Below are 239799 nucleotides of genomic sequence, written 5' to 3' on the forward strand. Positions count from 1 at the left end.
CGCCGACGAAGAATTTCTGGAGGATCGCGGTCGAATTAATACTATATTTAAAATTCTAGATAGCTATCTTTCGGATTCGATTGTGAGTAGCGGGACTTCGCGGTTACTATGCAACGTGTTTTTTGGAGTCTTTTTATATTTTAAATTTATAAGTCCTTCTTTTATCATCGTTGATAGGAAGGCACGCCGCCGGTTAAGTTCGTTTAAGTTATTGTTTTAATTTCATTACAATCGGTAACGTGGTGTCCTGTTTTCTTTTCGTTTATATTCGTTGATCGTAATACATTATTCCAACTGGCAGCTTTAGTATTAACTCATCTACTATTTTTGACATTTGCTCGCGTTATCTTAATTGTACCAACAGTAAAAATATACTGATAAGTCCAGCCCATAGCACTACCGCTCGGTTGGCACGCGTTCGATTAAAACAAACTTTTTAAATAATCAATTATTTATCTTTCCGCAGCCGGCTGCCTAAGATTTAAAATTTCAACCGATAAACAAAATGCTCATGGTCACATCACTGCCACTCGTGAATCCTGACCTCATACCCATCTACTAACCCCCTCAAAACTCATGTGATACTTTGTCGGAGAAGCAGTCGATTGGGCGGTCTCTATCACTCAAGTATCGGACTAACATTCCCATCCACTTCCCGTGACCCTACCACTGGTCGTGGCCGGCGCCGGTATTGATCAGCATGATAGGGGCCTTTGAGAAGTTGCGAAGCGAGGAAAGATAGCACCCACTTATCTTCCACGGCTCGTGGATGTAACTTCTGGAGGTCCTGGTCAATAACGGAGTAGCAACTGCGGGTGGGCACCTAAAAAAAAAAAAAAAAATCGGCGTTAATTATATTCAACAAAAATTTTGTTGATTCAAACCTCGTACAGGCTGATTCTACAAAAAATTTTTCAGCGTGAATGTTCTTAAAATTACCATGGTCGGGCTTTCAGTATTTATTTTGAGCAAATGTACTCACATTTCAAAATGGCGTCTTTTTCCTCTTATTTTGATGATAACTTTCGCTTAAAAGTTCGTTCTCTTGGAAGAGAAATGTGTGTTTTGACAAGTGACTAGAAGAGACTAACTCGCTACGACGTAAGCCTGAGTTGATTAATCCGAAAAACTTATTTTTTTTCATTCTAAATCACAAAAATAGCCATTTGCAAACTTCCCGTTTGAACATAGGGCTTTGTGCCCTAGGGCAAAGTTGCTCAGAATGATGTTTCCTATCTCGCTATCTCGTCATTCCGCTTAAATAAAAATTCTGAACATCCTAAAATGTGAACCACTCTATTGTCCACCATACCAAAAGATGCCCGTAATGTTTCTGATTATTTGTCCAACAGATTTCGGTTTTGAACCACTGAAGCATAATAATCTTGTTGGTGCTCTGAATCACGGGCAATATGCATTTTCACTTTAATTATTTAACCTTGGAGCTAGACATGCGAAACTATTCAACTCTTTACTTTCCTATGTAACAGCTGTTGGTAATGCATGTGGTCTTCTTATCAATAAACTTCAAGTAGCTCAAAATAGAATCCTAAAAATCATCTTAATTCTTCCTATTCGTAGTCACACAGTCGATTTGTATGTAAAGAATAATATTTTACCTGTCAGGGGAATATATGTTTTTCAAGTTTGTTGTTTAATTTACCTTTGCTTAAAAAATAAAACCCATAGTAATACTAAATTTGTTCGTTCTAAGCATCAATATGGTACAAGATATCACGATCTATTGAATAATCCTAACGTAACCACAGTACCTGGTGAGCGCAGTATAAATTTCAATGGAGCTCAGCTTTATAATTATTTTAACAATAGATTTGGTAAAAGTTCATCCTTAAATATCTTCAAAAATCAGCTAAAGCAGTGTTTGTCCCGACCTGACATCATAGAAAAACTTCTAAAATCCGTTAATATTTTCGCTTAATTATTTTGTTAAGTTAATTCTCCGATCCAATCCCTCGTTTGTATTTGTATCCATCTTGAACACATTTATCTTGGTAGTTTTCTTTTATTTATTTTCAGCCGCTGATCGCCAGAAACCGAACTCCCTAAAAGGTCTACGCCGATGGAGTTCTTGAGCCAGCCGCATCAACTTTGTCGTTACATTTATATTTAATTTTCAATGACATGTAATCTACTTCAATTGTATTGCACATTGAAAAGAAACAGTTTTTTCAGTCAGCACTTTGCTGGCTTTTTCTGTCAAATAAAAACAATCAATCAATCAATCAAGTACCATGCGTTTCCACCGAATGAGTTCGAAGGAGGCGCTGAGTTGCTTACGTGCGAATCTGACGAAGCATACAATTTTACAACTTGCACGCAAGTTATGGTGCAAGCGCTTGTATGCTGAACTTAACCATATTTAAGCTGGGCGAATTCGGTGATGTTGATGAAAAAATATGTTTTATTTTGTTTTAGATTTATTTTATTAGATGACAATATTTATTTAATTATTCTAACGCAAGCTAGTTTCATCTATTATTAATGAGTTTACTAAATAATAACACGCAGATTATCACACCGATTAAGCATCCAAGAGCAACATCAATTTACGATTTCGTTGCAATTTTCTGCTCGATCGTTCTTATTTGGTGGAAAGTACCCCCACGCAACATCTCCGAGAAATTAGACATGAGCTTCTTGGTTTCTGGATTGCAGGTGCATTGTCTCAGCTCGGTAGAATTGTTCAAAACCAGCAGTAAGTAAGAATCGGGAAGAACACTCGTCAACACTGTTGGATTTGAGACTTCCAACAATCATCAGGTGGTTGGACTCCTGTGCGATCAGGGTGTAACGAATCCTCGATTGCAATGATTATGCAAGCTGGTTTGATTATAAAGTGAAACGTGATGAAAGCTTCCAAACAGTCGACCTTCGTCGTCAAAACGTTAAAGTCTTTGCTGATTATACACGGTTCGTTGATCCAAAAACTGGCACAAACTGTGTTGCTTGAGAATAAAATTAAGAATGATAAAAATTCATTCTCAACCGAAAGCATATCTCTCACGTTAGCTTGGGAAGCAGTTAGTTTTTGAAGTTAGCGATTTGAAGCAATCGTGCGGTGCTGTCGGGTATCGATGAACATTGCACTATGTTTCCGTGGCAGCCGCCAGCGTGATTATACGAGCGGTTGAATTGGCCACGCACAATAAAATGATCCAAATTGTTTCTGTCAAATGCTCATCGGTCATCAAATAGCTGGTTCTAGTCCGTAAAAAGGGGTTTATTTTATTATTAAAGCGAGACTAGAAATTAGTGGATAAATTCCCTTTGGAGACTATTCTTGCTTTGATCGGACTTTTCCGAGCAAGTGTACTTCAGACTAGACAATTCTAGCAAATTATGCTTTTGTTTTCAACAGGATAAAATATAGAAAAACTACCAATCATTTCAATTATCACTATGCACGTTTGAAAATGTTCGTTGGGTCAGTTGATAAGTTTTTATAAGCTTATTTCAACACGTAAATCTTCACAGCAATTTAATTTTTGTAACGCAAACTGCACAAACAGGAATCATCAGTATTATTCCAACCGCGATGATAACTATACTCTCAGTATCACGTTTCTCCACCTGTGTCACAATGCATTCGTTAATTTTTGAGAAAAACTTTTGCAAACGCTGCTCTTCATCTGGTCGACAACTGTTTTTCAAAGACTGCGTCTGATTCACTGCAAACGTTATGAAATAAGCTGGCTCATCTTCGTTGAAAATCTTGCTGCGACTTTCAAACGCAACATAATTGTAGTTCACCACGTACAAGTAGTATCTATAACTGCCGTGAAGGAGAGAGCAATTTTCCGGATTAAGAAACCTCCATTTGGTGGTCGAAGGTTCTTCGATTGCCATTTTCATACACTTGGCAATTACATTGAGATCCATGACGAAGTGAATGGTGCCAAATGTTGCACCACACCCCAGTGAAATGGAAATAATCAACGTGTTTCTGGTGTAAATTGACGGAACTTTGAGCCACACTTGAATGTTTGTGTCGTTTTCCAGGGTGTCGATCAGAGTGGATATAATGTCAACGTTTTCTGTTTTCTGGTCACCCACGGCTTTAAGCGGTTCCAGGCTCTGGGCAAGGGATCCTGCCATCCGTTCGTATTGGTTAGATAGCGAAGGACACTGAATCAGTTGCGCGCTTGTTGGCCGATCCGGAAGAATCATTTGAAAGGACAACGATGATGAGCACAGTAACGAGAGCAGAAAAATGGTTTGAACCATTGTGAGTTCTGTATCAAAATGAAGTAGAAACCTTGAAGCCATGGATTCTTTTTTTGTGAAATTGCTTACCGTTATACGTCACTAGCAAACTCCCTTGACTGATAATAGTAGAGTAGAGCGGGGCGAAGGTAATTTTCACTTATTTTATGTGTAACACTTAATTTTTCATCTAGTTTTCATAAGGGGGTCGTTTTGTACCCCAAATATAGATTATCTTATGGTACTGTGGGTTACTTGAACAAAGTAGTACTTATAAAACTTATGTTTAATTTTTAGGGTTAAAAATCATTCTATTTTTGCATTAGTCTCAAATTTTGCCCGATTTTGGCAGAAGTACTATTTTTCAATGATTTTGAATCAATACTTATCAAATGAGTTTGATTTTTTTTAAATACAAAAATGTATATTAATTTTAGTGCGTACTTTGGCCTCGCACATTTCTTTTTAGGAAAACAGATGGTAAAAAAAGAGGGGAAGATTGTGTCACATTCCCCAGAAAACCAATCCCCAGAATGTACCATATCATATGAAATATAAAAATTGAACAAAGTAATTTTATCTATGCCAAGAAATTTTCCTTCTTTTTTTTTGACAACAACTCTTGATTCTTGAAACAGTTTGAAAAATCTTGAAAATTTAGAAAATGTTTAACATTTTAAAATTTTCCACATTTGAAATTTTTTAAAATTTTGAAAATTTTGAAAATTTTGAAAATTTTGAAAATTTTGAAAATTTTGAAAATTTTGAAAATTTTGAAAATTTTGAAAATTTTGGAAATTTAGGAAATTTGAAAAAAAATGAAAATTTTAAATTTTTTTGGAAGTTTTGAAATTTTTGAATTTTTTGGAAATTTTATAAATAATAAAAATCATTACGATAAATATTTCTGGGGAACGGTACATTCTGAGGAATAGTTTTCTGGGGAACGGTTCACTCTGGGGAACGTGACACAATCAGAAGGGAATATCAAAAATTCTTTAATGTTTAGAAAAACAATTGACTAGGCTAAACACTAGTTAAACGGTTTCAAAGATTTCGTGAACCTGAAGTTTTGTAAACCTTATTTTGAAAATTTCAAATACTAGATCAAAATTGTCAAAAAAGTAACTATTCTTAAAGTGAAGCCAATGATCATTTTCGAAGAAAATTAATCATCACTATAAAGTATTCTGTATTAAATTCAATTTGACGAAAAAAAAAAAAAGGAATCAGCATGTGCCGGGTGTTGAGTTCTTCAAGCCACTGAAAGAATTTTCGATCTAAATTAAATGCGTTTAAAAATTTATAGAATTTTTTGATACAATCATTGACGTCCTAGTTGACAATCATTGATTAATGACGATTTCCATAACTTTACAAGGAATGGGATAATCGTTACCAAAAGGAATCAGCATAGGTAGGGCAGTATTTTAAACAACTTGTTGAAGGAATTATGTCAAAATGTTGATAGCGACGCCAAATTTATATCTTTGAACGGAAAATCAAGACAATTATGGAAGTCTTCGCGTTAATAACTTACTCAAACTTTTTTTTTCACTTTACAAGTCAAACCCCGAATATGAGCTTTTTAGGTAAAAAACAAGTATCAAAAAGAACGTTGCATACCTTTGCACCGTGCGTACTTTTGCCCCGTACTACTCTACGATAAATGATCTAAATACTTCAAATGAGGGATTTGCTCAGAAAATAGTGAAACCATACTTTGACGTCATGACGCAGTTCACAAAAATGTTTTCCAATCTATACTGTGACAATGTTAAGGCAATGACATCATATCAACCTTTGATTAACTTTTTTTTTTTTTATTTGGATGCACTCACATAAATACTGCAACAATAAAATGACTTAATCTGGCTTGAATGAAAAAATTTTATTACATTTTCAGAGAACTGCCAACGGCAAAACAGTTTCCAAACGATTTTTTCAGGTTTTCATCTATTTTTGAAACAACCCAAAAATCAAAGCTGAAAGAACAAAGACGACCGAAAAATGGGAAAAATTAGGAGCCAATTCGGTAATAATTATGCCTGCTTCGGTGGAATCACTGGCGGCGGTTGGACTCGCGATCCAAAGGTGGTGGGAGGTTTCTTGGAGTAGAAAGAGGTTTGGGTGCTCTTAGGTTCGAACAGAAACTTGCAGTAGAGATTACAAAACACCTGGGGGTCGGTAATAATTAAGTTTTCAATGATATACTCTAAGTTCAGCATTGTTTAAATTCTAAATTTTATCCGGACAATGTGCTGCTGTATTTCCAAGGCAAATTTTGGGCAAATTTTACAAAGTAATGATTTTTATTCGGTCGTCTTGGTTGTTTCAGCTCTGATTTTTAGGTTATTTCGAAGAAAGCTAGATATCTGGTGACATCTGGTGGTTAGGATACATTTTATTCATTGAGAATTTCATTGAGAATTCAGCACAAAATGTACGATCAAGACAATGTTTTAAGCTTTCATTTTTAATCAAATAGAATGCGATAAAGAACATCACTCGTCTTCCCCAGCAATCCTGACCATTGAAAAAAGTTTAACAAACACCAAAGCAGCAACCGCCATGCAAATAAAGCCTACTGCGATCAGGTGGCCAGTCTCGACCTGCTTGGTTCGATTGGTTCTGTCTTTGGAGTAGAACGCGCCCACATGTCCGATGAATTGCTCCAGTCGCAGTAGGCACTGTGAACGACACGAACGATCCTGGGATTTGCCCAGACGGTTGGAAGCTTCAAACAGGAAGTAACTTCCGTTATTTTGCGATTTGTTACGGCGACTCAGCGAAAAGTAGAAACTTTCCTGAAAGATCAGTTGGTACACTTGATTTGGGTGGAAAAACGCCCCGTTGGACATGTTCAGGTACTGCCAACCGACGGTGAACGAGCTTTCGAAGGCAATGCTGACGCAGCGGATTCCGAGAGTTCGTTGAGCTATGAAATGAAGGGTTATGAAGTCATCTTCACAAGCGATCCTTGTCGTGAAGAGCAGCAAGTTGTCGATGAATATTAAACGTTTGCTCATCCGGTTCTGAGCGCATGATTTTCTTGTTGCAACGTAACCGAAAAATGATAAAAAATCTTGAATGTCTTCTGGTGGGTTATCACTTGAACCTGGCGATACTGAGATGAGTTCTTGTTTGGAAGATTTTTGAATTAGAATCTGTTCTACGTGGCCTGGAATAACTTGACATGGTTTAAGCTCAACAATGAAGTTCCTTTGTTTACACTCTATGCAACTCTTTGCAGATGTAACTAACAGTAATGAAAGTGACCAAAAAAGGGTTCTTGTTCGGAACATGGTCGAACTTGAATTAACTCCCGTTCACGTAATCGAAGCAAGGCTTGGACACTTTTAATCCCTTGCGGATTTGGCAATATACTGTACGTCATTAGCAAAGGTCAAGCTGAGCATTATGTAAATTAATCAAAACGTAAGTTTCCTTTTTCAAGGAAACTGTCATCTTAAGCCTTTGAGTCTACCAACACGTGCTTCGTCGAGCAAGAAAAACTGCTGACGCAAATCTTATCCAACAAAGCGAAATCTGCAACCGACATTTCACTCTTCCGCGTGACATCCAAGCAGGCGTACCTAATGTGAAACTGTCTTATCAGTTGGCCCTTGCCTCCTGCTCAACCTGCTCGAATCGAGCCGCGGTCACATGGACCTATCGATAACAGCGTGACAGCGTGACAACAGAGCGGGAATATCCTTGAAAATGGGAGAACATGCGCTCTGAAACACTTCTCGCAAGTCTTTTATGAAGTGGGACCTTGCGAGCCTCAACTGGTCATCAGTTCTCTTATCACCATCGAGCTGTTCACACGGAGCTTTGCTTGGCCAAGGTAAAACCTTCATTTTCTTGCCATTTTGGGGCTGGGAAAAGTGAGGAAAATTTGAGCTTGATTTTGAGGTTTTTTCCTGCTTGGTGGTTGATTTTTCTTGCTTCAACTGTTAGAAATGTATCACGTGATGTGATATTTGTTAGGAAAAGGTGAAATTTTGCGTGCTAAGATGAATTTTCATCAAGTGAAAAAATCTTGTGAAATTAGGGAGTGAATTTTCCATAAGGCGTAGCGTCTTTGCTGTGAAACTTGTCTCACTTTTCCTCAGCTTATTCCACTGTTTTCAATAATCCTTAAACTTTGAATCGAAAAAATAATCGTTTTCATCAATTTTCAGGCTCAAATCTTCATCAAAGTGATCCAGGTGGAAAAAGTGAAAATTTTCCTGGTCGCCATCCGCTGGAGCAGTAGGCTGTGCGTGCGTGTGTGTGTGCGTGGGGAAAAGCTTCCTCTTGCGTTAGCAGTGTGAGTGGAAGCAACACTTGGTTTCCTCTCGCTCTGGGCTGGAGCGGGAGTGAGAGCCGCGGAGAGTAAAAGAGAGCGCGGGTTGGTCGTTCTCTCCCGCGTGGAAAGCGTGATAAGATTTCCCGACCAAACCAAAACAGAATCCAAAACAACATTTCCATCAACACCACCACCATCACCTCTCTTCACCCATTTTTCCTGAGCAGCCGTTTACAGAAAAGCTACTAAGATTGCAACAGGTTTGTTTTTGTTTTCATCACCATCGACACGAGAGTGGCTCGTCATCGCACACTGCGATGCGAAACAGTAATGATATTATAATGGGATGTTGTATTCTCGTTGCTGTGCGTGTGTGTGTGTTTGTCCCACCTCATTTAGAATGCATGAAACGGGAAGAAAGAGCTTTCGTCCAACGCCTACTTCATGCTTCTAGACCGGAAGATACTCGTTCGACGCTTGAGAGGAGATTCTTCTCGAGCATGGCAATTTAAATCAATTATTGTTCACTTAGATGGAAAACTGTTGGGTCGTGCTAGCGCGCTCAACCACATAGCTGAAATATTAAAGTGATTTTCTTTTCCTTTTTCTTCACCCAAACAGCAATAGAAATAACAGCTATGCCTGAAGTGTTGCCACTTTCTGGCATGGCTGACGCCGAGCCGGACCTGTCGACGTTCGAGAACAAGTCCGGCCTGGCGGAGGATATGAAGTTTCTGGCGTCGATGCCGGAACTGTGCGACGTGACCTTCCTGGTGGGGGAAACGCGCGAGCCGGTGTGCGCCGTGAAGGCCGTCCTGGCCGCCAGATCACGCGTTTTCCAGAAAATGCTCTACCAGGCTCCGTCACCGCAGCGCAAGAAAGAACCTCCTCCCAGGGAGAACAAACTGCGGCTGTTTCTGAAACGCTCGTCGGAACCACTGCTGAACCTGCAGAATGCAGCCCAACAGGTGAGTGTTCGAGCGCACTAGTCGCACAGCCTACTGAGCCAAACTATACACAAGACCACTCTTTGAACAGTTACTGGTCAATTCGAATCAAGCTTTTCTATTCAACTTTTACCATAATTAATCAGTAGAGTTCTGGTAGAACGGTTGACCCTAAAAATACCAGCCCTTTTGCTAGTTTTGACTAAGCCGTTCAAAAACCTATATTCAATCCAATTAGATAGCTCAGTTCATGCAGCTTTAATCACACTTGCTTTTGTAAATACCTTTTGTTCGTTTAATACAAAAATACCAGCTTCCAAGTCAGCATTCCGTTGAAATAAAAAAAAGATTTACTTACATCCAAAATCAAGACAGAAAAAAAACACTTGTACATAACTCATAAAATTAACAAATATTCCGTGTCGTAAATGTTCCGTTCAAAGTATATCTTTGTAATTTTCCCGTCCCTGTTTTTTTTCTTTTTGGCGCTACCAAATCAAAACTACTTCCATTGTTATCGAATCCAAATCAATCATAAATCAACCCATTTTCCATCAAACAAAAATCAAAATATCACCACTAAATAGCGCAGCGGCTTCAATCAACAGTTGGCGCCTATTGCCGAGGTAAACGGACTTTTCCACCAAAAACATGCAAATCTCTCCTTGAAAGAATCCAAAGTTTTCCTCCTTCTCCGTCTGTACTACCTTCTCTAGAGTAAATTGCATCTCGTTTTAGCAAAAAGTTTCAAAAAATGCATGAAGTATCTTTTTGCAGACCTATTCCTGTCGATTTCAAGTTAAAGTTGCAAACATAAACATTAAATTTGTCGTGTTTTGGCATGTTTTCATTTCAAATCTAAACATCTTTAGCTCCGTAGTTGAATTTTTTTACAAAATGTATTGATCAATGTTTTGAAAAGAATATTCCTATAAAATATTTACTAAAAAAATCCATAAACGAGCTTCCCGAATTAAAAAATGCTGTGAATCACTGAATATTCTTTTGATTTACAGTCACGAACAGCAGTAAGAGACACGTATAGTTGATAAGTAGATTATTTGCATGCCTTAATTATCCTTCTGTTAGCTTTATCAATTTATCTTATTAGTCTCTTACTAACAGCAACTAAATCTATCAGAAAACTGCTACTGACTGAACCTTTTTCCAGCTATATCACAGCTTGCACCTGAGACTGCACTGCGAGCAAAACCATACAAATCTCTTCTACCAAATTGTGCTACCATTCTACCTCTTGTATCGCACTCAATAGATATGAAAAGATCAACTTAGATTCACTGTGTCAAAGTTTTGAGAGTCTAGCTAATGATGCATTCTAGTTCAACCTCCAACTCAAAATAGTCACCCATTTTCTAACGAACTTCTCATCCCCAGCCGGCCGGCCAGCAGCACCAGACGCTGATCATCGAAGAGTTCGAGCCGGACGTGTTCCGCCAGCTCATCGAGTACATCCACACGGGCTGTGTCACGCTGCAGCCGCGGACGCTGCTGGGCGTCATGAACGCGGCCGATTACTACGGGCTGGAGGAGTTGCGCCGTGCCTGCGGTGGCTTTGTCCAGTGCTGCATCAACGTGGACACCGTGTGCGCCCTGTTGGCTTCGGCCGAGCGGTACATCCAGTACAAGTGCACCAAGAGTCTGGTGCAGAAGGTGCTGGAGTTTGTCGACGAGCACGGCAATGAGGTGCTGAACTTGGGCAGTTTCACGCTGCTGCCGCAGCACGTGGTAAGGTTGATCTTGGCCCGTGAGGATCTGCGCGCGGATGAGTTCACCAAGTTCCAGGCGGCACTCATGTGGAGCAAGAAGTACTGTGACTCCAACTCGGATCCGCTCAAGGAGGTGATTGGGAACTTTCTGGAGTTTATACAGTTCCACAAGATTCCCGCCAATGTGCTGATGCGGGAGGTTCATCCGCTGGGGATCGTTCCGTACTCAATCATTATGAATGCGTTGGCCTTTCAGGTGGGTGATGATTGGGTGGGGGGTTGTTTTGGGGACCGTCAGTTCTCAGTTGTTACCTTTGTTGCAGGCAGACCCAACAAGTGTGGACCCCGGAAAGCTCTCCCCCAACTCCAGTCGAGTAAGGAGGGCACGTCAGTCGCATGGTCGTTCAATGTCCGTACAAAGTTCGTTGGATCCGTACGGTTCCAATACTACGCTTAGTTCTAGCGGCAGCAGTGATCCAGCTAGTGGACCACCTCATAGCAACTAACAAAGGCTAAACGGCCCCTCCTCTCCAACTCCAGAGTCATCCAAATCCCACCACCATCACCATCACTCGAAATCACTCCCAAAGATCCGCAAGGCCAAATCCCAGAGTTTCCGAACCCGACGTAGTCCATCGGAACGCAAGAGCCACGGTTCATCCACACCGTGGAACTTTAATGCCGATCAACGCAAGAGTCCCGTAACAACGCTTCAGCAGCAGATTCAACAACACATCCCAAAATCACCGGGAAGTACCTCGGCTCATCTCGAGCACCGTAGTTCGATCAGTTCTCAGAAAAGTCCAGCCCTGTCACGGCAGGGAACGCTCAGATCGTCACATCGGCGCAAGAGCAGTCTTGGTGCGTCGTTGAATCTCAACCAGGGCCGACGCAGCCCAATTGGTATGCTGAATGACCGAAGTCCCCAGGGACGGAAAAGCCCAAACCTTCTCATCACCGACCAAATGTACACTCAAAGTTTCCAGGTTCACCTGGACCGTCGATCACCGACGGCAATGTCCCTGTCCGGTAGACGGAGTCCGTCGGGGCTGCGATCACCCTCGGGATTGCGGTCACCCTCGGGATTACGGTCCCCGTCCGGATTCCGATCCCCGTCAGGTTTGGCCAGTCCATCCGATCGACGCAGTCCGCTCGGATTCAACCTCCAGACCGAGTATTCCAACATGCTGCAGAGTCAGAATGATCGTTTCAGTCCCAACTCCCTCAGCAGTCACTCAGCTCAGGATCGTCGTAGTCCTACGACCCACTTGCCACCGGAACGCAGCAGAAGCCCAATTGGGTTCCAGTCGCGGTACGGCAGCAGTTTCTACGGCGATCGTTCGACTCGCACTAGTCCGACAACTCACACCAGCATTCCACCGATTACCATCTCGAACCCATCGGAGACGTACGACATCGTACAGAAATCGATGGAATCCCAGCACAAAGCCTCGGAACGTTCTCCGCTGAAACCGGAGGTACCGCTCGTACCGATGTCTACCTCCTCCCACGGGGCCACAACGCCTGGTTCTGCTGGCTCAGGCTCGGCCACAGGGACACAAGAGAAGAAGGAAAAACTAGTGTGATGCGAGAAATTCTAGCATTCGTACGGAAGCCCTCGAAGAAGGTCACCACGAGGACGAGCAAGTTTGCGGCCGCCTTCTCGAGGGCCGAGTCCGCCACGGGAGCTCCTTTGCTACGGCAGAGCACCTTCTCCAGCATTCAAGCTTCATCAAGTTGCGCCGGTCGCAACGCCATCACGAAGCAAATGTCGGAAATTGGCTTTGAGCCGATCATGTCCTCGTTGAAGCTGAAGAGCGTCGGATCCAAGATGTCGCTTAAATCGTTGCGGAAGTTTAGCACCGAAAAGCGGGACAAAAAGTCAAGCGGAGATGAAATAAGCGACATTGAGAGCAGCGATGGCGGGAAGTTGGAATCGTCAGGAAGTCAACAGCAGGACGAAAGATTTGAACTGGAGAACGTGCACTTTGAAAAGGTAGGTGATTCGTACATAAAACACGATCAAATCAAAGAAGAAGAGAGTCCTCGAAGTTCGCAAGATAGTGGAGATGCCGACGATGGCAGACTGAAGATCACACCCGTCAGCGAGATCAAGAAATCGTTGGAGGCACTGTTTACGCGGCAGGAACCGATCGACGAAGCCGCTGAAGATGCACGCAAGGACTCGGAGACGATTCAGTGTCCAACGTTCGAGATTGAGCCACCTTCGCGTAGGGCATCGTTTGATCCTCCACGCTCGCCGTACCTGGAAAACCTCCGAAGTTTGAGCGATACCGATCACGAAGGAACTCACCACAGCCGGCTGGATTCCGGTGGGGACAGTTTCGAGCTGGTCGATACGACGGATCGTCGCGGTGAGAGTAGCGTCAGTGATCGTCACTCGTCGATGGACACCAGCTTCGACATCAGCCGGTACCATTCGACTAGCTACGAGGATCAAAACTCTAGCTTCGAGCTGGTAGAGCTGGACAACTCTCAACGAACTTCAGCAAAAGATGATAAAATCTCACCGTACGACATACGGAAATCCTCGATCGAACTCGTTGACGCGGACACCTTTCAACGGTCGTACCCGGAAGGCCGCAAGTCTTCGCTGGAGACGCACTTTGATCTCGCGGAAGGCTATCAACCGACCAGCCCGCGCAGTGCGTTCACCGTAATTCCAAAGGCTCGCAAGCAGATCTCGGAACCGGGTAGAAACCGCGATTATCACACTCCCACCGGCAAGGCCGGTATGAAGACTCACTACTCAGCGCCACACCGTGCCAAATCTCCACTCTCGACTCAGACCTCATCGAACTTTAGTTCACGGGACAGCTACGACTCGATTTTCGAATCGATGCCCCACTGTGAAGTACGCAGCCCGTACTCGGAACGAGAGGGCAAGCATCACTTTCCACTGCCTCCACGCAAGTTCTCCAACGAATCTTCCTCGCGCTTCCTCTGTACCGACAAACGCTGTGCCTCAATCTTCGAACCTCGCCCAGCTCGTCTTTCGTCGACCCACCTGGACACGTCCAGTGGGAGTGAGTTCGAGCCACCGTCGCCACGACGGGCGGCCAGCGCCTCACCCAAGCATACCTTCACCTTCCGGATCGTGCTGAAGAAGGTGGACAGCTCACCGGATGCCATCTGCCCGTCGGCGGAACGACGCAACCGCGAAAAGATCGACAAGCACAAGAGGCGCGACAGCCGGCGCAAAAAGCTGCTCGAAATCGGCAAAAGCTTCTAAGTAGGCGTCGCGCACACATCAAAGTTGGCGCTGACTGGGAATTTCCCAAAGCAATGGAGATTGCTCAAAAACACGCATTTCGCGATACATTTATTTCCTCGTGTTGGTATTGTGCACATTTCATGATTCAAATCGTAAAATTATTATTCAAAGTATATGCTAGATGTTTTCCAATCAATGAGCTGGATTGAATAAATCAGCATCATTTCACGTCCCCTTATTTAACATCACATTTAATAAAACACACATAATTCTCTAGTATTCAAAGAGAGGCAATATTTTCCACTTTGTATGGTGTCATGTTTCATATATTCACAAAAAAATATAAAGAACGGGAGGCTTTCGGTGAAAGACTTTACTATCGATCGGCAATCAATCTACATTATTCAAAAGAGATCGCTCAAAGCTTCCCGAGATCCAATAATTCTAAATATGACAAGTTTACAATTTTATCGTACAGTATTTATGAAGCATGTTATAACATCAACTTTCACTGAGCGCAAAATATACGACAAAGATTACAATTTTAAACAAATTTAACAGTACACAAAGTAAAACACAAAACCCTTACGAAAAATAAAGTGTTCAGAATATACTAACAAAAACCGGGTAAGACTCACGAGCAGCAGCAGCAGCAAAGCGTAGCATCATTACACTAGCAAAACAAAAAGAAGCAAAACAAAATCATATTGTTGTACTAATCAGAGTGAAGAAGACATGTTATCCTCCTCGAAACCGATGGCTGTCCTGTGCAAACAGAAAAGAAGTAGTAAAATTCGTTATCAAATCGTACAGTTTCTGAAAAGGGTTTAAATCTCCTGTTTAAAACTAATGTGCACTTTATTCATCTAATGAAAAAAAAAAAAGTAGTAAAACAGTTATTCTATAACACAAACACGAGAAAGGACATTGAAATATCAATTTCGGACATCAAACAGCATCATCACCATCATCACAATCGCAGTAGGCATTGAGTGAATTTGTTTGGTTGAGGGTTTCTGTGGAAACAGACTATGTTTCACACACACACAAACACGTCAGCAGAGGAAATTTGGCGACAAAAACGGGGATCAAAACTTCATGGACCACGCACTACAATCAAAAGCAAGATATCAAAAAAGATAACAAAAAAAAAAAAACAACTTACTTATCTGTAAACTCAACACTTAATTTTACACTCGAGTTCGTCTCCCGTGGGAGTGGGTGGGTACATCCTTTGCCCGCTGGGTGACGACGAAACAATGCTGGACAATGGGGCCGTACCGAAAAAATAGCTAGTAAAACCAAGCAGGAAAATCGCATTTATTGTTCCCTTGCGTGATAGCTTAAAACAAAAATCATCCAACCTAACACAGCTTGCACTTGCTGGAATGAAACGCAAAAGTTTAAAAAAGATGTTTGTTTTCTATGTCTATCGATAACCATCCAAGTATGCTATCTGTTGTTTCGCCCCAAGAACAAAACCAAAAAAAGCGTAGCCTCCTCCGACTGTGTCGTTTATGTGCCAACCAGAGTTACTCGTTGATGTTTTATCGGCAGCAAGAAATGAGATCAATGTCCTTTTAAGTAATCTTAACCAAAACCAAAACAAATTGTGGCATGATATAAAATATACAGAAAAACAAAAGTATTAATCAAACAAAGTCAGCTCCTCAATGAGAAACCAGAAAACATCAGTGACAAATCTAAGTGTGAATTTCAAAAAAAAAAAACATGAGATGATGGATAATTGTTGAATGACCTTATTTACAAACCAAAAGACGACACAGAGCAAGTCATGAAGCCGATTATATCGATTATTACCATTCCCTAAAGTGACATTATTCTATACTGAAATAAAACAAAAGAAAAATACAAATACATTCATAAGCAAATAGATGGATCTTAAATGGCGGGATTATGAACCTGGAGAGAGACACAAATGTTGCGAATATTAAATGAAACAGTAAAAGTCTTTATTCCACACACATCCAATATTCGGTGTATGTTGATTGAAAAACCTAGAAACAAGTGTTTTACTCGTTTAGTTGAGAAATCCGACCGTAAATTTATACAAAACCTTACTTTTAGGAAACAACTGAAATCGTTATGTTTTGTCGCATCTTTTTTCCACTCTCCACACAGCGGCCCTTTCTATCTCTTTTCACACTCGTTGGCAGCTGTTTGACGTAAACATAACAGCAAAATCCAACACCACAGTCCAGTTATGATCGATGGTGACAAACCAGATAACAAACGAGTGTGTGCACACCCCGACAGAACGCTCTGATGACTGATGTTATCTATGGTAGGTGTTGCAATGAAAAGCGATAGAATTTGAAGGAAAAAAAAAGTTTGTTTAAATTCAATTATACGTGCATGTCTTTTTTAAATTGTTCACGTTTTTTTTTGGTCAACCTATTCTATACAACGGTTTAGAGTTATGTTGAGAAAACCAAACGTTACCATAATTAATATAAAAAAAATTTACCATAATTAATATAAAAAAAAAATAAGTTTGAATTGCGATTCTCTTTATGTTTCTTTATATTTAAGTGGCTGTATTGCAGGAACGAATAAAATAATCTTCACTGTTTCTTAGAATTTATAGGATTTTATTCAGCTATGAAAAAACACCTTATCACAAGTAGGCAAAAAAAAGCAAAGCAATCCACTTTTACGACCCCCGGGTCTGTTGTGGTTTTTGTTGCAAGTTTTTGCTCATTTCTAAGCGTCCGAAGGTTATAACCTCTTTTACACAAAGGACCGACGTTTCACTTCCCCATCCAATAGAAGGCGCGATCAGGCAAATTTCGTCAAAAAAATGCCACCGTCTGGGATTGAACCCAGGCCTAACTGGGGTGAGAGGCTATCACGCTAAACACTACACCACCGGTCCACAAGTGGGCACTTTCTTTAAATTGAAAATTTTATGGTTTTTGTTTCTCAAACTCTTGGCTTTAATTCGAAAACGGTGCAATTTTCAAAAAATTGTATAATTTTTTTTCAAGCTAATTCGTTTTTACAAAGAAAATAACTACTTTTTCAGTAAAAAAAACCACATAAAAAATAATATTTAAAAAAATGTTAGTCCATTTGTCTTTGTGGCTCATAACATGTAATTTTTGGTACCCTAATATGTATTTAAAAACATCGAATAAATGGTAATTTTTGCAATGCCGCTGTACAACTGTCAACTTTTCCTGTCCTTCTGGGGAATCGAAAAGGCCTAACAGAATGAAGAATTAATACATTTCAATACCAGTGCTGAAAAGTAGAACTTATCAATACTAGTATCCAAAAGTAACATTTTCAATATTTTGTTGTTAGCAACTCTTTGCAAAATATTGATAAATGTACGACTCGTGTTGAAAAAATCTTCTTTTTGAAACTTGCTGCATAAACTACTTTTACAAAATTTGGTCTTTATGAAATTATTTTTGTTGAATAGATCATTTTTTTTACAAATATCGTCTGTTGAAAATTACGGACTAATCAGGCAACATTTTTTTTTATGTGCTGGAAAAGGTTTAAGAACTTTTTTTGATTTAATTATTATATTTATTGTCTTATCTTATGTCCCGGAATATATTAACCCAATTCGATTTCTGTGTGAGGCTTATTGTCCAATTCTCAAAGTCTTACAGAGAAACTGGCAAGAAATTACCTGAGCTTTTCAAAAATATTTTTTCAGGAATAATACGTTTTTTTGTTATTTAACAAATTGATACATTTCTAAATATTCATCTGATTAAAGGTCAAAAAATATACCACAATTTCTAGCGAAGCAAGCACACAGTGCCACGATTAAATTTCCAGTTGATTCAGCAAGCGCCCCTGCTTATCAGTCGCGATGCAATGCTTGCTGTGATCGTACCGGTATCGCACTTCTCCAGTGCCAGCTGAAAGAATGCGGGTTAGTTTTTGATGATAAAATTGTACGTTTTATTTGATTAATTTTGATTAGTTTTTCCAGGCGGTGCCACGATCCGTATTTTCCGCTAAAATATTCTTCTTTGGCGTTATAGTTTTGCTGCTCATAACAATTTTATACGCTCATTTGTACAGCAAAACTGATCCACTGGAATTGGTTCATCACAGTGCGAAATGGCACCATTATGTGGGAATGAACTCGGAACCAGGATTAATAGAAGGAAATCGGACTCCCCCCGGGGATATGGGCGCCCCAGTCGTGCTTGCCACTGACATCGATAAGGCTATTCGACGCCAAATCAACGACGGCTGGGCTCTGCAAGGGCTGAATCAGTACGCGTCCGACCTGGTGTCCGTGTTTCGCCGACTGCCGGACATCCGCGACGAGTGGTGCAAGCAACCGGGCCGTTTCCGGCCGGAATTACCACCGGCCTCGATTGTGGTCGTATTCTTCGACGAGGCGTGGTCGGTTCTGGTCCGGACGGTGCACTCGGTCCTGGCTCGTTCCCCACCGGAGCTTGTTAAGGAGATTATCCTGGTGGATGACTTCTCCTCGTTGGCACACCTCAAAACGCAACTCGATGACTACTTCCGGCCGTTCGAGAAGGTTCGGATTCTTCGCGCCAGTGAACGTCTGGGACTGATCCGGGCCAGGATCTTGGGCGCAAAAAGTGCCACCGCGGAAATAGTGACCTTCCTCGATGCCCATTGCGAGGTTATTGTTGGATGGCTTGAGGCCCAGCTGGATGTGGTGGCCGCTGATCCTCAGACGATCGCAATCCCGTCGATTGACTGGATTCACGAAGAAACGATGGAACTGAACGCGCAAAACTCGCAACTCTACTTTGGCTCGTTCGACTGGACCGTCAACTTCCAGTGGAAATCGCGAGCGGAGAAGAAGGTCAAGCCGGAAAATCCGGTCGCCCCGTTTGATACTCCGGTGATGGCCGGTGGTCTGTTCACAATTAACCGGACGTTCTTTGAACACTTGGGGTGGTATGACGAGGGGTTCCAGACGTACGGAGCTGAAAATATGGAGCTGTCCTTCAAGACGTGGATGTGCGGCGGTTCCATGAAGATCGTCCCATGTTCTCGCGTTGCTCACATCCAGAAGCGAGGTCATCCCTACCTGGCGGTAAGCAATGTCATCAAAATTCCACAATCTCGAAAATTTACCCCACCAACAACGCTTCCAGTCCTCTCCCGGCGGCTTCAACGCCGTCAAACGGAACACGGTCCGGCTGGCCGAGGTGTGGCTGGACGAGTACGCTGAGTACTACTACGATTCGTTCGGAGGGCGCAAGAACCGGGGTGACTTTGGGGACGTGTCCTCGAGGAAGAAGCTTCGAGCGCGGCTGAACTGTCGACCATTCCGGTGGTACATGGAGACGGTCTTCCCGGAGCAGTTCGACCCGAGCAAAGCGATAGGTCGCGGGCAGTTTCGCATCGGAGGGGGCTGTCTGGATTGGCCAACGAAGCTTTCGGTCATCGGGTGTCACGGACTCGGAGGGCACCAGTTGTGGTTCTTTACGGCTGATGGAGAGATAACACGGGAGGATCACTGTATGGACTTTGATTCAAAGAAGTTAGAGATGATTCGGTGTCATAAGCAGAAAGGAAATCAGATGTGGGTTTTTGAGGAAAAAGCTGGACATTTTAAGCACGTGTATTATGAGCGTTGTTTGGAGTGGGATGGAAATGAGCTTAGAATGAGTGAATGTATTGACGAAGATATGAGGCAGAAGTGGATTTTGGAACATTACGAAGTAAAGAACTTAAAACTCGCGTAAAAACTACCTCATGCAAATGTGATACCTTCCTTTTAAATGTTAAATAAAATGACCTCAATGTTATATTTGATTTTTCATGATTTCCCATTTTTATTTCAAAACCAATAACGTCATGATTCGAAATCCGGACACTTAGTAGCATATCATTTTTGTTATAGCTGACAAAAAATCATGTAATAAGTTGGATATGAAGAAATATCATCAGGATGTAGTATTAACAGTCAGTTTTAAGAGAATGCATGCAAAATATGTCTTTTCTAACAATTTTTCATTAGAATTTGTAAATTAAAATGACTTGTTGTGCTTCGAATCCCGGACACTGATAAAAGCTGATTCGAAATCCGGACACTTTTGCTTCGAATTCCGGACACTCGTTTTTGCTCATGAATCGCACAAATTTGGACTGAAATGTCAGTGAATGGCATTTTTTAAGTCTCAAATAAGCTGTTAACATCAAAACAATCGATATTTTATATAAAAAATTGCTTGAATTTGAGGAAATCAAAACCATAAATTTCTGCTTTGCCTTCCCGGTGCATCGGACGTTTATGAAATATTTCACGTGAAATGTTTCGCATATTTTGTAATCTTATAATTTTATTTTATTTAATTGTTTTGACATTAACTACAGCGTTCAAACAAACTTTAAATGAAAGTTGAAGTTAGAATTCATCAAATAACACAGTTTTGACATGCATAATGCGAACTTATATCCAAATAATTGATAAAACAAGATGAGGTGTCCGGGTTTCGAAGCGTCCGGGAATTCGAATCATGACGTTATCAACGCTCGCAGTTATCAAGCTGAGAACCAAGTCGAAATTTGTCACTTAAGGGTGCACAGTAACCAAGGAAGTTGTTGTCTTCTTATTCAAAAATTGTCAGGCTTACGGACCTGCAACAATCTGATTGTAACAACAGTCAAACTTTGTTGTTAATTATGTTGTACACAGTACTTCACTGCCACCCTAATCAAGTCCGTCCCATATGTTAAAACAGCAAGCCGAGAAAAACGCAAGTCAAATTTGTCCCGCCCATAAGGTTACGTGTTAGAATTTCACGAAAATGTGAATTTTCTACTGTTTTCTGGAAAAAAATAAAACAAAATTCTTGTTGATAAAAATAAATATAATTGTTACGCAATTGAAAAAAGCCCCAGAATGAGTCCTAATGCGGCCGTTTTTATTTTTTTATTGAATTTCCGCTTCAATGAACCAGAAAACACTTAGTGTAAATATTAAGCTACCAACTTATTTTCATTAAAAGCATTTTCAAATTATGACACACATTAATTATAGTTTGTGTAAAATAGTTGGAACCTAACAAGGCCAATGCATATATTTTTCAAAGTTTATGTCGTGTAAAAAGTCAGGGGGAAAATGTGTTTGTTGTTGTTGCAATGGGTTTGTTTAAAAAAAATCAACGTCTTATATGTAATTGTGTCAATTTTGATGCAGTTTGGCCCTAAATCTAAACCGGCTCTGGCCGAAGTTGAGCGGTGGCAAAAAAAAAAATGAATTAGGGTAGAGTAGTCATCAATGAGACACGGGAAACAATGATAAAATGGCTCACACAAGTCGTAGTTTCAACCAATCAGGCTCATATTTGGGGGAAAGGTGTGTCTACTGGATACACGTCTGCCATTATAGTGGCTTTGGTTATGGACGCTTCCTTGAAAAGTTATTCATAAATGTTTGATTCTGGGATGTAAAAGTAAATTATGAAAAAAAATTACTTTTTCGCTCGTAGGCTGCCATTAACACCAAAACTAATATTTCTTCAAATTTCTTTCGACGTTCCATAGGGATTGAGTTGGGCTACAATGTCCTTTCATTAGGTTTGGCCAAAATTTAGAATATACCCAGTATCCAGGACTGTCTCATTGTTCCCCACTCATTTCAGCTCATGGGTAACAATGAGACACTTTGATTTTTCTTCATTAAACTTTTCAAAATCTATGGAAATCTTTCAAAACATGAATTAAAAGTGATTTTTGGCATATTTATTGAGTTTTAACTTCATTTAACCAAAAATACAAAGTTATTTGGTATAAATATACGGATTTTACTAAATTTAAATACTTTTTAGTATAACTTTTGTTAATTAAAGTTTCATGTTGGCCAAATTGCTCTAAAATGTTCAAGGCAAGTTACCTGCAATGGAACAATACAAAAACATGATGTTTTACTAGAAAAATCTTGATTTTCGTAGTGTGTCTCATTGTTCCCCAGCTGTCTCATTGTTCCTGCCAAGTGCGTCTACAATGAGACAGTTGAATAACTGTGGCTGTAGATGTCGGATCGATCTCATATTTTGGTCAATGTTAGAACACATTAAAAGAAAGAAAATGCAACAAAAAGCTCATTAAAACATGCTGATGAAAAAATGAGAAAAATCTTTGAAAGTTGAAAACCAAAAGTGTCTCATTGATGACTACCCTACCCTACATAGTTTCAACATTTCTGGAGTTTTTTTTGCTAAGGTGCAATAAATTAAATTTCCAGTTTTTGCTTTTTGGGTGTTTTTGAAACCGCCTTGAGTCAGGGGTATTGAAAAACACCCAAAAAGCTAAAACTGAAAGTTTGGTTTATTGGACCATTTAAAAAAACAGATTTGAATGAAAAAAGTGTTTCAAAATGCATTTTACACTAGTTCAGTTGTTTTGCAATTAACTTGCAAAATTTTCAAAAATTCAAAAGATTTTTGAATAAACCCAAACTTGCTAATAATGATTCTGAACACCGGGGAAAGTATTTTCTGCTAATTGCATTTAAATTTCCACTGAAATTTGAAGTTTTTAGAAAAAAATATTGTTTTTGTCCCTGATTTTGAAGGGGGGTGACAAAAACTTTCAAAAATATTTGTACCAGCCTAAAGAAACGAAAATATTGAGTATATCCCACATAATCAAATGACCATTGGCATAAGGTGTGAGAAGAATACATTCAATGTTTACATTTGTTTTTAAGACCTGATAAAAAGTTCGTTTTTTTTTTTAAACAGATTTCGAAAAAATATAAGCAGGCGTTGTTTTTCATCATTCTGCCATTTATGTCATTTTTGGTTTCAACGAGATTGATGTTCTTATTTTATTGATTTCGAGAAAAACATTATTTAAAAGTATTTGAAAACCCAAATAGGCATTTGGAACACCGAATGGGTATCCGAAGAATAAAACAGGTAACTTACAAGAAATTATACACAGAAAAAAATACGGTAATACTACTACGAATTTCACAAGTTTACACAGTTTTTGAGTAAAATTACTCAAAAATTAGCTTTGATATTACCAAGTCGGAGTAATTCTGAGTCTTGCTTTCAAAATTGAGAGCAGTGTCCAAGCGCATATTTTGCCAGACATTAATTTTGACAAAAATAATAAAAAGATGTTTGCTATTCTTTTAAAAAAAAATAAATAAAAAAATTGATACCATTCTTTCCGTTCTTAACTCACACAGCCGCGCTCTTTCACGTTTGATTTTTATTATCTACTTTAACGTGATAAGAACGAAATTAGATAAGCCTCACACAATCGCGCACGAATTTATGGCCCAATCAAACATAGAGATATTCGGAGGTGCAACCACCATTCACAGTTTGGCCATAAACAAGAGTTCACGCGTCTGCTACGATTTTGTGTTGCTGTTATAACGAGCAATGTTTTTTGGTACTATCATCGGCAAGGTAGGCGTGGAGTTTCGAGGGGTTGTAAATCATTGATAGGGATTAATCTGATGCATCGCCCACTTTGGTTATTGAATTGTAATACAACTTTTTTTTTCAATTTGCAACAGAATTTGGCTCGCTGCTGGAGGAACCATCAGACGACTCTTATCTGCATACTACTGTTGAGTGTAATCGTCTTGTTCGCCGGTTATCATCGCTCGATGAGCCAACGTATCGAGAATCTAAGGCTTCGATTGGAACCTCCAGAATCGCACGTGTTCGTTGGCGAGGGTGGCTCCTCGATCCACGAGTACTCACCGTTCCAGCTCAATCCAAAGCTGCCACCCCCTCCTGGGGACATGGGCGAACCGGTTGTTTTACCGGCGGATCTTCCCGATGCAGTCAAAGAGCTGATTGAGCAGCAGTTCAAGCAGCATGGGTTTAATCAGTACGTGAGCGATCTTATCTCTGTGAGACGACGTCTGCCGGACTATCGGGACGATTGGTGCAAACAACCGGGCCGGAACCTGGCCCACCTGCCTCAGACAACGGTGGTTGTCGTGTTCTACAACGAACCGTGGTCGATTCTGGTGAGGACGGTTCATTCGGTTTTGGAGCGGTCTCCTCCGCAGCTGCTTCGCGAGGTTCTGCTCGTGGATGATTACTCGTATTTGCGTGAGTTGAGTTGGTCAAAGAGTGATACTTAAAATAATCTGTGTTTCATTTCAGCGGAAACTAAAACTCAACTGGACGAATATTTTGCTCGGAGTCCCAAGGTTCGTATTCTGCGAGCTCCAAAACGTCTAGGACTCATTCGAGCTCGTCTGTTTGGCGCCAAAAATGCAACGACCGAGATTCTGACCTTTCTGGATGCCCACTGTGAGTGCACTCTAGGATGGCTGCAGCCCCAGCTGGACCGGGTAGCCCGAGATCCCACGACCATTGCCGTCCCCACGATCGACTGGATCGACGAGCACAACTTGGCCTTCGTGTCGAATAAATCCCTCGGCTATTACGGAGCAACCGATTGGGGGTTCCAGTTTGCGTGGCGTGGTCGCTGGGATCGGAAGGTTCAACCGGCAAACAAGCTGGAACCGTTCCCGACGCCCATCATGGCCGGAGGCTTATTCTCGATCAACCGGACCTTCTTCGGCCATCTCGGGTGGTACGACGAAGGCTTCGAAATCTACGGCGGTGAAAATGTGGAACTCTCGCTCAAGGCTTGGATGTGTGGGGGACGGATCGAGACGGTTCCGTGCTCACGGGTTGGCCACGTCCAGAAGGCGGGTCACCCGTACCTGCGAGTGGAAACTACCGACTGGGTTCGGATCAACACGGTTCGCGTGGCCGAAGTGTGGCTCGATCAGTATGCTCAGGTGGTCTACGACATGTTTGGGGGGCCACAATTTCGCGGAAATTTTGGTGACGTTTCGTCGCGCAAAAAGCTAAGAGAATCTCTCAAATGCCACTCCTTCCGGTGGTATCTGGACAACGTGTTTCCTGAGCTGGACGACCCGGAAGGTCGTGGGGTAGGCCATGGTGAAGTAAGTAACTGTAATACAACATCAACTTTCCAAACTAAAATCACGTTTACCATTTCAGGTCATCAACTTGGCAGCTGGCGCCACCCGTTGCCTTCAATATCCGACGGCTGAGGGCACGTTCGGGCTGGAACGTTGCAACGGTGACTCACGCCAGCACTGGGTGTACAATATGCTCGGGGAGTTGAGTACGAACAACACGTGTTTGGATTTCACCGGAACGGCGCTGGCCATGTACAAATGTCACAAGATGCGAGGGAATCAGGAGTGGCGCTACTCCAAAGAGAGCAAGCAATTTACCAGTGTGAAACATAATTTGTGTCTGGGAATTGATGAGAGAAGTGCAGTGACTGTGGAAACTTGTAATACTCAGAAAGAATCTCAACGGTGGAAGTTTCCCTATTTGAACCTTGAATGAATAAACGAATTATAACAGGCATTTGTTTCCTTAGAAAAGGTTAATATACCATGCGCCCCCTTTAAATTATCTCAAATTGGTTGATTTTAAAGGAGACGCATAGTTTTTTAAGTTAAAACGTTGTTTTAGTATACCAAGGCAGTAGATAAGGATTAGTTTACAGAACGTTACAAAATATATTTTTTACCCAGCTATTCGATGGAATCATGACAACGTTAACAGAAAAAAAATGACAAGCGGTAAGTGTTGCTGTTGTAAATGAACCATGATTACATGTATTTACAAAAATGTACAAAAAAATATTGACATAACCACACAAATTTAGTTTATCGGTTCTTAATTAAGCTTTCACCAGAATTACATCTAGATTTAAAAGTTCTAACAGTGTTTAGAATGCTACCTTGACCAATAAATACTGTAAATACGCTTACAAAGCGGACAACGTAGCCATTCGGCTAAGCCTGCTGCTTAAATACATATTAACTTTTTTATTTCTAACAGTTGAGTTCTAATATCCACAATAAAAGATTTCAGAAAAAAAATCTTTTGTTTGGTTTTGGGGGAGGAAAAGATTAGAATAAAAAAGTTTCAATTATTTCCAAGACATTTGCTTTAAAACGTAATGAACAGGAAATCTAAAAAAAAACATTTTTGAAACTTTACAACTATTCCGCAGTTCCACATGAAAGTTAAAGAAAAAAATAATAAAAGTGCTTCAATTTGGCTCCAAATGTTTCTGGGGGTTCCTTTGCCAAAATAATTAGACCCGATTTTTTTTGTTTGGCCATTAGGGTGACCTACGCCACGTTAGGGTTGGCGAAAAAAATCCATTTTCGTCGATTTTCACAAAAACCACTTTTTCACAAACACATAACTTCTCTCCATTTTAACCGATTTTAGGTGACTTGGACGCAAATCAAAGGTGATAAGTTTGGCTTTCAAGTAAAAATAGTTTGGGGACCAAAAAATCTAGCCAAACATTTGAAAAAGTCCTATGAAAATTAAAAATGCCGTTTTGTCGATGTCTGGGCCAAAGAGCCTATGTCTGAAAATATTTTTAACGGATTCCTCGGAAATTTTTCCTAACATTCAAAAAATAAACGAGGTTCATTAACAGGATTCGGAGGTTTGATTTTTTTGAAAATAATATCCGTGTTTTTGGACGCGCCACGCGCAAAAACAAGAAAATAACAAAAACGGCAAAAATCAACTTTTTTCACTAAAACTGCGATAACTCGAAAAATTCAGCGATGACCTATAGATGCTTGGATACTTAAAGTTGCGTATTTTAATTACGGAAATTTTGATAACTAAAATGGAATCGCGGAAATTAAATTTGATGGTATAAGTGAAAAATAAGAAAAGGCTAATTATCAACTCAATTTATTCATTGTTTTAACAAAACTGTTATATTTTTCATAACAATATTTGATTTTTTTTAATTTAATGATATATATTCAATATTTATTTTGTAGGTCAATCAGCTTTTAACAAAAAAAAACATGAAAAATATATGAATAAAATATTTCTTTGTTTTGCATCCAGTATAGTACTTTTATTCTGCTAAATATACATCAATAAAAGTACTTTTATTCTGCTAAATATACATCAATAAACAGTTACCATCAACTGGGACTACAGTCTGAACAGGGACTGCAGAATCAAGTTAAAAATTTAAATAAATGAATCGTTTTTCTTTTCATTTTTATACTCAACAGTGCAAGTCACGTGGCCGATAACACGCCTGTTACAATTCAAGAGAAGAGAATCACGGAAACGCAGTAAAATCCTCAGCTCACCACAGACAGGCAGCAGAAAAAATGTATCAAACTGCACCAACGACACAAATCCGAACAGCAAATAGCTGCCGACTGGCTCGTCTTATCGTGCACTACTTGCAGTCATATTGCAGGGGGACTCACCACACCACTAGCACTAGTTATTCAAGCTGAATTAATTTGCAATCGCCCTATTATAAATGTTTAATAGGAAAAGAACCTGCTGCGCCCTTATTTGCTTACTGATTGGTTTGCAAGCTAATGGGAAAATAATATCGACCCATCTTTCAGAGTGTGTGAATGTTTAAGTTTGATACAAGAGCAATTAAAAACTGATAACTAGAATCATCAGAAAGTAACAAAAATACCCCAACCAAGTTACAACCGCCACGGACCAAGCAAGCACGCCCAGTTTTGTTTTCTTTCCCAAGAACGAAAACGTGCTGATCGAAGCAACCTGCTGCCGAGGCGCGCGCTCGCACTCGTTGACGTTCAGCATTGTCCGGTGTAGTCTTCCGCTAGTGCTGGTCGTAGTTGGCCATTTGCGTACCTTACGTTGTTTGTACAAGTGAGCCCTTGGATAAGCTTACTGATTGTTAGAGACCGGCGCGCAGCTTTCTTCGCGAAAGCCTACTGTGATGTGGGTGACGACGTTCAAGAGAATCATTCGTTCTATTGCTGTTATCAGAGGTAGTGTGGCCTAGGTTCGTCCTCGTTACTTGTCGGTTCGGCAAAAGTGACGATAACAGGTGCCCGATTGACGGTGACATGTGTCGTGAGACATCGACAACTTATTGAAGTGCCGTCAACGAGCTTCGCGACATTCAACTAGTTCGGTTCAGTTTCCCACGAGCGACGCACCGGTGAAGTATGATTCGGGTAATTGACAGATCTGCTTGACAGGGGGTGGATGTGAACACAGCGCCTACTAATCTAATCACGATTGCTCTACCAGGTGTTTAATAAGAAATGTTTCCTCGCGGTGTTGCTTTCGATCGTCTGCGTGACGGCGCTGGTGATGGTGTACAGTGCCCGGTGGGAGATGGCCGATTTCCAGAACTATATCCAGTTGAGGCAGAATCTCAAGTACAGAACGACTGTGGCAGATGAAAATGTGACTGAATTTAAATACATCTTGCAAACGCTCGATCCGAGGTTTCCGACGCCACCCGGTGACATGGGAGTGGCTGTTTCGGCGGGGGTTACCAATGCAGAAATCGCGTCCCTCATGAAACAGGGCTACGATATGCAGGGTCTCAACCAGTACCTATCGGATCTGATGTCGGTCCATCGGAGGTTGCCGGACACGCGGGACGCTTGGTGCAAGGAACCAAACCGGTTTCTACCAGATCTACCGGAAACTTCAATCGTGATCGTGTTCTACAACGAAGCCTGGTCAGTTTTGGTTCGAACCGTTCACTCGATTCTCGATCGAAGTCCACCCAAATTGGTCAAAGAGATCATTCTAGTCGATGACTTTTCCTACTTGCGTAAGTGATCTTGGAATGATCATCGATCTTCAACGGTCTTCTTAATGCAAGTTTCTTCCTTCAGCTCACACAAAAACCCAACTGGACGACTACTTCGCGGCATACCCCAAGGTACGAATCCTGCGAGCTCCCACCCGTCAAGGACTGATCCGCGCACGACTCCTTGGCGCTAGGAACTCCACGGCACCGCTTATTACGTTCCTCGATGCCCACGTTGAGTGCACAGTTGGTATAAAATTTCTTTTACTACCCCCGTCTACGATCGCGCCACGTTGCGTTTGTGCGCAAAAAAAAAAAAAGGCAAGCATGTTTTTTAAACAATGTCTTTCTTTCTTTAAACGGTCTACAGGTTGGCTGGAAGCGCTGTTGGATCCGGTGGCGCGAAATTGGATGACGATCGCAATTCCCACGATCGATTGGATCGACGAGCACGATATGCACCTGCGCACGGAAAATGCTCCCACATACTACGGGGCGTACGATTGGGATTTGAACTTTGGCTGGTGGGGCCGGTGGAGTCGCGTCAAGCAGCCCCAGAACAAGCTGGAACCGTTCGAGACGCCGGCGATGGCCGGTGGACTGTTTGCCATCAACAGGACGTTCTTCGAGCTGCTCGGGTGGTACGACGAGGGGTTCGAAATCTACGGCATCGAAAATATCGAGCTGTCGATGAAGAGCTGGATCTGTGGGGGAAAAATGTTGACCGTCCCATGTTCGCGAGTGGCTCACATTCAAAAGACGGGACATCCCTACCTGATGAAAGCGAACAAGGACGTTGTGAGAGCGAATTCACTCAGACTGGCGGAGGTGTGGATGGACGAATACAAACAGGTCATTTTTGATATCTATGGGTTGCCGCGGTATCCGGTGGAAGAGGTGGGTGATGTGTCCAGCAGGAAGGAGGTACGGCGGAAAGCGAAGTGTAAGACGTTCCGGTACTACATTGAGACTGCGTATCCGGAGATGAAGAATCCGCTGATTGAGGGAGCGTTTCGTGGAGAGGTGAGTTTACCAGTTTAGCATTTTTGATTAGTTATTTGCTGTCTAAACATAGTCTTAATTTTTAAATTCCTTTTTAAAAGAATAAATAAAAACTATTAATATTTTTAAATCTGAACTGTAATAAGGCAGCTTTTCCAGCGTGTTCTGTTTATTCCAATGTAAACTCGTGCTCAATTTCAAATTTGGTTGGTTTACTGACATGAGCAATACTCCCCGAATTCCAGAAATTGTCTGACGACGGGAAATCGGAACGGGAAATGGCAGTGATTTTAAAACTTATTTTTGACTTCTAGCAAAGTTTCAAGGAAATCGACGAGGGGTCGGCGCAACTTTTTTCGATTTCGTGTGAGTTGAAATAATGTTAGTTTTTGGACTGCTGTTTGGCACAGAATTTTACAGTTTTTGTTTTTTTTTAGATAGTTTCTAGAAATTGACCTCTAGTTGCTGGGATACCGGCGTTAGAAAATGGGGGATGTTTTGGGTGAAACTTTGAAAACATCAATTGTAGATTACATTTTTAAAACAACCTATCCGTCATGGGTTTCCTATATAGATAGGACCATTTGGAAATTTAATTTACAATTTTTCTATTTGTTTTTCTTTTCTATTCTGTATCCAGCAATCAGAGGTCCAACCTAATGGTTCTTAGGTAAGACTTATCGAAAAAATATTACATTAAAATAAAAAAGACGCCTAATTTTCAGTTAAAATTAAACTTTAACTGGTCATATCTCGAAAGCGGTACAACCAATAAAAATTTTTACCTTTCGATTGCAAATTAAATATTAAATTTTAAAGTTTAGTTAAAGGATTTCTGGAGTTTTATTGCAGACTACCTAATTGGGTTCTAAAATGAAGCTTAAAATTGTGATACTATTGTTCACAATGCTAAAGCTTATTTTTCTGAGTACAATGACCCTTTGTACGATCGAAAAGAATTTAAAATAAATTTTAAAATCAATTTTGAAGAATTAACATCCCAGCCCTTTTTGACTCGTACCGAGGGACCATAGTTGATCCATAAAAAATGTAGTCTTGTCAATTATTTTTGTTTGCATTAAAATGAAAGAAAAGTGATAAGGAATGATTTTTAACCGTGTTTTTTACCGTTGTACATAAAAATTTACATAAGGCTTTAGGACCCTATTGTCGTTTTACGCATAATTATAGCATGTGATTTTTGGACGATTCTGACGATTCTGAGTATACGTCAGTTTATCGTATACTTTTTGAAAAATCTGTATCAGCTGTTTTTTAACATGGACAGTTTTGCGTAGAATGGCAGCCAAGGTGGCGACAAAAGGATCCCAAACATCTCAATGATAAAAAAATCAACCAAAGCGTTTCCGAATTACTCACCTTTTTGTTTAGATTTTGTTTCCACGATAAGATTTTCACGTAATCAAATTCCGCCCACAGGTAAAAAATGCAGCCCTCGGCAACGACACGTGCCTCACGTATCACGCAGCAACCAACACCGTGGGCATGGACAGCTGCGATCACGCGGAAAAGTCTCAATTTTGGGTCCACAACTACTATCAGGAGCTGAACAGCTACAAGCATTGTCTCGATTACACGGGCTCGGAGCTCGGCGTCTTTGGATGCCACCGGGGTCGGGGAAACCAAGCCTGGCAGTACAAGATCGACTCGGGGCAGATAAAGAGTGTAAAACATGGCAAGTGTTTAGCGCTCGACATGGAGAGCCGAACGTTCCTGAAGATGGAAGATTGCAACGGTAGCAAGGAGGTGCAAAAATGGCTCGTTACGCCGGTCAGTTTGGATGTGTCTATTTTTGCGAAAACGAAAGGTTAAGCTTATAGATGTAAGTTTTTTTAGAAGTTAGTATACTGTACAATCCAGATCTCGCAAAAAAACATTGTAATTAATTAGCCAATCGTGACCCTTATAAATATTTGTAACAACAATCCTCTGTACAAATAGCCAATTAATATGCAATGAAATAAACTGACTGATGTAATTCTTTAGTCTCATTAGTCTTTGATATACTACTCGCTTTCAGCAATCTTATTTCATTTTAATGACAACAGCAGTAAATAATTACAGTCGGGAAACTAGTCTCTATAAGAGTGACGTCATTTCAGAAAAAAAACCCTCATCCGCAATGCCACCAGATCAACCGGAAACCAAACCGTGATCTAGTAACCTTTGCCTTCACAACTATACGCTAGGCAGCGCTCTGCTGACCACTCAGTCATTTACATCGCAGTAGCCGTCGTCGCACAATGCATCGCAGCCTACTACTACTAGTGACAATTTTCACGACCAAGGCCGGCGGTCAATTTGATCCGCATTTTGCGAAAAAGGAAGCCACCGGAATCGTGCAGCTTTTCGAGTGGACCCACGTGGATGTCGAGGCGGAATGTGTGGCGTACCTGGGTCCGAACGGGTTCGGTGCCGTCCAGGTGTCCCCGGTGAACGAGGTTCGCATTATGCCAAATCGATCGTGGCGCGAACGGTATGAACCGATTTCGTACAAGATTTCCGGCAGATCTGGTGACGAGTCGCAGTTCCGGTCGATGGTGAGCGCGTGCAACGACGGGGGAGTGCGCGTTTACGTGGAAGTGGTGCTGAACAACATGGCCGGTGGCAGTGGGACGGTTCGGGGGACCGCTGGATCGGTGGCGTATCCGGAAATGAAGGATTATCCGGCAACGCCGTACAGTGCTGGGGATTTTAACGATGCCTGCACGATTGTTGACCCGAGAGATGCTCACGAGGTGCGGAACTGTCAGATCGATGATCGGCCGGACTTGAACCAGGGGTTGGCACGGGTTCGGGACAGAATGGTCGAGTTCATGAACAAACTTATTTCGGTGGGTGTGGCTGGCTTTTACATCAATTCCGCTAAGAACATGTGGCCGCACGATCTGAGGGTATGTTTGTGCAAAACAATAATTTTTCAATGGTTACTTGGATCAAAAATCTCTTTTTCAAGGCGCTGTACTCGAAACTGGAGAATTTGAGCATTTCTGCGGGCTTCCCCAAAGACAGTCGACCCTTCATCTACCAGGACGTGGCTGATTTTAACGAGGGAGGCTCGAGAAAGACCGAGTACACGTACATGGGAATGGTGACGGAATATCGGTTCGCGTACGACATTGGAGAAGTCATGTACAAACGAAAACCGTTCCACCACATGCTCTTCACGGGAACCCGCCTGGGCTATCTTCCGCGGGAACGATCGGTGGTTTTCGTGGACTCCCCAATCCTGCAGCGACTTCCGGAGGTGAACGAAACCAAGCAGATCGTGACCTTCAAGCACCGTCGAGAGTACAAGATCGCGCTAGTATTTATGCTGGCCCATCGGTACGGAACTCCGCGGATCATGAGTTCGTTTGGGTTCAAAACGGACGACGAAGGACCACCGATGGACGCTCGAGGTCGGATTGTGTCGGTTGATTTTGATGACGCTGGACAGTGCACCGGAGGATGGATCTGCGAGCACCGGTGGCTGGTGGTGAAGCGGATGATGAAGTTCCGCGGTGCGGTTGTGGGACAACCCGTGATCAACTGGGTGGACAATGGACAAAATCAGGTTGCTTTTTGTCGAGGGAAGATTGGTTTTGTGGCTTTCAATGCGGAGATATCGATCAGTATGAAGGCGAATCTGTTTACGTGCCTTCCGGCGGGGATTTACTGTGATTTAATCAGTGGAGGAGTGGAGAGTGGTGAATGTACAGGAACGTCCGTTCTGGTGGATGCCAAAGGCCGTGCGGATATTTTTATTTCTAGCAAGCTGGAAGAACCAATTATTGTACTGCTTGTAAGCGAGAAAATAAAGTGAAATTTGATTGTTATCTCAAACTTGTCCCAAATCTTGAAATATATATTTTGAACAAAATTTCTGTCATCTTGCACGAATCGAGACATATGGAGTGAATTGAGACAAATTCAAACTTTTAAATTTAAAATATTAGAAAAAAAAATCAAAATTTTCAAAAACTATCAAACCATTTGAAAAAGTTAAAAAATATAAGAACATATTAAACATTTCAAAAATAACAAAAACATTATCAAAATTCAAATCACCAAAAAATATTGTTCGAATTTTTAAAACCTGGAAATGTTTGAATCTTTTTTTTGTATTTGCAATTTTGATTGCTTTTAGATTTTCGATGCCTTCCTCACTACTTACTTAACTTACCATGAGACAGGGATGCCAGATCTTTGAAATTTTGTGATAATTTGAAAGGTCTTCCAATTACCTCTCCAACGAAAGGCCAAATGCTTGATTCGGACATTGATTACAAATAAAGAGTCAGATCCGTCTTCAAAAAATTACATAAGCATCACTTTAGTGGTCAAAGCATAAGGCAGGGTTGCTAGATCTTTCAAATTTTGTACAAGTTTGATAGATCTCTCGATTACCTATTCAACGAAAGGTTGGATGATGGATCCGGACATAATTACCATACATTTAAGTGAGTTCCGACTTCAAAACCCACAGAAATTAGTTCAGATTTCGATTCTGACTCGATTTTATACGTGAAGGTGGGTCTCCGAGGTTTTATTAGAAAGTTCATTTCTGGAGTTTTTTTTTTTTTTTGAAAAGGTCCAATAAACCAAATTTTCAGTTTTTGCCTTTTGGGTGTTTTCAATACCCCTGACTCAAGGCGGTTTAAAAAACACCCAAAAAGCAAAAACTGGAAATTTGGTTTATTGGACCTTTTAAAAAAACTCCAGATTTTTAGTGCAGGATTATAGTGAAGAAGGCAAAACATTAAAAAATTACAGAAATCCAAAATATTTGAAAAAAGCAATGATCCATGATCTATGATCGAGATTTCTCTATAGTAAAATATCGATCGAGATTTGTAGATGGTTGATCAGAAACATATTATGGAGAAGTCTCTATCGTGAGTCGATATATTACGATCAATTTGTTTTCAATCCTTGGCGCTGAAGTACAGTCAACCCTCTGGATGACGTTATTGAAGTGGCCATCGAGAAAGAGAAGTACAATTAAACTGATGCAAAATGATGCCAGGATTGAGCTATAGAGAATTTCGAGGAAAGGAGAGCATCAATGTATGTAATTTAATCCGTAGTAAATTTTCAATAGGGTGAAATATTGGGTGTGAACTGTCACTAGAGCAAGTGGGATGGACTGTTTGTTTACATCCAAGGTATCGCCCTTCTGAAGTAACTACGGAAATAGTCAATACAAACTGTTATGATTTTTCGGCACAAAAAAAATACACAGCTAGTTTTCTTGTCTACAGATAAAAGAACAGTACTGTTTTTTTGTTGTTTTCTTGCTGTATTTCACCAAACCACGATAATCCTATTTGTTTCTTGTTTTTGCTACCTCCTTGAATGCTTTGCTGAATGTTTCACTGTTTTCTCCATTTTTGTATTTGCTTTTACTTGATGTTTTCTTGAGTGAGTGAGTGAGTTCTGTTTGTTTGCTTTCAATTTGTGTTCGTGAGTTGAAAAAGGAAGAAAGAGTACGTTTTTTCTATATGCTATTTGTATTCCATTGTTGTTTCTGAGTAATGTGTGTGTATGTGACTGAATTGCTGTCATTTACTGAGTTGCAAATTGTTTTTTTTTCTGTTTCATTCCGGGATATCTTAACCTTTTCTGCTCCAAGATAAATTGGTTTGTTTCTTACGCTTTAGTTAATATTACTCGTGAGTATGCTTATGTTGTTTTTCCTCTTGTGTTAATGCTAATATTTGTTTCTTTTGCCTTAAATTCAATCAATATCTTGAAATCTGATAACAATTAGAGGTGTGAAAAAGAAACACTGAAATATAAAATGCTTGAATCTCTTTAGTGTGTCTTTTGTTTGTTTTTAAATTTTATACGTGTGTGATATCTCTTTTTGTTTTGTTGCTGTTCATTCTCGAATATAAATTCAAATAGATAAATGTAAAAGATTAGCTAAAATTTTGGTTTTCCACATAGTAGTCCGTGTCGCGTGTCCCCTTATTGTTGATGTTCTGTCCCCGGCGAGTTGCCATGGTGTTTCGAGGGTGTAGGATTCGAAACTAAACAGCACTTTTTGTTTTCTTTTTGCACTCTCCATTTTTTCACATCCACGCTTGCTACGATTTACCGTTACGATTTTGTGATAGGTGCTTTGACTCTCGTAGTTTGTTGTAATAGTAGTTAGTAAGTAGTATAGTAATAGTTTCTCATTTCTTCTGTTTTCTTGTTATTATTTTCCATAATGCATGTGTGTCTGTGTGTATGTTCTTTTTGTATGTTGTTTTTTTGCTCATGAGAGTGATCTCGCGATTCTCACAAATTGTTACAGATTTAAAAATTAAGGCAGTGGTGAAATAGAAATTTCCTTACACATCTTGCATGTTACTTTTTTAATTTTATCAGTATTTCTTTTGTAAACGTTTGTTTATCTCTCACTTTTAGTGTTTATTTTACTCAGGTTCATTTATCTTGTTTTTTTTTTCTTTTCATAACTTGGGTTCATTCCGGGTGTAGCATTCCCGATTCGTCACTCGAGGAAGGAAACGTACCGAAACGTTGCCCCGTGAGCTCGGTAGCTTGTTTAGGAGTGGGGGGAAAATGAACATTCAGCGGAGGACCGTAGAACAAATCGGACATCTAAACTGTTTTTTTGTGTGTGTGTGTCGGAGTCGGTTGATTGCGTCTCGTTTCTAGGTGGGACTTCGTTGATGGTTAAGATTACACACGCGTGCGGGGCAACGTTTCGGCTGCCATCCCTAGCGCGTACCTCTCGAGGGTAGTGGTTTGGTATTCCTGTTTCAGTTTTTAATTGTTTGTTTAGTTTCCTTGTTTTATTTAACTCTTGTTCAATTTAGTATTCAAATAGTGGCAAGAACATTGGTAGAAATATAGGTAAGAACATTTCAAATTTAACAACAACATTTACAAAACTAGCCAAACGAAGACTATCATAATTATATAGTGACTATCATTGTTTATTCCTTTTTAATTTCTCTCGTTTGATCATTGCTGCCGCACGGCAACCAACGTAAAACATAATCAGTTTAGCAAATAAGAGTAAATAATCTCGTCCTTAACTACAAATAGTTACTGCTTCTTGCTTGCTTGTTTTTCTTTTAATCAATAAATATCTAAAAGGTATGCTCAGCTGGCACCCTGTTCGTCATACGCTTAGAAGTTAAGTTTTAACGAGTTTCTCTACGAGGGAGGGTTTCCTTTGTTTGTCACTACTTTATATCTTCGCACGATTTTTTGTTTGTTTTCGGGACTGCTGGAATGTTTCAGTAAAATGTTTCTCGCTCAGTTTGTCCCCTCTACACTGACCTGTTCGATCTCACAGTGTTCTAAGCTATTCATGATTCAATGTTGGTTTTTCTTCATTAAGATTAACTACATTTAGATTGTCAAAATTATAGTGAGATTTTTTGCATGTTTTTCACCATTTTTCATTCGTTTTTGTATGTTTTTGTTTTTTTTTTTGCGTTTGCTTCACAGGAGTTTTTTTTTTCACTAGAGAGGGTTTTACTTCCGCTTTAGTTGCGTTGTTGTTATTTTCTTGGTTTCTTGATACATATCCTAAAAGAGAGAGTGTTTTTTTTTGTTTTGTTTCTAATGTTGCTTTCTGCTCGCTCACTTGTTTACGACACGAATATTTTGCTGTTGTTTGCTTATTAATCGATTATTAGAAATGCTAGATTCAATGCTTTGTATCTCTTTTTTTGCTTCTCCCATTTTATCGGCAGTAACTGCACGGGAGAAGTTTCTGATAAATGTTGGTGTGGTTGAACTTTACCAACCAGCTTCGTATATAATGTAGTGCAAATTTATGATCCTCAATCTACGCTAAACTTTTTGTGTGTTGTGTATGTTTTTTATGTGTTTTTATTTTAGATTGGGGTTGTGAAGATCAAACGTCTAGGTGTGGCCGAAGCCTCGGAAGTTTTCTTCAAAGGGGCTGCTTCGACTATAGAAAGAGATGCATTTTTTGTTTGTTTTTCTTTGAAATGATTAAATTTCACTATTATCACAATTATGATTTAATATTTGTTAAATTTACTCTTTTAAATGTATGTTTTAAGTAAAAAGAATAATATACGTTCTGTTTTTTCATCATTCATATATAATATAAAGTGCAAGATTAAAGCTCCATTTTGTTGTTTCATTTTTTGAATGTTTATATACTTTTTTTGTTTGTCTGCCTATATGCCATACATAGTCGAGTTGATACGGCTTAAATATAATAATTATTGCTACTTAAAGAATTGGAAGTCGTTTAACGATATAGAGAATGAAAAACACGCCATTATATTTATGTGTTTTTTTAGGAGATTAAAACGAAACAAACGGGTTTAGCTGCAGAGCAAAGCAACAAAACACAACAAACGACAAAAGATTTAAAAATGAAATAATTTAGGCAACATCTAGATAGCACTGGTGCGCCATCTGTCACTTGGTAGGCTGCTTGCATGGTACATAGATTGGCTTAGGTAAGACGGATCTCCTGTTTTAATATAGCAAAAAAGACGGATTTTACCTGAAAAACATTTTTCTGAATTCCCGATCAAATTCATTGAGCTTTTTTTTAAGACTGTTTAGTTTTAAACTGTATCAAAAAACGTTTTTAATCAAACAACTTTAAACATAAAAAAATCAAGAGCAGGTTGACAGTTCATCATTTTTTTAATGGAACTTTTGTTTTATTTTCCATGGTTTGGAACAAAAATATTTCAAAAAAAAAAAATTTATCTTCGCAATTTGAATCGAATTTGCTCGCACTAATGACAACTAAAATTCGTTAATTCAGTTAACCATCTAGCCAAATAATTTGGAATTGCACAGTAAAACCAAGTAAAACATTGTTAAAGATTTTAGAAACATACGTTTTGGCCCAAAATCGATCGATTCCGGAGAAGGGTTTTCCCTGCAGAGTAGTGCTAAATTTCTCGATTTCAGAAATAAATTTACTTTTCGTGGTAACGAAAGTCTGTAAATTAGATAAGGTAAGGTGGTTAGCCCAAAACTCGGATTGATAACGAGATTTAAAAAAAAAAAATTGCCGATCAACCATGCAGAATAAAATCCGGTGAAATTTGTCAGGAAAATGGTCAAATTTTCACTTTTCTGAAAATCTCCATATTAAATCCGGTTTTCATGCTATTTTTTTCGGTTTTCATGCTATGTATATGCCTTGCGTGATTAATAATATTTGCCAGCTGAACGATCCGCCTTACCTTGTCAAAGTCATGAACCTCGTGGTAGAAGATGCTGTAAGAAAAACGGCCAACCGGGTTGCTTCGATTTGACCGCGGGAGGTTGCAACAAATTGTTCAAAGATTTTTTTCTTTCTTATAGAGGGTGAGTAATGTTGTGACTTCTTTTTCTTTTTTTTTGTTGCCTTCAACGCATCGCGAAGTGGTGCTTATTCAAATCTAGGCTTATGTTTTCATTTTGCCCTTTTTTGTTTGCTACGAGTGAGTACGTGTGTGTGTGTTACTTTTGCTTATGCTTTACTTCAACATCAATGTTTTTTTTTTTCTTTTTTAAATAGAATCAATCTTTTTTCCTGTCTTGTATATATATTTAATAAGAGTTCAAAAAGTGTTCACACTTTATTCACTTTCAAATATAAAAGGGGTGTATGTATGTGTGTATAGTATATAACAAGGTGCCACATTTTTAGTAGAAATAACAGTACACTACGAGATTATTTGGCCTGGATTTTTCTTGCACCATCTTGGGGTGCGGTTTAAAAGTTAGGTGGAAAATCAAGTCGTCAACACCCGAGGCAAGAAGGATACCGGGTTTGTATAAGATAAGCGTGAAACTGCTTCTTTTAGGCGCTCCAGTTGAGAAGGAGATAGAGCGAGCAGATGAAATATTTTTTTTCCATATTTTGGTGTCAATTTTTGTGTTTTTTGTTTCTTTTTGAAAGGAAGACCGAAACAGAATTAGTTACATGCCTAGGAGAGTAGCTTGAAAATGGCTTATATTTTGCATTCGCTTTGCAAATATTTATGGCTTTTGCACATTTCTCTTACAATGCTTACAAGGTAATCCCATTTCTTTGGATTGGATTGGATCTCTAGAACACGCCGCTACACGGATTGCACGACACTGAAGTTGAGCAGAATACTTGGTTGGTTTTTTGGTCACACACCTGCCTGCCTTCCGTCCCACCTTAAACGTGCTGGATAAACTCTGGATTGAGATAGGAGAACCCGTTGAACTCCGTCTGGTCAAGGTTCATCATGAAGAGCTTGTCGGTCGGCGTCAGGTCCGTCTTCTCCGAGGTGAACTGACGGTCAAAGTTGGACACGTCCTTGCGATGTTTCTAAAAGGAGAATTTGGTCTTGAACAAATTTGGCCACTTGAAGTTGCTTGAAATCTTACAATCTTCGGCTTAAACGGTGGCTGCACCTCGCGATTTTCGATCTTTTCCCAGTCGATGCGGCGGAAGAAGGCGTGAGCTCGGACATCCTCTTCACCACGTGCTCCACAGCCCAAACGCTTCTGCGGGTTCTTGGTCAACAGCTAGCAACGAACAATTTTGATCAATAATTAATCCCAGCTTAAAGAAACTACAAAAACAATCCTACCCCCTTGCAGACATCTTTGGCTTCCTTGCTCAAACTCTTCGGGTAGGACACGTTGTGATCCGTAATGGCCGCAAACAGCTCCTCTTCATCCTCCCCATCGAACGGGGCTGTCCAACGAGCATCTCGTACAGCAGCACTCCGTAGGCCCACCAGTCAACCGATTTACCGTACGGTTGGTACAAAATGATCTAAAATCACATCACAGGTTAAAACACCCCCAAAAAGAACTCCAAATTATCCAACCAACCTCCGGCGCTATATAATCCGGCGTACCGCAGAATGTCTTCGTGGTCTTGTCACCCGCGATGCCCTCCTTGCACATGCCAAAGTCGGCGATCTTGATATGTCCGTCCTGGTCCAGAAGCACGTTGTCCAGCTTCAGATCGCGGTACACGATGCCGCGGGCGTGCAGATAAAACAGCCCGATCGCAATCTCCGACGCGTAAAAGCTGAGAGGAAAGCAGTGGGGTAAGTAGCGGGATCAAATTTGGATCACACCGTTGATTGTGGGCATCGCAGCAGGCCATGAGCTCGTGGGCACTAAAGTTTATACTGTCATTTTTCCATCTTTTTGCAAATTCTCACTCACAGTAAAAAATATGGCAATTTTACACCTGGGAATGTTGACAGATGTTGCGTCAAAAAGTTGTTATTCTTCATCAGAAACTGGTGAAAATGTCATAATTTTATTATAATCAATAAAAACGTGTTAACATTCAACCAACCAAATTTTCAAATACTAAACTAATGATTATTATTCGTTTAGTTGTCAGATGAAAACATCGTTAAACTGTTCTATCTTTTTATATTGTTAAAAAAATTTACACAATTTTCGGAAGCTATATTTTTTTAATATGATATTTTTTATCTCTGACTGCCTCCTTAGTTAAAAAAGCTGGAATATTTATTTGCTGAAAACACCTAATAATTTAAACAAACTATCGACTTTGTTTAACAATGAAACGTTCGTTTTAGGAAAAAGAACACAGTCTTGTTTTTTTTTCACACAGTCTTGATTGTATAGCAAAATATTTAGTGAATATGATGAAATTTTAAGATGTATTATTGACCGAGTCACGTAGCCTAAAGTTAAGAAATACCCACTGAATCCGCTGTGTAAATGAGGCCCCGATACTCTCATGGGTCATGGGGAGAATACTATTTTTATTAATGTAAAGTGGCGTTAATACTAGGCTAAATTGTCTAAATGGACCGCCAGGTTCCGCTGGCTGAGGACCACTGTTCTAGGCAAATTTCATATGTGATGATTCAGCACGAGTGATATTCCACACTAATCCCGAAAACATCAACCATTAAATGTCCTAATGTTCGGCGCGTAAAAATGATTATCATATAATTAACACAGGCCCACTCTCGGGATATCAAAACAAAATGAACTTCCATCTCGTTCCACCCCCGCACCGTTCCAAAACGACATAATTAAGATCGAAAATCACCGTCACGTCGCGTCGAGACGCGGGGATAACGGCCATCCCTTGGCATCACCCATCCATCGTTAACCGGAACCAAATTCCCACGAATCACGCTCGCTCGTGGCACCCACTCAAAACGGGGGCGGGGTGGGGGAACACAACAAAAAACTAATTATCCTTTGCTGACCCCGGCCACGGCACTCCAAACCCGTGTCCGGCGATAAATCGGTGCGTTTTCCCTTTGCTTTCCCCACGAAAAAAGGAGTGAGCAATGAGGAACGACGTGGAAATAATACCATTAACTGTTTGCCAAGCTAATTTCACCCACGTGTGCGATTCATGAAATCGTAGTAGGCGACCCCAAATCGATCGCTTGGATTAGCGATGGCTACTGCGATGCGTGTGTGCGTTGCGTTATTGTTCTCGCTCTGCCTAGTAGGTACTTACACGGCAACCGGTTCCTTGAACTTGCCACACTGTTGAATCTGGAACATTAAATCACCGCCGTTGACGTACTCCATGACAAAGTATAATCGGTCCTAAAATAAGAAGGTAAGTTATTGTTATGTTTATTCGCCTAATGAGTACAAGTACTAACCATCGTTTGGAAACACGAGTGCAGCTGCACCAGGAACGGTGGCTTTTGCGACAGTGCCAGCACCCGCTTCTCCACCATGGTGCACTCCACGTCGTCGTCCTGGATGATGATGTCCTTTTTCAGGATCTTGATCGCGTACAGCTCGTCCGTGCCCTTCCGCTCGGCCAGCATTACCTTGCCGAATGAACCCTTGCCCAGTACCATCAAGAAGTTGAAGTCCGTCGAACGGATGACGTCCTTCTTGCCCATGTTGTGCGGAACGTCCTTGTCGCCCAGCACGGGAATCTTCTTCGAGATGGATGTTTTCTGTAAATAAATTAAATTTTACTTTTCAAACAATTTCCCAGTCCCTCAAAACACCAACCCTCATCTGACTCTTGAGTTGCACCAGGTCGGCACCCTCCTCCGGCACCGGCACGTTGTAATACTCGCCCTCCTCCTGCGTGAGCAGCTTGAACCAGCCGTCCACCGGGTTCTTGAGGACCTCCGAGATGCCGAACGACAGCGAGCCCATGAAATCGTTCCGCGAGGTTCGATCCCAATCCCACACCTCGATCAGCACCCGGCGATCCTTGTCCTCGCCCTTCAGTTCACTGCAAAACAACCAATTAATACAGAATATTAAAGAAAACAAAATTTAAACCAGCTTACAAGATGAGGGTCTCGTTCCACACCGGATTGAGCGACGCCCGGATGGTCTTGGTTTTCTTCTTGACGTTGTCCGCATCCGGGATGAGCTTGATCTTCACGTACGGATCGCTCGAACCGTTCGGGTCCATCGGGATCAGGTTGCGGCCCTGTTTCACTGCAGATAATGGTGGTGAATATTAGTCAAAAGTTTGTTTTTTGGCTAAAATACAAAATCGTGGAGACGCATGGTTATTGATAAACAAATTGATATTAACATTCATAGAAAATATCTGAGTAATTTTCTAACAACTCACACGAAATCGAGAAAAGTTGCTTCTCTTAGATTTGCGTGAAACTTTGTCCTAAGGGGTAACTTTTGTACCTGGTCACAAATCCGAGATCCATTTTTTGATATCTGGTGACGGAGGGGCGGTACGACCCCATAAATTTTTAAACATGCTTAAAAAGACGTGTTTTTCAATAATTTTCACATTCAACATTCAAAAAATGTTTACATGGCAGCTGCGGGTTTGTTTGAATCAGATTTCCTATCCATTTCAGGTGTGTGCTTTTGTGTCGCTGTTCGTATAGTGTGAGTGATTGTGGTAATCGAATAATAGCGTCATTGCACAGTGGTCCAGATCGCAAAATTAAGTGGAAAATGGATTTTCCGAAAAATGGTTAAGTTTTGGAGCTTTGGTGTCTTCAGAAGAGTTGTTGCATATGGAAAGGGGCAACTTTTGGTTTGGTTGAAAATTAGGGTGGTTCACGATTAGGGTGATTTTAAAATCTAACTTTACAGGAATATTTTTGGGAATTTTTAGTCTTCTAGAAAGTTGACGGGCTTGCCAATCCAAGCAACTTTGTCGAAGACACAAAATTTTATCTCGTAATCTACGCCTTCTACGACCAAATTTATAGAAAGCATCTGAGCAAACCTTCAAAAATCAGTTTTTAACGTGGCAATTCAGGGTTAAGTTTTAGAGAAAGTGGTATTCGGGGCACTTTTAGAGCTCTAAAAACAAACATTTTATTATCTGACAAGTCAATTTGGACTTAAGGGTCAAAGTTACAGCGATTTTAAGGTAAAAAGATGCAAATTTAAAACTTAAATATCTCGAAAAGGCGCAAGCCAAATTTTAAGCACTAGGTTGCATTTGAAAGAGGAGATCTAGCACTACAAACGCTGAAAAAATCTCAGGGGTGTTTTTCTTTAAACTCGAGATATCTTCATTTGATAAAGTCTAATTTTCAAGGGAAAACCTTATGGGACCACCCTAACGAATTTCGAAAATTGTCCAAATATATGTTTTTCCATGTAATTTTGGCCGCTGAATCTGAATCTGCCCTCAGAATTGACCCAAAGTGTCGAAAAATCGATTTTTGGTCATATTTTGGGTTTTCATGTAAAATTATCATTTAAACCCAAAATATGACCAAAAATCGATTTTTCGACACTTTGGGTCAATTCTGAGGGCAGATTCAGATTCAGCGGCCAAAATTACATGGAAAAACATATATTTGGACAATTTTCGAAATTCGTTAGGGTGGTCCCATAAGGTTTTCCCTTGAAAATTAGACTTTATCAAATGAAGATATCTCGAGTTTAAAGAAAAACACCCCTGAGATTTTTTCAGCGTTTGTAGTGCTAGATCTCCTCTTCAAATGCAACCTAGTGCTTAAAATTTGGCTTGCGCCTTTCGAGATATTTAAGTTTTAAATTTGCATCTTTTTACCTTAAAATCGCTGTAACTTTTGACCCTTAAGTCCAAATTGACTTGTCAGATAATAAAATGTTTGTTTTTAGAGCTCTAAAAGTGCCCCGAATACCACTTTTCTCTAAAACTTAACCCTGAATTGCCACGTTAAAAACTGATTTTTGAAGGTTTGCTCAGATGCTTTCTATAAATTTGGTCGTAGAAGGCGTAGATTACGAGATAAATTTTGGTGTCTTCGACAAAGTTGCTTGATTGGCAAGCCCGTCAACTTTCTAGAAGACTAAAAAATTCCCAAAAATATTCCTGTAAAGTTAGATTTTTAAAATCACCCTAATCGTGAACCACCCTAATTTTCAACCAAACCAAAAGTTGCCCCTTTCCATATGCAACAACTCTTCTGAAGACACCAAAGCTCCAAAACTTAACCATTTTTCGGAAAATCCATTTTCCACTTAATTTTGCGATCTGGACCACTGTGCATTGGTGCGCTGGAAGTGGGGACGCGAAGTCGTGATTATTCAGGTTAATTTTGTGTGTTTTTGTGCCGCTGTTCGTATGGAGTGAGTGCATAATTTGTAAAGGGAGCGCGTGGTCGTAACGCATATTCGGAGTGAAAAGTGATTTTTTGTGATTTTCAAAGCCCTTCCTATATCAACGTTGATCGGAAGGCACGGCGTCGGGTGGATTATGTTTAAATTTTTCGAACAAGGTTTTATTTTTCTGCGGTGAAAAAGCCATCTCTATATAATGATCGAAAGACGCACTGACTATTTGGATCGTCGAGTTAATAGTGGAGCATAATAACTGTGTGTGAGCGATTTTGTGTGTTAACCAGAAAGACCATCCCATAGCATCGTTGCTCGGAAGGCTCGCCGACGGGTCTGTTATGAAAGTCCTCCCCATAGCGTCGTAGCTCGGGAGGCATCGAAAAACCAATACCTTATCCTACTAACCCAAAAAAAAAAAAAATAATCACGTGATGCTTGAAGGAGATGCTGTGGATTCAACGGTCTCAAGCGGTATCAACAAGTATATAGCGAAAAACTATGTGCTTGATGAGTCTGCAACTTCAACTATCGGACTAACATTCCTCCCTTTCGTTGAACTGCAGGTTTCTTGGGAGGGCGCCGGTATTGACTAATAAAGTAGGGATCTTCAGAGGTTAAACAGTGAACGGATGATTGGCTCCCACTGATCATTTTTGATTCATTGTTTAACTTCAGCTGATCTGTCAATAACGGAGTAGCAGCTCATTGGCAGTCAACCATGCTCATGCTCATGCTCATGCTCATTTCCTATCCATTTCTAGCAAAAGTTTGTCATGAGATATCTAGCTGTTTTTTTTTTGTTTGACCAGTTGACAGCTCGAGCTCGATCATTCCCAGACAGGAGGAAGTTCTTGCAAAATTGTTTTTGTTAGAATCCTTGTTTTGTGATACTTTCGATTAAAAACATATTTTTAGAGAAGGCCAAGCTTGGCCATGACTTCTACAGGCAAAAAGCAAAGGTTTTGACAAAAAAAAAAAAACAAAAAAATGTAAATTTGATTTTACATCTAAACTGCGTTTAACGGCGTTAATATAAAATTTGATGGGGCTCTTGGTACTATCAAAACATGCATGAATCCCAATTTTTTTTTTCAAATCAGACCGTGGGAAATCTCTAGATGCCATATCGATAGGAATATTTTTTTGCAGCTTTTATTAAGATAATGCCTGATTATTTGTTTCTAAACTGGTGTACTTCCTACTGCGTGGAACAAACCTGGTACATTTTTTTCCAACACTTGGCATACATAAAAAACTTTTTTCATCAAATCTCCTCCCAGCCAAATTTATTTATTCAGATTTGCTTGTTCATATAAATTTTCAGCTTAATCAACATATTTTTTTTTTCAACGTGGTTCAATGTTTTAAACTTTCAACTCATGCAAAAAGTTCTCCACCCTTCAACCTGGCTTTTCAATCCAGAGATCTTGAGTTCGAAAACCGCTTCTTGATGATTAATTTTGTAATGCAAAGCGGCGAAATGCCATATTGTCTCATAAATTGCAACTGAGCGACTTAATTATCGTAACAAACAAAATTAATAAAAAAAGAATCAAGTTTGCTCCGTGACATTTTTTATACAAGCACAGGTACAGGTAATTCAAACCAAATTTAGAACCATTAGAGCAGCCCCTCTTTTCCACGGCACAAATCCTTCCCATTTTTTATCTCAACAACATTGTTTTCGCTCCTAATAAACGTTCACTTCATTCACGGGAAAAAGGAAAACGCCTCCTCCCTGCCCGAAAAAAAACCCGCCCCACATCAGACTCCAGATTTCCAGTACCACTCTGGTGGATGGGAAAAACGGCTAAAATTTATTACGTGTTTGTTAGAAATATAAATATACACGTCCCTCCTATCTTACTCGCCGCTCTTCGTGAGCTGCTGGAACTTAATCCTCCTCCAGTTATTTTCCCCGGTAACGAAATAACACGAAACAACCACCCAAATCCCCCCGTTGAGCATAATGTTTGATAATTTTATCTCCCAAATTAAATGCCATTTTCATTTTCCACTTTTCCTCGGGTCTCTCTCTCTTTCTTTGAGGTAGTGGTCGAGGTTGTTGGGCTTTTTCTTATCTGGTGCAGTGTGCTGAAGGGTTACGTTACATTTTAATTAGGTGGAGTTGTGTTTTTTTAAAGAAAGTTGATCTTTAAAAAAGATTAGTTCGAAAATTTGTCCGCATTCCCTTAAAATCACACAACCGTGCTAAGCTCGGAATGGCCTACCTGGACCCGGTCCGCAACCACGGGAATATTTCAACAATAATGGACGTGTCACTCCCACTCATACCCCATCAACTCAAGTAGGCCATGGACAAACACCATCAGTGGGCCAGATTTTCTGCGCAATGCCGACTGCGATAAGGGAAAGTGTCACCGTAAGTGAAAGGGAGATCCTCGTCCGTCATGACGTCCTTAGAGGAGAAGGAAAATGTGGAAAACGGGAAACCATCAGAGATCAACGCGGTTTTCGTGGTTTCCTCTTAAGGACGGACTAGAAAATGGAAGGTTCTGTTATCTGACAAAACAGAAGATTAATGATGAGCCCCAATGTTGGCGGTTTGTGGTGGTGGGAGAGTTAATTTTGGACCAATAAAGGGAACTTTTTACTTAATAGCCCATTTAAAAAAGCTCATCAATTTTCAGTGCTCTAACCCAGCACGTACTTTCCAGGAGGACGAATCTGTATTTTTATAAGAGAAATCAGTGTCGGCCATCCATTCTGCCCAAATTGTAATGCACATCCGGACAATTCTATTCCATTCACGAACATCTTATTGTGCAGGCAGACTCTCACAGGAAACATTACGAAATTCCACTTCCAAAGAAGATATTCTTGCCGTTTCATGACCTCGTTGCAATTTGCCGAACGTGTGCACTGTCTGTTCCATTTTTCTTCTGATGTCATTTGGCTGAGGGCAGCAAAAAAAATCAAGCAAAAAGAAAGCACATGAGCAGCCACTATCTTATCAACGACGACATAAACCCTGTAAAACCCATTTTCTTTGACGAAAAAACCCTCAATTATTTTTAGATTATCAAATGAAATTTGGTTAAAATTTTAAATTTTTTCATGAAAGCCAAACATTTCCAAAGTAAAAGTACCCAAAATGACATCCAAAACACATTGAAAAATACTTTTAAAAAAATGGCTGTAGAGGGTTGAGAATCATGAAAAGTCTTTTCACATGCTGAAATAACGTTTCCATTACGGCGAAGCTTATCTCCTTTGTTCGCTAATTCTTTTTTTGGACAGGCAACGGCAAATTGCTATTGGCACTTATAAAACGCTAGGCTAACTATGGCACATCAATAGTTTTACAACCGCGGTTTGCCCTCCGGGAAACCTAAATTCGTATAGGTAAATAGTGACTATTACGAACATATCTAACAGCAGAAAATCTAGCGAAAAACAAAATCTTTGGTCAATTTTGTCAATTTGGTCAATTTTGTCAATTTGGTCAATTTTGTCAATTTTGTCAATTTTGTCAATTTTGTCAATTTTGTCAATTTTGTCAATTTTGTCAATTTTGTTAATTTTGTCAATTTTGTCAATTTTGTCAATTTTGTCAATTTTGTCAATTTTGTCAATTTTGTCAATTTTGTCAAGTTTGTCAATTTTGTCAATTTTGTCAATTTTGTCAATTTTGTCAATTTTGTCAATATTGCCACTAAGGGGAGGATGCCAAGCATTTAATTCACCCTAAAACAAAAAGCAAACCAAAGCATCAGCCTACTTCGATAGTGAGCTTTCAAAGCTGCGTCTTCTACTTCCTCTCTGCATATCTACCAACATGTAGGCAGACAGGGTAGAAACATCGCATTCGGTCCTCGTTATCCTGAACGTGGTGGGTGGTGCACACTGCATGGCTGCCTTCGATTTGCCAACTTTTCATCGTCGTCGTCGCCACCACCACCGACCGTCGTTCAGTGCCTACTGAGTTTGGGTAACCAAAGCTAATTGGCAAAAGGGGAGTCTGCCAACGTGCCTTGTGTGTTACGTGGTGGAAGGGTCCTATGGCTGTGTGCAGAGCTAACTTTTTGGCCACGGTGCACTCCAAGTCACGTGGCCGTTTCGTGCAGATATACATACAGCTCGGTAGTAGATTCCCCCAGTGAATGGCAGGAAAGTGAGCCCCCAAAGCCCATTAGTGGAAGTAGGTGCAAAACCTCCGTCATTCGTTACGTTTCGGGATGGACAACGATGACGGCAATGGGGGCCGTTTATCCTATCACGGTGGGTTCGATGAAATTTTTTAGTAATTCAAAATATTTTTACGAATGTTAAACATAAAAAATGCGGACAATTTTTTAATTATTCGACTAAATAATTGAACGAAACCCACTGTGCCTGCCACGTTCCCCATGGAGATTTGCACGATCATCGAAGCCTTTGTGCATTTGTCGCTGATTGGACTGGAGAATACACCACCCTCCAGAGAGAAAGGGAAAGGGTCGGAACAAGTGCAGCAGGTACCGACAAACCTTCAACAGTGTGGCAAGTGAAAGAGAAAAAAATATAGAAAATTTCCCAGCATGAAAGGATCTCCTCTGGACACCCCAAGGACACACAAAAAAAAGAACGTGTACATTTTTATGATATTTGTATTTCCAGTTCAGCGAACAGCCGCCCATTCGAGTGTTTGAGATGAAACTTTTGGGCGACCAAGTAGATGAGAAGAAGGTGGTCGTGGGCCACAAAAAATTATACAGTGAAAAATGGAGTGATTCGAAGCACGCGCACGTGAGAACCACTAACTGCCCATAAGGGATGATCCTACTTCGGTTTCCCGATGACGGTACAGTTTTTCCCTCTGAATTCCTTTTTACTTCGTTTTTTAAGGGTTGGTAAGCAATAAAGTCGAGTGGAGAATCACCTTGAGCTTTTGTGACTGCTGTCTGAGGCACTTGAAACCGATGCAGGAAAGTTTTTTTTTTGCGGAAATGATGTTTCACTTGTAAGGATAATTCGTGACTTTACTAATTTATGCCATTAGAAACCTTAGCTTTTATGTTTCAGATATTCTTATGGAGAATTTTCTTGAATAAAGTTTTAAAGAGAGCCACAAACTTAGTAGAAAAGAATTGATCAAGTTAAGCTACATGTGTGATTCTCCACCGAAATTTTCACACGAAATCGGTAAAAGTTGGCCTGGCCCAAAAGGGTATTTTTTCATTGAGAACAAAATTGTTCTTTTTGAAATTACGTGTTTTTTCTTACTTTGCAGGGTATTTTTTAAGAGTGTGACAATGTTCTACAAAGTTGTATAGGAGACAAAAACAGAAAAAATGATACGTAAACATTGAGGGTCTGCATGTATTCTTGACGAGTTATCAGAATTTTACAAAAAAGTGTTTTGAAAATGTAATGATTTTGACCACTTTTGACCAGATTTTCGATTTTTTAACTCCTAAAACTCAATCGTGTGCTTTTGAAAGTATAAAATTTTCACAATTTGCGATATTAATACCCAATGCAAATTTTGCATGCTTTTTTCACTTTTATCTGAGTTTTTTAGTAAAATACTAAAATTTAAACAAAACACAGTATGTTTTCGAAAATACCTACTCAAATTTTCATGATTTGCAATATTAGTATCAAACGGGGCGAATGTTTTTTTTTTCACTTTTATTAAGTTTTTTTTTGTAAAATACAAAAAAAAACTAAATGTCGTATTTTTTTCATACATACTAAAATTTGCATAATTTGTAATATGGGTATCAGATGCTTCGAAATATTACGTGCATTTTCATTGCTTTAAAGTTTTTGAAATTAAATACCAAAATTAAATACCGAAAATATCATTTTTTTATAATATTTTTTTAGGAATTTGTAACATGCACAGAAAAAAAATCATGAAAATTTTACCACTTTTCTGGTGTAATATCACTTTTTTAGTCTAATTGAGGTCAAATTACATCATAAAAGAGGTAATATTCAACCTTCAAAAATTAAACCTTCCTAATTTATATTATTTTTTACTGTGTGGATAGCAAAGAAAGTAATACATGCTTTTCAGTTTTTTTAGCGTATTATTTTATGAAATACAAAAATTTTCAAATAATAACGTAACGTCATGATTCGAATTCCCGGACGCTTCGAAACCCGGACACATCAACTTATTTTATCAATTGTTTGGATATAAGTTCGCATTATGAATGCCAAAACTGTGTTATTTGATGAATTCTAACATCAACTTTCATTTATAGTTTGTTTGAACGCTGTAGTTAATGCCAAAACAATTAAATAAAATAAAATTATAAGTTTACCAAAAATGCGAAACATTTCAACGGAAATATTTCATAGGCGTCCGAAGTACCGGGAAGGCAAAGCAGAAATTTATGTTTTTGATTTTCTTAAATTCTAGCCATTTTTTATATAAACTATCGATTGTTTTGATGTTAACAGCTTATTTGAGACCTAAAGATTGCCATTCACTAACATTTCAGTCCAAATTTGTGCGATTCATTAGCAAAAACGAGTGTCCGGAATTCGAAGCAAAAGTGTCCGGATTTCGAATCAGCTTTTAACAGTGTCCGGGATTCGAAGCACAACAAGTCATTTTAATTTTCAAATTCTGATGAAAAATTGTTAGAAAAGACATAGGTTGCATGCATTCTCTAAAAACTGACTGTTTTTACTAAATCCTGATGATATTTCTACATTTTCAACTTATTACATGATTTTTTGCCAGCTATAACAAAAATAATATGGTATTAAGTGTCCGGATTTCGAATCATGACGTTATTTTCATAAAATACTAAAATTTTTATAATTCTTCAACAACGACATTTTCACTGTTTTAGAGTTTTTGCCAAGTGCAAGTGAAGAAAATTTTATAATTTATTTTCAAAAATATACGATATTTTATTTAAAAAAAATGAGTATTTAAGAGTGCACAGCAACCAAGGAAGTTGGTGTCTTCTTATTCCAAAATTGACAAATTTACGAATCCAATCCTGCAACAATCTGATTGTAAAAACAGGCATTTTTTTGTAAATCGCTTAGGAGATAGTAGTTTAGGGGATGAATTAAAAACTATATCAATAATTCCTGTAGTTCCGAAAATACTTAAAATATCTGTAACAAAAATCTTGGTGCGAAAGCTCTGGTTGATGTGCACCGTTAACATTCCAACGTCCAAGGCTCCAAAAAAGTTGGAACGGTAACTTCAACTCAATGGTTCTCGGACATAACTCAACCAATCAAGATGATTCTTCTTTCCAGTGATTTGTTAGGATGTCTAGATGATTCTAGACCTTTGCAGAACTTAATTTGATCAAATCTGTAATTTTTGCGATCAAAAACATCGTTCCAACTTTTTTTTTCGCGTGTAAAAAAAAATTCATCGAAAATTCCGCGGAGGCAGTCGTTTAAAAAAAGTTGGAACGATGTTTTCGGTCGCAAAAATTACAGATTTGTTCAAATCAAGTTCTGCAAAATTTAAGGATCATCTAGACATTCTTACAAATCACTGGGAACAAGAATCGTCCCGATTGGTTGAGTTATGCCCGAGAACGGGCGTGTTGAAGTTACCGTTCCAACTTTTTTGGGAGGCTTGGGCGTCCGTGTAAGTTGGACATGCGTTGGGCGTTCCAGTGTTAAGCGAAAATCAGAGCATTTTACAAAAAAAAAACTCCAAAACAGTGAAAATGCATGAAATATGAAAATTTGGGCATTTGAAAAAAAAATTGTGACATTTTGAGTATTTAAAATTCATAAAACTTCAAAACAGTGGAAACGCATACCAAATTCTGAATGGTGCAAATACTGTTTTTTTAAATACTGTATTTTGTAAAAAAATAACACATATACATTGAAATTTACTAGATAGTAAAACAAATGTCATCTTGGTGAAAGCTTTAAAAGATTACCAGGGTTTGGCTCCAATTAGTCAATTTATGGCCAATTAGAAGATGGGCTTTCAGCTGTTGACTTAAGCTGATTCTTGTAGTTTTTTTAATTCCAAACATTTCTGTACGAAATCGACAGATGTTGTGCATTTTATTTTTGTATTTTTTATTCAGCTCATATTTTGTATAGGCATTCCCTATGTCCAAAGAAGTCATATTGTGTCATTGGTTCACAATTTGGCCATACAAAAGGAATTTTGTGAGCGATTTATGTTTTCAGCGCTGACACAAAATTGCTTCTTTGGCCATAAAAAAGGCCTCCAAAAAGTTTGAGCAAAACAAAAAATACAATTTGTATCGTCGTCGTGTATCCATTTCCGGAATTCGGAAAAAAATGCTCTTATTTAAATTTGTCGAATTCTGCAAACCAAACAATCGTTAACTACCATGCGTCTCCACCAAAACGATCACCAATGAACATCTACTCACCCTCAATGTTGAGCTTGTTGCCGTGGTGCGTGATGGCCAGCTGGATGCGCCCTCGCCGCTCGGTGTGGTCACATCCGCACAGGTTCGGCACGCTCTCCTCGCACCGCTTGTGTACGTTCATATCACATGCTGGAGGGGCATTTATTTTGTCATCATCAAAGTAGCCATTGCGCGGTGAACGTCACGCCGCACGCACGGTAAAAAGTATACAAGAAGAAAGATTAGAGAAAAGACAACGATTTTTGAGTCACCGGGGAGGCACACCGAAAAAAGGGTAGAAAATAAAAGTGAAAAAAGAATGACTTTTTTTTGAGAGAAATCAAAGATGGAAAACAATAATTGATAATTTTTTGATGAGGTTGCATGGATGAGTTTTTATTGGTGGAATTTATTCGTTCAATTGGTTTAGTTAGAGATGTTATGAGAAAATTTTCACAGGTAAGAACCACAAGAATAGATATTTAGTGTTTTTTTTTTCTATACCGTCCAGGTTGGTAAACATCTTGACATTTACAAGTGCGAGAGTGCAATATCTACAGCAATCGAGACAAAGTACAAAACATCAATTTGTGAATGTGAGTGTGTGCAGTAGGATAAATAGTATGTGAGCAGAGATGTACCGAGAGTGAAACATAAAGATAGACACATAGGAACAAAAATCAAGTTTGAAAGGCAAAGAAATTGGCAAAGTTTGCATAGCAAATAGGGCGGACAGATTTTAACGAGAAAGTGCCAAGTTTGATTGGAGTCGTAATTCAGATGAAATAAAAGTTGGCCATGACAACCAAATTCTGAGTTTTTCTTCCTAACGATTAGTTTCTTTCTTGTGCTGTCGTCACATCCCAAATGGAAATAAAAGACGATTACTCAAACTTCACAAACAGATAACAATAAGTAAATATTCCATTCTCATTTTCAGTTGGCGAACTTTGTTACGCCAGTGACAGACTACTACGCGACAGCGACGACTCTCGGTGAAAAAAGTAAAAGTATAAAAAAAAACTTAAGTTGACTCGGAGACAGTGTTTACGTTTTACATTTTCCAGGAATAAATGTAAAGAAGAGAAAAACTCGGTCTGGGGGGAAGTTGAGGAAAAACTTTTTCTCCCATAAGTACTCAACAAAACATGAGGCCTAAGAACTTACAGGGATGTTGTCAACAAGGACAAAAATTGTCACCTTTACCCCACTGAGCCCGCAGATCTAGCTTTCTGGAAGCTCTCCAGCGAGTGAGAGTGTTGAGCTTTTCCTCTATGTCACAAACTGTGTTTGGCAGCATGGTTATGAGCCAAAAGTGAGTTGGATTACCACACACACACACACACACATACCCAGCCCTAATCGGGGCCTGCGGTAGGAAACCAGCTGAAAAATACCATCCCCACAAAGTGGGTGAGAAACGACGGTGATGACTATCTTTTGGTTATCTTCAGTAGACCAAAAAACCATCCATTCCAGACTTCCACAAGGGTTGGGTGGTTGGGCGGAGGATTAAAGGCATACACGATACGCTGCTTAATAGGGGCAAAAAATCGTGTCATGAGTAGCAAGAAACCAAAAAAACAATGGAACAAAACATTAGCACAGTATGACGGGGCTCATCCCATTGTCTGTGAAAAGGGTTGCTAGCTTGGGTGACGATCACTCATAGCAGGCCTTGGAATGTTCATTAGGACATTACGTCCTAATGGAGACGTACGGTCTTTTACATGGTAAACGACTCAAAGGGAATGTTGCCGAGCTGGCAACACTGCCTGCTGTCGTCGGGCTCTAGCGCTTCCATTATTAAAAAGAAGACAACAGCAAAAAACCGAGTGAATCCGTCTCGAAAGGATACAAGGAATCCGTGCGAAGGTGGTAGAAACAGCTCTTCCAGGGACACCTAAACGAGAAAGAAATGCCATAGTAGGCCGCCGGCAACAAAACGAACAACGGGAAGCTAACGAAGAAAAGGAAAACAACGAACCCCGCCTCACCCTACCCTTCATCATTCAGCCCACACCCACACTCGTTTTTCGCTACGTGATTCAAATTGGATGATAATGTGCACTCTTCTTTTTCTTCTTTCCTCTTTATTTCCGTAGCTACACCACCCTCCCCAAAATCGACTCTTCTTTTAACAGTGTGTAATAATAATCATTACCGTAAAGCACGGAAGGATATGGCTCAAGTGACAGACAGACAGTAGTCGTTCAGGAGATCGGCTGCTCGCCTACTGTAACACCGACTGTATTTTGACTAGGGTATTTTATCCATTTGTGGACTTATTTGCTGTAGTGACCCTCTGAAAGTAGTTTCAATAAAAATGCTACGAAGTCACTTTTTCTTAATGGTATTCAATTACGGGTCCTAACCAGGATCAGCACTGACACTCTAAAGTCTTTTTGATTTCTTCCGTAACAAAGTTGATTGTAGATAGGTCAATAATCGATTTGGACCAAACATGGAAATCCTAAGTTTGAAGCTGATTGGACCATCCCTCTATTTTGGCAAGGCTCTCTCTTTGACAATTTTATTAAAAACACATTTGTTACTCATAACTTGCAACAAAAGTTATTTTCAAGTAGTATTCTAGAGAAAATTGAGCGAGAATTTTGATAAAAAAAGAATGTTATCCTTTCCCAAGCATCCTATGTTACACCAAGGGCGTAGAAAAGTTACGATTGTTACAACTGTTTAGAGTTTGTGGCCGACACTTATTCACAACTAATTTGAAACAAAATATAATGAGTGTCTTTGACTTACTCCTAGCCTACCGAAAAACTGAAAAAGCTGATGATTTGCAACATATTTTGTCAGAATTAAGTTATTTTTGAAACAACTGCATGTACTTTACGAATGGTTTTATTTTGTCAACATTCTGTTATGAATATGTCACAGAAACATTTATTAGCCAAAACATTCTTGTGCTTGGTACAGCATGAATTGATTGTTTTGATTCATTCAGTTTGTGTCCGACGAGTAATAAACAGCAGAAATTATGAAGGGGAATGCAAAGTAAGGTTAAAACTCGCTTTAGAATTTAGCAATCTGACGTCGTTCCGTGTAAGGAAGCCGAAACTGGTGAACGGAAATGCAGACTACATTAAACAGCCCACAGAAATCAAAAAAGGAAAGACCATCGGATGGATTTACAACACCCTCGATTTGATCTAGCTGAGTCAACGTCTTCGATGGATTCCGATAGTGATGCATCGCAAAATGATTGTCCTAGTCTGACGATGGCGAGTCTGCAATTCTCCCGAAACATAACCCGATTGAAATACGAGAAAACCTCCAAAATTGGGGAATCGAGCATTAGATCGAACAAAACTCAACGAACTCACTATTAAAAATATTTATAGTTTATGTGCCCAACAATGCAACTTCCAAAAAATTACATAAGCTTAGATCCAGAACTAGCGGGGAAAAACTGGCATTACTATCTTAAAAAATGTGTTTTGGATTTGCTGGCGAAACTAAACAATTTGCCATAAACATTCATAAAATACAACTTATCCACAATGTGCGACAAATTGACAGTTCTCGCTACAGACGGAGAAAATTTGTACACATATTTGCAACAAAACAAAGCATGGTCAACATGTTAGTTTATGATTCAAAAAAACATTATCACAACAAAAATGCAACAAACCGAAAGTTGGCAAAAAATCAAAACAGGGCCGTATTTTAGGTGCATGATAATAAATAGGCACAGCAATCGGATTGTTTTTATTTTTTTAAACATGCAAAACCTCGCAAAACTTTAAATACAGAGCATTCACATTATTTTTGAACATTAAAGTATACCTTGCAGATAAATACTAATAATTTTAGTATTTTTATTGTTTAATTGCTTTCAACTCGGTTTGCAGTGTATCAAACTATTTCACATCTGCTAATAAATATTTTTAATTTGAAATTTCGTTATGAAATTTTATGTAAGCGATAATATTTAATAATTGTTGACTGTTAAAATGTGTCATTTCAGATATACTATTATGATGTATTGTTTTGTCGACACCTGAATTTGACCCTGTTTTTGATGGAAGCCATGCTGTTTATTCCATTTTTTGTAATATGGTAATGATCACAAATGGAATGATTACATAATTATGGAGTTAAACTGATTAAATTTAGTTTGAAATGAATACAAGCAGAATGCATTAGTTACTAATGATGTTGTATAGTATCCGTAGCTAAAAATAGCATTAGGATTTATTTTGCATTCATTTTATTATCTTGTTAGTGAAAAATTTGCTTCAGAAATTAGGCCCGTCAAATATTTGAAGGTAAAATCAAATTTCGTTCGGTGCAGGTAAATTCGCAGTAAAATTTGTTGTTCACTGATCATTTAAACTATCTTTCACTATATCACGACAGATAGTTCCGTAGACGAAATGAAAACGGTTTTAAACTTGTTCATATTTTTCATCTTCAGCGAAAACATAATTGAGACATCAATATTCCTGAATATGTTTTTTATTTGTTGAGGGGAAGAGATATCTGACAGGTCAACTTTACATCAAACGAAAACAAAAAACATCATGTTCTAATAATATTGCCGCAACATAAACCTAACATATCTGGTAAAACTTTATTTATATGACTTTCTTTGACAACTTAATAGAAACTTTCTGGCGACGTTTTTTCAACAAAATTCCTGACGTAAAATAAGTTTCAAAACAGCTTCCAAATTGCGCTTTTCCAGTCACGCTGAAGGTTACACATTAGTTGTATCTACTCATTTTATTTGTGTCAAACTAGTCAGGAATGTGCATCGGTAACAAATAATGTTACTTGGGTTGATGGCCCCTATTTTTTCAAAAACTAATAACCAAAATGTCCGAAATTATCAAAATGGTGAAAATGACGAAAATTATCGAAATGACCAAAACGACCAAAATGACCGAAATGACCAAAATGACCAAAATTACCAACCAAAATTACCAAAAATTACCAAAATTACCAAAATTACCAAAATTACCAAAAATGACCAAAATTACCAAAATTACCAAAATGACCAAAATGACCAAAATGACCAAAATAACCAATATGACCAAAATGACCAAAATGACCAAAATGACCAAAATGACCAAAATGACCAAAATGACTAACATGCCCAAAATGACCAAGATGACCAAAATTAACAAAATGACCAAAATTACCAAAATGACCAAAATGACCAAAATGACCAAAATTACCAAAATGACCAAAATGGTCCAAATGACAAAAATGACCAAAATGACCAAAATGACCAAAATGACCAAAATGACCAAAATGACCAAAATGACCAAAATGACCAAAATGACCAAAATGACCAAAATGACCAAAATGACCAAATGACCAAAATGACCAAAATGACCAAAATGACCAAAATGACCAAAATGACCAAAATGACCAAAATGAGCAAAATGAGCAAAATGGGAAAAATGACTAAAATGGCCAAAACGACCAAAATGACCAAAATGACCAAAATGACCAAAATGACCAAAATGACCAAAATGACCAAAATGACCAAAATGACCAAAATGACCAAAATGACCAAAATGACCAAAATGACCAAAATGACCAAAATGACCAAAATGACCAAAATGACAAAAATGATCAAAATGACCAAAATGACCAAAATGACCAAAATGACCAAAATGACCAAAATGACCAAAATTACCAAAATTACCAAAATTACCAAAATTACCAAAATTACCAAAATTACCAAAATTACCAAAATTACCAAAATTACCAAAATTACCAAAATTACCAAAATTACCAAAATTACCAAAATGACCAAAATTACCAAAATGACGAAAATTACCAAAATGATCAAAATAACAAAAATTTAATTAAAAAAAAGTGTCCACATGGTTTATGGATGGCCCATTGACAAAAAACAGCGATTTACTGAAAATAAAATTGATTCTGCAAAATAAAGCACACGGAAATAGACATACTTTTAAGAAAAATGAAGAGTAAAATCGTCGATTCTCTTCAATGGCTTGCGTAAAATAATAATTTTTGGGTTCATTTAAAACTAAAATTTTAATTTTAATCGAATTCAGATACTATTTTTTCAGATCAGCAGGTGGCGCATTCAAGTATTCTCAAAAGTGAGATTCTCATATGACATTTAATGTTCTACAAATTTGTCACACCGATCAATGCTGCACAAATTAATCCTGAAAAGTTGTAAGCGATTTAATAAGTCAGATTTTGATGAATAAAAAGATTGAAAATCGACTTTGTTCCACTAAATGCAGCCTCAGGTATCGATGGATTTTTCATTTCCATTATTTCTGAGCCTCCTAATGTGGGGGCAAAATTTTTTCAAACTGTCAAACATAAATGCTTTGAATTTTTAAAATAAATCCTTAATATTTGAAATTTGAGCTGTCATTTGTTTGTATGTTGAGTTTTTTAAATTCTATAATCATTGAAAATAGGTTGAAAAAAAATCGTTAAAAAAGTAAAAAAAAACAACTGGCAAGAGTCCACTATTGGTTAAATTACTCGTGCGCTCAGGAAACAATGGACTGCTCCTCGACTCCCGTGGCACTCTTGGATTTTTGAGTGAAGAATCAGCAACGTCAACGGCAAACTGGATAAGATGTGCCCTTAACCGTCAGCTGAGATGAAAATGAAGGAAATTTTTTACCCTTATTGCTTTGGCTTGGGTTAGTCAATTGAATTTAATTTCGGCTGCTCTTCTCTCCCATCTTTTCCATAATTGTTTGCTCGTGCTACTCGTTTCGGCGAGATTATTTTTACTGTTATCTCTACGCCGTAAAGGGGAATTTCACCCTTAATTTCAAACAATTTTGTTCATTATGGTAAATTAAATATTACGGATAATCAACTGTAATTCGCGGCAGCGAAAAAGCCACTTGTAGCGATGGTAACCAAACAGTTGGAAAATTAGCAATATCCAGTGGAACATCACATTGTTTTTGCATGGTCCAATTTTCCGATTGTGCCAACTTGGGAGTAACCGATTGACGGGACAATGTCCAACGGGATCCTCCGGGGACATTATGTCCCTGTCAAAGTTTTTGCCTGCCAATTAACTGGAAACATGGAAGAGTCTTAATTTTTTAACAATCGATTGAGCAGCGCAGCGCCGACGACATTGATCGCAGTTGGCGCTGACAGTTTTACAATGCGGGATAATTCCATTATCGCGCCCTCGGAACGGAAGCATCCCTCCCACAGCATGGCCTACTCCGATAACCTCCCATAGTCAGAGCATGGATAAAATATTTGTTGGCCTTTTTTCTGTTCGACGGGATTTGCGGTGAAAACTTTTTGGCAAAAGTTGCCATTTTTTTGCTGGTGTAGCAACTTCCTTCCGCGGGATTTCACCGAGGAAGGCTGTCAGTGGCAGCAGTTTCCTTCTTGGGCCAACTTTATAAAGTCAAAACGCCGCCCATTATCATGTGCCAACTTCCGACGACGGTCCAAAGAAACATCAGCTGAGCCTGAATCCACTAATAAGCTAGCTCTCCGTTTCGTCAGTGATGCCGGATTTCACTTGAGGCGGTTTCTGCTGGGATATTTTCAGGCGCTAATAATAATTTGCTTTTCACACGTTTTGAAACGGAAGGAAAATTTTGTTTGGCCGTGGTAGGCGCTCTACAGCTCCCCGGGTGAACATTCTTAGCCGTAATTACTTGTCTTTGGTTGATTCGATGTGATATCTTAAATTGGGGAAGGAAGTTTGGAGTATTCATGGAATGCCTCAAATAATTTAAATTTCACTGATTTTTTTTTTTAGATTTTGCTTAAATATTTAACAACTGTGTTAATTGTGTAATCGTGATTTTACGCCAATCACATGTGTCCAGAATTTTGTTATCCCAATAGATTTTTAAACAAACAGAAAGAAAAATAATCTTCAGCTATTTATCATCAATTACATTTTAAATGGAAGTAAACGAAACTGATGAAAGATTTTCCAGTGGTCATTACTGGCTAGTCCCTGTCTAGAATTACCACAGCATTTTTCTTCTCTGTCATACCATCAGAGCGCTCACAGCTATTGCGTACGCTACTAACTTAATCAATTTGCAGAGCACAAAATTGATCACACAGCACATTCCTTTCAATCTTCAACCCACACCCCCCTGGTTGGATGATTGAAATTGATCGTTTTAAATTAAACAATTTCCAGCAAACTTGTCGCTTCTGAAAACATGAGCTCGCAAAAGGATTTGCTGCTCATTTTGCCCGCGAAACCTGCTCAGAACGGTTTGCCCTCTCCTGTCTGCCAATACTTGAAATGCTGACTGATGCGACTTCATCGCCCAAATCGGATGACAATTGGAGGCAGTCGTGGTTTCTTAAGTAACCAAGCCTGCTGCTTCCGTTTGATTGAGTTTCGATATTGTCTGACAGCCGCCACCGCAAGACGAGCCCTCTCATCGTATCGCAGTAGGCGTCGTCTGAAATCCTCACTCTGGTTGATTATAATCCATAATGGGGTCGCCAACTTTGATCTGCAGCGCCAATGTCAACCGAACTCACACTTGTAGGCTATCGCTACTGGTCATAACAAATGACCTACTTCGATGTGACTGGCTCCGAAGATAAAAACCACTGACATTTTATGAAAAACTTAAATTAAACTCTATCACGAGTGCTTCATTTGTCACCTGTCACAGTACTGACTGCGTGCTGGATGCTGCTGCTGCGAATCGGTATCACTTTGAGTGTAAATTTATACCGCGTGAATTTAAACATTATTCTCATTCCACTGTTTGCGCTGTCATCTTCGGTGCAAAAAAAAAAAACGTACAATCTTCAACGCCGACCTCAAGCGCGCGATGCGACAGCCGAGCATTAATCATGAGAAGGAAGCAAGAAGGGAGTGCGTGTATGGAACCGGGGAATTCAGAAAATGCACACACAACATAAACAGAGATACAGCAAACCAAGCATTCAACACTTGAAATAAAGGAAGACACAGGTAGAATTGATGTGCAAAGAATAAAGAAAGATTTTATTTTATTTTTTTCATGATTCCAGTAATGAGTTCTTGTAAATTTTCACAGGATTCTTTCTTGAAAATTGGTACCTTTGAAAAAATGGATAAAATTTATTAAAGCCATCCAGAAAACAGTTAAATGTAATTATTTCTGTATTTATTCTCAAAAAAGAGTTGTTGAATTTTTAGATTTGCGTTATCAAAAAATCATAGCTTCTTTTTTCAAAAAAAAACCTTCGATCCTTGATTCATTAAAAAACAATTCTAAAACTCAAAATAATTCAGTGAAGTGATAGAAATATAAAAAAGATGCTTTTTAATTCAAATTTAAATTGTGCAAACAATCCGTTTACGAGTTAAATTGAAAAATTTCGATCTACTATCGACAAATTACGACCGACGATCGAAAAAATCTCGATGTGATGAAGCTTGTTTTCAAAAATAAAAAATAAAAATAAAACTAAAGCTAAAATATAAAAAATATAGACTCTAAAACCTTAAAACAAATTATTCCAGATAAAAAATGTCATAAAAGTTAAATAACAAAACTCTAAATAATTTGAACATTTTTTTTTTTTCTAAATAAAGTTATTATTTTTTTATAAATCTTCCAAATCCAAAAATATATTCTGAATTTTAGAAAAATGGCAAAAAAACATTTTAATTTTAATTTAATTTACTATGAAACTACTTACTTTTCCTGTCATTCTTGAACGATGAAATAGCCTACTTTTCTGTACCAAAATAACAAAATCGAATAGCAACACTATTCAAAATAAATGCTGAAAAGTTCTACTTTTCAGCACTCAAATGGGTGCTGAAAAGTTGAACTTTTCAGCACTTGTTTCGAAAAGTAACACTTTTCAACATTTTTTTGATTTAAACGATTTATTGACGAAATACATTAAAAATTGACTTAAAATTTCACTCAAAGGGTGTTTTTTGGAATTGCAAAAAATGTTGTATGGAACTCGTTGCAAAACTTGATTTTTTCAGCACTCTTCGTATTTATCCAACAACTCGGGGAACCTCATTGGATAAATGTACGACTCGTGCTGAAAATATTCTATTTTTGCAACTTGTTGCATAAACTACTATTTAATATTCTTGTTTAGTTTTCTAAATTTGAAACCTCGAAATGAATAAAAAAAATCAAAATAAAAAAGTATCCAATTCAATCAAAACTGACATTTATAGATAGAAATAAAAAAATCAACATTTTCTTGATTTTTGTATACAGAGACCTTTAAAATTAATGAAAATTACTTCATAAACTCAATGGTTTTAAATAAAACTTTAAGAGCGAGTTTTTCACCAATATGTAACAGGTCGTATCGAGGTGCTCCGATTTGGATGAAACTTTCAGCGTTTGTTTGTCTATACATGAGATGAACTCATGCCAAATATGAGCCCTCTACGACAAAGGGAAGTGGGGTAAAACGGGCTTTGATGTTTGAGGTCCAAAATACACGAAAAATCTTAAAATTGCTAGCGTTTGCGTAAAACTTCATCAATTCCAACTCTCTTAGTTGCATTCGAAAGGTCTTTTGAAGCACTTCAAAGTGAGCCATAGACATCCAGGATTGGTTTAACTTTTTCTCATAGCTTTTGCAAATTACTGTTAAAAATGGATTTTTTTTAAACCTTAATATCTTTTTGCAAAAGCCTCCAACACCCATACTCCCGTAGGTCAAAAGCTAGGGAATTTCATGTACTATAAGCTTACGGTGTTAACTTTTTGGCCAATTGCAGTTTTTCTCATAGTTTTTCAATTTTTCTGAATCAAACATTTTACAACGTTATTTTTTGCCCTGTAGGCTTCCATAGCGGCACTTTTTGGTCACAATTTTTTCATATTCGGAATCCTCGGAAAATTTCACGATAGTTAGAAGTATAACTAAGAGAGTTGGAATTGATGATGTTTTACGCAAACGCTAGCAATTTTAATATTTTTCATGTATTTTGGACCTCAAACTTTAAAGCCCGTTTTACCCCACTTCCCTTTGTCGTAGAGGGCTCATATTTGGCATGAGTTCATCTCATGTATAGACAAACAAACGCTGAAAGTTTCATCCAAATCGGAGCACCTCGATACGACCTCTGGAACAAACCGAGCAATATTTACAAATACTGCCTCTTAAAATTCAAAATATACTTTTTTGAATTCATTACATTGTAAAAAATAATAAAAATTAACAACATTTTTCTTCATAGTTTACAATTTTCAAACGGTGTTTTTTTTTATTTTCCGAAAAAATAAGTTTTATTATAAATAATGTAATCTTATAAAAAAAGAATTAATCTAGTATTTTTTTTAGAAATTTTGCAAAGATTAAAAAAATCTACAAATAAAAAACCAAAAATTAAGGCAAAATCCTCCCAAACTTGGATTTTGCTTCTATTTAACATACAAAAATAAAAAAAAAAACAAAAATATAAAAACTATTTTGTTAATTGTAGAACAGTTGAAAAAATATCGAAATGATTTTTTAAAACGGTATATTATTGTAATTAGTAAAAAAAAACGTTTTCAAAATGTTGTAATCTTATTTAAAAAAAATATTTTTCAAGCTGTTACGAATAATAGCCAAAATACAAGCCATTTTACACACATTTGAATGAATTAAGTGTGTGAAAAAATGTTTTCAGTTGGTTAGATTTCTATTTCCATATTTTTTTAAATTGTTGTAACAAAAATGTTTGTTACAACGGCCTAAACATTTTTTTTGCAGTTTTAGAAATTTTAATTGCTATTACAAATTGAGATTTTGATATTATTCCGATCGTAATTCATCGTTGGAAGATTGAAAACTTACTATCAAGATCGTGAATCGAGAAAATACGATCAAAATATCACCACGAATAACTCGACATATTAAAAAAAGATATATTTTAGTACTTACGAAAAATTATATATTTTTTAACAAAATATCTATGTTTTACAAAAAAATAAGATCAAAATCTCTAAAAACTTTTAAATTGCAATCTAAGCAAAAATTGCGTCATTATTGATGAACAACTTCGATTCAGATCCCACATTCTGATATCGTTTACGCCAATAAACGTTTAATTAATCAAACAACCGAACAAAAAAAATGCTACACCCTTCTCAATCACCAAAGTGGAGAGCCCACAATTGAGTGGATGGCATTTTAATTGAAGTAAGTGACCGTAAAATGATTGCCGAATCACTCCCGGATGACAAACAAATCCCGTCATTTTTTTCAATTATTTATCGATTTTTATTGAAAAACTTTGAACTACTCAACTGCTAACTGACATTTGTTTGTTTTGCTGTTGTGTAATGTGTGTGTTGTTTTTATTGTTTTTCGACAAGCGGAATTAATTTACCTACCTTGAGTACAAGCAGGGGAAAAACGAGGAAATTCGTGACCGTGACGCAAAGACAGCAATTTATTCCGAGTGCAAACGCTACAAACAACAGTGAATCATAGCAGGCCGTCGTCGACGGACGTCCCTCCGAATGGATACTACCTACTAAACTGTGTGTGTGTGTTTGCGCGTGGGCAATAAGAGCTGGAAGCACAGCTGGGACCATCGAAGGATCGAACCCAACTCCCAACCCACCCACTCTCATGGCTAACGAGAAGAATAAGAATGTGTTTTACTTTCTCGCCGGAGCCTGCTTTGGTATTTTGACCACAAACTTTCCCAGATGAAATATTCCTCGTGCGATGCTCGATGCCTCGTCGTCCTAGTGGGATTTGCTAAAACAGAAGATACTCACGAAGCAGGCTACGAGGAAAGGCGCAGGAAGAACAAAAAGAAGGAGCTTTGTTGGTCAGGGAATTTGAATAAATTTGTTCCTAGCGATAAACCTTACGGTTTTCAGCAAATAAGATGGATTTGTTTGCCGATGTTGCTGGGGGAAGGAGGGCGGTGGAATATTGTATCGCTAGCAATAACGACGTGTTCAGAATGCAATTTAAAGCTTTGCTTTGAATCGTTTTAAATGGTGTTCTTTCAGAAAGATTCTAGGAAAGCCAAATTAAAGAAGCTTGTATCTCAAAAATAACGCTTTTAAAAGACTTTTGTTTTTGCTGCAATAATCTAATTTTAAAAAATATATTTACGATCAGGTTTACGATTCTATGCTACTTTCGTTACTTTTATCAAAATTACATGTTCAAGTATGATCAAAACTCTACAAATCTAATGGTCAAGCAACCAATAAAGTACAATCGCAGAGCTATCATCGTCCACACGGTTGCTTCGATGACACAAATATACAGTCCAGTCTAGATTATCCAAGGTTTCGATTCACAGATTAAAAGAAATTCATTTCTTTTGAACCTCTTAGACTAAATCATGCGATCTGAGTAGAATTTTTCAGACGGAATTCTATCTGAATTCACAGGTCATGATTTGTAGTTTAGTGAGAAATTTCCAATTACCAAAAATATCATATTCTTGCAGAAAATTTTCGAAAATGTCAACACTTTGTTGAATTTTATAAAACTTTAACGTAGAAAACGATTTGAAAACATGCATGTAGAAATTAAAGTTTTATTAAATTTGGCATTCCCTCTGCGATTTTAACAAAGAATCTAAACAAAACTGAATTGATTCGCCCAAGAATACGATATTTTAAGAAATTTTCAAGCACTTGCTGAAATTCCACTGAGGTCTCAAACCTTGGTCTCATTTATGGCAAATTGAACTAGCAATTACATAATTAAGTCGTAAATAAAAATCCTCATACCATTACGGCATTAATTTATTCAATATAGCATGGCAATGACTTTTAAAAAAGAAAATAACATTAAAAGTCGTTATTTGAAAACAGTGTTTCGGGTGAAAGAGGTTGCATAAAAGAAACCATTTAAAACATTTTAATGTTGATCTGGATTTTGATTTAACATTAAATCATTTAAATCCGTTTTTGGAATATTTGATTGCATTTTTGTATACAGATTTATATGGCCAAATTATTGTGGAAATTTGTCGTATTGGCCACCATCTTTGGTTCTCAGAATACTTTTGGGGACACATTTAAGCTCATCGACCGTAAATAAATGATAGTACAACTCGACATTTTTGATGTTGATGTTAGTAAACGTTCAGTTTCGTCGAGGTATGATAAATTCGTGCTTCCTAAAAGATTCGTTAGAAAAGATTTTAAGTTAATTCCCTGCCAATATTAAAATTGTAAATTTCGTGTTCTTGGGTTCGCATGGTTGCTGAAAATAACTCCACAGAATTTGCACTCGAAATTTAAAATTTTATGTATTGGGAAGGCAACACCTAAAACTCAATTTTGTCAAATGGGGCATGTTCAAAGAGCCCAACCTTATCATACCTTGACGAAACTGAAGCGTTTACTGACATCAACTTCCAAAATGTGGCGTTGAGTTATTTATGAAATTTTGCAAAATCCTTCGGATAATCGAGTCTGGAACTGTACCCACAATGACATCAGATCAGCTAGCTTGCAACAGGCTTGGGTTCTATTCTATTCTAGTTGATTCAAGAATGCACCACATAATCATCATCATTTCAGTTACTATTGTGCTTTACTAACAAGAGAAACCGTGTCTCTCTTCATGTGCAGTTTTTCATCGCAAACCAAAAGTTTATTCAAGCATGACTTTTGTTAATCTAATCTAGTTACACAACTTTGTACACGTTTACGGGAGTCATCTTTTAGAACTGATTACAGAAAACTCGATCAAAGAAAACTGTCGAAACACGAAACACGGGCGGAAAAACTTGCGACAACTTGGTATGCTTTCTTAAGACGAATAGAAAAATGTTCTTGTGGTCTCTCCGAGGGGGGTGAAGTATTTGAGGAAAAAAAAAGTTTGATTTTAGTGAACGAAACGAAAGATTTTAGAAGGAAAAAAATAAAGGAAACAAGCATTTATTCGGGCGGTGACTGTGGATAAACCAAAAACTCAGTAGGCTAAGCCGGAAAAGCCGGATGATGAGAGCCGAGGGAGGGAGAAACGTCGTCAGGAAAGGAGATGTGAGAAAGTGAAAGTGAGACAGTGAGAGAGAGAGTACCTTGACATTTAAAACCCTGATGCGCAATCCCGTGCAGCATCGAACCGCAGTGATCGCAAAAGGTTGGTGTAATGAAAGTATATCCTTGCCATTTATGCGGATTTTGTGCCTACAGGAAAGAGAGAGAGAAAGATAACAAAATGGATGCGAAAGAGGGGTGGTGGTGGTGGCTGGGCGGGGGCGCAATGTTGTGGTGGTGGTTGGACAGAAACAGAGAGCGATAGAGAAATAGAGACAGCTTTCGCGCGGCAGGTGTTAAGTGGGGCGGGAGGGGTGTTGTGTGGTGGCGGGGAAAGATTTAAGGTAAAAACTTTGGTCGTAAAAAATGATTGCAGCAGCTGATAGGGTGAGAAGGATGAAAGTAGAAAAATTACACGCGAAATCCTGGACGTGGGCACTGTCGGGAAGAGCAGGCCTTGGGAAATGGAACCACTGAACGTGTGGCAACTTTTGAAGCTTTTGGGATAGCAAGGTTGCTACAATGTCCTGGAAGTTTAAAAAAATCAAAAATGATTAATGAAATGGAATTAATCACGTTCAAGCGTTCCATTTCCACGCCAACTAAGTTCCTTCAGTGTTCACATTGTCCATAGATCTCTTGGTTTCTTTGTTTGCAAAGTTGTTATAAAAAGATGCTTTTGTGTCTTGAACTATTTATAACAATGCTCCTCAATCTTTTTCGTTGTTAAATACTTTCTCTCTTTGCTTCATGTTACTCGGATAATGCTTCGCTGGTAGAATAACTTTTTCAAATAAAATTAAAACTATTTCTATAGATATATCTGTTAGTATAGAAAGCGCATATAGTAAAGTTAATAGTATAACAACAAGCGTCACTTAAACCTCTAGAGCTAAATGAAAAGCGAATAATCTAATAGTCACATTGAAACAAGCAAAACACCTAGAAGATAGAACAGAGCGGTAGAGAGTGTGTAAGAGTCCTCAGAGCTTAAACTGTCTGCATCAGAGCGTGTATGCAAAAGGAAGCTCAACGTCCTGTTTTGAGTCCCTTTTGCAACGAGCCATTAGCCACTACGAGCGGAGAAATGTCAAATGGAGTCTCGGAATGGCGGCGGATGATGATGTGTTGTCAAAGTGATGAGGCGTCATCGCAGTGTGCCGTGATTTTTTTTTGTGGTGATCTGACTTTCTCGACTAGAACTAATATGTTGTAATGTGGCATTTGTAAAATTATTAAATTTGACTAAATTCTACTTAAGAGCTAAAAAATAATAGATAAAAATAATTTGTGTTTTAGAGTGTTGATTGTTTATGTGTTTGTGTTTTAACTCGTGTTTTCAAACTTGCTCTTTCTCAAGCAGATACATAATTATTCATCCATAAAACGATGAAAATCGCACTAAATCGTCTATGGCGGTATCATGATTCAAAAAATTGCCCTCACCGAGATGACGTTTATGACGGCACTTAAGCCCATCCCACATAAACAGCAGAGAGTGTCACCGAAATGACAGCGACGAAGCGTGGCGGTGACTGTCATAAAAGCGTGCTAATTTCGCATCGCCATCATATATTATTATGCTCCCACCTCCTGCCATCTTCCACCATCGCCCATGAACTACTCGGCGAGTGCTCCTGTCCACGCACGATTAAGATTGACCGTCTCGGTGCGCGCCGCCAACTTGTGAGCAATTCACGGCGCAAATTGCATTTATTAGGGAGCGCTAAACAAAGTGTTTATTGCAGCCACCAGCGGTTTGTTTTAGTGGTCTGGCTGAACAAATTTGCTAGAAATTTAGTGTTAGAAATTAAAAAAAAGAGTTTGATCCAGGAAGAATTCCTTTGCAGGAAACATGCCAGTTTTCACAGTTTCCATTTTTTTTTATTTGTCAACATTCACAGTCAACATTATCACAGTATAAAAAAACCTTTTACAAACCAGACCTTTAGTAAACTTCATGGCCTACCGCGATCAAACGCAGCGTGCACCTGAACCGGGATTCCAGACACACGCTGCTGCACTGGCAAGAACTGACCATAACCGCTGACACTCGAGACTTGACGTCTCGCTGATTTACGGATCCGGTCGCGCGATTAGTCAAATTACTGCCACATAATCATTGCATTTGCAGTAGGCTGTGACTGGTCAGATGGGATACATCTTGCCCAACTCGTAATAGTTTTACCGACCAAGTGTGGGCCGGCGGCATGGTTGCTACGATTCATCCAAACGTCACTAAATCGCTAAACGACCAAGGTATTTGGATTAGAGAAGGTAAGTCGGATCTTTCAGCTGTCGAAAAATATAAATTTTCAAGATGTTTTTTTCGTGCCAATTATTTTCGACAGTTGGAAGATGCACCCTACCTTAAATCGATACACTTTGGCTAAACGATCTTCAAAGTGCAAATTCTAGCGATAAGTGTTGATGACGTCACACTCAGAGAGGTTGAGAAAAGTGTAAATCTGCTAGTTTGTTTACATGTTGTGTGTGCGCATGTGTGTGTGTTTGTTCGCTGTGTACAGTAATAATAAAATAACAAACAGAAAAAAGTCACAGCTTGCTTTTCCGATGTTTACATTTGACCTCGCGCCGATACCGTTTTGCTCCGTAACGAGGTTGAAGTGTGTGTACCTTTGAGTGTGTGTGAACTAAAGTGTTTTCGTGCGTAACGGCTTTCTGCGGAATAATTTGCAATTGGTGTTGATATTTCCGATTTAACATGTGTGTTTGTAGTACTGAGCACGCGCCTACTCGGTGTCGAAATTTGAGAGACGCTGAACTTTGAGACCGATAGTTGTAATAAAGTTGTAGATTATAGTTGGAAAATTTGTACACAAATAGAATTACACACACAGAGAGAAGCAATGTTAAAGAGTATTGTTAGTAAGTGAAAACATCAATAAAGTTTTGAAAATTAGTAAGAAACTACATCAGCTTTAGATGACAGTGTTGGTTATTAGATAACGATTTTGTTTCAGATTTAGTGTGCTTGTTTAGTTGTTTTGATGGTTTGAGTTTAAGAAATGAAAATTTAAATAAAAAAACCAAAAAACAAACAGAAAACGATAAAGTAGAAAAAGAGAAAAACTAGTCATCAATCCATTATTACCTGTACACTTAAGCCCCTGGTGAATTAAACCGTACAATAACGAACCACAATGATCGCAAAACGTAGGACTCGAATAGGTCGACTCTTTAAACTCATGTTTGGTACGAGTATCCTTGAATCACATCATGTATACATATAACATAAGTTGTAAATTAATCCGTCTGTATTAATGGGGGGGGAATATATAACCTAAATATAAAACTAATAAATTAACTGTAAAATATGTTAGTAAATTAACCGGAAATTACCGCAAATTATTCAAGTTGAAATACAAATCCTCGCAAAATGCCCACCATCTTGGTCACAAAAATAAAAATCGTCCAAATAATTCAAAACCAACCAAAATCTGTTCATGAAAAATGTTTGTTGTTCGTAGACTGCAATTATGACAGATGCTCTCTATTCTATTGATGCTATTGATTGAGTAGAGTTTTGTATTTTTTCTGTTTTCGACTGATTGGCTCGATTTATTTGAAAGAAAAATGACAGGTGAAAATATAGAGAGATGCGCTTTCACTAGTCTATTCTAGATATCGAAAAACGATCCGCAACAATGTCGGTTCTCTCCTGGTCGGAAAGAGGTAACTCATCAAACGCTCACACCATTCAAAGCCGTTCAAAAATAAGATTCTGGAATGCTGTTCCAACTCGAAATTAGCTCGAAAACTTTTTTTTGTTGAATTCATTACTCTACTAAACAATAACCAAGCATGCATTTGGCATTCGATCGCCGATTTTCGTTACTTTTTGTTGGCTAAATCAAATAGGAAGCTGCGAGAAAATTAAAATCAACCTCAAAAGTCGACAAATCAGTAGCTCAAAATTCAAACTGAAATGCTGCGAAATTGTCCTGCGTTAGCTCCGTGTTAGTAGCACCTTGAATTGAACCATTTTTTCATCGAATTCTATTCTAAATTTTAAAAATATATCTGCCCTACTATTGCGAAAAAATATGTCACATTCGTGGCAATAAAAAACATACTTATGATTAAATAAAAAAAATGAAAAACCAAACCAACTTACGTCTGAATCCGCGCCCTTATCCGCACCCGGACACTTGAAGGTCACGTACTCGTGGCATCGTTTGTGTACGACAAAGGAGCAAACTGGCGGGAAGGAGAGAAAAAAATAAGAAACAATTATGTCAATGTGTCGCACGAGAGGAGGACTTTTGTTTTGATGAGTTGACAGCAGCTTGCTCAGCACTCGTATGCGATAAATCAATTAGGAGCCCGAAGCACACTTCGTCGCCATCGTGCTAACTTGTCGTACGTGCATTTTGGGCCAAATTGAGTTAAGAACGCCATATTGTGCAGCTAACAATGCCTCACCTTTTGACCGTCACAGATCCCCAAAATTCGATTTCAATCCTGAGATATTCAACAAAAACCGAAAAACTCCGTGCATTTTTGTCACTTTATATATGAAAGTATTTTGAATCTTGTCGTGCTATCTTGTCACTCCATGAAAATTGATGTAAGTGCGACAAAAGGCCAAAGGGATTTCAGGCCAGGAAAGTCAGGATGCGTTTGTCGCACGTACAAGCTAGACTACCGTAAACATTTGTAATTATAACTCGGGACTCCAGCATCCAACTTCAACCAAACTTTGGGACAATGCACAGAATGGTCAGCCAAACAAAACGTGTTTGTTATTGTTTACACTGCGTGCTCTCGTTTTTGTATATTCAAGGTCAAACATTAAAACGCGTTTTTCTCGGAACGTCGAAATGGCGGGTGCGACAAGATAGCACGACGACGTCGACTTGGGCGCTAAATGTTTATCACACGTCGCCGGCAGCCTACTCCGCTGATTATGATGGTCGGGTGGAGTGGCGAAGATGCTGGTAATCGCAGTAGGCGGGCGGGCTTGGATGTGTTTGCATTGTTCTGTCTTCAATTTTAGTCTATGTACGAATTGTTTTTCATCTTGTTACAATTTACGTTGGGATGCCAATGGGTAAGGCAGAGGTGAAAAAAGCATCACTTGTTACCTCATTGAGTCACACCTAGGGCCCCAAGCTCGCGAATACGTTGGAAAAGCCCATATAAAATAGTAAACTAATTTTAGTATTTTAATATTTTAGTATTTTAGTATTTTAGTATTTTAGTATTTTAGTATTTTAGTATTTAAGTATTTTAGTATTTTAGTATTTTAGTATTTTAGTATTTTAGTATTTTAGTATTTTAGTATTTTAGTATTTTAGTATTTTAGTATTTTAGTATTTTAGTATTTTAGTATTTTAGTATTTTAGTATTTTAGTATTTTAGTATTTTAGTATTTTAGTATTTTAGTATTTTAGTATTTTAGTATTTTAGTATTTTAGTATTTTAGTATTTTAGTATTTTAGTATTTTAGTATTTTAGTATTTTAGTATTTTAGTATTTTAGTATTTTAGTATTTTAGTATTTTAGTATTTTAGTATTTTAGTATTTTAGTATTTTAGTATTTTAGTATTTTAGTATTTTAGTATTTTAGTATTTTAGTATTTTAGTATTTTAGTATTTTAGTATTTTAGTATTTTAGTATTTTAGTATTTTAGTATTTTAGTATTTTAGTATTTTAGTATTTTAGTATTTTAGTATTTTAGTATTTTAGTATTTTAGTATTTTAGTATTTTAGTATTTTAGTATTTTAGTATTTTAGTATTTTAGTATTTTAGTATTTTAGTATTTTAGTATTTTAGTATTTTAGTATTTTAGTATTTTAGTATTTTAGTATTTTAGTATTTTAGTATTTTAGTATTTTAGTATTTTAGTATTTTAGTATTTTAGTATTTTAGTATTTTAGTATTTTAGTATTTTAGTATTTTAGTATTTTAGTATTTTAGTATTTTAGTATTTTAGTATTTTAGTATTTTAGTATTTTAGTATTTTAGTATTTTAGTATTTTAGTATTTTAGTATTTTAGTATTTTAGTATTTTAGTATTTTAGTATTTTAGTATTTTAGTATTTTAGTATTTTAGTATTTTAGTATTTTAGTATTTTAGTGGTTTAGTATTTTAGTATTTTAGTATTTTAGTATTTTGGTATTTTTTAAAATTATTTTTGTATTTATTCTTTTTTTGTATTTTTTGTTATTTTTGCATGTTTTTTTTGAGAATAATTTTTTTCTGTGTAGTTATGGTTATGAAACTTGTCCTGCTGAAACATTCCTTTTGATGTTCGTGCTAAAATCTGTTGATAGCCTCTTGTTTTTTTTCTAATTTGGATGCTAACACGAACACAGAACGTGCCATATCACTTTACTACTTTGAAAAGCCCTTCCCCTCCCTCTTCCATGCTAGAATTGATTACTGGCGGGGGTTAATCGCAACGAAATGGTCTATTAATAATTCCGATATTTCCTCGCCGATTATCCTTGCTGTTCGTCACAGAGCCGCGCATCGCCTACTGCCACCGGAATGCCATCAGTGCTAGTGTCTAGTGGAGTGGAAGACCTTTCCCACTTCCCTTCTTTCTAATACTCACCTTGACATTGAAAGCCTTGCTTGCCGAATCCCCTGGTTTAGGGAAAGGTAACCGAGAAATGGAAAAAAAAGAGAGAGAAAAAGGAAAAATTTATATTAAACATTTTTCCAAGCCTTCGGAACCGGCTCAATGCTCGCTCGGTTGGAATTGCTGCTGCTGCTGGTGATGGCTTCGCGAGATGAATTATTTATCCTCGCGTGAAAGGTAGAAAGAAACGCTAAAGTGTCCTGAACAAAAAAACAGTGATTTTTTGTCTGTTCGTCCTTTACTTTACGGAGAGCAGCACTAGATAAGATGGAAAATATTTCAGCGTGCCAACTTTCGGACGAGAATTAATATTAGATTATTGTTTGCTTTCTTGTTGTTCGTGTCTTGTTGTCACAATACCGACCGCCCCCGGGGACAGTCTCCGGAGTGATGGAAGGTATAAATACGTTTGGTTTCGTGATTTGTTCCGTTGACTTTTACATTAGCATCCATCACGCTTTGGGATAAAACAAGCAATCTAGTCGGTCGCAAAATTGTTTCACGTTAAAAAATGATTATGTTTTTAAGAGTTTTAATATTTAAGTGATATATATAAAATAAGATTTTCAGGCAATCAATTTCTTCACACTTGACCACGTCATGCAATAGAAGTTAACTGTAACTCGACAATCAACAAAGAAAAATGACTCAAAAAGCTATCCAATCACGACGACTTAGTCGAAAAGTGAGAAAAACCACCACAACCTACTAAGCACCGTTCTAACTCACCGGGGGAAAGAATGCTTCATACAAAATGAAAACGCCCTTCCAAAATTCATGGCCTGCTACCGTGTCCGTTCCAGCACACATAATTCACGGCTGCTCGTGTGTGATTTCGTTTCCGTTTCCGTTCCACCAGCTACGTTCCATTTGTTGTTGGACCGAGAGCTTATGTTTCTTTAAATTTTTCTTTTCAACCGTGTCTTGGTCCCGAATCCTGTTGCTCGTCACCGTGTCATGTCAATTTTCCTCGCCATTGAACAGTACCCGAAAGTTACGAGCCGCATAAATTGGTGAGTGCCGTGATTTGATCCAGCCGAAAGTAGCCGGAAATCCGAATCGATCAATCTGGACGAAAAAGGTATTGCCGAAACGGGGGAGGGGGATTCCCCCAGGGGCTTCGAATTATCGTAATTGAGCGCTGAGCGTGTGCAGAATTGATGGTTCTGTTGGAAGACCATGCAGCTCCATCGACGAAAAAAAATGTATCTCTATCTTCGAAATTTAATCAATTCGGTCCGATTTGGTTTACAAGTGTTTTCATCCCTTATCTTCAGGTGCCAATCACAGCCATCTCGGCAGGCCGTGCTTGACGTCGCGTCGCCTACTTTTGCGAGTAAACAAAAAGTATAGCTGTTTGTTGAAAAATACGCCGCCGGCCACAGCAGGCCGGTCGCGCAAATTTCCTCAACGCAGGAAAAAAAACCACGCGCTAAACGGGGAGAGCACATCAAGTGCCGAAAAACCATTACCGAAATCAATCAACCGGTTAAGTACTTTGGCCTTCTCGAATCCATTTCCTTGGCGCGGTAGAAGAGTTTTTTTTTCGCCCCGATATTCCGTTCGTTCGAGCGTTCAGAGCCAACTTGGATCAGCGCCAACCGGTGACGACGAACGGTACGGTGAAGATGACGATGGAAGTTATTAAAATTCCATCGACACTTTTCCAGCGACAAGTTTGATGAGCGGAATCTACATAGCTATACGCGTCGGAGGGGGGGGGGACGGGTAGGTTCTTTTTTACGAGGTGATTTAAAGAGCGTTGCCTCTTTATCAATATCGGGGTTCGGGAAGGATTCCCTTACGATCACCGCGGCGCTCATCCTGGAGGTTAGTTTAAAGTCAACATTGGGGTAGAAAGCCGTGGTAATGTCACGGTTATATTGAGGTTAGATGACGACCTTATCTAGGATATCGACAACATTTTCATCTACTGTTTCATGAGGCATCGGAAGCATTTAGGTGAGCATCTTCAGTCATTTAAAAATATCGTTTGCTAGGTTTAAAAGCACATCTAGAAGTATAAACACTAGAGTGGCTAGACGTGTTCATGGAAGATTTTTGAATATAATCCAATCTTATCGGAGCAAACAACTTTTGTGTCTCGTTCAAAACCCTAAATACTCCAGACTCGATTATCCGAAATCCTCGAAAAACATCACATCGGATAGTCGAACAGCGAGAAACATGTTTTTTTCGTTGTCTTGTTGAGCCAACGACTGAAACATGACTGCAAAAATACTAAAAAGTGATTTGAAGATTTTAAAGCCCAAATGGCTTCCAAAATAGTGGTGATGAAATATATAGATTATTCCTTTGGTAATCCACCACCATTAACTAAACAGAAAAAAAACGTTCTTTTGTCAATGCTTCGATTATCAGAAGTTTCTAAGAAACATTTCGATAATCTCGTCTGGACTGTATATAGGATTGCATGAAATTTGTATGACAATTTAAAAAAAATAACACGATAACAACCCCAAAGCATTGTTTAATTTTTTCCTGAGTTAATCGTAATTTTGAAATTCTGAAAAAAATGATAATTAAAAAAGGTTGGGGAATTTTTACGGTCACGGTTCACAATCCACGAATAAATTCTTGAAATTTGAAAAAAAGTCCTAGCCGCATAAATTGGTGAAATTCATCAGTTCTCTTAAATAATTAAAACGTTAAAAATGTTTATCAGCTTTTCTTAGAAAATTAACAAAATAAAATCATAATATACCCCGAAATCAGAAAACCTGTTAAAACATTTCAGATTTTCTGACTGCTGTTTTATTTTTACGATTTCACGACATAAACTTTGAAAAATACCCAGCCAAACCTATGAATGGTTAAACATAAAAAAAACATTCATCAGAAATATGCTAGAGCACTTCTTGTTGCAAAAATAAAAAGTTTTCATCCAAACATGGTAAAAGGAGGATCTTATCAAATTTTACACAATGAGCAGTTCTCTACGGAATCGGTATTTTTTCTTTAATTTTATTTTTTGTATTTTTTAATCCGGCTGAAACTTTTTTGGTGCCTTCGGTATGCCCAAAGAAGCCATTTCGCTTCATTAGTTTGTCCATATAATTTTCCATACAAATTTGGCAGCTGTCCATACAAAAAATATATGTGAAAATTCAAAAATCTGTTTCTTTTGAAGGAATTTTTTGATTGATTTGGTGTCTTCAGCAAAGTTGTAGGTATGGCTATGGACTACACTGAAATAAATGATACACGGTAAAAAATGGTGATTTTTAATTTAACTTTTTGTCACTAAAACTTGATTTGCAAAAAAAACACTATTTTAATTTTTTTTTTTTTTTATATGTTTTAGAGGACATAAAATGCCAACTGCCAACTCCAGAATGGGCAAAAAATCTTTGACCGAGTTATGAATTTTTGAATCAATACAGATTTTTTTTAAATCGAATATTGGTCGCAAAAATTTTTCATTTTCATTTTTCGATGTAAAATCGAATCTATGTAAAATTTAAAATCAAGACTAACATTTCAAACGGACCAAACATTCAGTATTACGCCCATCTTAAATGTTAGTCTTGATTTAAATTTTTTGAAAATATTGTATTCGAAAAGATCGGAAAATTTTACGAATGTTTCATGTTTTAACATTGTGAATCGGATTTATAGTTGCTGAGATATCGACATTAGAAAATGGTGGGTTGTTTGGGTAAGACTTAGAAAACATCAATTTTCCTGTTTTTTAACCTTTGCATGGCAAATTCTCAGCAATTATGGGTCGTATCAACAAAGTTCAATAAAGCAAAATATAGAGAATTTTCTTAGCTTTTCAAAAATATTTTTTTAAAGGTGGGCACTAATTAAAAAAAATGAAAAACCGCGACTATTTTCAAAAAAGTTACCTAAAAAGGGTTATAACTTGAAAACAGTGCACTTTATCAAAAATTCATTACAGTACTTTTTGATTGCAAATTTGATTTTACATCGAAAAATGAAATTGAAAAATTTTTGCGACCAATATTCGATTTTTTGAAAAAATCTGTATTGATTCAAAAAATCATAACTCAAGTTTTAGTGACAAAAAGTAAAATTAAAAATCACCAATTTTTTTTTTACCTTGTATAATTTTTTTTTAGTGTAGTCCATATCCATACCTACAACTTTGCCGAAGACACCAAATCGATTAAAAAATTCCTTCAAAAGATACACCCAAAATTCAGAGTCGAGATAATCGTTCTCTCAAAATTTATTGAGGGCTCAGTGCCAAAATCGATAGAATAATGGTACCAACTCACACCATCATAACAAATGAGTTCATTCGTTAGTTGAATCAATAAATCTCCAAAAAGTGTCATACATCGACTTCTGACTTCTCCTTAGTCACCAAGCTGTGGTGGCCGAGGCAGCTAAGTCATTGGATTGGTTTGTCAAAGGTCTCTGGTTCGATTCCCGTTGTCGACACTTTTGGTTTTTTGTTTGACGGATGAACTTTTTTTGCAAATGAACCTCGAGAGAATAGTTCTATCGCCCATCTCGAGCTGTGTTCTCTGCGTCCGTAAATGGTACCACTATTCTCTCGACTCGAGACCATCATTCTCTCGGACTAGCGCTGCCAGTTTTGGGTGTACAGATTTTTGAATTTTTACATATCATTTTTGTATGGACAGCTGCCAAGTTTGTATGGAAAATTATATGGACAAACTAATTATGCAAAATGGCTTCTTTGGGCATACCGAAGGCACCAAAAAAAGTTTCAGCCGGATTAAAAAATACAAAAAAAATCGAATGACCGAAATCTCAGAGAATTGCTCCAATACTAAAAAATACTTGTGATTGAAAATAACCATTGTCAGCGATTTTTGATGTTGGAGAAGTGGTTGAAGATAACCATTGTCAGCAAGGCCTATCTACGACCATTTCCATCGACCGCTAAATTCACAATAATCATATCCTACAAATTTGTAGAAGGCACCAAATCGATCAAAAAGTACCTTCCCAAGATACAGATTATCAAATATATTTCAAGCCCTTTTTATGGAAACTTGTACGGCAAACCCAATTATGCAAAATTGCTTGTTTGGAGATTTTAAGTTTTTTAATATTTTTTAAAATAAATTTTAAAGCATTTTTCTAACCAGAACCTTATACCTAATCCGAAACCTTATCCGCAACTGTGTGCATTCCAACCGTCAAAGCCACATAAGTTTTTCCCTCTCAGCCAGACAGGATAAGGCTTCCAAAAGGGCGTAACCGTATGGAGGTAAAGCGAAAACTAAAGAACCCGTCGAAATGTGGCAATAATGCGCCCAAACATGCCACTACGGCACGTGCTCCCGGGCTTGCTGGGGGGGAGGGAGGAAAAAATGTGCCACAAAACATAATCACCAAATAATGTTGCTCGTTTGTTCTGCTGGACTCCAACAACATCGTCTGACAAGGATATTGAAGGGACTCTTTTTCCGAAAGAAACAGCGCTGAAACGGAGAGACATAAGCTTGTACACTTCGGTTTTGGCTGGTGAACGCAACATTCCAGAGATTCTTTAACTATTAGTTGTTGGCCTGTTCAGGGTGGTTCAAATTTGATCGTGTTGTTTTGGGGAAAGACGTAAATTTGGAAAAATCGAGTTTTTTTGTTCTACATTGCGTTCAAAAGTAAAAATTTCAACACGGTTTCAAAAAGGGTGTTGAAAAGATAAATCTTCAGCTCTTTCAAGCCCAACAACGACAAATATCCCACTCTAAACAAGTCAATTTTCCAGCCAGCACAAACTGCTCTCAAGTTTCGGTGGCCACAGCTCGGAGGGAGAGTGAAACCAACCGAAATGACATACTACAGCAGTTTGTGGTCCCTAGTCTAACTTGGTGGAACGGAGAAGGGGAAAAGTCATACTAATGCTCAGCGATTAAGCTTGTAAAACAACGGTGCGAAAATAGGCGATAAGGAAGCAACGAGAGAGAGAGAGAGACGCGTTCCAGACCGGAAGTTTGTCCAGTAACTTTTTGATTGCACGAAGGGATGTTTTCATTTTGGGTGAAAGTTTTGTTGTTGGGTAGTTTACGTTATTATCGAAAGAAAGATCTTTAATTTCTTATCTGCTGAACTATTGATCTTTTTGTTGTGTAACCTGGTTGGTCCAATTATCGAAAATTGCTGTTTAACTTCATTATGCAGAAGGTCAAAATACTCATGCAATCAGTAAACTATTGTCACCTTTGCCACCCACGACACCTATCAATTACCCCCAAAATCACTGTTTTGTGTTCTTCTACCTTCTAACATGTGTTATTTTGTGGAGCCTCCCAATACTTTAACCTCGAAGCTTGTCCCAACCCAGAGAATGAATATTTAATTCAACTCCCACCACCCAGACAATCCCCAACCGGGTACACCTTGACTAGGATGGCTGAGCACGGCCCAACTATTGTTTTTCGGTGAACGAGAATACTCACGTGTTGAGGAAAAACCTGTTGAAGTGGGCACGACACGAAAAAGCTTCTTTTCGTCCTCTCATGTCGTCTCTTGCACATGTCGTTCCATTTCCAATTCAAGGGCAATCCAGTTTAAAGAACGGAATTATTTATGGAAAATTTTGAAAAATTATAACGAGGCTACGATATTTTCAAACATTTCTTTCAAGGGTTTCCAGAAGCGTTAATTACTTGCCAGTCTGCCAATTAATTACTCAAATTACTGGTCCAAAATTATTAATTACATAAATTACTTAATTACTTTTCACTACGATAGAAAACATTTAATTTAAATTTAAGTATTGTAGCGGACTGTATTACGATGTTGTCGAACCTGTTCCGGCGTCCGAACCGGGAGGCCACACCGCAGGGAATCTTTCCGGTGATTCGCGGACGAGCAAAATGAAAGACGTGTTTCGCTCTTGAATGCTCTTTCTAACTGACGTTTATTGTTTCTCTTCTTCTTCTTCCTCCTCAACGGCAAAACAGCACGAAACGGCGCCAAAGACGCTCATGTAGACAGACCGGCCGCGCACCGAGGGGTCGATCGCTGTTTAACCGCAAACAAGTATTAATTTCTACGGTTCTAAACTAAATTATTTATAAATAGCTCATTCGCTAACTCTTTCAAAAATTATAGCACATTTTTAGGAAAAGCATAAAAAAATAATCAATTCTAATGTAGTTCTTGCAAAAAAATACATATTTTATTAATTATTAAAAAAAAAATAATAGATTTCGGATTTACAAAAAAAAAAAAAAAACACTGGGAAATATATCATGGCGTTGCTATTTGTTGTTAATCAGCTTCGATAAACAACATGATAAAAATAAATTTTAGGAGAGTTTTAGGAGAGAACTATGGTGAATAAGGCCTTCTACATACAGAACCAGTCTTTTTAATCTTTGTTATTCACTCTTATTTAAAATTAATAAAATACTGTTATAATAGATTATTTTAAAAGGCTGGTATGCAGATCGGAAGGAAAGGGGTCAAGAAACAGCTTTACGAACGGCAGAACAAAGGAGAGGAGCGATTTCTTGGGGCTTTTCTTCACCCTCTCTGACTTGCTTGCGCTGCCGCTGCTGTCCATTTGATTTTTTTCTTGACCGGTTCCTTCCGAAGTGCGTAAACCGCTAAATAGTAAATAGTTTCGTTGAAGAAGTACAATTTATAAAAATCATTTTCTTTAATTACTCAAAATTTACTTACATTACATACTTACATTAAGTTACCTTATTACCATGAATTACTAAGTAATTTAATAATTACTTAATTACCAGCTAAAAATCAAAGTAATTATTAATTACTTGCCAGTCTGAGGCCTTGCTGGAAACCCTTGATTTCTTTGTTAAAAAGTTACATTTCAAAAGTTGTTCGCATAAATTTCCACTAAATTCAGAAACAGACATTTCGAAGAAAAAAGTTTACTTATCAATTTTCAAAACCGCAAATCAGCATGGAATTGGTCCGGCACCGACGCTGGCAACACTCTGTTTGGTGGAAAACATGGCATGCCAAACATATGCCGTACTCCTCCTCGCAGCAGGCTGCGAGTGTTTGTTTTGTATCAAAGTAGGCGGTGGCAGGTATAGGTACAATTTATGCTATATTTAATCCGTTCTGTCTCCTCTCTTATTTTACTTCTCTGTGTGAGTATGTATTTGTGTTTTATTACTTTTGGGAACAAATATGTAAGAGTGTGTGTTTGTAGGATAATCTCCCAAGCAATAAGATCCATCCCGTTTTCTGAGATGAAAGGAAAAACCATAGCCTCTGCTGCACGATATTAGAGCTCCACATGGACAAGCCCACACGTGGTTTTGCACGGCCTGCCTCGATTGGAACTAACACTTTCCATTCGAGCTTTTCATTGGTGACTTCGTATTACGGTGCCTACTGTGATGTCCAATTTTGTGTATCTTCTACCAATATTTTCCTTCACCAGGAATCATAACAAGAAGATGGCAAAGAGTTTTTCACGTTTTCCCCCGGTCTAGCCGAGATTGTCGCACGTACATTAAAGGAAATTGTATCAAACAGAATTGAAATTTACTCCGTACTCAATAAGAGTGTTTACGTGATGATGGCAAGGAGTTATAGGGAGAGATGATGCGGAAAAGAACACGAGATGGAAAAATGTGGAAAGCGAACGTGTGAAAAGCCATCACGGAGGCACGTCAGTCAGAAAGAGAAGGTTGTGAAGTTGATACTTTTCCACAATTCACGCTGGAGCACGCGTCGTCGTCGTCGTCTTCCGATGTGACGTGAAAGAAATCGCATGTTACGGGGCGGCGCAACATTTACTTGCTCATTGAAGTGGAATTTGTGATTGATTTTTTTTCCCTCCCGCTTCGATCAAAACAGACTTGAGTGATGTAATTCTATTTGGAGGCAACAATCACATGTATCGGAAACGGGGTTTGCCGATCAAGCCCGTCAATTTATTCAATCTGTTGTAGGTTGAAAACATATTTTCAAGATTTACTTAACTTGGTCTTTTTGTACACTCTGGAATACAAAAATTCAAAAATACAAAAATACAAAAATACAAAAATACAAAAATACAAAAATACAAAAATACAAAAATACAAAAATACAAAAATACAAAAATACAAAAATACAAAAATACAAAAATACAAAAATACGAAAATACAAAAATACAAAAATACAAAAATACAAAAATACAAAAATACAAAAATACAAAAATACAAAAATACAAAAATACAAAAATACAAAAATACAAAAATACAAAAATACAAAAATACAAAAATACAAAAATACAAAAATACAAAAATACAAAAATACAAAAATACAAAAATACAAAAATACAAAAATACAAAAATACAAAAATATTACAATAATTCTACAATAATTCTAGGGTAGTTCTAGGGTAATTTTTCAAAACAACCAATGTGCCATGGGTTTCCTATGTACACAGTATAATTTGAAAAAGTAAGCGAGACTTGATCACTTCATTTTTTCCATCTCAATTTCGCCGATTTCCAATTCGTTCGAGGGGGTTGTCACTTTTCACATTTTAATTGTGTTCCGCGTGCGTATAATTCGTCGGTATCGCGGTGCAGCACGACAAACATAAAAAGTTAAATGAGAAGCATGCACCGAGTAGTACTCAACAAAAAAAAGAGCACAAATTGAATAAATGGCACTGCCTCGGCAAGTCGATGGGAAAATGTAAAAACCATAGCAAGCTGTGGAAAACCGAACGCGATGGTGACGGAAGGACGGAAAATGTGGCGAAAATCTATCAAGTATAATTATCGCTGGCGCGAAATAATGAAACACATTTTGTTGATACCCTGCAAGTGCCCCCTCCACTTTTTGCGGCTAGTGAAGCGCGTGAGCGAACACTAATTTATTTATTCACAAGCTTTCATGAACATGGTGTGCCATGGTGTGCTGCGATTGCATCGAAAAAACGGGGTTTCGAAAATGGGTTGGAAATATGGCATCCCGCAGCGGATGACAGTTGATGTGGGGTATTTCTCTTCTTGGAAGTGAGAATTGTATGACCAGTCAATTTACGTTCAATATCTTTATTGACACCTGTTGATCTCTGAACAACTTTTGATGAATCGACGAAAAACTTAAAAATGTAATCAAAGATAGTCGCAAGAATAAATTAGGTTAACACTTTAATGCTCGCCTACTTCGATTCAATCAAATTTGTCTTCAAAGCTCCCGCCCACAGCCAAACGGATCAAACCAACAGACGAAATTAATTATCAAAGTACTAAAAAGCCCACCGAATCTTTATTGCGTCGGTTCCAACTTCTAATCGCCCTTCACGGACGATTCTCACGGCGGGCACGTGCCTCATCAAATTATCGACATTTCCTTCGTTTCCCCCCGCTGGCAAAGCTTCAGAAAAAGGCCGAGAAACCGGAAGCAGTAACTATAACACAATCAGCAGCAACTCACTGAAACCGTATCCCGGAAAATGAGCTACGGCCCGACGGCGGCCACCCCAGATAATTGTCGACGGAAGGCAAATCGACACCGATGCTATCGACTCCATGGACGGACGGACAAAGTTGAACAAGTTGAAAAGATCAATTTCACAATCGTCTTTACCGGTTGGATGGTAGGGGTGGGGACGATTCTTGTAATGATTTTAGACTGGGGTTTGATTTGATTGCTTGGAATTCTTTGACAGGATGTTCGTTTTCTAAAATTGTTGATGATTGTGTTCTCCTTTCGTCACACTTTTAGAACGGAACACAGACAGACCTTTTTCGGTTCTTTATATTGCCCAGAAAAGCTTAACTGTCCCATCTGAATTTTCATACATTTGCATTCGCATTTGATCAAAACGAGTCGCAGACTGGATTTCGTCATGTATATTCATGCACGTGAGTACTGTTGAGTTTTCATGACAACTCTTCAGCTCTGAACTAAAAATGTCCAATCAGAGTGAACCTGGCAAATCTGCTTAAACATGAAGCCTCGGCGGGTGCTTCAGTACATTTTCGGGCTAATTAATAATATTTCCACCAAAAGTTTGCCCCTTAAAAGCTATTAAAATTCAAATTGGATCCTTCCGGCTATCGCTAGAATAATTAAAAGCTTAAGAGAGGTACGCACACTTCACGAAGGTGCCCGTCCCGCCATTAAAGTTTAGAACGATTTATCATATTATACATTTCTGCTGCCAACTTTGCAAATTGGCATTTTTGTTCCGGTGCGTCTGTTTTGTGTTTTGTTTTCCAGGAAATTATTTTTTGTTCGCCAGGTAAAAACAGAAAATCACTCTCTCGGTGGAAAACTTTTGCTAATGAATTCTTTTTTCGCTACTTCCAACAAGTCTAACTCTGAACTTGATTGGGTATAATTTATCCGCTCTGTCCTACCCTCTGGAGCCACCAATTTGTCACAACGCGATGCTCTCCACGTGCGGCCCCTCCTCGGAACCGGGGGCCGTGTTCTGAACCCGTTTTATGTGTAACAAATCTCTCAATTAAGGTTTAATTTGATTTCCGCCCATTTCGCAGTTGGATTCGTCACCCCCGGAACGGGTCGAATCTTGGAGCATGGAGTATGCAAACACACTCACTTTGAAGACGACCGGGTGGGACTTGAAAACCTTGTTAGAACACCAAGAGCGAAGTTGAAATTCGATCCAGAGCCGACTAACCAACCGATGACGGTGGAGAGCAGCTTGCTTACCGAACTCGTCGGCCAATATCCCTCTGGCAAACAGTCCTTTTTTGATGCCAGCGCTCCGCGGGGAGTGGACCACCTCTTGGGTACACAACACCACCAGCGTTGTTGGCTGAGACCCTTGTCGTCGGATTTTCCGATCCCGGAAAGACCAATCCATCTAGTTTTTTGTTGAATTTTGAGAAATGAAAGAGTTATAGTGAAACTTGGTATAGAAAATTTTGTTACAGATGTTTTAGTATTTTCGAATCAACGGGAACTATCTATATATTTTTTTTCATCCCCTGAACTACTATCTAGGGGAAATATACCCATTTTAATCACACTAAGCCGTTCGACCAATTCTCATCACTTTTGCGGTTTTCCGCTATAAAATGAACATTTTCAGATGTATCAACAATGGAAAGTTGCTTGCTCACTTCTATTTGAGCTATTTATTACTTTGGAACAGACAAAAACACTTTATTTAAGCTGTAATTCATGATCAAAGTGCTGATAGGCCGATAATAGAAATAGGCTGAGAAAGGGTATAGTTCCCCTACTAAGCAATTTGCAACAAAATTTCCATATTTTTACAATCAGATTGTTGCAGGATTGGGTCCGTAAGTTTTTTTTCTTCAATTATGGAATAGGAAGACAACAACTCCCTTGCTTGCAGTGCACCCTTAAAATGACTGTAAATTTTATCCGAAGTGTCCAAATGGATTTGATCAAAAACAAAAAAAAATATGTATGAAGTACTCAATAAGTACTCCAAACAACAGTTTAATCTTAAACCTGGCCGTTATTAGCTAAGCTCTAAAAAATATTTTTTGAAGGTTTTAACCAATGCTTTACAAGTTTACGTCGAAGAAGGCGTAGATTACAAGATAAATTTTGATGTCTTAGAAAAAAAGAATTAGATCAGCAGGCCCAACAATTTTCAAGAAGTTGAAAAAATCCAAATAATTTTCCCTAAAAGAAAGGATTTATGAAATTCTTTAGATGTGAATCACCCCAAAAATCAAACCAAAGGACCACTGTGTGTCGCAAGCATCTGAGTAGGCGTAGTTGAAACAAAATAAAGACTTGAATCCTCCGAAATTTAGCAAGAAATTTTTGCTGCTGGTCAAACACAGTCAACGTTCCGGTTGTCAATATTCAAAGAACCATCGAAGAAAAGAATAATCAGTTCATTAAACGATACAAAATGAAGGACTAATTGAAAATGAGAGAGAATCATAGTATCGTCCAGCAAACAAAAACAAATAAATGTCAAACATCCTTCAAAGCTCCGTTTCGCAAAAAAATCTAAGCAAGCCACGAGAAAGTGAAATTAATGATAATCGGAAGAATTTTAAGAATAAAATATCCAAGGGAACGTCGTGAAAGAGATCCTTTAAGGAAGAGAAAATATCGAGGAATAAAAAGAATCAAGGTATGCACTTTTAAGGGACTGGAGAATTCTTCGACAGAAGGAACAATATTGAGATCGAGAAGATAACAAACCAGAGTCTGTTTTCGTTAAATTTTACTATGGCTCTGTCAAAATATAAACATGAAAATTTGTTGTACATGGTTAGGTTGTAAATGCTAAAAAAAACAACTCCAAAAATCTCTCAAACCATTTTTCCTGGTTTAAAGCTACTTATCATTCCAAACTTGAGCCCCAATATAGTCCACCAAATCCCTCGAACCATACAGTGCAAACTCCCTCCACTCCTGAATGAAACTTTACTGGCAAATAAAAGCCAAGATTTTCTCTCCCGCCCACCGCCAAACCGACCCATCAAAGCCATAAAAGCATCGCCGTCGGATCCTACTAAATCTTCCCACAACGTCGAACTGAGCTTATTGAGCCACCCCCGCGCGCGTCGCCGCCACAGCCAGAGCATGACAAGCCCAGAGAGAGAAGGGCATATCAGTTCGCGTCCCACGCACAGACAAGAAACCCCCCCGCCCCCCTCGTCCACCCAAAAAAAGCTGTCATCATTTAAATGTCAATTGAATTTCATCCCGTGTCGTCGTCGTCGTCGGAGCAAGATCCTTTGCACGGTTTAGTGTCCCACGTGGCATCCCCTGAAAAAGCTAGAGGGAGAGCGAGAGATAGCGGTGCATGACGCAACAACAAAGCAAGCCACGTGACATCGACCACGTGTGTGTGTGTCGGGTTGGCTTTTTGTTACGTTTCCCACCATGGCCTGCTTTAATCTGAGCGCACCATTTTCCGGATAACGACGACGACGATGACGGCCACACACCGCTGCTGTCCGGTTTTTCCGTGGCATGGTTTCGGGCATGTCGCTGACGTTAATTGATGTGTGGACAGCCAGAAGTGGTCCAGTTAGGTGCCGCGCGGTCCGTCACACGGTGGCGGTTGATGTTTCCGCCGGTGGATTTTGCAATTTGACCATTCAGAGTCTCCCCCCGAAAAAGTCGTTTAATTAACAATGAATCACTGTAATGGCGGACGAGAGCGTCGGACTCTGATTTCATCCAACTAATGCATGTGGGTGTACTACGGAGGGAACCGAAAGTGGATTGATTTACGTTTGATGTTTTGTCTAGTGTCATTTTCAAAATGGGCTACCTTTCCCGGTATGACATAACAAACGACCCGATTGACCACCAACAGATGGGAAAGCTTTTCTCTGTGGAAATGACCATCGTTTAATTTAGTCGTCAATAAACTAAGCATTAGTCTTTAGTCTTTAGTCTTTAGTCTTTAGTCTTTAGTCTTTAGTCTTTAGTCTTTAGTCTTTAGTCTTTAGTCTTTAGTCTTTAGTCTTTAGTCTTTAGTCTTTAGTCTTTAGTCTTTAGTCTTTAGTCTTTAGTCTTTAGTCTTTAGTCTTTAGTCTTTAGTCTTTAGTCTTTAGTCTTTAGTCTTTAGTCTTTAGTCTTTAGTCTTTAGTCTTTAGTCTTTAGTCTTTAGTCTTTAGTCTTTAGTCTTTAGTCTTTAGTCTTTAGTCTTTAGTCTTTAGTCTTTAGTCTTTAGTCTTTAGTCTTTAGTCTTTAGTCTTTAGTCTTTAGTCTTTAGTCTTTAGTCTTTAGTCTTTAGTCTTTAGTCTTTAGTCTTTAGTCTTTAGTCTTTAGTCTTTAGTCTTTAGTCTTTAGTCTTTAGTCTTTAGTCTTTAGTCTTTAGTCTTTAGTCTTTAGTCTTTAGTCTTTAGTCTTTAGTCTTTAGTCTTTAGTCTTTAGTCTTTAGTCTTTAGTCTTTAGTCTTTAGTCTTTAGTCTTTAGTCTTTAGTCTTTAGTCTTTAGTCTTTAGTCTTTAGTCTTTAGTCTTTAGTCTTTAGTCTTTAGTCTTTAGCAAAAAAAAATACTACGATTTGCTAGAGAACTAACCTCAAAGTGCGTGCTTACGTGTGCGTATGGGGGTCATCGAAAGTCATATGCCACTGTCCTCTCTGGTTGTCCATCGGTCGTCGTCGTCGTTTCGCAACAAGTCCTCCAACAACTTCTTCCGCCATTATGAAAGCACGGTCATGCGAAAGTCACCGCCCTCGGCCCCCTCGGCAGTCAACACACAATGCCACGGCATTCTGGGGGACAAAACCAATCGATCCAGAAAAGCTCCACCATCAAGTGGACAGTTTGAGCAAGGAATGTTGAAAAAAAAAACCTAATGAAAGTGTATAACAAGAGCTCATACATTATCATCATCATCACATCGTGGGCTCGTAAATTTCAATCGCAGTAGGCCGCCAAAGCAACGGAAGCGAATTTTGAGTTGAACCACCACTCTGTTGAAAGCCTGCTTCGATCATCGCCGGAGAAAGAAAGACCCTGAATGTGCAGATATATGCAAAATGGGTTGCGCTCGTGGCAGCTCTTCTCCATTGCACTGCTCTGCACGGTTGTAATCGATAATCACACGTGAAAGCCCTCGTTTCCAAGTGCACACAGTCCTTGCTGGAAGCTACCAGCGTGGTTCTGCACAAAAGCCTGTCTGGAAACTTTAAACCGACCCTGTCGGATCACTCCATAAAGTTCGATACGGGATAACGATGACGACAACGAAGACCACTTCGAAAAGGATAGTTTTGCCGGAAGTTTCGAAAAAGAGTAAGAACAGTGAGCTACAAAATGGGAGAACAATCCTCCTGTAGCATTTTTTCCCCATTACGCCAAACAAAAGAAGACACACAGAAAAAAAGTTGAAAAAGCCATCATTTTGCACTGTTGCATTTTGCAATGCAAGTGAGCAAACCGAGCAGGCTGTGGAGCGATATACCTTCGTCGGCCATGGCTTGCTGGGGTCGTTTCACAGCAGCAGCTCGCTCCTCGGCTCATCTGTTGAACGAGAACGAGAAACATAACACCAGCCAGCTAGCCCAGCAGTGTCGGATCTAGGGAGGAGGAAACCCACACGTGAAGGGCTGCGGGGCGAATGGAGCTTGTTGAATGCCCTGGCCAGGTCAGGTCCTCGTCAGAGCAACGGACTTAGCTGCTGAGCAAATGACGAAAATCGATTTCTCCGTTTTTGGCGATATCATTCCGTAATTGCTTTGAATAGTTGCCGCTTCAAGGGTTGTTGGGGTGGGTTTGGGGTGAGAGAAGTGGGGTGAGGTTGATTTTCCGGTAAACTGAACAAACTGATGGGTGGGTTTTCCCTGAGTGGGGGTTTCCAGTTTCGTAGAGAAGGCGTCTCCTCCTGAAGGCAAACGATTGGTTATAACAATTTGTGTTGAAATAATTACACCCGTATACTTAAACGGTTCATTTACATAAGGGGAGGATAAAACATGTCATGAAACTGTTTAGATGACAATCCATGTTATTTTAAATTCCATTCCCAAATACAATACTCAAAATTTTATAGTGATTCTTGCCTTCGTTTTCTTCACTCTGTATTTTGAAAACAAAATTTCTGATCTTTGCGTTCTTAAGACCTGTTTTCAACTTTGTTATTACCAGAAAATTACGAATATGACTAAATTAAGATTTCCAAAAATATTGTTGAAGAGTATTTGGAATTTCATTTGGATATGAAATTTGTTCTGATAAATTACCATTTAAGTTTTGTGTTCAGGGACCATTCCTAAACCACGTTCTCGATTTTTTTATTTCAATAACACATTTTAATGTTATTCAGGAAATTATTTGAAAAAAATAATTGCTGTTAAGTAGAAAATATTTGAAAACAAATTTAAGAAGCAAACCATTTTTCGATTTTTATCCATTTTTATTCAGAAAAAATCAAAACGCTCTCAAAGAGCATCAAATTATACGTTTTGAGTAAAATGCTTCATTAAAAATTAATAGACTCACAAAACATTTAAAAAAATATATTGAAAGCTGATTCTTAAAGTATTCTGAACATTTCTCAAATAAGCTTAGTGTGATTCCAAGCTGTTCCGTTCGAATTCAAAACAAACTTTTTAATTTACAAGAAAAAAAAAACAATTAGCAATTTCGAAGGTTAAAACCAGAGTTGCCAGGTTGCCAGATAAATCTGGGAATGCAGGATTTGTCAAGTGTCACCTTTCTCTGTGCCAGATATTGACCGATTTGCCAGATTTTTAATGTTATGCCCATTTTGAACAACTTTTTGATTGAAATGAACAATAATGGAAAAAACAATGCTTAACAAATGGGTAATTCTCTACCAACTCACACGAAATCGGGAAAAGTTGCCCCGACCCCTCTTCGATTTGCGTGAAACTTTGTCCTAAGGGGTAACTTTTGTCCCTGATCACGAATCCGAGGTCCGTTTTTTGATATCTCGTGACGGAGGGGCGGTACGACCCCTTCCATTTTTGAACATGCGAAAAAAGAGGTGTTTTTCAATAATTTGCAGCCGGAAACGGTGATGAGATAGAAATTTTGTGTCAAAGGGACTTTTATGTAAAATTAGACGCCCGATTTGATGGCGTACTCAGAATTCCGAAAAACGTATTTTCATCGAAAAAACACTAAAAAGTTTTAAAAATTCTCCCATTTTCCGTTACTCGACTGTAAAAATTTTGGAACATGTCATTTTATGGGAAATTTAATGTACTTTTCGAATCTACATTGACCCAGAAGGGTCATTTTTTCATTTAGAACAAAATTTTTCATTTTAAAATTTCGTGTTTTTTCTTACTTTGTAGGGTTATTTTTTAGAGTGTAACAATGTTCTACAAAGTTGTAGAGCAGACAATTACAAAAATTTTGATATATAGACATAAGGGGTTTGCTTACAAACATCACGAGTTATCGCGATTTTACGAAAAAAAGTTTTGAAAAAGTTACTTTTTGCGTTTCTCTTTGTTTCGTCGTCCGTGTCTGTCGCGGGTGTCCATTAGCCTGTCCCATTTTGAGGTCATGTCGAGGAATTTCAGGTGCTCACTTCTTAAATGATAGATTATGATGTCAGGAACAATGTTTTCTTAGACAAGAAAAATTAATAAAATACTTTCTCGCACCCCCTAGTCGATTTACTGAAAAAGTCACTTTTTGAACAAATTTTCTAAAATCGCTTGGAATCAATACAAAAACTGTTTCGATCAGGTGTGTATTATCTTCAAACGATAGGTTTTGTCCATAGATTAAGATGCACTATCAATATTGGACCAAAATTTAAGTTTTTGGACTCTCCCAGGCGGATTTGTGTCGAAAAAATCGCATTTTTTCGAAACTTTTTTCAGAAATGTTCATTTAATTTAGGGTAGTCTATTTTTTCAAGTGACACCAATACATGCAGCTTATAGGAAATTTCATGGCGAACATTTTTCTTTCTGAGAAAATCCAATTTCGACACTCCAAAGCCGAGATATTTGAGTTTTAGTGAGGAAAAAAGTGCCAATTTTCAAAATTTCTCAGAATTCAGAAGCAAGGCCTACTAATTACACGATGTAGCAAGCATATGTCTCAATGGTCAGGGTATGCTTTTTTATAGTAATTTTGGCCGCTGAATCCGAATCTGAAATCAAATTTCGTGTAAACAGTGATGTTTTGGAGCTACACCCTTTTGGAATGTTATTTGCGTGTTTAAGAGGCAGTTTTTGTAAATATTGCTCGGTTTGTTCTAGAGGTCGTATCGAGGTGCTCCGTTTTGGATGAAACTTTCAGCGTTTGTTTGTTTATACATGAGATGAACTCATGCCAAATATGAGCCCTCTACGACAAAGGGAAGTGGGGTAAAACGGGCATTGAAGTTTGAATTTTCCGAGGATTTCGAATAGGACAAATGTGAGGAGGATTTCGAACAAAAAAAAGTGCCGCTATGGGTGTCTACAGAACAATAACTAACGTTGTAAAATGGAGCCTAACATTTCAAAAGGGCACATAACTTTTGTAAACAATAGTGTATCTCTTTCACTCGAATGACAGTTTACATAAGGTGTGAAAGGGACACACTCTTATCTAGAAAAGTTATGTGCCCTAATGAAATGGCAAGCACGAAATGTTTGTTATAGAAAAATCGAAAAACTATGAGAAAAACTGCGATTGGCCAACAAGTTATTACCGTAGGCTAATTGTCCATTAAATTCCCTAACTTTTGAACTAAAAGAGTATGGGTGTTGCTGGCTGTTGCAAAAAGATATTGAGATTAAAAAAAAAATATTTTTAACAATAATTTGCAAAAGCTATGAGAAAATGTTAAACCAATCCTGGATGTCTATGGCTGATTTTGAAGTGCTTCAAAAGACCTTTCGAATGCATCTAAGAGAGTTGGAATTGATGAAGTTTTACTAAAATGCGAGCAATTTTGAGAATTTTTATGTTTTTTGGACCTCAAACTTCAATGCCCGTTTTACCCCACTTCCCTTTGGCGTAGAGGGCTCATATTTGGCATGAGTTCATCTCATGTATAAACAAACAAACGCTGAAAGTTTCATCCAAAACGGAGCACCTCGATACGACCTCTAGAACAAACCGAGCAATATTTACAAAAACTGCCTCTTAAACACGCAAATAACATTCCAAAAGGGTGTAGCTCCAAAACATCACTGTTTACACGAAATTTGATTTCAGATTCGGATTCAGCGGCCAAAATTACTATAAAAAAGCATACCCTGACCATTGAGACATATGCTTGCTACATCGTGTAATTAGTAGGCCTTGCTTCTGAATTCTGAGAAATTTTGAAAATTGGCACTTTTTTCCTCACTAAAACTCAAATATCTCGGCTTTGGAGTGTCGAAATTGGATTTTCTCAGAGGGAAAAATGTTCGCCATGAAATTTCCTATAAGCTGCATGTATTGGTGTCACTTGGAAAAATAGACTACCCTAAATTAAATGAACATTTCTGAAAAAAGTTTCGAAAAAATGCGATTTTTTCGGCACAAATCCGCCTGGGAGAGTCCAAAAACTTAAATTTTGGTACAATATTGATAGTGCATCTTAATCTATGGACAAAAACCTATCGTTTGAAGATAATACACACCTGATCGAAACAGTTTTTGTATTGATTCCAAGCGATTTTAGAAAATTTGTTCAAAAAAGTGACTTTTTTCAGTAAATCGACTAGGGGGTGCGAGAAAGTATTTTATTAATTTTTCTTGTCTAAGAAAACATTGTTCCTGACATCATAATCTATCATTTAAGAAGTGAGCACCTGAAATTCCTCGACATGACCTCAAAATGGGACAGGCTAGTGTCCATGAACGGCCATGATCAACGACGACCAACATTTTCAAAAAAAAAATTCGTAAAATCGCAATAACTCGTGATGTTTATAAGCAAACCCCTTATGTTAATATATCAAAATTTTTGTAATTGTCTGCTCTACAACTTTGTAGAACATTGTTACACTCTAAAAAATAACCCTGCAAAGTTAGAAAAAACACGAAATTTTAAAATGAAAATTTTTGTTCTAAATGAAAAAATGACCCTTCTGGGTCAATGTAGATTCGAAAAGTACATTAAATTTCCCATAAAATGACATGTTCCAAAATTTTTTACAGTCGAGTAACGGAAAATGGGAGAATTTTTAAAACTTTTTTAGTGTTTTTTTCGATGAAAAATACGTTTTTTCGGAATTCTGAGTACGCCATCAAATCGGGCGTCTAATTTTACATAAAAGTCCCTTTGACACCGAATTTCTATCTCATCACCGTTTCAGGCTGCAAATTATTGAAAAACACCTCTTTTTTCGCATGTTCAAAAATGGAAGGGGTCGTACCGCCCCTCCGTCACGAGATATCAAAAAACGGACCTCGGATTCGTGATCAGGGACAAAAGTTACCCCTTAGGACAAAGTTTCACGCAAATCGAAGAGGGGTCGGGGCAACTGCTGTGTGAGTTGGCGGAGAATTACCCAAATTTAAGCTGAGAATAAATGGACGTTTTTTTATTTTATCAAATCATTAAAAACTATCTACAAAAGCTCATTACTCACAAATTATTTTACAGGTCTGGGCCAAACTTTTCCAATTTGATTTGATTGCAATTTCTCGTTTTCCAATATTTTTTCTAGGAAAACACACAAACACACACCAACCCAAACCCCATCTCGTCACATTCTCAGTACAGAGCCACCGTGTAATAGTTTTCCCTAGTTTGACCTACATTTCCTGTGAACAGCTGTGTGACGAGAGCTTTGCACAATATCCTAGAACAGCATGTGAGCCCGATGATTTCTCCTGGTGTGCACCTGTAGCTGTGTGTGGCTCGATGCTTTTCCACCTGAGTCGCAACTTTTTTTTCCTAACACAACAACAACCACAGAAGCAACAACAACGTTGCTGAAATTGAAATTGATGACACGGGGACGGAGCGACATGGCAGCACACCCGGGAGCACTTCATCGTCGATGGTAATCACGTGGGGATGCTCCTCTTCCTCATCCCAACGAGAGAAGAAAAAAAAAGAAAGCATAAACCAACAATCGTGGTCGGTTTCATCGCCTCAACAACAAAACCACCAAACAAAAACACAACAATTCCATTTCACACCACCCTCTTGTCATCAAATAATGGGGTCAAAAGAATGTCCACAGCATCACAGAAGAGTTTCGAGGAGAGTTGGGTTAATTAATTAAAACACAATTTTCCACGGGACCCTGATTCTGAAATAATGAAGGTGCTTTCGTGGACGATGCAAATGGAAGAATCAAATGGAAGAATAAGTCCATGACGGTTACCTCGTCGCAACCACCTCTACTGCCCACCACAAGAGCGAGCAGGCCAGCAGTTGCCTTAATTGGATGAAAGTGGAAAATAGTGCGAATTCCAAGGCATACTTGGTCCGTGACCGAAATAAACAATCGTTATGTAATGTTGAATGGAATCACTATAAAATGCAGTTTTTCCCAGATTCGCAGTAAAACTATTTTTGAGTGTTAAAAAGGAACACTGAATATTTCTGGAAATATTATTTTCGTCTGGCTAGGCATTTGCTCAATTTTCAATGTTTAGAAATTAAGTCTCAGTGACAGTTCCAATACTTCGAATCATGCCTATAATTTCGAAAAAGTAAAAAATCATGTTTTTAACCCCCATTGAAATAATAAAGCCATTTTGGTAATTTTTATAGTTTTGTTCGTTTTGGTCGATTTGGTTATAATGTTCGATGTAGTAATTTGTTAGTTTTACCTATTTTGGTCGCTTTAGTACAATTTTGTTCTTTTTTGTCGTTTTGGTCGATTTGGTCATTTTGGTCATTTCGATCTTTTTGATCATTTTGTTCTTTTTAGTCGTTTTGGTTATTTTGTCCGATTTGTTCATAATGTTCAATTTGGTAATTTTGTTCGTTTTGCCCTTTTTGGTCGATTTGGTAATTTTATCCATTTTGGTGTTTTTATCGTTTTGGCCGATTTGGTAATTTTATCAATTTTGGTCGTTTTTGTCGTTTTAGCCGATTTGATGTTTTCGGCGATTTTGATGATTTTGGATATTCTGGCCGATTTGGTCTTTTCGGTCATTTCGGTCGTTTTGATCATTTTGTTCGCTTTGGTCGCTTTGCCCCATATGGTCGATTTGGAAATTTTATACATTTTGATCGTTCTCATTGTTTTGGTAATTTTGGCCAATTTGGACGTTTTGGATATTTTGACCGATTTGGTCATTTTGATCTTTTCGGCCATGTTGGTCATTTTTATTGCTTTGTTCGTTTTGGTCGATTTGGTCATTTTTGCCGATTTGGTGGTATTTTTTTAAATTTTGGTCCTTTTTGTTGTTTTGGTAATTTTAACCGATTTTGTCATTTTGGTCGTGTTTTACATATTGGTCGTTTTGGCCTTGGGCGTTTCAACCATTTTGGCCAATTTGGTAATTTTGGCAGATTTTGTCTAATGTTCGATTTGGTTATAATGCTCGATTTGGTAATTTTGATCGTTTTCCCGTCTTGGACGCTTTGGTAATTTTATCCATTTTGGTCGTTTTTGTCGATTTGGTCAATTTGGTAATTTTATCCATGATGGTCATTTTTGTTGTTTTGGTAATTTTATTCGATTTGGTCATTTTGGTCGTTTTCGCTACGCAATTTTTATCATTTCGTTCGTTCTGGTCGATTTGGTTATAATGTTCGATTCGGTATTTTTAAATGGACATTTTATCCATTTTGGCCGCTTTTGTCGTTGTGGCAAAAATGGAAAACATGTTTCAACTTTATAACACCGCATCAAAAATCCGGATATTTTCGAAAACACCACATATCGAACCTTCAGACAATTCAATACCTAGGTATGGGACCGAGTTGAATGAGACTCAAATCGTTCTAGCCAGCTTGCAGTGCTGAGAATTTTTTGGTTATATTTCGCAGATTTAGTGTGGGTTTTTGATCCAAAGTTTTAAATATCCACCTAACGCAACTATCACCAGTCAGCATGGCAAAGTTCACCATGACACTCTCTTTATCTTCCACATAATGCGATCCTCTGAGGGAGGGAGGGAACCCAAATTCATTTTCCACCGCCTACTACCGATACTATAACCGCACAGAATCCATGGCCTAATCACAACTAATTGTTATAGGCAAAATTTACGCCTTTTGTGAAAATGGTTCAACACTAGCTGCTCTTGTTTGCTGGTTCAGAAGATAACCTCTCCTTCTCTATCAGCCCGATGTTTACGAACATTTATGGTGCAAAATATTGTGGCAAAAGGATGTGTGTGCGTGAATGTGCGTGTGTTGGCCAAACACATGTCTCATCCTGCCATTTAATTTTGAGAGGAAACCTTACGGAAAAGCATCGCCTGCTGTATTCATATTGAATGTTGTACGATGTTGTTTTCGTCGTCGGGGGGGCATGGGTTGCTTCGGTTCACAGTTTCGCACAAAAGTGTTGTTGGCCTGCAGGCCGTGTTGTCGTCGGTGCCGTGTATCCCCAGAAGGTGTACCGTTCGCTTGTAGGTGTGGGATTTCCCCCGGCCGTTGTCGTCATCGTTTTCGGGGTTGGGCGGACCGGGAAAATTGTGCCATTAAATATTCATTCCGATCTCGGAGAAATATACACACTTATTGCTCACGCTACCCGTCTCAAGTGTCCTTCATAAATGTTGCATGGGAAAGTCACTGGTTGCTGTGACCGGCCAGCCGGAAGGTGCCCCAGGTTTTGAAATTTTGGCGCGCTTGCTTTGGTTTGTCTTTCGCGTGCTGGGCTCGAAAAGCTTCTTGGGAAAACTTTTAAGTGAAATGATCTATGGATCAGGCTGTTTCTTCCTTCTCGCTGGAGAAGATGCTATAAAGAGCCAGAAGCACTGCCACTTGTTGGGTGTAAATTACTTGCAAATAAAGACCACCCTGAGACTATGTTTATATGCTATATAACAAACTCACTCGCTCGCAGAGGCTTGGGATTGTAATTAAAAGGGAAAGCTTTATCGTCTTCTTGAGGATTACACACCTGGCTTGGCATGAGTTTGCAGCCTGTTGCTCAATTTAAATTTAGAATTTGAAATTTATCTTGAAATTCTATCCCCTCACAAATTACTAAGAAAGATGGCAACACAAATTAGTAGGCATTGATTTCCTCTCGCGTTTGAAGATGCCAAGGAGCACTAGATGGGCAACAACTTATTTTAATTGATCTGAGGTAGCTCACTGATGAAACCTTTGACCTTCGCTCGAGAGGTTAATTTTTGACGAGACTTTCACTACCCAAAGAGGTCGCGCGTGGGTTTATTAAGGGGAAAAAGTTGGTCCTTCTTCAGGACTCGCCTTGGCTGCTGCGTAAAAGTGCGTGTTTCTTTAAAAAAAAAAGAAGAAATAAACCACCACTGCCAGTGATGCCATCGTCATCATCATCATCAAACCCGAAAGCCGCGCCAAACTTTGTCAATTAGGAAGAAGGGGTGCTGCTGCGCACAAGTTCCGCCGTCCGGACTCCGACCTCAACGGCAAAGGACGGGGCGGCACCGGGAATGAGTCTTTGAATTTTAAATGAAATTAGTGAGTTTGTAAATCTCGGGCGAAACGGTTGAGTTATGGCACTTTGGGGAACTGTGTGTGTTGCGGGGGTGTTTATTTTACTCTAAAGTCGCACTTTGGCATTTTCGAAGAGGTCCGTGTGGCCGCCTGTGTTGTTGTGTGGGCTCTCGAAGTGTGGGGTGATAAAAGGGCGGCGTGGTTTGTTTTCACTATGTTTGGGGGTGAAATTACTATCTCTGGTCGGGCCAACTTTGATAATTATGTCAAAGTTAACGCATAAAACACTGGCGGTAAATTTGATTTTAATTATTTAATGCACGCTAGGAATGCTTGAATTGGGTGATAAGAGTCATTTTGCTTTTAGATATGGTGATAGAACTTTTTTCATTTCAGATTTTTTTTAATCACGTTTCAGAAGCCATATACTATTGATAGAAAATGTTCAGAAATGATCTTAAATCAATTTCAAGTACCTGAAATAAGTGGACATTATTGGGAAATCATAAAGTTAGATTTGTAACATGGTTCGACGTACTTTCGAACAACTGTTTTAAAGATAAGAAAAATGTTCGTCTTCATGGTGACACTCTGAAGCATCACTTTGAATTTATCTTTTTAACACGTATTCGAAGTTAGAGGGTCAAAATAAAGCATTTCTTACAGCATTATACCGAAATTAATTCAATTACTGTTTTTAATTGGTCAAGCTTGAGTTGTCAAGTTATTGTGAGCAGAAACTTTTGATTGATTTTATTATGTTTTACCTTTACTTTCTCTTCTAATTAAAAGTAACGAAAAATAAATACCAACTCATATCCGCGTATCTGCTTAATCAAATTTCAGCCAATAAAAACATATCTCGACAAATTAAAGCGTAGAAAGAGACATTTCCAGCCTGACAAGAAAATATTTACAAAACAAGCTATAACCACTGAATTTGCTGATACTCCAAATCCAACCATAAACAATCTTCAAAACTTACGAATAATTGAATTTTATTACCGCCATCACAACGCGTGTTGGCTTTACTTTTTTTGTACTCTCGAGTGTTTTTTTTCTTTTTCATTGATGTGGCCATAAACATGGTTAAAATCCATAATATAAAAAGGAAAGAGCACCCAGACCCCGTAATCGTTACTTTTTATCTGCGCTCTCGTCGTCCGAGTTGGTCGTTTCCCTTCCCCTCGTATGCGTGTTTTCTACATATTTGTTCTGCGGCGGGTTCGAGAACAACCAAATAAAACTTCTCTCTTTTTTTTGCACACTATTTTTTCACATTCCAAATTTGCTTGGCACAGACAGATATGATCAGTAACATGGCCTACTGCGCGAAACCCACTTTGTTTGCTGGACAACTCCACGTGCTTGTATCATCTCCGCGGCCTACTATGTTGACCATGTTGACCGACCCGCGAGAATATGCTGCGGGTCGTTCAGCGGGATGACCACCACGCAAAGTGAACACTCAATTCCGGAGTGCGGTTCCCTCGAGCGTGACGACATCGGCGGCCAAATATGCTCTCCGTCTAGGGCAGCGTGGCACGATATGTATAGAATAAATATGGGCTAAAAATCCCACTTCGTCTGACGGCAACGCTCTCGCCATCTCATACTTGTTTTGTTGTTTGAACTCTTCTCGTAGAATTGGGAACACAAACACGAGACCGGGTCGACCGCGGCGCAAATAAAGCCAAGGAAAAACGCTAAATTTGCCATCGAAACGGATGCTGCCGAAATTGAAAACCATAAAAAGCGTTATTAACCATTTAGGCCGCTCACGATTTTTGACACACAGCCTTTTGTCGTGAGATTTGTCTGCTCGCAACGCTTGATTCCTTAAACTTGCCACAATTTGTAGCAAATCGGCCCCGCGAAGCAATCCGCTCGTCAAGAACATTTAATTGCTTGCTAATACAACTAGCAGGCCGTGACTGGGCACACAGCTCGCAAAGGAATGCACCGGTTACACAACCCCGGTGCTGCTGCTGTCGCCGTCAAAGCAGGCCACATTACATACGTCATCTTTGTTTGCGTTGTAAAATTGTTGCTACACTTGTCGTAACGATACACCAACAACAACTGCCACGATATTGATCGAAGCAGGCTTGTTGGTTTTCACCAGTGGCAGAGCAGTGTGGGAAATTCTAGAGCGTTCTGACTTGGACCGGTTCGTTCCGGTGTGATGCCTCTCGGAGGCTACTGTGATTGGGGAGTTGAGTGTTTTTTGAATATATATTTGTTCTATTTTTTGGTAACCCTAACGCAAGCCATTAAATCGCACACTTCGGATGTCCGACGTCAGCGTAAATTATGATTCAACATTAAAATGACACATTGGATTGTTGGCAGCAGTAGCACCACCATGTGCAAGAAGATAAAAAAGCTACCGTTAAATTTGGTACTAAGGCAACACTTTATGAGAGTTATGCTATCAACGGGAATGGATCTGCTGATACAACGAAAGAGCAGTTTAATGTGCCAATATAAATTGCGATATGAGTTTGAAGCTTCAAAAAACCTTTAAGTCAGATTTGGTAAAGAACAGAACATTAAAAAAAACTTACTTAATTCACATATGTTATTGATGTCTTCCTCACTTCTAACCAAAAATGTGATAAACGGGCATTGAAATTTGAGGTCCAAAAACAAAACAAAAATTTTATAATTGCTAGCATTTTTGTTAAAATTCATAAAACCCAAATTTCTTGGTTAATTTGCAAAAGAATTTGTAGCAGTTACATTCTGAAAATTACTGTTAAAAAATAAACCCCCATTTTTCACATAACTATATATTTTCAAAAAAAAATACTTACAATTTTAATTATTGCTATATGATTAACAAATGATCGGGAGTTTTTCACACATTGCGTGGTAATAATACAAGTTTTTGAAATTACTCGAAATTTTCACAAAAAACGATTTTCTAAAAAAATACTCAGCATTTTAGTTTTTTTTTTGCAATATAGGTATTACTTGTTTGAAATTTTTCATGTATTACACAGGTAATGATACTATTTTGAAAATAATTAAAATTTTCACAATATTAAGTAGAAGCGTCCATTATCGGAAGTTACGATTATCGGAAGTTACGATTATCCGCAACCGCAATTTTGGCCGCCATCTTGGATTTGAAATCTCTCAATCACTTTAGAGTAGTACTCAAAAATAAGACAAAGAAAAAATTTTTTTTTCATGAATCGATAATAGAGTCGGGACTGTATGAGTATCAAACGATCGGGAATTTTCCATACAATTCAAAAGTAGTAAACTATTGAAAATATATAAAAAATCACAAAACTACGTGATTTCGCAAATTACAAAAAGTTGTTTTTTATATTATTGGAATCAACAAAACGGTAATTTTTCATAATTGGAATTTTTTTTTCTCATAAAGGGAAATTTATTTTTTCGAAAATACTTAAAAAAATATCACAAAACTTTGTATTTTTGGAAAAAATAACAAAAAAATTAAGTTTTTACAATTAAAAAAACAAATTATTCGCTCTACAGCAGCGATTCTCAACGGGGGTACCGAGCCTACTTGATTTACACGGTAGGGGGTACCAGCCTAGAAGAAGGTTGAGAATGGCTGCTCTACAGCATTGCCTTGGCGTTCTCTATTGCGAGATTCCTACTCGAAACCAGGTGTCCGAAGGCTTGATTGTTGAGGCAATTGCAAACCTCTTCTTACACCTTAGCTTCCATCCACCCCGGGATTCGAACTGACGACCTTTGGATTGTTAGTCCAACTGCCTACCAGCGACTCCACCGAGACAGGACCCAGGGAGACGACTCCTACACCTGGACTGAGCTAACGACCTAACCTTTAGGTTAGTCCGGGGCCAACATTTACTTCCCGTCCGACGGAAGGCGTGATCAGACAAAGTTCGTCTCGAAAAATGCCACCGGGTCCGTCTGGGATCGAACCCAGACCGACTGGGTGAGAGGCAATCACGCTTATCCCTACACCACGGTCCCGGCAAGTTTTTACAATATTGGAATCAAATGATTGGGAATTTTTCATACATTTACGACAAACAACGATCTGAGCTAAGGTGAAATCTTTTTAATTTATTATAGATTTTTTTGCAAATTTTCAAAAAAAGCTTATACTGTTACTATCAAAACGTGCAAAAAATCCAAATGACCCGTATTATAAATGTTTAAAAATGCTAACTAGTAATTTGCAACAACTTTTCAGGGGCTCTATATTAATATATAGCTAAGGGATGTTTGAAAATATCCATAAGGATCTTAACGAGCCAGTTAAAAGCAATTTAAACTTTAAAATTTTTCTTTGCTTCATGGTTGAGGGAAACATTGCTCCACCAATTTTCCCGTGTAGCCAGGAGCTACAAAACCCCATAGCTTTTGTCGCGTTAAAACAATATTTTAGCGCTTAGAGTGGCATCTCCCCCGAGGGCACATCAGGAACTCGCGCCATGCTGCTCCTTGCTGGTCATCAAAAGTCTGGGCTATGGTAGAGAGCAGAACAAAAAAGGATCGAACCAGCACCAGACCATCGTCATCCAGCGCACAACGGGTGGTGCCGGGTTGTGTTTTGATGAACGTAACGTACACCCAGAGCCGCCGTCGTCGTCGTCACCTTTACCGCGCCGGATGATGAAAAGAGGCGGTCGTTATCGGAAGTGGTTCCAAACCGCTGCACCTTCGTCGTTTCTCCGCTGCGGAAGCGGCTCTCAAAAACGCGCCCCAACGCGAGATAGCAAAGAAGCTCAGCAAAGAATAAGGGGAGAAATAATCGAGCCGGATCCGGTAATGTTCGCAAGCATCCAAGTAGGCCCTGCAGAGGACGACAACCACACTGTCGAGTCGAGGAGTCTCCTCTGCCGGGGCCACTCACGGAGAAGGTAACCACAGTTGCCGCTGCGAATCGCAGGAGGCGTTTATCGTGGAAGTAAAGATAGACTTGCGCTGAGGATGGGCATGGCCTGCTTTTATTAGGGAGAGCACGTCATGGGACAGAAGGGAACAGAATAGATAGAATCGATCCAAGCAGGCATGTGAAACTCATGAATAAGAGTTAACTTTTGCAATAGAATTTTAAATTTGATCAACTAAACCGCTAACATCATGTTAAGGATTTTCCAACCGAACTAACTTTTTGCAACTCTGGTCAAAAAAGCTCGACATAACTTTTTCACAGTATCGATTCAGGGACCCTTGGCAGACCCCATAGCCAAGTTGTTTGTCCCAGCTATTTCTATCGCAGCATCCCCCCTCCCATCTCACACGTGGGAATTGTCGCCGTTTATGGCTTGTACATGCCTGTGTGACCAGCAATGTGGCTTACATCCTCTCCTTCCCAGGATATTCTTAACCGACCCAACAAATAATCAGCCTCGCCAGAAATAAATTCAAATTTATACCTTTTGCCCCTCCACCAGCCTTCCATTCCAGATGAGGTTGGATCATCGTTTTGGGAATGCTGCTACTGCTGCTCGGAAGATTTAAATAGAAACGCGTTTATTGTGCTTTGTTAGACACCATGGCTGTCGTCTTGGATGAAATATACGGCGTGTCTTCCGGGAGTGGGTTTCCTTGGATTGAATCAGCGAGCTGGCGAAAATCGCGGGTTTCTGGGAATCCAATAAAAGTTCCGCTCCCCAGAAGAGTCAATTTCAAGGATTTAGCGAGGGAGAGTAGCAAATGGATTAAATTCGTTACGAGTAGGGTAGGGTAGTCATCAATGAGACACTTTTGGTTTTCAACTTTCAGCGATTTTTCAAATTTTTTCATCAGCATGTTTTAATAAGCTTTTTGTTACATTTTCTTTCTTTTAATGTGTTCTAACATTGACCAAAATATGAGATCGATCCGACATCTAGGGTCAGAGTTATTCAACTGTCTCATTGTAGACGCACTTGGCAGGAACAATGAGACAGCTGGGGAACAATGAGACACACTACAAAAATCAATATTTTTCTAGTAAAACATCATGTTTTTGTATTGTTCCGTAGCAGGTTACTTGCCTTGAACATTTTAGAGCAATTTTGCCAACATGAAAGTTTAATTATCGAAAGTTATACTAAAAAGTATTTAAATATTGTAAAATCCATATATTTATACCAAATAACTTTGTATTTTTGGTTAAATGAGGTTTAAACTCTATAAATATGCCAAAAATCACTTTCAATTCATGTTTTGAAAGATTTCCATAGATTTTGAAAAGTTTAATGAAGAAAAATCAAAGTATCTCATTGTTACCCATGGGCTGAAATGAGTGGGGAACAATGAGACAGCCCTGGATTCTGGGTATATTCTAAATTTTGGCCAAACCTAATGAAAGGACATTGTAGCCCAACTCAATCCCTATGGAACGTCGAAAGAAATTTGAAGAAATATTAGTTTTGGTGTTAATGGCAGCCTACGAGCGAAAAAGTATTTTTTGTCCATAATTTACTTTTACACCCCAGAATCAAACATTCATGAATAACTTTTCAAGGGAGCGTCCATAACCAAAGCCACTATTATGGCAGATGTGTATCTAGTAGACACACCTTTCCCCCAAATATGAGCCTGATTGATTGAAACTACGACTTGTGAGAGCCATTTTATCATTGTTCCCCGTGTCTCATTGATGACTACTCTACCCTACTGGTAAAAATGTTTGTTGTTTGCTTTTTGGTTACATTTTGATAACTTTGTTTTAATGAAAATAAACTTAAAGTATGAACAAATAATACAAAACATAACATTCAAGGTGACGCATGGTGCATTAAGATTGCCTTGTATCCAATTTTGAGATAATTTCTAAATTAGCTAGTATCTCAAATCTTGAAAACAGTCAATAAATGTACGATTTTTTAGAGGGTTTAAAGCATTTTCTACGCTACGATTTGTCATTTCACTTTTGTTTACCAATTTATACACCAATAGTTTTTCCATAAATATTTAGTAGCATCACAAAGTAACACTGCTTCTTGATATTTGGTTCAACTCTGTGGTAGCTGGGTTCAATTTACACTCGAAAATAATTGATATTTTAAAAATTCCCCTTACTAATCTAATCTTATCTACAAATTCAAATTAAAAATTCTCTTGTCTATCAAAAAGATGTTTTTTTTAAAGTTTATCCACTTTATTAAAAAAATGTAATAAAAATAAGCAAATTTCGACCATAAACTCAAAGATACTTCACGCTGAAAATGTTCAGTTCCCATCATACTACGAAACAAAATATCACAGAAATTTTGTACAAGAAATGTTATTACAGAAAAATAAATAAATTAAGATTTTTTTTTTGAAAGTTTTCGAAATTTCAATAAAGATCATCGTTTTAGAGAAACAGCCTAACCAAAAAAAAAAATCTAAACATTTTTTTCCATATATTTATTAAAAAGAAAGTTGATAGAAACTGAAACAAAAATGAGCTTTCGAATGAATTAATTTTCCTAACTTTTTTCTAGATTTTAGAAACTTACAATTTTCATCTTTCAGTTATTCACTAGAATTTCTGATCTTCAAGAGGTTAGGTGAATCTGCCAATCGTTGTCATGAAAAAATGATTACTAAAAACATTTGTCCAGTATAACAAAGATCGTCGTAAAATTAGTCATAAAAAACATAATTTGATTATACATAACGTTTTTAAATGACTTCGGATAAGTGTAGATGAATTATAATCCAAACATATACATTTGAAACTCAGCTCAGTACAGACTCAATTTTCCGAAGGCCTCGAAAAAAATTCACTTTGAATAAATAATCAAATATTCAAACACTAAATCGTTTTTAGATGTTCGGGAAATATTTTCCTTGTTGTGAGTGAACAATTTTCACAAGCGAAAAATGAATGAGAATTTAATCTCTGTTTCGGGAAATCGATTCTGTACTTATTAAGCAGGAGCCGGGACCGTGGTGTAGGGGTAAGCGTGGTTGCCTCTCACCCAGTCGGCCTGGGTTCGATCCCAGACGGTCCCGGTGGCATTTTTTGAGACGAGATTTGTCTGATCACGCCTTCCGTCGGACGGGAAGTAAATGTTGGCCCCGGACTAACCTAAAAAAAAGGTTAGGTCGTTAGCTCAGTCCAGGTGTAGGAGTCGTCTCCCTGGGTCCTGTCTCGGTGGAGTCGCTGGTAGGCAGTTGGACTAACAATCCAAAGGTCGTCAGTTCGAATCCCGGGGTGGATGGAAGCTAAGGTGTAAAAAGAGGTTTGCAATTGCCTCAACAATCAAGCCTTCGGACACTTAGTTTCGAGTAGGAATCTCGCAATCGAGAACGCCAAGGCAATGCTGTAGAGCGAATAATTTGATTTTTGACTTATTAAGAAAAGATGCTCACTGTAAACTCAATTAGTATTCAATACTTTACCAATTCAAACCCTTCAAAAAGCTAACGTAATCCTCTAAATTTAGAGCCCCTTCTGGACCCGAACCCTTTGCCGCTTGAATTATGAATTCTAATTAACCCTCGCGCCGACAACAAAAAGGGAACTTCCATTCTGCCAGTCAACTTCACACACACACCAGCAGCAGAGCAGTGCACATTATTGATGAAGTGGCCTGCTTCGATCCCGCATTAGGGCAATCTCTCAGCATCATCGCTCGCACCCGTAGAAGGCAATAAATTTTTCCCCCGGACGACCAGACACAATTGATTTTCCCGCGACGACAAGAAAGCTCGGGGACCATCTGGTTCTTTTCACCGGGGGAGAAAAAAAGATGTGGAAAACCCACAGGAAAAATGCAAATCCTTGCCATGAATCCTTCGTCATCGATCATTTCACAGCAGCAGCAGCGTGGTTCGTTTAGCACGACCTATCCGGTTCTAGAGTTTTTCATATTTTTCTTAAGGGGAGCTTTTTTTTCATTTTTTCGGGGAGTGAATTTAACCTTTCCCATGGCCTACTCGGATGGAGTTGGTTTGTGGGCGAGCGAGCGAGCGGCCGAGAAGGGTGGGTTGCTTAGATTGGGGGCTGTACTCACCAGATGAAATCCTTGCAGTGCGAACAGAACGTGGGTTGCTTGAAGAAACGCGGAATGAAGTGATGATCCTTGACATTATAGACGTTCTTCTTCTTGAGCGCACCTTTTCGGCCACGGTTACGCATGGCGAATTTGTTGTCGCACTCCGGCATCTCTTCCAAGACGTTGTCCTCGTCGGCCATGGTTGGGCTGGTCTGGTCCTGACGCGCGCACGGGTTCAACGGAAATCCAAAGAACTAGCTAACTCCTCTCGCCGAGGTACACTGAAGAAAATTCCACCGCGTGTTTTTCTTCCACCGTCACACACACACAACGCTGATGCTGTGTGTTTTTCCTCGCTAAACTTTTATCCTTCTTGATTATTTATTTTTTCCTCAGAGAGCAGCAGCCTGCTGTTGCTTCACGTTTTCACTCGCAGCACTGAACCCTGGAGAGAAGACAGCAGTCGTAGTAGGCACCCGCCGCGAAAACCCAGATCCTTTTCACAGGACACCAAAACCGCGCTCACTCTCCCTCTCACTTTTGTTTGCATGTGTATGTGTGTGTGTGTAGGTGTCACTCACCCCGACCAAAATTTTCTCACTCAGTCTCACGCTGCTTTGGGAAAATTTTCCTCCCCCTCAAACGCGTGGAGCCTGTTCTAGCGCAATTGTGAGAGAGCGCGAAAATCTAGTGAGAGAACGCTTTCTCACCGTGTCTCAGAACCGTGGCTTGCTTGGATGTGTGTGCGAATCGTGGATGGAAAATTCGTCGTGAAAAATGAAAATCAGCAAAAAGATCTCAAGAATGGATTTTTTTTATTCGCACACACAATTTTCCTTCGACGGTATCGCTCTTTGTTTTGTGGGAAATCTCCCACCGGGCCAGGAAAAAGGGGAAACTGCTCGAGCAACGAACAAAAAAAACAAAGAAGAAAATCGATTGACCAAACGTCAAAATTGAGATGCAAACATGTTCTGGTTCTAGCGCTAATTAGAAAATTGGAGACGGAAAAGAGCTCGACAGGACTGGGGAAGACCGTCAAGAGCGCGCTGCCTCAAACTATTTATCGACCACAACATGCCACCACAGTGGCAGTGGCAGCAGTACGGAGCACATACGATTATTATTAATTCAATTATTGTATTATCATACACACTGGGGTATGCACGAGAAAACGAGCGCAAAAAAGGCGCAACTGTTGAAAAACGAGCAGAAAATCGAAACCATAGAGCGGGATTCAAGATGGAGTGATGTATTTTTAGCGAAACCTTCACTTTTTGAAGGTACATCAAAGTTTTAATCCAAAAAAAATTGTCAAGACAACATTTTACGATGGAGTAACTATGGTCCCCTTGGAACGAGCTGTCATGTAGGATGCTTTCTGTCAAGAAGCGATGCGAAGTATATTTTTTAAAATTTAATTAAAAATCCATTTTCAATCCTTTGCAGTTGTACAAAAAGTCATGGTACTCAGAAACCCCAATTGCAACAACTGGATAAAAAGAATTTTGTGTATGTGGCCGTTTTGTCACTACAACAACACTAAAATTCGAGCAAAATTTCAACTTCAACTTGGTCGAATTTTGCACATGACGTAAATGACAAAATTTTTGATTTCTCTACATGAAAAAACAAACTAAAAATGTAAAACTTGCTTTTTACGATAATATTCAAGCTTCTTCGCTCTTAACTCGCATTCTATGCAGCAACAATTACCAGTAAATGTATGCATGTGTATATCTTCGGTACTTGTTCTTTTCCAGACCCGACTCGGCGAGTGAACCCGCAAAACTATTTGGGTCGTTACGTCGTTCTCCGTGGTTTTAGTTTACAGTTTACAGGCCCGTTCCGGTTCTCGCTCGCGTTCGAAACTCCAATAAATTTTATTACTTTCTCGAGTTTACTGCCAGTTTTGCCCCAGTTTCCCCTTTTTCCGTTCCATCATCGACGACGACCGCAACCGAACCACCTTGAATAAAAGAATCACACACTGCTTCTTTTTTAGTTACTTCTTCTCCTTCTTCACAGATTTCTTCTCCTCACACACTGAGTTACTCTTCTCTTTTTTGCTAGATTCGCCACCAACTAGCAAAACACGATATAAAAAATCAGCATCAGTTCACTATCAGCTGTGAGCCGCGGCAACGAACGGATGCTGCGTTGTGTGCGTTTCTCCGCTCGCTCTCAGCTCCCAGAGTTGCCCAAAAAAGATGTCTTCACCTTACACACATACACACACATACACCTCTGGACCAGATCGAAGCAGGCCCCCTTTTTCGCACACACCAAAAAACTTTCAGAACGCACTTCCTGAACAACTCGAACTGGTTACTTGGATCTCCCAGCAGAGGCAGCAGCAGGTTGTCCGTAATGGAACCGATAACCACACGTTGGCCACTACCAACTAGTGGGCCTGAAGCCGATTTTTTTTACTCCTGAACGACAGCGACGACGACGACGACGGTGACACCAGCAGAACCGGACACGTTCGACCCAATCGACATTACAAATCAGAGTGAAGTCGCGAGTTTTTGGATCCCCAAATGCGCGACGACGACGACGACGGCTCCACGCTCTCAGCTCCAGCTCGAGCTGCTCACTCTCGTGCTCTCTATGGTGGGGAAAACCCCCGACCGAACTGACCGGAGCGCGCGATAGTTGTGGGGCAAGAATCGATACCAAGCTGGGGAGCAAACGGCGACGACGATGAGTGGCCCCCCGTGAGTTACCCTGATTGGATTACACTAACTGGGTAACGGTCGCAGTAGCCATGTGGTTTAAAATCAGCTGATTTGATGTGAGAAGCATTGTAAATACCAAAACACTTGAATCATATTTATAAAATATTTATTTAAAACATATTCATAATAAAAAAATATGAAAATTTAGTTAAAATCTGGCGTTCCATCTTAAATCTACTACACAACCACCACTGAATACGTTCTAACCTGTTATTCTCGACCAGACCTCTCCCCTCAGCCATGTCTGACCGGTCATAAATCTTCCCGTAACTTCCCAAAAAAACAACAACACCACCACAAACAAATCCCCAAACCGACACGTCCCACATCCAAACGATCATCAAAGCTGATAATTATTCTCATCTCACCTGTGCTTCATTCATCACAGTTCCGATTGTTTCACCCCGCCTTCTCCAGAAATTGTCGATGTTTCCGAACATCGCACACACATACACTGTTTCAAATCTGCGAAAAACCTTTTATCCAAACTTAAAAATCAACGATCATTAAAAAATTTTAAATATTGATGATCTTCATCGCAGTGGGCTATAGCTGACATGGTGCTAAGCAGCCGCCGCCCTGTCAGATCGATTTACTAGCACCGGCCTACTCCGACCGTGCTGGCCACGCGCTGCCACCACCCGAGGTCCGAGGAAAACGAAATTCGCTAATTTGATTTTGACGAGGTATGCGGAACACGGTGGCCAGTGGTAACCATGGGTAGCATAAATCTAGTTAGCCGGTGTTCGTGCATAGGTAAAATGTGGTATAGAGCGGTAAAGTTTGATTTGGTATTTGAAACCGGCTAAAAAACATAAGGTTGATAAATTTGATTAGGTTTGTTAATTATCATGCTTCATCATGAATTACACAATTATATGCTAACCATGGAGACGCCATGCTCTTCAACATGATCTGATCTGATCTAGTTTCGTTTATTTGGCTAAAAATAGTACTAATGCAATTCATTATTCAGCGATTCCACGATCCAGATCCAGATCCAGGATCCAGATCCAGGATCCAGATCAAAAATGCTCCGATTTGGCACAAATTTGGTACACAAAAATGTTTCATTACTGAATTCAAATAAATTTACTGAAAACTGTACTACTGAAATTTTAAGTAAATGAAAACTTGTTGAAATTTCAGCAAATTTTGACAGCTCCATACAAATTTACTCTGAAGTTCAGCGAAAAACTAACTGAAAATTTCAGTAGTGCAGTTTTCAGTAAATATTAACTGAAACCCAACATCAGAGTTTGCTGTGTATGGTGTTCCTAGGCAAAAATAATTAAACTCATAAGATGCCTTACGTAACATATCCAAAAATGGTTAGTATCCATTGACAGCATTCTGAGATACGATTTACAAAAATCTCAGAATTCGGTATATTAATTGAACAAAAAGCACCCTACCTTTTCAGCAAAATGTACATAAAGTACCCTGCGCCTCCATCAAAATGTATTGGAAACTCATTTCGATGGAGAAGCGTGATAGGTACTTTGAGCTCAATTGATAAACCGCAATCCGAGATTTTTTTTTGTTATTATCATATTTCATAATCTTGTTAATTAATGTCCACCGTTTTCGGAAAACATCCTGAAATTTATAGAAAAATAAATTCAACTTAAAGTTTATTTAAGTTTATTTAATGTATTCAGATATCTTTGAATCAAGCATTAAAAACCCAACTAATCACCTATCTTTTGATTATGGGTCATTCCATCTGAAGCGGAACAGCATTTGAAAATTACCATCTCCGATTCTGCTCAAATTTGGCAGAGCTGTTGAGACTATCAAAACATGCAAAAATCCCGAATTTCATCCAAATCGGACCACCCCCTCTATTTTTGTACCCTCCCAAAAAATCGACTTTTTGGCGATTTTTGAGCGAAACCCTCTATCTTCAAACGACGATAACTCGGGAACCACAAATCTTAGAGGGTCGGTCTTAGACTCAATTTTGGACGTAGAATCCATTTCCGTGATCAAAATTTAGATTAAAATATTTTTTCTACCTGTATTGCGCAATTGAAAACTTTAAATGGCCGTATCTCAAAACAGCCCTATTTATTTTTTAAATTTGACCTCATCATCGTATTCCCCGGCCAATTTTACATAAGAATCACTTATCGACAGGAAGGAATATGTTTCGTTCCAGAGATATCGAATTTTCAAGTTTTAAGTATTTGAGATTACCTGCTGATGTAGGTACTCGGCGCATCTGCTAGAAGCACTCAGTCGTGCTGATCAATAATTACTACCTGATGTTTTCTGTTAGATGATTTATTTTAATAATTTTATACGATTTTGAGATAATCAATACCTTGAACAATCTATTTTTTGTTTAAGGTATATTTACTGGGTAATTTTTAATGCACTTTTTTTTCCTGATCTCAGTGTCATTGAACCATATTATATAAAATTTTAACTTTTAATATTGATTTGCAAATGCTATAGAGTTTTTACAATACAATTTTCAACAATTTAACATTATTTATCTATTATTTTTATATTTTTCCTAATTCCTCATTTATCATTTATCAAATTATTTCTTTTATTTCATCTTTTATTTGAAGCAAGTACAAATGTAGAGATAGCTGTACGAGATGAAATAATTCGCATGGGTTCTAAAGCTTTTGCCATGTGCGGTAGCGAAATAGTGCCATTCAGCAAAACCCCCAATATCTGCCTGAAAGATTAATCAAACCGATTTTTTAAATTGTGAGCCAGTTTCCTCTGAATAATTGATGATTTTTTTTTCAATTCTGGTACATTTAATTTCAAAAACGAAACCATATACTTCTGATACATGTTTACAGCAGCTGTATCGTCTTCCAAGATTTCGAAATGATTGACAAACAAAAAAAGATTATTGTTCGGACGGTGTCAAAATTAACACAACTGAATACTAACACAACTATATCATACATCAGATTAATCTTTGTGATTTTCTTACATTTTTCAGTTTTATACTTTCCAGAAATCCTCCTGCTTAATCATTCTTCACGAGAGTTTTATTCATGTTAATACATAATTTACGTGTACGATAATGTATCGTACACTTTTTCTGAAGTGTTACTTACAAGATCAATTGCAATTTCCTGCTAGCTCTGCGGGAATTCCATTCTGCCTTGTATTGCGTGTCGTTCTTGCTCTGTCCGGTGTGCTAATTTGCTAATGATAATTTGGGAAGAAATCTTATTTCAATGAATAACCAGGTAGCAGTTATTGATCAGCGCGCCCGAGTCTAGCAGATGCGGCGAATAAAGCTAATTTAGGTAATCTCAAAACTTTAAAATTCGATATCTCTGGAACGAAACATATTCCTTTCTGTCGATAAGTGATTCTTATGTAAAATCGGACGGGGAATACGATGGTGAGGTCAAATTTAAATGATAAATAGGGCTGTTTTGAGATACGACCATTTAAAGTTTTCAATTGCGCAATACAGGTAGAAAAAATATTCTAAATCTAAATTTTGATCGCAGAAATGGATTCTACGTCCAATTTCCTTCAAAATTGAGTCTAAGACTGACCCTCTAAGATTTGTGGTTCCCGAGTTATCGTCGTTTGAAGATAGGGGTTTCGCTCAAAAATCGCCAAAAAGTCGATTTTTTGGGAGGGTACAAAAATAGAGGGGGTGGTCCGATTTGGATGAAATTCGGGATTTTTGCATGTTTTGATAGTCTCAACAGCTCTGCCAAATTTGAGCAGAATAGGAGATGGTAATTTTCAAATTTGCATTTTTTCTTGCACACTTCAGGTGGAATGACCCTTATTTAAAAAAATCGACTATATGAATAAAATTGGTTTGAGAAAATACGGGTCAAAATACTTTAGCTAAGAAGCCCCATGCCAAATTTGAACCAAATCTGAGCACTTGTGATCTGAAATCGCTGATCATACCCAAATTTATTCCGGTTTCAATTTTTACTATTAAATGGATATTAAAATATTCTTCTATGACTACAATCTCGATTTGTCGGCAAAAATAAAAAAGGAATTTTTGTTTGCGGTTGACAATTCCTTGATCATTGAATTTTATTTTTTGCCTCAAAAAATGGTTTCAATGTAAGGTGTAAAGTTTGAAGATTTACAACAAAAACTATGTCATTTTCTTCAATTTATATTTAAAATGTGTAATTAATATATATGTTGATATTTTGCTTAGAAGCGCATTCAAAGGTTTACTTCTTTTGATAAATTGTCATTTTTTTTCTTGGGTGAAATCACAGCTGGACCAAAATGTAGAATCGTAATATATCAAACATGTCGAAAATTCATAAATTCTAAAACACCAAAATAGAAATTTAGCTAAGTGTACACTTAGCAAAATTTCTACAAGTTATCGCGATTTTATGATGAATTTACAGGCTACAAACTAAAAAAAAACGCATTTCCAAATATTCAAAAATTAAAAGGGGTCTCAAGGTATTGAAAATAGACCTTGGATTTATGATCGAGAACCAAAATCACCCCATAGTTTCATTACCGATTAGCCTTTTTTAGTTAGAACTCTCTCGTAGCTTGTAATGCTCAATAAACGATTTTTTTTACATTTTGAGTATTTATCGGCCAAAGAACCCAAAAAGCGAAAAATAAAAAAATGTGCGCAGGACTTTAAAAAAAAAAATCAATCAAACATTATTTACCTTGTTTTCACTGGTAATAAATTTCATCACTATCTGTTCAAATTTAATCGGATCGCATGCTTGTTGTTAAAAAACTGAATTTAATGTTTCAATGGCCAATCAATTTTAATGTTAGCAAAGTTGTAATTTTTTCTCCTGCTCATAATTATAATATAGTGCCAGAAAAAGAAAATGACAAAATTGTCCCACGACCATACCTGTACAATTAATATCGCTCGCGAAAACAAACATAAATCTTCCCGTCGCCGTTCGCTCTCAACTCAACCGACAGCACTTTGCACTTTACGTTTATTTGGGGAGGAGGTAGTTAATTTTAATTTCGTCTCCGTCGCTCAAATAATAACACTGCACTCTCCCAAAAATCGATCGGCGACACGCAAGAGCCACCAGCACCAGGCATCAGGCAATATGGGAATTTACCATAAACGGAAAATTCCTGCAAAAGCTGACATGTCGATTTGCATAATTATTCTCCAACTGCTTCGGTGGGGAAAAGAAGAAGCAAAAAAACTAATGAATGAGCCCGCGTGAATGACTGTGCAGAGTTGCAGCAACAGGGCGGCTATTTCAGAGAGCCCGTCCTCTTATATTTGTGTGCTTTTCATTAATTAATTGTGTAATTGCATGCTGCTGCAAACCTGCTGTCCGGTTCCTTGTATAGCTCGGTCGGTCAGTCAGTCAGTCAGTCATAGTAGGCCAGTCACGGTCAGCCAGCAGCAGTCAGCGGCGGCCTGCTGCGATTGTGGTGGCGCTTTCGTGGCTGATGAGAGTTGGCAAGGTACAGCATTCCTTCGGCCACAGTAGGCCCTTATCCGAGAGAATGCGTGTGCAGCACCGCGTAAAGATTTCGAATTAAAAGATCCATAAATTTTATCCGCTCGTCATAAAACGCTTTGCGAGATGTGACACACGCGTACACGTACACGCACGAGAAACCTGTTTGATTCCGTAATTCTGTTTAAGGTTCAGCACGTTCTCTTCAAAAACAGCAAATCGAACCGCATCGGTTCTCCGAACTGTCACTTTGTACTCTTGGGCACCAATAGCACAATGCAACAGTTTGTGGCTGATGTTCAAAAGTGCATAATTGGGTAAAAGTCTCTCTTTTGAAAAGGGTAATTTTCCACGAGAATCCTTACAAATCTTCTACATCAACCACGGAGAAAATAGAGAGTAATGAAGAGAGCGAACTCAAATGTTACCTAATTTAATTTGCCATTCTATACGGCCATCAATTAAGGACCCACACTAGTTTTCGCACACAAACCGCTCAAACTAAAACAAGTTCATCAAAGCAACCATACTGATCCAATTGGTGAGCGGTTGAGTCCCCCTCTTTGGGAGAATTTTCTGGCAAGGCTAACTTGTTGCGACGATCAAAAGTGATTTTTTCGAGAAATATTTTCGATTTCAAACTTCTCTCTCACCCAGGTGTTTGAGGAATCGTTCTTTGAATCGTCTTCCCCGTAATCGAGAGCTTCCAGCCACCTGTGTGCTTTACTGAGTGAGTCGGTGAGAAGAGCGAGTAATAGTTTGCTCTCGTCCTCTCTCAGAACGTTTCGATTTAGAACTCATGTGGATCAATTTTTGCGCTGTCAGGGAAGAAAAATGTTCAACATAACACACGTCCTGTTTGTATGTGTGTGGGGGGTTGTTTATCGATTCAAAGCCGAGAGAGCGAGAAATAGTTGGGAGAGCGGACAATGTTGCAAAAAAGTTTGAAGAGAAAAAGGAGGTGGTATTTTCACTCACAGGGGAAAATTAGACACTTTGAGATTGAGTGTTCAAAACGTGAAATTTGATTTTTTTTAAAGTATTTTTTATAAATCAACAGCCTACCTAACAAAAGCAACAAAAATCTCAAATCTCCAACCTGCGAAATTTAAAAAATAATGTATCAAAATTTTATGTTTTTCTTTCTAGTTGATGAACATATATTGAGCATGCATGTGAAATAGCCTTTAAAATGATTGAGATTTTTATTCAATAAAATAATAATAATAACAATTCAATATAAAAAAAACTAAAATAATCAAAAATTAGTAAAGAAAAAAAAACTTCTTTGAGAAATTCTCTGGTACAGTCCAGACTCGATTATCTGAAGGCCTCAACAAAATTCAACTTCGGATAATCAAATGTTCGGATAATCGAATCACGAAAAAAAAAATTTTTTTTCGTCGTTTTATTTTTGATTGTCGGGCTTAAGTTTCACCTATAAACTACTCTAAAATTATTTAGAATTTTTAAATCCAAGATGGCGGCCAAAATGGCGATGACAACATATTTAAAAAATGTATTTTTCAATTTGAAAGGCAATCAAATATTCAAATCTGACTAAATTGTGGTCGCAGAACTCAAATCTGATGTTAAAAGTAAGAAAAAATAAATTTAAAAAATAATTGTTTTTGTCATAATTCAATTATCTGAAGTCCCATACAAACCATCGGATAATTGAACTTCGGATAATCGAAATTTAATATTTGAAAATATCAGAAATAAGTTTTTCAGCCCTTTTAACATTTGACTAATATTTTTTTAAATTGTTTTTATTGAAAAGAGCAACAAACTTCACCCAAAAAGCTAAGACCAGATAAAAAAAAATACAAAAAAATATATTTGGAAAAGGACTCCTTTCGTAGAGAACTGCTTCTTTGGCAAACCGATTAGACTTAACAATACTGTCCAGAAATGCAAAAAAAATAAAACGTAGAAGTGATATGTCATACTGTTCCCTTCAATAAAATTCATAACAAAGACTAAACACTTTCCCACCCGTAAATAAATTATTGAGGTGACCACATGATACTTCATAAATCATAAGGATCAAAGCGGTCCCAGAGTATGACCTCCACACATGCATGGCAATACATATCTTCGATACTATAGGCAAATTTGGTTTAAACGCTCCCCAAACGAAATCCAATTTGCACAACCGTTGAATTGCTTTCACAATTTATTAGTCCGTCCATTCAACAAGTTTTCGCATTTGCCAATAGCAAAACAACAGCGGTGGCACCCCGTCACTGTCAGCACTTGAAATCCGTGCCATGAGAACCACGGGGAAGCCCTCTCAACTCCACTGAATCACTCCCAATCACCGGCAGACAGCCGTTAGGCTCGGCAGCAACAACAAAAAAGTATCAACCCAAAAACGATCCTCCACCTTCGCCTAGCATTATGCAGCATAAAACGCAGCAAAAAAAAAACAAAAAAAACGACAACAGCGAACGAGCACTCGCGGTCCAAAGCAAGCCATGCCGCGCGCATTCAATCACGGCCTACGTGCAGGCGGGGGACTCGACTCGCGTGCCAGGACCGACAAAAAATCGCAGCGCGCAGCACAGCAAGCCATGCATGCAAATTGACAGGCCTACTACTAAGGTACTACCACTGTTTGGTGTTCACGACCGTGACGCGGAATGACAAATAGCATCAAATCGACGGTGGAGTGGCACGTGCCGTGGGGGTTCGAGAGTGAATTATGTTTGGCAATAGTTTTGGTGGGGGCGCTGGGTGGATTGTGAGTGACCTGTCGTCTCCAGTTGAAGTTATGCTCAAAGGTCCTTGATTGACAGTCCAGACTCGATTATCTGAAGTTTCGATTATCCGAAGTTCGATTATTTAATGGTTTGTATGGGACTTCGGATAATCAAATCACGAAAATTTTTGTTTTTTTGTTATTTTATTATTTTCTTGCTTTTAACATCAAATTTTAACCAGGTCCCAGTACCGAAAAGGACCTAATAAAAATAATTTTATGAAAAAAAAACATCAAATTCGAATTCTGTGACCCCATTTCAGTCAATCTTGAATGGTTGATTGCCTTAACAATTATTAATGCATTTTTTAATATTTTATCACCGCCATTTTGGCCACCATCTTTGATTTAAACAAGCTAATTCAAGAAAAATAAAAATGCCGTGGTTCGATTATCCAAAGTTAAATTTTTCCGAGGCCTTAGGATAATCGAATCTGGACTGCATATTTTTTTGTTTCAACTATATTTTTCCATTAGATTTTTTTGGTGAAAATAGATAGCAAACAACTTTTTCCTTACATTTAGTATTATTTTTAGTTTGTTTGAAATAATAATAGAATATAAGTGAATTTTTCATCAAAAGTTTGCCAAAGAGGGGTTTTGTCATTTTTTAAGTTTTTTTTTTTAACTAATGATAGTGTTTAATGCAGTATGTTAATTCCGTGTAATAACAATTTGACTACCATTTGATTTTAAAGGTAAAATTCCAAAAGAAAATTGAGAATTTAAATTAAGTCTGTTCAAGATTCAATGACTTGTGCTTCAAAATTTTATGTCAGTCCTTTCCAGAATATTTCAGTTTTTTTTAGTCCCGTCCAGCGAAGGAATATTTTTTGTTGCCTTTATTCCATCCCTGGTCTTGTGAAATTCCCAAGAATTTTAATGAGTTTTAATGAAAACTGGATATTTTCTGCTTGAATAATAACATAGCAAGAATGCATAATAGGCTATTTTAGTATTCTTCTCTGTGAAATTTTGAATTTTTCGGATAGCGTCCCTTTTTTAAAGTGATATTCTTCGCCACATCGAATACAAAGGTCTGATATAAACGGCACATTTTTTGCCCAAGCATCTGTAAAATACTAAGATTAATGGTATAAAAATTAAATTAAGTATGAGTTCATTTAAAATTTAAATAAAACAATTGAATTATTTGTTTATCGAAGCAATTGATTTGATTTGTAATTATGATTTTGAAAAATCTTTAAAAGGTAAAAATTGGTCAACATTTTCTGATATTTTCATAGAAATTTTATAAAAAATTTAATACCAAAAAAAAAATTTAGATCATTTTCAACGATCTTTAGATATTACCTTAGGAAGTACATCAATAATTCAAAAAATCAACATTGATTTTAATTTTTATTTTCATGTAAGAATTTGTTATCATGTTTCGAGACAAACCCCGAATGTTTGAGAGAACATCAGAACAATATCAAAATTACTATGATTCCATATTTTGTGAGTGCATTTTGCAAGGGTTAACGAGTGTCAAAATTGATAATGATACCAAAGCAACAAAGCGAATTTCCCTTCTTATTTACATCGACTCGGAACCGTGAAAAAAATCAATTTGTGATATAGAAAAATTGTTTTGAATAAAGAATAAATAACATGTAATTTTATAGTTGCTCATATGCCCAGATGGTGCGTTGGATAATCAAATGGGTTATACTGGAAAACTACTAAAACGGCTCTAACTCAAAATATATTCCCATGGGTTTTTGTTAAGGGTTCAAATGGTATCATATCATTACGTGCAATACAAAAAAAAATAAAATGCAGCGTGTTTAAGTTGTCCCAGTTTCGAGAAAATGAAGTTCAAGGTGCTCAAGAGCAACCAGTTAAAAATAAAATTCTGATTCATGACTTAGTTGCAAAAATAAACAACAGTACAACCGCTCAGATGAGTACGCTGAAAAGGGAAACAAAACAAAAAACAACATCCTATTTGCACCCGGAATCGTCACAAACATTGTAGCTTATCTATTTTGCAGAGAGAGAGCGAAAAAAAGGCACGACAATTCGCCGTCGTAAATCCGCCGATCAACCGTGCGCGGTGTTTTGCCCGATAAGACCGGGGAGAAGAGGTGAACGGATGCTGTGACATATTTACCACAGATCACAGCCTGCTGCTGTTGTTGCAGGTGCTGCAAACAAAGTGCAGGGCGATGCTGGGATGGAATGTGTTCTTTTCTGTTCTACCTAACGAGCAAACGGCTTCCCCCTCTATATGTTTGATTATTATCGTTTTTATTATCATCTCGGAAAGAGAAACGACGGATGTTATTTCTACTTGCTGATTGTTCTTTTGTTTTTTCTCTTATATCTTCGTACGTTTCGATGTTGGATCGTTTTAAATATTTACAAAGTAAAAAATATACGTGATTTGTTTTGTAGCTGACTATACAGTAAATTGTATATGATTTGTGTGTGTTTGTTTATCCTCACCTTACAAGGCACAACAATATAATAGTGGTCGTCCTCTCATGCAAACTCACGACTGACGGGGGTTGCACAACCTTTGGGTCTTTTCGTGTCCTTTTCTGCGCTACGCAACACTACGGCACTGTGGAATTGGTGGTCGACGCGATAATTTTTCCCTATTTTTAAACTTCTCCTATTAAAAAAAACAACAGTGTTTTATCGTCTGGCCTTTGATTGCGGTTTTTTGTTTGTTTTTTCGTTAAATGGATGGCAGTTTTCGCCCCAGCAATTAAATGTAGTAGCTCAATCACAAGTCTTTTCGCGAGGTCCATTACGGCTCTATTCATCTACTGTGGACGCTCAATCCAAAAAACAAAATACGTATTCGTATATAACCCTAACTAGAAACTCACTCGTGTTGATATTCTTACTGAAAACGATTAACAAGTTGTAATTGTGTAGAAGAATATCAAAAAACCTTACGTTAATTTAAAGCAACAAATCAGGAGTGGGGACAGGGAAATTGTACGAGAAAGTGTGCACACAAGTGTGAGTTTGCGTTGTTCCTCAGAAGATCAAGTAGTTGGGGTGAAAAGACACAGATGAGTAGTGAGTTAGAACAGAGAATACCTATTGCCTAGTGTCTTTCTTATAAACCGAAAAACAACCCTCGACCTCGCCCTACTGCCGCTGTTCGGCCATGCCCGTCATCGTTCGAAGCGTCGCCGTCGTCGTTCCGTTGTTGTACCCGTTGTTGTGGCCGTTCTCGTGGGGGGCTTCGATCGAGGCCGGCTTCTGCGGTTCGTCGTTGTCCGGGTTGTCCCACGGTTGCCGCGAGCCGGACGCGAACAGGTTGTAGAAGGTCGCCGTGAAGAGGTACACGCCGGCCGCGATCAGGAACACGATCCTCCATTGCGCGATCGTGGGCTGAATAAGAGTGAAAGTGAACAAGAGTTAGCAAATCATCTAAGTAGGCTTCGTTAATGCTCGTTAGAATCACAAGAGATGAAATTAGGAGCAGCAATTGTGGCAAGTGACGAAATGGCAATCTTTTGTGCCTTCATTAGAATGTCTAAAAGTGCTCCATTTAGAGTCACTTAAGGCGATTAGCACAGCTCGTCGCTCGGCTTACCTTTCCTTCGATGATGTTGCCAGCTGCGATCGGTGCTAATAGACCAGCTAGATTAGCGGAACAGTTGGTGAAGGCCATCAGGATGCCGGCGTAACGTGGCGTCAGATCGAGATGGTTGATCTTGAAGCCGGCGTAGATGCCTCCGTTCAGGCCGACACCGATGGTCAGGATGGCCACCGTCAGGGCGCGGTTGCAGCCGGTGTAGGACGCGATGATCAGCGCGATCGCCGGTCCGTACTGACCGATGCTGTTGGACAGCTTGCGCGTCATCGTGTGCGAGAAGCGTCCCGACGTCAGCATCCAATCCGCCACCCAGCCCACTCCAATCGAGAAGATCCACATCGCCAGGTACGGCAGCGAAGAAAGAGTTCCGTTCTGAAATGGAGATAAGCAGGCAGTGAATGTCAAATTCCTGCTCCGCCTACTGCGCGCTTCAACTTACAGCTTTGATGGAGAATCGCAGCACTTGCTTCATGTAGGTAGGCAGCTCGGTCATCAGCGTTTCGTAGCCGTAATTTTGACCCAAATGAGCCAACAGGATGGCGTAGAACGGCATCGACTTCCAGATGGACTTCCACGGGATCGGAGGAATGTTGACGCCGGCCTTGCCCCACAGCGCTTGCTGGATATACTTGCGCTCGTCCTCGGCAATCTTCGGATGCGTGATCGGATCCTCGTGACAGGTCAACAGGAAGGCAATGGACCAGATCGTTCCGACGATACCAAACACGTAGAAGATCGATGGCCAACCACCGTCCCAACCGTGATCAGCAAGCAGACCGGACAGCGGCATCGAAATAACCGTTCCAAACTGGGCACCTAAATTATTAAGACAAATTTAACCAAAACTCCAACCCTTACACAACTCAACAATTTTGAAGTTGATGCCAGTAATCGCTTTAGTTTTGTCAATTGAATTTTAGTGAATTCCCTGCCAATCAATAAAACTGTAAATTTGAGTATAAATGCTATCTTAAGCAACCATGCACCCTTTTATCCTATCCACCCTCTTATTTTTTCTACCCCCATACATAAACGTGAGTGCGCATGGTTGCTTAAAATGATTCCATAGCATTTATAACCAAATTTACAATTTTATTCATTGGCAGGGATTTCTCTGAAATTCAATTCTGTCGATTGGAGCGTGTTCAGGGAGCCCCAATCTATCATACCTTGACAAAACTGAAGCGTTTGCTGACAGCAACTTCAAAAAATGTCATGTTGACTTAACAACCTACCAGAATACACGATCGAGCCAACTCGTGATCGCTCGTTCGGCGGAATCCACTTGGCCAGCATGGCGTGCGTGCACGGCACGATCGGACCCTCGCCCAATCCCTGAATAAACCGGACCACAATCAACCACGGGGCACCCCCCTGCCGCGCCGCCACCGGAACCAAAAACGCAAACACCGAGTTGATCAACATTCCCCACCCGAGGAACCGCATGGCGCCGTACTTCTTGGCCAGCAGCCCGAACGGAATCTGCGTGATCACGTACCCGTAGAAAAACGACGACAGAATGTACCCCTGCATACTCGTCGTCCACAGAAACTCCCCGTCCTGGTGGTCGGAGTTGTCCTGCTCGCCGTAGTCCGTGTCCGGGCACTCGTCGTCGAACAGCTCGTGCTTCTCCAGCGCCGACTGGTTCACCATGGCCACGATCGCCACCGACATGTTTGTTCGCATAACGTACGCGTTCGCCATTCCCAGGAACAGCATAAACACGACATAGTGCCGCGTCCCGAAGCGCCCTGAAAGGAGAGAACAAACGATCATTAGCTCTGTGTATTGGGCGATTAGCGATCGCGCTGCGATCGTGATTCATTTACAATCTATATCATGCGGACGCGATTAGAATACAATTCAACGGTGGAAAATTCGCTATGCGAATCACAACAGGCGACGTTGCGATCGGTAGCGACAAATCAAACACGGCGTTGCTTATCAACGCGATCATAAACAACGCGGGGTAAGCAAGTCATGAATAATTGTTCAAAGTTGTTCAACACATTTGCGAAAGCAAACAAAATCAAAGTTGGCGCGAAGCGCACGTGCGTCAGCACGGTTTGTGCGCTATCATTAAAAGAGTTAATAGTTGTGACAAATCAAACTAAAATTACTAGGCGAAATATACCCATTCCCATCACTCTCAGCGGTGGTGCCGGAATGATGCTCGATAATCCGGGGTGTTTCTTGAAATTCACAAAAACCATGTACAACAACCAGTGGAGCAGCATTTTGAGAACAATTCTGTTTAATTTGACGTTTACCAAAAAAAAATTCTGTTCCTTTTACAAGCATTTTCCAAAAATTATTTTCGAACTCTATTCTCGTCTGACGAGAATGCCATGTTGCCCATGCGATTTCTATTATCGGCCTAATTTTTGTTTTTCGTTCAGCGCACTTTTGTGGATACCAGTTCATGGTATTTAAAACAAACTTTTGGATTAAACTAACAACAAGTAGCTTTTCCAGAGGAAGTCTCCTGGCATCGCTGCTGGTGGTGTTGGTTCTTTATTTGCCTTCGCTTCTCGCTCGGGTTTCGTCAGCCTTTGACGAGAATAGGTAAAACGTCAAGTGACTTAGGACGTTAGTTTTTTTTTATAGCGCTTGCTAGTTAATTACACATTTCGAGATTATTTTTTACGTAAGAAGCTAAACCATGTGCAAGCATGGCTCTCATCTTGAGAGTGAGAAATTGTACCTCAAAATGGAAGTTTTGATCACAAATGCATTAAATTTGGCAGAGCTGTTGCTGCTGAGTTTACGGCCTAAGCAGTTATTTTGGAGCTTTAATCGAGCATCAAACTCTCCATATGCTGAAGATAAGTGATTGACGAGAGTAGGGAAATTTCCCCTACTCAACCAACCCTAATTTACTCCGATCACCTAACTCTCTTCAGTCGAGAACCACCCGGTCACGGCGTTCATTTGTTTGCTCGTGACTAAGCTCGGCGTATTGTTTCACACCCACCGAAAATTCTTTTTAAAACCGGACTCTCTAAGCGCAAACCAGTTCCGTCCAGTCAGTCGGCTAGGCCTGCTTGATTAATGACAACAACGGCTGGTGACGCCGTCGCCTACCTGGATCGTTTACGCCTAGCCGTAAGAACACGACGACTTTGCTCGTAAAAAGTGACAAATTCGTTTTACGAGCAAATGTGAATCAGTGGGCTAGCCTGCCGCCCCAAAATCGTGGCATCCTCGTGCCGAATCTAATCTACCTGTTATCTTGAGGGGGAGAGTACTCGCGATGTAGACGCAATTTCACGTCTTCTTGAATGAATATTGTTTCTTCATTTATATTGCATTGGTCCGGCGTGCTACGCGATTGTCACGCCATTCCGCTTGGAGTGGAACAAACAAAATTTCCGCGGTAATCACTTCGACATCTTTGGAGATAAGTTTAGCTCGTAAACATTTAGGGCGAGACGTAATTATTGGATGTCGCGCCGTGTTTAGTGCATCAAAGGTAGATGAACTGTTGAGTACCATAAAACTGATCATCTACAGTTCGAATTTGCATTGATCTTCTATAAATAAACCGCATAGCGTTCAACAGATAATTCAGTCGCTTTTCGTAAACAAATATTTGCCGACAGCCAGCCCAAAAAAAGCTTAATCGAGCAGCTCGTTACCAGGGACACTGAATTTATTATACACAAACATTAATTTAATTCCGTCATTCACACAGGGTGCACGATCGTGCGATGATCGTACGCAAAAAGAAACACAATCAATCGGCAATACATTTCTTCCCCGCGTCATCAACCAAAGCAGTGCGACGACAGGTTCGCTCCGCAATCGTAGCAGGCACGTGCACAACACATCAGCGCCTGCTTCGATCGCGTGCCCACCAGCGTATCTTCATCTTAGACGTGTCACCTTAATCAGTTCAAGTGCCCACTTTTAATATTTAACCTCTTGAGGCGCGCTGCAAAATATGCCGAGTCATAAATAGACCACTTCCCGTGGAAGCGGATAATTCGCCGTGGTGCGCGCGGAATTGAGATTGACGCAAATTTTGCGCCGGGACAAAATTTGTGTACACAGTGTAAGTTGATTTACTTTCTTCTGCTCAGGTCTCGGGTCATCTCAATGTCAACAGACATTCACTCTCTCGTGCTAAATAAACTGCAAAAGAAATCACGAGGATTGTACGCTTGCGTCACATGCGGCGCGAAGACGCGATCGCGATCAAAGTTGGCGCCGCAGGCTACTTCGATTGCTTGGGTATACTAACGTCCAGTCGGTGGCTCTCCGTCGGCGATGTTGGCTTGCTCCCACACCAGCACATGGCCGTCGCGGGTTCGATTCTCGGTCCGGGCTGTCGGTGGCATTTTTTTTCTGTTCTGTTGTGTTTCACCTAAACCCGCTACTCACTAAACACTGAATAAACAACGCACTACACTCTCTTCCCTGTAGAGCGACTTTGGCCTACTGAGATCACACTTTACGCTTCGCGCATACGCACCGCGTCTCAGCGGGTTGCTTCGATATTTCGCTTCACTCGTTTCGAGGATCCTAATGATAATGAGTTGATTAGACGTCGTCAATCGTTCGTAGAAAATTGTTCACTCCTCTCTCTCTCTCTCTCTCGCTCTTTGCCGTGACTAGTTGTCTTATCGCACTGTTAAATACACTTTTCATTCAGTGCCGGGACGTGGGGTAAATTCGCGCACATCTACACACTCACTAAACTAAACTAACGCTAGAAACAACGACCAGCCGGTTGAACTTGAACCATTATGGCGGAGGCGTCTGGTATGGTTCAGTGGGACAGGTTCCGGTTTGTCTCTGTTTGAAGTCCGCTCACAAAGCCTCCCCCAGGCCTAATCCACCATCTTTCACTCAAGTCACGCAGTAGGCGACTCTTACTCTTGTTTTCCCCCCGGTACCAACTATGGTCAACGGGGCGCTAAGCCTACTATCCTTATCAACAGACGTGCCGCGTGCAGGTATCGTGTGTGTTTATCACACAGAGCGAGAGAGAAATATCTGCCCTGAAGACCGCGCGGTGGTGGTGAACGCGGCACCTTCCCTAGCTGCCGATCGACTGACTAACCGCGGAGCACATTTTTCCCAGAACTCGCAAGACCGCGACCGGTGAAGTTGATAACAAAATCGAGCGGCGCGCGCGTGAATTCACGTTTAAACGCCCCGTCCCGTTCTGTCGCACCACGCGTGAACGATAAGCTCCCGCTGCGATTGATTAATCAATGCCTACTGCGTACACGATATTCATTCTAGGCACGGTACGCCACATGGTGTCGTGAGCGACACTTACTACATCAGTGTGCGCAACTCGCACACAACTGTTCATCTGCATCACCAATACGAGTGCCATCAAGTTCCAATTGATGTTTTTTTGCCTTTCTTGCAGAGGAAAGGCTTAAAATACAATTTATATTCTCTCGAAAAACGTTTCTCTATAAAACGATTTTCACAAATCACATAATCATCATAATTTAATGTCGAGCTTAAGTATGATCCATAAACTATTCTAAAGTGATTAAAAATTTTGATATCGAAGATAGCGGTGATGAAATATACTATTAATCATGGTGGCCACTCAAATCTCGTTATCTAATTACCGACAATTCCAAAAATGCTAATAAAAAAATCTTGTCCATAGAACGATTGCAAATCAAATACTGTGCATGAAATGTCAATATCAACCATCAAACAACATTTCTAAATAAAGTTCAAAATTAAACTTATTGACAGTAACATAAAAAATAACAATTACAAAAAATATTAAAAGAGTTCAAAAAAGTGCATCTTATTTTGATTAAAGGAGAAAACCTTCAAAACCGGCCCAAAAAATCAGGAAGCATTTTTTTATATTTCAAATTTTAATTTGCTGAAAACATTTTTAAATGCATTCTCTTGCGTTTATAATCATATTGTAAATGTTAAAGTTAGTTTTAAAATATTTTCAGTTTAATGGAATTTTCGATGAAAGTATTTTTCGCAAAACAAAATTGTCAGAACATAGATTTTTTAATGTAATAATTGCAAACCAACTGTACTAGTGTATAATGCATTTCCAACTACTTTTTCATTGAAATGTTGAAATTCCTGCTTTTCAGACTAAATTTCTGTTTAATTTTGTGGATTTTGATATTGAATTTTATTATCGATGTTGTTTCCTTTTTTTCTTTAGGAAAAACTTATTTTTCATTTAAAAGTTCCATTCCGTTTGAAATTCAGTTGATACTATCTACTCTCTTAATCAATTCAGTCATATTTTCATGCATTTTGTCAATTAAACGATTAAATAAAAAATGTTGAAAAATGTTACATTTCAAAACAAGTGCTAAAAAGTTTCACTTTGCAGCATCCATTTCAGTGCTTAAAAGTAGAATTACGTCATGTGACTCGTTGACAAGGCAATCGAAAGACCTTTCCGATAACTCATAAATTTTCAAAAATTAGACTGTTTAAACAGTCACTAGAAATGTTTGGATCACGTTGAAAAAAAATACTATTTTTTGTGAGGAAGGCCCCACCCACTTCAAGGTGAATTAACAACTTTTTTATTTAATTCATTTCTTTTTCTGTCACTGTCTAAGTGTCACATTCAGTGCTGGTGACTCGAGGCCAATCGTGCACACATAAATAGCAGCAGTTTTTTGATATATATAAATTAAGAAAATTTATAAATAAACCAATAGTACAACCGTACGATACTCCGCGGTGAGCAAGCGAGACGGCGCACATTGACCTGCGAGTGTAAACAACCGAAACAATGCAACGCGACGATGCATTCTTCAACAGCGCGAGCTACCTAAGTAGGCGTCGGCGCACAGGTGACAGCTTTATTTGCGGTTTTGCTTGGATGCGCGGCAGATAGCACGCGGGAGTCATTGCACCTGACCCACATAATCTAGGGGAGTTCTGAAATTCGCGAATCACTAATCATAATCCGCGCACAGCCTTGAGGGGAGGCCCGCTCCAGTTCTCGTCATTTCGGTCTAATTAACCTTTGGTCGCCGAAAGGCTTATCGCTGCCGGTTATTATTTACACGCGATTAAAAATACACTCGCATTAATCCAATCACGCGACAAAGTGATGGCGCTTCCTCGAATCACCGAAACAAAAAATCGCAAATTAGTAGACACACTCTAAAAACGATTTTTGGCAACAGCAAGCCATGGGCGTCATTTGAGCGATTCAGCGGAGGTTGCTTCTATCGCCTCCCAAAAGCACGTGGCAGCCAAACTTTTCAAACTGTTTATTTTTTGTCACTTCACCAAATGCAGCGCCTGGTCAAATTAACACATTCACATGTTCGTTTAACGCCGATTTGAGCCGTACTTGGGCTGATATTTCATGAGTTTTTTTTTCAGTGTATTGGTTCCTACTTCCTGCACTAGAATGAACTAATTCACGATCAGAGCGCAACGCCGGTTCGAGTGGGACTAATTTTTGATGGCACTTTCTTCGTAAATTTATAGTATTTGAAGTGCAATAAACTGCAGAATATTTTTTTGGACAGATAACGGAAGTTGTAAAAATGCAATCATCTGATTCGAAAAACACAGATGTTGATCTTCTGATTGGTGGATTTTCTCTCTCTATATAATAATGAAAAAATCTCGGTAGAAATTCTCAAAACCGTGTTTTTAGAAATAGATCAATAATGCATCGATGAAGTACTAAGCGTCTACATTATGGATATCATAATATACCGTGCGTCTCCATGATTTCAATTATCAAAAAATAAAACAGAAATGATTCGCTAATTTGACTACCGCAAATTGGAACTCGAGTAATTTGAATCCCGGTTATTCGAATGAACTGAATATGTGTTTTAAAATAAAATTAAGTAGAAAAATAGCTTTTTATTTTTCAAATATGTTAATTTGCTTGATAATCACAGTTCTTGCCGAAAATTGAACTTCGGTGATCGAAACTTCAGATAATGGAAGCTTAGAGAATCGAGTTTTTCGCCTGACCGAAACCGACGTTTCTTTCAAAAAACACACAGTTGTTTAATACAAATCAACAAAATATTACAAGATTACCTGGTGCATCAGCCTACTCTTCAAACAATCCCAAATATTTACAAAATGATTAGCGAGTGCCTTCTAAACATTTATGTTTAACCATCGAACACACCAGAGGTCGCACTCCAGTGCAGCTGCGCTAGTCACCGCTAGGTGGCAGTGCGAATCGCCCCATTTCGCCGCCAACTACGTCTCGCTTGAACACTTAAAAAAAAGGCGAACATTTATCAGCTCTCCGGGTAGCGTGGCCTACTGTGATGATGGGCTTATCGCTAAACCTCCGCAAAGTCTAATTGAACCTGGACTCAATTGGATAATCGTGGCACGACCTCCCAAGAAGCTTATCAACCCTTAACAAGATAATTGCGTTTGATGTGCGTTGCACAGGTTTGCTTATTGAAAAATAAGCAGTTTGTCTGATTTGTCTTAATGAGGATGGACAATGTTGACGAGGTGAGTAACAGGTTAGCACTCCCGTCGCGTATGTGTGCTGTGTGATAAATGAGGAACATTTCTCAGTACAAAGAAATCCCAATGCAGAGTAACGTGTCAGACTGCAGGGATGAAAGATAAGACACTATTTGTGATGTAATTCATCATTCAAATCACGCTGCTAGGTGTTAATGAATTGCATGGGGTGCTAATGGAGGGTGACTTCACCTTTTCCAAAAGATTTGTCTTAACCGAATTTAAAGTAGCGTGACGAAAGGAGAATCTGAGCGACCGCTTAACGGTCCACTGACCTTCCAAAACCAGTTCACGAGCCGACTCAAGAGAGGTCATCTGGTGGCTGAATCAAGTGTCATCAATCACTCGCGGAGTGACCGATCACGCAAACTAAACAGGTTTGTTTTGTTAACCGAACCTGGTGCGAAATCCGCTAGATCTAAGCGATCATCGCGACGCGATCCTCATCGTCAATTCGTAATAACTGTCAAATAAGTGCGGAAACAAACAACGGAAACCGGCCAATGTCACGGGCAAAAAGTGCCCGGAATGAACAATTGCCGCGCCCAGCTCATCGCAGCAGGCCCCGCTTCGAATTTCGATTGGCCATTTCAAAGCACGTACTCGCAACAAAAACCGCACAAAAAAATTTCGCATGCTACGATTGCGTTTTTCCTCTCACTGTTACTTTGGTGTGGTTTATGTCCCCTTTTAGTTTGTTTACGTTCTCGCGTCGACGCGTCAAAACAAACGCCGTCGCGTAGCGGAAGTCGCACATGCGACACATTCCGCGCACCAGGAACTTACCTTCGGGCTGCTTGGGCTCTCCACCCTCCGCCAGATACTCTTTGGAAACTGTCATTCTGATGTTGCTCGGAATGTGTGTGTGTGTGATTAGTTGTAAACTCAGGTCCCAAAAGTTGCTTTGGTTGATTTGTTGATTTCAGCAGCTGGTCAGCGCCGAAACGTTGCAAGGATCTCTCTTTGCGTGGTGATAATAAAAATTATAATAATACTGCAGTATGATGAGCTTGATGTTGGCTTAATCTGGAATTCGAAAATGTAAGAGAGAGAAAAAACAAAACGTGATTACGGTTGTCGGCGCTCGAACCTATTAATAATGCATTGTTGTTGTTGCTGCGTTGACGGATGGCAACACGTTTCGCACCCCAGCAAGCCATGCGGGAGGCGCATGGTTGCTTAGGTATTGTGATGAATGCAAAAAAGTTGTCACGCAGATGCTCGCACACGTGCGCCAAATTAAACGAACGTTGCTCTTGATTTGAATACTCGTTAAAAAAAATCTCAAGAAAAATCCTTTCTGAACCAGTTTTGGCTAGTAACGAGGAGCTTATTTTTGCACACCAATGACTGACGTATGTTTTTGAATTGATTAATATGATGATAATGGTTCTTTGAATGTTTTGCATTCTCGACTCAATTTTAAATATAGTGCAGACGTCAGCACGAGACGATGAAATAACACATTGTCGGTTATCAATTTGCCACGCTCGGACTGTTTTACACCTGGTACTTTGCGTTACTTTTGCAACTTTGTTATTTTCATCTAAAAAGCGTTCTAGTAAAAATTCAATGAAGAAATTGTGACCACACTGGTTGTTCACAAAAATATTTCATTCAAATCAAAACGTCTGAACTTCCAGCATTTGACGTAAGTTTGCTAATGGATAAAATTGGCAAACATAAACTTTGGCAGATATCAAAGAATTATGCAGCATCTCATTCTACCTAGAACCCAGTTGAATTCTTATGCTAATGACGCAAGTTTTTTTTTCACTATTTGATGAAGCGGTTTTTAATGTTTTGCGATTTTGATCATGCCTGATTTGGCATAATGGAAAATGAACACGCTTTGACGTCATTTGTTATTATTAGCAATTTAATTGGCCACTTAGTCCGACAAGATTTTACTTTGAATCCTCCTCCAGATTAGCTACAAATGTTCACAATTTTATGGTACGTTTTTGAACTGTTCATAATAACAATATTCAGTCATATCTGAAGTACCTAAGCACAAATTTATGCTGGCATAAATGTGTAGGAAATTCTTCTACTTTTACAAGGAAAAATCCTTTCATGGTTAAGGCTGGTACAAATGTTTTTAAAGTTTTGTCACCCCCTTCAAAATTGGCCCGAAAATCAGGGGGCAAAAATATTTTACAATAAACTTCAAAATTTCAATAAAAATTCAAGGGCAACTAGCTGAAATCAAATTAAAATACATTCTCCTGCGTTTAAAATCATTTTTAGCATGTTTGGGTTTATTAAAAATCTTAAGATTTTTGAAAATTTTCGATGCAAAATCTTTTTTCGATACAATTTTTGTTTTGTCAGATCTTAGATTTTTGAAAACTAATGATTGCAAAACAACTGAACTAGTGTAAAATGCATTTTAAAACACTTTTTTCATTTAAATGTGAAGATTATGGCTTGTTATTTAAATTTTTATATTTTTTTTTTTTTGCCCCCTTGACCTCAGCCAGGGCCGAGGGACAAAAACTTTTTTAAATATTTGCATCGGCCTAATGTTTTGAAAAAAAAAACAAAATATTAATGACTATGCCCTTTTTCAAGTGTTAGAATTAAACTTAAAATTCTATGGCAGACATATTGATTTTTTTCGAGCAAAATTCGAGATGCAAAAAACCAATTTTTAATTGCAGATAGCGTGGTCCACTCTTTAAAAAATAGGAGCAAACCTATTTGACTTATTTGTCATCTTCAAACTTAAAAGGATTATTTGCCCAAACTTTGCACGTCAAAACATAAAATTTTTCGTTCCTCACCCTCCTTTGAAACATATTGTTAAGACCAAATTCATTTGGAACCCCGATCGTACAGGACTTCAAGTTCAACGCAGGGTTCCAAATTACTGTGGGCTTAAGGAGCAAATCAACCTTTTCAAGTAAAAAATGCTTTCACAGTGAAACTGTTTTTTTTTCAGAGATTTTTTTTTTCAAGATTCAAATATTCTTTTTTGATTAATTAATTGATTTTTTGTCAAAAATTCGAAAAATCGAAAGCACACCCGTTTAAAGTTGTAGTTTATGCAACAAGTTGCTAAAAGATATTTTTTTTCAGCACGAGTTGTACATTTATCTAACGACGTTTACCGAGTTGGGTAGCTACGAGAAGTGCAAGTTTTACTTTTCAGCACTTGTGTCAGAAAGTATAACTTTTCGAAACTTTTATTTTTAGTAGAGAAAAGTAGGCCTTTTCGTCATGCGAGAATGACAGGAAAAGTAATTAGTTTCACAACGGATTTGCAAAAAATATATTCTAACTCTTGATCAATTTTGTAATATTTTGTACAATTTTCAAACAAATTTTACTAAATTATTTTTTGGTAAAACCTTATTTCAATCCATATGGTTATTTAAGACATTAATATTAGATTATTATGATGATAAAATTTTGATCGGTTATCTTAAACTCTTTGCCATCCCTTTTAACATTCCCAGTTAAAATTACTTTTCCAAAATAAAGCAAACCTCAAAACCTTTTTTTTATTACTTTGCTTTGGTGACTTTTCAGATCGAAGCCAACCTGGAGACGGGGTTGGGATGTGAAGAGTTTTAAAATTCAAATATAACCCTAAAGCATTAAAATCGTTTTTAGTTGATTACATTGAATTTTCCATTGGAACAGAATTACATCTACTATAAATAGGTACCAGGTTTCAAATAAAAAATGTTTAGATTCCAACCAAAGAATGATCTGCCACAGAATCGCAATGAATTGAACTTAAAAATAATTAAAAAAAAACATCTTGACTTCACGGTTGGCACTGAACGAAAATGCTGATTTTTTTAATTTCTTAACAACAGACATGTTGAACATATTGAAAATCGTTGATACTGCATTCCATGTAAAGCATGTTTAATATTTTAAAGTGATATTTTTAGTCAATACAAAAATTATCAAACAAATCATACAATAATTCAAGCCTTAGCCTAATATTTGGTGTGCTGTAAATGATTTTCGTGCAACTTAATCCACGTTACAATGCAAAGATCTTCATAATGTACTCTTCTACCTACTATTTATTAGAACACGTTTTCGCAATAAAAATGTGTCTCGCTTCGCCGTAACATGGAATTGCAGTAAATTTAATGACTTTACACCAACAAATTAGGTACGCTTCACTAAGAACTCGCTAATGACACCAGGAGGTGCAATTGCTTGGTTTTTATTGTGGTTATTGTGAATCACTTTTGAATTTATACGTAAAATTTCAAACCTCATTTTCACGTTCTATAGATTTAATTCCTCAAACTTGATGCATTAGCAATAAGAATTTTGAAATAAATTACTTCAAACACGCGCTTTGAAAGTAAAATGAATTCTCTCACTAAACGAAACGTGCAGCTGAGAGAATGCCCACCTGAATAAACACGCCAGGGCATCTAATTACAAGAATCGCTACAATCAACACGCTTTAATTACTGAACAATTTCCTACCGGGTAAAACAATGATTGCCACATTAGATGCACTGTGAGCCCTTCACCCGGGGGGAGATGCACGAATTAGTCACCACTCACGAAAAAAAAGGTTCGATGAAAATTGCTGTCCGATCGCCTGATTGCAATTATCTGACCGGTCTTGAGTCTTGCACTGACCGTCCTTCCCCGAATTTCCAAACTTCAACCCTCACATTCCTCCGGTCCTTCGACGACTGGCACGCATCGGTTATTATAGGTTCCCTTCAAAACATGTGCGCAAAGACACACACTCACACACACAATTTCTTGTGACGAGAATTTTGACCCTTGGGTAGAAACAAACCGAAAGGGTCCAAAATAAAATCGACGTAAAAACCCAAATTGACGGAAAAGTACCGGTAGAGGAAAGTTTCTCGCGTCCTTCATTCACCAACCTTTAGGGTCCACACACACACACACAGGTCGAAGCAGTTCACTTTCGTTTTTTTTTCGAGCTGCCTTCTTCAGGCAACAGAGACCATCTAGGTAGGCCGGTTACCTCTTGCGCACGACACACGTGTTCCACACAGCCTGTTGCGTTATGCAAAATTGGCATCCCCCGCCGGCAATGACTTCACCGCCTGCTTCGCTCCTTTCGAATTTCAGCGCGCAAATTAAAGACACTTTTCTCCTTCGGGGCCCGGCTTCCGCGGCCTAAACACTACACAAGCCACCGTGCTGAATGACTGACCGAACTCTCGGTTGAATGGTGGCAAGTTACAGAATGCAAACAGAAAAAAAGAGAGCAACTAAGAAGCATCGTAAAAAACGTGATGAAATGTCCGTCTTTTGCACTGCACGTCCTAGCACGTCCCGACCCCGGAGTCACGTCCCGCCAGTCTACCCTGGAAGTAGTCGCGAAGAGACTGTTACACACTGTTGTTTGCTTCCGCCATCATCCAGCAGCGGCCCGTTAGCGTAGCAGGCGTTGCGTTTTCTGATGCGCAACGGCGGTGCGCAAAAGTTCAAAGTCATTGCCACGTTGTAACGCACCGACTCACAACACTCAGTCGGCCTTGGATTCCCCATCAAGCCGGCATACTAGATGATGGGATGCCAAGTTGAGACGCTGCCGGGAAGTTGCAGTAGCAGTGATAAGCCCCGCGTAGAGTCTAGCGTACGCGCAGAGCAGCAGCACAAGCGGAAAACACACGCGGTCAGATGGGCCGGTAATCGGAGATAACTCTCCGGGTGGTTTTTTTTTCTATTTTTGCAACAAAGAAAGGTTTTGAAGTTGTGTCGAATGTGAGGGTAGTGGAAAATGGAAATGAGTTTGGGGCAAAAAAAAAAATTTCAACATTTTTAACACTGGAACGCCCAACGCATGTCCAACTTACACGGACGCCCAAGCCTCCCAAAAAAGGTGGAACGGTAACTTCAACTCGCTGGTTCTCGGGCCTAACTCAACCAATCAAGATGACTCTTTTTTCCAGTGATTTGTTAGGATGTCTAGATGATTCTAGAACATTGCAGAACTTAATTTGATCAAATCTGTAATTTCTGCGACCGAAAACATCGTTCCACCTTTTTTAAAAAGACTACCTCCGCGGATTTTTGGCGAATTTTTTTTACACGCGAAAAAAAAAGTTGGAACAATATTTTTGATCGCAAAAATTACAGATTTGATCAAATTAAGTTCTGCAAAGTTCTAGAATTATCTAGACATTCTAACAAATCACTGGAAAGAAGAATCATCTTGATTGGTTGAGTTAGGCCCGAGAACCAGCGAGTTGAAGTTACCGTTCCAACTTTTTTGGAGCCTTGGGCGTTGGAATGTTAAGCAAAAACAATCACAATTTTTTTTTGTAAATTAGTACAGTTTTGTTACTACTAAACATTTGCAAAATACCAATAAATTTATGAAAGCATTCTTTTCCTATAGTTTTATGTCTCTTTCTATCTGTGAACCACAATTTTTTAATCTGCAAATTGTCCAAAATTGTCCTGTTTCATTGTAATGCAAAAATACAATGTGTTTTTACAGAAATGTTTGAAGAGAGCGCAATTTTATTTGAAATTTTTCGTAAAAAAGCTTTTTCTTTTAATTATTTTTATCTCAGCCCATATTCAATCATTTGAGCTCAAAATTTGGGCGTTTGCTGGTTAAAATTTGCGTACTTAGATTTTAACAAATTCGGTAAAGTTTTGACTGCTGAACAGTTCAATAAACTCAAATTTTGGTATGTTTTTACTTAAATTGGTAATCGATTTACCGATCTAAACTTAACCGATTTTTAACTACCGAATACGTTAAAAGAAGTCAATGTTTATGTATATTATATTTTTTACCCGTAAAAGTTTTTTTTTCACTAGGATGGCGGTGGTACACTATTGGGAATGTTAATTTTGGGCAAATGAATCGAGTAAAAAGCTTAAAATTCCCAAAAGTTACAACAGTTATCCTACAATATACTATTTTGGAAATATTAGGAAATTATGGAAAAAATATCAAATTTTAAGTCGTTGGCACAACAAATACGAAAAAAAAATGTCATTCAAATTGAAAGAAAAAAAAATGTGTCTGTGAGTTGACCGATATCGATTAAAAAAATAAAATTATTGTTACATTTCTTTGCTGTTAAATTTATAAACTAAACATTACAAAACGCCCAAGATCACCAGTTGTAACAAAGTAAAATATGAACACCACTTTCGATTGCTTTGTATCAAAACAATAGATTAAATAAAAATTTGAGATGTTCTTCAATGGAGTCCAAATGTTCTAAAAAAACTATATCATAATCAGATCAATACGGAGCCTCGGTCGGATTGAGGTGTTCTTTGTTGCGTTGGGTTGGAAGGTTTATACGCTAACTACGTAAAACCAAATTTTGATCGCAGGAGGCTGTTAGGTAAAAAAACAAAAAACGCCAACAAATGAAAAAAGGCAGAATGAAGTTTGTCAGGTTAGGCTTGTTCGATATTTAAAAAAAAATCACTAATATTAAATCGAAATAAAGAGTATTTTCCAATTTTTGCATTTTTTTTATTAGATTGTGTCAGAAAAGCTTAAAGTTTAATGTATTAACTTTCCAAGCACCGTTTCGCCACCACCAAAATTAATCAAAGTAACCTGGTGGGCTTTCGCGCCACAACGTGACCAACCAACGAGCACAATCAAGCTAGCCGCCTCACAGCCTGCTGTGTGGCTTCACACCAGCTACACTCAAAACCAGCCGGCAAATCCAGCGGAAGTTGATGCCCCAGCTCTACCAGGTTCATCGTCAGGCTACTGCGATTGCCGTGCGATTGGGGTCTACAAAGCGTGTGTTTTTTTATTCCTGCTCTTATCAACGACACCCAATGCCGTCACGAGTCCAACACTCTATCACCTAGGACGACTCCAGCTATAGTACTCGAAAGATGGGTACTTTTAATGGCACTTAATCACACCACTACACCAGTTGGCAGTCATTGTACCGTCCGGGATTACATGTTACCCCGCGGACTCTAATGGCAAAAATCACACACTCACTTTTTAAACGGTGGAAGTTTTGTGAGTTTATCCCCCGGGATGTTTCGTGAAGTGGATCTCCGGCGTTGGAATCTGCATACAATGGGGCGCGGGAAAAAAGGCCAAGCATTGTTGCGCAACAAATATGTCGAGATTTGAGGTCAGCTATCGGGATCACTTTCATTCAATCTTTCTGAATTGGTTTGGAACTAATTGGATGAAAATTATTACATCATCTTTTGCAATGACAAAAATTTGAACTTGAAAATTTGCCTAGACTTAATTAATTCTTACTCAACAACGTATGCAAATTTAGCACCTCACAAAAAAGTGACGAAAATGCAAATTGAAAGAGCTAGTCACATCACATTTGGGAAAATAAACAAACTAGATAAAAACAGACACATCTCGACGCCGCCGCAACAACTGAACTAAAAACGTGCCCACTTTATAAATAGCGCCACGAGGAACGAAGTTTTCAGTTCACTATTTCATTCCGCGGTTAGTTTTTTTTTTTTCTTTTTTTCATTTTCATTTTCACATTTGCTACTCTTGTTGTTTACAGGTCCCATTAACCAACGATAACACCCCAACAAAACCTGTTGCGCGCCTTTTGGAAGTGAAAATTGGTGCTGCTCAATATCTACAATTATAATGGAACAAATTGTCCGGGGCTGGCGGTTTTGTTTTTATTTATTTTTGGAAACTAGTCACGATCTAGGTCAGCTGTATCTTTTCAAAGTAGTGAAACCATTGTCGTAGGTTTGGATCAAAGTTGATAAATTACCTTGTGGTTTCATTCATTTTCAAACACTGTTTTTCGCAACACTTAAAAAACACGCACTTTTGAACACAGACACACAGACGAGGACAGTCACAAAAAAAACTACTTACGTTTTACCGGAGAGCAAAACACGCAGTATACGATGGTCAAATTTGACTACTAGTGATGTTGTTTTTGTTGATCATGATGGAAAGTGCCATTTTTATCTGGGTATTGATCGTGAACAAAAACCACTAGGATCGGGTTCAAGCTTCCCAAAGTTTGGGAAAACTGGCTGCTACTCAGCACCACACACCGGGAGCGACTGATGAACTATTAAAACTCATCACTACCCGTTGACAGGTAAATGATATTTATATTAAAAATTTCCGAACCGCGCGAAACTCTCTCGCGAGCGCGAAACTCACCGTCACACACTCTCACGTTTTGCTGATAGCGCGGACAGGTTGGAACAATACCGATCGTGTACGTACGTAGCAGGCCGGGCATCAACAACGGACTACCACAAAGAGACTTCGAGCATCGAACAGAGTAGGCTAGACGGCTAGGCCAGACGGCAAGTGGACTGGTCAACACGAGGCCTGCTCTGATGATCGCACGACTTTGCTCTTCCTCTCTCGTTGACTCTTCGTCGTGAAACGCGGTTGTGGAAGATTACCGGTCGACGCTGTGGAGGAAGCTGATTGAAAATAAACTGTTTTTTTGAACAAAATAATAACATAAATAAATACGCTTTAAGTCTCAGAGAAAAATATCTCGCTTAAATTGTTGCTTTTTAAACATAGAAGGCACATTACATTGATTCTTTATTTTTATTTTTCAGATCTACACTGAAATAAAAAAAAAAAGTACCAAATTCCTAAATTCTAGAAATTTTGCCGCTTTTCCTTATTTAGTAATCAGGTTTTTTGGATTACTTAATAAGGAAAGGAGGCAAAATTCCTAGAATTTAGGAATTTGGTACTTTTTTTTATTTCAGTGTAACCTAAAGAAAAAACTATACATAGTCAAACCTAAGAAAATAAAGAAATACGAAAAAATAGTTTTGTTCATGCTTCTATTATCTATAGTTTTATACAAACCATCGAAACAAACGAACTTGGGCTAATCAATCATGGATTGTATTGTTTTCGGGGACTAAAAAGGTGGTTTTTTTTAGGCGCAGTCCTGTTTTTTGTGTTAATTTTAATCATTATATTGCATTATTATACTCAACCGATTATATAACAACACTATATTTTACACTAAATCCTACAAAACACATATGAACCTAAAAACAGGAGCGTTTGGTACGGTACGTCCACGCATCCTTCCTCCCCTGTAGATTCTAGTTGTATTGTTAATTTGATTTTGGTTAACTGCGGTGGATTTTCTTCAAATAACGACACAAAAAACTGTGGATTTTTGACAGTTCAATTTTAAGAGACTGAAACGCGTTTCAGCGCATTGAATAATAAGTGACGAACCTTAAATTAGTTTAAGGGACAACGAATCTAGTCGAAGATCCGCTTTTTGGTTATTTCCTGGTCCTTATTTTTTTTCAATTAGGCGTTTCCCTTAATCCACCTTCTCCAAAAATAATAAACTAATTCAAATAAATTCCGTTTCTTTTCATAACGCATCGTGTTCCTCCTTTGCGTGCCTGTGCTTGTTGGTATACGTGATGACTTAAGTTAGTGTGTGCAGAACCGATCCGATCGCAAGAGAGCTCCGTTGCCGGTCTCAAACATTTTTTTTTTTTGCTCGAAGTTAGAGAGTGAGAGTGTCTATCGATAAGGTTTTGCTGTTTGGACGGGTAAAGCCCAGGGATGATAAGAGCTTTTCCTCCATCCTAACTGCTGATCGTAAAAAAAGTAACGACTGTATTAACGGTTACTTCAGGAAGTAAACCAATCAATATCATAAACGACAAGTCATATAAAATCTTGCACACGCACTAACACCACGCGCGCCTACTGAGGTTTGTGCTAAAATCCATCACTTCACCACGCCTCTAATCAATCATCACTCTCATTGTTTTACATCGAGTACATTGACTTGAATTGCCTGTAACACGGCCGGAGTCTAGTCTTATCAATATCTCTCACTTAGCAAAAGTTGTCAGTCTGTCATCGAGCTTAAGTCGTCTCCGCTTGGTGGACCGATTGTTCACATTTTTTAATATCTTCATGCGTTTGTCACTCCCGGTGTGCGTCGCAAACAATCGGCTTCGGAACGCCATAAATCAACCGCTACAAATGGTAGTACCACCAAACGGCTCCTCCAGAACCCGATAAGCCACCCCCGCGATTTTAAACGTGCTCGATGGGCTATAATTTACTGCGCGTCATAAATTCAAACGCGGAGCTGAACTCTTTATGGCACGGGGTAATTAGACGCTGTCACCCCACCAATAGGCGATCTCGGGTGACAACGGGATCCAAGCAGTCCAAGGACTTCCGCGATGTGCAGAACCCCTCGACTCATGGCCATCTTTGTGACGCACTCGTGTGGTGGCCATTTTTCGATGCGCAAGGTCCTCTCTTAACATCATCGGCCGACTTTCGGTACACTTAATCCCGAAATCGTTGAACGACGGACATACTTGAGCGACGGCAATCAAAGGAGGCTTAGAGATAATTGGAGTGTTTTATTTTGCCGTGGCAGTAAAACGTGCTTGTAATAAGACAATTTGTTAGCTGGAAATGCCCCGCTATAAAATGCGGCAATCTTAGAATTGACAAATATTTAACCAAAAATCCATTGTCCGACAGACAAATTAAAACCGCAAATAAAGCAAAGCAAGCGAGTATTCTGATTGATGAAATTAAAGCAACGCAGTAAAAATAATGAATCATCGGCGCCTGCTGAATAATTCATGCCGAAAATGGACGACAATTTGAATGCAGAGCAAAATTGTTGCTTCCGAACGAAATTGTAAGCCGGTTTTTTGTCATTTGCATATATGCCAATAGAAGGTGTGACTCAATTTTTTTGCATGCAAGTGCATGTTTACTTGGATCAATGGATAACAGATTCAAAAAACTTGATTGAAATCCAAAAATAGATTTTATTCACGTAACCCACATCATCAAGAGCCATAATAAACCTCACCATGACGCTCGAAATGTTTGGAAATTTCCCTCTCCATTATTTTGAAACACCATGACAAGGCATTAACTGAGGACATCTTTTTAACAGAACTTCAAGTTGATGTTATCTCCACCTTCTCCATCACTGTCCATCCCATCTCAAAACCGTCAGTAATCCATCTCGACCTTGAAAAAAGCATAGTCTTGTAGGTACCCAAAACGACGCGCAGACCACAAACCAGATTGGTCGCGTACACGTGCCATAAAACAATAATAATCACCTCTATGGATGTTCGTTTGTGTTTTTTTCCATCCCAAGTTTTGTTTGATCCTAGTAAACATTTGCGTTCGAGAGCGAACACACACCTCTTCTTTGGAATTCGTTTCCAGATCATGACAACTTTACTGAGAGTTTATATACCAATCGTACGCCTCGCCTAATGGCAGTAGGCTGAACACGTTAGAAAATAAAATGTGAGCAGAGGGCTCCGATGCTGACGTGGAGTTCAAATATTAAAGTTAATATTTTTTAGAATTTGGTCAAATATTCTTAAACTAGATATCTGATTAGAAACATTTCAATTCTTAATTAATAAAACGCTCCTACCACAAAAATTAGATTTTTGAGCACAAATTATCATCAAATTGGGTACACGATGTAAATATTTCTATGGTATTTTAGATTTTGCGAGGAGCGGCGGCCGTGGCTGACTGGTTACGGTGTTCGCTTTGTAAGCAAATGGTTCTGGGTTCGATGCCCATCTGCTTCCAACGAGAAAGTTTAGAACATAGAAATTTGAAATGATGAATATGGAAAAAAAAATCAAAGTCGCACGAGGCGGGGTTCGATCCCCCGTCGTTTGGATTGATAAGCAAAAATGCTAACCACTAGGCCATGCATGACGACTTGGTGACCTTGAACTGGAATTAGGAATACTGTTACAGAGAGCGTGTTGTGGCGCTTTAACCACGGCAAATAGTGTCCAGGGCATTCGTGGAAATACAATTCACCATCCCAGAGGGTCCCGGAGTACCCAACCCTTCTTAGCATGGTGCTCCCAACGAATACAACCAAAAAATTCGGAGCGTATGGTGGTGTGTCATCACGCTTCTTCCTCCCCTGTCGATTCAGAATTGTGTTGTTGTTCGAACACTCTGTGCTCAAACTCAACCCACTTTAAACGAATCATGTCTCTGCGATACGACTTTACGCAGTAGGCCTGGCCGCTTTAACGCTTGGTATGTTTCAATGCATTCCGATGCAATGACGCACTACAAATGTCAATAATTGACAAGAAGAGTGGTAGGTGTCATCTAACCTAAGGCACTCACCAGAAGCCCTTCGAAAGATTGGCTGCGCTAGGGTCTGAAATTTGATGTACTTTTCAAATCTAAAATAACCCAGAAGGGTAATTTTTAGAACAAAAATTTTCATTTTAAAATTTCGTTATATTTTTAGAACCGCCTTAAGTTGGAGGTATTCAAATACAAAGTGCTACCCGATTTGCCCTCATTTTTGGATCGACGATATCCACGGAAAAGAATCAATTCCCGATATCATGAATTGTTTTCATGAATGTGAGAACCACAAAAAAATATATATTTACATTTATAGTGCATACTGATACTGATTCTAAAGTTCATGAACACAATTCACGATTTCAGGTATTGATTTTTTCTGTGTTGGAAACAATGTCAAATAATGAAACTTTTGTTAAAAAGATATGTTCATAGTTTTAAAATCACGTCTAACATTTAAAAAGGGATTACATCTTTTATTTCGTTTTTTTATGTTTGTGTTTATGTCCAAAGCACTTTTTTCCAAATAATTAAATGTCTTCAAAAATTTAAAATTCATAATAAAGTACAAAATTACTCATGTTCAACATTTCCTAACTAATTTGCATGTCATTTTATGGTCACTCCACATCAGCCGGTTCGTCCTCAAATCTTCCCATCCGTCAATGTAATCTGCCAATGTAATGGCAGGGCAATTACCGCACGTCATAAACCGACAATTAAGCTGGCCAAACGATGACAACCGGTTCCAGCCCGGTTTCGTCCCTTACGAAAAATTTACTCCTATTGACACAGACAAATTGTGTCTGTCTAGTTTAGAATGAGTTTTCGCCACAAACAAACCCAATTTGTACCGCCTCCAATAAAGCACAACGTGACCCAAAACACGTGTTCCGGGGTGTCGGTTTTGAAATTTAGAAAAACATGTTTTGACAAATTCGTAAGTATAGATTCCAATGATAGCTTCAGGTATCCAAGCATGCGCAGTAGCGCGGAGAGAAATCAAACGAGCAAACCTAATAAAATTCGCGCCTGCTGCGATCCGTTAAGCATGTGCACCGTTAAATGCAACTGTCGAGAAGGTCATTAATTCCAGCGCCGCGCCGTGAGAATCCGTGAGCGTGTCATCCGCAACGTGAGACTCGTTTGCACGAATCCAAATCGGAAAAAAAACCCATTTGTGGTCGGTAATGTATCCTTAATAGCTGCATAAATAGATGTTAGAATATGGCGAATCTAACCATTTCCGGCACTTTTAGTGATTGTTCGTTAATCCGGTTGAACTGCTGAAGTTGAATTTATGCTGCTGGAATTAGAGGTGAAATGAACAGAAATAGTTTTCTCGTGTCAGTCAGAAAGTCTAGTCAAGAGTGAACAGTGTACATTTTGCTGAAAACAACCGCACTGAAGTGGAGTAGGAACAAATTCACGTGAAATTCTTGTAAGATTAGCTCACTGTGGAAAGCAACACTATCTTCAATGTGATAATCAGCGATTAGAAGAAGGATTGCTACTAAGGGGAAGAAATTCCATAGCTTGTTCAGAAAAGTAGTAGGCAAAGCTGTAAACATAAAATGATACTTTTCCAAAACATTTATCATGGTCAATTTGTTTTGATTTGAAAATAATTTGTATCAGACATCTCACGGCTATCAACATTCCATCTGTCTGGAGATAGGTGAGCGAGATTCGGCAAACAAAACTGTCTAAAATGGCAAATCTTCAACACATCAATCATGTCTTGATTGATAGTAAACTCAGTTGGTCACGTCCAATATTTGCAAACAAGGTACTCATATACAGCCCATCAGCCACCACAATGTGTGATCAGAGCGACTACAACACGTGACAGGACCGACCTCTTGTTGACTCTCGTGCTCATCCAGACGACTAAGATAAAATGCAACCGGGCATCAAAGGAAGCGCTGATTAAAACACCTTTGCGTTGTCGTGACAATGCATTGTGGCGACATAGTTGTACTCTTGGTCTAATAAACCATCAACCTGACAATAGTTTTAATAGCGCACGTTTTTCGCAATATTGCGGGGCAATTCGAACCCGAATCAGTTCACCCGTTGCGGTGCGCAATTTGATAAAGAACTGCTAATATCATCGCAGCAGGCCCCGGACGGAGGATGGTCCGCGAATCTTCACGTGATCGTCGTCCAGCACGGTCCCTACTTGTGGGCACGGCATGCTACGATACTGACAACCGCAAATCTTCACCCAGCCTACTGCTGCTGCTGCCGCTGCTCCAGAAAGCCAGTCAGATAACAGCTCAGCGTTGTCTTTGCTGGTTGTATTTCACGGAATTGACGTTGGTTGGTTGTCAATTGTTGTTCGCGGATGGATGGATGGGTGGATGGGCAGATACGATGTCCGTTCGTTGGGTTATAATGACCACTTAAATTTCGCCATATAGAATCAGTTGGGATAGAAGCGTATGACCGCGCGGTATCTCGATTGTAGGTGACATTGGCCAAATATTACACTCGAATCGACCAGCTTATTTTACAACCTCAATTTTGGCTAATCTTGCGATACAGTTTTGCTTTTCAATGTTTTCTTATTTATAGCAATATACTCTTCAACAAAATGCGCAAAGTAATCTCTTTATCAATGTATAATAGAATATTGCAAGTTGCAATCACATGCTATAAAAGATACCAACTTGTTTTTAAAGTCTGTTGAGGTTTTCCGGATTTCCCCAATATACTTTTTTATACTTTTTTTCTTTGCCTTGAATAGCTATAATATCTATATTTGTTTACAACACACAATGATTAACTTACTGTTTCTGATCACAATAACACTGTGTAAAAACACATGGATTAGATTGGATTTTTATGAATTGATTTTTAAGTATTTTTTATTTGCTTATTTTTATTTATTTTAAGCTTTCTAGCATGCATTTTATTCATGTTTGTTTAAATTCCTTTAACACACCATAAATTTAATTAATTTTAATAATTAATTATAATTTGACTTTTTGATAATTTTTATTATTTGAAAATTATAATCTGTTCAATTCTTAATATGACTATCGGCTTTCGTTAATTCGTTTTTTTATCTGGAATAGACTCTATCAACAATCCGTTTCTGATTCAGATTACAATGACCAATCATTTTAATTTGCACATTTTTAATTCGTGGAAAAGCAAACATTAAAAGGTCCAACAATAGCAAAAACTTTTTCTATTATATTATTGAAAAAACGTTACTTAATCCACCTTAAGGTGGTTGATGCCTTCCTCACATTCAAAATGTATTTTAGGTTGTATTTACAAATTCATTTAAGTATTTTATTTTTATTAAATACTTTTTATTTAATTTTACTATTTTTTCATTTTTTTATAATTATTGTTTTTACCAGAACAGCAATTTTAAATTTCGTTTTTAATTCTTATTTTACCAACTCTCCAAAATAAAGGAGAAAGGGGAGGGCTGTTATTGAATTTAAAAGTGCTAATAGGCCAACATTAGGTGCACGATGGAATTGCATGCTGTCCCCCTAGTCTTAGTAAACTATGTCTTATGAATTGTATTTTTCTGTAAAAAGTTCGTGTATATCTTTGTCGAGACAAAATGATGTATTCAGCAACATAATTAAAACAGACATTTTCCAAAAGAAACGCAGACACTGTGGTAACCGGGCGATATGCATGCTGCGCGACTCTCGCGCGTAGGCAAAAAGACCCGGCCTTAATCTAATCTAATCTAATCTAATCAGACCCTAGCGCAGCCAATCTTTCGAAGGGATCCTGGAGAGTGCCTTAGGTTAGATGACGCCTAGCACTCTTCTTGTCATTTATTAACATTTGTAGTGCGCCATTGCATCGAAATGCATTGAAACATCACAAGCGTTAAAGCGGCCAGGCCTACTGCGTAAAGCCGTATCGCAGAGATGACTCGTAATTGGGTTGAGTTTGAGCACAGAGTGTTCGAACAACAACACAATTCTGAATCGACAGGGGAGGAAGAAGCGTGAGGACACACCACCATACGCTTCGAGATTTTGGTTGTATTCGTTGGGAGCACCATGCTAAGAAGGTTTGGTACTCCGGGACCCTCTGGGATGGGACATTGTATTTCCACGAATGCCCTGAACACTATTTGCCGTGGTTATAGCGCCACAACTCGCTCTCTGTAACAGTATTCCTAATTCCAGTCTACGCTTACCAAGTCGTCATGGCCTAGTGGTTAGCATTTTTGCTTACCAATCCAAAGGACGGGGGATCGAACCCCGCCTAGAGCGACTTTGATTTTTCGTTCATATTCATAATTTCAAATTTATGTGTTCTTAAATTTCTAGTTGGGAGCAGATGGGAATCGAACCCAGAACCATTCGCTTACAAAGCGAACACCGTAACCAGTCAGCCACGGCCGCTCTCGTAGGCAAAAAGACCCGGCCTTATGCAAAAATCACCCTTTTTTGTAGTTACACAAAAACTTTTTCCTGGCATAACATTAACACTGGAACGCCCAACGCATGTCCAACTTACACGGACGCCCAAGCCTCCCAAAAAGGTGGAACGGTAACTTCAACTCGCTGGTTCTCGGGCATTACTCAACCAATCGGGACGATTCTTGTTTCCAGTGATTTGTAAGAACGTCTAGATGATCCTAAAATTTTGCAGAACTTGATTTGAACAAATCTGTAATGTCTACGACCGAAAACATCGTTCCACCTTTTTTAAAAAGACTGCCTCCGCGGAATTTTTGGCGAATTTTTTTTTACGCGGGAAAAAAAGTTGGAACGATGTTTTTGATCGCAAAAATTACAGATTTGATCAAATTAAGTTCTGCAAAGTTCTAGAATCATCTAGACATTCTAACAAATCACTGGAAAGAAGAATTATCTTGATTGGTTGAGTTATGCCCGAGAACCATTGAGTTGAAGTTGCCGTTCCAACTTTTTTGGAGCCTTGGGCGTTGGAATGTTAAGAATGTGCAATTAAAAAGTTCTCAACATATCAAAGTCATTAAAGAAATTGCTGGGTCCCGTGGTGTAGGGGTAAGCGTGTTTGCGTCTCACCCAGTCGGCCTGGGTTCGATCCCAGAAGATCCCGGTGGCATTTTTCGAGAAGAGATTTGTCTGATCACGCCCTCCGTCGGACGGAGAAGTAAATGTTGGTCCCGGTCTAACCTAGAGGTTAGGTCGTTAACGTTAGCTCAGTTCAGGTGTAGGAATCGTCTCCCTGGGTGCTGTCTCGGTAGGGGCGCTGGTAGGCAATTCGACTCACAATCCAAAGGTCAAAAGTTCGAATTTGATTTTCAATGTTAAACATTGAAATTTTTTGGGAAATTGTCTAATAATATACATATCCCTGCGTTGATAATGATTTTAAACATTTGTCAGTCCGTTTAATCATAGTTTCAATTTAAGTGAATTTTCCATAATTTTCAATGCACCACGTAAAGTTTTTGTTTTGCAATAAAATATTTTTTCGCCAAACCTTAGATTTTTTGAAAACTAATTATTGCAAACCAACTGTCATTTTCTAATAACTTTTCATTAAAAATGTTCAAGTTCTGGCTTGTAATATTTTTTTTGCCCATCACCCGTCGACCTTGGCTTGCGGAAATCTTTTTTCGAATTTTTACAAAATATCAAAACATTTTTTAACGAGCATAAACGTGATAAAAATTGTGAAGTTCTTTTTAAGTTTAAAAGTTTTTGCAATTTGGGAGTTTTTGAAACTGCCTTGAGATAGGGTTTTAAAAAAACACCCCAAAAGCAAAAACTGAAAATTTGGTTTATTGGACCTTTTCGTAATACAAACTCCAGATATGTATGATATTCAATGCAGAAAATGCCATTCAATTTATTTTATTTTGATTCGAATTCGTTTTTTTATGGTTCCTGTTTTTCGACCCTGTTTTTTGAAATAATTAAGATTTTCTCATTTTGAAAAAAAAAAATCTAAATAAATGATGCCGGAAGTTTAAACTATAGTTTAGCTTTCTGCCTACCTACGGGCGTCATTTCGGCCAAGCTTTTCACGATGAGCTTTTGATGTCACAAACCAAAATTTAATGAACATCCCTAGCAGGCCGCGATATCTTTAATTTTGACGTTTCTCTCTTTGTCGCAAAATCAGCTGTTCGTAAACATAAACAAAAACAAGTAATTTACCGGTGATTTTCGGCGTGCGTTTTGGTTGTGATTACACCACAATGCCACCCCCGGAGGATCCGCAATCCGGCCCTTCGCCCTACAAGCCCTGGTCCAAGTACTGTACGGAAGAGTACGATCCGGTTGCGGTGGGTTCCATCGACGGAACGGACGAGTTCCCCCACGATCGTGCTCTGGTCCGGGCCATGAACTCCACCTACAAGCCGAGTCCAAAGGCCGAGGGCGACCCGCGGCACACAGTGTTTGTGGGCCGGTTGGAGCATTGCGTCGATGAGGAGCGGGTTCGCGAGCTGTTTGGCCGGTGCGGGACGGTCGTCCGGTGTCGGGTTGTGCGGGATGTGGTTACGGGGGTTTCTCGGGGGTACGCGTTTGTGGAGTTTAGCCGTCGGAAGTACGTGGAACGGGCGCTGAAAGAGTTGCACGGGAAGACGGTGGAGGGGAAGGAGATTCTGGTGGACGAGGAGGTCGGGCGGACGTTGAAGGGGTGGAAGCCGAGAAGGTTGGGCGGGGGTTTCGGGGGGAGAAAGAAGAGCCAACAGTTGAGGTTCGGGTGCCGGGACAGGCCGTGGATGTTTCCGATTAAGGGGAACGTAGTAAAGTATGGTAGTAAGAATGAGTTTCACAGAGAGGCTCGCCAGCAGCGAGAATTACTGAATGCCTTTGAATTTCCTTAAACTTAAATTTATTAATTGGATAAGCCTAGATACAAAATAGTTTTTTATTATTTTAAACGAAGAACAATAGATGCGTAATAATAACGAACAAGGCGTTTTCACTGCAGCACGGCGGCGTTGGCCGATATGCTCGGATTGTTGATGACCTCCCCGAGGCTATCCAGCACCTCCTTCCGGTAGTCGTCAAAGTCTCCGTCCACCTCGTTAATGGTCTGGTCCTCGATGACGTACAGCGCGCACTCGGTCTCTCGGATAAGACGCTCGTCGTGAGACACGATCACCACACCGCCCTTGTACTCGTTGATGGCTTCCGCCAGGGCATCGATCGACTCAATGTCCAGATTGTTCGTCGGTTCATCGAGAATCAGCACATCCGGCGCGTTCAAACACAACTCGGCAAGCGCAACCCGGGCCTTCTGACCTCCCGAAAGATCCTTCATCTTGATGGTGTGCGCGTGACTGGCCAACCCAAATGTTCCAAGCGCCTTCCGGGACTTTTCGTACGGCAGGTTGAACAACCGCTGCAGATACTCGGCGGGACTTTCCTCCGCCGTCAGGTGCTCACCCGAGTGCTGATCGAACCGACCAATCCGGAGCCGGTGGTTGCGCTTGACCTCGCCCGTACACGGTTCCAGATCGCTCACGAGCAGCTTCAGGAAGGTGGATTTGCCGACGCCGTTCGGTCCGACGATGGCCACGCGGCTGGCCATGTCGATGCCAAAGTCGGCGTTGATGAACAGCGGCTTCTGATTCGGGAAGTTGAAGTTGACGTCTGGAAGATTTTCAAGGTTAGTGTTTGTTTTAAAAGTAGATTCAACGGATTGTGTCACGTTCCCCTGAAAAACATTCTCCAGAAATGTTTTTATCCTAGAATACATGGAATTTTGGAAGCTTTTTTATAATTTCAAAGATTTTGTTTAAATAATGTATTTGCGATTGATTTGAATTTTTTGCTGCTTCCATTTCCAAAACTATGCTTTAACTTACTGTTTTATTGAGTTTTTTTAACTATTAAAAAGATAAGATTTTTTGGTTTTTTCAATCTATTAAAATTTGCAAAATACTTGTTTGAAAATTTAAAACAAAAAGTAAACATTCATTTTATATTCCTGAAATAAATAAAAAATAACAATTTAAGAAAAATCATTTCGGTCGATTTGGTCATTTTATTCTTTTTTGAATTTTGTCATTTTTGTCGATTTAATCATTTTGATCGTTTTGACCATTTTAATCGTTTTGGGCATTTTGGACTTTTTGGCCATTTTGATCGTTTTGGCCATTTTGATCGTTTTGGTCATTTTTGTCGATTTACTCATTTTGATCTTTTTGTTTTTTTTTTTTTGTCTTTTTGGTAATTTTTGTCGATTTAATCACTTTGATCGTTTTGGTCATTTTGATCGTTTTGGTAATTTTGATCGATCTGGTCATTTTGGTAATTTTAATCGTTTTGATATTTTTTGTCGATTTAATCATTTTGATCTTTTTGACCATTTTAATCGTTTTGGTCATTATGGTCAATTTGGGCATTTTGGACTTTTTGGCCATTTTGATCGTTTTGGCCATTTTGATCGTTTTGGCCATTTTGATCGTTTTGGCCATTTTGATCGTTTTGGTCATTTTTGTCGTTTTACTCATTTTGATCTTTTTGTTTTTTTTGTCGTTTTGGTAATTTTTGTCGATTTAATCATTTTGATCGTTTTGGTCATTTTGATCGTTTTGTGTCATTTTGGTCGATCTGGTCGTTTTGGTAATTTTAATCGTTTTGGTATTTTTTGTCGTTTTGGTCGATTTGGTCATTTTTGTCGATTTAATCATATTGGTCGTTTTGGTATTTTTTGTTGTTCTGGTTGTTTTGGTCGATTTGGTCATTTTTGTCAATTTGATCATATTGATCGTTTTGGTCGTTTTGGCCATGTGGATCGTTTTGGTAATTTTGATCGTTTTGGTCATTTTGATCGTTTTGGTATTTTTTTGTCGTTTTGGTCGATCTAGTCGTTTTGGCCGTTTTGGTCATTTTGATCGTTTGGTCATTTTTGTCGTTTTGGTCATTTTGATCGTTCTGGTATTTTTTGTGGTTTTGGTCGATTTGGTCATTTTTGTCGATTTAATTATTTTGATCGTTTTGGGCATTTTGGTTTTTTTGGTAATTTTGATCGTTTTGCGATCAACGCTTTGGTATTTTATGTCGTTTTGGTCGATTTGGTCATTCTTGACAATTTAATCATTTTGATCGTTTTGGTCATTTTGGTCCAATTGGTCATTTTAATCGTTTTTTGTCATTTTGAGCGTTTTGGTCATTTTGGTCCAATTGGTCATTTTAATCGTTTTGGTCATTTTGGTCGATCTGGTCGTTTTGGTCATTTTGATCGTAATTTTGGTCGAATTGGTAATGTTTTGGTCATTTTGGTCATTTGGTCGTTTTGGCGGTTTTGATCGATTTGGCCATCTTGTTCGATTTTGTAAGTTTGCCTAAATTGGTCGTTTTGGTCGATTTGGTCATTTTTGTCGATTTAACCATTTTGATCGTTTTGGTCATTTTTATCGTTTAGGTCATTTTGATCGTTTTGGTCGATCTGGTCGTTTTGGTCATCTTGATCGTTTTTGTAATTTTGGTCGATTTGGTAATTTTCGTAATTTTGGTCATTTGGAAGTTTTGGTCGTTTTGATCGATTTGATCATTTTGGTTGATTTTGTAAGATTCCTAAATTGGTCGTTTTGGTCGATTTAATCATTTTGGTCGTTTTGGTCAATTTGGTCGATTTGATAATTTTTGTGAATTTGATCGATTTTGTCATTTTGATTGATTTGGTAATTTTTGTCGTTTTGGTCATTTTGATCGTTTTAGTCGATTTGGTAATTTTGTTCGTTTTGTTCATTTTGGACGAATTGGTAATTTTCATCGTTTTGGTAATTTTGATCGTTTTGGTATTTTTTGTCGGTTTGTTCATTTTGGTCGATTTTATAATTTTGATTAGTTTGATTATTTTGATCTTTTTGATCGTTTTGTTCATTTTAGTCGTTTTAGTCGATTTGGTCTTTTGATAATTGTTGTCAATTTGGTTATTTTTGTCGATTTGATCATTGTATGGTAATCATTGTAATTTTGGTTTTCGCCGATTTGGACATTTTCATAAATTTGGTAATTTTCGCTCTAAAAATGTATTATTTACAAATCTGATAACTTTAAAATTCTCTTAATTTAATTTTTTATATTTTTTTAAACCATATTTTTTTTAAATTATCATTTATTAAATTCTTTGAAATGTTGTTATTTTCTTAAAATTTCTTTAATTCTTAGAATCTTTAAAATTTTTAAAAGTATTCAAATGTTCAGAAATTTTATTAAAATTAAAGATTTTTCTTTGAGCAAATGTTTTAAAATTCTGCTCCGCATTTCTTAAATTCCAGCGCTAAAAAATCGGGATTGTTTTTGGAATTTTGTACATTACAGTTTTTTTTTATAAATGTCTAATGTTTCCCTATTAAAAAAAATAATGTTCATAAATTTGAAAAGTTGAGTCTGTTTTGCTTCAAACTTTAAAATTTGGAAATTTTAATATGTTGGCAAGTTAGATTCTTTTTAGAATTTTAGTTTTTCAGACTTGTGAGCTTGGAAATTTTAGAATAAAGAATTTAAACCTCAACTCAAAAAAGCAATGGAAAAACGTGACTCAATCGAACGAAAATCCTGCCAGAATACTCACTGTAAAGTCCGAGAACCGGCGGCTGCAGCGGCGGCGGATCCGGGAAGCTAAACTTGACGATGTAATCCTTCGGCTTGGCCAGCAGCTCAACCGGCCCTTCGTCGTCGTCGTTGGCCTTCTGTGCCTTGCCCTTGCCCTTTTCCTGCTTCCGGGTGAGGTTGTCCTTTTGCTTCTTCTCGGCGGCCTTCTTCGATTGGCCGTGCGCCTTCAGGTCCTTGATCCGTTTTTCCTGCTTCTCGTACTCCTTGATCATTTCGCGACGCTTTTGGACGTGCATCTTCTTGAACATGGAGTAGTTGCCTTTGTAGTAGTAGAGCTTTTGTTGTCCAGGTGGATGACCTCGTTGCAGACGTTGTCCAAGAAGCTCTGGTCGTGGGAAACGATGAGGAGCGTCTTCTTCCAGGTTTGCAGATAATTGTCCAACCAAATGACGGCGTTCAGATCGAGATGGTTCGTCGGTTCATCGAGCATTAGGAGCGTCGGTTCCAGGAAGAGGGCTCTGGCCAGGGAAACGCGCATTCGCCAACCTCCGGAGAAGCTGTTGGTGGCACGGTTCTGCATGGATCGGGAGAAGCCCAAACCGGCCAGAATACGACGCGCACGTGGTTCCGCCGAATCCGCTCCGATGGCCTTCAACTCGTTGTAGACTTCTTGGAGTTTGTCCTGGAGACTAATGTTTCCACCTTCGATTTCATCCTCGAGCTTTTTACACTCTGCCAGCAGGGCCGTCCGCTTGACATCGGCCTTCAGGACCGTGTCCACGGCGGAATTCTCGTCCGCAACGACTTCCTGCTCGCAAAGCAGCACATCAATGTTGGGTGGAATGGCAAACACCCGGTTGGCAATGTGACGCAGCAGCGTGGTCTTGCCGTGGCCATTAGGACCGACCAGACCGTAACGCCGGCCCTGGGCAATCAACAGGTTGGCGTTCACAAACAAATCATTTCCCTTGGCAGAAATTGTGAAGTTTTCGATTTTAATGTCCACCGCGTGCTCCATGTGCTTGCTCTGGTTGCCACTCTTGAGCGCCTGTGACATTGTGAAATTGCTGTCCAAATCAGAGTGACCTTGGCCACCCTTCTTAGTCATCGCCTCCACCTGCTTCTGGAACTCTTCCTGCTTCTTCAGCTTCTTCTTCTCCTTGTGCGTCAACTTCTTTTCCTTTTCATCTCCAATGGCCAACCCTTCAACCTTATCTGCCAGCTCTTCAGCTTCAACTTCCGGCTCCGGAGTAGCTTCCACCTTCTTAACAACATCCGGCTCTTTCTTAACAGGTTCAACCGGCTTAGGTTCTTCCTTTTTCACTGGAACTGGCTCCGGCACCTTCACCGGCTCCGGTTCTGGTTCTTCCTCTTTCTCACTCGACTCCGGCGTCTTTGCCTTCACCGGCTGCTGCGGCTTCTTCGCTCCCTTACCACCCTTCACCGGAACCGGAACCGGTTCCTCCTCGCTCAACTCTTCATCACTCTCCTCTTCCTCCTCCTCCGAAGAGCTCACCTTCTTGGCCTTCTTGCCCGCCTTTCCCTTCTTCTTGGCCGCGGCCTTGCTAACCATCGGAACATCGTCTTCGTCGTCACTTCCGGACTCATCCAGCTTAATCTCCTTCTCCTCCCGATCGGACCAATCATCATCCTTCTTGCCCTTCTTTCCCTTCGCCGCCTGTTTCTTCTGCTGCTGCTTCTGCGAAACCGGCTTCTTCACGCCCTCATCCTCGCTGTCACTGGCCACCGGAACCGCCTTCGCCGGAACCTTCTCGTCCTCGCTCCAATCGTCATCGTTCTTGCCCTTTCCCTTCTTACCCTTGTTGCTCTTCTTGGCAGCTGGAACAGCTGCTGCCGCCGCAGGTGGCCCTCCCTTCTTACCCTTCGCCGGAGCAGGAACCGACTCCTCGTCGGAATCCGGCGCCACTGCAGCTTTACCCTTCTTTCCTTTTTTCACTTCCGTCTTGGCTGGCGGCGCTGCTTCCTGGGCGTCGTCATCGCTCCAGTCCTGGTTCTTTTTGTTGCCCTTCTTCTTCGGTGGCATCTTGGTAGAGGGTGGTGCCCTGGCGGATATTGGTTCTTCTGGTTTCTACAGGTGACACGGCAGCAATTTTTTTCCCCACTCTGGTTCGAGAAAGGACGGCGAAGTTGCAGAAAAATGTGGTGCAACACGCGCTTCTTCTTGTGCGCTCTTTCTTGTTTGTGCAAACTGTCAAATTGGAAAGGTGACGTTTCCGAAATTTTGTGTGTGGGGGATAGGAAAGTTGAGAGAGTTGCTTTGGCGTAGAACTACGTGACTCCTGTTTTTTTTTAATATGGACACAGAGGGGATTCATCTTTTTTCTTTTTTTTTTTTTTCAAATAACCACGAATTCATGCAAAAAATTCAAAATTAAAAATGTCTAATTTTCGTAAATTCCAAAAATTTTGAGAAAAATTAATTTCATTAAATTTCTCATATTACTAAAATCATTTAAAAACCTAAAATTTTGAAAAATACAATAAAAACATCCCAAAATGTCTAAATTTCTTAAAATGTCCAAGGTCGTAAACATTCTTTTAAAAAAACAAAAATTTCAAATAATCTAAAAGTACACATTTTTTCAAATTCTTAAAATCTCTTAAATTTCAAAAATTGAAAATTCCAGAAACCCATTAATTTAAAGATTTTAAAAAATCCCTAAATTTCCGTTTTTCAAGGAAAATTCTAAAATTCCAGAAAACCATAAAATATTTTAAATTTCCAAAAATAAATTATATTTTCAAACATTCTAAATTTTTTAAATATTCTAAGATAACTTTAAAGAACCAAAAATTATAGAAATGCAATACAATCCATTTTTTTAATTCCTCTAATTACTGGAATTGCTTAAAAAATCTCTGAAATTAATGAACATATTAAAATTCTGGAAACTATAGAAATCTAATAAATTGTAAAATTCCGGAAGCTGTTAAATTTAAAAGTGATTATAGTTTAAAAATTGCGAAAAATTCTAAAAATAAAAAAAAAATCCGTCAAATTCCTACAACTCTAAAAATTAAAAAAAAATAATCTAAAATTCTATAATTACTAAAATTTCTAAAACTCTAAAAATTTCGAAAATTCTACACTCTTAAATTTCCAAAATTTCCAGATTTTTTCTAAATTACTAAAAATCTTGAAGTTTGAAATACTGCTAAAATTTCAAAAAATAAAAAAAATCCAGATATATTTCTATTCTTATATTTTTAAAATTTAAAACATCCGAAATAAACGAAACGAAAAACGAAGTTGACCTTATAGCTGTCGGCCACCATTGCTAGTACCAACCACTAGTGTCTTCCTTTTATCTACAAGGACTTCGCCGCCCTGGGCTCATAAGTGTATGAAAGTATGGCACGGAGCGACGGCGCCGAATACCCATATTTACACAAAGAATTTTAGAGCGCCCGCCGCGGGATTCGAACCTGCGACCTCTGGATTGTGAGTCCAGTGCGCGGACCGATTGATCCACACGGGCGGGGCATCCTGAAATCTAAATTTTCCAGATTTCCTATGATTCATAATATCGCTTGAATACATCTGGAGTTTTCTTTTTAAAAAAAAAAAAAGCCAAATTTTCAGTTTTTTCATTTGGTTTATTGGATCTTTTAAAAAAAAATATCCAAACATTAAGTTCTTATAATTCGAAACATTTAAAATAATACAAAAGTTTCTAAAATTCATGAAATCCTTGAAATTCTATAATTCACACATTCACAAATTTGTCAAATCTTATAATCTCTGAACTGTGAGAAATCCTGAAAATCGAAAAATTCTAGAAATCTAGGAAACCATAAAATTCCAAGATTTGAAAAAAATCACAACTTTTTTCTGAAATTTTAGAAATCCAGAAATTTCGAAAATTCTAAGAATTCAGAAAACCTTGAAATACATAGATTTGAAAACATCCTAAAATTTCTAAATTTTAAATAATATTCTATAATCCCAAAAAACCATGGATTTTTTTTATTTCAAAAAGAATTAAAATACATAATTTTAAAAATCTTTAAAGAAAAAAATGGATCCCAAAATTTCCTGAAATTTAAAAATTTTTGGATTACAATACTCCCAAAATTCTCTATTTCAATTCTCTATTGTTTTTTAATTCACGAATTTCAAGAATATTTAGAGTCTTAGGAATTTCAGATTTGTTTTTGGAAATTATAGGAAATTTATAAATTTTAGAACTGCAGGTTTTTGATATAAAAGAATTTTAAAATTGTTAGGAATTTCATAGATTTATGCATATTTGATGCATAAAAACTACTGCAAATTTTCAATAAAAAAAAGATTTTTTTCTTCTTTTTATAATTGGAATTTGAGAAGTTTAAAAAAAATCCTAGCTTTCAAGAATTTTTAAATATTTTTTAGAATTGTTTGTGATTGGGCTTGGGCGGAAAGGTTCCGGAATTGAAACACACGCGAGTTTCTTAAAAACTAGACAAAACTTTATTTGTGTCTTCACTCGTCGAACTCGTGGACTGTAATGCTGCTCGTTCTCGTTGCTGCGCACTCAGCGCGCTTTTTCTCTCGTTCTCTCGTCGTTTCTGCTCTCCACAACTCTCCGCTAACGACGCGCGTTTCTCGAGGGGTTCATCGATGCGTTTGGCTTGGCGATCATAGTAGGCTTGGGGTTGGACACTGCGCAAACTTTTCACTTTTCTTTCAAACGTCAACTTCTTCGGTTCAGGACCGAACATACTCCCGCCGGCGAAGTGGCGACTCAAGAATACCTCTAGCAAGCGACCGTCCGTTGTGCGGTGGACCACTTCGCTCGATTCTGGCGCTGGTCGGTGTACTCGGTGACTCCAGAAATGGCCAGGCTTCGTCTGGGGTATCTTCTGCGACGGTGTGCGGCTGGGTCATCTTCTTTCGGCTTGGAACGTAAGCAGGTCCGCTCTTATGCGTGACTTCTCGTATGGTGGATCCTCTGTTGACCGAACTCCGCCAGAACCGCTGGCGTGCGGCCGCGAGCAACCCGACGGGCCCGCGTCTAATGCTCGACTGGGGCTTGTCACGTTGTAGTGCTTGTGAGGTAAGACCACCGGATGCTTCTTATCGAACTCTAGACTTGAAATTTGTTTTCTCCCACCTCGATCCTCTCGGTTGATGTCGTTTCCAATTGTTTCGGGCTGCCGAAACCCTCCTGCCGTCAGATGGTCCGACACGACACGGCTGTCCTTGCGGCGAATGTTGTTCTTGATCCGTGCGCTGGTCAGCGCTGCTCGATACGACGGCTCGGTAAACGCACCAAATACCACACGCACTTTGGTTCCAGGTTTGTCTTTGTTCTTGTCCACCAGCTCACAGTGACCAAACTCTTCGGTTTCCAGCAAGAACTGACTTTCACCCAACTCAACCACACCCTTGAACGGAAGGCCAACGCCGTGACCACCAGTAGCGTCCCGCTTGTGGGAACGCTGGTTGAGCTCCTCACTCGATTCCTCTTCGGTCGGCAGGGGAGGGCCGCCAGAGACCTGTTCCACCTCCTTGATCTGTTGGACAGCATTGCTTGGACCATCGAGAAAGAGGACGTTGCAGCTCAATGTTTGGACAGCGGGGAAGACTTTCGAGCGAGCCCCCACTATCACCCAGCCAAAGTTTGTCTCCCGCAGCTCCGGAAATCCAACACCAAGTTTGCGTTTGCCATTCTTCATGGCACTCCAGAAGTGTTTGGCCCCCAGGAGGATGTCCACCTCCCCAGGGATGTAGAACGAGGGATCCGCCAGTTGAATCCCGGAAGGAAGTTCCCAGCTGGAAACGTCCTCCAACACGGTTGGTAGATTGCTGGTTACCTCTTCCATGACCAGGCAATCCACAGAGGCTCGGAAATCACCATACACGGAATGCAAAGGTACGCTTACCTCGTGAGTTATGTTGCTGCGTTTACCATTTACACCGACAACTACAGTGTTCACCGGTCTTGCAGGTAGTGCCAGCTTCGATGCAAGACCAGCTCGGATGGTGCTAACCTGCGAGGCGCAGTCCAGGAGGATGCGACACTGATGCTTTGCGCCGCTGATATCCACCACCTGCGCGATGGCTGTCATCAGAAACACCTGGGAGTCGACACGAGGCTGGTTGCACACACACGACGTTGCGGACGAGCCACTTGCTGGCTGCTCCACTGCTACTGACTCGGGCTCCGGTATTTCGTTCGGCTTCGACTCCTCGGGCTTGGACTCCGACTGGACGTGCGACGATCTGGCCGGCTGGGCGCTTTCGAAGTGCAACAACGTGTGGTGGCGCTTCTCACACTTTCTGCAGGAGTTCTTCGACCTGCATTCCTTTGCGCTGTGTCCCTTCTGTATGCAGTTGAAGCACAGCCTGTGCGACTTTACCTTCTCGGTTCTCTCATTGGTGCTTAGCTTGACAAAGTCTGGGCAGCTGAAGTTGATGTGTACGCCAGCACAGAAGTCGCATTGTGTCGAAGGATTCTCTGGCGCCGTTGCCGCATGAGACTTGTACGCCGTGATCTTTGGTGACACGGCAGGTTGTGCACTCTTTGACGATCCATTTGCGGCCTCGCACCGCTCCAAAACGTTGCACTGCGCCTTGAGGTAGGCCACGGTGTCCTCGTAGTTTGGCAACTCACCGTGAGCCAGCGTTGACTCCCAGTTCTTGCGCGTATCTTTGTCCAGTGCCGCCGACAGCAGATTTACCACTACCAACTCGGACACTCCGGTCAGCTCCTGTCCGTGGAACTCAAGGTTCGCGACGTGCCGGGTGCACTCGCCCAAAAGCTCTCGCAGCTCCTTGTGCGACTCATGCGACATCTGCTTCAAGTTGAGGAGGCCACGAATGTGAGTGTCCACGATGATCCGCTTGTTCCCGAATTGCTCCTCAAGCAGGTTCCAAGCGTGCTCGTAGTTGTTGTCGTTGATCGTCTTCGCGTCGATGAAACCGGCGGCCGAACCAACGAGGGCTTTGTCCAGGTGATACAATTTGATTGCATCGGAATCTCGCGACCGACTCATCAGATCGAGGAACATTGATTTGAATTTGGGCCAATTTTCATACTTGCCGTCGAAGCTCGGCAACGGGACCTTCAGCGGCTGCTGATGGATGATGACTCTCTTGTTGCTGCTCTGCCTGTGGTGCTTGCGCCAGGGACACAGTTTCCAGGGCGGTCAGCACCAGCGCGTACTGCTCCTCGAACGTGTTGCATTTGTCCATGTGATCCTGCACTTGCTCATCATCGATTAGATCCAGTATCTGGTCGTGGTAGAAGTGCCACTCCGAGTAGTAGTTGTTGAGCTGCTTCTGGAACACGAGCAGCTGCGCTGGGGTTAGGTCGTTACCGATCGTGTCGACGGTTTTCTTGGTGTTGGTCACCTTCGCCATCGCTTGGCCACGCTTCCGGACAAGCAACTTTACTTTGTTCGCCACCTCATCGTCCTCTTTGTTTTTGGCGCTTTTTGCGCTCTTCACGCTCTTTGCGCTCTTCACGCTCTTTGCGCTTGCCGTGCTCGAAACCACCGACATTGCTCAATTGAAGAATACCACCAAGAAGAAAACGAACGCAATCTGGTTGCCGTTCACCACCACACTTTGAGCAATGCCGGGACCACTTTTCACTTGCTGGGCTGTAGCCGCTTTTCCTTTCGCAGGAACCACTTTTTTTGCACTTTTTCTCACAAGACGCTCCAAGTAGCCATCTTGTTTTCACTCGACCAGTCTCGAAAAGTTTTCAGGCCGCCATCTTTGTTTGCACTTTTGTCCTCACTTTTTCACCACGGCTTCCGCCGGATTCCGGAAGATTTCCGTCCAACCCGTGCTCGCGGAACTTATCCGGTTCGGAACGGACCAAATGTTTGTGTTTGGGCTTGGGCGGAAAGGTTCCGGAATGAAAACACACTCGCGATTTTTCTTTAAAACTAAAAAACTTTATTCGCGTCTTCACTCTTCGAACTCGTGGACTGTAATGCTGCTCGTTCTCGTTGCTGCGCACTCAGCGCGCGCTTTTTCTCTCTCGTTCTCTCGTCGTTTCTGCTCTCCACAACTCTCCGCTAACGACGCGCGTTTCTCGAGGGGTTCATCGATGCGTTTGGCTTGGCGATCATAGTAGGCTTGGGGTTGGACACTGCGCAAACTTTTCACTTTTCTTTCAAACGTCAACTTCTTCGGTTCAGGACCGAACAAGAATTTTAGGAGTTTAAGAAAAATATAGGTATTTCAATAATTTCCAAAATTTTAGAGTTTAAAATATTTTTGTTTTTTTTTCAATTTTATTGAGGATTTCGAAGATTTTGCAACAATCGTGAAAGTTGTTAAAACTCGAAAGGGAACTGTTTTTCAGTGTGCAAAGATTTGGTGTGCAGATATTTTTTGCACAGTCGGAGAACTGGGTGCGAAGTTTGCAATTAAAGTTTAAGAAATTATTGGAGATTTTTGGAATTCTAGAAATTCAGGAAATTTTAAAAAATGTTAAATTGGGTCCTAAAATGAAGCTTAGATTTCTAATATTATTGTTTACAGTGATAAAGCTTATTTTTCTGAGTACAATTACCCTTTGTACGACCACAAAGAGTTTAAAATAGATTTTTAAATCAATTTTGAAAAATTAACCTCGCGGTCCTTCTTGACAGAAAAGCTCCTACTTGACAGCTCGTTTCAAGGGGACCATAGTTGATCCATCGAAAAAATGTTGTCTTGTCATTATTTTTTTTGCATTAAAATGAAAAAAAGTGATCAGAAATGGTTTTTTATCGTGTTTTTTACCGTTGTACATAAAAATTTACATAGGGCTTTAGTACCCAATTAAAGACATTTAAATGTTTTGGGAATTTTAGAGTTTTCAAAAATTTCTGATATGTCTGGATTTTGCTGAATTTTTGGATGTAAAAAAAAGGAATTTTAAGAAAATTTCAAATTCTTGGAGTTTACAGAATTTTTGCAATTTTATTTTTTTTTATTCTGAAATATTTTTATTTATTAAATTTGAAGAGTTTTAAGATTCAAAATATTTTAGTAATATCAGCATACCAAATGATACGTTTTGTGTAGAAATCCGCATTTTTTTCGAAATTGATTTTTAAAATCCACTTGAAGCCTTTCGTGGTCGTTGGATTTTTGTACGACTCGTGGTGATAAATCTTCTTTTTGCCACTTGTTGCATAAACTACTATTTTAGATTGTTTGTTGAAAAAAATAAACAAGAACAACAATTCCAACAATTCCATGCAATTCGAAGAAGAAGATCAACAAAAATAATACGCACAGTATGGGATTTGACAGCGCGCATTTGCCGAAAGTGCGGCGCGTCGTTTCGAGGCTGGTATGCCGCGTGTCCTTTTCGGGAATACGCGCAATTGGGTCCTAAAATGAAGCTTAGATTGCTGATATTATTGCTTACAGCGATAAAGCTTATTTTTCTGAGTACAATGACCCTTTGTACGACCACAAAGAGTTTAAAATGGATTTTTAAATCAATTTTGAAAAATTAACCTCGCGGTCCTTCTTGACAGAAAAGCTCCTACTTGACAGCTCGTTCCAAGGGGACCATAGTTAATCCATCGAAAAAATGTTGTCTTGTCAAAAAAAAAATTGCATTAAAATGAAAAAAAAAAGTGGTCAGAAATGGTTTTTAATCGTGTTTTTTAACGTTGCACATAAAAATTGGGTACTAAAGCCCTATGTCAATTTTTATGTACAACGGTAAAAAACACCATTAAAAACCATTTCTTATCACTTTTTTTCATTTTAATGCAAAATTTCTTTTTGACAAGACAACATTTTTTCGATGGATCAACTATGGTCCCCTTGGAACGAGCTGTCAAGTAGGAACTTTTCTGTCAAGAAGGACCGCGAGGTTAATTTTTCAAAATTGATTTAAAAATCCATTTTATACCCCGTTCGCACGGGAGAGTTATAGCCGGTTTTAACGAATTGGTTATATTGCGCGTATTGAGAAAAAATCAGTTTTGGTGATTTTCTTGTAGGGGTCTCAAAGATAGGAGCGCAAGCGTATTTCAAATTCATCGCAGCAACCGTGTAGATTTCAACTTTCCATTGCTATCACATTTTTACAAATGTTAAGATAAATGTCGGTTTCCGTACCAGGTCGGATGGGGACAGAACGCGAGCGTGTTCACCAGTGGCCACCTGTTTCCGGTTCCAGAGTGACCAACCTGGGTTAGAGGATATCGGCATTACTACAGATAATTATATTTTGCAATTCCATGATGTTTGATTTGTCGCACATTCCGGAAGTGTCCTCCAGTGGCCACGGGTAACCGGTTCCGGAGCTTAATATCCAATATGACGAGTTTCTAGCTAGAACATTATTGGAACCATTTTTGCGGTACCAAGGAACCGGTTCCGGATTGACCACAGTTGGCTGGAACCGATTTCAATCTATCAGGGGCTGTAGGTACTATGTGATGATTTCCGGTCGAAAAAATCCGGTTGAAAAAATGGGCCCACTGTTGATTTTGTAACAAAAGCTGTAAAAATCATGTTTTAGTATATTCCACGGGTTCCACTTTGGAAAAATGATCTATACGGGAGCTTAAAGTTGAGGTAATAACCCGTCAAATGCAACCGGAAGCAATCCGCTAGGTGTTATCGTTTCAGAGATACAGGTCCTCAAATTCGGGTCCTCAAAAATTACTTTTTTCGGTTCCCGGTGGCCACAGTGACCAAAACCGGTTCTGCCAGTCAGAATCGCAAAGAAGACATCCTAACCTTTCATTTGCGGCCAAGACATCCAAAATCGGTTGAGATTCCGAATTTTGGAAGCCAAAAACATTTCTGGCTCATATAGACCCCAGAACCATAGGTGTATGCATGAAACGAAGGCCATGCCCGGGTAACCTTCATGGAGGTTCTCCTCAGGGCATGCCACGATTAGCGTATGCCTGGGCAGCTGGTTCACCAACGAGGGGGAAACCTGCCCGACAAACCAACAATGCCCGCTGAGCCTCCGTTCGACGGAACAATACAGCTTGTTGCGAAGGTCGCAGATTCCGGCACTTGTACGGATGCCAACAAGCCGGCCGCAAAGGTCACAGAACCGCAGATTCCGTAACCAAAGATCAGTCAGTTAAAACCGACAGCCATCACCAAAAGTCCCAACGATTTTTTTTTCAGATTGACAATCAACATGTTTTTAATTTTTTTGTCGAAGCCTACTCTCTTGCCTTCTCTATAGATTTTCCATTGCGACGATATCTTTCTGCGGCGATTAATTGGAGCGCAGGATTCTAATTTTTCTCGAAATGATTAATAAGTTATAACCAAGTTAAAACCAACCCGTTCGCACGGGCGCGAGAGGTTTTAACGGTTTTAACTGTTTTGACAGTTCCAAGCAGGCTGTGGTAATGTGTTAAATGTCATTAATATATTTTTTTCTGTGATATAAATCTTGGCTCTTGTGGCCACTTGTTCCGGCGGACCAAGATAGTAGGTATTTTGAATTCAAATTATCTTATTCAAACCTGACCGTTTTCCCGACCTGCTGCATATAGATCTTCTCCTGAACTACCATCTATTTCGGTCGTACCCAGTCCAGATGATCTTCAGCCGCCTCACGGGTTTCAGCTGTAATCAACTGATCCGCGTCCGGCCGCTCTCAAACGACCCGTTGCAGCTCCTTCATCTACATACGGTAACTGGAATGCCCGTCAGTACCTTCTTCCTCGCGTACGGAGATCATATCGTGGATAATTCTTCCATGAGCAAGATGGTCCGTTTACGAAAAGGGCCGCATCTACCGATGGATCGAGGCACACCCAGGCAGGTGCGGATTTGTATTGCATGGTTGGTGCGCGCAGGCCATCGTTGGATGTTTTGTCCAACAGGGAAGTCAGCCAGCCGGTGTTTTTTTAAACGCTGACACGATCCCTGAACAACGAGTCGAAACTGAGATGGACCTTCCCAGACGTGACCTTATAGGACATCCGCTCGCAGTCGAAGTCGAATTGGTCGAAAAAGGTAATACAACTCGTTTGAATTTAAAAGTATTCCAAAGTAATCTGTATTTTGTCAGTTGTCCACTAGACTAGCGCCAAGACCTGATATCTTCTTTGTCCTTTGGAAAAGACCTGTTACGGATCAACGGCCGGAAAGTGCCCCATGGGCTGCTGATGCTCACAGAGAAGGACAATGATGTGTGAACACGATTACGTGCTGGGATCAAGATCACAGATTTTCAGGAAGATTCGTGTGTTCAAGCTGGAACATGAAAATTTCAACCACCAGCGAAAGATCTGTATCCGAAGCAGGTCAAAAGCCGTTCAAGCCACCTTCCACAAAGGTGGTCGGGTTGCGTCAACTGGAAAAACATAAAGATGCATCGATGAAGGAGAGGGAGGGGGGGGGGGAGTCTCTTTTTTTGAAAGAAAAACAGGTGACAAAATGCTAGATACATGATTGTGTCCGCCACCATAGCAGCTGGATACTGTGGTGGCCGGTTTGGTACATATATTTGGAGTCTCGCAGTGGATTGACCCACTTCTCGTCTCATGTTCTAGCCGACGGGCAAACCCAGCTGGCGGTGCCGGTTTTATGGACAACCAACGGGCGTTGCTGGTTTCGACGGGCAAGCGTCTTCCCTCTTTGACTAATCGTCAGCCCCAGCATCCGCTGATCCGGGTGTGCCGAGTTGGGTCTCTCCATTAGTATGAAGGCCAGCGACCTGAGGATAATGGATAGCTCATTTCCCCGAATGCTATTTCCCCGAATTTCATTTCCCCGAAAATCATTTCGCTTCCACCTTCCCAGAACGAAGACCGAAACATGTGCTGATCCTCCCCTACGGTGCAACTTATGAGCATAGATCGTTGCGATTTGAGTTTGTCCGCCGAACAAGTCAGCATTTTTGATTAGGTACTCGTAATTCACGTGAAATATGAGAATTAGCTCACAGTCCTGCGTTCTACATCACTTTACGGAACAGTTAAGGAATCAAAATATCTCCATGTGACCTTCATGCTAGGTTTTAAGCTATCCACAGTCTCTTGTAGCTTTTAGGACAGCTGACGGACGATCGGGAGCCATACAAAAAATGATCGAGCTCCACCCCTTACAGCCACAATTTGGCAATATGTAGCTAGTAGGTGTGTTGTGGCCCACAACTTGTGGGTGATTTCCGGTGATACATTGGCAAGGGAGTGTGTGTGTTCGTTGATAGTGTAACGAACCGGTTTGGAGGTGAAGAAACTGATGATTTGCTGGATCAGTTTTTGATCAACCATTTGGCCGGTGAACTGAAGTGCGACAAGACGCGAGAACCGTTATAGATTCGACTACAGTTCAATGAGCCTGGGTGAAGCGAGCCATCCAGGAACTCTAGAACCCCGCGATAAGGATACTCCGGCATCACCGGTGTCTCACCGAACCACGCCCCACCCATCAAGGTGGCCAGAAACGGTCATTGACCACCATGTCGACGAGCAGCGACCAGCCGCCATTGCTGAGTTGTGCATCCTTCGTACGGGAACCACGAGCCACACCCAAGACCTGCCCCACAACTACATCCGTCCGTCAACATACTCGAGGGCGATAGGGCAGGCATAAAGTGGACAGCGAAGACTGCAGCATCAATCACAACGACGTTGGGACGCCGGCAAGTTGAACGTCCACCACCAAACCAGCGAGCAGCAGAACGAGACGGCTGGAGGTGGTTACGGAGATGTTTTCCTGCCTGAGCGCATGCTGACCCTGCAGAGCAATAGGGGAGTCACGTGGACCCCCACAACCCTTGCTGTTGTCAGCAAACCTCCAGCTGTTTATCGGCTCAGGTTTCTAGACGTTTGGTAGGCCGTCCAGCGATGTGCATAAGTGGTTTAGCACTAAATCCGACGTATATAGTGATGAACCCGAGGTTGCAATCTTCAAAAGCGTTTCCGGTCAGGGGAATGCAATATTGTTTCAACTGCAAATTAAAAATAGTAAGTTTCTATACTCCAACTGTTAAAATAAAAATCCTGTGTTCTTTGCGGCTTCATTTGGTAAAGTCGTAACCTCGGTGATTAGTTCCTCTCCTTTCACGGTGATCCGTCCGATCCGCGAAACGAAGAAAAATATTTTTTGCTTCTGTCAATGTCAAAATTTTTGCAAGTTTTTCCAAAGGCTACTATGAGTTTTGAAGTACTCGAGTTCCCTTTTCGAGCAGTTTTAACTTGGTTATAACTCTTAAAACCAGTTTTAATTTGACAGCTCGTTGTATGGGCAAAACCAGAGTTATAGCCGGTTTTAAGAGTTATAACCACTTTTGGTCTTATAACCGGTTATAACTCTCCCGTGCGAACGGGGTATTAAACTCTTTGTGGTCGTACAAAGGGTCATTTTACTCAGAAAAATAAGCTTTATCGCTGTAAACAATAATATCAGCAATCTAAGCTTCATTTTAGGACCCAATTGACATAGGGCTTAAGTACCCAATAGCAGAAAAAAGATCTGAAAATGCTTATGAACCACCCTAGCCAGCAAAGTTGTTTTTTTAGTTTCCTACCCCTCCTTTCATTTTCGCGTTATCTTTTTGACGTCTCGATTTCGCGAACAAAAGAAAGAACGAACAAAAAACCGCCCAACAACTGCTGCATCACTGCGCTGCCTCCCGCGACCAATAATTTTCATTGTTTCGCTGTTTTTATTCGCGAAATTGTCGCGAATCGTCACCGAATTACCGCGCGCGCGTAATTCACCAGTTAGGTGGGTGATTAGAAAGAAAGTCGTTCGTATTTAGCTCCACCGTGAGAAGAAAAAGCCTTCCAAAATTCCTCTGGACAACGACGCTGCCGCCGCCTCCTGCGACCCGACGACGAAAAAACGTCCCCACACTTCGATGATGGAAGCGTTGCAGAAGCTGCTCGGCCAGATCAAAGTGCCCTGCGCCAACGATAACGTGTACAAGGAGGAGTGCGTGTACAGCTTTGACAATCCGGTGAGATTGCGGATTTTTTTCGGGGCGGGTTTTTGAGGTTGGAATTTTATTTGAGGGATTTTTTTGTTTTTTTCGTTTTAGGAATCGGAGACGGGGTTGTACGTCAGTTTGAGCAGCTTCCTGGGGTTCGGGCAGGAGTATGCGAAGGGGTACGCGGAAAAGAGCGGAAATCGGGTGTTTTTGCACCTGAAGAGGGACAAGATTGAGGTGGCGGAACCGCCGCAGGAGGGACCGGAGAAGAAGATTACGCGGTTGGCGATTGGGGTTGAGGGTGGGTTCAATGCGGCGGATCAGAAAAAGTACGAGTACAAGGAGCACTACAAGGTGGTGGTGCTGCCGGAGGGCGACTCGTTTCCGTACCCGAATCAGGACTTGCCGTTGATTGTGCAGAATTCGGTGGAATCGGTGTTGAACGCGGAGGCTGCGTCGGTTAAGCGGGAGCGTGAACAGCTGGCAGGGACTTGGGACGGAGAGGTGCGGCAGGTGTCGCAGCACGCGCAGAATCTGCTGCAGTTGGAGAATGGGAAGAAGATTCCTCCGACGGGTTGGAAGTGCGAGCGGTGCGAGTTGACCAACAATTTGTGGCTGAACTTGACCGACGGGTCGATTTTGTGCGGACGGAAGTTTTATGACGGTTCCGGTGGAAATGACCACGCGTTGAACCACTACCAGGAGGTTCGATATCCGTTGGCGGTGAAGCTCGGAACGATCACGAGCGACGGGAAGGGAGATGTTTACAGCTATCAGGAGGACGACATGGTCGAAGATCCGTACCTGGTAAAGCACCTGGCTCACTGGGGAATCAACGTGGGTCAGCTGGAGAAGACGGAAAAGTCCATGATTGAGCTGGAGCTGGATTTGAACCAGAAGATTGGCGAGTGGGGCATTTTGTGCGAAAGTGCCAGCAATTTGAAGCCGATCGCCGGTCCCGGACTGACCGGAATGCGCAACCTGGGCAATTCGTGCTACCTGAACAGTGTGATGCAGGTCATGTTTACGGTTCCGGACTTTGTGAAGCGATTTGTCGACGGAGGAAAGGACTTTTTCGACGTTTATCCGGCGGATCCGGCCAATGACTTCAACATCCAGATGGCCAAACTGGGCACGGGACTGTGCAGTGGCAAGTACAGCGTGCTGTCGGCGAACAGCATGGACACGATCGATTCCAGCTCGGGAATCGCTCCGACCATGTTCAAAGCGCTGATCGGCAAGGGACATCCGGACTTTTCCACCAAGCACCAGCAGGACGCGCAGGAATTCTTCCTGCATTTGGTCAACACACTGCAGAAGCACTCCCGCAATCAGACTGACCCGGCGGATGCGCTCAAGTTTAGCATCGAAGACCGCGTCGAGTGCTGCTCGAGTGGCAAGGTTATGTACAATCGCCGTGACGACTGGTGCCTGCCGCTGCAGATTCCACTCAACCTGGCCACCAACATTGCCGAGGTGAAAAAGTACGAAGAAGACCTGGCTCTCGCCGAAAAGGAAGGTCGCCGACTGGATCCAGAAGCACTGGTACGCCCAAAAATCCCGCTCAGCTCCTGTCTGGACACTTTTGCCCAGCCGGAAACCGTTGAACAGTTCTACAGCACGGCCATCAACGCTAAAACCACTGCCAAGAAGACCACCAAACTGGCCACCATGCCGGACTTTCTCATGCTCCATCTGAAAAAGTTCACCCTCAAAGAAGACTGGACCTCGGTCAAGCTGGACGTGGCCATCGACATTCCCGAAATCCTCGACCTGGAAACCCTCCGCGGCACCGGCAAACAACCCCACGAGGAAGAACTCCCCGAACTGGTCGGCAAAGCCCCAACCCCTCCCCCGATGGACCCCGCCGTCATGGAGCAACTCATGGCCATGGGCTTCCCACCGGAGGCCTGCAAGCGGGCCATCTTCTTCACCAAAAATTCCGGCGCCGAAGCCGCAACCCAGTGGATCATGGAACACATCGCCGACGCGGACTTTGCCACCCCGTTCGTCCCACCCGGCACGGACACTGGCAAGAACGCCGCCTCCGCCTTCGTCCCCGACCCGATGGGGCTGGAAATGCTGATGGGAATGGGATTCACCGACGCGCAGGCCACCAAGGCGCTCAAGGAGACGCAGAACAACACGGAACGGGCCGTCGATTGGATCTTCTCGCATCCGGACGAGCTGGACAGCATTGCGTTTGGGGAGGCCGCCGGCGAGTCGGTGGAACCGGCTGTGGCGGCCACTTCCAGCGCCTCGCAGTATCGTGATGGACCCGGAAGTAAGTCGGCTTGGGGGGCATGCTTATTAATTTCTCGATTGTGTCGTGATTGAAGCAATGGCGTCTATGCGAAGTGTCCCTAAATTCGTCCCTTCGGCAGTCGCGCCAAAAACATGCGACTTCCGAAGAGATTGGAGCAATGGCGTCTATGTGAAGTGTCCCTATATAAATCCCCCTTTTCCCACCGCTCTTTTTCGCAGAGTACAAACTGGTGGCGTTCATCTCGCACATGGGCACCTCGTCCCAGGTTGGCCACTACGTGTGCCACATCCTCAAGGACGGCCAGTGGGTGATCTTCAACGACAACAAGGTGGCGATCTCGCAGAATCCACCCAAGGAGCTCGGCTATCTGTATCTGTACCAGCGGATCTAAGCAGCCAACAAGAGCGAGGCAAGTCTCTCTTTTTTCTCTCCGCCCGCCCCTTTCTTCAATTGGTTTTTCGACGATTCGACGTCGTTCTTTCTTTGCAAGCAAAGAAGTAAAGCTAACTTATTGTCATCATCAGTGAAAAACAAACAAACAATAAATATTTTGCGCATTACAATGATTATAGAATAGTAGAGCGGTTGTAGCAATTGTTTAATTAACTAAATCGATAAGGATATGTACACGTGGAGTTGTAGAGTTCACGCCCATCACCACAAAATGTCGGCAAAGTTGGTCACGTAGTAGGTGGCGCGCTTCTGAACTTCTTCCCGGACGGCGTTTCCTCCGTAACCTGAAGAACGAAAAGAAAGCTTGAGAAATGTCCCTACTCTATACGCTGTAAAGACGAACTCACCAATGAAGAGATCTGCCGGTGGACACGCCTCCAGATCCGTCATGCCGTCCCCGATCATGGCCACGACCTTGTTGCTGTTGAAGCGTCCCTTGATCTGCTTGATGGCCTCGCCCTTACCGCCGGACTTGGACGTCACCTGGTTTGTGTCGAATCCGGCGTAGCTGCCTGAAGAATAAAGAAAACGATTTCTATTGTATTGCTACCAAAAAATATTTGGATTTCGAACTTAATAACTCGAAAAAATAACTAAATTTATCATCCTCAAAATTTTGAAAATTTGCAATTTAGAATTTTAATGACAAATAATAAGAGGATTAGAGAAAATATAAACTTGATCTTTTGTAAACTTGAAAAATATTCAAATATTTAATTTCTTTATTTTTTTCTTAAATAGTAAAACCCAGTAAGTTTTAATATTTCAAAAACTTAAAACAAGTATTTTTCTTTAAACTGAAAAACATTAAAAATTTTAAGATTTTTAAACTAATCAATAAAAAATAAAAGAAAAACCGAGAAAAAAATTGAAAATTAAAAGGTTCAAATTGAAATTTCAACGTAGAAAAATTCATAAATTTAAATACTAAAATTTTACAATTCCATTCTGAATTCTGATGTTTAAAGAAAAATCACAACAAATTCAACAAATTACCTCCAGCTTCGGATAAGAGCTTATGCAAATCATTTTATTGATCGGTATTTGATTCTTCTATGAATCTTAACAGTATATAAATTCTAGAATACTTAAAAATAAATTGAAACCTAAAATAATAAATTTTAAAAATTTTACGTATTCTCAATTTCTAAATACTTCAAAACCCCCAAATTCGAAAATTAAAAAAATATAATGAAAATCTACTTATCTTAGTTACTGAGGATTCTCAAATTCCGAAATCCTTATATTTTAATGTTTTTAAACTATACCATTCTTGTAATTTCGAAGAATTTCGAAGATTCTAAAATACTATTTTTTTTTATTTTCAAATGATTATTTTATATTCTGAAAATCTTGAATTCCATATAAAAAATTCTCAGATTAAAAAAATATGCAACTCACATTTTCAAAATAAAAATTGTAAAATTTATTTTAAGTCAAAAAATTCTCAAAAATACTTAATTCGTTTTTTCATTTTAAAATCTGTTTAAACTTTAATTGAGATCTTAAAAAAAAAGATCAGAATCACAAGTTTATAGAGTTCTAAAATAGTATATGAGCAATTCTCTACGAAATCGGTCTTTTTTCTTCAATTTTAATTTTTGTATTTTTTAATCCGGCTGAAACTTTTTTGGTGCCTTCGGTATGCCCAAAGAAGCCATTTTGCATCATTAGTTTTAAAAGGGCGTAATATTGAATGTTTGGCCTTTGTGAAATGTTAGTCTTGATTTGAAAATTCCAAAAATATTTTTTTCGAAGAGATCGGAAAATTTCACAAATGTTTCATATATTAACATTGAAAATCGGACCATTAGTTGCTGAGATATTGACGATAGAAAATGGTGGGTTGTTTGGGTGAAACTTAGAAAACATCAATTTTCCTGTTTTTAAACCTTTGCATTGCAATATCTCAGCAACTAAAGGTCGTATCAACAAAGTCCAAATAAGCAAAATATAGAGAATTTTCTCAGCTTTTCAAAAATATTTTTTTCAAAACTGGGCAAACATGTGCACTAATTTAAAAAAATGAAAAACTGCGACTATTTTCAAAAAAGTCACTTAAATATGGCTATAACTTGAAAACGGTGCACTTTATCAAAATTTCAGTAAAGTACTTTTTGATTGCAAATTTGATTTTACATCGAAAAATGAAGTTGAAAAATTTTTACGACCAAAATTTCGATTTTTTGAAAAAATCAGTATTGATTAAAAAATTCATAACTCGGTCAGTGATTTTTTGCACAACCTGGAAATTTCTGAAAAGTTGGCATTTTATGCCTTCTAAAACATATCAAAAAATAAAAAAAATTAAAAATAGTGTTTTTTTGTAAATCAAGTTTTAGTGATAAAAAGTTAAATAAAAAAATCACCAAATTTTTTTTACCGTGTATTATTTTTTTCCAGTGTAGTCCGTATCCATACCTACAACTTTGCCGAAGACACCAAATCGATCAAAAATTCCTTCAAAAGATACAGATTTTTGAATTTTCATACATCATTTTTGTATGGACAGCTGCCGAATTTGTATGGAAAATTATATGGACAAACTAATGATGCAAAATGGCTTCTTTGGGCATACCGAAGGCACCAAAAAAGTTTCAGTCGGATTAAAAAATACAAAAAAATCGAATGACCGAAATCCTAGAGAACTGCTCATATAGTAAAATTCCAGAAATTGATAATTTACAATTTCTAAAATTCTTAAATTGTTCAGATCTCATACTCTGAAATTCTTAAATTCTGTCATTTTTGGATGACCACAGTTTAAAATTTAAAAAAATAGTCCTAATCATTTGGTAATATATTCATAGGAAAATATAAAAATCCTGTAGTTTTAAAATAAAAAAAATCTGATATTATTAAATTTCTAACTGCTAAATTCTAATAAAAACACAAATTGAATTGAATAAAAGTTAAAGATTTTTTTAATTCTAGAAATTTTAATCCAACATCCTATTTTTTTGTTTTGGAAATCCTAAATTCATAACTTGTAAATTTCCAAAAAAAAAATCTAATTTTAAATTTTTCATTTTGTAAAATATCAAAAAGTATTTTTTCAAAAAACCAACTTTAAAAATGTTTCTTTTTGGATGTTTTTGAAATCGCTTTGAGTCAAATTTATGAAACAACACCCAAAAAGCAAAAAATAAACAACATTTAAAAAACACCACATTAAAAAACCATGTGTTAGATCCTTAAATTTCTTGAAACTGAGATACAAAATTTTAATATTTCTTAACCCCTTCCCGCCCAGAGCAAAATTGAGATTTTTTATGTTTTTCACCATTACTCGTAACTGGATCGACCAAATTGGATGAAATTTTAAGTTATAAGTTAACATTCTATATAAACTAATGCAGGTTGAACCAGGTTGAAAAAGTGCATGGTGGCAGAGAAATTTAACTTTGAATAAAAAAAAATTAATGGTGCTCTGGAGTAACCATGGGTGTTAGAGGTTTAAATATTTAATTCTTAACTTAAAAAAATGCCAAAAATTTTATTTTTTTATGAAATCGATAGATTTTCAATTTCAAAACTTCCTAGAATTTTAAAATTTTGGATTATCGAATTTCTAAAGTATCTAAAAACGAAAACTTAAAAAATATGTTGGATTCTAAAATTGAACCTGAAATCCAAAATTCTATATTTTTTTATATTAAATTCTAAATTTCTCCAAAATTTCCTTAAAATTAAGAAACTTACCATTAAAGTGAAAATACAGCTTGTTCGCAAACAGATTGCAGAGCGGAATCTCCAGCGCGTCCGCCACCGGCTCAATCAGACAGTCAAACCCTCCACTGACCAGGTAGATCTCCGCACTGTTCCGCCTCAGCTGGTCAATCAACTCCCGCACTCCGCCGGAGATCGTGCTCGGGTGCGTCTTCAAAAACTCCCGAATCTGTCGCTGCGACGGTTTGATAATGTCCAGCCGCCGCCGGAGTGCCTCCTGGAAGGTCATACTGCCGCCCATCGCTTCCTTGGTCAACGCGGCCACCTCGGAACCCTTGCCACAATACTGCGCCAACTCGTCGATGCCCTCCTCCGTGATGATCGTCGAGTCCACGTCGAAGCACACAATCTGCGCGCTCTTGAGCACCTCCCGCGCTTCGGCTATCCGTTTGGCCAGAACCGGCGCCGGTCCCGTGGAGGCCGCTCGGTCATTTGTCATCTTGCCGGTGGTGGACAAAGTGTGACTTGGCTGCTGCTGCTGCTGCTTGAGCAGAGGTTTGAAGATGGGGGCCGCCGGCAAGCTGTTCCGCCGGGCGGTGTGAATTTCCTGGGCCGACGTGCCCGTTGCGATCACCGAAGAGGCCGTCGTCGTGGTCGATTCCGACGAGGCGGATATGGCCACCAGGCTGCCGAAGAGTGCTCTGCAAGAAGGAAGGAGGACGGAGGTACGTTGAAACATTTGGTTTTCTTATTTACAAGCATCAGCTGTTAACTGTTTGTGTAAAGAACAGGTCCCTTTAAAAGTCCCTTTAAATGTTGAAACCCTTGACTACAGCCCTGGCGCACCGTTACGTTTTTTATTTTTCGCAGGGTGATTACTAGACACATAATATTTTTTCCAAAAACTTTGTATTTTGAAATACATATAACTTTAAAAAATTATCGAAACAATTTTGAAAACACTAGTTGAACCACTCACTCAAATAAGAAAAAAGAAAAAAAAATAATTCAATTTTTATTTCAGAAAAATTTCAAGGCTTCTAAAATACTAAATTCAATGTTTGTCGATACAATATTTAAAAATTTGAATTATAATTGAAAAATTCTACAATTTGGATTATTCCACAACTCAAAAAACATTAAAAAAAAATATATGTAAATGACAAAAAAGATAGAAATTCTGAAATTCTAAAAACATAAAAAGACTTAATTAGATTACTTTTTTTTTGAATCCTTAGGCTGATGCAAATATTTTTCAAAGTTACTGTCCCTCGACTCTCGCCAGTGTTGCGATTTTGAGCACTCATCCGCTCATGAGCGAGCATTTTTCGCTCATTCGTGAGGAGGAGCGCTACGCGAGCTGGCTCACATTTGCTCCTGCTCACGTTTGCTCAAAAAAATTATGAGCGAAAATGCTCATTGCTCGCGCTCGCGCTCATTTTTGCTCATTGAGCAAAATGAGCGGTCTTTTTGTTACCTGTACCGAGTATACAATAATAAAAAAAATTCGGCGAGCTTTGCTGCAGTTTTTTAATTGAGGCTGGAATAGGATAATCTCAATAATATTGGGTGAAGATATTTTTTATGAATTTTGTTTTGAAGCCACTTTGAAGCTTGTTTAGGAGTCAGAGTTTTGATGACAAATTAGGATTTTCATCGTTATCTAAAGAAATAATCTGATTTATAAAAATGAAACTGATAAAAGAGTAACACGTGAAGGTCAACTATTAAATAAAACTGATAGTATCTTTTTTTTAAATCGTGAACGTTTTGAAATCTAGGCACCTCATCTTGTTTAATCAATTATTTGTAAATAATTATGCATAAATTATGTCAAATCTGTGTCTTAGATGAATTTCAATAAACTTTATTATTTATAGGAGTCTATTCCAAATAAATAAATAAATAAATAAATGAACAATTAGTTTGCCCACAAGCCCACAATTATGTTTTAATATTTAAAAAAATCAATTGTCTTCCTGTTAACAGCTTATTTAAGACCTAAAAATGTTTAGTCTATTTATGAAAGTTAAAATAATAAGCTAAAAGAGTGTCTGGAATTCTAAGCAAATGTGTCTTCATTGCAAATCAGCTTTTTTCATTGATCGGGAATTTAATGAAAACTAGTATTTTTAATTAAAAACTTTAAAAATACTATTCTGACAACATTAGATGAGTACATGCCCCTTTTTCGTGATGAAATTATCTCAGGAATATGAAATGAGCTTCAAAAGTGGCAATCCAATTGGCCTGGGCGAGATTCACCAACAATACTAAATATCTACCTACTTTGCTGATGAGCGCTCATTGAGCGCGAGCGCATGCGATGAGCATGAGCGAGCACGAGCTACCTAATAAGTCCTCATGCTCATGAATGAGCGAGCACGGATTTTAGCTCGCTCGCTCATTCGCAACCCTGACTCTCGCCCCGGGGCATAAAAATAAACAAAATAGAACAGTTGAAATTACAAGCCAAAATTTTAACATTTTAATGGAAAAACTATAAAACTAGTTTTAAAAAATGTAAGATTTGACAAAAAACTAAAAATTTGCTTAAAAACAGTAGCGGTTTTGTACATTGAAAATATACCAAAATTTTAAAAAAGTTAAATTGCTGAAAATTATTCTAAACTCAGGGGAATGCTTTTTAAATAGAGTTCAGTTGATTCTGTTGATTAATTGAACATTCCGAAACCCTTAAAATCTAGGATTTAAAAATCTTTAACCGATAAATAAAAAAATATATATTTCTAGAATTTGAAAATTCTACAATTCTAAATTTATAAATTTAAAAATCTCTTCATCTTCATCATTTTGCTCTTTTTTAACATGGGCAATTATGCGTAGAACGGCAGTCAAGCTGTTGAAATCAGAAACTGTTGATTTCAATTTTCATTTTTTGCTATTTGGGTGTTTTTAATACCCCTGACTCAATGCCGTTTCTTTATTCTATAGAGACCTTTCTATAAAAGAAGTTTGTTTATCTTCAAAGTTAAATATTGTAACACCATACAATTTTAAACATCTCCGTTTTTCTAGCCATTTTTACTGTTGGAATTATTTTATTATATTCCTTAAGATTTTTTTTAATTTGAAAAAAAAAATAGAGACACAGAAATTCTACAGTTTTTTTAAAGGCCCTATAAGCTATTGTGTTTCATATCTAAAAGTCGAGAAATGTAAACATTGAGGGTATTCCCTTCACACCTCATGTCAATGTCTATCGGAGTAAGCGGGATACACTCAATATTTACATTTGTTTATAGGACCTGATAAACAAAAAGTCTTTATCTGTTTTAAGGATCTTTTAAAAAATAGAACTTATAAGCTAATTTTTACATTAAAACTTAAAATATATATCTAGAGTTTTTTTTAATTGGCCCTATAAACATATGAAAAACAATAACTTATAGGACCTTTAAAAAAATTCTTCTAGATATGCAAATCTGCAGTTTTTTTTTTTTTGAAAAGGTCCAATAAACCAAATTTTCAGTTTTTGCTTTTGGGTGTTTTTTAATACTCCTGACCTCGCTTCTGACTCAAGGCGGTTTCAAAAACACCCAAAAAGCAAAAAACTGGAAATTTGGTTTATTGGACCTTTTCAAAAAAAACTCCAGAAATGCAAATAAGTGGTTAATATAAGAATTAAAAAAAGTTTTTTTTTGTGTGAAATGTGAAAAAAAAAATAAAATTGATAGGCTAGACTAGACCATTTTAAAATTGGCCAGTACAAATTTAATCAAAAAATAAAATTTAAAAATAATTTGAATGCAGATTTTGAGAAGTAGCCACCCTGTCCGTTACCGTTATCTTCATTCTGCACCACAAACACAGCTGAGTCATCAGCTGATCGATTCACTAGTGTGCGTGCAATCACGCCGTCTCTGTGGCCTGACAGTTCTGTTTTTCATGACAGTTTTGTTTTGCACAAGAGCAGGAGGTGACGAGATTAAAAATAACAGTTTAGAGTTTAAATTTTGCAAAAATAATAGAGTAATGATTGTGACGTTTACAATTTTACAAACATTCATAACTGTTTTATTTTTGTTTAATTTTTCTAGGATGCTACTAGCTCTTTTAGTATCAATCTCAGCTGACAAGTGCTCACCTATACAAAGCCAAGAATGAAAAGTCAACTCGTTTTTTTCCTCGCTTGCTTTGTGATTGCGACTTGCGCTACGTAAATAGAAAGAGAGTGAGTGAGCTTACATTAGTGAATTAGTGGTTGCGCTGTTTAGTAGCAAAATTAAGGCATTACACACCGTTTTAGTGCAGCACTAGTAGGAAGAGGGTCAGAAATCTGACGAAAATTGCGTCGAAAAAACGCACAAAGAGTGTTTGTGTCAAGTGTGTTTACGTTCCGTCATCGATCTAGCAGTTCTGTTCAGAGCCTGCTGTGGTTGGTGTCCTCCACTCGCAGTAGCCAGCAGCAGTCGTAATAGTTTTGCGCAGTTTCGTCAGCTTCGAGTTCCGTCATGGATCTGATTTCGGAGGGTGGTGCCCCGGAGAACTTTCACATTTCGTTCGGCAACGAGGACGACGATTCCAATCTGAGCGGGAGTGGGCAGCGGTGTCCGCTGTGCTGCTACTCGAGGCGTCATTTTCACTGCAAGAGTTGCATCCGGAACGGGGACTTTTTGCACTCGTCCCACCATCTGCTGGAGAGGTGAGTTGGATTTTAGGTGGTCGTGAATCAGGATTTAAGACCGGGTTGTCTTTTGCAGGTTCTCGGAGAAGCAGCTGCGTTACAAGAATCTCAAGACGGCACACGCCACGTTGGAGAACAAATGCGTCCAGATGTTGACGCGGCGGAGGTTGGCCTGCCAGCTGAGGGCCGAGATTAAGCAAAAGGCGGAGAATATTCAGAATATCCGGAAGTTGATGGAACTCCGGCGGGGCAATGTGGCGCGGCTGTTGGATCTGAAGAAGGAGCTGCACGAATCGAATCGAAGTCTGCGAATAAAACTGCCACAGTGCGATAAGAAGGTCCGGATAATTGGAGATTACGTCCTGTCGAAGCTGGACGAGAGCGAACGACGTCGGGAGTGTCTTACGGAACTGCAGGAGAAGCTACGACAGCTGAAGCGTGACCACGTCGACAAGTTGGTCAAGTTCATCTTTCCAATTTCGCAAGCCATCAGCAATCGGAGTAGTTTCTCGAGCAGTGACGGCGAGAGCAAAAACACCATCAACGAAATCTCCGAGGCCACCCGGACGGCCTACGTCCGAGGGAAGTGGATCCTGCAGGACAGTTTCGGCGAGATTCAGCACATTATCGTGGCACCAGCGCTGCCCGGCAATGGAAACTATTCCGCGTACAACGACTGGGCCACGGTCACTCCGGCGACGGACGTTTCCGTCGTCGGTGGCACGGGAAAGCCGGTGAAGACGCTTCCAAGAACGTGGCCAGCCGAAATCCGGCCCACACAATTGCCGCGGCGCTGACCTATACCAGCCAGCTCGTACAGATCATGTGCTTCTACCTGGACATCCGCCTACCGTACAAGCTCGCGTACAGCGACTTCTGCACCACGGCCCTGTCCGAGGCCCAGTTCAACCGGAAGGTGGCCCGACTCAACGCCAACATCCTGTACCTCTGCTACACGCAGGGCTGTCGACTCAACGAACTGCGACCCACGCACACCCTCGAGAACCTCCAAAAACTCATGAACCCAACCCACGCCAACCTGGGCCGCCTCGCTCCGATGGATCGTAACTTTTGCCTCAACGAACTGGCGGACAGTGCCCTCACGCAGCATCTTGGCGCCGGAGAAGATTCCGATTCGGATGGTAACACCTCAAACAACCCCCCAAAAACCCAACCTAAAACCTCAACCCTCACTTTTTCAGACGAATCGAACCTCCAGCAGGAGTGGGAAGCCGTCCCGAGCAACCTCCCGCCGCCGTCCCCGGTCTCGCTCCACCCAGCCAACACCCCGTACGGCAATACCCTCCACTACCAAGCGGCGATGGCGGCGGCCGGAACAGGTCAGCATGCGGGCGCCGCCGCCGCCGCAACCACCAGTCTCATGACCAGTGCCGTCGCTTCGGTGACCTCGTTCTGGAAGGGTTGGACGGGGAAGTGAGCCGGCGGCCGGGGCCCGGGTTCCAGGAGGCCGCACTCGTGTATAATGTGATAGTGTGATGTGACGGAAGGAGGAAGGCGGACATACGCGACTGTTCCAAAGGAGATCGCGAGCGCAAGGTAACGTTTGTTCATGATCAATACTAGGCTCTACTAAAAAGAAAAAATCAACTAAACTGAATTTATCACGCATAGTTTTATTTTTTAAACGACTCAAAGATATTAATAAAATCCACTCGTTTTTGCATTTTTTCTAATGTTATTACTTGTTTGCGGTGAAGTTTATTGAATGCCGAAACTCCGCACAAATCTTCTCTTTGTCCCTTGATTCAATAAGACATTGAACGTAACGTACCTACACAAAAATCATCCAACTCGAAGCGAAACGGCGAAACTTACTTTGAGAAACCGTAGAGAATTTCCCTTATCCTCTTAAAAGTGTACTGAATTCCAGACGAACTGTCACTATTTACACGGACTCACACTTACTATCAAACCAAACGTTTGGCAGTGTGTGTGAGCTCCGTGTAAAAACAGGTGTCAAACTGAAAAGTGACCCCGTTCGTTTGACAACAGTTGGTGTCAAATCATTCAGTGTATGAATTACGGAGCTATTAGACTTTGACAAACAAACAAACAAGCTTACACTTTTTTGTATTTGACAGTTTGCCAAACTCGTAAATTTGTTTGCATCGGGACCATTCACAAACCACGTGGACACTTTAAGGAAAAAAAATACATTTTTGCTCGTTTTTCAATTACAAAAAAAATAATGTACATAAAAAAGATATATAAACAATTCTCTCAGATTTCGGTCATTCGTTTTTTTTTGTTTTTTTTTAATTCGGCTGAAACTTTTTTGGTGCCTTCGGTATGCCCAAAAAAGCCATTTTTCATCATTAGTTTTTCCATATAAATTTCCATACAGCTGTCCATACAAAATTGATTTATGAAAATTCAAAAATCTGTATCTTTTGAAAGAATTTTTTGATCGATTTGATGTTTTCGGCAAAGTTGTAGGTATGGATAAGGACTACACAAAAAAAATGATACACGGTAAATTTGTTTTTGGGATTTTTAATTTAACTTTTTGTCACTAAAACTTGATTTAAAAAAAACACTATTTTTAAATTGTTTTTATATGTTTTTTTTTATATGCAAGTTTGAAAATATTGTTTTCAAAAAGATCGGAAAATTTCACGAATGTTTCATATTTTAACATTGAAATTCGGACGATTAGTTGCTGAGATATCGACGTTAGAAAATGGTGGGTTGTTTGGGTAAGACTTAGAAAACATCAATTTTCCTGTTTTTAAACCTTTGCATGGCAATATCTCAGCAATTAAGGATCGTATCAACAAAGTTCAAAAAAGCAAAATATAGAGAATTTTCTCAGCTTTTCAAAAATATTTTTTTTCAAAAGTGGGCAAACATGTGCACTAATTTTAAAAAATGAAAAAGTGAGACTATTTTGGCCTTAACTTGAAAACGGTGCACTTAATCAAAATTTCACTAAAGTACTTTTTGATTGCAAATTTGATTTTACATCGAAAAATGAAGTTGAAAAATTTTTGCGACCAATATTTCGATTTTTAGAAAAAATCAGTATTGATTCAAAAATTCATAACTCGATCAATGATTTTTTGCACAACCTGGAAATTTCTGAAAAGTTGGCATTTTATTCCCCTAAAACATATAAAAAAAATCATCAAAAAATTCCTTCAAAAGATACAGATTTTTGAATTTTCATACATCGTTTTTGTATGGACAGCTGCCAAATTTGTATGGAAAATTATATGGACAAACTAATGATGCAAAATGGCTTCTTTGGGCATACCAAAGGCACCAAAAAAATTTCAGTCGGATTAAAAAAAAAAACAAGAAAATCGAATGACCGAAATCTGAGAGAACTGCTCAGCTACGGGAACTATCGACTATTGGACTATTGATTGGACTTTTTGCCTTCCTCACCTTACTGAGGAAAGGCTTTAAAATCACTCGAAAAATGAACTTCTTAATTCGACCTCGTAGACCCACCTTCATGTATACCTATCGACTCAGAATCAAATTCTGAACAAATGTCTGTGCGTGTGTCTGGATGTGAGTCCGTGCACTGAAAAATATGCACTCGATTATCTCCGGACTGGCTGAACCGATTTGGACCGTTTGGGTCTCATTCGATTCGTCCCATGAGACCCTAGTTGATATCTAACGTTTAGTAAAGCACTTCAGAAGTTATGCTAAAAAAAACGATTCTGGCTAAAGTTTGAAAGATTGCAAAAAGGGTGGTTTTTGTAAGAAAACCCGTCTGACCATACATTTTTAAAAAGGTATTTCAAAGACCTTTCTAATGAGCTCAAAACATTGAAGATCTGATAGCCCTATCAAAAGTTATGAGCACTTAAGTGTCATTTGTACACATTTCAGAGGCCGGATCTCAAATATTTTGATGAAAAAGTTGTCCGAGTCCATCGTACGACCCGTTAGTTAGATAATTTAAAAACCTTTCAAATGAGCCTAAAACATCGAAGATCTGACAACCCTATCAAAAGTTATTAACACTTAAGTGTTATTTACACACTTTTTGGAGGCCGGATCTCTGATATTTTGATAAAACGTTGTCCGGATCAATCATGCTACCTGTCGTTGGATAGGTAATCGAAAGACCTTTCCAACGAGTTCAAAAGATTGATGATCTGACAACCCTATCAAAAGTAACAAGCACTTAAGTGTTATTTATGCACTTTCTAGAGGCCGGATCTCAGATATTCCAATGAAAGCAATATCTGGGTCCATCATGCGACCCGTCGTTTGTTAGATAATCAAACAAACTTTCAAATGAGCCTAAAATATCGAAGATCAGACAACCCTATCCAATGTTATTAGCACTTAAGTGTTATTTACACACTTTTTGGATGCCGGATTTCAGATATTTTGATGAAAACGTTGTCGGGATCTATCATGCGACCTGTCGTTGAATAGGTAATTAAAAAACATTTTGAACGAGTTCAAAAGATTCAAGATCTGATAACCCTATCAAAGCTATAAGCACTTAAGTGCCCTGAATTATGAAGATCTGACTACCCAATCTGATGGTATGAATAATGAATTAAGTTGATAGAACACTGAAAGGTGCCCTTTTGTATCAATTTTGGATAACATTACCCTCTAAATGTGAGGAAGGCACCAACCTCCAAAGGGTGGATTAAGTAACGACTATTGATTGGACTTTTTTACAGTCAAATTGCTTCAGGATTGAGTCCGTAAATGGAACAAATTTGTAAAAAGAACATAAAAACTTTTCCGATTGGTTTGTCTCTTAAATGTTGAATATCTCTAAAAAATGTCCTTCATTAATTATTTTTTTTTTTCAAAGTGCAAAAAACATACTTCTTTATTTGTATCACACACAGACCAAAAAATCGCAAATTCGGTAGGTTAAGAATTGGATCCTATTTTTATTACATTTGAAGTTATTTTCAATTTATTTAAGGCTTGATGATCATTCACTAATCATTTCACTAATCGCCAGCTCCCTCTAATTTGCACTTTTCCATCTCTCATTTGCAGATTCATGTTTCAAAAATGGTGTTACGATAGTGCCCACATATCACATGATCTTGTCGCTTTCGAGGTAAGTGCTTGAATTTTTATCATTTTTATTTTTATTATATTTTTTCATCGCCGTGCAAACACTGAAGCTCACCGATTCATATTCGCCTACTGTTGCACAAGTTGAAGCTCAACCCCACACTTCACTTTACACTTTTTTTTGCACTCTTTAACTTTATTGTCTAAATTGGCTTGATTTGCGTTTTTCTGTCTTCGTCCCCACTTTGCACTCGCTGCTTGTTGCTAGTCGAACTTTGAAAACTTCTCGTACGATTCGATTCTGTTGAACTACGGCGGACGTCCTCGTTTTTGTAATAATAGCGAACAACTGATCACGCTCGCCGAAGGGATGCGCTCTTTATGTGTTCTGTTCGATTGGGGTCCTGCTGATAATCAGCTTGAAGTACACGCCGAGATTATGGATGAACAAATATTTTGCTCTCCTCCATGTTCGTTCGAAATCATCATCATCCTATATTACAGTAGTGCAGCGTGACGAAGTTTTTCAAATCAGCAACGCGTTGTTGTTGCAGGGCACATTTTATTATTGCTGATTGGCCGTGACGGCCGCGCGCGCCCGGTTTCTCGAGAGGGTGTGTTGTGCCTTGACGACTAATCACAGTCTACGGGAAAACATTCCAGCTCACGAGTGGTTGACAATGGCGCGAGAGGTCCCTGAACCAGGCAGCGGTTAGCAAATTCAGTAGTAGGTGTTGCGCGCGCCGTAGTTCGAAGAGATCGTAGCAATCCGAGGAAAATTTAAGCTCGATTAGTTTGTGTGGTTGTAATCCCTGTGTCTGTGGGGCTTGCACAGAGTTTAAACAGAGCTCAGCTGATTGCCTCGGCGTGGAATGATGGAGAGTAAACAAAATAATCGACAATTTTTCCATCGCATGCGGTTGCTGCTGTTATCAGGTTACGAAGCGGGAGCACGGCGTGTGAGCATGTGGTTCTCCCAAGAATTATCGTTTTATAGGGAAATTTGATTTCTATACTTTTATGGTCTTTAAAACATGTAAGTTGATGGACATTTGACAGACTGGGATCACTGCTAAGAGATTTAAAATGGATAGTGCGAATCGTTAAGAGTTTAAGAATTTTATACTTTTTATTATGATTATAAAGTGTTTTAAGATTCTGATAAATTTTTAAAAGTCTTAGGAATTTTAAGTTTCAAGAGTTTCAAAAATAATTTGTAATTATTTGCTTATATTGGCAATTTGCGGCGAGAAATATTAAGCTAACCTAGGACAGAAAGAGGAGAGACTGAATTGAAGATAGCGACAACAGTTTTTTCAAACCTTTTGTCACATGGTGGATAGATCCAGATAGGGCGCTGGCAGTTATAAGGGGAAAGAAGGGGGTCGTCCCATAGATGACGAAACTCGAAAAGAAATTATCGTGTGTCAACTATGTGGGACATTCTCCAACATCTTCTGTGTCGGTGAATGGAAGACCCCTAAAAAGCTAGTTCAACCAAATATTACACTTAGAATGAATGGCCCTTAGCTTCTTCACCTCCTTTCCCCTTATAACTGCCAGCGCCCTATCCGGATCTATCCACCATGTGACAAAAGGTTTGAAAAAACTGTTGTCGCGATCTTCAATTCTGTCTCACCTCTTTCTGTCCTAGGTTAGCTTTATATTTCTCGCCGCAAATTGCCAATGTAAGCAAATAATTATAATTGACTTCCGGTGATCAAAACAATATTGTAAAGCAATAAATAATTTGTATGTTTTTATCAATATTAACGCGTAAAGAATTCACTTTTTTATATTTTGAGAATTTAATTAGTTTAGAAATGTTATAGGTTTTTTTTCTCCGATTTTAAAAGTTTTTGGAATTTGAAGAATTAAAAAAAAATTATGAGCTGTAAGAATTTTAAATATTTTATATATTTTAATGTTTTTATGAATATTCTATAAGTATTTTTTTTAATTTCAATTTTTGAAGCAAATAAAAAAATCAATTAGCTAAAAAGAGTTTTTGAATTTTATTTCTTCCAGAATTTTATGAATTTTAAATTTATGCAATATATTTTTTTGCAATTCCGTCGTGAAACTATTTACTTTTCCTGTCATTCTTGAACGACAAAATGGCCTACTTTTCTATACTAAAACAAATGAATCAGAAAGAACAGAACAGATAGTTGAACTTTTTAGCATTTGTTTCGAAAAGTAATACTTTTGAACCGTTTTTTTTTTTATTTGAACGATTTATTGACAAAATACATGAACTCAAATGTTCACTAATTTCACTCAAAGGGTGTTTCTTCGGAATTGCAAAAAATGTTGTATGGAACACGCTGCAAAACATGATTTTTTCGGCACTCGTCGTATTTATCTAACTCGGTGAACCTCGTTGGATAAATGTACGACTTGTGCTGAAAAAATCTTCTTTTTGCAACTTGTTGCATAAACTATATTTTTGCAATTCCGTCGTGAAACTACTTACTTTTCCTGTCATTCTTAAACGACGAAATAGCCTACTTTTCTGTACCAAAAACAACAGAATCGAATAGCAACACTTTTCAAAATAAATGCTGAAAAGTTCTACTTTTCAGCACTGAAATGGGTACTGAAAAGTTGAACTTTTCAGCACATGTTTCGAAAAGTAACACATTTTCAACATTTTTTTGATTTAAACGATTTATTGACAAAATACATGAAAATTTGACTTAAAATTTCGCTCAATGGGTGTTTTTCGGATTTGCAAAAAAATTTGTATGGAACTCGTTGCAAAACTTGATTTTTTCAGCACTCTTCGTATTTATCCAACTCGGTGAACCTCGTTGGATAAATGTACGACTCGTGCCGAAAAAATCCCCTTTTAACTTGTTGCATAAACTACTATTAAAGACTTAAGAATATTATGATTTTTAATATTTACAATTAACCCTCTACTGCCCAAACTTTTTTCGAAAATTTTTATTTTTCCGTGTTCAGGAGGTCATTTTGAGCAACTTTTGTTCTACGAAAAACTTCACTTCTCTTGTTTTATGTTTTTCTTGTTTTATTTTTAGTATTTCAATTTTCATTTATCTTGTTTAGTTTATGTTTGTTTTTAGTAGTATTTGGCCTATTCTAACACCTGCTATCATTACATTTTGCCTATCTAATTTTTTCATGTTTTTACAGTCACTTTTTCAATTTTTTACTTGTTTTTCACTTTTTCTGTTATAGAATGGCACCATTATCATTTATATTGTAAACAAATGCGTAGAGGCATAGTCTGGGACACTACAAAAATTACTGCATACTTATTTTTACTTAAAATAAAGGAAATGTTAGTAAAAAACACAGCCAAAGTTGACCCCTAAAAAAATTACATTTTTAAAAACATTGGCAAAGTCACTTAAAGCAAGTAAAACTTCCAACCCTAATTTTTTTTTTAAATATCAAGAGTTCTTCTTTCCATTGCATTTTAAAGATTAAAAATTGGTTGAAAAAGGGATTTTTGGCGATTTTTCAGATCGAAGCCCGTCTAAAGGCGGGGTTAGGTTGTAGAGGGTTAAGGATTTAAAGAGCTTTGAGAAATTTTTGGAAACATGAAGAACTTTCAGATTTTTTTTTTTGTTTTGTTAATTTAAAAAAATTATCAATTTTTAGAAAAAAGATTTTGAGATTTTGAAATTTTTTAATTTTTAATGTTTTCAGTTTTTTTTATATCTTTTCTTAGAGTGCTAAAAAAATATCAGAAGAATAATTATTCATTTCAATTTACTGACCTAACTTGATGATCTGAAGTCATTGCGAAAAAATCACATCGATTATTTAAAACAAAAAAAAAGCGTTTCTAAAAGATCTGGCAATATTCAGTCCATGAGTATGGCGGAAATGGCTGTGTGTTTAAAATATCCATTCGATTTTGTAACTGACAATTAACAGTCGAATTCCGGAGTTTTTTTTTTTGAAAGGTCCAATAAACCAAATTTCCAGTTTTCGCTTTTTGGGTGTTTTTGAAACTGCCTTGCAAAAAGCAAAAACTGAAAATTTGGTTTATTGGACCTTTTTTAAAAAAAAACTCTAGAATTCTTCTTTTTGGGATTGCTAAATTCGAATGTTATAAAAAATGCATTTCACGAAGAATTTCGAATTGAATATAATTGAATAATTGAATTCGACAATGCCTGGCACGAACACTCAAAGCGTGTTCTAGCGTGTTGCTCGTACTGACTCAAAGCAAGGGATGTAGGTGTAAGGGCAGTGCGTGTTTGTCGGGAACCTGGTGCATAAGATCGGTCAAGGCCCGTTCTTACACTAAAAATTGCGAACATAATTGAATATTTGAATTTCAAGAATTTTTAAATTTCCAGAAATAAAAAAAAACTCCGATAGGTTTGAAAATATAAATCAATCCTTGGCTATTTTTCTAAATTATATTGATATTATTTCTCATGACACAGCTACCGTTGATCACACGTTGTTAGCGAATGATGGAAATCAATCAAGCATGTATAGGAGAGAATTCCCCGCTTGCCCACTCTAAAACCCCTCGATCACCACATTGCTGCTGATCCACTTGTTTTTATTATCTGTTCCTCAGTGCGGTCTTGTTCTACCAACACGAGGGAGGGGTTCGCCTAGTGATAGTCGCTCAATTTCCGTTCCGCACTGACTGTACGTACAAACAACAACCCTTTAAACTGCACTGCGCTCTTGTTGTGGTGGTGAGTTCTTCCTGAATGCGGTCGGTTTTGAAAATATTTTGAGGTATCAGATTACTCTTTCTCTTTTGATGACTTAATCTTCGTCAATTATTGCACCTCCAGTTGTTATTGTTTGTCTGCTGGCGTGTATGGTTCGAGGGTGCATTCGAGTAAACAATAAACAGCTTACTTGGATGGAACTCGCGCTAATCAACGTTGCTTGTACATGTGCTCCTTGTTGGATTTGTGTGTGATTACACAAGTGTAGATTAGCCCCATGTCACTTACCGTCGAGGCCTGCTTAGATGAGTCGATAGATCGCCGCCGTTGTTGACAGCTTCGATGGCCAGCAATCGCAGTTGGCGTCGACACTGCATTCACCTTAAACACTACAGCACGCTTGATCCCTGTGTCGCTCAGTTTAGCAGTTTAGTCTGTCTGGCCAGGCCTACTGAGACTTCTTTCGCACACGCGCTGTTCACGATCACTCGCAGAATCGACGACTGAGCAGGCTGCGCACACGACTCGTCCGTCGACGCCGTCTGCTGCTGCACTCCGTTCCGGGGATATCAACGCAACTCTGTGTGTTTGTAGGTCTAGGTCTTTGCTGGCCTCTGACGTCGACGTCGTATGCAAGTGTGCCGTTTTAAATTACTTGTTTTTGTTGACGTCGTCGGGCAACCACCTTGTACTGCACTTTAGTCACTTGTTCGCCCTGTTGCACTCTTTCCGACTCAATTACTGCGGTTGACAACATTGCTGAGTGTGTGTACGTATATGTGTATGGTTCCTGATTGGAGATAATGGAACAGGCCAGTGTCCAGTGTTCACGTGCTTCCTTTTGTTTGCACACTTTGCCAACCGAAACCAGATTTTCGGACCAGTTTGGGCTGGCTGGAAGAGAGTTCACGAATTTGGCTTTGACCTTCTCCTTTATCAGTCTCTTTTGACGGTCTGACTTGCACATTTTTGGAATAAACTGGTCGAGTTGTAAACAGTGAGTCTAAAAACAGACTCAAAGAATGACGGTAATTTGAAGAGAAACATTATTTTTAATAACATTTTCAAAATTTATAAATTTTAAGGCATTTTAAAAAAATACTGAATACACAACATTACAGAGTTTGCAACATTCACATTTTTTGTACATCATTCGACTTCAAAAAAAGATTCTTTTTTTTTAATAAAAAAAAAACAGAATTTTAAGAATTTTAGGAATTTTAAAATATTTAAGAATTTTAAGAATTTTAAGAGTTTTAAGAATTTTAAGAATTTTAAGAATTTTAAGAATTTTAAGAATTTTAAGAATTTTAAGAATTTTAAGAATTTTAAGAATTTTAAGAATTTTAAGAATTTTAAGAATTTTATAAATTTTAAGAATTTTAAGAATATTAAGAATTTTAAGAATTTTAAGAATTTTAAGAATTTTAAGAATTTTAAGAATTTTAAGAATTTTAAGAATTTTAAGAATTTTAAGAATATTAAGAATTTTAAGAATATTAAGAATTTTAAGAATATTAAGAATTTTAAGAATTTTAAGAATTTTAAAAATTTTAAGAATTTTAAGAATTTTAAGAATTTTAAGAATTTTAAGAATTTTAAGAATTTTAAGAATTTTAATAATTTTAAGAATTTTAAGAATTTTAAGAATATTAAGAATTTTAAGAATATTAAGAATTTTAAGAATTTTAAGAATTTTATGAATTTTATGAATTCTAAGAATTTTAAGAATTTTAAGAATTTTAAAAATTGTAAAAATTTTAAAAATTTTAAGAATTTTAAGAATTTTAAGAATTTTAAGAATTTTAAGAATTTTAAGAATTTTAAGAATTTTAAGAATTTTAAGAATTTTAAGAATTTTAAGAATTTTAAGAATTTTAAGAATTTTAAGAATTTTAAGAATTTTAAGAATTTTAAGAATTTTAAGAATTTTAAGAATTTTAAGAATTTTAAGAATTTTAAGAATTTTAAGAATTTTAAGAATTTTAAGAATTTTAAGAATTTTAAGAATTTTAAGAATTTTTAGAATTTTATGAATTTTATGAATTATAAGAATTTGAAGAATTTTAAGAATTTTAAAAATTGTAAAAATTTTAAAATTTTTAAAAATTTTAAAATTTTAAGAATTTTAAAAATTTTAAGAATTTTAAAAATTTTAAGAATTTTAAAAATTTTAAGAATTTTAAGAATTTAAAGAATTTAAAAAAAATTAAAAAAATTAAAATTTTCAGAATTTTAAAATTTTTAGAATTTTAAGAATTTTATAAATTTTAAGAATTTTAAAAATTCTAAGATTTTTAAGAATTGTAAGAATTGTAAGAATTTCAAGAATTTTAAGAATTTTAAGAATATTTCCACATTTTTAATTTTTTTTGCGATAAAAAAATGGCAAATTAAATTGTGTTAGGATTGTTTTTAAATTGCTTTAAAAATTAAAATTTTGGCGCAATTTCTTTGACATTTTTATTTTTCATTAAAGTATTGAGCTAAAAACGACATTTCTTCAATCAATATAAAAAACAATTAATTAATTGAATTCTAAAGATCTTCCGACAGCTGCTCCTCGTCGATCGTTTCATCAATTTCAATATGTTCAACCGACTCCACATCGTGCGGACCTTCGTCGTCACTTTCAGCAACCGCAAAGTCACTCACGCTTGGTTCCACCACGGTGGTGGTCGTTCTCTCCGCCGCCGGTCCCGCCGATCCCTTCCGAAGCAACTCGTCCAGGGGGGTGTGCCGCAAATAACGCACCGCTTCCGGTGGCAACGCTGAGATGAACCCTTCCAAAACACTGTTCAGATGGGTTGTTAGCGTGTCGGAGTCTTGTCCGTCGGTGGGGGCCGATAGGACGCAGGCGATCTGGGCGTACAGGTCGTACAGACGTTTGTCGAAGCAGCGGAGGTTGGCCTGGGTGGAGAGCGTTTCGTCCGCTAGGGTTGAATTGTGGGCGTTGACTTGCCCGGCGAACGATCGTGCCTTGAGCTGCTCGTTGATCTGCTCCGCGCGGGTTATTACAGTTGGCGGCATGCGGACGCATCGCGCCAGCGATATTCCGTAGTTCTTCACGGAGGTTTTCCCTCGGAGACGGTGTATTTGTAACGAAGACGATCGGAACCTTCGACGGTCACAGTTTCCGTTTGAAGACAGAGCCGGGACACGTTGTGCATGTGTTCCAGCGGTCGGAGCATGTCGTGGCAGTGGGTGGTGAGGTAGATGAATGGTCTGCGAATAGCGGACAAGCTTTCGCACTTGGCACTGGGGTCGAATCCGATGAAGCCCGCGATCTGTTCGAGCAACTTCCACCGGGGACTGTCCGTCTCCGGGTGTTGAGTGTCGCCGAACAACTCATCAATCACGACCAGACTATCCACGGACAAGCTGTGGGCGATGACCTCCAGCTTTTTGGCCATCCGTGAAGAGTTGGAAAGGTCCTGCTCGACACTCTCGGCTGCGCCGAAGATGGCCATCAGTCGGTCAACGATACGGAATTCGGCCTTGGCAGCCGGAACGTAGCATCCGAGCTGAGCCATGATCTGCAGCAGGCAAATCGTCTTGATGTAGACCGTTTTACCGCTCATGTTGGGACCCGTTACGAGGAATACGTTGTACTCGGGGGTTGCGATCTGTAAGAAGCTTGTTGTTAGTACATGATCATTACACTTGGCTCGACCATGATCTTACCACATTGTTCCGGACGACCTTGTTAACGGCACCGTATGACTCCAGCAGGGGATGTCGCGCCCCAACGATCTTGGTGCACCTTCCGAAGTTCGGTCGACAGTAGTCCTTGTCCTGGCTGACGACCGCCAGCGATTGCACCATGTCCAGATCGGTAATGTGCGCCACCAGCAGATAAACCGGCTCGATGTCCTCTCGGATCGTGTCGATCAGTTGCCTTATGATGCCGTAGCTCACACTTTCAATCTCTTGAATAATACCTTCGATCCGCTCATTCAACGCTTGCAGCGTGCTCGTGGTCAAACTGTATCGCTTTCCGGCTCGGCTCAACACCTTCAGAACCGGAGGAAGCACGGTGGTGCCCTCCTTGACGGATAGCTGGATGTAGAAGCCGGTGGTTTTGTTGAAGGACATCTTCAACAGCAGCCGAAGTTCGCGGGTCAGATCGGCGATATGTTCTCGAATTTCATCTATAACTTCCGAGTACAATCGTCGGAACACGTCAAGTGTGGACGAAACTCCCGACTTGATCAGAAACAGCCGATAGTAGCTTGCCGTTTGCGGGTTTGCTCCGTCAGCGTCCAGCACGGTACAGATTTGATCGTACAGCCTCTTGTACACTTCGGTTGCGAGGACGTGGCGAATTGCCCGCAAAAAGGGTGCTTCAGCTTGGCCGAGCAGTTCCTCAAGTTCGGGAACGCTGCGAAGGGCATTTCGCAGAGTGCTTGCCTGGTTCAACACATGCAGCGTGTTTTGTTTGGACGATTTCTGGGAAATGAATAGTTAGCCATCTTGAGATTGAGAAGTGATCCTAAGACCTACCGTACTATCGACATCCACCGAAAGCTTCATCAGCGCTCCAATGTCCACCAAACCTCGAAGAATCCGCTGAATCCCACCCAACAGCTCGGAGTTCACCAAAAGCTCTCCAATACAGGCAAGCCTGGCTTCCAGGACGTACCGCTTGCTGCTCGGTTCCAGCAGGTTTGCCCTCAGGTGCCGCTTACCCACGGCCGTAATACAGTGGTTCACAAACTGGTATAGCGACTGCTTGTCGGCCATGTTCTGCAGCGAAAAGATGACCTCCAGGTGGCCAACGCACTCCACATCGATCGCCATCGTGTCCTTTTTGTTGACGTACTTAAACTGCAGCGACTTTGCCGCAATCCGCAACAAACCGGCCTCACAACAGTGCCGCAGGATAGCCCCGACCGCAGCCAACCCGTAGTACTTGCAGTGGACCGTCTGCTTCAGAGTTTGGTAGCTCGAGCTGCACAGGTCGTCCATGTACTTTTCCGCGTTGCAGTCGTTGAAGAAGCTCCGCGGAAGCGACACGATCTGCACGTCCACAAGAAACTGCTGGATGATTGTCGGGAGGTTCGAAGATCGCGTGTTTAGCGAGTGATCGCTGAAAAAGATCTACAAAATTGGATCACACGTGTGATCAAGTGTGCACAGGAGATCACAGAAAAGTCAAAGCCTACCACGTTCGGGTTCAGCGCCTGCAGTGAGGTTAGCACGTTGCTGTACCAAAAGTTGTCACTGAACTGGCTCATCTGCAGTACCGGCGCGGCCGAAACGTCAATCGCCGCGAGGCCAATCTCGAGCGCGGCGTGGCCACGACCTTCCGCCAGGGCGCACACCACGTACGGCTCGTTCGCCGCGACGGTTTCGTTCAGCGTGTCGCGAATGCTTTTGAGGTTATGTTAGACTCCGGATTCGATATCTAATAATTAGTTACCTACCTTTGCTACCGCTCCGACTGGTCCCCGCGGGGCGGGGTTGAATGTGGCGGAAGACCTGCGGCCGTGGAAGCGGATCCACCGGACGATCGATACGGCTCTTCATGAAATTCATCGCGCGATCGTTTGACACTTTGACACTAGCGCAAACTCATGGCACACTGCTGTGAAGGAACGAAAGTCAATGCAATACAAACACGTGTTCGTCACTTTTATCCCTTTTCATGGCGTGTTTAATTCAAATGTATATTTTTTCTGACTTTTTCATAGAGAACAATAATACTTATCTTTACAAAACATGGTATTCAATTTTACAATGTTGGTTTCTTGTTCTTCTCAGCATCCATCAGTGGTTTTGCCCTATTTTTGGTGATGTGTTGTTCAAATGCATGCCTCAAAAAGTTAACGCAAAAATGATCTCGAAAATATAACGACATTCTACGACATGGCCCGTCAATCAATCACTTCACTTCACGTGTCCACTATTTGTTCACACACGTTTTCTCGTTCTTTACTTGCAGCATTTTTTTTTTACATTGTCCTTTGCGTTTGTTAATGTTTTAGTGTTGCACAATTAGATAGTTTGTTTGTTTGTTTGTTTTTTTACATTTGTGTTATCATAATTTGATCTGCTCTGACCTCCTCTGGTTGTGGTCTCTCACAAAGTTGTTTTGCCTTCTCCGGTCGACTCTACTGTGTGTGTATACAAAAAAATAACTTCAAAGCTGTCGCGACGCGTATTGTTTTGGTTTTAGCTATTTGCTGCACTATTTGTATGGTTTTACTTAGAGTTATTTTTTTATTCTTCTTCCGCAAGTAGGTTGTAGTTTTTGTTTGTTTTCAACATAAAATGTCATAAAGATGTGATGGTTTTCGCTGTTTGTTCAGTGAAATATTTGCACTGTATTACTTTTCTTGTTGTTTTGTTGTTTTTTTCCTAATCGCATGTTGTGGATTCACCTCCGGATGAGATAGAAAGTTATACTAACTAAGCGATATTTGGTTATAATATTTGTCTTGTTTAGTTACTCGTGAAACATATCGATTTGTTGTATGAGTATATTTTTTCCACTTTTTTTTGGTTTGGTTGTGTTTACTTTTTTATCTAGATAAGCTGACATTATCAATGCCTGTTTGTTTAGTCACTCAGCGTAAAAACTAATAAGCGTTTAGTTGTTTGATTTTCTCCCACATCGTTTACTTTTAATTACGTTTTTTTTTTCTTTCTGCTCGACTAATACAAGACATCTAAGCTTGGAAATAAAGGTAAAAATATGTTCCAAAGTTTAGCGGAGAAAAAGAATAAAACGTTGGTAAAAGCAATTCCACTCTTATGTTCTGCGATAGATAATGATTGATTTACGATTATGGTGTAGTCGTTTTTGCTCTCTTTTTTGTTCACAACATAAAATTTGTTCGTTTTTGTTTCTGCCATGTTTTTTTTTGGTTTAGTACGTTGAAGCTCTTACACATTTTGCATATCTTGCTGCTGGTTGTCCTCTATTTCCCCGTCGCTAGCGTCGATTCTGGTGAAATCTGAAGTTTATGTTTTGTTTGTCCCAAATATATAGATTTTTTCCCCTTATCGAGTATGTACACCGTACGATTAGAATTATGTTTAGAACCGAAGAATGAAATGCCGTACTTTGATTTGGTTTTTTCAATGTTGTTCAACGTTTTCGAGGATCGATACCGATAAAGTTATCGCCATCGTCGGGATGATTACTTTATCGTCGAAAATCGACGGATAAATTATTTAAATTAACTTTTTAAAATGAACTCAACCAAACAAAATCCGGTCTGACTTTAATTTTTTTTTAATGTTATCGTTTTTATAAAACATTTTTTTTATAATTTGCAATATTGGTATCGAACGACGCGAAATTTCTACCTTGCATTATTTTAAATATTTTTTTTTTCAATTCCTTCGATCATGAAAAATTCAGTATTAAAAAAACGGTATTTTGTGTAAATTTCTGTGTTTTACACTGAAAGCTCTATTGTATTAAAAATATCTAACAAGTAAACTAAAAATCATGGTAATATTAATTTGGGGATGGATTCATCTTTTATGTCAGAAAAAAAATTTGCCTCTAAAAATGTGTAAATTCACCACAATTCCAGTATTTTGCTTTTTTTTTTTTTAAATTGAAGTTATGTTACATCATGAAAGAGGTAATATTACACCTTTCAAATTTACACATTTTTCACTGTGTTCCTTGCTTGACACCGGATTTTACATACCAAATTTCCAAATCAAATTTTTTTCACGCCGCAAATCCATACCAAATTTTGCATCGTCATAAAATTTAACTTTTTTCGAAAAGCGTTTGACTTTGTGATAATTCAAATGTTTTCAAAAATACGGTTTTTTTTAAATATTTTGGAAAAATTTAAGTATTTTGTAAAAAAAACTGTATTTTGTGAAAATTTTATATTTTTCAAAATGACTGCAATTTAAATAAAAATGGTAATTGAAGTTAAAATGTTCATGTTTTACAGCAAAAACTCTAGTAAATAGAAAATCCATCCAAAATTGAAAATCCATACAACATATTTTGCTAAATTTCAGAGTACTTGCTACAAAAACATGTTGTTTGCAGAAGTTCAGTTTCAAAAGCTAATTGAAATAAGTTATCATTAATTTTCGTCGATAAAATAATCGGCGATAAAGTTACTGCTTAACAACGTTGGTTTTGTTTTTGCTTGTTCTAAAAGTAGCCTTGTTTGACTATTGTTTCCGTTTGTGTGTACGCGCGTGTGAACGAGTATGTGTGTGTCTCTGTTTTGGTTTGTTCTATACTTTTCCTATTTAAATATTTAATAGTGTATGCGGCTATGTGTGTTGGTCTAACTGAGTTTATCAAATTTTGATCAACTTTGGGAAACTTTTGCATAAGTCTCATATTGATCCAAAATTTAACATTCCCAGTTCGACCATTGTTTCTAATATCTCAAATGCGTATGAGTGTGCGTGGCACGTTCGATTCCAAAGCTAGCTACGATCATGTTTTCAGCCTTCCCACACTCTCAGTGCCCTCTCTCTATGATTCAAACAACACGGTGAAAAAAAGTGTAGAATTACAATTTGAATAATTTTAAGATGTAAATTGTCTTCGTGTTGTAAATTTTACATAAATTCATGTGTGAAAATACAATTTTCAACAGGAAAAAAGTCAACATCACCTTCGCTGAAAGTATTAGTTGTTAGTGTATTTTTATAACCTCAAAATATTGTAAATTAAATTTTTGTTGAAATTTATTTTTTACATTAATTCAGTTAAAATTTCGTACAAAAAAATCAATTTACACTTTTAAATTTTCAACTTGCCTAACTTACACTTTTTCTACTGTGCATGACAATGAAGGTTAATAAGCCGGACTACCACTTTCTTTCTGTTTCTTCACAAAGTAGGCGAATGGCTTTTTGCACGATTTCACGCGTGTGTTTGTGTGTGAGTGTGTTTACGTGATAAAGTGTGAGTATCATTGTTTTTCTCTTTCATTTCATTAATTGGCTAGTATTGTTTTAGGGTAAATCTTAAAAAAAGGAAATTTCAACTAGATCCTTCCTAAGCCCGGATTGCTCCTGCTAATTCTGCTTCCAATTCTCACACTCGCAATACTAACTGCTGCTGCTGCTGCTGCTGATCTCTACATCGGTAAACCCAAACCAAGCCAAACCCTGTTTTATGTTTAGTAATTTTTTGGTTCACTCTAGTCTTGAATTTTCGGTTTTTATTTTTGATCTTGCGCTGAAAAAGTGTGTGTCTTAGATTTCTATAGTTCGATTTTCAACAACGTTTCGAACGGCGTTCTGTTCTGCTTTGAAGCCAAATTGACTGATAGTTCAGTGTTCACTTTTGGGAGATCATCATTTGCGTTCGTCTTATCAATTCCGCTCGGGGGTTCTTCTTTTTTCCTGTGATTGATTTCGTGGAGGGGATTTTCTACTGTTTAGGGTGTGTATCATATTATCGTGGAACGGATTTAGGTTCATTAAGTCGCTCAAATCATAATGTGATGTGTTTTTCCTCTTTCTGGTTTATATAATAGCTAATAATAGTGTGTTTTGTTTTTCCTTTGCTAGTTATGCTTAGTATGTATAGCTGTCTCGTTTTGGTATTTCTTTTACGAAAAAAATAAGCCTTATCGGTTAGTTCTTGCCCTCACTTGACTAGGTCGCTGCTCGCCCGCGGTAGTATATCTGGTATGACTAGATGACGGTCGCCGCACCGGACGCAGCGGATCGTTCCTACGGGGTTGTCGTCGTCGTCGTTCCCGCGGCTTCAACACTCGCTGCGCCAGGTTTGACAGGGTGCGTGGAATCGCTGGTAGGAGCAATAAGATCAGTACTAGCAGTAGATACGGATAGCGTAAGAGTTTCTGCATCTGCCGCCACCACCGCCGGTGACGAGGTTCTGGCACGTTGCGATCCACCCCGGATGCGCCGAGGGGACACAAACTTGGACTGGGACTCAACCGAATCGTCACCGTCGACGGGAAAGGTGTTCGGTAAATCCTATCAGAGAAATAACTCTCATACTAGCGCACTACCGGACATTGCCGCCGTCCGCTCGTTGCTGCGTTCGCGTTCCCGTTCCGTCGATTCGGAGCTAGAAAAAAATAATTGAGAATTAGAATCATAACACCAATCTAGTGAGTCAAAAACCCACCTCGATCGCACGGTCTTGATCTCAATCTCGTCGGACGACACTGAATTCTTGTTGGAGGACGTTGCCGAAGAGCGCCGTGCCTTGCCGATGCTGGAGTTGTCGTAGAACGTCTCCGGCTCGATGTCCGATTCCTGCGGGATAAATTGATATGGTTTTAGTAACTAATCATTGAAATTGTGCTTTCGTTCTAAGCGTTTCGATAATAAAACTGCAAATGCACCATACTCATGAATAAGATCCAACGTGGTTCTCAAATTCATGAACAACAATTTACGATTACTGGAATTGTTTTTATAGTGCAGTTATAGTGCAGTTCTCTCAGATTTCGGTCATTTATTTTTTTGTATTTTTTAATCCGACTGAAACTTGTTTGGTGCCAAGTTTCAGTAACAAAAAGTTAAATAAAAAATCACCAAAATTTTTTTTACCGTGTATCATTTTTTTTTTCAGTGTAACCCATATCCATATCTACAACTTTGCCGAAGACACAAAATCGATCAGAAAATTCCTTCAAAAGATCCAGAATTTTGAATTTTCATATATCGTTTTTGTATGGACAGCAGCCAAATTTGTATGGAAAATTAAATGAACAAACTAATGATGCAAAATGGCTTCTTTGACATAATTCATGAACACAATTCACGATTTCGGGAATTGATTTTCTTTTCCGTGTGCCGTTGAATCTTCCATATCAAATCTTGGTGTTTCAACAAAGTTGCTTGAATTGGCATGGCCAACAATTTCTAAAATTAAAAAAAAAACCAAGAAATTTCAAAAATTGATTTTCTGAACTCCCCTAAACGTGAACGTAATAAATTTGTAAAATGTACCCCTCCCATTTGCAATAATTCTTCTGAACACACCAAAATTCCAAAATTGTATCACTTTTGAAAAAAAAAATCTGTAATTTCTACTTAGGCCTGTGGAATTTTTATTTCTAAATTTCCTCAAAACATCAGAGGGCAAAAAGAAGTATTGATAACAAAATCATTGAAAAAATGTTAAATCGATTGAAACTATAATCAATACATTGTACAACGTTTATTTATGCATTTTTTTTTATCAAATAATGGCTTTTTATTCTGTCTACAATTGTTTAATTTTTGGATTACTGTTCAAAAACAAATGTAAAACTTCAAGAAAAACATGTTCATATGCATTCATCGATATTTTGCTTTTTTACAGTATATGAATAAATCATTTTTGATACTTTTTGCCTACGGTGCACTTTTTTATCATATGTACAACTTTGTCGAATTGGATCAGAATATCACTTGTCGAAGTTACAAGTTTTCGAATGATTTTTTAGCACTTTTGTATGGGCAGCTCTCAAGTTAGTATGAGTGGTTCTCTAGATTTTCACAAATTATTTCACGTTTTTTAAATTTGTTAATTCGTAGTATTTGTCCATAAATTCCTTATGTCAAAATAGTAGTGCATGCAACAAGTGGCAAAAAGAGGATGTTTTTTCAGCACGAGTCGTACTCGGTAAACCTCGTTGGATAAATACGACGAGTGATGAAAAAATCAAGTTTTGCAACGAGTTCCATACAACATTTTTTGCAATTCCGAAAACACCCTTTGAACAGTATTATAAGACAAATGTCCATCCATGTTGAAAAGAATAACTTTTCCAAACAAGTGCTGAAAAGTTCAACTTTTCAGCATCCCTTTCAGTGCTGAAAAGTAGAACTTTTCAGCATTTGTTTTGAAAAGGGTTACTATTTGATTCTGTAATTTTTGGTACAGAAAAGTAGGCTGTTTCGTCGTTCAAGAATGACAGAAAATTATAAGCTAATTAGCTGACATTTGAAAAAACAAACATTTTCGCCGATTTAAATTCTTTGTGAGGCTGTAACTCAGAAAACAATTGACCAATTTTGAATATCTTAGAGAGAAAATTGTAGGTAATTTTCTTAGCTTTTAAAAACAAAATAAAAAAAGTTAAAATTTTCAAAAATAAAAAAACGTCAAAGTGACTATAACTCCAAAACAGCGCACCTTTTCAAAAATTCGCAAAAGTACTTTTTTTCAATTCTGTCGTGGAACTTCTTATTATTACTGTCATTCATGAACGACAAAACGGCGTACTTTCTTAAATAATGTAAAATTAATACTTTTCTACCTACCTAAAGTTTTACGTTTCAGCATTGAAATGGGTGCTGAAAAGTTGAACTTTTCAGTATTGGTATCGAAAAGCATATCGTACAATTTTGCCGGAGACATCAAATTGATCAGAAAATCCGATGTAAATATCCAGATTTTTCATATATTTACGTATTTATTTTGTATGACCATCCCGCAAAATTTTATGGAAACTTGGATAGAAAAACCAATAAAAATAATTGGCTTATTTGGACATTTATTCGCTGAATTGGAATTATTTTTCCTTAAAAGACAAACTAATCACCTTTCAATTGACGAAAATACCAGTTTTTGGGACCACGATGTAGGTCACCCTACGGTCCGATCGGAGCATTTTTTTCGGTTTATACTCTTTTCAAATGGAATTTAACATATTCCACATAAATTGAGCTCTATATAGAAAAATTCAGCCATACAATGTTCATCATTTAAAAATAAAACTTCTTTCGAATTTGTATTTCTGCTAATATTGATTCAACGCTATTTGAAGCATTATAATGTTAGGAATAAAATAATTCATATAGGGGAACTATGCCCTTTCTCAGCCTATTTCTATTATCGGCCTATCAGCACTTTGATCATGAATTACAGCTTTTATAAAGTGTTTTTGACAATTCTGAAGTAATAAATAGCTCAAATAAAAGTGAGCAAGCAACTCTCCATTGTTGATACATCTGAAAATGTTGATTTAATAGCGGAAAATGGCAAAAGTGATGAGAATGGGTCGAACGGCTTAGTGTGATTAAAATGGGTATATTTCCCCTATGTTCAAATATTAAAAATCCTCACATTATGATAGTATTTTATTTCTGTTAAATCTGTATGAATCAAGCTTCCTGAAGATGTTCCAATCGACAGAATTACGTTTTGATTCAATTCTAACCAGTACTAAACATAACAAGTTTCGAGTATGAATGTCACTGAAGCTTTTCATGAACACAGCCACCGCCTACTTACGTGCTTGTTGTAGTTGACCCGATCGCTCGAGTCCGACCCGCACGATATGCTCTCGGCGACGGACGTCGTGGAAACCTTGTTGTTGTGCTGCTCCCGCTCCCGCTCGCGTTCCCTGTCCCGCTGGGCCTGGTTCGTCGGGCTGGCCATCGCCGCCGGGTACCGCTTGGAGCAGACCTGCGCCTGGATGTGCTCGCAGATCCGCCGGAAGCGCCGAATGTTGCCCGAAATCAGGGTGAACGTAATGGCAAACAGCATATCGTTCACGTCGCCCTGCTTGCAGATCGTGTTGATGTCCACCTGGATGCGGACGTGCCGCTGGAACATGGTCGGCCCGGTGCCGCCGCGTTTGTACTCCACGCGGAACGACATCGGCGAGAGGACGCTGTGCGATAACTCGGTCATCTAGGGGAAGGTTGGGGGATTGTTTTATTGTGTTATTTATAAAAAAAATATTGAAATTCATGAAAAAAACTCTTTTCTAAGCAAAAAGTACTACGCACCGACAAAAAGGCATGGATGAGATGAGCTTTGACCGTCGCCAAGGGTTTCCCCTTGACGAGTACGGTAAAAGTTTCGTCCTTTTCCGTGGTCATCAAGTTACCGAACCAGGACTTTTTCGTCAGCTCGGGCGACGATTCCGGCGTAAGATGCACTTCTTCATTGGATACTGAAAGGCGTAAATGGTGACGAAACAAACGGGTTGTTGTGGTTGATGTTGTTGTTGAGGGGTTGATGAGCCGACTCAAATGGACGAACGGCTATACTTACTCTGCAGTTTCCTCCGGTGGAACTTGGGACTGCCCAGAAAGCTATTCTTGATGTTGGTCAGCCGCGTCTTCCACAGTTGACTGCCGGTGGTGACCCCGGCCAGCTGTGGACTGCCGAGAATCGGCGATCCGGGGATTGCGTTGATCGAGGATGTCACTGAAAGGGTAGAGTCCTTTGTAGTAAGATCATAGCGATACCAATCAACGGTAAACTCACTGTTGTTGGAGTCCGTCTCGGAAAACAGTCCAACGGTTATCGCCGGACCGGAGTTGGCTCTGTGGTGCACCGGCGACGATGGATCGATGATCTGCGACTTTCGGTCCCGGCTACTGCTAGTGTAGTTGGCATGTCTATTCACTACCGAGTTTGGTGACGATGGAGGGTGGAGTTGTGCTGAAAGGGAATACCAAGCACTAGTTAAAGATCTTCTTTCTCGTTTGGAGAGATCCCGAACTTACACAGTGGTGCACCCGAGTTGACTACGACGCCTCGGGTTGGACTTTGATATGAGCTACGGGACAGTGGCACGGACGAGGGCGACCTCCTCGTGCTACTGTGGCTACGGCTACCGTTATTGAACGTTTGCCGCCTGGACGTCAACGGGGAACCCTCGCTGATCTGGCCGTACGAAAGACTACTGCTACCGTTGAGCCGACACGTGTCCAGTCGTTTCCGGGGTGGATCGGCAATCTCGATTATGTCGTTCCGGGGACGGAGCACGTCTTCGTCATCCTCAACCGCCGGACGTCGTCGTTTCCGTTCCAGCAGCAGGAAGTAGATCACCTTTTCGGTGTTGTGACTGTAAGGAAGACAATATTAGAAACAATTCTCCAACACTCGCGATCAATCCCTTCTTACTTGGGACTCAGCAGCTCCTGGATCAGCTTGTCCTTCTCCTTAAAACAACCGAGCGAGCATATTGCGTTGAGCACATCCGTGTCCACGGCCGAGGCCGTCGGAATCACGTGCGTTTGGACGACCTCCATCATGGGCAGTTCGAGCTCGAGCTCCCCCTTGCCGCCAGCGGTTACCCAGGGGTGCTTGTTGATCTCGGAAAGCTGCAACAAAAGAATCAATTCCTTAAAACCATTCAACACCAAAGCTTCAATATCTCACCGTCAGTCGCTTCTCCGGGTTCACCTCGATCATGCCCTTGAGCAGGCTCTGGCAGTCGGGTGGGACAAAGTGTGGGATGTGAAACACCCCCCGCTTTACCTTCTCGAGCAGCTGGCGCAGGTTGTCGTCGTCGAAGGGCAGGGCGCCGACGAGCAGCGCGTACAGGATGACGCCGCAGGACCACACGTCGGCGCGGCGACCGTCGTACTTTTCGCCCTGAGGAGAAAAGAAAAAGTTTGTTTTATTCCTTCGATTGTTTAAATTAACATCAGAATAAAATTTTAGTTTGGTGGAGTGGTTAGTAACAGATTTATAAATAGATGAGTATTTTTTGGAGAGAAGTTGGAGTAACATTCTACAGAGTGGACGAACCGCTTTGCACTTTTCAGTAAAGTTGTTCTCTCGAACACTTACTTTAAGCTCATGAAATTAAAAAAAAAAAACAAAAAGTCGTAATACCGATATTTTTTCTGATATTTTTGCATTTTGGTATGATTCAATCTCACTTCCCAAACCTAGTACCACCCCTGATGACGGTACACTGAAATACAAAAAAAAAGCTAAATTACCAATTTCTTGAGTCATTCCTTTATGAGCAGTTCTCTGAGATTTCGGTCATTCGATTTTTTTTGTATTTTTTAATCCGGCTGAAACTTTTTTGGTGCCTTCGGTATGCCCAAAGAAGCCATTTTGCATCATTAGTTTGTCCATATAATTTTCCATACAAATTTGGCAGCTGTCCATACAAAAATGATATGTGAAAATTCAAAAATCTGTATCTTTTGAAGGAATTTTTTGATCGGTTTGGTGTCTTGGACAAAGTTGTAGGTATGGATATGGACTACACTGAAAAAAATGATACACGGTAAAAAAAAATTTGGTGATTTTTTATTTAACTTTTTGTCACTAAAATTTGATTTGCAAAAAAACACTATTTTTTTTTATATATGTTTTAGAGGACATAAAATGCCAACTTTTCATAAATTTCCAGAATGGGCAGAAAATCTTTGACCGAGTTATGGTTTTTTAAATCAATACAGATTTTTTCAAAAAATCGAAATATTGGTCGCAAAAATTTTTCAACTTAATTTTTCGATGTTAAATCGAATTTGCAATCAAAAAGTACTTAAGTGGTACTTAAGTGGTACCGGTATTTTGGTTCGAAACAGCAAAAGCAGATCAAACATGGTCCAGGACTCTACGGTCAATGAGCGAGTTGAAAGGTTCGATCGAGCTGGAGAGGACGCGGTGGTCAACTTTCGTAGAAGCCATCGTCGTGTATTTCTGTATTTCTGAGGACAACCTTTGGATCCGACGGTGCTGTTTCAGAGTTTGGCAAATTCAACGCCGGAAGTCTCGAAGATCGCTCAAATGAAGCAAGTCTTGAAGATTTCAATAATTGGTGAGCCCGTTCTTGTTAAAATAACAAACCTTTATTCTAACATTCACTCACATCATTTAAAACAAACTATCCAGAGTTTTTATTTTTGAAAAAGTCCTATCAACTAATGTGTTTCATATGTTTATAGGACCTATTCAAAAAAGAACTCTAGATTTGGATTTTTTTGCATTTTAGAAATACTTCTTGAGAGAAAAGCATCGCTGAAAAAAGTATTTCTGAAAAGCTGAGAAAATGTCCTACAATTGTCTCCCTGAGACTTTGAAAATCAGGCAATTAGTTTTCGGGATACAGCCTCACAAAAAAATCAAATTGATCAAGACGAGTTTGTCTAAGTGTTAGCTAATTATTTTGTAATTTTCAACTGACGATGTATCGGAAACTATTTGTCCGATTTTCAATGTTTAATAACAACTTTGTGTAATTTTCTGATTTTTTCATCAATATCCTTTCAAAAATAATGTCAAAATTATAAAATCAGGCTTTTCCTTTAAAAAGGTCTACAGTTTATAATTTCCCTTATTTCATAAATCAGACCAAATTATATATTTTTAGAAATATTTTTTTTATTTTAATTGAAAAATACATATCATGAGAATTTAACTTTTAGTCCGAAAAGTCCTCATCATGACCTACAACTTTGCGGAAGACACCAAATCGATCAGAAAATCCCTTCTCCAGGTACATAATTTTATATAATTACATACCCGTACCAGTCCCAAAATTGTAGGGAAAAACGAATGATGCAAAATTGCATCTTTTAAAATAGGGAATGCATGGACTAATTTTCATCCAAATAAAAAAAATACAAAGATAAGGCGATTTACGAAATCGTAGAGAACCACTGAAATACTGAAATTAAATTTATTTTACTAATATTCATACTAATCAATGAAACTTACCCGAATCACTTCCGGGCAGGCGTAATGCGGCGACCCGCAGGACGTTTCCAGCATAGATCCGGCCGGCTGCAGCGAAGCCATCCCAAAGTCGGCGATTTTGATGTTGTTCTTGTCGTCCAGCAGCAGATTCTCCGGCTTCAGATCTCGATGGCTGTTAGAAGAAGGTCCAGACAAACAAAACTTTTTCGGTTACATGTTTATATTTTTATAAGCAATCAAAGGGATATCCCGAATTAAGAAGGCAGGGGAAATTGAATTTTAATCGATTGGGATTTTCGTTTTTCCGATTGATTCCATCACCGTTTCGGATGTCGTCCTTGGTCAGGGTGGTGGATGGTGGTGAAAATTTGAAGCTTCCTTTCTGTTTCTTCCTCTGTGGCTAATTCGGGTGGGCCCAGGCCGCCTGGCGACAACCTCAGACGACGACGACCAACGCACACGGTATGCTTTTGGAACTCGTTCAATATTTAGAACGATAAACTATAATTGGATTTAATCGGCCCCGGATTATTATACTGGAGCTAGGAGCAGGAACATTGAAAAGGAATTCGGGGAACAACGACAGATATAAAACGGGCCAGGACCGGAGGATATAGTGTGCGGTTGGCGGTCTTGGTTTGTTCTGGATTTTGGGAGCTTACACTATGCTTAGGGCTCACAGTGGCCTTCTATTCTTCCTGGTTGGTACAAGGCAAAAAGCTAGCAGTTTATTGTTTTTTAATGTTATTATGCTCCATTGAATGGACTGCTTTGCATTAGAAGGCAAAGAAAAAAACTGAACTGATTGAAATTTGATTGGAATATGAAGATTGCTTTCCAAGAACGAGCAAATTTCTTCTCTGAGCCCACAAATTTAAGTCAGATTAATCTCCAATCACATACAATGAACCGCAAAATGGAGCCTTCCGCACGTCGCGTCATCAGTTGATCAATCGCAGCTCCCGCAGCTGATGTACGCGCTGAACTAAATTTAATTTGGGAATGTCTCATCAAATTTCCCTATCTCTTTCCGTTTCGACTTTTCCCCGTGCCCCTTCTCGAAGAGTAAATACACAGAGAGAAAAGAGTTCCCAAAATCGTGAACATGCGTTCATCAAAATGGGAACCACGAACAAAGTGTTCAAATTGCATGGTACGTTTTTCAAATACGTGTTCAATTTGTTCGTGGTTCCCATTTTGATGAACGCATGTTCACGATTTCGGGAACTCTTTTTTCTCCGTGTATATATTCTATAACTTTGCTTGTAGCTTTTCAACCCAATTTTGTCTCTGCGTACCATCTCGCATACCTTTTAGCACTTTCCATCACCTTTCTGCTAAGATTCTTGTTCGAATGTTTTCCCATCCTTGGCTTTTGTTGACAATGGGAAATGTTTGGCTTTCGTTTGAATACTTTATCAACATTAATTGAAACATTATGATTTTCAATGGTTAAGGGGTTATATACATGTATATTGGCAAAAAAGTCAGAGGTTAGTATGAGCACACACATCAACTTATTTTTAATTCTTTTTTCATGGCATTAAAATATACATTTTCACCTACTTTCAAAAAAAAATTGAAGATATTTGGTTGCATCGTTGCCGAGATATAGGAATTTCAAGTGAGCAGTTTCAAAAAACGGGTGCCACGATATCTCAACATTGTCTTGACCAAATCGGCTCAAAATTTTGGTGAAGACTCGGTGTAGACTTTGGTGTAGACCGACTCCATGTGCATGACGAAGCCCGATTTTCAAAAAGTTTATTTTAAAAAAAGATAAAAATATTTTTGTGTTTTTCATATAAAAAACCGTTAATTTTTGATTTTTGCATTTTTTAAAAAAGCTAATTTTTAAAATTGGGCTTCGTCATGCACACGGGATACATCTTGAGAGTCTTCACCTCAAATTTAGAGAAAAACGCCAACAAAGTTTGACAGCCCGCTTTGCGCATGGCAAAATTTTGAACTTAAATCGTCTCTTACTCAGTTTAATCATGAAATATCTTCATAAAACTTTCAGGAATGATTAATAATCATCTTCTGAGTGGATTTATCAAATATTCTGTAATATAAAATTTTGTGATTTTCTACATGTATGTAACCCCTTAATCGCTGCACAGAAAAAAATCAATTCTCATAATCGTGAATTAAGTTCACGAATGTGTGAACCACGAAGGAATTTATTCATAAGTATGGTGCATTTGCACTATAAACGTGAATATATTCCTTCGTGGTTCTCGCATTCGTGAATTTTATTCACGATTTCGAGAATTGATTTTTTTCCGAGTGCCAAGAAAAAAAATGTCATTATGCCACATGTCATTTTAAGCATCTGTGTCAAATTTGTTAATTTTAAGCCAAATTTTGTGAAGATTGACCCATTGATACTTGAGGCTGAATTTAGTCAAAAAAACAAACAAAAATGTTTTTTAATCGATTAGAATGAGAATCTCGCTTGTGTATTTGTGGTCATATCTAATACTCGCTGGTCGGCAGCGAAATTATGAAAAAATATAATTTGTGTCAGACTTAAAGGTAGTCAAAGAGAACCCGGCGGTAACATTTCTAAACCATTGGCCCCGGTCACTTTTCTCATCAAACTTGTGATCTGCAACTTCATTTTAGGCAAATTTGAGTGGGTGATTCATAATTGCAATTGGTAATTTTACATGCGTTACCGAAATCAGTTTTCAATATTTTATCGTTGAAAAAATGTGAAAACTTCCATCATTGCCATGATTTTTCGTTCGAAGATATAAATTTTGGCCCACCTTTCGACCTTGACCATGACCTCGACCTAACCTTTCAAGAATAATCTTAGAGAAATCTCTCTAAGTTTAACTAAATTTGAGATTTTTTCGAAACAACGAAACATGATGTTGTACGCTAAAGTGACAAGAAACAAAAAAATATTTTTTTAGAGATACCCCCTGATTTGATTCTTTAGATAAAAATAAGAAAATGTATACAATTCGATAAAGTTGTAGATATTGATGAGGAATATTTAGAAAAAATAATACGAGGAAAAAATCCTGTTTTTTAAATTAACTTTTTATTTAATCTATTTGCCGACATCCGATTTTTTTCATTTATATTTTTTATGTTTTAAAAAAAATGTGTTTTTGGAAAAAATAGAAATCTTACCTATTCTTTTTGAGCACAGCTTTTCGATTTCTTCAATTAGTGGCCATGAGTGACGATTTTTGTAAAAAAATATCAAATACTGTCATCAGGGGTGACATTGGTCTGGGGGTGAGATTGGGTCATACAAATTTATGTCCCAATGTTATCCCTGATGATTTATGACCCAATGACGGTAGTTATCAGGGATAATATTGAGGATGAGACTTCTGGTTGCTGAGATACAGTGAATAAAATAAAATATATACAAACAGGAAAATTTAAAAAAAAATAGGAATCATGTCTAACATCAAAAAAGCTGAATATTCAATATAAAACCTCAAAAAAGAGCCAAATAAAAAATGCAAATAAAATCATTTTTTTTTTTTTTGAATTTGAGGAGACTTGCACTCATGCTAAGTGACGCAGATGCTTTATTCTTTCCCTTAACTTAAACTTTTATTATTTGCTGGTAAAATGAATTTTAAAAAATGTTTAAAGGTAGCAGGTTTTCTAAGTTGTCTATAGAATCCTCACTACTTTATCAGAGACAAAAATTCCTTCTCAAGATGAAAAACACAAAATGACTTGGATATTTTAAAATTCAACAATGTTTGATAATTTCAACAGTTTTGTGGAAACCTAATTTCGTTGTCAATCCGACAATTTTCGTTTCGTCGCTCGACTCACCCATCACAGTGCACTGTGCGGTGAAAGCTCGGCCGAAATGTCCCCGTTTTGAGGCCGCTTGTGTCACCCCCATCCAACCAACAACAACGGGGACCGTGCCAAAGTTGAGTTTGGTGGGAAAAACCCACCACCCAATCAACCCATCATCCCATCCCAGTTGGCGGCGAAAAACGTTTGCATTACATAATGAGCTCTCATCACGAATGGGTTCATGATACTGTAGTTATACCCGACGGTATGCCACCACCATGGCCTACTGCTGTTGTTGTTGGCAGGGTAGGTCGTCCCATCGAAGCCTACTACGAGTCTGTGTACGAGGCTTCAACTTTTTACTCCTAGCTCGCTCGCTTCGTTCATTTATTGGAATCTTAATGCGATATGAGCCTCGTGGCTCCTTTAAGGCTCCTCACAAAGACACGCGGCGGGCGTTTAATGTGAAGCTGTGTGACGACGGGGGTTGGAAAAAACGAGATGGTACTTTAGCAACCCTTTTCCGTTTTAGCGTCAGCATCGGGAAAGCCTTGTTTTATTTTTCGGCAGCCGGAATGGGATTGAGAGAACATGCAAAATGCTGACTCTTTTTTTTGTTGGTGTGGCATATAAAAAGGCTAAGCTGCCGGTTTTGGTCCCCGAGATTTCAGTTTCACTTTTCGTCGTGAATGTTTTTCACATTTTTCTTCGTTTCGATTTGTTCGAAAGTGTGTTTTTATGTGTTAAAGACAGCACATGGCAGGTTGTATTTTGACACCTTTAAGAGGGGAAACCAGGAACACGATAGAGTCGCTTTAAAACTTAGTCTTATTTTTGCATAAAAATAAAAAAAATCATTTCACAATCAAAACATCCAACAAAAAAAATGTGAAACATAAAAAGTCTTCAAAAAATAGTGTTTGACCATTTGACTAAATGCAGTGTGCAAAAACAAAGTCGTCGTCCGTAACTTTTAAGGTTTCTTCGGAGGTTCCCACATATAGGTATTCGTTTCTTCCAGTCGCGAGTCCCTCTTCTTACACAGCAGATGTCCACGGTAGCCACAAAAATAGACCGTACTTGGGCCACAGGTAACGAGTACCGTAAACGGACGTCCTTTTCCCCAAAAACACACCAAAGGGAAGGTCGGCCAGGTTAGCACCTGTGGCCACACTTTCACGTTGGATTCACTCTGCTGCTATGGAGCCGCTGGCCGTGTTCATTTCTTATTTATGCAATGGCGCCATCACGAGAAAAAAAAGAACGTCCAGCAAGGTCAAGACTGTAGTTGCTTCCGAGCGAGCAAGAAAAAAAGCTCTGAATATTAAATCAAGTGATTTGTTTACTGTTTAGAGTTGGCAATAAAGTGGCATCGTGAGAGCGTTGAGCTCGGAATGGAAATAATATTCTTAATATATTGTAGAAGATATTCGGGTTTAAAACGCACGGATAGGAAAAAAATCCATATGAGCAATTCTCTACGAATTCGGCCGATTTCGTTCATGTTTATTCTATGTATATTTTATATTTTTATATTTGACCTTTTGTACCGAAAAGGACCTAATAAAAATAATTTTATGAAAAAAAAATTTGACCTTTTTGAATTTTTTAAAAGATCTGGAAATTTCACAAAAGTTTCACTTTTCAACATTTAAAATAGGACCATACGTTTTCGAGATATTTGTACTACAAAATAGAAGGCTGTTTGGATGAGACTTTTGTTTCTCTTTTTATTTTAATCTCTGTACCAGAGCAGAGGTCCAATCTTCAATGTCTCTTAGACAATCATGGACATTATTTCAAAAATGTATAAACATGAATTTTGAAGCTAAAATTATATTTAAAGTGACTAGATCTTGAAAACGGTGCACTTTACTGAAAAAAAGTACTTTTCGAATGCAAATTTGATTTAAAATTAAATTTTCATTTTTCCTATTAAAATGTGTCCATACTTTATATGGACCAAAGTTGCAGTTTATTGTCCCATAAAAAAATTAAATACGTCAAGAATTTAAAAAAAAAGTTTTTTTTTATTTTTTTTGTGAAAAAAAGTTTATAAAAATCGAAAAAAAATTTCCGCGTACCATTTTTCTGAAAAGTCCTCATCAATACCTACAACTTTGCCCAAGACACCAAACAGATCAGAAAATTCCTTCAAAAGATACAGATTTTCGAATATTTACGCACCATTTTTGTATGGACAGCTCCCGAAATTGTATGGATCCTTGTATGGGTGAACCAATGACACAAAATGACTTTTTTGATCATAGGGAAGCCCAAAATTTTGGTTCTCTTTATTTCCATACATTCTTTTTCGTGATCTTGCTATCTTATCGCACGTAGTTTGAGTTAAGAACGAGTTTTTCACCAATGTGTAACAGATCGTATCGAGGTGCTCCAATTTGGATGAAACTTTCAGCCTTTGTTTATCTATACATGAGATGAACTCATGCCAAATATGAGCCCTCTACGACAAAGGGAAGTGGGGTAAAACGGGCTTTGAAGTTTGAGGTCGAAAAAACATAAAAAATCTTAAAATTGCTCGCATTTCCGTAAAACTTCATCAATTCCAACTCTCTTAGATGCATTCGAAAGGTCTTTTGAAGCACTTCAAAATGTGCCATGGACATCCAGGATTGGTTTGACTTTTTCTCTTAGCTTTTGCAAATAACTGTCAAAAATGGATTTTTTTAAAACCTTAATATCTTTTTCCAACAGCCTCCAACACCCATACTCCCATAGGTCAAAAGATAGGTAATTTCATGGACTAAAAGCCTATGGCATTAACTTTTTGGCCAATCGCAGTATTTCTCATGGTTTTTTGATTTTTCTAGAACAAACATTTTACAACGTTAGTTTTTGCCCTGTAGGCCGCCATAGCGACATTTTTTGGTTTCAATTTTGTCATATTCGTAATCCCCGGACAATTTCACGTAAATTACAAGTATTGGAGTTGTAAATTTGATTGGAAAAATTGCCATTTAGAATGAATTAAATTTTTTTTTTACAATTTGTTGGATTGATGTTGGGGTAAAACAGGTTTTCGCCTACTTGATACAGCATTTGACGTATTGATCAAAGGGAACTAAGATCTATTTCTTTTTTTCAAAAATGTTTTATTTAATTATTTTTTAAATAAAAATTACAACTCCAATACTTCTAACTAACGTGAAATTTTCCGAAGATTCCGAATATGACAAAATTGAAACCAAAAAGTGCCGCTATGGGAGCCTACAGGGCAAAAACTAACGTTGTAAAAAGTTTGTTATAGAAAAATCGTAAAACTATGAGAAAAACTGCGATTGGCCAAAAAGTTAATACCGTAGGCTTATAGTCCATGAAATTACCTAACTTTTGACCTATGGGAGTATGGGTGTTGGAGGCTGTTGGAAAAAGATATTAAGGTTTTAAAAAAATCCGTTTTTAACAGTAATTTGCAAAAGCTATGAGAAAAAGTTAAATCAATCCTGAATGTCTATGGCTCATTTTGAAGTGCTACAAAAGACCAGTCGAATGCATCTAAGAGAGTTGGAAATGATGAAGTTTTACTGAAATGCGAGCAATTTTAAGATTTTTTATGTTTTTTGGACCTCATACTTCAAAGCCCGTTTTACCCCACTTCCCTTTTTCGTAGAGGGCTCATATTTGGCATGAGTTCATCTCATGCCAAACAAACGCTGAACAAACGCTGAAAGTTTCATCCAAATCGGAGCACCTCGATACGACCTCTAGAACAAACCGAGCAATATTTACAAATACTGCCTCTTAAGTCACAAATTCTCAAAATTCGAATTCAATTATGAGAGTGTTGATAGGTTGAAAATAAAAATGCGATTAGATTAAGCGCATTCCCCCTATTAAACAATAAAGGCTATGTGGCAAACAATGTAGGTATTTGTGCCACATCTTGTTTTTAAAAACTTCATATCTTATCGATGAGTTGATAAAAAATATTAGTGAAATTAAAGATTTTATGATGTAGCTAAGCTATAAGTTAGAAAGAAGTACATTTTTTTTCATTGCGATACCTCCTCTGGTAGTGAACGTAGTTCGATTTCGCTAAAAATGAGTTTTTGTAATCTTTTTATACTGTTGGTGTCACTACAAGTTGTGTTAGCCAACGTACCAACAGGATGTGTAGTGCTCATTAATGGGCAAGCTAATAAATACATGGCACGATCGGATTTTTACGATAAACAAAATCGGTTAGTTATACCAGCCGATGACCCCAGTCAAGTGTGGTACATCATCCAACGTGACAGGAAGTACAGAATCAAAGTTCGCGGTCGAGTTAATGAGCTATATGCAGCTTCAAATCATTTATACAACAAAGAAAGACGCAGCGTTTTCGTTTGGGAGCCAATTAACCAAGAAGCAGCTGAAGGAGCGTGGGACAATGGGACATACAGCAGTTGAGCAATGGAAAATATTCTATTCGAAACATTGTACTTAATGAATATCTTTATTTATCCATTTCTGTCGGGAGGGTATTAACATGGACACCGAATGACGTTAAACCTATAAATAATGTCCAATTTCAATGGGATATATTAGAATGTTGATGTAAATTTCGGTTTAAAGTAAGATGTAAGTTGCCAAATAGTCAGCTATGATAATAAAATTATCCAATGAAAGTAAAAGTTGATTTTTTTAAACGGATCTGCTACACAAATTTCCGTTAGCGAGCAAGGTTATGAAAATATCGAACCTTCAATTCTCAGTGACTAACAATAACATTGCGCGTGGTCGGTTCAAATTCTCCCTCTCACGGTCTGTTATTGCGTCGGAACTCCACATATTTTTAAATACTTCATAAGTTAGTTTACTATTATTTCGAAAACATTGATAAATAGGATTATTTAAAAACTCTTTAAGTGGAAAAAACGGAAAGAAGTTTCTAGTTTTACAAGTTTTAGACGTTATTGAAACAGAAATAAAAAAAACGCCAGTTTTGAAGGCATTTTCAGAAGAACAGTTTGATAAGTAAATTTGGATTTATTTACTTAACCTCAAATTTTCATTAAATTGATTAAAAGCTAAAATATTAAATTGTTATTTTTTTTAATGATCATTAAAAGAAAGCTGGCCTAATGATTGATTTAACATATAAATTCAATTTGCTCACTTTTAAGTTGACATTTATGAGAAGCACAGTGACTATCATAGTCACCTTGTATTTTTAAATAACAATTTTAAACGAAACGCCAAGGCTGAAGAAGTTTATTATTGCAAATCAATGTATCTAAAAAAATCTTCGAGGTAAGAACGCTTAAGGGGTCCTTTTCAAATATCCGTGACCTAGAAAATATTTTACCTCGGAATTTTGGATTTATTCGAATTTTTATTTTTTTATATATTTAAAAGGAGGTGCGCGATACTTCTTGCATCTTCACCTAAAACAAAGCTTTATGAATGGTCGTGCGCCTCTATGAAAATATACGAAAAACTTAGAATTGGATAAAAAACAAAAATCCACAGGATAAATATTTTCTATGTCACGGATATTTTTTTATCTCGAAATCCTGCCCTATCCTGAAATCTTGATATTTGTTCAACGATAATTTGCAACAATATCAAAATAGTTTGCCTAAGGATCAACATTCTCAGACACTTTTAATTTTTTGTACAAAGCTATAAACAAAATGCGCATGTTGAGTTCCAAGTAATAGATTGTTATAATCCTTGAATAATTGTTGGAAGAGTTATCCTGTCAGTGATTTTTTTTGTTTTCGATTTCCATAAATAGTGATTATTATTTAAATTTTTTTATGTACCTCGTAACTTTTATCCTGAACATTGATTTACTTAAAACCACCAAGACATTCGCTATCGGGGTATAAGATGACTGTGTGTGTATTTTTTTCAGAAAGAACTAGATTAAATTTGGTCAAATTTGAGTTTAAAGGGTACATAAATATTGGCAAAAGCATGCAGTCAAAAATCAATTAAATATTTCTGACTACAAAACCATTTTTTTAGTTATGATGATACTACATACTTGGGTAAGAGCTGATTAACAGGTTATCATTTAGTGATCTCTAAAAAAATAAAAATGGCAGCGCAGCGCATGCAACTTGAAAAAAATATAAGAAGTTTTATAATTAATCTGTTTTATAGAAAATACTAAAAAATAAAAAAATTAACTTAATTTTGTTGAATAAGATAACTCCGACTCCAACTCCGGGTAATCAGAAATTTTCGGCTCCGACTCCGACTCCAACTTCAGCTAATAAAATTTAGCCGACTCCGGCTCCGACTCCGACTCCAGCTGTTCGAGTTTTTACGACTCCGACTCCGACTCCGACTCCAGGCTTCCCAAAAAGACCCGACTCCACCGACTCCGACTCCACAGCCCTGCTTAAAATAATAAATTTCTCCATAAAATAACCAATGACTTTGTTGAATTAGGAAAAAAAACGAAATTATATTTGATTCTATGTATTTTAAAATTTGTTTACCCTCTAATGATTTAGTCAAAAATTAAATCGAAAGCCAATTTATTCCAAAACTCCCTACCAACACGCCCAAATTGGATGCCTTGCACAATGAATAATTTCCATCCTTTTTCCGCAATGAGAATGCAATTTTCCTGGTTGAAACAAAAGCCAAAATATCCAGGCGCAATCATTTCAAAGTCATGGTCGTCTTCTCAATTCAAACGATCTGACGAAATTTCGCAATTTATTCATCACGATATCATTGTGGTGTGCTGTGTTGTTTCTCTGCTCCGAGCCAAAACTCGGTGTGTATCATTCTTGAACTTTCTTTTATCCAGCTTTCTCTGGTTGCACCACCCTGACCATTCCAGGGGCTCTATCTATTTATCTGGTATAATAGTGTCGGGTAGTTATAACTAGGAGTGTACTCACCATATTGAATGCGAGTGGCAGAAATCCAGCGCGGAGATGATTTGCCGAAAGAACTTCCGTGCCTCCTTTGGCGTGAGTCGGCCCTTTTTCACCAGATAGTCGAACAGCTCGCCGCCGGAAACGTGCTCCAGCACCAGATATCTGTGTACGTGTGAATTAGTGTGTGTATGTGTGAATGGGTGAAAGCATGAATCAAATTTTCAAGCTTTTTATTAGACGTATCCTCGATTTGGTCTTTTTTCTCTTCATACTTTTTGCTGCGGCATCACACGATATTGTTCCTTCTGTTATTTTTTTTTTGTTCACGTCGCGGCGCACACAAAACGTTAATTGTTTGGGGAAAAAGAAGCTTTCTTCGCGTTGTGTGGTGTTACATATACACAAAAAGCTCACGGAACGAAACTGAAAAGCAATGCCGACGACAAGGACGCGGGTTTTTTTTCCTGCTGCATTATTGATTGATTTTTCAATATTTTAATTTTCGTGCGCTTTCGCCGCTCGACCTTCTCGTGGTGCACACAACACAAACTCGAAACGCTGCAGAAGTAGGCCGTGAACGAATTCAGAAACCTGTCTGCTGCACACAAGGCACACTACAGTAGGGTAGAGGGTCCAGTTTTCGCCAACTTACGGGATCTAAACCATTTTGAAATTCGCGATTTTTAAATTTGTATTCTGATTTCAACCATAACTGTGTTCATACATTCCCTAAGCTAACAAATCTTTTAAATAAAAAAATATTTCAAAAATTTAAAATTTGTTCTTAAATATGAAATGAGGAAAATTATCTATCTGCAGGCCTTTTCAAAAATTATGCCTGTCTCCTAAATTTTGAATTTCTTTTTATTTTAAAATTAGAAAATTTCACACGAGTTTCATTTTGAACATTGAAAATTGAACCAATAGGGAGTGTTCTTTTCTTACGTAATGTATTAAGGGTGTAAAGCCGTGTTACGCTCAATACATTTTTTTAATTTGTATGGAAATGTTGTTACGAGAGGGGGGGAGGGCTTCAAAATCTAAATTGCGTTACGTAAAAAAACGCTCTCATAGTTGAAAATTACAGGCTAATTAGGAGACACTGAGAAAAATTTATCTTCATCTATTCGAGTTCTTTGTGAGGCTGTCTCGCAGAAACCAAATGCCCAATTTTCCAAACCCCAGAGAAAAAAAATTATAGCAAATTTTCTCAGCTTTTCAAAAATATTGTTTCTGGATTGGCGTTCCTTCATAAAGCATTTAAAAAAGGAAAGTGTTTAAAATTTATTTGACATTTTTTTACCAACGTTTCGATATTTAAAAGAAATTAAATCTCTGGAACCAGATTTTGCACAATAATATTATAGTATTGCTTTCAAAGAGCATGTCAAAAACGATCTCATTACTGCCGCCAACTTTTTAAATGATAAATAATGGAAATTGACAAAAACTGACTTAGGACAATTATGCATATAACTGCAATAAAGCGGGTGATATTACAAACATAGGAAAATAACGCATAAATGGTTTAAAGATTAACTTGTTAAAAAGTTGTACACTTTAATTCAAAAAATGTCGACGATTTCAGCTTTCAATTTTTTTTCTATTTCAATCCAATTAGCCTATTTCCACTATTTTTATCAAAACTTCACTTGTTTTATCAAAACTGTGCAGAAAAACTTGCTTGTTTGCTCCCGATTAGACAATGTATTATTAGCTTTTTCTATAAGCTGTAATTAAACGTCAAAATGCTGATGTGCCAACATTAGGTGCATAATGGAATCATATGCTGTTCCCTTAATTCTGATATTGTTCTTGAAAAAGCAGCAGCTCTGTCAAATTCGACGCATGCAATTGCAATTATTAGTAATTGAAAACATCTTACTATCTGAAAAAAAAACAAAAGCTTTATTTTTTTTTAAATTTTCAACAAAAATTGGTTTTGAGGGTTCTATAACATTTCCAATCAACAATGTTCAAAATTTAAAATGGCAAATTTTCTTAGAATTATACTTTCATGTAGACGATATCTGCGTCCTCTACCCTTCTTCAAGTCCTGACCCACGGCCTGCTTCGAGTCCTTTTGATAGGAATCTTCTTACACGATTATTGGTAAAGTTCGTTAATGCGGGAATCGTTAAATGAAACGGCCTACTCTGCGTTTTTTTTCTGCCTCTTATTCTTCTTCTTTTTTCAGTACATGCATAAAACAAAACAATTATGAAGGGAAGTTAAAACTTACAAATATTTCCGATTTTCATACACATCCGTCAGGCCAAGGACGTGTGGGTGGTCAATTAGTTTCATTATAGCTATTTCTCGTTCCACCTGGTGTTGGCGTGATTTTTATGTTTTAGCGTTGTTGATGTCGCGCGTGAAGGTATTGGTTGATGTATGGTAGTTGTTGTTGTTGAGGTTAGAAGGAGCAAAGTAAGGAAAACACACAGTGGAAAGAGCAGAGATAAAGAAACGAATACGTAAAGGATAAAAAGTAAATTAATTAGAATGTGTTGAGATTTTGTTTTTCCCCATGGTGGGGGTTGTAACGTGATTGTAACCGATAATTACTTTCATCAGCACGGATTCACTGAGCTTCTCGCGGTTGATAATTTTAATTGCCACTTTCTTCGCGGTGACACAGTGCACTCCCAATTTGACCAGCCCTGCAAAAGGAACAACACAAGACAGGAAGAATGACACTTTGTTCTTCGATCCGGAGGACCCTTGGGCGGCGAGCGCTATCTCCTCTTACCAGTTTGGCCTTTCCCCAGCGTTCGTTCCAGACGATAAGGGCCCACATATTGGTGCGCCTCGTTCGTCGACGGAGTGCTGTTCTCCTTTTGGACCTCTCGGCTCATTTTTCGGATGCTTTTTTGCTTTGCTCAGGCGGTCTGAACTTGACTTTTTTTTTTTTGTTGAAACCAGTTACGCGACTTTTTCCTTCTAAACTATTGACTGCACTTGTCTCTTTCTTCTGACCGTAGCCACCCTAGTCGAGACGTTTTTTTTTCAGCACTCAGTTGGCCATGGGCGCCTAATCACCACCGAATCCTGGCACTTCCATCATGGTGGCATCGGGAATTTAAAACACTTTAAATCCTTTCCCCAAGAAACTCCAAGCTCTCGTGTGTCGGACCGAAACCGTCTTGAATTCTCCACCTTATTTGAAAAATCAATATTCCTCCGTATACGCGAGCAGTAGAACCGTCGTCGGAGAGCCGATGATGACAGGGGCAGAGTCCTCCTTTTTGACTCTCTAGCCTTGCCTATGTGTATTGTGCACTTTTCTTTTTTCCTCTTAACTTTGTCTGCCAAATCCCGTCCAAAAGTGGGGCTCCTTCTATTCCAAACTTCCACAATATGGGGCCAATTTGGAAACTCCTGTTTGTAAGGACCCACTCGTCCGCCGTATCACACGCACACTCGGATCGAACCCGGTTCCGTGAAACAGCTCGAAATCTCCGGAAAAAATCGTTCCGAACCCCGACGACTTCCGACGACGACGGTTCCTCGCTAAGGATTAGCACAGCGAAAGTTTTCAATGGCGATTTCCACCGTTCGTCGGCCGTCACCACCACTACAAACGCAGCTCGTATTGACATTTTGCACTCGAATTTCCCATTTTCGTGAGTGCCTGCGCTAGTGTGCGTGCGCTGTCACGCACCCCCCCTCAAGTTAATTTGTACAACACCCCATCAAAGCAAAGGACAACATTCTGCTCACCCACCCTAACAGAGAGAACCGTAGTAGGCGGTATAGTGGAGGGACAGCAGTGTACAGTTATTTGTTGGGACGTCAAACAGGATACAGGCCGCCGCCGCCTGCGATGAGTGTCGTCACTCCTCGTGCGGTTTTGGTGCGTTGGTGTGGTTGGATCCAGCGAGTCTATCGTAATTTTGACATTACGAGTAGCACCGCTGTTAGGGTAACCTTTTCGAAGATGAACGAAGATAATTGTGAACAAAATTATTCAAAACAATTAAATTATTTGTTGTTAACAGTGAGATTCATGAAAAATCAATTCTGGAATAATCTGAAAAACATGCTGCTGCACGGAGAAAAAACAGTTCCCAAAATCGTGAACAAGCGTTCATGAAAATGGGAACCTCGAACAAAGTGTTCAAATCCCATGGTACGATTATGAAAAACGTACCATGACTCGCCAGCTCACACAGCAGTCTTTGATTTGCGAGAAACTTTGTACTATGGGGTAATTTTTGTCCCTGATCCGTGGATCCGAGGACCACATTTCGATATTTCGTGACGGAGGGGCGGTACAGCCCTTTCATATTAGATCAATTTGAAATCTTGTTTTTTCAAAGCCTGAAATAATGATGATATGGAAATTTGGTGTTAAAAGGACTATCCATAAACCACGTGGACACTTTTTTGAAAATTTCAAAGTTGTTTGTCATAGAATGTTACATAAGAATCTCACACTTGACAATAAATAATCTGACACATTTAACGCCACCTTTTGGTGGAATTTTGAATGTTTTGCTTTTTCCCATACATTTTTGTGATTTTTTCGATACAAACTTTAACGATCATCGATTCAGCGATCAACGATTGTCAAAGTTACTAAAAGTATCGAGTCTTTTGAAATTTGCTATTTTTTTGTCAAAATGCGTGTTGACGTTTGAAGTTATTATTTCGTTAAAAATATGCGTTCTAGAAGAAATCACAAAATTGCTACACAGCAAATAATGTAGTAATCCAGCTGCGTGTAAAATGCCTGGGTGTAAAATAAGTTTTGCATTATTTAATGAAATTCTGTGTAATATTACACCCTGAAATATGTAGCCCATCAGTATGGGAAACCTACTTGACCGAAATGTCAAGCTCACATATACGTTTATCCGTTCCATATTTCATCGGTCTGATGGCCGAGCGGGCTAGGGCGCCAGTCCTTACTGTAGGTGGTGGGTTTGAGTCCCGTCAGTTTGCGACTTTTTTTTTTGTTTTTACAAAAATTGTACATGCAGCGTGTAATATTAAGTGTCTTTTTTGACAAAGGTGATGTGCATGCTTTTGCATGCGATTTTACCATCGGATTTTTTGCTGTGTAACATTTCTAAGAAGGCAGAGCTAAAAAAAATATGATCACAGTTTAAACTTTACATAATGGATAAAGGGTATCATTACGCTATTATTTTTTTAATTGAGGGATGCCTGTTTATGATTTTTGAATAATATTTAAATATTGATCAGTAAAAAAACAATGTAAAATGGAATTTGCATCAAAAAGTATCACCAGCAGGGATGACACTGGATCTGGGAGAAAGATTTGGTCATACAATTTTATCTAAATTATAACCAAGATTTAGTAAAAATAGTAAATTTACAATTAATTTTCAAAACTTTTTTGAGAAACTTGCTTTATCACTTCCACCTTTGATGGATGCCATCCTTTCTGCAACCGCCACACTCACACCAACAACGCTCATGTGTGTGTGTGAACGGAAAACTCACTCGCGAGAGTGAGCGACGAACGTCAAATTTATGCGCATGCATTTTCCTGTCGCCGCCGCCACCACCACCAAACAAGCGGTGAGTGCGCCCAACAACTCTCCCACATTTTCCTCCTGACGGCACTCACGCGCCGCCTACTACACGTGGCCACGCTGGTATTGGTGTGGCCGGTGGGCGCCTGGAGGGTGATTTATGCGAAGGGTTGTAATGTCAAAATTTTGATAGGACGGAAAGGATGATTCATACACCGCCTTGTTTGTTGGGGGGCCTGTCACGGTTTGTGTCCGGAGTCAAATGGGTGCTTGCTGGCTTGCTTGCATGAGGTTTTGTTGTCGTCGTTTGTGTTTGGTCAGGCTGAATGATTGATGCGGATGTGTGATCTGTTTTGTTGAAACATTTGCCGTCGTAGTTTGTTGTTCCGTTCTGACCACTTTAATTAGAACATACATGTAAGAGCACATGCACACACCAGATGTGATCTGTCCAGCAGTGTGGTAATTAGTCATCAGGATGTCGATGACAAAGATATTGGTAGAGTGTTCTACATATTTCATGCAATCAAATTTAGTAGGTTTATTGAATGTTGGATTAGTTCGCAAATCGCAATGACAATCACTGATTGTTGATTTATGTGCATTCAAATCAAATCATCATTCAGTATTCATTCTGATGAAATTTCGATTGCGAATAAAAAAAGTGACCACAAATTGTTCTGCACATTCTCTTTCAAGAGCATTTTCATAACATTACTAGAAGTCCCAAAAATCACTTTTAGGCTGAATCCCTCTAAAAAAAGTTGAGGAAGGGCTAAACGGGTTTTCTCCAAAAAATGTAGGGAACATTTGTTCAGTACGCTTATCTTACAAATACAACGATTCTCCATGGTTCAAAACATCCTAGATAAATAAACAATACATTTTACCACTTAAAAAAAATCAATAAAACGCAAATTTTCTGTTATTGTTTAATTCTTGTTATTATTGAAATATTTAAATGCGACTGAAGCGTAGAGCAGAAAAAATGCTATTATTTAGTTTCTGCCTACTTGTTTGAAAGTATCATTCTTAACCCTTCAATGCCGCCCTTTCAATTGTGTCTCCGGGTTTTATAGAATTTCAGAATTATACGAATATCACCAACGTTTCGTGACATATGTGTGCTATTTTCTTACACGTCTTATCTTTTTACAACAGATGTGTCACAAGATGACACACATGTGGTGATTTGTTGAGTATAGAAAAGCGCTCTTTTATTAAGTAACGCAAAAAAATTGACACCACCCCCACCCTCCCCATAAAATGATCACGTGGTTTATTAATGCTGTGCCGTAACACGGACTTAAACACTCCCCCCCCCCCACCCCCCCTCCAAACTGCGATACGTAATAAAAGAACGCTCCCTAATAGTGATACAGGGCAAAACGAACACAAGAAGGGGTTTTTTTTTAAATTGAATACAATTTTAAGAAAAAGGCGAACTTCAATAATGAAACAATCCAATAGAATTATACTCAAACAAGGGCGTCCAAATTTCCCGGGGTTTGAATTTCCCGGGAAGCGGGAAAAATATTTTTGAAATCCCGGAAAATTTTTGAAACAGTCTTAAAATCTATATTTTCATTATATTTGTTATGATTTTCAAGCATAAAATCATAGAATTAGCTTAATCATATTAATTGGTGATAATCTACACTTCAATTTAAACAAGGACGGCAGTTTTAAATAGCTTAAATGAAATTAAATTAAGTTTTTTGTTTTTTTGTTGTGCTTATTAAATGAACTACAATGTGATTCAAATTAAATAAAGTTATATAAATATATTTCTTTTTAATATGACATGATTAGAAAAGCTTGAAAAATTTCTTTGAAAATATCTTTAAAAAATCAAAAGGCGAAAGCAAATCAAAAGACACCAGTCAATGTAAAATTTGAATTTCATGTTTCATATAATAAAAATGTATGCAACAAATAATTATTTTTCAGTACGAGTCGTACATTTATCGAATAGATCTGGATTACATTTTCAAAATGTCTTATGTACATAGGAAACTCTTGTTGTTTTGTTTTGAAACAGTAATCAAAAAATACGACAAGTGCTGGGAACAACAAGTTTTACAACAAGTTGCTTACAACATTTTTTTCAATCCCGAATAAACGCCTTTTGTATGCAAACATCCATGTGTTCAATTAATACACCGTTAAAATTTAAAAAAAAACTTTTTGATACTAGTGCTGAAAAGTTCAACCTTCACCAAAAAAACTTTGGCAAAAACATATTCTACAAAATATCTTTAATATATTATACTACTAGGAAAAAACAGAAATAGATTTTAGAGCAATAGTAAAAAAATCGGTGTTCTGTGAAATTGTTTTGATCTGTTCCTGTTTTTACCAAAGTCATTCAAAACATCATGTAAAAAAATGACTTAATAGCTGTCTTAATTCGTTTCATTTGTCCTGATTGTGGGGCCAGCGTTTGATGAAAAATAATTTGATTTGATTTTTTTTTTCGAAATTTCAATTTATAAATATACGTAGATATCTCAATCTTTTAAAAATATGTAAATTCAGATTGGAAATATTTATAGCGCCTAGCTTTTTGCAGATCGGTAAACTAAAATTTCAACAGTTTTCCCTACACCTGATTAATTTCAATAAAAAAACTATTATCGATTATGAGATATTCAACTGTTAATCTATTTCGACAACCAAATCTGATTTTCCAGACCAAAAATTGTTTTTTTTTTATTTCGGGAATTCCCGGGACAAATTATTAAAATATCCCGGGATTCGGGAATTCCCGGTTTTGAGAAAATCCCGGGAATTCCCGGGATGGACGCACTAACTCAAACCATGGGAATTTTTAAACAGCAAAAAAATATATTGCATATCTTACTGATTATTTTAGAATCACGGATTTGATGTTTGTTGTTAAGAGTAGATCTCGAGCAATATATAATAAAAAATATACTCCAAATCAAATAGCTGTCAGTGGTTTAGGTGTAATTAATATTAAAGGACTACCCCCTTCAAAATTATGTTGAAAGCAAACTAGTAAAAATGCGGCTTTTGGATAGTTTTCTACAATATAAATAAACCACAGCTTGCACAACTTTTTTTTTCTTGTACAAGCCAATATAATATGTTTTTCTTTATTTTTGAACTTTGTTTTGTTTTTCATATAAAATAAAACTTTACAAAACTACTCAATATAGTGTGGATTCGCTTCGTCTCCATTATTATCAAATTATTCCAACTGATTTGTAGCATTTTGCCGTCATTTTTTGTTTGTTTCTATCCAAACCAACATCACGTTTGCAGAAAACTTTTTTTTTTCTCTCTCTCTTTCATTTTATAGTGCCAACATTAGCTTGCAAGTTGCAGGTTCCGAACAAAGCGCACAAGTCACACTTTCATTTATCTAATAAATGTTTTATTTTGTTTAGTTTTGGTTTTAAATGCTTTCCGTTTCTCTGATGCGTCACTAGCTGACACGTGTTTGTGTACGTGTGTGTGCTTACAGTTTTGTGATTTTGTGCTTGCGATATGGTAAATATAGAGCTAATTTATTTTATTTCAGTTTTCCAGTGTGTGTTTGCGACAAAACATGCTGACATTTTGATTTTTGCAATTTAATTTTTCGGCTTGTTTTTATTATTTGCTAGCAGCAGCGTAGGTTTTGCTATCATTAGTTGCTTGTCATTTTTGCCTGGTTGTGGCTTTTTTGTTGTCGGCCAACTTCGATGGCGTTGACGGCGATGACGATGATGATGGGGGCGCCTTGGCGGGTGATTTGGTGCTGGTGGCGTTGGCGTTTGAGGGAGCGGGAGGAGTGACCCCACTCGGTGGCCTCGAGGGCGCAGTGGAAGAGGAGGAGGAGGAGGAGGAGGTGTTTGATTTGCCAGCGTTCTTGGCGGGCGAGGCAGGTGGTGTTCCGGAGGTTTGATGTACCAGGGTCCGGGTTGAGGCCGACCGTTTTGGGGATGCCTTCGGGGACGATTCCGGCGTGGACCGAGGCGAGGACCTGAGACTGACGCGACGAGCGACTCCGGGGGACGTGGCACTTCCGGAGGGATTATTGGTGCCAAGATAGATGGCTGAGCCGGTATTTTTGGCACTGCCGGCCAAGTCGACCCGGGAGCCGTGGAGGGATGGTGGGGCTGAACCTGCGTGGAGACCAAAAGTGATTAGATTTGGAAACTAACAATTGCTTGAATGAGTATTTTTGAAAGACTTACCCGTATACGAGTACAGCCCGGCTGGACTGCTGCGAGGTCTGAAGGTACTGACGATGCTGGCACTGCGCCGCAACTCGGTCAGTTCGCCCATGTCGATTTCTGCGGCGTATTCTCCGGCGGCCCGCGGGTTGTTCCGCTGGGCCGCGTTTTCTCCGCCGTTACCACCACCACCGGTGAGGGCCTTGGAGCACCGCGGTGAGGTCGGACAGGACTGGGCCGCTCCGCTGCTCCGGACCGACAGGTGGGACGAACTCGATGGTGACGTGGACAGGTTGTTGTATTGCTTTTTCGGTGAGGCCGTCGTGCTGGCCTTTCGGCGAAGGCCACGTGACTCCGAGCGGCAGATTCCTAGTAGTAGGCACTAACTGTTTCAGTTTTTGCGACCCCAACTTTCAATTTCATTTTCAGAGGTACTAGGATAAATGAAAGCTAATACACATGAGATGGTGCTAAGTGATTGCATGAATTCTTCATGGGACTCTTTATTACATTTGAGCGTGTGATCAAGCCTTTGAGGGTGAAAATGGCGTTTGAGTATTTTGGAGAAGGTAGCAGTGGTATGAATCTATAATGAACGGAGCTGTAAAAGTGAGAAAAGTAAGAGAAAAAAGAAGACAAATGGAGCGATGAAAGATAAGCCGAAAATCACAGCTTGCAAAACAATCAATTTGGCTGTTTGGCTGAATGAAATATTTACACATTGAAGGAATGTTGTGAGAACTAGGTATATACAGTAAGCACGATGGGAGGTCGTTTGGTTCGTGTGTTTGTACATTGATGGTTGGTGAACAGCAAACCCCAACCTCACCTGTTGGACAATCCTTGCCAAACTTGCACTGGCCCTCGCAGACACCCTTATTCTCTAACAAGACTTCATATTGGTCTAAAGCTACAAAACATTGCTCTCTATCATTAGATTCCAAAGCTAAGCTGGGAAAGCGTTCTTTGAGGCGTTTTCGTTCCTGAAATGAGCAAAAATAAAACATGTAATTTTCCTTCGAAACCAACATCCCTAGGCCACCTTACTTCCAACAATTTGCTGTTCTCGAACTCCTGCAGCTGGTTCTGGAAGCCCAGGTTCGGGTTGGCGATGGCGCGCCCCGTCCGCACCACCTTGAGCGCCTCCTTCCAGGTGAGGGGCGTGACGGACATGATGTAGGCCACCGCCACCGTCACCGAGCGGGACATTCCGGCCAGGCAGTGAATCAGCACGCAGCCGCCCTTGAGCCGGGCCGCGTGGATAAAGTCGTTGCACACGGAAAAGTACTGCGACAGGTTCTGGTCGGGCGTGTCGGCGGCCATCACGCACAGGTAGTGCTTGTCCTGGGAATGATTGAGGAATTGCATTTTCATGAAAAACCATGCGTCTCCACTTTCCAGCTATTGAAAGGATATGTGATGGAGCCGCATGGTTCCCCATCGTCACTTTTTAGTTTGACTTTGACCAACCAACGGGGTACAAACTAAAAAAGTGTCAAACGAAAAAGTGACCAACCACCGGGGGTTGAGTGTACTTTCATATAAGCTGTATAACATTTCTTCTTTAAAGAAGCCAACATTTTGTCTTTTTTCAATCAGTTTTTAGAGTGTTATGAAATCGCCGTGAAATTCAGATGATTTGTGATAGGCATGCCGTGAAATTGGAAAAAATTGCCGGCAAAAATTATTAGCCCCAATTATCAGATATGGATTATCAGGGCATCAACTCTGAAAACTTGACTGCTTTTATTTTGCGATCTATTCTTAAGAAAGATAAAATTATTATCAAAGGGTGTAAAACAAGTAAAGTTGCTCAGCTTCTTTCTCTACTTTTTTCCAATCTCAAAATTTAATTGGCTATGTCAACTCACCGGGTGAAACCGCCTCGGGCTGTCATGGATCGAGACGATGTGCGTGATTTGGTAGCGTTCCAACTGTTGATAGTCCTTCGAGTCCCGGTAGTTGCCCACGTACAGCCCCGGCATCACCTGCACAGCTCGCCACAAGACAAGAACAACGAAAGCACGAAAAACAGAAAAATTAGTTTACGTTCAACCACGGTGTACGGACAGCTTTGTGCCAGCGCCATCATATCGGTCTTCAATTCAATTAGTGGGTTTGCTCGTTGAATCGGAAAATTCTCGAGAAGCGTTTCCGAAGGGTCTATTTGATTCGGTTTTTAGAGCCCGACGGATCGGCACTCGAGGGTTGAAAGCCTCAATTATCATATCGTTTGCAAACCAGCACCGAATTGAATCTCTCTAGAGGATAGCTTCAATAGTTAGGAAAAAAATCCAACCCACTCATCCTTGACAAGCAATAACGAGTTCATTACCTTGTTCATTCCATTACCCATGGTTGATGGTCGTCCTTTGTGTTATCTGCTACTGCTATGTTTCTAGTGTGTTTTTTTTTGTTCTGCTTCTGCTTCTATCTTTCTACTCTCGATATCACAGATGGGAAGCGATGGCACCCGAACGTGTGATGATTATGTATGCTTCTTTCCAATTTTGCCTTCCCGAGGCATCCAACAAACGCGTAAACACGAACAAACATCAACAGCATCAACATCAACAACAATGACAACAACAATAACAACAACTTGCATTATTATTGTACACGAGCAGCCCGCAGAGGATGTGTCTGGGAACAAACATGATGCTGGCTCCTCCGGTTGTGCTGGTGTCTCGCACCCCACTCCGTCCTTGGGCAGCTTCCGGCGACGACCACGATTGCGATGACGCTGCTGGTGACAGCCTCTTCTCCGCTATTGCTCATTTATTCTGCCACTTGTGCCTTCGCCGACCCCGCGACCTCGAACGTGTTTAGTTCTTTCTTCTATTGATTTTGATTAATATAAAGTCGTTGACTCAAATGCTTTTATTGTTTTTCACTTCCGCCAATCACTGCCTTTTGTTGAGCTGGCGTCGATGAACAGTAGCACAAGGAAAGCGGAAGTGATGAAGATTTCTGATTTCATCCGATCTAAATTTAGCCACAGACAAAGAAAGAGAAAAAAATAACAAGAAAGAAAATCCCATATAACATGATAGTGCTTCTTCCATCAATCCTTGGATATTGGTTCAGTCATGCTGTCGGATTGTCGCCATAAATACTGCTCGACGGTAGCTCGACAGCACGGACAAAGATTTAATCTAAGTAGACATTGCGCTGTAAACAGACCGCGCGGCGCCAGTATTGGCGGCACGCGTGGTGTAGTAGGCTGCCTGATTGTATGCGGGTAACCAAAGTTTAAACAGTAAATTTCGATGTAAACCAACCACTAATTTTACTTGAGTCAATTTACGCAAACAATGTCACTTGAAATGACTCTCTCTGGTCGGCGTTTTGCTAGGATACACAGCTAAAAAAGTAGTAATCCAGCTGAGTGTAAAAGGCCTGGGTGCAAAATAAATATTGCTTATGTAATTTTACACCCTGAAATATGTAGCCCATCGGTATGGGAAACATACTTGATCGAAATGTCAAGCCCATATATGCGTTTATCCTTCCGGCTTTATATCGGTCTGATGGCCGAGTGGGCTAAGGCGCCAGTCCTTACTGTTGGTGCTGGGTTTGAATCCCGTCGGTTGCAACTTTTTTTTTGTGCTTGCGAAAATTGTACATGCAGTGTGTAATATTAAGTGTTTATTTTGACGAAGGTGATGTGCATGCTTTTGCATGCGATTTTACCATCGGATTTTTGCTGTGTAGGACATGTCCAAGCAATCTCTCCATTTGATAGCATCTGTCCGTCGTAATCGTTTGATGGACCATGCAATGTTAACGGTATGTCTTGCTTATTTGATCAGCTTCTCGTTGCCTTCTATGTGAGTGTAGTTACAGTACATACGTGTAAGCTTCCAATCGTATAGCACGGGACGCTTTAGTTATAAAATACAGTTAATTCTCTTGTTCTTCAAACAACCTTTAATGAGTTTTATTGTTCAATCAGGAACATACATTTTAGCATGTCAAAAACCTCAATTCATATTATTTGTGGAATTTTACCGTCAAAACGTCGTGACTGTGCTATAGGTAATTATAAAAAATTTAAATCGCAAACAAACCGGAAACCCCTCACCAAAATTTTAAACAGTTTTGTGAATTTCTTTGGGATACGAGGTCGATTTCTTACGGTATGAGCTCATAGTTCGTACAAAGCAAAAAAAATCTTTTTTGCCCAACACATACAACTTCACATGGTTCGGACTTAGGGCAGTGCTCAATACGGAGACTTTTGACTTTTGACGATTTTAGTAATTGATTTTTGTATTTTTTTAGAAGAGTTGCTCTATCCTGCATTTTTCGTGAGTCTTTTTGTAACATCTTTGGCATTTTTAACGACATTTTTAACGAGAAAAAATCGGGGAGCGGACTTGGCTGACTGGTTACGGTGTTCGCTTTGTAAGCGAATGGTCCTGGGTTCGAGTCCCATCTGCTCCCAACGAGAAAGTATAGGAAATATAAATCTTGAAACTCTGAACATGAACGAAAAATCAAAGTCGCTCGAGGCACGGTTTGATCCCCGGATTGGTAAGCAAAAATGCTAACCACTAGGCCATCGCGACTTGGTGAGCTATGACTGGAATTAGAAATACTGTTACTATCAACTATATACGCGCTGGGCCTTGTCCATTTGACAAGGGTTCGGAAGTTCTAAATAACGTTTGAATCCGATTGGTCCAAACGTTCTTCAGGGCGGGGCTTGTCGATAAAGCTGAAGTACCTCGCGCTCGGCTAGCCAGCGTAGAAATGGGCCACCGAAGCTCGGCAGAGCTAACACCTCCCAAATGCCTATGCGAGTTATTTGCATGTATAGAATGTAAGATATGAAAATACATGGAAACAACTCAATTTGTAAGAAGCGACCGCGTGGTCCCGTTTGGTTGGTTGCACACACACACACACACACACACACACACACACACACACACACACACACACATTTTTAACGAGAAAAAAATCGTATTTAAAATTTGACTTTTAAACTTAAAAATCAAAAATCTCATAAAAGTGGCTTGTATTTTTCTTTCAGTGTATTTTTTTTCGAAAATCCCGACAAATTTCCTACAAGTTTGTCTCTGACCGCTTTTTGATACGAAGCAACGGTTTCGAGATACAGCGATATTTAAATTACGAAATGCAATTAAAACAGTCACGCCCTCCTCAAATGTCATTATCGAGTGAAACTGGCTCGATATACTCAAAAATGACTAACATAAGTGTGGGATAACATATCTACAAAGTTTCATTGAAATCGGAGAGAGTCCGGTACAATCGTTTCCTTATTTGACATGGAATTGCTATTCAATTAATACGCCAATTTTGTTCAAAAAAAATATGGAACTGCACAGTGGAGCTCAACCCCTGCTAATCCCATGAAAATAATTACGGAAAATACTCTTAAATCTGGACCAAAAAGTCGAAGATTTTTCAATTTTCCAAGCAGTTAAAAATTCAAACAGTTCGATTGATGATAGTCACATCAATTTTGCCTCTTTGCCTTTTTTATTCTGAATCCTGACAAATAGTTTGGTGATGTTGATGGTGATGGTAAACCATGTAAAATAATCCATTTTGTACAATTTTTATCAAAAATTTGAAAATATTTTCAGGTACAAATCATGCAAAATGAACGCTTTCTGGCCTCTTCGATGGATCACCACCATTCATTCATTACATCACCGATAACTATTTTTAAAATTACTTTTTTTAAATTACTTTTTAAATTTGAATGAAAATAGTAAAAATACATTTAACACCAGTCCAAATGTTTTGCAATCATAAGTTTTCAAAAAATCGGAAAAAAGCTTTTTGCTATACTCTACATTTGAATTTCACTTAAGGGTACACAGCAACCAAGAAATTTGTTGTCTTCTTAATACAAAATTGATATTACGGGCTTTTATCGGTAGTTAATACAAAATTGTTGAACTTACGGACCGAATCCTGAACTTATTTTATTATAAAAATTAAAAAAAAAATGCTGTAAATCTCTATGGAAATTGTAGCGAAAAATTAAATCGATAGTTGAATAAAATTTGAGTTAAGGAGGTATAAGACTATGACAAACAAACAAACAAACAAACAAACAAACTCGCTTTTATGGGTTGAGTCCCATCGGGCTTTACATTTTTCAGGGGGTTCCTTGGCCAAAATAATTAGAACTGTATTTTTTGTTTGGCCATTATAGTGACCTATACCTAGGGTGGTCCCAAAAGTGGCAATTTTCGACAATTTTCGCAAAAACCACACAATCTTAACTCCGCGCCATTTTAACCGATTTCAGCTGTCTGGACGCAAATGAAAGGCGATTGGTCAGATAAAAAAGTCCAGCCTAACATTTGAAAAGATCGTATGATACTTTAAAATGCCGTTTTTTCGGTGTCTGGACCAATAGCCTATTTTTGCAAAAAAAAAAATCGACTCTTTGGACAATGTTACGTAACATACTCAAAAATGGGAGGATGATCTGAGATATGATTTTTTTTAAATAAAAACTATTTTTTTCGGCGTGCTGCTCGCAAAACGGGAAAATGACACAAACAAGAAAACAACATCTTTTTTCACTTAAACTATCATAACTTTAAAATTTTTAGCAATGGCCTATACTTTTTTGTGTACCTAAAGTTGCGTTCTTCAATTACGAAAATGTTAGTGACATTGGTTGTCTCTTTCAGAAATATTCTGAATATTCTGACGGGTTGAGTACTATTATCAAAGTTGGAATCGAATTTAAAAAAATCTCTAAGGCCCCAAAGTGAAGTAGAAAAAAAGCTTCTTCACAACGTTCTGTCAAACGCCATCGTTGGCGTTTGTTGAACAAATAATAACCTAGGTATTTTTCGTATCATAGCAAAACCTGATTATTGGTTTGACAAACATGCAAGCCAATTTTAAACAAGAGCCGTGAAAAGTTTTCACCTGCGTTATCCATAACAAATCATATGTCCGATCAGAAATTTCAATTAGAAAACCCCAAACATCCGACAGCATTGAACTGATGAAACCATAAAAGAAAACAAACCATCAAACAAAATATTGGATATCAACATTTCCTGTTTAATAAACCCCCCCTCCTCCAGTGTGACATGCTGTGCTTACCGATCCAAACGGGTGCGGTCCCGATGAAAAACACCAAAAAGCAGAACAATAACAACCCGTCGCCTCCTGCGTTCAGTAATTTGCATTTATCTTTTCGACCTCCTCCCCCTGTTGAAGCTTTTACTGATGTTTCCTGTGAGACAACCCCACGCCGCCGCCGACGCCGCCTACTACTCCGATGACGATGACGATTGTGAGGACGCTTGCTACAACAAGCTGTCAGCTGTCGGGCCCCAATCACAGAGACACAAGTACATACACACTGCTAGTGGTCGCCCCCCAGCGCCGACACCCGCCTACTACTGCTACTTGCTCTTCTGTTTCTGTTCCGGCGCTCAGGGGCTCTCCTCCAGCAGCTTCAGCTTTGGCTGGTGATCGGTTATATAATCACACTTTGCCTTGCAAAAGAGCCAGCGACGACGACGACAACAACAACAAGCACACGGACAAGGTCCTGGCTTTCGCTTTCTCGTGTGCTCTTGTTTATTTGGAAGTCCTTCCCCCTGGTCAGCCCTTTTACCCCGCCGCCAACTCAGATTGGTAATCGATCTCTCGAGCCAACCCAGCGAACAGAGCTTATCACTTTGTAGGAGGAGGACCCTCCCACCTTTGCTGCTGTTTAGCTGTTTAGTTCTGGTTATAGTTTGCTGACTTTGGGAGCAAAGGCCAACTGACGCACATCCACCGGAGCAGATAAGTCACGATTCACCCACCGTAATCGTCTCGTTCGCTGGTTCGTGTTCATGCAAAGCAAATTTTATCACTTTGCACCACACATTCTCATGCTCTGCTTCCCTTTCCGCAGGATCCTTTCTTCCACCCTCTAATGAATGTGGCCACAATTATGTTTGCAAAAATTACCACAAAAGCTCTGCGTTTTTTGTTCAGAGTATGAAAAAGTATTTCCTCTGGGAAGCCAAAAAATGTTCGTATCACAATTGATTGATTTCGCATTCGAACTTTCTTCTAATCAAACTGGGATATCACATTGATAGCGCGTGGCGTGGCAACTTGAAGCGAAAAAAAACACTACTAGCACACGGAGAAATTTGCTCAAAAATTGCAACTTTTTACACTTAGAAGCTGGTTAGAAAACTAAAACACTTATTCTTCAGTCAACTTTGTAGAAAAAGGAGTAGTTTGCTTGTTAGAAAAAGGGTGTATGAATGTGTGTGTGTGTGTGAATTTGGTTTCCTTTTTCCTAGCTTGTGGTTGGTGCGAATCGGTTTTTCTTCTATTATTGCAGCAGCAGTTTTGTTTCAGTTCAGTCAGTGAGAATGGAGCGGAGAAGACTGAACGCAAGTCTGGGTCTGGGTCTGAACCTGGGAGCACCTCGTGCGAACGGTCGTCGTCGGAAAAATTGCCGCTTTTCCTTTATTTTTCCACGAAGCGAAGCCAGGCTCGACCACGTTGTTGGTCCTTGTCGGAGAGAGCACACAGAAAGAGTGAGAGTGAGAGCAAAGTTGCTCTTCGCGCTACGAGGTAAACGTAGCAGGCCGGTTACCTCTCGAAGCCGGAGCCGAAGAGCTTGTCGGAGAGGAGAACGCAGGTTGCTGTGATGGTTGGAAAATCGCGTCTCCATTGGAAACTGCTGCACCGCGCTCTTGAGCTGAGAGCTCAGCTGCAATCTGTTGGTCGGCTAGTATCATAGCTAGCGGTGGGTCGAAATTAGTGGATACTTTATGAAAAAAAAATTAGGAAAGAATAGCCAGGAGCATTTTTTATATTTTTAGCTGGTTAAGGATTCGGTTCTATTTTCATCCAATTTGCAACCTGCTTGTTCTCTACTTAGTTTGAGATTTCATTTTAATACGTTTTGACTTCCTCACTGAAGAATACTATTAAATTACGGAACGTTAAAGATGTTTCAAAACCAACCAAATTTGATGTTAAAAGTAAAGATAGTAGTTTCTACACTTTATCTCATAACGTCATGATTCGAAATCCGGACACTTAGTAGCATATCATTTTTGTTATAGCTGACAAAAAAATCATGTAATAAGTTGGAAATGAAGAAATATCATCAGAATGTAGTATTAATAGTCAGTTTTAAGAGAATGCATGCAAAATATGTCTTTTCTAACAATTTTTCATCAGAATTTGAAAATTAAAATGACTTGTTGTTTCGAATCCCGGACTTTGATAAAAGCTGATTTGAAATCCGGACACTTTTGCTTCGAATTCCGGACATTCGTTTTTGCTAATGAATCGCACAAATTTGGACTGAAATGTTAGTGAATGGCATTCTTTAGGTCTCAAATATGCTGTTAACATGAATCGATATTTTATATACAAATTTGCTTGAATTTAAGGAAATCAAATCCATAAATTTCTACTTTGCCTATGAAATATTTCACGTGAAATGTTTCTCATTTTTGGAAATCTTATAATTTTATTTTATTGTTTTGACACCAACTACTGCGTTCAAACAAACTTTAAATGAAAGTTGATGCTAGAATTCATAAAATAGCCCATTTTTAACATTTATAATGCGAACTTATATCTAAATAATCGATAAAACAAGAGGGCTTTTGTTAATTTGTTTTGGTTAACCGCGGTGGATTTTCTTGAAATAATTCGAACTGTCAAAAATCCACCAAAGGATCTACCGGTGGATACTTTTCTACCACAGTTTTTTGTGTGATCAATGTGGTAGATGTTTTGGTGGATTTTTGACAGTTCGAATTATTTCAAGAAAATCCACCGAGGTTAACCAAATCAAATTAACAAAAGCCCTAAGATGATGAGTCCGGGTTTCGAAGCGTCCGGGAATTCGAATCATGACGTTATAAATTTTCAAATTAACCTAACCAATTTTTACCTCACCTTGATTTACAAACTCTTTTTTCTGATACTCTCTTAAAATTGCTAATATTATCAAAAAATCAACTTAAAAAGAATTAAATTAAATTAGGGTTTTGAGCTCTCAGTAGTTAGGTCCTGCATTGGAAGGTGCAAATTTGGTTATTTTGGACATATTGCTTGATTTGGTAATTTTGATCAATTTGACATTTTGGTCGATTTGGACATTTAGGTCATTTTTATCATTTTTGTCATTTCGGTCATTTTTGCAGTTTTAGTAATTTTGGTCGTTTTGAACATTTTTGTCGCTTTGGTTATTTAGCCGAATTGGTAATTTGGGTCGATTTTGTAATTTAATCCAATTTGGTCATTTTTGTTGTTTTGAAATTTTGACCGATTTGGTAATTTTGAACGTTTTGAACATTGTGGTCATTTTGACTATTTTGACTAGTTTGGTCATTTTGGTCGTTACGGCATTTTTTGCATTCTTATCATTTCCTTCGTTTTGGTCGATTTTGTAATTTCGGACGTTTTGGTCATTTTGATCGTTTTGGAAAATTTTATCGATTTGGTTATTTTGGCGATTTTTTTTCTTTGATTTGGTCATATTGATCGATTTGGCATTTTGGTCATTTCGGTCATTTTAGGTCGTTTTAGCAATTTTGTTCTTATTAAACATTTTTGTCGCATTGGCTATTTGGCCAAATTGGTCGTTTTGGTCGATTTGGTAATTTAATCCATTTTGGTAATTTTTGTTGTTATGTAATTTTGGTCGATTGTAAT

At 38.9% G+C, this 239799-nt stretch overlaps 17 protein-coding genes across 20 annotated transcripts; 9 read left to right on the forward strand and 8 right to left on the reverse strand.

The window, feature by feature from the left end:
* Nucleotides 1–8016: 8016 nt before the first annotated feature.
* LOC6037193 (serine-enriched protein) lies at nucleotides 8017–16448 on the forward strand. Its single transcript, XM_038254050.1, is given in 7 exon segments — nucleotides 8017–8074; nucleotides 8412–8778; nucleotides 9140–9486; nucleotides 10861–11448; nucleotides 11516–11566; nucleotides 11735–12625; nucleotides 12628–16448. Coding segments are annotated over 5 exon segments (3678 nt in total). The 5' UTR covers nucleotides 8017–8074; nucleotides 8412–8778; nucleotides 9140–9156; the 3' UTR covers nucleotides 14446–16448.
* A 1829-nt stretch (nucleotides 16449–18277) lies between these two features.
* Nucleotides 18278–20197, forward strand: LOC6037188 (putative polypeptide N-acetylgalactosaminyltransferase 9). 2 transcript variants are annotated; one of them, XM_038254049.1, is made up of 3 exons: nucleotides 18278–18340; nucleotides 18392–19492; nucleotides 19554–20197. In XM_038254049.1, the coding sequence occupies exons 1-3, from the start codon at nucleotides 18335–18337 to the stop codon at nucleotides 20145–20147; spliced, it is 1701 nt and encodes a 566-aa protein (XP_038109977.1). In that variant the 5' UTR covers nucleotides 18278–18334; the 3' UTR covers nucleotides 20148–20197. The 2 variants fall into 2 exon arrangements, with proteins under 2 accessions (XP_038109977.1, XP_001847120.2); XM_001847068.2 differs by having other exon boundaries at nucleotides 18401–19492.
* A 3472-nt stretch (nucleotides 20198–23669) lies between these two features.
* On the forward strand, nucleotides 23670–26252 carry LOC6037189 (putative polypeptide N-acetylgalactosaminyltransferase 9). The gene is made up of 4 exons (XM_001847069.2): nucleotides 23670–23831; nucleotides 23942–24488; nucleotides 24543–25357; nucleotides 25416–26252. Exons 1-4 carry the CDS (start codon nucleotides 23805–23807, stop codon nucleotides 25770–25772), a joined length of 1746 nt encoding a protein of 581 aa, XP_001847121.2. The 5' UTR covers nucleotides 23670–23804; the 3' UTR covers nucleotides 25773–26252.
* A 1427-nt stretch (nucleotides 26253–27679) lies between these two features.
* Nucleotides 27680–32020, forward strand: LOC6037191 (putative polypeptide N-acetylgalactosaminyltransferase 9). Its single transcript, XM_038254047.1, has 5 exons — nucleotides 27680–28429; nucleotides 28506–29040; nucleotides 29105–29269; nucleotides 29390–30042; nucleotides 31462–32020. The coding sequence occupies exons 1-5, from the start codon at nucleotides 28421–28423 to the stop codon at nucleotides 31852–31854; spliced, it is 1755 nt and encodes a 584-aa protein (XP_038109975.1). The 5' UTR covers nucleotides 27680–28420; the 3' UTR covers nucleotides 31855–32020.
* A 154-nt stretch (nucleotides 32021–32174) lies between these two features.
* On the forward strand, nucleotides 32175–33881 carry LOC6037192 (alpha-amylase A). The gene is made up of 2 exons (XM_001847071.2): nucleotides 32175–32936; nucleotides 32999–33881. Exons 1-2 carry the CDS (start codon nucleotides 32286–32288, stop codon nucleotides 33845–33847), a joined length of 1500 nt encoding a protein of 499 aa, XP_001847123.2. The 5' UTR covers nucleotides 32175–32285; the 3' UTR covers nucleotides 33848–33881.
* A 1389-nt stretch (nucleotides 33882–35270) lies between these two features.
* Nucleotides 35271–111773, reverse strand: LOC6037194 (protein kinase C, brain isozyme). The gene is given in 15 exon segments (XM_038253726.1): nucleotides 35271–40327; nucleotides 40387–40527; nucleotides 40593–40699; nucleotides 40702–40780; nucleotides 40840–41041; nucleotides 42473–42564; nucleotides 42624–42929; nucleotides 42988–43216; nucleotides 43275–43428; nucleotides 53868–53996; nucleotides 68848–68956; nucleotides 72945–73027; nucleotides 75393–75424; nucleotides 109266–109692; nucleotides 111555–111773. Coding segments are annotated over 14 exon segments (1998 nt in total). The 5' UTR covers nucleotides 109448–109692; nucleotides 111555–111773; the 3' UTR covers nucleotides 35271–40174.
* Nucleotides 111774–122413: 10640 nt separating this feature from the next.
* On the reverse strand, nucleotides 122414–141272 carry LOC6037196 (putative inorganic phosphate cotransporter). 2 transcript variants are annotated; one of them, XM_001847074.2, is made up of 6 exons: nucleotides 141055–141272; nucleotides 133011–133250; nucleotides 124979–125494; nucleotides 124183–124559; nucleotides 123741–124115; nucleotides 122414–123535 (listed from the first exon to the last, which is right to left on the reverse strand). In XM_001847074.2, exons 2-6 carry the CDS (start codon nucleotides 133063–133065, stop codon nucleotides 123290–123292), a joined length of 1569 nt encoding a protein of 522 aa, XP_001847126.2. In that variant the 5' UTR covers nucleotides 133066–133250; nucleotides 141055–141272; the 3' UTR covers nucleotides 122414–123289. The 2 variants fall into 2 exon arrangements, with proteins under 2 accessions (XP_001847126.2, XP_038109655.1); XM_038253727.1 differs by lacking the exons at nucleotides 133011–133250; nucleotides 141055–141272 and adding an exon at nucleotides 127987–128939.
* A 10124-nt stretch (nucleotides 141273–151396) lies between these two features.
* LOC6037197 (U11/U12 small nuclear ribonucleoprotein 35 kDa protein) lies at nucleotides 151397–152213 on the forward strand. The gene has a single exon (XM_001847075.2). The coding sequence runs from the start codon at nucleotides 151493–151495 to the stop codon at nucleotides 152123–152125; it is 633 nt and encodes a 210-aa protein (XP_001847127.2). The 5' UTR covers nucleotides 151397–151492; the 3' UTR covers nucleotides 152126–152213.
* Nucleotides 152141–158010, reverse strand: LOC6037198 (ATP-binding cassette sub-family F member 1). The gene is given in 3 exon segments (XM_001847076.2): nucleotides 152141–152897; nucleotides 155830–156150; nucleotides 156153–158010. Coding segments are annotated over 3 exon segments (2697 nt in total). The 5' UTR covers nucleotides 157855–158010; the 3' UTR covers nucleotides 152141–152223.
* Nucleotides 158011–160844: 2834 nt separating this feature from the next.
* Nucleotides 160845–161655, forward strand: LOC119767580. Its single transcript, XM_038256483.1, has 2 exons — nucleotides 160845–160867; nucleotides 160989–161655. The coding sequence occupies exon 2, from the start codon at nucleotides 160989–160991 to the stop codon at nucleotides 161613–161615; it is 627 nt and encodes a 208-aa protein (XP_038112411.1). The 5' UTR covers nucleotides 160845–160867; the 3' UTR covers nucleotides 161616–161655.
* A 70-nt stretch (nucleotides 161656–161725) lies between these two features.
* Nucleotides 161726–162824, reverse strand: LOC119767340. Its single transcript, XM_038255724.1, has 2 exons — nucleotides 161805–162824; nucleotides 161726–161737 (listed from the first exon to the last, which is right to left on the reverse strand). Exons 1-2 carry the CDS (start codon nucleotides 162822–162824, stop codon nucleotides 161726–161728), a joined length of 1032 nt encoding a protein of 343 aa, XP_038111652.1.
* A 7512-nt stretch (nucleotides 162825–170336) lies between these two features.
* On the forward strand, nucleotides 170337–173526 carry LOC6037199 (ubiquitin carboxyl-terminal hydrolase 5). The gene is made up of 3 exons (XM_001847077.2): nucleotides 170337–170719; nucleotides 170801–172973; nucleotides 173174–173526. Exons 1-3 carry the CDS (start codon nucleotides 170621–170623, stop codon nucleotides 173344–173346), a joined length of 2445 nt encoding a protein of 814 aa, XP_001847129.2. The 5' UTR covers nucleotides 170337–170620; the 3' UTR covers nucleotides 173347–173526.
* Nucleotides 173502–192151, reverse strand: LOC6037200 (phosphoserine phosphatase). Of its 2 annotated transcripts, none has more exons than XM_038256446.1 (4): nucleotides 191712–192151; nucleotides 177111–177778; nucleotides 173756–173920; nucleotides 173502–173692 (listed from the first exon to the last, which is right to left on the reverse strand). In XM_038256446.1, exons 1-4 carry the CDS (start codon nucleotides 191798–191800, stop codon nucleotides 173610–173612), a joined length of 1005 nt encoding a protein of 334 aa, XP_038112374.1. In that variant the 5' UTR covers nucleotides 191801–192151; the 3' UTR covers nucleotides 173502–173609. The 2 variants fall into 2 exon arrangements, with proteins under 2 accessions (XP_038112374.1, XP_038112376.1); XM_038256448.1 differs by lacking the exon at nucleotides 191712–192151 and adding an exon at nucleotides 186869–187388.
* LOC6037201 (beclin 1-associated autophagy-related key regulator) lies at nucleotides 181008–183424 on the forward strand. Its single transcript, XM_001847079.2, is given in 5 exon segments — nucleotides 181008–181070; nucleotides 181139–181743; nucleotides 181802–182444; nucleotides 182447–182867; nucleotides 182928–183424. Coding segments are annotated over 4 exon segments (1491 nt in total). The 5' UTR covers nucleotides 181008–181070; nucleotides 181139–181552; the 3' UTR covers nucleotides 183164–183424.
* A 1781-nt stretch (nucleotides 192152–193932) lies between the features above and the next one.
* Nucleotides 193933–199180, reverse strand: LOC6037202 (mutS protein homolog 4). The gene is given in 6 exon segments (XM_038256449.1): nucleotides 193933–194506; nucleotides 194509–195049; nucleotides 195108–195872; nucleotides 195927–196523; nucleotides 196589–196796; nucleotides 196846–199180. Coding segments are annotated over 6 exon segments (2772 nt in total). The 5' UTR covers nucleotides 196962–199180; the 3' UTR covers nucleotides 193933–193961.
* A 43-nt stretch (nucleotides 199181–199223) lies between these two features.
* On the reverse strand, nucleotides 199224–222974 carry LOC6037203 (serine/threonine-protein kinase BRSK2). Its single transcript, XM_038256445.1, has 14 exons — nucleotides 222172–222974; nucleotides 221988–222082; nucleotides 221662–221747; nucleotides 219441–219581; nucleotides 208810–208960; nucleotides 206509–206724; nucleotides 206251–206450; nucleotides 205851–206191; nucleotides 205609–205785; nucleotides 205393–205548; nucleotides 205125–205291; nucleotides 204625–205026; nucleotides 201523–201653; nucleotides 199224–201462 (listed from the first exon to the last, which is right to left on the reverse strand). Exons 1-14 carry the CDS (start codon nucleotides 222275–222277, stop codon nucleotides 201387–201389), a joined length of 2445 nt encoding a protein of 814 aa, XP_038112373.1. The 5' UTR covers nucleotides 222278–222974; the 3' UTR covers nucleotides 199224–201386.
* A 5242-nt stretch (nucleotides 222975–228216) lies between these two features.
* LOC6037205 (protein phosphatase Slingshot) lies at nucleotides 228217–237553 on the reverse strand. Its single transcript, XM_038255747.1, has 7 exons — nucleotides 236215–237553; nucleotides 231443–232092; nucleotides 230979–231095; nucleotides 230155–230451; nucleotides 229937–230090; nucleotides 229129–229476; nucleotides 228217–229056 (listed from the first exon to the last, which is right to left on the reverse strand). Exons 2-7 carry the CDS (start codon nucleotides 231461–231463, stop codon nucleotides 228590–228592), a joined length of 1404 nt encoding a protein of 467 aa, XP_038111675.1. The 5' UTR covers nucleotides 231464–232092; nucleotides 236215–237553; the 3' UTR covers nucleotides 228217–228589.
* Between the last annotated feature and the right edge of the window lie 2246 nt (nucleotides 237554–239799).

This window comes from Culex quinquefasciatus, chromosome 2, assembly GCF_015732765.1.
Source record: "Culex quinquefasciatus strain JHB chromosome 2, VPISU_Cqui_1.0_pri_paternal, whole genome shotgun sequence".
In the NCBI taxonomy this organism is placed as follows: Eukaryota; Metazoa; Arthropoda; class Insecta; order Diptera; family Culicidae; genus Culex; species Culex quinquefasciatus.

Coding starts and splice junctions, on each gene's coding strand:
- LOC6037188 (XM_038254049.1), top strand. Junction 19,493..19,553: donor GAGGTCATCCCTACCTGGCG/GTAAGCAATGTC, acceptor CAACGCTTCCAG/TCCTCTCCCGGCGGCTTCAA.
- LOC6037189 (XM_001847069.2), top strand. CDS start 23,805: ATGTTTTTTGGTACTATCATCGGCAAG. Junction 23,832..23,941: donor TTGGTACTATCATCGGCAAG/GTAGGCGTGGAG, acceptor AATTTGCAACAG/AATTTGGCTCGCTGCTGGAG. Junction 25,358..25,415: donor GTGGGGTAGGCCATGGTGAA/GTAAGTAACTGT, acceptor TTACCATTTCAG/GTCATCAACTTGGCAGCTGG.
- LOC6037191 (XM_038254047.1), top strand. Junction 29,041..29,104: donor CGATGACTTTTCCTACTTGC/GTAAGTGATCTT, acceptor TTCTTCCTTCAG/CTCACACAAAAACCCAACTG. Junction 30,043..31,461: donor AGGGAGCGTTTCGTGGAGAG/GTGAGTTTACCA, acceptor TTCCGCCCACAG/GTAAAAAATGCAGCCCTCGG.
- LOC6037192 (XM_001847071.2), top strand. CDS start 32,286: ATGCATCGCAGCCTACTACTACTAGTGACAATTTTCACGACCAAGGCC. Junction 32,937..32,998: donor TGTGGCCGCACGATCTGAGG/GTATGTTTGTGC, acceptor CTCTTTTTCAAG/GCGCTGTACTCGAAACTGGA.
- LOC6037196 (XM_038253727.1), bottom strand. CDS start 128,083: ATGCCACCGACAGCCCGGACCGAGAATCGAACCCGCGACGGCCATGTG. Junction 125,495..127,986: donor CGGAGAGCCACCGACTGGAC/GTTAGTATACCC, acceptor CTCTCCTTTCAG/GGCGCTTCGGGACGCGGCAC. Junction 124,560..124,978: donor TGGCTCGATCGTGTATTCTG/GTAGGTTGTTAA, acceptor TTAATAATTTAG/GTGCCCAGTTTGGAACGGTT.
- LOC6037197 (XM_001847075.2), top strand. CDS start 151,493: ATGCCACCCCCGGAGGATCCGCAATCCGGCCCTTCGCCCTACAAGCCC.
- LOC119767580 (XM_038256483.1), top strand. CDS start 160,989: ATGGTCCGACACGACACGGCTGTCCTTGCGGCGAATGTTGTTCTTGAT.
- LOC119767340 (XM_038255724.1), bottom strand. CDS start 162,824: ATGTTCCTCGATCTGATGAGTCGGTCGCGAGATTCCGATGCAATCAAA.
- LOC6037199 (XM_001847077.2), top strand. CDS start 170,621: ATGATGGAAGCGTTGCAGAAGCTGCTCGGCCAGATCAAAGTGCCCTGC. Junction 170,720..170,800: donor TGTACAGCTTTGACAATCCG/GTGAGATTGCGG, acceptor TTTTCGTTTTAG/GAATCGGAGACGGGGTTGTA. Junction 172,974..173,173: donor GTATCGTGATGGACCCGGAA/GTAAGTCGGCTT, acceptor TCTTTTTCGCAG/AGTACAAACTGGTGGCGTTC.
- LOC6037200 (XM_038256446.1), bottom strand. CDS start 191,800: ATGCAGTGTCGACGCCAACTGCGATTGCTGGCCATCGAAGCTGTCAAC. Junction 177,779..191,711: donor CATCTAAGCAGGCCTCGACG/GTAAGTGACATG, acceptor TCCTTCTTGCAG/AGCACTCTTCGGCAGCCTGG. Junction 173,921..177,110: donor GCTGTATTTTCACTTTAATG/GTAAGTTTCTTA, acceptor TTTATTCTTCAG/GCAGCTACGCCGGATTCGAC.
- LOC6037203 (XM_038256445.1), bottom strand. CDS start 222,277: ATGAGCCGAGAGGTCCAAAAGGAGAACAGCACTCCGTCGACGAACGAG. Junction 221,748..221,987: donor GTGAATCCGTGCTGATGAAA/GTAATTATCGGT, acceptor CGCCAACACCAG/GTGGAACGAGAAATAGCTAT. Junction 206,725..208,809: donor CCTGCCCGGAAGTGATTCGG/GTAAGTTTCATT, acceptor TTTTCTCCTCAG/GGCGAAAAGTACGACGGTCG.
- LOC6037205 (XM_038255747.1), bottom strand. CDS start 231,463: ATGGGTAATGGAATGAACAAG. Junction 231,096..231,442: donor TGGGTAATGGAATGAACAAG/GTAATGAACTCG, acceptor CGAGCTGTGCAG/GTGATGCCGGGGCTGTACGT. Junction 230,452..230,978: donor GCCCGAGGCGGTTTCACCCG/GTGAGTTGACAT, acceptor AATCATTCCCAG/GACAAGCACTACCTGTGCGT.